Below are 260,596 nucleotides of genomic sequence, written 5' to 3'. Positions count from 1 at the left end.
TAACACGGTCGTTCACATACTGTATGTCAGACTCCAATCCTTCGAAAAGAAGCCAACGTGTAAGTTCATTGTACCAGGCGGCATAGTTATGCATCAGACCACTAATTAAACTTACACTTTGGTATTATGGTAAGCAGCTCCCCTCCTTTTCTAAGGATTGAAGTGTGCTGTACTTGGTGTGGCTAGTGTGACAGCTCCTGGCGTCAGAGGAACAAAGGAGTAATATGGCTGTAATGGAACAAGGCAGCTTTTAATACACTGATGATGTGTCTTTCAGGTTTAAAAAATTAGTTAATCAAAGTTTAGAGAATTCTAAAAGAATCACAAGTAGGAGGGAGGGGGAGATGGTGAGGCAGAAACTGCCTCTATGCAGGACCTCCAATCTGTTTTGAGCTTAAGCCCTAGTTCATACTGATGAGGTGCAGGAAACGCAGTGATTTCTGTGCATTTCCCGCGCGGCATAGCAATCGCATTGTGTTAATGCGATCTGCTGTGGTTGTCAATTAAAAGGTAACACCCGAAAACAAGGTCACAAAATGCAGTACGTTTTGCCTGAACTGGATCGCATGGGTGTTTCCAGGGCAAAAAAAAAAAAAACCTGCCCACAGCCTTTTTTATACGAATGTGGTGTGAATCACATGTAGTATGCGGTGTGAACCATGGCAAAAGCTGTATTAAACGCAAAAGCAAACATTTATTATATTTCAGCTTACCAATTCTTCAATGGGGTGGTTGCATTAGATTTACTATTTTAGGCTTACATTCTTCTCTTTTCACTGAGTGAACTGGCCAGTTTTTTTTTTTTAGCAGAACAAGCCCTCTACAAGATCAGTATCAGATACAGGGATGAGACAAATTTACTACTGACAGGGGGGGCTTAAAATGATACAATTTATTTATGTAAAACCTTTATACCATAAGACAAAAAATGTTTGCTGTAATTGCTTATCAAGTATTAGCTGGAGTTTGGCCTCAATTTGTTAGTGTTTTTAAATCTGCTAGTTCATCTAACTCTCCCCTCCCCTCAGACTGACAATGCCTATGTCCAAAGGTTTCCCCTGTGCTCATTCATCCAGAATTTGGGCACTCTAATACGGGAAGTGTTACTATCCAGATCTTGATCTTTAATAAGGGCCTTGTTAGTACTTTTGATTGCCATTGTTGGCTTTATTTCTGTGGTTTCAGAGTATTTGCAGTTGCTAGAGGTTAACCACATGCTACCCGCCCACTGTCAAATGATGGCGGAGCGGTGCATCTATTGTTCTGAATAACGTCGCCCCAGAAACTGCCTCTCTCGCACGCCCCTGGGGGCGCGCAAAGCGGCGATCGTGGCCGCGCCGTGTTGCTAGGACACGGCGCGACTCTGATCTCGGTAAAGAGTAAATTACATAACTCTTTACCCATGTGAGCGGCTGTGTCCAATCACAGCCGGTCACATGTAAATGAGGAAGTGCCGTTATTCGGCTCTCCTCTCCTCACACTGTCAGAGCGGCTCCTCCTCATAGGGGAGACAAAGACATGTAATCAGGGCACTGATCATCAGTGCCCTGATTACACAAATGTGAAAGGAAGGGCCAATCAGTGCCCAAAATCAGTGCCCATAGTGCTGCCAGTCAGTGCCCATCGGTGCCTGCTCATATAGGCACTGACTGGCAGCACTATGGGCACTGATGGTGCTGACCATCAGTGCCACCCGTCAGTGCACATCAGTGCCGCCTGTCAGTGCTTATCAGTGCCCCCTGTAAAATATGTCCTCCTCTCTCTGATGCGGGAGATCGCGAGTGGCCGGCAGCTATCGGAGCCGCCGGTCACACGCGCTTTCTCCCCAGCGTGTGCTCGCCACCTACAGTGTCCTGAGCGAGTGACGTAGTACTACGTCACTTTGCCCAGGAGTGCCTGCCTGCCGCAGTAAAACTGCGGTAGGCAGGGCTGAAGTGGTTAATGACCAGGCCATTGATTGCGATACGGCACTGCATTACTTTAACTGACAATTGCGTGGTTGTGCGATGCTGTACCCAAATAAAATGCATGTCCTTTTTTTTTTTTTTTTCCCTCATGAGCTTTCTTTTGGTGGTATTTGATCACCTCTGCACATACTCAATAAAAAAAATTTAAAAATCGAATTTCTCTTACGTCCTCTGACAGTCTCCGCCCACTCATTCAGTCTTCATCAATGGGTATTGACCTCTTAAACATAGGAGTAAGCTAGGCATAAGACTTGTTAGAAACAAAGCAATTTACATAGACACACCTATAGGGGGCTGTCCCACTGGTCCAATACCCCCCTGTTATCAGCATTCCCAACTCAGTTTGTCTTCTGCCTAGTTAGGAGTAAGATAGGCTATCCCTGTGCTGATGCTACGGTCTCAGCCTATCTTCTGTGTTTTATTACTTTTATTTTTTAGCAGGCTATGCGTATGCCCTGGCCTTGCAAATGACCTGTCCCTGTCCTCAGGGACGAAAGTCCGTGAGGTGGCTACCTCGCTTGGACATCTCAACCGCGGTTCCGTGCCTTGCTAGAGTCCTGTTTGGCTGACGGCACCCCCACCACCTGGGGTGGGGGGCTTCCCGTCGCAGAGAGGCACCCACGCCATCATGGTACGGTGAGTACATTCTGTGTGGGGCCTCTGTCTGGGAATGGCAGTCTGTTAGGTCTGTGTTATCCCCTCATGTCTGTGTGTCTGGGGCTCGCACTACTTCCGGTCCCTGCGGGGGCTCTAACGCGTCCAGGACGCTCTGTGGGGGTTATTGGGGTTCCTAACCTCGGTGGCACTATTGTGACAATGCTGGGTTCAGACTTGTGTAGGCGACCCGCAGCGGTGGAAAACCGCGGGACCGCCATTTTGGGTGTGGGCGGCTGCTTTGGCTTCACTGTGGGAGCTTCAGCAGCCATTTTCCTTTCTAGTGTATTGCGCCCTTCGGGCGCCATCTTGTGTGTGGCGTCTGGCTTTATACAGAGTGTTCGGCTGCCATTTTCCCAGAGCCTCCCATTGTTTTCTATGGGCAACCATTTTCCCTTAGTCGGCATCCTGTTTAGCCTCTAGGGCATGACATCACTTCCTTTCTTCACATACAGAAGGATCTACAGCAGCGTGGTAACACTTCTGGGGGTCTGTCCTTGCTGTTTTTTGGGGAATATCTCTTAGCTATCAGTTATATTCCTGCCTGAGGGGGTTTTCAGTCTAGCCCCTGTTTGCGGTGCATTGCGGTGGGATCGCCACTATTGCGATTTAAAGGGCCAGTGCCATAAAAGTTTTTATGGAGTCCCAGGACAGCAAATTCCCCCCAGCTTTGGTGGATGATTCAGGTACATCTGAATCATCTGCGATTACTGCTGCACTTGCGACTTTAGCATCCAAAGTGGATCTTTTGATGTCTGAATGGGATTCTAGGAAAAGGCCTAGGTTTTCTCACTCCTCTGATTCAGAGTCTGACATGGTTGCCATAGACAGTGTGCCCCTTGAGGGGTCTCAATCCTCCCAGTCTGAAGGGGAGGCGGAGGACGAGGAGGGGGATGATTCCCCCCCTGGGACGGCCAGGGAACACGCTGCTATGGCGGCGCTTATTACCGCTGTAAAAGATACACTGCATTTGGAGGATGAGCCCAACCCTCCGGGTAAGCGGTCCTCCTTTGGGACCCGCAGAACACAGAAGGCGGCACGCTGAGTTCCACGAAACGGTGAACGAACAATGGCGCAATTTGAAGCGCAATTTTGTGGTGCCAAAACGGTTTCAACTCCTTTATCCCTTTGCGTTTCCTATGGATTCGTGCTGGTCTGTGGTCCCTAAGGTGTGGATCACACGGTGTCCAGGTTGAATAGGGCCACTCTTGTACCCACGGATAGGCGGATGGAATCTCTAGCTCGCCACTCCTATATGGTGGTGGGTTCCTTGTTGAAACCTATTTTCGCGTCCGTAATGGTAATCAGACGCACCCTCGTGGCTGATTCCGCCCCTCCTACTACTTTGGAGATGGTGGACCAGATTATTCAGGCTGTATCTGTGTGACGCGGCCTTGGATGAGGCCCCTTTAGCAGCGCGACTGTCTGGTGTTGCGGTGCTTACCCGTCGCTTGGTATGGCTGAAGAGCTGGTCGGCCGACCAGACTTCCAGGAAGACGGTGTCTGACATCCCTTATGCGGGGACTCGCGTTTTTGGGGACTCCCTGGACAAATTGGTTAAAGGGGTCACTGGGGGCAAGAGCACTCTGCTGCCTCAGAATCCCAAGGGTAAGTTTTTCAGCGGTAAGCGGGGCCCTTCCTTTAAACCAAATCAGGGGTCCTTTCGTGCCTTCAAAGCACAGGACAAGGGAAACCTTTCAAAGGCCATGGTGGGCAAGTCAAAAGCCAGCCAAGCTGGCTCGGCGGCCCAGTCTGCCTCGACCTGAAGTGACGCCCTCACCCGTTCCAGGGGTGGGGGGATACAAAGAGGGTTCCCCTTTTGGAGTGGGACTGTAAATGCCACTAGACACTGTGTAATGGTACAAACAAAATAGCTTTATTGAAATTACACATATTTAACAAACAAGAAACAAAAAGTTTCAACAGTCACAGACACATACAGGGCATTAAAATATGCATGCATTTGACAGACCATGTACCGAACCACATTGAGGACGCTCAGGTGCACAAGGCGATCATAGAACGGGAAACGACCCTACGCGTTTCGGGCATAGAATAAGCCCTTCCTCAGGGGTCACCCAAAGTTCCAGATAAAGCACCTAGTATGCCTAAAGAAGCAAAGCATTTTAGTATATTATGCAATAATTGTCTATGCATACAAAAGATAAACAGTCATGTACTTATCCTAATAGTGCGTGCTTTATGCTCATGAACCTACCCTTTGCGTCCAACCAATGGATTGGACCGGTCTGTCGAGTTAAAAGCGGTATTGCTACCATGTGGCGGGATGCCCAAGTTCCCACAGGCCCGTTCAGGGCTAAGAATCAGTGAGAGCGTAAAAGAAGCTATAGTAGCAGCCCAGAGGGACCGACAGGGCACCACGATGACCGGAAAGTGTATGGCTCAATATGGACCATTCCCATAGAGGGGAATATGATCATGTATCGAACCTAATGCAGAAATATAGAAAGTAAAGGGGTGGGGGGACGTCTGCGTGTTTTTCTCAAACCTTGGCTGCTCCGGATTCCAGACAGGTGGGTTCAGGAAATCATTTGATCGGGTTACAAGATTGAATTCCTTTTGCGGCCAGCGGACAGGTTCTTTTCCTCAAATGTTCATTTGACCCCAGATCGTTTACAAGATCTTCATCGGGCGGTTCAGGATCTTCTCGCCCAGGGGGTGATCGTCCCAGTGCCACATCGGGACAGATTTTGGGGGTTTTACTCCAGTCTGTTCACTGTGCCCAGAAAAGAGGGCAAGGTACGTCCAATTTTGGACTTGAAAGCTCTGAACCGCTTAGTGCGTGTTCAAAAATTCTGCATGGAATCCCTCCGTTCGGTGGTAGCCTCCCTGAGTCCGGGAGATTTCCTGGCCTCCATCCACCTGAAGGATGCGTATTTACACATCCACATATTCGAGGGTCATCAGAGGTACCTCCGCTTCGGAGGTACACTGAACACTATCAGTTTGTGGCGTTACCTTTCGGTCTCGCTTCGGCTCCAAGGGTGTTTACCAAAGTGCTGGCTCCTGTTATAGCCCTGTTGCGGTCGCAGGGAGTTGCGATCTTGGGATATCTGGACGATCTCCTGTTAAGGTCGAGTGCCAGTCAGAGCCTGCTACGCGATCTGTCCACTATGGTTCAGACGCTCCAGGAGTTCGGGTGGACCATCAGCGTTCAGAAGTCGACTTTGTCTCCTTCGGTTTGTCTCCCTTACTTGGGGATGGTCCTGGACTCCGCCCAAGCCAAAGTGTTTCTGCCGGAGGACAAGCTCTGGACTCTGCAGACCGAGGTCAGGTCCCTCAGGGACAGCGAATCCTCGTCACTCAGGACCTGCATGCGGTCCCTGGGATTGATGGTGTCCGCCTTCGAGGTGATAAAGTTTGCACAGTTCCACACACGATCTCTTCAAGAGGAGATCTTGGCTTGGTGGGACAGGCATCCCCAATCCTTGGAAAAGAGGATATCTTTGAGTCGCCAAGCCAGAGAGGATCTTCTGTGGTGGCTCCAGTCTTCGGCCATGACGGAAGGGAAGTCTTTCCGGCCGTTGTTGTGGACGGTGATCACCACGGACGCCAGACTATCGGGCTGGGGTGGCATCCTGGGCACTCTGTCTGCCCAGGGCACTTGGTCGGAGGAGGAATCCTCCCTGCGATAAATATTTTGGAACTGCGAGCAATCGGACTGTGTTTGCCCTGTTGGTCAGATCATCTTTGGGGCCGTCCTGTGCGGGTGCAGACGGACAATGCCACTGCGGTGGCTTACATCAATCACCAAGGGGGCACCAGGAGTGCCCGGGCAGCCCAGGAAGTGACCAGGATTCTGTCTTGGGCCGAGACACACGTCCCGGCGATTCCGGCAGTTCACATTCCGGGTGTGGAGAATTGGCAGGCCGATTATCTGAGCCGCCAGACCCTGGACCAGGGGTAAATGTCCCTACACCCGGAGGTGTTTCAGATGCTGTGTGCGCGAAGGGATCCCCAGATGTGGATCTGTTCGCATCCCAGCTGAACAACAAGGTAGGAAGGTTCGTGGCAAGAACGCGCGATCCTCTGGCAGACTCCTCGGATGCGCTGGTGGTGCCTTGGAATCAGTATCGCCTGATTTATGCCTTCCCTCCGATTCAGTTGTTGTCCAGGTTCCTTCTCAGGTTGGTCTCGGAACCTAAGTTGGTGATTCTGGTGGCCCCGCACTGGCCGCGCCGGTCTTGGTACCCGGACATCATGCAACTGGTCGTCGAGCCTCCTTGGCGACTCCCGTTATGGGACAATCTGCTGTCTCAGGGGCCGATCTTCCATCCTGCTTTAACGGCGTCGCTGTTGAAAGCCAGGTCCTGAGAGATCGATGTCTCTCGTCGGCGGTCATTCCTACCCTGCTTAAGGCTAGGAAGGCCTCGTCCAGAAAAATCTATTACCGTACCTGGAATGCTTATTTTGCCTGGTGTGAGTCCAGGGGCATCCATCTTCCTCTGCCTGTGCTTTTCCCGAAAGGTTGCCTTTCTGATGGCGATCACATCTGCCCGCAGAGTGTCGAAGTTGGCAGCTCTGTCCGGCCGCTCCCCTTACCTAGTGTTTCATAGGGATAAGGTGGTCTTGCGACCTAACCAATCTTTCCTTCCTAAGGTGGTTTCGGATTTTCACCTTAACGAGGATATTGTCTTGCCTTCACTGTGTGCGAATCCTAAACATCCTAAGGAGTTTGCCTTGCATTCCTTGGATGTAGTCCGGGCGACCAGGGTGTACCTGTCATCTACTGAATCCTTCAGGAAGTCGGATTCTCTCTTCGTCCTTCCCGAGGGCCCTCAGAAGGGTATGGCTGCATCTGCGGCAACCATTTCAAAATGGATCAGACAGATGATTGTACAGGCCTATTTTATTAGGGAATGGGTTCCGCCCTTTCCTGTTAAGGTGCACTCTACCAGGGCGGTGAGTGCGTCCTGGGCCTTCCGACATCAGGCTTCGGTGGCCCAGGTGTGCAAGGCAGCAACTTGGTCATCCGTGCACACCTTTTCCAAATTCTTGATGTTTTGGCATCGGCAGATGCCTCCTTTGGCCGCAAAGTTCTGTGTGCGGCAGTGCCTTGAGGGGGACATGGTGTACCTGTCCCTGTCTGTTGGAGTTGTTTTCCCCTTTATTTGCTTTCCTGGGTTGTTTGCTCCAGTTGAGCTTTTCTGTTACCCAGAGTTTTTACCTTTCTGCTCAGATAAGGTTCCTTTCTCTGACCTGGGTGCTGCGTTGCCTTTGTTACGGTTGCGCTTCCCACCCCTCATGTCTACACTGCTTTGGGACATCCCATTGGTGAAGACTGAATGAGTGGGCGGCGACTGTCAGAGGACTCAGAGAAAGGAATTTTTATGGTAAGATTTTACAAAAATTCAGTTTTTTTCATCAATTTAGGCCAAAATGCATTTTGCTACATATTTTTGGTAAAAAAAAAAATCCCAATAAGTTGTTATTGATTGGTTTGTGCAAACGTTAAAGCGTCTACAAACAATACAATATTTTTATGGATTTTTAAATTTTTTTTACTAGTAGTTGTGGCAATCAGCGATTGTTGTTTTTTTTTTTTTATTGTAGGACTGCCACACTGCATCGAACATCTGACACTTTATTGGGCCCAGTGACACTAATACAGTGAGTGATCAGTGCTAAAAAAAAAAAAAAATGCACTATCACTGCACTAATGACATTGGTAGGGAAGGGGTTAACATCAGGCGTGATCAAAGCGTTAAGTGTGTCCCTAAGGGGTGCTTACTAACTGAGGGGGGAGGTTACACTGATTGGGTAAAGAGATCCTGATTCCTGCCTTGCAGGAATACAAGATCTCCATCTTGTCCCCTTGTTTACTTAGGCAGATTGCCGTTCTGCCTCTCCCGGGGATGATCGCAAGTGGCCGGCTGACATGGGGTCTGCCAGTGCTGTTGATTGACATCTGGCAGCGCCATCCAGTGGCTATTGAACAAAATGACTTATGGGTACGCCGTTTCATGCAATAGTGCCACTTTGCTGCAGTATATATGCAGCAGCCGGCCGGTAAGTGGTTAACTTTAACTTAAAACACTGAAGTGTTAGTGACCCATACAAATCAGGTAATAGGGGAACTTAAACATTGCAATCAAGTCTGGTTCATCCCCTTACGTTTGCAGAGCCTCTTTGCTTGCTCATGTGGCCAAGTCCAGACATCTACCAACATGGTTTTTATCTCTTGATATCGGAAAAGCTTTCAACATGGTCTCATGGTCCTATCTTCATTACACTCATTAACGCTAGAGGTTTGGACCCTATTATTTGAAGTGTATATCTTTTTTATATGACAAACCGAAGGCATATATGAAATACTCCGGTTATAAATCTGACCTGTTTCATTATTGGAAGTGGCACTCGTCAGGGATGCCCCCTATCCCCTCTACTATTTGCTCTTCTCATTGAGCCTCTTGCCCAACTGATTAGATCTGACCAGAACATTAAAGGTATTGAATTAGGTGGACATCGTCCTGAACCTTTTCGTAGACAACATTTTACTCTGTGACCTCGCCCCGTATCCCAACATCTAACCTTCTGTCTGTCCTAGACCATTTTGCACATATTTTGGGCTTGTCAGTCAATTACAAAAAATCTACTGCAATCAATACCCTACCCCCTGCAGGATCTTCAGTTCACTAAAAGAATCTCTTCCTTTTACATGGACACCACATGACTTTCCAGAGGCGTAACTAAATTTCTCAGGGCCCAGGTGCAAGAAATCATGAAGGGCCCCCCCCCCCCCCCCCGAAAAAGCATATTTTTGACACTTTTTGTTTCCCAACGTATAACAAAGTAAAACATTTCTGTTTCTGGGTTCAACGGCGGCAATGGTGGGGAGGGGGGTGTGATCAGTGGCGGCGCCGTGGTGGGGAGGGGGGATGTGATCAGTGGCGGCGCCATGGTGGGGAGGGGGGTGTGATCAGTGGCGGCGGTGGTGGGTAGGGGGGTGTGGTCAGTGGCGGTGGTGGGGAGGGGGGTGGGATCAGTGGCGGCGGTGGTGGGGAGGGGGGGTGTGGTCAGTGGCGGCGGTGGTGGGGAGGGGGGGTGTGGTCAGTGGCGGCGGTGGTGGGGAAGGGGGTGTGATCAGTGGCGGTGCCGTGGTGGGGAGGGGGGTGTGATCAGTGGCGGCGTCGTAGTGGGGAGGGGGGTGTGATCAGTGGCGGCACCGTGGTGGGGAGGGGGGTGTGATCAGTGGCGGCGGTGGTGGGGAGGGGGTGGGATCAGTGGCGGCGCCATGGTGGGGAGGGGGGTGTGATCAGTGGCGGCGGTGGTGGGGAGGGGGGTGTGGTCAGTGGCGACGGTGGTGGGGAGGGGGGTGTGATCAGTGGTGGGGAGGGGGGTGTGATCAGTGGTGGGGAGGGGGGTGTGATCAGTGGCGGCGTCGTGGTGGGGAGGGGGGTGGGATCAGTGGCGGGGGTGTGGTCAGTGGCGGCGGTGGTGGGGAGGGGGGTGTGGTCAGTGGCGGCGGTGGTGGGGAGGGGGTGGGATCAGTGGCGGCGTCGTAGTGGGGAGGGGGGTGTGATCAGTGGCGGCACCGTGGTGGGGAGGGGGGTGTGATCAGTGGCGGCACCGTGGTGGGGAGGGGGTGTGATCAGTGGCGGCAGTAGTGGGAAGTGATCAGTGGTGGCGGTGGTGGGGAGGGGGAGGGTGTGATCAGAGGTGGTGATGGTGGGGAAGGGGGGGTGAGATTAGTGGCGTCCATGGTGAAGGGGGTGGGATCAATGGCGGTGGTGAGGGGGGGTGGATGGTGGGGTGGGATCAATGGCGGTGGTGAGGGGGGGTGATGGTTGTGAGGGGGGGTGATGGTTGGGAGGGGGTGGGATGAATGGCGGTGGTGAAGAGGTGATGGTGGAGAGGGATCAGTGGGGGCGATGGGGGGGGTGGAGGAGGGGTGGGATGTGGTGTCATCCTCCCCCACCACCACCACCACCTCTGTCTTACTGATCCCATCCCCCCACCACCGCAGATCTCATCCCTACACCCCCCCCCCCCTCAAGACTTCTGTTGTAGATAGGGATGAGATCTGTTCTGTGCCAGGCATGGGTCTGGGATCATTAAGAGGCAGCATTCCAGCAAGGGTGGAGTTTGGGATCAAAAAGGCAAGTTAGTTCACTTACAATTAGCACTTAGAAGTCGCGTCGGTCAGTCAGCTTCCCCCACAGTGACTCAGGAACTCCAGGCAGGCACACTTCTTCTAGTAGGCACAGCAGCATGTAGTCTCTTCGCACTCGCAGAGGGGAGAACTCCTCCTCCCCTGCATTCTATTGGTGTCACAGCCTCACTGCATCAGCTCTGATTGGAGGAAAGGCAGGGCTGGGGGCGGTGCAGGCAGCACAGCAGCAGATTGTAGCTTTACCCAGAAAACTGGCCGCTGTAGACACCTCTCCCCCCGCCCCCCCGCACAACGATCGTCTCTCAGTCTCAGCCAGACAGCCACTAGCGAACACGAACAGTCAGGCGGACAGACGGGCCCCCTCACGCCGCGGTAAGAGAACGGGGGCTGGCGGGCCCCCCCTCAGGTAGCGGAACTCCAGGGCCCGGTCGCAACCGCGACCACTGCGACCCTGATAGTTCCGCTACTGTGACTTTCATATTTAGGAATACAACTTACAGCTAAAATTACTGAGCTATATTCAGCTTATTTCCCCCTGCTGCTGAAACAGGTCACTGAAGTGCTAACACAATGGTCCTCTTTTCCCCTATCTTGGATACGCAAAATGAATGTAACCAAGATGGCTATTTTGCCTACATTTTTCTACCTTTTCAGAGTTTTGCCTGTCTCAATCCTGTCCCATTTCCTGCGACTTATTCAGAGCAGAATTATCTTTTATCTGGGGTACATCTAAACCCTGCACCTCTAAATCCATTCTTTAACTTTCACAACTTTGCAGAAGCATAGGTCCCCCCAATATATCAGCCTATTATTGATGCGTCACACTTGCCTGAATACCATGCTGGAAAGGAAATCCCACAATGGGTAGTAATTGAATCTGTTGACTGCAACCCCATTTTGGTAGCTAATACAGTATCTCACAAAAGTGAGTACACCCCTCACATTTTTGTAAATATTTTATTATCTTTTCATGTGACAACACTGAAGGAATGACACTTTTCTACAATGTAAAGTAGTGAGTGTACAGCTTGTATAACAGTGTAAATTTGCTGTCCCCTCAAAATAACTCAGCACACAGCCATTATTGTCTAAACCACTGGCAACAAAAGTAAGTACACCCCTAAGTGACAATGTCCAAATTGGGCCCAAAGTGTCAATATTTTCCACTGCCTTAACCCTCTTGGTCATGGAGTTCACCAGAGCTTCACAGGTTGCCACTGAAGCCCTCTTCCATTCCTTCATGACGACATCAAGGAGCTAAACTGGAGAAATCATAAATAGTTGGACTTTGTTGGCACAACAACAGGACAACGTGTCATAAAAGAATTGTATTTTATTAGAACATGTTAAATATATTTGGAGTACAAGCATATACAAAGCATAGTTTAAAATAATGGTCTAACAACCAATATGTGTGAAAGCCCACCCTACCACAAAATTGAATATGCGGAATAACCAAGTAATAAGTAAACCGTGTGTGCTCAAAGAGAGCTTGTATGGTAGAAACTGGTTAAACAATGGATTCCCACGGTGGCGTTGGGTTCACTTAGTCACGATAGCAATCTCTATTCACGATAGCGTTCTCTACATGTTTCGCGCTGTCAGCGCTTCTTCCGGAGAGTGTCGTTATGTGAACTAATCAAGCAATCACGGTGAGACATTTGTTGTAGAATACAAGAAAAAATTCCATGCACATCAAAACTTAATATTTACACTACAGCAGCGGGTCAATGTGTGCTTATGGTCCAGACCAGATGGAGGTGGGGGGATATTTAAGGTGATAAGATAATCCAACCCAGATATCAAGTATTATGATGGATATGTTATATCTAACATACGAGTATCAGAGGATGATATAGACACGGCATAGGTCCAAAAATGGGATACCTGATGTTTCCAAAAATGTATAGCGTGGTGCACCACTGGTTATCACACAAAGGGCAAAAACATTACTTCCTGGTAGGGTAAAAGGAACTTGTAAAATATATACTGGGCAAGCCAATGGTCCCTCCAGCTGTAGCCAGAGCAGGCACCACCTTGTAAATAGCCGGCTAAGAATTAATTCTCCTCCATGATAAACAAGGTAAAAGTCCTCACACTGAAGCACACTGTCCCCCTCTGCAGTAGCCAGACATCATGGAGCTGGTGGATGTTAGTTAGAAACCTTGCGTTTGCGGATGCCCCACAGATGCTCAATAGGGTTTAGGTTTGGAGACATGCTTGGCCAGTCCAACACCTTTACCCTCAGCTTCTTTAGCAAGGCAGTGGTAATCTTGGAGGTGTGTTTGGGGTCGTTATCTACTGCCCTGCGGCCCAATCTCTGAAGGGATCATGCTTTGCTTCAGTTTGTCACAGTACATGTTGGCATTCAGGGTTCCCTCAATGAACTGTAGCTCCGCAGTGTCGGCAGCACTCGTACAGCCCCAGACCATGACACTCCCACCACCATGGTTGACTGTAGGCAAGAAACACTTGTATTTTTACTCCTCACCTGGTTGCTGCCAACAGGACATGGCTCCAGTAATCCATGTACTTGTTATGCTTGTCTTCAGCAAACTGTTTGCAGGCCTCTTGTGCATGATCTTTTAGAAGTGGCTTCCTTCTGGGATGACAGCCATGCAGACCAATTTGATGCAGTGTGCCGCGTATGGTCTGAGCACTGACAGGCTGACCCCTCCCATCCCTTCAACTTCTGCAGCAATGCTGGCAGCACTCGTACGTTTATTTTCCAAAGACAACCTCTGGATATGACGCTGAGCTAGTGCACTCAACTTCTTTGGTTGACCAGGGCAAGGCCTGTTCTGAGTAGAACATGTCCTGTTAAACCGCTGTATGGTCTTGGCTGCCATGCTGCAGCTCAGTTTCAGGGTCTTGGCAATCTTCTTATAGCCTAGGCCATCTTTATGGGGAGCAACAATTGTTTTTTTTTTTTTCAGATCCTCAGAGTTCTTTGCCATGAGGTGCCGTTTTGAACTTCTAGTTAGTAACCAGTATGAAAGAGTGAGAGCGATAACACCAAATTTAACACACCAGCTCCCCATTCACACCTGAGACCTTGTAACACTAACGAGTCACATGACACCATGGTGGGAAAATGGCTAATTGGGCCTAATTTGGACATTGTCACTTAGGGGTGTACTCACTTTTGTTGCCAGCGGTTTAGACATTAATGGCTGTGTTTTGAGTTATTTTGAGAGGACAGCAAATTTTCACTGTTAGAGCCCATTCACACTAGCACGACTTGTGAGGCGACTTGTCGCCCCAGGTCGCTTGACATAACAAAAGCAATGTTAATCAATCAGTGCCGTCTTAATTGGCACTACTGAAGTTGCTCCGACTTCAGAAAAGGGTCCTGTACTACTTTGAGGCGACCTGTGATCCGACTTGTCCCATATACTTCAATGGGAGTCGCCTCCTTATCTTAATTGAAGCGACTTGTTATCAGACTTTCCAGGAAGAAGAAAGAGATAAGCCAGGTATTCCCCACAGACAAAGTCGCCTGTCTCTTCAAAGTAGTGTACAAGTCTCTTCCAAGTCTCTAAACAAGTCTCTTCCAAGTCTCTAAACAAGTCTCTTCAAAGTCACAGGGCGACTTTCTGGTCGCGGTAGTGTGAACCGGCTCTTATACAAGCTGTACACTCACTACTGTACATTGAAGCAAAGTGTCATTTCTTCAGTGTTGTCACATAAAAAGATATAATAAAATATTAACTCAAATGTGAGGGGTGTACTAACTTTTGTGAGATACTGTATGTTATGGTTGTGTTCGATTGATTGCACCTCTATTCATAATCCTTTCACAAAACACATACTATCCATCTGGGACAGATTCCAAACCACCCGTGGCCTTTAATCGCCTCATATACAACTTCTTTCTTTTCTTAAAATCATGCTCTTTTCCCTGCCTGGGTTTCCCCTAATTCATTTAATTCTTAGAATGCAGCTAATTTATCCCGACTATATAAATTTGTATCTGCATCTTCCTTCCACTCTTTTCCTACCCTGTTTGAAACGTATGGACTTTCCCAATCTGAACTTTTCCACTATTTACGAACCAAAAATCTCTTCTTACCATTATTCAAGTCCGACACTTCATTTATCTAGATGTTGCATTTTGAGCATACAGTAAACCCCCCTCCATTGCGGGGGCTACGTTCCGGACCCAGCCGCGAAAAGTGAAATTCCGCGAAATAGAAAAACCCTATTAAAATGCATTGTAGGCGTGTTTATTTTACTGTCACTGTACGTGTAGAAGCATTTTAAGGTCTTTAAACACACTTTTAAAACAGTAGCTGCCAGATACACCCAAATCGCACTAACCACATCCAAGGTATGCAAAGCAAATTCCCTGGGATGAGCCAGCTTGGGACACAAGGAAGGCAACACAATGTCTTCATTCAAATGGAAGTCAGAGACAACTTTGGGCAGGAATGATGGACAGGGACTAAGAACCACTTTATCCCTATGGACCACCAAAAAGGAACTGCGAAAGGATAATTCCACCAATTACGATACCCTGCAAGCCGAAGTAATAGCCACAAAGAATGTCACCTTCTGGGATAACGCAGGTAAGGGAATCTCCTAAATATTCTCAAATAGAGGTTTCTGGAGAACCGAAAGCACTACAATTAAATCCCATGGCGGCATAAGAGACCGTACAGGTGCTGCCACATGTCAAACCCCCTGTATGAAGGTACGAACTAAAGAGTGCGTGGCTAGGGGTCGCAGAAAGAAGATTGCCAAGGCAGACACCTAGCCCTTGATGGTACTCAAGCCTAACTTCTGATCAATGCCTCGTTGAAGAAAAGTTAAGATCCGAGCTGCAGAAATGAATCGAGGATGAGCACCAACCGACTCACACCAAGAATTGTACTTTTCATGTATGATGGTATATCTTGCTGGAAGACCACTTCCTCACCTTCACCACAGTAGGGATCACTGATCCAGACAAACCTTTAACCCTCAGTGACTGGCTTTCAATAGCGAAAAGCAGGATGGTAGATTAGCCCTTGGAACAACTGGTCTTCTCTGAGAGGAAGCCCCCAAGGGACGTTTACGACCACCAGGATGATAGGAAGATCCTCGCTATTGATTCCTCGCAGGAACTGCGGAAGAAGCCGGAGCCGAGACTGAACCGTGGCCCTTGGACACCTGCGGCGTCTGTTAGAGGACCCCGTGACCTCGTCATGAACTTTGGTATCCTCCTGTGGAGTCGAACCTGCTAAAGGAGCTGCATGTAGGACTGTGCAAACAGAGCTGTCTTAAAGTTGGATACAACCAGACTCAGAACCTGTATGTAAAATCGGTAGAGAGAACTGTGCGACAGCAGCCGGTGAATCACGGCCTGTGGTTCCTGAAATTTGTCGGAGGAAGGACCACCCTGGTCAGAATTAAAAAAGACCTAGGTAAATCAATTCCCTGGACAGGGATAGGGGGGACCTTAGGTAGTTCGGACATCACCTGAACCTTTGCAGGAATTAAATCCACACAAGGAGACTCCAAAAAACCTGAAAATAACAAACTTTGCCTCCCTTTCTGGGTTCCCACAAAAGAAACATTTTGCAGGTCTCTGACGCTCACAAAAAAAGTCCATGGGCCAGAAACCAGCGAAGATGTCCCCCCCACCCCAATAATGGGTGAGGGCAGACCTTTCATTCGTTGCTGCAACCATGGAGGAATCATCTTCACTATCGGATGGTTTCTATGTCCCGGGAACAGGAAGAGCATTTAAACACATAAAAGATACTAAGAGACATAGCAAGAGCTATGGAAAACACAAAAATATTTAATTTGTAATGATTTATATAGTAAAATAACATTACAAAAAAAAACGCGAATTACCGGGACCGCAAAAACTGAACCGCGATGGAGCGGGGGATTACTGTAAATGTAACTTTGTCCCTCATGGCAGAGGACTTTAGATTCTCTTCAAGCAAATATTAGGTCATTCTGACCCTAAACCCCCCCCCCCCCCGTTTCTAAATGGGAACAAGACCTTTTACACTCACTGGATAATGCTGACTGGTCCAGCATATGGTCCGCAACCAAATTTGCATTTTTCTAATGATTTTGTGGTGGAAACTTACTATAAAGTTTTCACTCAATAGTATTTATTAGTGATCGACCAATATCGTTTTTTTTTTTTTTTTTTTTACCCCCAATACTGATTTTTTTGGTCATCCGATATCGGTCTTTTTTTTTTTTTTAATGTCTACAGGTACTGTGGTGGGGGGATCTGGGGGTCTAAAAGACCCTAAACCCCTCCTCTGCACTGAAAAGCATTCAAAACGCCAAGTTTGGCTGTTTTGAATGCTGTAAGTTTTTGAATTTGGCGCTGCCAGTACCCAGAAGTGATGTCTAATCATGACATCACTTCTGGGTACTCGGCGGCGACGAATTTAAAGAAATGGAGATCCGGTCAGACGGCGGCGGTGAAGGTAGGATTCCCGGAAGGCAGCGGGAGGGGGAATGACAGCTGAGCGGCTTCTCATCCACATCGGTTGTCATTACAAGACAGCTGACTGTCGGCTATGGACACTGGTTACCGGGGGTGATGCCTCTAGGTGCAGGCATCACCCCGGTACATGCACTTTCCCGAAATATTGGCAATATCGATAAATCAAAAGGCCAATTCCGATATATCGGGGAAAAGTGAGCATCGGCCCTCGATATATCGGCTTTGCCGATAATTGGTCGATCTCTAGTATTTAGTCCCTGCTAGCGAAAAATGCACCCGATTTATCTTGCGTTTTTTCTTTCCTGGCTTTTCTGACTCTGGCACTCTTCCTTTATGGTGGAATTGTCCAGGAGCCCAAAAATCCTGGAAAGCGGTCTTCGATTTAGCTTCGAAGGTGCTCGAAACCTCTATACAGTCAGATCCTGCTACGACTCTTAAATCTGAAACTGGACGGGATTATCCAGAGTCAATTTCGCCTTCTCCAAGCTAGGGCTTGGAAATCTCAGGCTATAGCTGAAACTATTCACAGAACTTATAGAGCCCTTGTTCATGCTAAAAATGGAAGCCATCGAAAATGATTGAATCTGCAGATTTGAAAAACTCTGGCAGCCTTGGGTTAAACATTGCCTATCTCCAGACTTGACAACACTTTACCTATTGCCTTGCTCATTACCTTGTTTACCTTTCCTCTTCTTTTTCATTCAGTTGGAGCCTCTATGAAATTTTTATTCCTACTACTCTTTTTCCCTTCTCCTTACCTTTTCTCTGCTTTATTTCTGAGTCGTCCGTCTCATTTTCATTTCTCTTTTATAATATACCTCCTCCCCTTCCCTCATCTATTATGTGGTACACTCAGGGTTATTCTACAGACTCATTGTATTGTACTTTTGTTCTCTTGATCTATTAGCCACCCTGTCCGAAAATAGACCATCGATTAGCTAAAAAATTTTTCTCTCTTTTCACCTATCTGATGCTCCTGACGTCAGATTAAGATGCTCTAATCAATACTTTACATCAAATTAGAAATGGCAAAAAACTCGGGCATAAGATTACGAGATGTAATCATTTATGTTAATCTTCAAATGTGTTTGAAATAACAGCTTATTTGTTGTCAAATTGGTTTTAGAGATGTTTAGAGAAGTAGTTGCATGAAGAATCATTTTCTGTTTGCAAGGATTTGCTGTCTACCATTGAGGAGTAGTTAACACCCACCTTTAGTCCCTTGCTCTCTGGCCTTAAACCCGTCAGCCTGTGGTCTCCAAACTGTGGCTTGGGGGCCCAATGCAGCCCTGTGCTTGCTGTTATTTGGCCCTGGAACACTATTCCTCCTACTGACACCAACAATGGGGTGTAACTCCTGCTATTGACATCAGCAAAGGGGCACTATTTTTCCCATTGACACCAATGAGGGGACACTATTCCTCCCCTTATTACCCAAAATGCATTGTTTACTCCCACTGACACCAGGACAATTTCTACTCCCAATGGCCAAAGTCCACCCCCCCCCCGCCCTAAAGTGTGAAGGCCAATATACTGGACAAAGCTACTAAATCAACCTTTCTTCGAAGATGTGGCTAACCTTTTAAATGCCATCTCAGACATAACATTCAAGAGGAAAAATTGTCTGTCTGCTTGATCGTATCTATCTCAGCACTGAGAGTGAAGATGGTGTTTTTTTTTCCTGTCCACAAGATTCTCGCAGAAATCTTTAAAAAGCAGCTTGACTCAGAGAAACGGCCTTTCTTTTTTAAGGATTTGACAAGGAGTTTTCTTTTTGATGATGAGCCTGCTCTTTTGTGGAACAAAATTTCCAAGGCTCAATACAGCCTTTTCCTCAAGTCCACAGACCTGTCATTTAAGGATATAGGCATATGATCTCTTCTTCGCCACCTTAGAAGATCATTTGTAGAAGGATTGATCCACAGTCCTGACATTCATTTTAAGGGTAAGGTTGCATTGTAAATTGGGAAAAGTCTTGTCTATTATTTTGTCTCAAATTATTGTTTTTCTCTGATATCTATGGTATATTTGGTGTTGCAGAGAAAAGGATTGACAAAGCTCTTCAGAGCAACATGCCAGTCTCCATCCACACAATAACCACTTTAGTGGGTCTCATGTCGTCATCTATCTAAGTTGTCCAGTGGGTAAAGTTCAACTTGGGACTCACCAACGTTTCATGCTAAAGGTTTGGAACCAGAATCTGATATCTCTGAACAACTAGGTTGTCCTTCCTCCAAAAGTATATAGGACCTATGGTGGAGGGGAGAAAAGACCAAATCACTCATAGGGTCAATTCTTATTTCAAGGAAGCTCACAACTAATGCAAGTGCCTGGGGTGTGCATCTTGAAGAAAAGGTAGCCCAAGGGTCCTGGTCCAAGTAGTCCTCCAAGTGGTGAGAGTTGCTGGAAGTATGGGACGCATTTCTGTCTGGACAGAGAAACATTTTTTGTTCTTTTCAGTAGTTCACCTCCCTTTCTCCCTTTTTTAAATGGCTTTTTTTCTCCCGTTTTTTTCCTGCGAGATCTTTTTTCAACTGCTGGATTGGGCGACGCGCTGGATAATCTTGATCAAGTGGTCACCTCAGTCTGGCCAGCGAGCATGTGCAGACCACAGCTCCACGCTAGGTCAGCCGCGACATAGCCCCACTGCAACTGCCCGATGTAATCAGGACGAGAGTGTCGCCGGCTTCCACAGAATCATTCAACTGCCAAGCAGGGGAAGCCGCGCTTGTGCCCGGAGGATCCACATCTGCTGACACCTGCGGCACATCCGCCAGACCGGTGACATCACCTCTGGGCACGAGCATGGCTTCCCCTGCTTGGCAGTCGGATGATTCTTTGCAAGCCAGCGACACACTTGTCCTGATTCCATTGGGCGGTTGCCACAGCGTCCCAGGATTCCGGTCCCTGAGACCATTCCCTGTCTGGAGGTGAACCCCTTTCCACCGTCTCCTGGCTGATTCAAGAGGTGGCCCCTGCATTGTCTGTCACACACGCTGCCTCTCCTGCAAGTACTGTACCATTTGCTTTTGGTTCATCACAGTGTGTATCATTGGCTTGCTCCCTTCATTGGATGTTCAATAAAATCAATATTCTTTATTTTAACTTGGAATACCTTGTTTATTCTGCCACGGGACAGCGCTTTTTTTCTTCCAATTGTTGTTGCAGTTTATCTGTGATGCCTCTTTGGATACAGCTCCCCTGGTTTCTAGGCAGCCTGTTTTGGCAATGGTACTTAAGCGCGTATTGTGGCTTAAGTGTTGGTCTGCGCACCATACCTCTATATAAAAAAAAAAAAGGAAAAAAAAACAAAAGAGCTTTGACTGATTTACCTTTTCAGGGAGATCACCTGTTTGGGGCTACCTTGGATGACATCATTAGGTGTCTCAAAGGGGGCAAAGAGTACTTTTCTTTCGCAGGCTGGTAAAGATAAGGAACCTCGTCGCAGACTTGGCCCGTCCTTCTCGGCTCACAAGAAGTTTTTTTTGGCCCTCTGGGTCCTCCGATAAGGGTTCAAAACCTTTCAAGTTCTCCTTGGGAGGTTCCAAGGGGCCCTGGTATGGCAATTCTGGCAGGATTCTCTAGACCCGTGGACAAGGCTAATTCAGCATTAAGGTGCGCCCTAATCTGTGCCTGGGGTGGGGGCATCTTCGCTGGTTTCCGGGACTATGGTCCTCCTTGGTGCAAGACAAATGGGTCCACAAAGTGATACGGACCGGCTACAAGATTGAGTTTTGTTCTTACCCTCCAGAAAGGTTCTTTCCTTCCAATGTGCAAGCTCTCTTTGGGGCCGTACAAGACCTGCTGCTTCAGGGTAGGCTTGTCCGGGTTCTGGCCCCATTTCAGCTTGAGGGTTTTTATTCAAACCTGTTTACGGTCACAAAGAAATAGGGCAAGGTGCATCCGATTCTGGATCTCAAGGCCCTGAACTGGTTTGTACGGGTACAGAAGTTCAGAATGGAGTCCATTCGCACGGTAGTGGCATCCCTACATCAGGGGAATTTTCTTGCCTCTATCGACATCAAGGATGCCTACTTGCACATTCTAATCTGTGCCCGTCACCAGCGCTTCCTTACGCTTTGCTGTAGGAGAGGAGCATTATCAGTTTGTGGCTTTACCCTTTGGTCTCCACTAGGGTCTTCACGAAAATGTTGGCTCTGGTTCTGGCTTTGCTGCGTTAGTGGGGAATTGCAATACTGAGTTACCTGGACGACCTCCTCTTGCGAGCGGAGTCCTCTGCGGTTCTAATGGACGACGTGCAGATCACTATACAGACCCTGAGAGAGTTTGGCTGCCTTCTGAATTACCAGAAGTTTGCTCTGATTCCATCCAGAAAATCGAATTATCTGGATCTGACTCTGGATTCAGCTCTAGCCAGAGTGTTACTTCCTCTAGAAAAAGTTGCATGCTGCCATTCATCTCCTGCTGTCCAGCAGATGGTCATCCCCCTGGACTTGCACTCAGGTGCTGGGCCTGATGGTATCTACCTTCAAAGCGGTTCTGTTTGGACAGTTCCATACGAGATCCCTGCAAAGGGATATCTTGGTTAAATGAGACAAGTGTCCGAAGTCTCCAGACAATCTGATCCGGCTGAGCTGGAAAACCAAAGGGTCTCTGGTCTAGTGGCTTCACTCTCCAGCTCTTCGTCAGGGAAAATCTTTTTCTCCCCTTGTATTGGACAGTGGTCACCACAAATGCCAGTCTGTCCGGGGGGGGGGGGTGCTCTGTGTCGGAGCTCTGGTCAAGGTGTTTGGACACTGGCTGGAAGTGTCCAGACTACCGATAAATATCCTGGGCAATCAGACTGTGCCTGGCTCACTGGACAGATTGTCTTCAGGGGCTTCCAGTGCGGATTCAGTTGCTTTCTGTGCGGATTCAGTTGGACAATGCCACAGCATGTCAATCACCAAAGTGGAACTAAAAGTGTGTTGGCAGCTCTGGAGGTAGCCGGCATTCTATGGTGGGCATAATGCTTTATTCTGGCCCTCTCTGCTGTGCACATTCCGGGAGTGGAAAACTGGCAGGTGGATTATCTCAGTTGGCAGGCCAAAGACCAAGGGGAGTGGTCCCTTCACTCTGACTTGTTTCCGATATATCCCTTGTGGGGCACCCCCGAGGTGGATCTGTTGGCATCCCGACTCAACAGAAAAGTTCAGAGGTTTGTGGCATGGTAACGGGATCCCCGGGTGGTCACCACAGATGCTCTGGTGGCCCAATGGGGCCAGTATCGTCTGATCTACGCTTTTCCTCCTCTCATGCATCTGTGTGGAATCAAGGCAGAAGGGATTCTGTCCATTCTCGTGGCCTCGCCAGTCTTGGTGCGCCAATATCCCCTGGAGATTTCCTCTCAGGGTGGGGCTGCTGTCCCAAGGGCCAATCTTCTATCCTGTTTTACAGTCACTGGCTTTGATGGCTTGGCTGTTGAAATCCAGGTGCTGAAGGATAAGAGGGTTGCCTGGGTCTGTGATTCAGACCCTACTGAAAGCTAGGAAGTCTACCTCTAGGAAGATCTACCATTTGTACGTGTAAAGTGTACATTTCGTGGTGTATCAATGGGTGTTCACCCTCGCTCTTTCGGTGGTTTGGGTCTTGACCTTCTTTCAATGGGGGATTGAGCAGAAATTGGCCTTGAGTACCATCAAGAGCCAGCTCTCTCCAGAATCCTCCCATTGAAAATATTCAGGAGATTCCCCTGCATACGCTGTCTCAGGTGGTGGCCTTTTTGATGGCTATCACCTCTGCTCGGAGGGTGTCGGAACTGGCGGCATTTTCTTGTTATACCCCTTACTTGGTGGTCCACAAACATAAGGTGGTTCTACTCCCCTGTCCATCTTTCCTTCCTAAAGTAGTCTCTGATTTCCATTTGAATGAAGACATTTTGTTGCCTTCCCTGTGTCCCGGGCCCAAACATCCTAAGAAAATTGTGTTGCATTCCCTGGATGTAGTTCGGGCAATTCAGGTGTAGCTGGCAGCTACAGAGTCTTTTCAAAAGTCAGACTCACTATTTGTGCTCATGAATGGACAAGAAAAAGGCTGTCTGCTTCTTCTGCAACCATTTCAAGATGGATCAGACAGACGGTGACTCAGGCCTATTCGATCAAGGGTTAGATTTTTTTTTTTTTTTTAAATTGGTGCCCAGTATCCTTTTCTACCTGTGGATCTCTGCTAAGTCTGCACAGCCTCCCTCTGAGTTGTCTTGCATGCACCAATTTTCTTCGCACACATAGATATTCTCAGCCATCTTTTCAGCCAAACCCCCTCTATGATCCTTCAGGATGTTCAGTTGGGCTCCCTGTTGCCTTACAGTAGTAATAAAGTCCTAGCTGACAATAACCTTTCCTGCTCCCATAGAGATTTGTAAGAAATCCCTCAGCATGTCCTTTCAAATTCTAAATTGTGGGATATTCTAATATTTGTAATACCGCTGGATTTTTTAAATAGCATTGAGGTCAGCTTGTTTCAGTATAATTTATATATCAGGGGCAAAGATAAGCTGGGATAAAAGGTTGTAATTAGGTTACCTACTTCTTACCCATGTCCTCTGCATTAGGCAATTCTGAACCATGCACACTTGCGTTTCTCCTGAGCTCTGTGCAATGTGCCTTAGGTACTCCTGCCTTCTGTGGCCTGTGCATTATGTACTTCTGACCCCTGTTCTATAAACACTATGCTGCATACTTCATACTTACACCAATAATTTTAATCAGTGATCTGGAACAAGTATGCAGATTTCAGCATCAGTCCTACTTTCCTTCTCTGTATACGTGTTCAAGGTCAGTGACTGGAATTTTTCAAACTGAAGGGTCAACATAACACCCAAGCAACCAGTATTTTTAAAAGTTCAGAAATGGCATCCCTATATTTTTATTTTCCCATTGATGGGTTTACTTTTAAGCTGTTACTCTAAATGTTATTTGGCAAAGTAAAATACCGCTTGTCCTTGTCTGAAGTACTACTCTTGGCACATATACCAAAACTGTGCTATATAATATGGTAGTTTGCAGTAGGTTTTAGGTTTTGCTTTCCTATTCTAGTTATCATAGAATAGATGTTTAGATTCTGTAGATACCAATTGAAAGCGCAGTATAACATGGGTATACCTATTTCTGTGTGTGGAAGGTCATTTGTTATGAAAGCTAAATATATGACATATAATTCTCATTTGATGTAGTGATTGCAGAACCTGAATTACACATTTTAGAAACCCAAAACCGCTATAAGGCATTCTTGTGGTACACACATAGTAATCAGAAGCAGCTGCTAAAACAGATTTCTCCATATCCATTTTATATAGCCTGGCTAATGTTAGGGTCCTGTAATATCTGTAAAATGTAAAAGAGAAAAAACAAAAGAAAATGCTGCATAAATACTGTGCTACACAGATAAAAATCTGTGTATAAAATGCAGTTGTGACCTAAACAATATATGACAACAAATTGTTTTACAGCATTCTTCACCTCCTATGCATAGATTCCCTGACAGTGCAGCTCCATGTGACACCAAATACAATGTAAATCATTACAGCCATCATATCTTCTTTAGCACTGTCGCATTTGTAGCCAAGTGCTTGGCTAAGAATGGAGAGACACCTGCTTGCTCTCTGGTTGCTGCCCTGCAATACTAAACTGTATCAGTGAGAGGAGGGAACTGCTAAGGCTTTACTGGGACTGTTCTCACATGCACCAATGGTACAATTGTTCCCCAATGCTAGATGGCTGAAGAGTTAGGACAAAAAAGGTACCAAAAAAAAGCTGTGCTCATTTTTGGTACCCATTGAAATTTGTTCTGTGTAAAATATCTCACAGAGTCGCTGCTTATATCACTGAAAATGTTGGGGTTTTATTTTATCTAAGCACAATTTCAGTTTTTGAGTATGTACAAAAGCCTACCCATTTACATGTATATGTTTGGCACTATAAAAAACATCATTTTGGATGTGTGAAACAGATCATCTCATAGTATTTTGTATTTCTTGATCGTTCATTGACGAACGCAGTCCTCTGACCTCCCCTGCTGCGCTTGATACAGGAGCTGGTGGATGCACTGGTTGTGTCGGTGCGTGACACCCTGCAATTGGAGGGCGCAGTGGCGGCTGCGCCTAGGGCGCAGGTTGCATCTGTCATTCACATGCCATCCAGAGCACCTTAATTTGCTAGCATGCTTATGAAGGATGGGACCGTCTGCGACGTTCCGCTGGGGTGTTGACATTGCCCTTTTGAGGAGTCTCTGTTAAAGTGGGCTGTACTGCCTAATGTGGACCTACTGGTCTCCAGGCTGCATGGGACTACTATTGTTTCGGTGGACTCCCTGTCCTTTAAGGACCTGGGGGATAGGATGGTGCGGGCTATGGCACGCGATCTGTACTCCCTGGCGGGGTCTGCACTGGGAACAATGTTTATGATTGCCCTTGCCACGCAGACTCTGCCTAATGGGCGGAGTTCCCACGCCGTGACTTGGTAAAGGAGCAAGTCCCTCCTGCCCTGGGGGAGCTGTTGGACCAGCTTGCGCAGGGGCTGCAATTTTTTTGCGATGCCGCGCTGGACACGGCTCCTTTATTGGGTCATCTCTTGGTTTTTCGGCGGTGGTTATCAGGCGTATACTTGGCTGAACGAAGGCCTTACGGATCTCTCTTTTCAGGGGGGGGGTTGCCTATTTGGTGCTGCCCTGATGACGTTATAAGGGTATCACAGGGGAAAGAGCGATTTTCTTCCACAGGCTGACAAGAGTAAGGGCCTTGGTTGCAGACGGGGTCCCTACCTTTCGGCTCACAAACAGTTTCTTCATCCCTCGGGGACAGTCGATGTGGCCAAGTCCTTCGAAACTTCCTCAGGTGGTTCCAAACTTCTAGTCTGGCGAACATGAGATCAGTTTTTCCCAGCCCTGTGGACAAGGCCTACTCGGCCTGAAGGTGCGTCCTCACCCATATATGAGGAAGGGGGATATCTTTGCCGCTTCTCAGACCTGCGGCTGGCCCGGATCCCAGGCAGCTGGTTCAGGAGGTCATGCGGTCCAGTTGCAAGATCAAGTTTCGATCCGCTTTATTCCGGTAAGGTTTTCCCTTCCAATGTACGGCTGTCCCTGGATCGCCTGCAGGACTCTATGGGGCAGTTTAGGCTTAGGCTTTGGTTAAACAAGGCTGGATCAACTGGCTCTTGATGGTTCTGTGCGGATCAAAAATTCAAGATGGTATTGGTTCGCACGATGGTGGTTTCCCTGCCATCAGGGGGATTCCTGGCCTCCATAGACATCAAAGATGCCTACCTTCACATTCCGTTATGTGCAGGACACCAACAGGTTCTCAGTTTTTGCCGTGGGTCTCTATCGGTTTGTGGCGTTACCCCTGGTTCTCGCTTATGCTCCTTGGGTCTTCACAACGGTGTTGGCTCCGGTCCTTATTTCCCTTTGAGGGTGCTTCTCCCTCAAAGGGAAATAATTCTTGGAACTTCAGACTACAGTCAACTGTTACTGTTCAGCCCAGGGTCATCCCTTCAGACCTGCATGCAAGTTCTGGGACTAATGGTGTCGTCTTTCGAGCCGGTCCCTTTCGCTCAAGGATCCCCCAGAAGGCAATCCTTCTCAAATGGGACTGGATTTCAAACTCTCTGGACATTCAGTTCCAGCTGAGCAGGGTGACCAGGGAGTCTTGCTATGGAATCCTTCCTCCCCTTTTTACTGGACAATTGTCACCACGGATGCAAGCCTGTCTGGGTGGGGAGGAGTCCTCGGCAGGTTCTCTGCTTAGGTAGTATGGTCCCTGGAGGATCCAGATTACTGATCAATGTCCTGGAGCTGAGAGCAATTTGGTTTTGCCTGGTTCACCGGACCAAGCACCTGCAGCTGTCCAGTGCGCATTCAATCAGACTATGCCACGACCGTGCATTATGTCATTTACCAAAGGGGTCCTTGTGGTCTTGGAAGTGACAGGCATTCCTCGTTGGCCTGAGCGCCTTTTTTCAGCTCTCTCCGCTGTTCCCTTCCAGGTGAGGAAAATCGGCAGGCAGATTCCCATAGTCGACGGGCCTTGGATGCAGGGGAATGGTCCCGTCATCCGGAGGTGTTCCAGCAGTTGTGCCTTCGTTGGGGCACTCCAGCCATGGACCTGTTGGCGTCGCATCTGCAGGATAGTGCAAAGGTTGTGGCCCGCTCCTGGGACCCTCTGGCAGGTGCACTGGTGGCACCATGGGTTCGGTCGTAGGCTGGAACATATGCCAAGTTCAACATGAACGATGCTGAGAAGTTTAGCATGGTCCCCTGCGCAAGGATGATGCCGGCATTGTCATGTGTGAGCGGTCACGGATGAGCCAAGGTCAGTATCAGCTGCTGTCTGCCTTTCCTCCTCTCAAGTTCCTGCCAAGACTTCTTTGCAGGGTCGAGGCGGAAGGGATTCCCATCATTTTCGTGGCTCCGGACTGGCCTCGCCGAGCTTGGTACGCTGACCTGGTCAGGCTAGTCGCAGGTGCTCCTTGGAGGCTTCCTCTCAGAGAGGATTTAATGTCTCTAGGGCCAATTTTCCATCCTGCTTTACGGTCGCTGGCTTTATCAGCTTGGCTGTTGAAAGCCAGGTGCTGAAGGTCTGCTTCAATGATTCCCACCCTGCTTAAAGCATGGGAAGTGACTTCAAGGATGATTTTTTATCATACAAGAAAGTCATATATTGTGTGGTGCGAGTTTCTTTGGGCTCTTACTCGGTGGCCCATATCTTGGCTTTCTTTCAACGGGTAGTTGATCAAAAGTTGGCCTTGAGTACTAGCAAGGGTCAGGTTTTCGGCTTTGGCAATTTTCTTCCAAAGGCCGTTGGCCGCCCGTTCCGTGGGGGTGTGTCACTTTGGTACTTCCGGAGCGACTTCCGTCTCCAACTGGGGACCTTGATTTGGTGCAGTTGGTTCTTCAGGAACCTCCTTTTGCAAGTATTTGGGGGTATCCCCTGCCTACCTTAGTGGGTGGCCTCCTTGGTTACGGTCACTCCAGAGTGTCGGCACTAGCGACATTATCCTGTCGTTCTCCGTATATCTTGGTTCATGGAGACAAGTGGTACTTCGTCCGGATCCGTCCTCGCCGAAGGTGGTTTCTAGTGTGCACAACGAGGACATTGTATTACCGTCTTTATGTCCTAAGCCCAAACATCCTGAGAAATGTACATTGCATACTGGATATAGGCTAATCGATTTAGCTGTAATTTTACTGCAGCAACCCAAAATGGTACTCAGTAGTTTGTATGGCCCCCAGTGTGCTGGTATGCATGCCTGACAACGTCGGGGCTTGCTCCTAATGCGACAACTGATGGTGTCCTGGGGTATTTCTTCCCCGATCTGAACCAAGGCATCTCCGAGCTCCTGAACAGACTTAAGGTGCAACTTGGTGGTGTTGGATGGACCGAAACAATGTCCCAGAGGTGTTCTATTGGATTTTGGTCAGGCAAGTGTGGGGGCCATTTAATGGTATCAATTCCTTTATGCTCCAGGAAACGGCTGCATATGCTCGCCACATGAGGCCAGGCATAGTTGTGCACCAGAAGGAACCCAGGACCCACTGCACCTGCATAGAGTCTGACAATAGGTCCAAGAATTTCACCCAGATACTTGATGGCAGTCAGGGTGCCATTGTCCAGCCTGTGCGTCCCTCCATGGATAGGCCTCCCCAGACCATCAATGACCCACCACCAAACCAGTCATGCTGAACGAGGTTACAGGCAGCATAAAGTTCTACAGACCCTTTCACGTCTGTCACATATGCTCAGGGTGAACCAGCACTCATCTGTTAAAAGCACAGCGTGCCAGTGGCGGACCAGTCAATTCGGGTTTTTAATGGCAAATGCCAATCGATCTCCACCATGCTGGGCAGTAAGCACAGGGCCCACTAGAGGGTGTCAGGCCCTCAGGCCACCCTCATGAAGTCTGATTGTTTGGTGAGATACATTTACACCAGAGGCCTGCTGGAGGTAATTTCGTAGGGCTCTGGCAGTGATCGCCCTGTTCATGCTTGCACAAAGGTGCAGATACCAGTCCTGCTGGTGGGTTTGGAACCGTCTATTGCCCTGTCCAGCTCTCCTAGAGTAAGTGCCTGCCTCCAGGAATATTCTCCACGCGTGCTTGGAGACACAGCAAACCTTCTGGCACGTATTGATGTGCCATCCTGGAGGAGTTGGACTGCCTGTGCAACCTCTATAGGGTCCAGGTATCGTCTAATCCTAACAGTAGCGAAACTGACCAAATGCAAAACTAGTGAAAAACAGTAAGAAAAGTAGAGAAAAAAAAATGGCAGTGGCCTCCACCTGTAAAACCATTCCTGTTTTGGAGGTTGTCTCATTGTTGCCCATCTAATGCACCTGTTAATTTCATTAAAACCAAAGCAGCTGAAACTGATTAACATCCCCCTCTGCTGCTTAAATGACAAGATCAATATCCCAGGAGTTTAATAGACTTGATGCTATACTCTGAATAAAAAGTGTTCCTTTAATTTTTTTTGAGCAGTGTGTTTGGGGAATTCTCCTGCTTACACTGTCCAAGAAGGTGGCTTTTTTTGGTGGCGATCCTCTGCGTGCAGGGTGTCAGAATCGGCGGTGTTATCTTGTTGCACCCCTTGATCCACAATGATGAGCCAGTTTTGCGCCCCTGTCCATTATTCCTTCCAAAAGTTGTCTCTGATTTCCATTTGAATGAGGACATTGTGTTGCCTTCCCTGTGTCGCAAGGCCAAAACATCCTAAGGACATTGCGTTGCATGCTTTGGATGTGGTTTGGGCAATTTGGGTGTACCTGGCAGCTACATGGTCTTTTAGGAAGTCAGATTCACTATTTGTGCTCACTAATGAGCCTTGAAAAGGACTGTCCACTTTTTCTGCGACCATTTCAAAATGGATCAGACAGTGCTTCTTGGGCCTTCCATCATCAGGCGTCTGTGATGCATGTGAGCAAGGCAGCCACCTGGTCATCAGTGCACTTTCACAAAATATCAAGTGGATGTCTTGGCATCTGTGGATGCTTCTTTCGGCCGCAAGGTTTTGCAGGCTGATGGTTAGAGGGTCTTTTCCTCTTTGGGGAGTTATGTTTCAGGTAGACTCTAGTTTTTGTTGAGCTCCTGCTATCTGGTTTGCTACAGTTTAGCCATGGTAATTTTTTTTTTTTTTTTTTGCTGTTCCCACCCCTCATGTTTTGACACTGTTTAAGGACATCCCACTGGTCAAGATTCTCAAGAGCTCTGTTCATCTAAGAACGAAAGAGAAAAACTGAATTTTTGTAAAATCTTACCTGTAAAATTCCTTTCTTTGAGTCCTCCGACAGTCACCACCTCCTCCAAGTCATCACTGTTGGGTATTGACTTCCGCTCCGCAGGAGTAGCTAGGCATAAAGACTTAGTCAAAAGAACAAAGGCATTTGCATATACACACCCATGGGGGCTGTCCCATCTGGTCAATATCCCCCCTGCAGTGACCACTCCCAACTCAGTTTGGGAGCATAGCAGTAGGTAATAAGAACCCCCAAAAGAGGGGCGGGGGCGGCAACTGTCGGAGGACTCAGAGAAAGGGATTTTACAAAAATTCCGTTTTCTCTTACATCCTCCGACAGGCGCCGCCTCCTCTAAGTCATCACTGTTGGGATGTCATAAAGCAGTATAGACATGAGGGGTGGGAGATGCAACCGTAGAAAAGGCAAAGCAGTACCCACATCAGAGAAAGGAACCTTACATGCACAGTAAGAGAACCTCTGGGCAACAGAAAAACAATGCTCAACAGGAGCAACAGCCCAGGAAAGCAAATACCAACAGCCAGGGACCCATAAAAAAACAAGGGTCCTTCATGGCACTGCCGCACTGAGAACCTTGCGGCCAAAGGAGGCATCAGCTGATGCCAGAACATCTACCTTGTAGTATTTGGAAAAAGTGTGCACCGACGACCAAGTCACAGCCTTGCACACCTGGGCCACCAAGGCCCAATGCCAAAAGGCCCAGGACGCACTCACAGATCTGGTAAAGTGCACCTTAACAGGGAAGGGTGGAACCCGTTCCTTCAAAGAATAAGCCTGTTCAATGGTCTGTCTGATCCATTTGGCAATAGTCGCTGCGGATGCAGCCATGCCCTTCCGAGGTCCCTCAGGAAGGACAAAAAGGGAATCTATCTTCTGAAAAGATTCCGTAGACCACAAGTAAACCCTGATTGCCCTGACAACATCCAAGGAATGCAGAGCAACCTCCTTATTAAAGCGGAGTTCCGGGCACAAAAACAATATTTTTTTTTTGTGCCCCTCCGCTAGTTAGACATTACCTGAAAAGGAATTGGATAGTTATTTTTTTTTTTTTGTTTACTTACCTTGTAATTGAAGATCGTAAACACTCACCTCAGAGTACTTCCTCCCTCAGAGCCGCGGCTCACCCCGTCACTTCCTGTCTCGCGATGATCCCTGGGAGCTGAACCTCATCGCTCCCAGGAATCATTGCGACGGCACCGGCCCCGCTCGTCACTTCCGGGCGACGCTGCATTCTCCTGCTAAACAGCTTCTGGGCATGTCCAGAAGCTGTGGAGGAATGCGGCGCCGCATCGGAAGTGACGAGAAGGGCCGGTGCTGGCGCATTCTGGGACAAGAAAGATGCGGAAGAAGACACAGAAGAGGACGGCGCCGGCTTCAGCTGCCCACAAGAGAGATGGAAACCCTGTGGAAGAAATCTTATAAGTAAGTATTTCTTCTAAAAGGTAAGTGCGAACCGGGACAGATCAGAGGCTAGCCATTGTGGAATGTGCTAGCCCTGACTGTCCCGGGGGTATGTTTATTAAAAAATGACATCTGTGCCCGGAACTCCGCTTTAGGATGCTTAGGCTTCGTACAAAGCGAAGGTAGGACAATGTCCTCATTAACGTGGAACTCAGAGACCACCTTAGGAAGAAAGGAGGGATGCGGACGCAAAACCACCTTATTCCGGTGAATCACCAAGTACGGAGAACGGCAAGATAACGCTGCCAGTTCTGACACCCTGCGAGCCAAAGTGATCGCCACCAAAAAGGCAACCTTCTTAGACAGCAGAGGCAATGATATTTCCTGAATGTTTTCAAAGGGAGCACGCTGTAACACGGACAGAACCAAGTTCAAGTTCCATGGAGGCAAAGGCTCCGTCCTGGGAGGAGCCAAATGTCACACAATTTGAATGAAGGTGCGAACCAGGGAATGAGACACCACAGGGCGTTGGAAAAGAATAGCCAGTGCGGACACCTGGCCCTTAATCGTGGCCAGCCCCAGGCGCTGGTCCACTCCAGACTGGAGGAAGGCCAACACTCTCGACACCGAGTACGAGCGAGGGGAGAACCCCTTGGACTCACACCAGGCAAAATAAGCCTTCCAGGTACGGTAATAGATTTTACCAGAGGAGGTTTTTCTAGCCTTGACAAGGGTAGGGATGACCTCAGAGGAGAGACCCCTGTCCTTCAGGACCTGGGTCTCAACAGCCAGGCCGTTAAAGCCAGCGACTGTAAAGCAGGATGGAAGATCGGACCCTGAGACAGGAGATCATCCCGCAGAGGCAGACGCCACGGAGGCGCCACTGCCAGGTGAACAAGGTCGGAGTACCAGGACCGGCGGTTGCTGCCCTGCAATACTAAACTGTATCAGTGAGAGGAGGGAACTGCTAAGGCTTTACTGGGACTGTTCTCACATGCACCAATGGTACAATTGTTCCCCAATGCTAGATGGCTGAAGAGTTAGGACAAAAAAAGGTACCAAAAAAAAGCTGTGCTCATTTTTGGTACCCATTGAAATTTGTTCTGTGTAAAATATCTCACAGAGTCGCTGCTTATATCACTGAAAATGTTGGGGTTTTATTTTATCTAAGCACAATTTCAGTTTTTGAGTATGTACAAAAGCCTACCCATTTACATGTATATGTTTGGCACTATAAAAAACATCATTTTGGATGTGTGAAACAGATCATCTCATAGTATTTTGTATTTCTTGATCGTTCATTGACGAACGCAGTCCTCTGACCTCCCCTGCTGCGCTTGATACAGGAGCTGGTGGATGCACTGGTTGTGTCGGTGCGTGACACCCTGCAATTGGAGGGCGCAGTGGCGGCTGCGCCTAGGGCGCAGGTTGCATCTGTCATTCACATGCCATCCAGAGCACCTTAATTTGCTAGCATGCTTATGAAGGATGGGACCGTCTGCGACGTTCCGCTGGGGTGTTGACATTGCCCTTTTGAGGAGTCTCTGTTAAAGTGGGCTGTACTGCCTAATGTGGACCTACTGGTCTCCAGGCTGCATGGGACTACTATTGTTTCGGTGGACTCCCTGTCCTTTAAGGACCTGGGGGATAGGATGGTGCGGGCTATGGCACGCGATCTGTACTCCCTGGCGGGGTCTGCACTGGGAACAATGTTTATGATTGCCCTTGCCACGCAGACTCTGCCTAATGGGCGGAGTTCCCACGCCGTGACTTGGTAAAGGAGCAAGTCCCTCCTGCCCTGGGGGAGCTGTTGGACCAGCTTGCGCAGGGGCTGCAATTTTTTTGCGATGCCGCGCTGGACACGGCTCCTTTATTGGGTCATCTCTTGGTTTTTCGGCGGTGGTTATCAGGCGTATACTTGGCTGAACGAAGGCCTTACGGATCTCTCTTTTCAGGGGGGGGGTTGCCTATTTGGTGCTGCCCTGATAACGTTATAAGGGTATCACAGGGGAAAGAGCGATTTTCTTCCACAGGCTGACAAGAGTAAGGGCCTTGGTTGCAGACGGGGTCCCTACCTTTCGGCTCACAAACAGTTTCTTCATCCCTCGGGGACAGTCGATGTGGCCAAGTCCTTCGAAACTTCCTCAGGTGGTTCCAAACTTCTAGTCTGGCGAACATGAGATCAGTTTTTCCCAGCCCTGTGGACAAGGCCTACTCGGCCTGAAGGTGCGTCCTCACCCATATATGAGGAAGGGGGATATCTTTGCCGCTTCTCAGACCTGCGGCTGGCCCGGATCCCAGGCAGCTGGTTCAGGAGGTCATGCGGTCCAGTTGCAAGATCAAGTTTCGATCCGCTTTATTCCGGTAAGGTTTTCCCTTCCAATGTACGGCTGTCCCTGGATCGCCTGCAGGACTCTATGGGGCAGTTTAGGCTTAGGCTTTGGTTAAACAAGGCTGGATCAACTGGCTCTTGATGGTTCTGTGCGGATCAAAAATTCAAGATGGTATTGGTTCGCACGATGGTGGTTTCCCTGCCATCAGGGGGATTCCTGGCCTCCATAGACATCAAAGATGCCTACCTTCACATTCCGTTATGTGCAGGACACCAACAGGTTCTCAGTTTTTGCCGTGGGTCTCTATCGGTTTGTGGCGTTACCCCTGGTTCTCGCTTATGCTCCTTGGGTCTTCACAACGGTGTTGGCTCCGGTCCTTATTTCCCTTTGAGGGTGCTTCTCCCTCAAAGGGAAATAATTCTTGGAACTTCAGACTACAGTCAACTGTTACTGTTCAGCCCAGGGTCATCCCTTCAGACCTGCATGCAAGTTCTGGGACTAATGGTGTCGTCTTTCGAGCCGGTCCCTTTCGCTCAAGGATCCCCCAGAAGGCAATCCTTCTCAAATGGGACTGGATTTCAAACTCTCTGGACATTCAGTTCCAGCTGAGCAGGGTGACCAGGGAGTCTTGCTATGGAATCCTTCCTCCCCTTTTTACTGGACAATTGTCACCACGGATGCAAGCCTGTCTGGGTGGGGAGGAGTCCTCGGCAGGTTCTCTGCTTAGGTAGTATGGTCCCTGGAGGATCCAGATTACTGATCAATGTCCTGGAGCTGAGAGCAATTTGGTTTTGCCTGGTTCACCGGACCAAGCACCTGCAGCTGTCCAGTGCGCATTCAATCAGACTATGCCACGACCGTGCATTATGTCATTTACCAAAGGGGTCCTTGTGGTCTTGGAAGTGACAGGCATTCCTCGTTGGCCTGAGCGCCTTTTTTCAGCTCTCTCCGCTGTTCCCTTCCAGGTGAGGAAAATCGGCAGGCAGATTCCCATAGTCGACGGGCCTTGGATGCAGGGGAATGGTCCCGTCATCCGGAGGTGTTCCAGCAGTTGTGCCTTCGTTGGGGCACTCCAGCCATGGACCTGTTGGCGTCGCATCTGCAGGATAGTGCAAAGGTTGTGGCCCGCTCCTGGGACCCTCTGGCAGGTGCACTGGTGGCACCATGGGTTCGGTCGTAGGCTGGAACATATGCCAAGTTCAACATGAACGATGCTGAGAAGTTTAGCATGGTCCCCTGCGCAAGGATGATGCCGGCATTGTCATGTGTGAGCGGTCACGGATGAGCCAAGGTCAGTATCAGCTGCTGTCTGCCTTTCCTCCTCTCAAGTTCCTGCCAAGACTTCTTTGCAGGGTCGAGGCGGAAGGGATTCCCATCATTTTCGTGGCTCCGGACTGGCCTCGCCGAGCTTGGTACGCTGACCTGGTCAGGCTAGTCGCAGGTGCTCCTTGGAGGCTTCCTCTCAGAGAGGATTTAATGTCTCTAGGGCCAATTTTCCATCCTGCTTTACGGTCGCTGGCTTTATCAGCTTGGCTGTTGAAAGCCAGGTGCTGAAGGTCTGCTTCAATGATTCCCACCCTGCTTAAAGCATGGGAAGTGACTTCAAGGATGATTTTTTATCATACAAGAAAGTCATATATTGTGTGGTGCGAGTTTCTTTGGGCTCTTACTCGGTGGCCCATATCTTGGCTTTCTTTCAACGGGTAGTTGATCAAAAGTTGGCCTTGAGTACTAGCAAGGGTCAGGTTTTCGGCTTTGGCAATTTTCTTCCAAAGGCCGTTGGCCGCCCGTTCCGTGGGGGTGTGTCACTTTGGTACTTCCGGAGCGACTTCCGTCTCCAACTGGGGACCTTGATTTGGTGCAGTTGGTTCTTCAGGAACCTCCTTTTGCAAGTATTTGGGGGTATCCCCTGCCTACCTTAGTGGGTGGCCTCCTTGGTTGCGGTCACTCCAGAGTGTCGGCACTAGCGACATTATCCTGTCGTTCTCCGTATATCTTGGTTCATGGAGACAAGTGGTACTTCGTCCGGATCCGTCCTCGCCGAAGGTGGTTTCTAGTGTGCACAACGAGGACATTGTATTACCGTCTTTATGTCCTAAGCCCAAACATCCTGAGAAATGTACATTGCATACTGGATATAGGCTAATCGATTTAGCTGTAATTTTACTGCAGCAACCCAAAATGGTACTCAGTAGTTTGTATGGCCCCCAGTGTGCTGGTATGCATGCCTGACAACGTCGGGGCTTGCTCCTAATGCGACAACTGATGGTGTCCTGGGGTATTTCTTCCCCGATCTGAACCAAGGCATCTCCGAGCTCCTGAACAGACTTAAGGTGCAACTTGGTGGTGTTGGATGGACCGAAACAATGTCCCAGAGGTGTTCTATTGGATTTTGGTCAGGCAAGTGTGGGGGCCATTTAATGGTATCAATTCCTTTATGCTCCAGGAAACGGCTGCATATGCTCGCCACATGAGGCCAGGCATAGTTGTGCACCAGAAGGAACCCAGGACCCACTGCACCTGCATAGAGTCTGACAATAGGTCCAAGAATTTCACCCAGATACTTGATGGCAGTCAGGGTGCCATTGTCCAGCCTGTGCGTCCCTCCATGGATAGGCCTCCCCAGACCATCAATGACCCACCACCAAACCAGTCATGCTGAACGAGGTTACAGGCAGCATAACGTTCTACAGACCCTTTCACGTCTGTCACATATGCTCAGGGTGAACCAGCACTCATCTGTTAAAAGCACAGCGTGCCAGTGGCGGACCAGTCAATTCGGGTTTTTAATGGCAAATGCCAATCGATCTCCACCATGCTGGGCAGTAAGCACAGGGCCCACTAGAGGGTGTCAGGCCCTCAGGCCACCCTCATGAAGTCTGATTGTTTGGTGAGATACATTTACACCAGAGGCCTGCTGGAGGTAATTTCGTAGGGCTCTGGCAGTGATCGCCCTGTTCATGCTTGCACAAAGGTGCAGATACCAGTCCTGCTGGTGGGTTTGGAACCGTCTATTGCCCTGTCCAGCTCTCCTAGAGTAAGTGCCTGCCTCCAGGAATATTCTCCACGCGTGCTTGGAGACACAGCAAACCTTCTGGCACGTATTGATGTGCCATCCTGGAGGAGTTGGACTGCCTGTGCAACCTCTATAGGGTCCAGGTATCGTCTAATCCTAACAGTAGCGAAACTGACCAAATGCAAAACTAGTGAAAAACAGTAAGAAAAGTAGAGAAAAAAAAATGGCAGTGGCCTCCACCTGTAAAACCATTCCTGTTTTGGAGGTTGTCTCATTGTTGCCCATCTAATGCACCTGTTAATTTCATTAAAACCAAAGCAGCTGAAACTGATTAACATCCCCCTCTGCTGCTTAAATGACAAGATCAATATCCCAGGAGTTTAATAGACTTGATGCTATACTCTGAATAAAAAGTGTTCCTTTAATTTTTTTTGAGCAGTGTGTTTGGGGAATTCTCCTGCTTACACTGTCCAAGAAGGTGGCTTTTTTTGGTGGCGATCCTCTGCGTGCAGGGTGTCAGAATCGGCGGTGTTATCTTGTTGCACCCCTTGATCCACAATGATGAGCCAGTTTTGCGCCCCTGTCCATTATTCCTTCCAAAAGTTGTCTCTGATTTCCATTTGAATGAGGACATTGTGTTGCCTTCCCTGTGTCGCAAGGCCAAAACATCCTAAGGACATTGCGTTGCATGCTTTGGATGTGGTTTGGGCAATTTGGGTGTACCTGGCAGCTACATGGTCTTTTAGGAAGTCAGATTCACTATTTGTGCTCACTAATGAGCCTTGAAAAGGACTGTCCACTTTTTCTGCGACCATTTCAAAATGGATCAGACAGTGCTTCTTGGGCCTTCCATCATCAGGCGTCTGTGATGCATGTGAGCAAGGCAGCCACCTGGTCATCAGTGCACTTTCACAAAATATCAAGTGGATGTCTTGGCATCTGTGGATGCTTCTTTCGGCCGCAAGGTTTTGCAGGCTGATGGTTAGAGGGTCTTTTCCTCTTTGGGGAGTTATGTTTCAGGTAGACTCTAGTTTTTGTTGAGCTCCTGCTATCTGGTTTGCTACAGTTTAGCCATGGTAATTTTTTTTTTTTTTTTTTGCTGTTCCCACCCCTCATGTTTTGACACTGTTTAAGGACATCCCACTGGTCAAGATTCTCAAGAGCTCTGTTCATCTAAGAACGAAAGAGAAAAACTGAATTTTTGTAAAATCTTACCTGTAAAATTCCTTTCTTTGAGTCCTCCGACAGTCACCACCTCCTCCAAGTCATCACTGTTGGGTATTGACTTCCGCTCCGCAGGAGTAGCTAGGCATAAAGACTTAGTCAAAAGAACAAAGGCATTTGCATATACACACCCATGGGGGCTGTCCCATCTGGTCAATATCCCCCCTGCAGTGACCACTCCCAACTCAGTTTGGGAGCATAGCAGTAGGTAATAAGAACCCCCAAAAGAGGGGCGGGGGCGGCAACTGTCGGAGGACTCAGAGAAAGGGATTTTACAAAAATTCCGTTTTCTCTTACATCCTCCGACAGGCGCCGCCTCCTCTAAGTCATCACTGTTGGGATGTCATAAAGCAGTATAGACATGAGGGGTGGGAGATGCAACCTTAGAAAAGGCAAAGCAGTACCCACATCAGAGAAAGGAACCTTACATGCACAGTAAGAGAACCTCTGGGCAACAGAAAAACAATGCTCAACAGGAGCAACAGCCCAGGAAAGCAAATACCAACAGCCAGGGACCCATAAAAAAACAAGGGTCCTTCATGGCACTGCCGCACTGAGAACCTTGCGGCCAAAGGAGGCATCAGCTGATGCCAGAACATCTACCTTGTAGTATTTGGAAAAAGTGTGCACCGACGACCAAGTCACAGCCTTGCACACCTGGGCCACCAAGGCCCAATGCCAAAAGGCCCAGGACGCACTCACAGATCTGGTAAAGTGCACCTTAACAGGGAAGGGTGGAACCCGTTCCTTCAAAGAATAAGCCTGTTCAATGGTCTGTCTGATCCATTTGGCAATAGTCGCTGCGGATGCAGCCATGCCCTTCCGAGGTCCCTCAGGAAGGACAAAAAGGGAATCTATCTTCTGAAAAGATTCCGTAGACCACAAGTAAACCCTGATTGCCCTGACAACATCCAAGGAATGCAGAGCAACCTCCTTATTAAAGCGGAGTTCCGGGCACAAAAACAATATTTTTTTTTTGTGCCCCTCCGCTAGTTAGACATTACCTGAAAAGGAATTGGATAGTTATTTTTTTTTTTTTTGTTTACTTACCTTGTAATTGAAGATCGTAAACACTCACCTCAGAGTACTTCCTCCCTCAGAGCCGCGGCTCACCCCGTCACTTCCTGTCTCGCGATGATCCCTGGGAGCTGAACCTCATCGCTCCCAGGAATCATTGCGACGGCACCGGCCCCGCTCGTCACTTCCGGGCGACGCTGCATTCTCCTGCTAAACAGCTTCTGGGCATGTCCAGAAGCTGTGGAGGAATGCGGCGCCGCATCGGAAGTGACGAGAAGGGCCGGTGCTGGCGCATTCTGGGACAAGAAAGATGCGGAAGAAGACACAGAAGAGGACGGCGCCGGCTTCAGCTGCCCACAAGAGAGATGGAAACCCTGTGGAAGAAATCTTATAAGTAAGTATTTCTTCTAAAAGGTAAGTGCGAACCGGGACAGATCAGAGGCTAGCCATTGTGGAATGTGCTAGCCCTGACTGTCCCGGGGGTATGTTTATTAAAAAATGACATCTGTGCCCGGAACTCCGCTTTAGGATGCTTAGGCTTCGTACAAAGCGAAGGTAGGACAATGTCCTCATTAACGTGGAACTCAGAGACCACCTTAGGAAGAAAGGAGGGATGCGGACGCAAAACCACCTTATTCCGGTGAATCACCAAGTACGGAGAACGGCAAGATAACGCTGCCAGTTCTGACACCCTGCGAGCCAAAGTGATCGCCACCAAAAAGGCAACCTTCTTAGACAGCAGAGGCAATGATATTTCCTGAATGTTTTCAAAGGGAGCACGCTGTAACACGGACAGAACCAAGTTCAAGTTCCATGGAGGCAAAGGCTCCGTCCTGGGAGGAGCCAAATGTCACACAATTTGAATGAAGGTGCGAACCAGGGAATGAGACACCACAGGGCGTTGGAAAAGAATAGCCAGTGCGGACACCTGGCCCTTAATCGTGGCCAGCCCCAGGCGCTGGTCCACTCCAGACTGGAGGAAGGCCAACACTCTCGACACCGAGTACGAGCGAGGGGAGAACCCCTTGGACTCACACCAGGCAAAATAAGCCTTCCAGGTACGGTAATAGATTTTACCAGAGGAGGTTTTTCTAGCCTTGACAAGGGTAGGGATGACCTCAGAGGAGAGACCCCTGTCCTTCAGGACCTGGGTCTCAACAGCCAGGCCGTTAAAGCCAGCGACTGTAAAGCAGGATGGAAGATCGGACCCTGAGACAGGAGATCATCCCGCAGAGGCAGACGCCACGGAGGCGCCACTGCCAGGTGAACAAGGTCGGAGTACCAGGACCGGCGTGGCAAGTCCGGAGCCACCAGAATCACCAGGTGCGGTTCCGAGACTAACCTGCGGAGGAACCTGGATAGCAACTGAATCGGGGGAAAGGCATACATCAGGCGATACTGATGCCAAGGGACTACCAACGCATCTGAGGCGTCCGCCAGCGGATCGCGCTTATTGCCACAAACCTTTCCACCTTTCGATTTAGCCGGGATGCGAACAGATCCACGTCCGGGGATCCCGACCTCGCACACAACATTTGGAAGACCTCCGGGTGTAGGGACCATTCCCCCTGGTCCAGGGTCTGGCGGCTCAGATAGTAGGCCTGCCAATTCGCCACACCCGGAATGTGAACTGCCGAGATCGCCGAGACATGAGTCTCTGCCCAAGACAGAATGTCGGTCACCTCCCAGGCCGCCCGAGCACTCCTGGTGCCCCCTTGGTGGTTGATGTAAGTTACCGCGGTGACATTGTCCGTCTGTACCCGGACAGAACGGCCCCGAAGACAGTCCAACCACTGGAAGAGACAGAGTTTTAACGCTCGCAATTCCATCACATTTATCGGGAGGGAGGACGACTCCTCCTCCGACCAAGTGCCTTGGGCAGACAGGTTGCCCAGGACTCCACCCCAGCCCGACAGGCTGGCATCCGTGGTAATCACCGTCCACAACAACGGACGGAAGGACTTGCCTTCCGCCACCGACGGGGACTGGAGCCACCACAGAAGAACCAATCTGGTCTGACGACTCAAGGAGACACACAGATCCAGGGACTGAGGCAGTCTGTCCCACCTGTCCAGGATCTCCGCTTGGAGAGCCCGTGTGTGAAACTGAGCAAAGGGTATCGCCTCGAAGGCCGAAACCATCAACCCCAGGCCCTGCATACAGGCCCTGAGTGACGAGGACGGGCTGTCCCTGAGGGACCTGATCTCATCCCGCAAAGTCCGGAGCATGTCCTCCGGCAAGAACACTTTTGCCTGAGCAGAGTCCAGAATCATTCCCAGATAGGGAAGACGAACCGATGGAGACAACGTTGATTTCTGAACGTTGATGGTCCATCCGAACTTCTGTAGCGTCTGCACCGTGGTGGACAGATCGCGCACTAGGTCCTGGCTGGCACGCGATCACAGAAGTAGATCGTCCAGGTAACCCAAGACCGCAATGCCCTGAGCCCTCAGCAGGCCCAGAACTGGCGCCAACACTTTGGTAAAAAACCCTTGGTGCCGAAGCGAGACCGAAAGGTAACGCCACAAACTGGTAGTGGTCCTTTGCGATGGCAAAACAAAGGTACCGCTGATGACCCTCAAAAAAGGGGATGTGCAGGTACGCATCTTTCAGAGCTATCTAGGCCAGGAATTCTCCTGGACTCAAGGAGGCCACCACCGAACAGAGAGACTCCATACGGAACTTCCGAACACGCACGAAGCGGTTCAGCGCTTTCAGGTCCAGAATAGGACGCAGTTGGCCTCCTTTCTGGGCACAGGGAACAGATTTGACTAAAACCCCCGGTTTGAGGGAAAGAATCTGTCCGCCGGCCGGGAAAGGAATTTGATCTTGTATCCCGATCGAAACGATTTCCAGAGCCCACCTGTCCGATATCCGGAGCAGCCAAGGTTGGAGGAAACCGCGCAAACGTCCCCCCCACCCCTGAAATGGGTGAGGGCGCCCCTTCAGGCAGATGCAGAGTGACCCGCCGAGCCGGCATTGCCGGACTTCTGCTTACCCGCCCAGGGCTTCTTCTGACTGCCCTGGGCCTTGAAGGGCTTGCCCTTGGACTAGTTCCGAAAGGACCCCTGAGTGGATCTAGGCGCAGAACCCCGCTTGCCTCGAAAGGACTTGTTCTTCGGGTTCTGGGGCAGCATGGTGCTCTTGCCCCCCATGACGCCTTTTACCAGGGTATCCAACGCCTCGCCAAAAAGGCGAGAGCCAGCATAGGGAAAATCAGCAACTGTTTTCCGCGAGGAGCTGTCAGCCGACCAGCTCTTCAGCCATATCAGTCGCCGGTTAAGTACCGAGACACTAGAGAGGTGAGCTACTAACGGGGCCTCATTCAAGGCCGCATCACACAGATACATGATTCCCTGGTGGATTTGATCCAACATTGCCAGCCGGGCAGGCGGAACATCACCAGACACGAGGTTGCTCCTAAGCACCTTAGTCCAATCAGCCACCGCCTGAGCCACCAAAACGGACGCGAAAACGGGTCTGAGCAACGAGCCCGCCACCGTATAGGAATGGCGGGCTAGAGACTCCAACCGTCGGTCCGCGGGATCCCGGAAAACCGGGGTATCCTCAGAAGGAACCAAGGTAGCCTTGTTTAACACGGCCACAGTGTGATCTACCTGTGGAGGCACACACCATCGTGATTCCATAGCCGGTGCAAAAGGATAAAGCAATTTGAACCGACTAGGCACCAGGAATGGACGTTTTAACGTTCGCCACATTACATTAACAGTGTAATGAAACTCAGCTGGGCTGGGAAAAACCTGCGCCGACTTGCGGGCCCTGTGCGTTCCAAATGAGGACACAACGCACGGAGGACAGGGCTCATACTCCAAATGTAGTGTTTCCTTAACAGAAACAATTATTTCATCCATGGTCGCCCGCTCTTCAGGCGACCCCAGGGAGGCGGTATCAACCCCTTCCACCTCTGTCTCCCCCTCAGACCCCAGCAGGTCCAAGGATGAGCGAGACCCTGAAAAGGGCACGCTCGCAGCAGCAGCAGCCATATCACCATCTGAATCAGAGGAGAGAGACAATCTGAGCCTTATTTTAGCAGCACGTTCAGCCATCAGCATTTCCATGAATGACACCAAGGACGCCACTACAGCGGCCAAAACAGGTCTCAGAGGGGCCACAGGAGAACTGGGAACCCGCACCAGAGTTGGGGAGAAATTTTCTGTCCTGAGATCCATTACTCAAATGACAAACAACAGTGCAAAGAAAGTTTGTACTGCCCCTTTAAGAGCGCTGCGGAGTGCGCAGCCCACCGCTACAGCTACAGTGACAAAGACCCCCAAACAGGAGAAGACAAAACTGAGCTAGAATGACAATACAGAAAAAAAAAATATTGAGAGCAATAACCTGCAGAGCCCCGCAGAGTGTTGCTCCTTGCTGCTAGAGTAGGCTGAACGTATAGGCTGCATGACACAGGGAAAATGGCTGCCCCATAGGATTTGCATGGAAGGCTCCGCCAAAATGGCCGTCGAACATGCGGTCGGAACGATCGTTCGGTTAACGCAAAATGGCGGCGAATGGCGCCAAAAACAGCATGTAGATAGCCCACAAAGAAGCCCAACATGCCTGCCCATACTTAAAAATAGCGGACCGCGCGGATTCACCCGCTGCGGTCGCCACACACTCAGTCTGCACCCCCACCAACACCGAAGTGACACAGGGAAGGGGACCCCCAAAAAACACATAGCACCGCAGCACATGTACAAACGATCCCCGCAGGGACCGCATCAGGGAGTCCCACAGGCACAGACATGGGGAACACACAGAAACACAGACTGCCACCCCAGACAGAGGCCCCACACAGAAGTACTTACCTGTACCAGATGGCGTGGGGTGCCTCTATGAACGGAAAGCCGCTGTCCTCATATGACAGGGAGTGCCGTTAGCCAGGGACATGACACTGCAGCATCACAGATGTGTCCTATGAGGTAGCCACCTCACGGCTGCATCCCTGCTGCGAACAGGGATGGGTCGTTCATAGTGCCAGGGCGAACCATAGCTGAACGCTCGATGGCGGGCTGGGGGTCCATCTGACCCTCTGCCCTGGAGATCCAGGGCGGTCAGTCCGAATCCCAGCACCGAATGATCCATCTTCATCCGAAGAATCGACTAAAACTAAAGCTGACAAAATAAACAGCTAGTAAAGTAAGAGAAAACTGACATTTTCAAAAGAAAATCAAATAAAAGATTAGATAGGCTGAGACTGTAGCCCCAGCACAGGGAAGCCTAACTACTCCTGACGCTAGGCAGATTAAAAACGGAGTTGGGAGTGGTCACTGCAGGGGGGTATTGACCAGATGGGACAGCCCCCATGGGTGTGTATATGCAAATGCCTTTGTTCTTTTGACTAAGTCTTTATGCCTAGCTACTCCTGCGGAGAAGAAGTCAATACCCAACAGTGATGACTTAGAGGAGGCGGCGACTGTCGGAGGACGTAAGAGAAAAGGGATTTTTGACTTACTGTAAAATCCAATTCTCTAATGTTAATTAACGAACACAGCACCCGCCCCTCTATGGAGTTGTAATACTTACACTGCTTGTGACAAAACTGTGTACCTATAGCAGAGAGGGGGAGTATACCTCCTGGGACTGTCTATAGGCGTAGAGTCTTTTTTTCTGCCTAGTTTTGTAGGGAGCAGTATAACCCAATGGTCAAGATTCTCAGGAGCTGTGTCTGTCAATGAACATCAGATAAATGGATTTTACGGTGTCAAAAATCCAATTTTTTGCTTTTGGGTTTAATACTGCTTTAACCACTTGCCGACTGCTCACAGTATATTTACTGCGGCAGTCAGCCCCTCACAGGCAGAGCGACGTAGGTCTACGTCGCTAGCCTGTGAGGCTCTGGGGAGCGAGCGCGCACTTTTGAAGCGGGGTTAAAAATCCTGCTTGCTGCGTTTTTGGTGCATATTTGGTCAGTTAAGAAAGCGGCACCAAAAATGTACCTCATTGAAAATGCAGCAAGAACGCATAAAGAAATGCACCGTGTTGCGTTTTTGATGCATTTTTTGAGTCATATGACCTATGAAAAACACAATAAGCGCGGCAAAATCGTGGTCGTTTATGGCAGCCATTATCGGCACAACACTGAAAACCCCATTGGATACTATGGATGGAAAGGGATTTGCATCACGGGTGCTAAAATTTTATTCAGTTTCAAAACAACTCCGCTGTCATATGCAAACGATTTTTAATTTTGCTTTTCCTTTAAGCCCTTCCTGCCCCTTCAGGAGGCCCTTTAAATGCAGGGAGGCGGGGTGGGTTCCTGATAACATGATCACAGATTAACTGCTAGCTTTCGATCAAACGGAGACCAGGAGCTGTCTGTGACAGTTCAGTCACTGTGCTGAAAGCACGCAGAGATCGCACTTTTAGCACAGAAACCTTGACCACCATAGATGCAGATATGCAAGATTTAAGCATTAAAACCCACGTTTCCTGTCGCCACACATATGTGTTACGTAGTTGACAAGTGGTTAAAGGACTGTCTTTTACTAAAATTATAATTGGAGTGACACATATTAAGAAATAAGCCATGGATTCCTTTTGTAAGTGCTAGCTGCATATGCGCAGTAACCTAAAGCAACCTGTAAGAAAAATGTCCATTCGGGTTGCACAAACTCAACGAATTACAGCTCATTGTTCTTGGTGAATGAACTAGTCTGATTAACACAACAATAAAAAATATTAAATCAGAAACTCTAACAACCGTTGAAGTGTCCATTTAATAGGTCCCCTGGCAATTTGATTTGTCTATGCACGCCACTCACACTCTAGCAACAGGTTATATAATTTACAATGTACAACAAAATACATCTGACATCATGTATGGGCCCGATTCATAAGGTCAGTCAATGAATTTCATTAAAATACTATTAAACCAGCAGTGCCATCACCCATGCAATAAAACACTTATATACAATCCCTATTTTCTGTTATACAATTCTTGTACAAATTAAAATATTTTTTACAAAAAGAATCCTTTGTTCAAAATGTATAAAGTTTAATGAATGAACAACCCCCCCACCCCACCCCCACATTGTAAGGTTCCTAGGTATAAATGTTAGCGCAATTCTGTTTAATAGTTTGAACAGTTTAACAGCAATTAAGTTGAAATTACGGTGAGGAAGGCACTTGGTTTGTTAACCCCTTCCCCGATGAAAGACCGTTCTGTAAGTGGTAACACAAGACACGTAAATGTGGTCTGGACACCTGTCCTTGTCAGCAGAACGTGCTCCAAAAACACACAAACCAGCAGGACTTTTCTTCAGAATCTCCAGATTTTGGCAAGAACAGAGCTTATCCATAAATCCAGGACTAGCTTAAACAGGGAAGGGGTTAGGCGAGTCTATTAACTCTCAGTACTTTATTTGGATAGGATTTATCACCGGGGTGTAGTAGAGAATCCTCTTCATGCAGTAGTTTCTGTTCACCAGCATAAGCAGCAGACAAAAAAAATTAGAGTGTAAGTAAAGTTGATTATAATAAAGTGAGGGATATATCCTATGAAAAAAACAGTATTCCAGCTTGTAGTGCCTTAGCTCAGAAAATTACCCGAATTAGAGTGTGGAAAAAGGAGAAATCACCAAGGTTTAGAGTATTAATACCAGTCTTTCCCATCCACTTATAAATTAAAGGTTGACAAGTCACTTGTTGCTGTTAAGCCCTTGGGCGGCCCATGCGGCAGGTGCACTAGCTGTGCCAATAAGAACTTCTATAGTAAGACCAGGTGAGGGGCGCATTGTATTGTGGAGCAGTGCATTATGTTATTGTGTGCTATCCTCATTACTGCTGAGACAGAAGAGCAGTCCTGTTGGCTTTCATCTTCTCTAATCTCTTCACCAAGTGACTGTTTGTCATTTCCATCTCCTCCATTTTGTCCAAAGCAGTTCGCAACTGTTAAGTAAATTAAAAAATAGTTTGTAATGTTTCCTATACACAACAGTGCAATTTCAAATGCCTAAGACATAAAAATATTTATGGCCCGACAACACCACTTCTCCTTTTTTCCCCTCAATCGTTAAATATTAATGGTGCACAAGCTGTCTACATCACAATGCAATAATCACATTTAAAGTAATGAGTATATAAAAGCAAGGATACATAACATTATGAGTAAAAAGTGATTTTAAATGGAAAAGAGTAAGTATAGTGGTTTTGTACATTTTATTTATTAGGCCTCATGCATACTGAATGTTTTGCCATCTCTCCTACATGCTTTTTCTCCTGGCAGCAGCATCTTGGCAGAAAAAAAAACACCTGACACTTGTAAATGCGTGTACGCATTTAGGTACGCCAAGCACTTGGGTGGTAATTTATTCTCGCCATTGAAATTAAATAATGCTGAGGTTTTCAAAGCGTTGCATGCATCAAGAGTTTTTTTTGCCTCTAAACTCATATCTGTGTATGGACACAGGGCTTGGACAAGGGGTGGGCAGGAAGGGAAACTGTCCTGGGCACAGCAGAGAATGGACACAGGACAGTAAACCCATTGTTTGGCATATATTAACAGTGGGGAAGGGGGCGCAGTTCTGCATCCTTGCCCTGGGTGCTGAACTTACTTGTCCCGGTACTGTATAGACACAGGGTGACATGGAATGGCATTTAGATGCAGAATATAAATGCAAGATGCCCCATTAAAAAGGTCAAGTGTGCATGAGGCCTTATGGTAAGGACTATATATGATGGAAAAAGAAGCCAAAAACATATTTTACATTTTATTATTTTTAGACAATTTGGGTAAATATGAAACACTGCATAATATATATTCTTTTTAACCAAAAGTCAGAGCTTTAGGCTCTTGTTAATATTTTGCTTTTGTGTAACTTTTTGCTTTTTTTTTTTTGCTTTTGTTTAACAAAGGATATGGTTTACAGACCTTAATAGCTAAAGCTGCAATTGACACACAGAAGTGGATGGCCCACCTCTTATCAGACAGCCTATTGTGAAGTTTTACCCAAATAGAGCTCCAAAGTATGCACCCTCCTGCTGTATGGTCTCCCCAGAGTGTTCAGGCAATCCTTTGTTACATATTAAATGTTTATTTGTAAAACAAAGATCATTTTTTATTTAAAAAAAAAAAAAAAAAAATATATATATATATATATATATATATATATATATATATATATATATATATATATATATATATATATATACACACACACACACACACAGTACAGTACAAAGGCTTTAGGCAGGTGTGAAAAAAATCATTTAATTTAGGAATGCTTTTTCAGAAATAGAAGTGTTAATAGTTTATTTTGTATCAATTAACAGCAGCAGCTCAGCCCCACACAGTCCTCTCTCTCTACTTATTAGCTCACTGACTGATTGACAGCAGCAGGAGCCAATGGCGCCTGCTGTTGTGTCTCAGCCAATCAAAAGGGAGAGCCCTGGACAGCAGAGTCTCTTGTACAACATCGCTGGATAGAGATGGGGCTCAGGAAGTATTAGGGGGGCTGATGCACACAGAAGGTTTTTTATCTTAATGCATAGAATGCATTAAGAAAAGAAAAACCTTCTGCCTTTAGAATCTGTCTGGGATTACATGAAGTGATAGAAGGATTTGAAGAAGCCTACATCCATAGAAGATCTGTAATTAGTTCTCCAAGATGTTTGGAACAAGCTACCTGCCAAATTCCTTCAAAAACTGTGTGCAAGTGTACTTTGAAAAATTTATGCTGTTTTTAAAGCAAAGGGTGGTCACACCAAATATTGATTTGGATTTCTGGTGGTATATTTCTCCCTGGTGGTATTTCCCAAGTGTGGCTCAGGGTTACTTTTCAATGCCAAAAGCGGTAATCCCGAGCCATACTCGGGTTTACCTTTCAGTGAAACTTACCTTGTCCCTACAATCTCCTGATGTCCTCCCGCTGTGTCCTCCGGGTTCTCTTCCCTGCGAGCGCCGCAATGCAGGGGGGCGGAATCGGGTGGGAAATTAAAGAAAGGACACAAAACATGACATGATACATTGTAATCTGTTAGGATTACATTACTGTATCATCAAACCATTTCACCTCAGTTTTATCCCTAGTGCTTTGTTCAGTGCCCTGCCTGCACTTTTACTGTTTTATTCCTTTTATTTTTATTAATCATTTTTTATTGTCTATATTAAAAAAATTTTATTCACTTTTACTGTTTTTTTCCTAAGAATTACAGGCCTACAATATAAAACAGATTTCCATGCAAAACAATATAAAGCTTTGACAAAAAAAAAAACTGACATAATCAGACCGCCAGGGAGGTTAATTGATAAAAAATAAAACTATTTCTAAACGTTTTCCTAATTTACCACAATTTTTTCACACCTGTCCCTAAACATTTTCACAGCACTGTATGTATATATTAAAAAAAAAAAAAAAAAAAAAAAAAAAATCCAGCAATACGATATAGGCTAACCATTTTAGTTTCCCTTTAAGCTAAAAGCATCCCCTTTACATACCTTTTTGCTGCTGATTTTATCACTACCTAAATTTTAAGGCCTCATGCACACCGGTTTCTTGTAAATGTTTATCCTGACAGTAAAAAAAATCTGCATAAAAACTCACCTAAGCTTGGCCCGAATTTTAAATTAATATGGCCATTGTAATAAAGGATGAATTGCTAAATGTGTAGAGTCTATGCCCGTTTATGAGTGATTGTGTGCGTTTTAGAGTTTTTTGTGGTCTGAAATCCCACTCCTGAACGTGATTTTAGGGCGTTAAGAAAACAGCCTATAAACTCCTCTGCTGATAAACTGCTAAAGCGTCCATTTGTTCATGGACACATAAGATAACAGAGGGGAGTTTAAGGGCAGTAAGAAAAAAAACAAACGCCGAAACTCACAAAAACATAATGTGCATAAGGCCAAGGTGTTGTCATTCGACCATAAGACCTTACTGGCTGCTAGAAGAAACTCTTCTTTTGGAATTACTGGGTACTATTTTTTATTTTATTTTTTTGCAATGACTGCATTTTGAAAAACAAGCAGAAATATAATAAAAAGACAAATGTTGTTTAAAACATATAGGGAACATGACTAGTATAATACATATTTCTCTTTCGTTCATTGATGGACACAGCTCCTGATCTTCATAACCATTGGGTTATACTTCCCCCTACAGGAGTAGGACACTAGGCAGAAAAAAAATCTGGCTACGCTTATGGGCAGTCCCAGGGGGTATACTCCCTCTCTCTGCTATAGGTACTCCGTTTTGTTACAAGCAGTGTCAGAAGAATACAACTCCACAGAGGAGTGGGTGCTGTGTCCGTCACTGAATATCAGAGAAATGGATAAGTCTAAAATACAATTTTTTTTCTCTTTCGTTCAGTGACGGACACAGTTTTTGACATTCTTAACCATTGGGACGTCCCAAAGCAAGGTTAACCACTTACCTACTGGGCACTTATACCCCCCTTCCTAATCAGTCCAATTTTCAGCTTTTAGTGCACTCACATTTTGAATGACTCCGTCATGCAACACTGTACCTATATGAAAAATCTGGCTACGCCTATGGGCAGTCCCAGGGGGCTATATGCTCTCTCCCTGCCAACGAGAAACTCTGTTTTTTTCTGCCTAGTCAGGAGTAAGGACCTAGTTCCATGCTGGGATCTCTGGTCCTGGCAAATGTTTTCTTTTTAGATTTCCTTTTAAATTTTTCTCCTCTTTTTTTTCCTGTGAGATCTACAATCAACTGCGGGACTGGGCGACAGGCTGGATAATCTAGATCTAGAGGTCACCCCAGTCTGGCCAGAGAGCGCGTGCAGACCTCAGCTCCACACTAGGCCAGCTGTGACATAGTCCCACTGGACAGGGGCTTGGCTGCGAGTTAAAAGCCTTTTGAGGTCGCATGCAACCGGGTCTTGGCTCAAGACGCATCGTTCCTCCTAGCCGACAGCCCCCCATTTAGATGGGGAGGGGTTTTGTCTGGTTCCTGGCATGGTGAGTATCTGTTCCCCATCACCCCGTGGAAGGTTTTGGGGTGGACGTGGGCCCCTCCTTGGGATGGTCGGACGCCCAGGTTCCCCTCCTTCCTGTCAAGCACCCCCCTTTCTTATGTCCTTCATCTTAACTCCCCCCCCTCCACTTATGCTGGTGCTTTGTGGGTGGTCTGGTCCTCATCCTGGGGTGGGGACAGGGCGCTATGCTGGCGATGGGGAGCGGGGGGGGGGGTTAGTCGAGGGGTTGTACCTGGTGGGGGCTGCTGCCAGGAACCCCTTTTCCTGCCTGGGCCTGTCCTTGAGGACTAGGGATCCCTCCTGGGTCCCTGGGAGCCTCGTGGTGCCGCCATTTTGCTATAGCCTGTGTGTTTTTTATGCATGGCGGTTATGTTTGTGTAGTCTGGCGGTCATTTTGCAGTGGTTTACCATTGATAATAGCGACAGCTATGACAGTGGAGCCCTAAGGGTGGTGGTTTCGGCAGTGGGAGCCCCTCCTCATCCCCTGGTGCTGACTCCTGGATCCTTTCACTTCCTGATCGCTGCAGGTGAAGTGCAAATTATCCTGGTGGGTGCAGGTGCCTGTTTCTGTGGGTGGGGAGTCTGGTATGGTCCTCTCCCTCTCTGCTGAGGATCACTTGGGTGCTTGAGCCTTGCAACTGGGCTGTGCTGCCAGCGCGGTGGGGGTTGTCCCTTTGTAGTGTGGGGGTCCCCCTGCTGACTCATGGAGTCTTTAGAGCACATCTCCCCACCTGACCCCCTCTCTGAGGCTGTGGGGTCCTCCAGGTCCCTACCAGTCATCAATGCACTGACGGCGGTCCTGGAGTCCCTTGTGTCCCAGGTGGAGGTGGCTTTCGGGCGTCAGGCTAGCAAAAAGGGCCCCCTGCCTCATGAGATCCTTAATCTGATTCGGCCACCGCAGACGTGGGTCACCCTGCTAGGTCTAAGACCACGCGCCCGGAATCCTCAGATAGTGAGGATGATTCCTTCACATCTGCAACCACACATGAAAAGGCGCTGGTGGTAGCACTGTGCATGAGATCTTGAAGATGGAGGATGCAGATGCGACGGAAGCGGAGGTTCCCTTTGGCACTCACAAGCCATACAGAGCGGCAAAGGGGTTTCATTTCCCCACCTATTTTGACAGAATTGTCGCTAAAGAGTGGGGGGGGGGGGGGGCGACCAAAGTGTGGACCCTCCAGTTTCCAGACTGAACAAGGCAACTATGATTCCGGTTGAAGAGTCTCCTGGCTTTAAGGATCCGGCTGACAGGAAGGCGGAGGCTGTGGCCCGCAATATGTACACTCTGGCTGGTTAGTCACTGAGGCTGGTATTTACTATTGCCCAGGTGTTGAAGAACTGAGTGGGCTAAGCTTTTAGGCCATGACCTGGAGGGAGAACAGCTGAAGGTCTGACGGAGGGGGGGGGGTACTTTTCTTCCGCAGGCTACTAAGAGCAAGGAAATTTGGGTCTTAGATGTGGGCCCTCCTTCTCGGCCCATAAGAAGTTTTTTCATCCCTCAGGATCGACTGACAAGGGCTCGGAGCCTTTCAGGACCTCCTCTAGAGGACGGGGGGGGGGGGGGGTGTCTTTGTTCGTTTCCGGACCCGTGAACAACTTTCCTGGTGCAGGTTCCGACTTCGGGACATTTTCAGGGTTTTTACTCAAACCTGTTTACAGTTCCCAGGAAGAAAGGCAAGGTGCGTCCAATCCTGGACCTCACCATTCACACGGAGGTAGCATCCCTGCATCAGGGGGATTTTCTTGCCTTTCACATTCCAATATGTACTGATCAACAGCGCTTCCTCCACTTTGCCTTGGGAGAGGAGCATTGTCAGTTTGTGATGTTACCCTTTGGTCTCGCCTCTGCTTCTCGGGTCTTCACAATAGTGTTAGCCCCAGTGCTAGCATTGTTAGGCCAACAGGTGATCGCGGTACTTGGCTACGTGAACGACCTCCTTCTGCTCTGGTGGAAAACCTGGAAATCACCATTTGAACTCTGAAGGAGTTCGGCTGGATTCTGAATTTTCAGAAGTCTGCTCTGCTTCTGTCCACAAAGCTGGACTATCTGGATCTGACTCTGGACAGAATGCTCCTTCCTCTGAACAAGCTCCAGAAATTGCAGGCTACAATTCATCTCCTGCTGTCCAGCAGATGGTCATCCCTCCGTACTTGCATGCGGGTGCTGGGCCTGATGGTGTCTACCTTTGAGGCGGTTCCATTTGCACAGTTGCATGCGAGGTCCCTATAAGGGTGATTCTGGCCAAATGGGACAAGACTCCGCAGTCTCTGGACAATCAGATCCGGCTAAGCTGGGGAAAGGTGTCCCTGATATGGTGGCCTCGTTCTCAGGTGCTTCGACTGTGTAAATCCTTCCTCCCCCTTGTATTGGACAGTGGTCACCACGAATGCCAACCCGTTTGGCTGGGGAGGCGTTCTCCGCAACAATTTCTGCTCAGGGCATCTGGACACTGGGAAAGTCCAGACTACCAATCAATGTCTTGGAACTCCAATCGATCAGACCATTGGACGGATCGTTTTCAGGGGAGGCATTTCATCAGTTGTGTCTCCGGTGGGGCATCCCTAGAGGTGGATCTGTTGATGTCTAGGCTCAACAGAAAGGTGCAGAGGTTTAAGGCTCGGTCATGGAATCCTCTGACAGAAGCGCTGGTGGCCCCGTGGGGTCATTATCGTCTGATTTAGGCCTTCCCTCCTCTCAAGCTTCGGCCAAGACTTCTACGCAGGATCGAGGCAGAAGGGATTCTGGTCATCTTAGTGGCTCCGGACTGGCCTCGCCGGGCTTGGTATGTCAATCTGGTGCGGCTGCAGACCGACATTCCTTGGAAGCTTCCTCTCAGGGAGGATCTGCTGTCCCAAGGACCAATCTTCCATCCTGCTTTACAGTCGTTGGCTTTGACGGTTTGGCTGTTGAACGCCAGGTGCTGATGGATAGAAGTTTATCCGAGTGGGTGATTCAAACGGTGTTAAAAGCTACGAAATCAACTTCTAGTAGGATCTATCACCATTGTGTGGTCTAAGTCTTTTGAGGTTTATCCTCGCTCCTTCTCAGTGGCTTGGATATTGACCTTCCTTCAACAGGGGGTTGAACAGCAATTGGCCTGGAGTACCATCAAGGGCCAGGTGTCCGCTTTGGCAGTCTTTTTCCAATGACCCTTGGCCACACACTCCCTGGTGCCTACCTTTCTTCAGGGTGTCCGAAAATGTTATTCCTCCAGTACAGTCTCCGTTTCCGCCTTGGGACCTCAATTTGGTGCTTTCGGTCCTCCAGAAGCCTCCCGTTGACAATCTTCGGGAGATTCCCTTGCTCACGCTGTCTCAGAAGGTGTTTTTTTTTGGTGGCTATCACCTCTGACGACCTTATCCTGACGTTCACCTTACTTGGTGATTCACAGAGATAAGGTGGTTCTTCGCCCCTGTCCATCGTTCCTCCCAAAGGTCGTCTCCGATTTTCATTTTTATACATAGTCTTTTAGGAAGTCAGACTCACTATTTGTACTCACAGATGGGCCTCGGAAATGGCTGTCCGCTACCTCTGCGACCATTTCCAGATGGATCAGATGGCAGTTATTTAGGCCTTTTCCATCAAGGATCAGGTTCCTCTTTTCCCCTGTCAAGGCGCACTCTACTCGGTGCATCCTGGGCTTTCCGTCATCAGGCGTCAGTGACGCAGGTTTGCAAGGCAGTCGTCGGTGTACACTTTCACAAAGTTCTATAAAGTGGATGTGTTGGCATCTGCTGAGGCTTATTATGGCCGTAAGGTTTTGCAAGCTGCTGTTTAGAGGACTTGATCCTCTTTGAGGGTGTATTTTTTTCAGGTGGGCTCCAGTTGTTTTGGTTGAGCCCCTGTTGCCTGGTTGGCTACTGTTTAGCCTGGGGAATTTTTTTTAAGTTCCCACCCCTCATGTTTAATACGGTCTTGGGACATCCTAATGGTTATGAAGATCAGGAGCTAGGTGTGTCAAAAGAGAAAATTTGATTTTTGACTTACCGTAAAATTCATTTTTCTGATGGTCATTGTCAGCACAGCACTCACCCCTCTGTGGAGTTGTATTTCTTCTGACACTGCTTGTAACAAAACAGAGTACCTATAGCAGTGAGAGGGGTTATACCCCCCTGGATTGCCCATAGGCGTAGCCAGATTCTTTTTCTGCCTAGTGTCCTACTCCTGTATGGGGCAGTATAACCCAATGGTTATGAAGATCAGAAGCGGTGTCCGTCAATTCACATCAGAGAAATGGATTTTACGTGAAGTCAAAAATCCCATATTTTCAAGAGACAAAAGCTTTTTATCTTCTAAATTACCAAATGATTACACTTGCTGGAAGTAGACATGTACTCTCTTCAAAATAAATAAAACAGATTAAACATAAATTATAACATTTTTACACATCAGGAAATTACCTCTCTTTGAAGTCTTCGTTTTTCTGCTTTTAGGTCATCTTCTACTTTTTCTGCATTTTCTGCTGCTGTTTTATATCTGACAACCTGTCCTTCAAGCCTAAGAACCTGTAACATGCAGTACAAAAAATTAAATTTTTCTTTAACACCAAAGAAACAATTCTAAATATGTAACCATGTTAATTTACCATTCCAAAACTGTACCATGTACTTCTATGAAAATGTATCCTCTCTGCATTGCTTCCTTTGTGTGAAATCCCTGGTGTTCCTGGCAGTCCCTTTGCTTTCCTATTAAAAACTGACCAAACTAAGGCATACGAGCACAGCGTTGTCAGTTTTCTGGCTGTGATGGGTACTCAGCCTGCTCTCCTCCAATTATTAGATTTGTGCTGACATGCCCCCCTCTGTACAGCGGTTCACTGGGAAGAACTGCTGTTTCTCCTCCCTAGCTCTCTGTACTCCTAATGCACCTGAAGAAAAAGGGTATGTGATCACTTGTAAAAAAAAAAAAAAAAAGTATTAATTTATACACAAATGTTTCGCCTTTAATTTCTACTTTAAAGTGAACTTATTTTTTTTTTTTTAAGGTGGGGGAGTTCACATACTTTATTTTAATTAACCACTTGCCGACTGCCTAACGACTATTTACGTCGGCAGTCAGCCCCTCACAGGCAAAGCGACGTAGTACTATGTCGCTAGCCTGTAAGGCTCTAGGGAGCGAGCTCGCGCCACTGGAGGCGCGCTCCCACTCGCTCACAGACCCCCCCGCGCGAGTGTCCCGCAGACCCGATGTCCGCCGGTCACTCGCGATCGTCGGTTACACCGGGAGAAAGGCAGGCGGCTAATGTAAACAAAGCCGCCTGTCATTCTCCCCTGTGTAACAGCACAGATCATACGGTCCTGCTATGTAGGACCGTTGATCTCTGCTGTTACATGAAAAGCCACATCTAATCACAGTTAGAAGCACGCCCCTGGGGACACACTTAACCCCTCCTTCTCAAATAAAGTTAACCCCTTCCCTACCAGTGTCATTTTTACAGTAACAGTGCATATGTATAGCACTGATTACTGTAGTAATGTCACTGGTACCCCCAAAAGTGTCAAAAAAAAAAAAGTGTCAGTCAAGGGTCCGATCTGTCCGCCGCAATGTCGCAGTCCCGCAAAAAAAAAAAAAACGCAGATCGCCGCCATTACTTGTTAAAAAAAAAACAATAAAAACGACAAAAATCTTTCCCTTAGTTGGAAAACACAACTTTTGCGCAAACCAATCAAAATACGCTTTTTGCGATTTTTTTTTTACCAAACATATGTAGCACAAAACAAATTGGCCTAAAATGTTAAAAAATTTTGATTTTTACATTTTTTGGGGGGGGGGGGGGGGGGGGAAATTCATATAAAAAAAATTTGAAAAATATTGTTATTTTTGCAAAATTGTCGCTCTTTTTTTGTTTATAGCGCATGATCAAAAAAATCGCACAGGTGATCAAATACCACCAAAATAAAGATCTGTTTGTGGGAAAAAAAGGACGTCAATTTAATTTGGATACAGCGTCGCATGACTGCGCAATTGTCCCTTAAAGGCACGCAGTGCCGAATCGCAAAATAGGCCCTGGTCAGGAAGGGGGTAAAATCTTCCGGGGCCTAAGTGGTTAAATCATTTTAGATTATCTCTGGCTCAACTGGCAATACCTGTCACTTTGGTTACCTGGTTGTTTCACCAATTTATTCATCAGAGCAAAAAGTGAATTGTGAATTGGATACTTGGTTTCCCAAGGTAAATCAGACTAGCTGACTTTCTATTCCCTCCAAACTCCCAAACTGAATTACTAAACAAGCTGGTCAGAAGTCCCACCCTGAGACGGCCACAATGTGCTTAAGATGGAGACACATGCTTTCTGGAGCATTTTCTAGGCTCAGAATCCTCCAAACTCACAGCATGGACAGCAGAGGTAAAACTGATAAAAGATTTAAACATTGGAAAACTTTTGTATAGATTTAGCATTATGGGCTTTTTCACAGTACTCACATTCTGTTCTAAAGTTGTTATATCTTGCTCTGCTTTTGAAAGCTTAAACTTGAACTCACTAATTTGTCTGTTGGCATCTCCTAGAAAATAAAAAAGATCAATGAAATGGCTGAGACATAAATGCACGGTCACCTTTTTCTTATTCTTCTTTGAAACTGTGACTGAAATTACACGTCAAAACACAAAGCGCCAAAGTAGCTGTAGAAGTGAACTGTTAAAAATATGTTCACCTCATGGAAAGCCACATTTTTTGCACCTGGATTTTAGCTACACACACAGATAAAAAAAAAAAAATGTCTCTCAGCAAACCTGATGACACAGTTCAGCGTTTGTCCAACTATGATCCGGAAACATGGGATTTTGAATGCATTACACACATTTTTAGAAAGCCACTTCACAGACATTCCTGTAAACAACTAAACATTTGGCAAGTATTACATTTTTACTGCTATATATGCTGTAAAAGTGTTGAAATTTTAAGTTTTCCTAAACCATTTAAACACAGAGGAACCCATGAAATGACTTTCGGGTCTCAGGGAACTACTGCCAATATTTTGTATATCTTACAGAATTTTAGCATGTTGTGAATATGAGAATAAATAAAAGAATAAGCCATGTGGTGTACTTGGCATATTTAACACCCAAGGCTACTCCTAGACAAAAATATTCTCAGTAAAAATGATAAAACCAAATGATAATGTAAAATAATAACCAATTAATAACAGCAGCCATACAATAAACACGGACTGTAAAACCCGCATGTTAGTGAACAGTGGAAAAGTAACACCTTACACTGATGGTAAATGTAGTGTCCCTTTCACATTTGTGGTCAGCATAGTTCCCCCTTATATTGATGGTCAGGGTAGTGCTCCCTTATATTGGTGATTTAGGTAGACATATACCATATCAAATGCAAAAAAGGGCAATGATCTGGTTCCCACCAAAACACTCCTCCATCCCAAAATATATATACAAACTAGAGAAATTGGCCCGCGGGACTTTATATGAGGTACGTGTTTGGTGGCTGGAGAACAATTAAGTACACAATCGATGAGTAACGCAATATTTGTTTAATTGCATAATATGCACAGGTTGTAAAGATACACACAGTAACATGTGCTCAATGGCACATGATGTAGCCCAAAGGCTGTAATATGAATGATATACAACACAGGCAATATAAAATCACATATTGGCAAAACATCTTGGTGTAACCACTCGGTTTCAGACATAGCATGAATAGTGTGCTGAGATGATATGACAGTAGAATATAAAACATCGTGATCTGACGCTTTTCGGGAGCAACATCTCCCTTCTTCAGAGATCAATATGTTCAAGATGTATCTATAAAAGAACACTGTTGTTGAGATATGCAGTAATACTAAGCTTTTTCGAAAGAAAAATTCAATCAAATAATGAGAACTCAATGGAGTATAAATTACTCACAAATCAATGAGACTAAAATGGCGAGATTGGACTCCTGAGTGGCAGCGGCGTGTTATGTCTGACCCGGGAGCTGAAGGGTCCCAATATGATAGCAGCCAGAGAAGGGGGTCCATGGTAGGTGGGTGATGAATGTGTAAATGAAATAAAGCACCTTCCAACCTGTCATGTGTAAAAGTAAAAATAGTAGTGAGGCGGTAGCAATTGCTACCAATCCTGAATAGCAAACATGATGTATATAGGTGGGAAGGGCTGGTGTGCAAGGAATAAAGATCCCAAATTGGTAGAACAAGGGTGAGCTGAAGGAAAGAGAACACCATGAAGTGAAGGGGCAGAATGGGTGACGGTGTGTAGAAAAAGAATTAAAGATGGGAAACAGGAAAAGTGGAGAACGGGGCGAAAGTGTGGAAAAAGCTAACCCAAGAAAAGTAAGTGGGAAGAGAAAGTAAATCAGAAAAGAATAGTGGGGAAACAGCTCGGTGACTAACCTACCCATTGGATCCAAAGCTGGCAGCAGAGATGCTGGCAGCTCCCGGGTCAGACATAACACGCTGCTGCCACACAGGAGTCCAATCTCGCCATTTTAGTCTCATTGATTTGTGAGTAATTTATACTCCATTGAGTTATCATTATTTGATTGAATTTTTCTTTCGAAAAAGCTTAGTATTACTGCATATCTCAACTACAGTATTCTTTTATAGATACATCTTGAACATATTGATCTCTGAAGAAGGGAGATGTTGCTCCCGAAACGCGCCAGATCACGATGTTTTATATTCTACTGTCATATCATCTCAGCACACTATTCATGCTATGTCTGAAACCGAGTGGTTACACCAAGATGTTTTGCCAATATGTGATTTTATATTGCCTGTGTTGTATATCATTCATATTACAGCCTTTGGGCTACATCATGTGCCATTGAGCACATGTTACTGTGTGTATCTTTACAACCTGTGCATATTATGCAATAAAACAAATATTGCTTTACTCATCGATTGTGTACTTAATTGTTCTCCAGCCACCAAACACGTACCTCATATAAAGTCCCGCGGGCCAATTTCTCTAGTTTGTATATACCATATCAAAGGTCCTTAGGCAACTTAAGGATTCTGTAAATACACAGGCACTACTAACACATTTTAAGAGTACTCACTAACTACAAGATTCATTGCTTGGAAGTATGAGGTAAAGATTCTATAAAGTCTATTCCCTTATGGGTTTTATTTTTATTTTTTTATAAGAAATGTATTGGTAATAGAGTTTTTTGTTTTAAACTGCAGTAAATCTATACTGTTACTTCTGACATTAGAAAACGATCAAGAAAGGCAAGTTCAGGTGAAGTTGAGAGCTGAAACTAAGTACTGTAGTTCTGATGTTGCCATATGCCAAAAAGAAAGTCCACTTTAACCTAATCAAATCCTAAGAACATTTAGGTCTCAGAACATCTCCGCCACTGTCTCCTTGCTGGTTCAACAGTGACAGTCAATATAGAACTAAAACCTAACAGAAACATGATAAACGCTGACTATGTACTACACGTACAAGCAATCTGAAGTGCATTTTAAAATAAATATGCATTTACACTTCATGGTTACATAGTTATATAGTAGTTGAGGTTGAATAAAGACAATAGTCCATCCAGTTCAACCTGTGTAGGTGTGTGTGGAGGTATTCATTTCCCATACCCCTGAATGTTTTGATCTTGGAGATGTATGTCCAAGAGTCTTTTAAAAGTAGCCATACTCCCCGCAGTTACTACCTTTTGTGGACGCGAGTTACACAATCTTATTGCCCTTACTGTAAAAAAACCCTTTGCACAGCCTGAGGTTAAATCGCTTCTCTAATCGCATTGAATGGCCTCGTGTCCTCTTGCACTCCTTGCAATTGGAATAGTTTCTTTTTCTATGCTGAGATCACTGTTGAGGTATTTGTAAATCGCTATCATGTCCCCTCTCAGGCGTCTGGTAGCATTGAATTTTTTTATTTTTATTTTAGGAGAATATACATTTGCAGAGTCCTTATAGTACAATACATGTGTACCTAATAATATGATGGGTTTCTAAAATTAGAAGCCTTTAAAAACAAAATTAGGTATTGTTAGAACAAAAGATTTGCACATGCCTGGCCTTCTCTCTATACATTTGGAGGAGTCTACTGATATGTGTTTTTGTGTTCCATTCTCTAAATTAGGATGACAGACAAGTTTTTCTGAATGTGTTCCATCACTACACATGTAAACAGAGAGGGAACAGCAACCAAGAAGGCAATGAACAGTTCCATGCCATCACTAAAATGTGCAAGAAAGACCGTATAGAAACGTACTCTGCATTTCAATAAACTGTAGGTCAGATCCGTTCTCTAATCCACCTGAATCGGTTACGGAAGTGTCATTTCTTAAATTCTTTTGTCGCTCTTCATCTAGTTGTAGCTTTAGCTTTCTGATCTGAAAAAGAACAAAAACAATTTAAAGCCATGTTATAGCAATAATAAAGTCTATAAAATGTCTAATTTTAGCTTGGTTTGCAGCTCAAACATTTGCACAGTCACCTAATAATGCATGCAATTCTAATTTGTGTTTTTAATTATTATTTTCGTGTTTAACTTTAGTACTTTCCTTAGGCAAACCATCCCCCACAATCTTCTAAAGCGGCAGGAGCTATTATAACTAAAGAGCTGTCACAGGCTCTCATCAAGAGAGCCCCACTACGCTCACTCTGTCTGCCAAGTGCTCCATTCATGGAAGCCATACTACAATTTCTATGAATGAAACAGGATTTAAAAATGGGCAATGGGTGAATGACTTCTAGGTCTGCTCTCTCTACTCATGGGTGGTTGGTGGGCAGAAAAAGCGGGCATAGTTGGGCAATATTGAGCAGAGCCTGTGAAAGCCCCCTAGTTGAGAGGGGGGGGGGTCACATGGATGGAGGATTTCATCTTAAACTGAACTTTGTTACAGACAAAACAAAAGAACTGTATTTCTTGTACTAAATAATAGCCAATGGTAGCAATCACAATAAACATGCCAAAATAAGATTCAGCAAATAGAATAAGCCAAAAAAACAGTTTACCTGTGACACAAGCTCATCCCTTTCTTCAGCCAGTTTTCGTAGCCTGACATCTAAAAACGATGAAATGTTATTAGTAAACACAATAGTTCAAACTATTAATGCTTTTACCATTCTCCCTTACCATAACCTTATGACCAACAATAACAATGTCATGGGCCTATATGCGCGTAAAAGCCACAAATTAAAGAATTCCAAGAAAACCTGTCCAAATATGTTCATCAAGGCATGATTGATTTACTAAAACTTGAAAGTGCAAAATATGGTGTAGCTGTGCATGGTAGCCAATCAGCTTTAAACTTTAGTTTTTTCAATTAAGCTTTGACAAAAAAATCTGGAAGCGGTTTGGTTTCTATGCAGAGCTGCACCATATTTTGCACTCTCCAATTTTAGTAAATCAACCCCGATATGTTTAGTTAGAAGTACTCCATGTATATTGACATGGAAGTGTTACGTAGCTTAAAAGTATCTACTGTATATAAAAAATTTTCATATTGTGAAATTGTAAAAAAGGTTTAATATATACAGTCATGTGAACAAATTAACACCACCTGTGAAAAGTGTTGACTTTTTCATCATTTTTAAACATGCAAACATTGGATGATCATTCAAACACTTACAGGTGAAGGCGACATATGTGAATAAAAATAAAAGGAAAATGGCCTGGTCAACCATTTATTCAACAAAAATATCAATATATGCAATGGTGTGTTATAACCCCAGACACTGGTATTGCCCCCTTTACCAGAAATTACTTAGCATATGTTAAATGTTTTGCATAGCTGCCCACCAGTTTTTGACAGTTGCAGGATAATTTTGGATTTATTTGCATGAACTGCCCTAAGCTAGTCCATAGCCCTTTATTTCTTATTTCAAAGCTATTCCCTGGTGGGTTTGCTAGCATGTTTTAAATAATTGTGTTAAAAAATCAATTTCTTGTTTATCCTCAGTTTTTTGGTTTGATGGCCTCAGTTTCTCATCAAGCACACTCAAAGTAGACTAATTTCAAGTTGCCCATGCCCTGAATCTGTACAGCAACCCCAAGAAAAATTAGCAGTTGTTTGAAATCTACCCCATATTTTTTTTTCAGTGGATTGATACATTTTAAATATTTTGATGATCTTTTAAAATTCCTAGCCAAATTCATGAGCATCCAAAACCTTCCTTCTGAAGGTGTGCAAAGCGCTTTTGATCTGGGCTGAAGGAGAAGGTCTGAGGCTTAAATAAGACAGCCTTCACCTGCATACTTCCGCAAGTTCTAATCATTGGCACCAAATCTTAACACCTGATAGAAATGTAAAGGATATGAAAAATTGGTAAATGTACAAGTGTACCAATGTTTTTTCGCTTTAAATCCGAATTTATAAAAGATTTTGTATGTATTTGTTGTATGTGTGTGTTTTTGTTTATAATAGCAGATTTATAAGAAGGGACTGTGACAGACCCCCTACTTCTGAGGAGTATGTCCACTGTATGGGCTCCTTGCCATGGCAAAACCAGATACCGCAGCCCACCCAGTCACTAGTCTGGTCTCAGTGTAAGGTGGATAAAAGCATAAGACTTTTATTGAAGAACAGGCAAGTATACAGTGCCTTGCGAAAGTATTCGGCCCCCTTGAACTTTGCAACCTTTTGCCACATTTCAGGCTTCAAACATAAAGATATAAAACTGTAATTTTTTGTGAAGAATCAACAAGTGGGACACAATCATGAAGTCGAACAAAATTTATTGGATATTTCAAACATTTTTAACAAATAAAAAACTGAAAAATTGGGCGTGCAAAATTATTCAGCCCCCTTAAGTTAATACTTTGTAGTGCCACCTTTTGCTGCGATTACAGCTGTAAGTCGCTTGGGGTATGTCTCTATCAGTTTTGCACATCGAGAGACTAAAATTTTTGCCCATTCCTCCTTGCAAAACAGCTCGAGCTCAGTGAGGTTGGATGGAGAGCGTTTGTGAACAGCAGTTTTCAGTTCTTTCCGCAGATTCTCGATTGGATTCAGGTCTGGACTTTGACTTGGCCATTCTAACACCTGGATAGGTTTATTGTGAACCATTCCATTGTAGATTTTGCTTTATGTTTTGGATCATTGTCTTGTTGGAAGACAAATCTCCGTCCCAGTCTCAGGTCTTTTGCAGACTCCATCGGGTTTTCTTGGTCCTGTATTTGGCTCCATCCATCTTCCTATCAATTTTAACCATCTTCCCTGTCCCTGCTGAAGAAAAGCAGGCCCAAACCATGATGCTGCCACCACCATGTTTGACAGTGGGGATGGGGTGTTCAGGGTGGTGAGCTGTGTTGCTTTTACGCCAAACATAACGTTTTGCATTGTTGGCAAAAAGTTTGATTTTGGTTTCATCTGACCAGAGCACCTTCTTCCACATGTTTGGTGTGTCTCCCAGGTGGCTTGTGGCAAACTTTAAACAACACTTTTTATGGATATCTTTAAGAAATGGCTTTCTTCTTGCCACTCTTCCATAAAAGCCAGATTTGTGCAGTATACGACTGATTGTTGTCCTATGGACAGAGTCTTCCCACCTCAGCTGTAGATCTCTGCAATTCATCCAGAGTGATCATGGGCCTCTTGGCTGCATCTCTGATCAGTCTTCTCCTTGTATGAGCTGAAAGTTTAGAGGGACGGCCAGGTCTTCGTAGATTTGCAGTGGTCTGATACTCCTTCCATTTCAATATTATCGCTTGCACAGTGCTCCTTGGGATGTTTAAAGCTTGGGAAATCTTTTTGTTTCCAAATCCGGCTTTAAACTTCTCCACAACAGTATCTCGGACCTGCCTGGTGTGTTCCTTGTTCTTCATGATGCTCTCTGCGCTTTAAACGGACCTCTGAGAATATCACAGTGCAGGTGCATTTATACGGAGACTTGATTACACACAGGTGGATTCTATTTCTCATCATTAGTCATTTGGGTCAACATTGGATCATTCAGGGATCCTCACTGAACTTCTGGAGAGAGTTTGCTGCACTGAAAGTAAAGGGGCTGAATAATTTTGCACGCCCAATTTTTCAGTTTTTTATTTGTTAACATAGTTTGAAATATCCAATAAATGTTGTTCCACTTCATGATTGTGTCCCACTTGTTGTTGATTCTTCTCAAAAAATTACAGTTTTATATCTTTATGTTTGAAGCCTGAAATGTGGCAAAAGGTCGCAAAGTTCAAGGGGGCCGAATACTTTCGCAAGGCACTGTATATACCCCTGGGAAAAATCCACCTTCTTGTTTGCACAGAGACACAGGGCAGGGTAAACTACATCCATTAACATAAGGCACAGGTACATTCAACAAATCTTATAAACAAAAACTGGACAAGCGGCCAACTTTGTAAGTGGGGAGGACACTTGAGGAAACTTTCCCCTTTCTTACTCTACCTCTGGTCTTTGTGCTTGGAACGTACAGAATACAAACAGTAAAAAAAAGAGTGGGATAGCGTTAGTGACCGGCATTAACCCCATAGGGCCAGCTGGAAGAAGTGTGGCTGCCCGGTACGTTAGGAACACGGTAAAGCGGTCACACTTTATATCTGAGCAACAAAATGTTGTACGGCCAGTGACAGCAATGTTCTGTCCAATGGCAGTGTTATAGACAGACAAATATTAAAGCAGAAAATCTGCCTGGGTTCTATAGGAAATGGAACACTACTTCTTCAGACATTCCCCTTATAGTGGTTGTAAACCCTGAAGATTTTTTTTTATCTTAATACATTCTATCCATTAGGATAAAAAGTAGGTATAGGCCGATATGCACTTTCCCCAATATATGGGTATCAGCCCCGGAACTGGCCGATATTGCCTTCTTAGGCCGCCTCCCTCCCTCGCCTTGGACAGCCTCGTCTGGAGTCGGAACTAGTCTAGGGGGAGTGTATGACAGCCATACACCCACCCACAGCAGCCCGGTCCCAGTCACCCACATTCACAGGCCTTGTACCAGCCAGCCACAGGCACTGTACCAGCGAGCCAGCCAGCCACCCACAAGCTCTGCACCAGCCAGCCAACCACAGCCCCTGTGCCAGCCACCCACCCACCACCGGGTGCCCGCGAGCCAGCCATCCACCGCAGGGTGCCCGCGAGCCAGCCATCCACCGCAGGGTGCCCGCGAGCCAGCCATCCACCGCAGGGTGCCAGCCAGCCATCCACCGCAGGGTGCCAGCCAGCCATCCACCACAGGGTGCCAGCCAGCCATCCACCACAGGGTGCCAGCCAGCCATCCACCACAGGGTGCCAGCCAGCCATCCACCACAGGGTGCCAGCCAGCCATCCCCCACAGGGTGCCAGCCAGCCATCCCCCACAGGGTGCCAGCCAGCCATCCACCACAGGGTGCCAGCCAGCCATCCACCACAGGGTGCCAGCCAGCCACCCACCACAGGGTGTCAGCAAGCCAGCCATTAAGCATTAAACAAAAATTAACATGTTCAGTACCAGATTTGTGTGAAAAATTGTCTTTATTTTTCAAAACTTTAAAATGTACAAAATATCAGCCGATACCGATATGTTAGGACCAAAATATCGATATCGGCCCTGAAAAAACCATATCGGTCTATCCCTAATAAAAAGCATTCTGTGTGCAGCAGCCTCCCTCAGCCCCTCTAATACCTACCTGAGTCACATTCAGATCCAGCGATGTTGCAGGACTATCTCGGATGCCCAGAACTCCCCTCCTCATTGGCCGAGAGAGTCGCTGTGCCGATGGCTCCCGCTACTGTCAACGTCAGTCAGCCAATGAGCAGAGAAAGGGGTGGGGCTGTGCTTCAGCTCCATGTCTGAATGGAGACAGGGAGCTGTGGCTCGGCACAGGTGTTCAACAGGAGAGAGGGGTTTGGAGCACCGAAGAGGGACCAGAGAAGAGGAGGATCTGAGCTGCTCTGTGCAAAACCACTTCACAGAGCAGGTAAGTATAACATGTTTATTTTTAACTAACAAAAAAACGAGACTAAGTATCACTTTAAGGCCCATATTTATATTCAAATGGATGCCTTTACTTCACTGCAAAAGTGCATATGACTGAGGGACAATTTAAAACCCCATTATTGCCATAGGTGAGCACATGCCTGGAAAGAAAGTGTTAATTGAGAGGTCCTTCCTAGTGTAATCACATGCTCCATTTCAGTACGGTAACAAAAAAAAAATCCCTTTCTATTCCCTTAGAAAGTAAACAGCATGAAGTATTTAATTGTAATAAACCTAGGCACTTTTAGCTACACCTAAAACTTTGAGCTGATTTCTGGGAGAAGCAGTGACCCAATTAAAAGAGGAAAGAAATATGAATTATTGCAAGCGCGGTTTACAAAAAGTTCACCATTTTATTGTACAGGCCAAAAAAATTGGATTTTTGACTTACCATATAATCTATTTCTCTGATGTTCATTGATGGACACAGCTCGTGATATTCTTAACTATTGGGTTATACTGTCCCCTACAGGAGTAGGACACTAGGCAGAAAAAAAAAATCTAGGTACGCTTATGGGCAGTCCCAGGGGATATACTCCCGCTCTCTGCTATAGGTACTCCGTTTTGTTACAAGCAGTCTCAGAAGAATACAACTTCACAGAGGGGTGGGTGATGTGTCCGTCAATGAACATCAGAGAATTGGATTTTACTGTAAGTCAAAAATACCATTTTCTCTTTCATTCAGTGACAGACACAGTTCCTGATATTCTTAACCATTGGGACGTCACAAAGCAGTGTTAACCACTTACCCACTGGGCGCTTAATTCCCCTTCCTAAGCAGTCCAATTTTCAGCTTTCAGTGCTCTCACATTTTGAATGACAATTACTCAGTCATGCAACACTGTACCCATATGAAATTTTCGTCCTTTTTTCACACAGAGCTTTCTTTTGGTGGTATTTAGTCATCATTGGGTTTTTTATTTTTTGCGTTATAAATGAAAAAAGACCGATAATTTCGTAAAACAAATGCATTTTTCTTTGTATCTGTTTTACAATTTTGCACATTTAGTAATTTTCCTTCATAAATTTTGGCCAAAATTTATACTGCTACATATGTTTAGTAAAAAATAACCCAAATAAGTATACATTTTTTGGTCTTTGTGAAGGTTATGGTGCCAATCACTGAAAATTGATCACACCTGATGTACTGATGGCCTATCTCATTTCTTGAGACCCTAACAAGCCAGTAAAGTACAAATACTCCCCAAATTACCCCTTTTTGGAAAGCAGACATTCCAACGTATTTAGTAAGAGGCATGGTGAGTTTTTTGAAGTTGTAATTTTTTTCCACAATTCTCCCAACATGTGTGGGATCTTTCCATAGCCTGACCACATACGGAGGCTCAACAACCAAGTAGTACCTCCTGGTGTTCTAGAAGAAAACATTACACATATAATTTCCTGGCAACCTATCACCCTTTTGAAGGTCCTGGAGCACCAGGACAAGGAAACACATACAAAATGACTCAATTTTGGAAAGCAACACAATCTAGGAGGCATAATGCATCTTTTGAACATGTCATTTTTTTCCACAAGTTTTTGGATAACGTGGAAAGAAAATGAAAACGCTTTTTGTTTTTTTTTTTTTACACAAAGTTGTCCATGTATAAGATATTTCTAACACGTAGCATGCACATAGCAAAAATGACACCCCAAAATACATTCTGCTACGCGTCCCGAGTATGGCGATACCATATGTGTGACACTTTTACACAGCCTGGCCACATACAGAGGCCCAACATGCAGGGAGCACCGTCATTGCCCTACTCCCCATTATAATTTTGTGAGGCATTGTAGGGCACTGATAAGCACTGTAGTGGCACTGATGTGGCAAGGATGAGCACTGATGTGGCACAGATGAGCAATGATGTGCCATGGATGTGGCACGGATGAGCACTGACGTGGCATGGATGTGGCATGGATGAGCACTGACATGGCATGGATGTGGTTTAGATGAGCACTGATGTGGCAGGAATCAGCACTGATGTGGCATGGATGTGGCACTGATGAGCACTGGCATGACATGTATGAGCACTGAGGTGGCATGGGTGAGCACGGATGAGGCATGGATGGACATATTTGAGGTATGGAGGAGAAGAGGCAGAGGATGGGTGCAGCTGCAGTTTTTCTCCTCGCACACTGTACCGATCGTTATGTGCAGTGTGCGAGGAGAGGAGAGAAATTAACCGGACATGCGCCGATTTGTAGACAAGTGATCGCTCCGTCATTGGACGGAGCAAACGTGGTAAAGGGCCGCTGTCATTGGCCCTTTACCACGATCCGTGATGCGCGCCCCAGGGGGCATACGGGAAGCGCGATTCTGGGAGGATGTCAACCAGGTAAACAGGAGCTCACCTGAAAAAAAATACACCCTCAAAGAGGATCAGGTTGTCTAAACAAAAGCCTGAAAAACCTTGCGGCCAAAGGAAGCATCTGCAGATGCCAACACATCCACTTTATAGAACTTTGTGAAAGTGTGCACCAATGACCAGGTTGGTCACCTTGCAAACCTGCATCACTGATGCCTGATGACGGAAGACCCAGGAGGCACTGACCACCTGAGTAGAGCACGTCTTGACAGGGAAAGGAGGAACCTGACCCTTGATGGAATAGGCCTGAATCACCGTCTGTCTGATCCATCTGGAAATGGTCGCAGAGGAGGCCCATCTGTAAGCATAGTGAGTTTGACTTCCTAATAGACTCTGTAGCTGCCAGGTACACCCTAATTGCCCGGACCACATCCAAGGCATGCAAAGCAATTTCCATTGGATGTTTTGTCCGGGGGCACAGGGAAGGCAACACAATGTTTTCATTCAAATTAAAATAAGAGAAAACCTTTGGAAGAAACAACTGACAGGGACGAAAAACTACCTCATCTCTGTGAACCACCAAGTGAGGTGCACGACAGGAAAATGCCGCCAATTCTACCACCCTGCAGGCAGAAGTGATAGCCACCAAGAAGGCCACCTTCTGGGACAGCTTAAGCAAGGGAATCTCCCGAAGATTCGCAAAATGAGGCTTCAGAAGGACTGAGAGCACCAAATTGAGGTCCCAAGGCGGCAACGGAGACCGCACTGGAGGGGCCAAGTGCCTAACTCCCTAAAGAAAAGAAGAGCACCAGGAGGTGTGTGGCAAAGGACTAATAAAAAAGAGAACAGAGCAGCGCCACCTGAGTGTAGTATTAAAACAATCTTTTATTGGCATTAAAGGTAATGCACTCACATGAGTGATAGGAAAGCAGGCTTTACAGCAAGTCATCCGATCTGCTGCACGGGAGGCAGGAGAGGTGTAGACAGCTGTAGGTCCTGGCTGTGTCAGTGCCTTCTGGCACTTCCTGGTGTCCTGTCGGTGTCACAGCTTCTCCCTCATCACATCTGGCGGAAGTGGGGCGGTGCTAGCGTTCAGGGCATATGTGCCCCTTTGTCACGCAAAGGACTGTTGAAAGACCACTAAGGCCGACACCTGACCCTTGATGGTACTCAAGGCCAGTTTCTGCTCAACTGAAAGGTCAAGATCTGAGCCACAGAGAGAGTGAGGATGAACTGCAAGAGATTCACACCACGCAATGTATGACTTCCATGTACTATGGTAGATCTTCCTAGAAGTAGATTTCCTAGCTTTTAACAGCGTTGGAATCAGAGACGCAGACAAGCCCTCAAATCCAGCAACTGTAAAGCAGGATGGAAGATTGGTCCTTGGGACAGCGGATCCTCCCTGAGAGGAAGCTTCCGAGGAATGTCGGCGAACAGCTGCACCAGATCAGCGTTCCAAGCCTGGCGAGGCCAGTCCATAGCCACTAAGATGACCGGAATCCTTTCTGCCTCGATACCCGTAGAAGTCTTGAGAGAAGGAAAGGCGTAAATCAAATGGTACTGGCCCCACGGGGCCACCAGCTCAACTGCGGCACATGCTAGAGGATCCTGTGACCGAGCCACAAACCTCTGCACCTCGGGGATGCCCCACCAGAGACACAACTGATGAAACACCTCTGGATGAAGGGACCACTCCTCTTGGTCCAACACCTGCTGACAGATAAGTCGGCTGGCAGTTTTCCACCCCGGGAATGTGTACGGTGGAGAGGGCTGGAACAAACCGTTCTGCCCACCTTGGAATGCCGGCTACCTCCGGGGCCGCCAGGTGCCCCCCTGGTGATTGACACAAGCCACGGCATTGTCCATCTAAATGCGTACTGGACAACCCTGAAGACGATCCGTCCAATGGTCCAGGCACAGTTTGATTGCTCGGAGTTCAAAGACATTGATCGGTAGTCTGGACTCTTCCAGTGTAGAGCCTATGAGCAGAATTTTTGCCGAGTACGCCTCCCCAGGCGGCCAGGCTGGTATCCTTGGTGACGACTCTCCAATACAAGGGGAGGAAGGATTTGCCCAGCCGAAGCGGCGGAGAAAGAAGCCAACATATCAGGGACTCCGATCCCCAGCTCAGCCAAATCGGATTGTCCAGAGACTACGGAGTCTTGTCTCCCTTTGCAAGGACCTCATATTGAACTGTGCAAACGGAACCACCTCGAAGGTAGACACCATCAGGCCCAGCCCCCTGCATGCAAGTCCGGAGGGATGACCATCTGCTGGACAGCAGGAGAGGAATTGCAGCCTGCAATTTCTGGAGCTTGTCTAGAGGAAGGAGCGGCATGCAAAGGAAAGAGACTCGCTGCTCAAGGTGTTCAGAAGCTTGATGACCAACATCGGTGCACGCCCCGGCTCGCCTCCGTGGATAATCAATAATGAAAAGAAATGGCTGCACTCCAGATGAGGTCAAAATCCAGGTTTATTACTGAAGAAGTCACGTGATAGCGTGACGTAACGCGTAGGGCAGACCGAGCAGCGGAAGTGACGTTACGGGACACGGAGGAGAAGTCCCTCGGCTTGTAAGCCGAACAGAGAGATTTTAAACTGTGAGTGATTCTATATTTTTTCATTAAAACTTTTGGAAATACTACACAATGTTGGCCCTATTATTTTGAGACCCAAGGAGGGACCGGACCATTAGCCTGGAGCAGATCCTGGAGAGAGTATACTAATACAACCCCCCATACTCTGAGCCAAGGAGAGAAGAGGATATAGGCGTGGTTACAACATATAGACCCAAAGGCACATTGCTAATAGCATTAAGGTGAGCAGTTAGCACACTTTAAAGTGTTGAGCACTGAAGACCACTATATCGCACCAGGTGTATAGGTGGAAGGAAGTACCTGTTTATTCACTGAAGAAGATTTCTACTATTTGGACACTTAAATATTTATTTAGCTTATCTATATTTTATTTATTTGGATTTATTTGTATTGAGATATATTGGGACACTTCATAAATTGGCACGGAGCACTTTATTTCACGGCATCACTTAATATAATTTTACATTATAAGCACTATATATTAATATTTATTCACATAACTTTGAAAGATTGCAATAAGTTATTATCACCATAAGCACCTTTATTGAGTCAATTATAGAAATTATCAGAACATTATATTATCATATTTATTTATTGATTTACATTGATGATTTTAGTATATTTTTCTATATTTTAGTTTGGAAGCTATCTGTGAATTTTTAGTATTTTAAATTATATACAGAAGGATTTAATTTGATACACATTTTTGTACAGAATCACCTGGAAGCACTTTATATTATTTATTAATTTTATAGAATTATTTATTTATATTGTTGAACACTACACATAATCAAGATTATTCGGCTTACACACCGTAGTACAATATTTAAGTTATTCAGACACATTCAGAATTTATCCACATTTATTGTTATAAGTTCCCTGAAGCGCGGTACTCCCCCCCTTGCCCATAGGCATAGCCAGACTTTTTTTCTCTCTAGTGTCCAACTCCTGTAGAGGGTAGTATAATCCAATGGTTAAGAATATAAGGAGCTTTGTCCATCAATGAATGAAAGAGAAATCAACATTTCTGACAGTTCAGAAAGCGAGAGTTCAAATTGGTAATTTCTTTTGACTTCAGGTTGGTAGTTTCCAAACATGTTTTCTTTGGAAGTAAAAAACTAAACACAAAAATGCAGTTTTTCCTCTTACCAAGTGGTCCTTCTCCTGCAGATTCCAATACTTGTGCAGCTTCTTGAGTTACAACTGTAATTGCTCCGACCACTGGCTCATGGTTAATATCACCATTTGGAGTACCATCTGGAATAATAACTAAGCCATGTCTCTGGATGGGGGTAAAGATAAATATCTGTCACATTTTATGAGCAAAACCATTTGGAAAACAAGTCAAAATAAATTAGTTTTAAGTAAACATTATTACAATCATTTGTGATTGGACAAATGTGCAATTACACAGTGTATTATCTTTCCATGTACATGTAATGCATACAATTTACATGTAAAAAAGGAAATTGGTTGTTCAAATCTGGAAGTGGATCTGAGGTGAATCTTACCTGGGTAAGATGCACATACATAGGTAATTTCCAAAATGTAATTTTAGTAAGAAATTGATCAAAACGGGGTGGCAAGGATGGTGTTCAATACTGTGTGATTACTATCTACTTGGATAGCAACAGGTGAAAAATTCAAAAACAGTAACCACAGTATTGTTCAGATTTGGACATAGGCAGGTATTGTTAATGAATAAGAAACAGACATTCAATCCCAAACGGAGATATGTGGCCATTTTTTGCATTTACCAAGACACATGGCTATACTGTCAAAATTTGATAACGCAAGAAGAGTTCTGGGCTTTTGAATGTTTGTTTAGCAGGAATAAACAAACTTAAAAAGCACCTGAAAAACACACCATTATATACAGAACATGTGGGTACGAGTAAGGTGTTTTGCAAAATCTGGACAAACAAGTTTCTAGTAAGGAATGCTAAGTAAAGACTATACTCAACTCCGTATAGTAAGAAAGTCATAATTATTGTAGGCTCTGTTTACACTTGCGCAGGTGTGACATGTGCATTTTTTGCGTGTCATGTTTACGGCAGCCCATTCATTTTACTGGGCTTCTCTACACGCAAAAAATTGCACAAAAATTGCATGACTTTTTCTTCTCTCCAAATAGTGCGTCTCCAAAATGCATTGTATTTTGCTACTGTGTACTACCACTATGTGCTACTAAGATTCAATGCAACTGTTACATAGCATGCTGGTACTATAGAGAAGCTGCAGTTCTTGGTATTATGATGAAACAGGTGATTTTTCAGTCAGCTCTGTAGTTGCTTTAAAGGATAAGTTCACCTTTCTACAAAAAAAAATAGCATTTTTTTTGTAGTAGGAGCCTGTAACGCATTGCACCAGGGATTAGGAGATCATGGATGCCATGCAGGTCTCCTGCACACTGTCAGGGTATCTGCTTGCTCATATATCCAGTATGGGTAAGCCAATACTCGCTGACAGGAAGACTCAAAGTACCACAGCGCTCAACAGCGCAGTGGTAGTTAATTGAGAACTACAAGCTGACAGCCGCTAAGGATGTTGAGGCTTGTAGTTCATTCACACGCACAGCTGTGCAAATGAATGACGCGGCCCTGTGAGCGGAGCCCAGCATGCCCACGCTATTTTTAAAAAGTGACAGCTAGTACAGGAAACTTCTCCTCGTACTGCTGTCACAGGTAGGGGAGGCAGTGGCTGCAGCATTGGGAAAATGTTACATGTTCCAGCCTATAATCAGGTGGAACATGTAACATGTTCCCAAATGTGAACTTATCCTTTAACAAAGGCTAACAATCTGCTCTATTTTTACACAGAGAAATGGTAATTTTGCCTACTCACTGGACAATGCTTTTATGTAATGTGGCTGGGGAAACATCCCTAAGTATTCTGTGGAGGTAAGGCCTGGGGAGCAATGGGGCTCCAGAGAGACACTAATATTTGGTGCTTGATAAACTATTGTGGACCACAAGCACCAGAAACCGTACTTCACACTCCAATAAGCCTGGTGGTCACAAATCCTTTAACAGTTTGGCCTTAGAAGCAATGCCAAGTGCAAAATTTTACAGAGTATTATTACAGCTGGGTGATCAAAATAAAGCCTGGATAAATCAGTTAGTGTGGAATTGTAAGCTTCAAGGCACTTTTTTTTTTAATAACACGAGTTATTCCAGATAAAAGACACAACGTTTCCAGATAAAAGACACAGTTTTCAAAGGGTTTTTCTTTTTTTTTTTTGTTAGCTGTTATTTCACAAAGGGTTTACTCAAATAGATGGCCTTGATTTTATTGATACATCAGAGATGCCTCCAATAAGAGACAAAAACTTCCAAGTCACAACAGGAATAATGAATTTATGCCAGAACTAGTGTTATTGTTTTATGTACGGAAGAAAATTGAATTTTTGTACCTACCGCAAAATCCATTTCTGAGTTCATTGATGGACACATCGCTCCATAAATCATAACTACTGAGTTATATTGCCTCTTCCAGGAGTAGGACTAGGCAGAACAAAAAACACCTGGCTACGCCCATAGACCGTCCTCAGTTTGGTATTTAACCCGCCATCTCTGCTCTAGTTAATCAGTTCAGTAGCAAGCAGTATTAGAAGTATCAGAACTCCATAGAGGGGTTGGTGCTATGTCCGTCGAACTCCGCAAAATGGATTTTACGTCAAGTACAAAAATCCCATTTTCGCTTTCATTCATCAACGGACACATCGCTCCATAAATCATAACTACAGGGACGTCCAAAAGCAGTGCCAAAAGGAAGATGAGGGGTGGGGAAAATAACACAAGGCTAAACATAGGCGCCCTTAACCAGGAAACGGGAGCCTTAACTGGGAGACAGGAGGCCTGTCTGAAAAATAAAAGTTTAAGGATAAACACCCCTCAAGAGATAATAGCCCCTCTTAAACAGCAGCCTGCAAAACTTTGCAGCCAAAAGAAGCATCCACAGATGTCAAAGTATCTACCTTACAGAATCTTGTGAAGGTATGTACCAACGACCAAGTGGCCACCTTGCAAACTAGCGATATTGATGCCTGATGACGGAATGCCCAAGAAGCACTCAGCGCCCGAGTAGAATGCACCATGACTGGGAAAGGTGGAACCTGACATTTAGTGGATTAGGCTTGAGTCACCACTGCCTGATCCATAGGTAATCAATTCCCTGGACAGGGTTAGGGAGGACCTTAGGTAGTTCGGACATCATCTGAACCTTTGCAGGAATTAAATCCGCACAAAGACTCGGGACCTAAAAAACCTGAAAAAGGTTTGTCCCCCTTTCTGGGTACCCTCAAAAGAATAATTTTGTGGATTTCCTTGACGCTCATGAAGGAGGTCCACGAGGCCGGAAACCAGCGAAGATGTCCCCCCGTCCCAATAATTGCTGGGGGGCAGACCTCCATGCTGAAGGGGTCGTCTGCGGGTCCGGAGAAGCTATCTCTAGGCTTACCAGACCAAGGATGCTTGGAACCTCCCGGGGAAGATTTGAAAGATCTTTTTCCCTTATTCTCCATCCCAGAAGCAAAAAATAATTTTCTATGTGCTGAGAAGGAGGGTCCTAGTTTGTGACAAGGCTCCTTCCCTTTCCTAGACTATGGCAGAAAGGTACTCTTTCCCCCGTGATACCCTTAATGTCATTCAGGGTAGCCCCAAACAGGCAATCACCTTGAAAGGGCAGATCAATGAGAGCTTTCTTAGAGGCTTGGTCTGCGGGCCAATTCTTAAGCCACAGCACGCGCCTAATCACCACCGCTGAAACAAAGTATGGACAGCACAGGAACTTTATCAAAAGTTGCATCACAAAAAAAACTGCAGCCCATGGACCAACTGGTACGCTAAATCATCATGAGCAGCAGGGACCTGCTCATCCCCCAGGCCCTGGCGCAAAAGCTTGGCCCATTCAGTTAAGGTCTGAGACATCAAAGCTGAGACAAAGGCTGAGGCAAAGACTGGCCACAATGTCAAACTAGTAAACATGCTGCGTGCCACAGCCTCCGATTTTCTGTCAGCCGGGTCCTTAAAGGACGGGGATTCCTCTACTGGGATCATGGTAGCTTTGTTCAACCTGGAAACAGGAGGGTCTACCACTGGTGGACTAACCCACTTTTTTAAAAAAGACTCATCAAAAGGGTAATGTACAACAAAACCTTTGGGGACCACAAAGGGTAATTTTGGTTGATCCCATTCCTTACAGGAAATCCTGTCAAAATAAGACACACAAGGAAACACCTTTGGAGTGTGAGGTGACTTATGCAAACCAAATGTGGTGGAAATTTTATTAGGATTAGTGTGGACATTTTTCAGGCCGTTTTATTTAGATTGTCTTTATGGCTCCTGTTGTCCGTTTGCTTTAGAGCGTGTACGAGCCAGCCAGCATTGAGGAAAGACTACTGGCAGTGAAAACCTTCCCTTCCACGTGTAGATGAGTACGCGCTACATAGACATCTCCGCCGGCAAACACTTCGTGCACAGATCTGTTTGCCGGTAGCGATATAGATTTTACAGTAAGTCAAAAATCCCATTTTCTCTTTCGTTTAGTGACGGACACAGCCCCTGATATTCTTAACCTTTGGGACGTCCCAAAGCAGTGTTTAACATGAGGGGTGGGAAACCGCAAAAAATTCCCAAGGCTAAACATTAGCCAACCAGGCAACAGGGGCTCATCCTAAACAACTGGAGCCCACCTGAAAAAAACAATACACCCTCAAAGAGGATTAGGTCCTCAAAAAGCAGCCTGCAAAACCTTGCGGCCAAAGGAAGCATCCGCAGATGCAAACACATCCACTTTATAAAACTTTGTAAAACTGTGCAATGATAACCAGGTGGCTGCCTTGCAATTCTGCGTTACTGACGCTTGATGACAGAAGGCCAAGGAGGCACTAAGCGCCCTAGAAAAGTGTGCCTTGACAGGGAAAGGAAGAACCTGACCCCTGATGGAATAGGCCTGAACCACCATCTGTCTGATCCATCTGGAAATGGTCGCAGATGAAGAGGTCCATCTGTGAGCACAAATAGAGAGTCTGACTTCCTGAAAGACTCGGTAGCTGCCAGGTACACCCTAATTGCCCGGACCACCTCCGAAGCATGCAAGGCAATTTTGTTCAGATGTTTAGGCCTGGGACACAGGGAAAACAACAATGTCTTCATTCAAATGCAAGTCAGAGACCACCTTAGGAAGGACTGATGGACAGGGGCGAAGCACCACCTTATCCTTGTGAAGCACCAGATATGGTGAACGACAGGATAATGCCGCCAGTTCCGACACCCTGCACGCGAGGTAATACCCACTAAAAAGGCCACCTTCTAGGACAGCACAAGCAGGGGAATCCATTGAATATTTTCAAAGGGAGGCTTCTGTAGAGCTGAAAGCACCAAATTAAGATCCCAAGGCGGCAAACAGAGCCCGCACTGGAGGAACCAAATGTCGGACACCCTGAAGAAAAGTATGCACCAGGGAGTGTGCGGACAAAGGTCTTTTGGAAAAGACCGCCAAGGCCGATACATGGCCCTTGATGGTACTCAGGGCCAATTTCTGTTCAACTCCCCTGTTGAAGGAAGGTTAACATCCAAGCCACAGAGAAGGCGCAAGGATGAACCCCAAAAGACTCACACCACCACAATGTATGTCCTCCACGTATGATGATAGATCTTCCTAGAAGTAGATTTCCTAGCTTTTTACAACATAGGAATCACAGACTCAGACAAACCTCTATCCTTTAGCACCTGGCATTAAACAGCCAAGCCGTCAAAGCCAGCAACTGTAAATCAGGATGGAAGATCGGTCTTTGGGACAGCACATCCTCCGAGAGGAAGCTTCCTTCCAAGGAACATCGGCAACCAGCCACACCAGATCAGCGTACCAACAAAACCGGCAAGGCCAGTCCGGAGCCACTAAGATGACCGGAATCCCTTCTGCCGCGATCCTGCATAGAAGTCTGGGCAGAAGCTTGAGAGGAGGGAAGGCATAAATCAGATTGATACGGACCCCACGGGGCCACCAGCGTGTCTGGCGTCCGCCAGTGGATCCTTTGACTGAGCCACAAACCGCTGTACCTTCCTATTGAGCCAAGGCACCAACAGATTCACCTCTGGGGTGCCCCCACCAGAGACACAGCTGATGAAACACCTCCGGATGAAGGAACCACTCCCCGTGGACCAACGCCTGCCAACTGAGGTAATCCGCCTGCCAATTTTCCACCCTGGAAATGTGTACACCGCATAGGGCTTGAACAAACTATTCTGCCCACCTTAGAATGCTGGCTACCTCAAGAGCCACCAGGGCACTTCTTGTTCCCTTTTGGTGATCGAAATAAGCCATGGCCTTGGCATTGTTTGATTGCATTCGCACTGGGCATCCCTGAAGACGATCCGTCTAATGATCCAGACACAGTCTGATCTGTCAGAGTTCCAGGACATTGATCACTAGTCTGGACTCCTCCAGCTTCCAGATAGATCCCCTCAGCAGAATGCTTGCCGAGGATGCCTCCCCAGCCGGACAGACTGGCATCCGTGGTGACCACTGTCCAATACAAGGGGAGGAAGGATTTGCCCAGCAGAAGCGCCGGAGAGCGAAGCCACTATATCAGGGACTCCTTTGTTCCCTGACTCAGCTGGTTATGATTGTCCAGAGACTGTGGAGTCTTGTCCCACTTGGTAAGACTATCCCTTTGCAGGGACCTCATATGGAACTGTGCAAATGGAACTGCCTCGAAGGTGGATACCATCAGGCTCAGCACCCTAATGCAAGTCCGGAGAGATGACCATTTGTTGGACAGCAGGAGGCGAATTTTAGTTTGCAATTTCTGCAATTTGCCAGACCAAGTCAGTTTGGACTCGCCAGAGGAGGCCCTGAAAGGCTTCGAGCCCTTGTCAGTCGACCCTGAGGGATGAAAAAAAACTTATGAGCTGAGATGGAATGTCCACGTCTACGACGAGGTTCCCTTAGTAGCCTGCAGAATAAAGGTGCTCTCCCCCCCTGTGAGACCTTTAATGATGTCATCTAGGGTATCTCCAAACAGGCGATCTCTCTGGAAGGGAAGATTGATCAAGGCATTTTTAAAAGTCTGGTTCGCAGACCAGCATTTTAACCAAAAGAAACGCGGAAGGACCACCACCAAAACAGAGAGGCGAGCCATCAGAAGAGCCGCATCCAAAGAGGCATCACAGATAAACTGCAGCCTCTGGACCAGCTGGTCCACCAGCTCAAAGTCAGGGGGTTCTCCCTCCAGGTCACGGTGTAGCAGCTTATCCCACTCGGTCAGAGTTTGCGACACCAGGGCAATGGAAAATTGCCGAACCAGCTAAGGTGTACATAGTGCGGGCTCTTCAACCGGAGGGTCCACCATGGTGGGAAAGTCTACTTCTAAAGAAGGAAGGGACTCCTCATAGGGGTATTGCCTAGTAAACCGCTTAGGAACACCACAGGGATGCTTTGGTCATCCCCACTCTTTAGCGACAATTCTGTCAAAATAGGCAGGGAAAGGAAACCCCTTTGCCACTCTGGATGGCTTGTGAGTGCCAAAGGGTACCAGGGCCTCTGTCGTAGCTTCAACTGCGTCCTCCATCTTCAGGGTCTCACGCACAGATATAATCAGTGCATACACCAGCGCCCTCTCATGCGCTGTCACAGATGTGGAGGAATCATCCAATTCCAAGGCGCGAGGTTGCAGACCCAGAATGGTGACCCACATACACGGCGGCCGAATCAGATTCAGGATCTAAAGAGACAGATGAGAATGAGGAAGGCAGGGGCGCTTTTTGCTAGTCCATGAGCTGCCTCCACCCAGGACACAAGGGACGCCAGGACCGCCATCAGTGCATGGATGGATGGTTGGTTGGGTCCCGGAGGGCCCGTAGCGTCAGAGGGGGGACCAGGGGGGGGGAGATGTGCTCCAAAGACTCCATGAGTCACTAGGGTGACCCTACAAAAAAAGTGCAACACACTGCTAAGAGCAACCCCACCGTGCTGGAAGCACCACCCGGTCGCCAAGCACAAGGCACAGAGCGATCCTCAGCAGAGAGCGAGAGGACCCCACCAGACTCACTACCCGCCGACACAGGCACCTACAACCACCAAGAGAATCTGCACTACACGTGCAGCATTCAGGAAGCTAAATGATCCAGGAGTCAACAACAGGGGATAAGGAGGGGCTCCCACCGCCGAAATCGCTGCCCACAGGGCTCCTCTGTCACGACCGCTGCTATTTGCAATGGCAAACCACAAGAAAATGGCCGCTGGACTACAAAAACATTGCTGCCATGTATAGGAATACACAGGCTACAACAAAATAGCGGCTCCGCGAGGCATACAGGGACCCAGAATTGGGAGACTAGGCCTCAAGGATAGATCCAGGCATGAAACGGGCCCTAGCAGGAGCCCCCACTAGGTACAAACCACCCCCCCCCTCCCCACACAGCTGATTGTCCAGTTGCCGGTGGCGCATACCCCCATCACCAGGTAGCACCCTGCCCCCTTCCCAGGCCAGTGACCAGAACACCTAAACAACCCCTGTGTATGTGGGGGGGGGGGGGGGCAGGCTGAGGGACTCAGCAAAAACAGGGGGGGTGCCTGCGGGAATGAGGGGGAACCTGGAGATCTGACTGGAGCCGACATCCACCCCAAAACCCTCCAGGGGCAGAGGGAGGACGGCAACTCACCATACCTGGAACCAGGTGAGCAATGCTCCAGACACATCCTCCTCGCCATCGAAATGGGGGCCGACGGCCAGGAGAAACGCTGTGACTCAGGCCGAGGCCAGGTCGTAAGAGACCTCGCCAGATGTTTACCTCGCAAAGTCAGAACCCGTCCAGTGGGGCTTTGTCGTGGAGCTGGGGAATGCGTGCGCTCGCTGGCCAGACTGGGGTGACCATTGGATCTAGATTTTCCAGCCCGTCACCCAGTCCGGCAGTTGATAGTAGATGTCAGAAGAAAAATCCAGGAGAAAAAAAATGTTTTACCTAAAAAATTTTGCAAGGACCAAAGATCCCAGCAAGGAACTAGGTCCTTACTCCTGACTAGGCAGAGAAAAACTGAGTGACTATAGCAGGGAGAGGGAGTATATTGGCCACATCAGCAAGTTTGTTGCCGAAAAAAAAAAAAAAAGGTGAATATTGGCCCCACCGATAATTGGTCCCTAATCCAAAGATGCATCATAGGCAGAGATTGTTACAGCAGTCAAGACACAAGAATCCATAGCTTTTAATGTAAAAACGATAAACAGACACAAGGGCGCACCGTGTCTCGGAACCGAGTAATTGTTGCTCTCCTTCTTATTGTCATTACAAAGTATGTTGTTTGACGTCGGATGGCCGCGGCAGCAATTGGCCCGCGGAGATGAGGCTTGGAACGCTCCGCTCACTTCCGGGAGTGGCGGTATGCGTTCCACAGCACTGCACGCATACACCGAGTCAATATGAAGTTTATCTGCATCACTAGAGTGCGGCATGCATACAGTATCCACCGGTTCCATGGCAACATTTGGATTGAGTAGGAAAACTGCAGAAGGCTATCCATGGTGAACGAACAGCTGGAGATGCCTGGTGAGACCTTTAACTGTGCTAACAATATGTATAGCCTCCTATATGTATAGGGTCCATGACTCCCTAATATACCATAATTTTTATCAATATCTATAGGGTCCAGGGCTCTTCTCTGCGGACCAATGCTGTGATGGTTTATAGGTGGGTGTGACAGGAATCATTACTAACAATAGGATCACTTCTATCACTGGTAGTACTGCTCGGCAGTGAAGTATGTACACTGCTGACCAGGCCTATATGTTTTTGAGTTGACTAGTCCTATATACACATATACAGTGGGTACGGAAAGTATTCAGACCCCCTTACATTTTTCACTCTTTGTTATATTGCAGCCATTTGCTAAAATCATTTAAGTTCATTCTTTTTCCTCATGAATGTACACATAGCACCCCATACTGACAGAAAAACACAGAATTGTTGACATTGTTGCAGATTTATTAAAAAAGAAAAACTGAAATATCACATGGTCCTAAGTTTTCAGACCCTTTGCTCAGTATTTAGTAGAAGCCCCCTTTTGATCTAATACAGCCAGGAGTCTTTTTAGGAAAGATGCAACAAGCCTTTCACACCTGGATTTGGGGATCCTCTGCCATTCCTCCTTGCAGATCCTCTCCAGTTCTGTCAGGTTGGATGGTAAACGTTGGTGGACAGCCATTTTTAGGTCTTTTCAGAGATGCTCAATTGGGTTTAAGTCAGGGCTCTGGCTGGGCCATTCAAGAACAGTCACGGAGTTGTTGTGAAGCCACTCCTTCGTTATTTTAGCTGTGTGCTTAGGTTTATTGTCTTGTTGGAAGGTAAACCTTCGGCCCAGTCTGAGGTCCAGAGCACTCTGGAGAAGGTTTTTGTCCAGGATATCCCTGTACTTGGCCGCATTCATCTTTCCCTCGATTGCAACCAGTGGTCCTGTCCCTGCAGCTGAAAAACACCCCCACAGCATGATGCTGCCACCACCATGCTTCACTGTTGGGACTGTATTGGACAGGTGATGAGCAGTGCCTGGTTTTCTCCACACATACCACTTAGAATTAAGGCCAAAAAGTTCTATTTTGGTCTCATCGGACCAGAGAATCTTATTTCTCACCATCTTGGAGTCCTTCAGGTGTTTTTTAGCAAACTCCATGCAGGCTTTCATGTGTCTTACACTGAGGAGAGGCTTCCGTCGGGCCACTCTGCCATAAAGCCCCGACTGGTGGAGGGCTGCAGTGATGGTTGACTTTCTACAACTTTCTCCCATCTCCTGACTGCATCTCTGGAGCTCAGCCACAGTGATCTTTGGGTTCTTCTTTACCTCTCTCACCAAGGCTCTTCTCCCCCGATAGCTCAGTTTGGCCGGACGGCCAGCTCTAGGAAGGGTTCTGGTCGTCCCAAACGTCTTCCATTTGAGGATTATGGAGGCCACTGTGCTCTTAGGAACCTTAAGTGCAGCAGAAATCTTTTTGTAACCTTGGCCAGATCTGTGCCTTGCCACAATTCTGTCTCTGAGCTCTTCAGGCAGTTCCTTTGACCTCATGATTCTCATTTAATTTGACATGCATTGTGATCTGGAAGGTCTTATATAGACAGGTGTGTGGCTTTCCTAATCAAGTCCAATCAGTATAATCAAACACAGCTGGACTCAAATGAAGGTGTAGAACCATCTCAAGGATGATCAGAAGAAATGGAAAGCACCTGAGTTAAATATATGAGTGTCACAGCAAAGGGTCTGAATACTTAGGACCATGTGATATTTCAGTTTTTCTTTTTTAATAAATCTGCAACAATGTCAACAATTCTGTGTTTTTCTGTCAGTATGGGGTGCTATGTGAACATTCATGAGGAAGAAGAATGAACTTAAATGATTTTAGCAAATGGCTGCAATATAACAAAGAGTGAAAAATTTAAGGGGGTCTGAATACTTTCCGTACCCACTGTATATATATATATACATATATATATATATGTATATATATATATATATATATACACACACATATATATATATATATATATACACACACATACATTATATATATATATATATATATATATATATATATATATATATATATATACATACACACATCTTTTGCTGTGTGGTACCTCCCTCTGTGATTCAGCTTTTACTATTAGTACTATTTTTAATTTTAATTTTTGAGTTTTGCCAGTAATACTATCACTACCTCTTTCTATTTGCCTTTGTAAATTCATTATCACCTACCAACTCTTCCTCATTTGGGGGTGTTATCTTATTACAATAGATGGGTGTTTATGGGGGGGACCTCATGCACACACCCTGGAAAGGGAGGGTCCCTATCCAATTGCATCCGATTCCTAGAGTCATTGTCTAGTATATTAAGCATAGGTTTAGACATGCTTTTCAGGCTCTGAAGAAGAGGCAAAGCCTTGAAACGCATAAGCCTATACAGCTTCGGGGGACGACTCTTTCCCTATCTTGATGCTGAGGACTATTTATCTTGTCTGATATGCTTTTATCAAGAACTTGTTTGTATTTTTATTTAAAACCTTTTTAAAGGATAATGCACTAGGCCGGTGTGCCCTGGTGTCGGTTTACCGTTTTTAGTTGTCCCAGACTACCCTGGTCTTGTAAGGAGCCGCAAGGCCGAAGCCTTGCTGAATTGTCGTGTCAATAGTTCTCAAGATCTACTAATTTGTAGCCGAGGTGGATAGAGGATTGCACCACTCAGAGCGCAGGGGACAGGTGCATTGCACCAACGCTTTACTTGATAGCTTTTAGTGTGCAGAGACTTCCTTGCGGTCACATCACTTACAAATGTAAGGCAACAAGAAATAAATACCAAGATAAGAATTAAACAAATACTATAATGTGTCCGTTAAAAAGAAATAAAAAAAATACAAAAAGTTTAGATTGCAACACTTTCAATGTACTTGTCATGATTGGCCTTATGCAGGAATCAAATTTTTCAGTCTTGGGAGCATGGCCTGCAATGGGCGGAGTGAAGCAGCTCAAACTGAGCTACTTTTGACAAGCATGTAGTATTAAGACTGGTAGATCTGTTCCATGTCCCTAGATGATAAAGGCACTCAGCGACTAGAGATCGCTTTCAGACTTAAATCAGAGACTGGTCATGTTCAGAGACTGGCCAAGTGAGGTATCCAGTTTTTGCATTACAGTTACAAATTCTCAATATTTGTTATTTTCTCTCATTACAGCATGTGGAGGAGGGATATGGTTGGCTTCATGTTTTCCTCTTTAAATGTTCAAGTGATCGTGTTGATTGTGGCCATATACATTTTTAGTGGCAGGTCCTGCCCAGCTCTTTTATAATATCTGGGGTGTGCGGACAGTAGAGCGGAACCTCAACAGGATTTACAAGACATAGTGAACTGAGCCTTTGAGCCTATTTTGTCTAGATATAGTTCCGCACTTAGATGCTCTGGTCACTCTGAGATATGCAGCAGATACTGTACCTCTCCTATCTTCATTTTTCCTTTCACATCAGCCAGCTCATCCCTGAGCTCGTCCCGTTCATTTCTAATGCAGTCAAAGTACTCTTTCTGCCTCTCTAAAGCCTGCAAGCAGGCAAATTAACAGCAGAGTAGAGGAGACAGGCAAAGCCGCAAAAGGGAAAGAGAAAGAGAGGGAAAATGAAACACACAGACAAAACAGAGAATAAGGCAAACACACGAGACTAGCCACAAGTAAACTTTTTACGAAACCAGCACCAGTGATCATGCATTATAATAACCTAGTGGTCACAACCTTTTGACTGCTGCCTTGGGGATACAGAAAAAACTCTAACCCCAGGGGAAAAAATGGATTTGGACTTACTGTAAAATCCTTTTCTCTGAAGTTCATTGACAGACGCAGCTCCATATTCTTCTTGACCATTGGGTTATGCTGCCCCCTACAGGAATAGGACACTAGGCAGGAAAAATCTTTACCAAGCCTATGGGGCAGTCCATGCAGGTATACACCCACTCTGCTATAGGATTCAGTTTTATTGCAAGAAGTGTTTAGAAGAAAAAAACCCCATTCCACTCATAATTAGAGGGGCGGGTGCTGCGTCTGTCAATGAACTTCAGAGAAAAGCATTTTATGATAAGTCAAAAATCCAGTTCTCTATCGTTCATTGACAGAAAGACACAGCTCCATATTCTTCTTGACCATTGGGACGTCCCAAAGCAGTATTTGCATGAGGGGTGGGAAAACAACGCAGAAAAGAAAATAATTCCCAAAAAGGCTAAACTTAGCCAACCAGTGAACATGGAGCTCAGCCAGGAACAACTGGAGCTCATCTAGAAAAAACATACACCCTCAAAGAGAAAGGTTTTCTCTTTTACACAGAAGCCTGCAAAAACCTTGCGGCCAAAAGAAGCATCCGAAGATGCCAACACATCTACTCTGTAGAATTTTGTGAATGTGTGCACAGATGACCAAGTTGCCACCTTGCAAACTTGCATTACTGGCGCCTGATGGCAAAAAGCCTAAGAGGCACTCAGCATCCTAGTAGAATGCGCCTTCACAGGGAAAGGTGGAACCTGACCCTTCAGTGAATAAGCCTGTATCACTGTCTGCCTGATTCATCTGAATATGGTCGCAGCAGACGCCGCCAATCCCTTTCGAGGTCCTTCCGTGAGGACAAAGTTTGATTTCCTGAAAGATTCAGTAGCCGCCAGGTAAACCCCAATTGCCCGAATCACATCCAAAGAATGCAAGGCACTTGGGATGCTTAGAAAGGGGTGAAGGCAGCACAATGTCTCCATTCAAATTGTAATCAGAAACCACCTTAGGAACAAACGACTGATTAGGTCAAATTACCACCTTATCTCTGTGGACCACCAGATAAGGTGAACGGCAGGATAGCGCCGCCAATTCAGATACTCTGCGAGCAAAGGTAATAGCCACCAAAAAAGCTACCTTCTGTGACAGTGTAAGCAAAGGAATTTCACTTATGTTCTCAAAAGGAGGTTTTTGAAGAACAGATAGTACCAAGTTAAGATCCCAAGGAGGTAACGGGATCGTCTTGGAGGAGCCATCTGGCCAACGCCTTGAATAAGACATGTGTAGCTAAAGGACTTTGGAAAAACAAAGCCAAAGCCGACACTTAGCCTTTTATCATGCCCAAGGCCAACCGCTGTTCAACCCCTTTTTAAAGAAAGGTCAAAATCCTAGCCACCGAAAAAAGGCAAGGATGCACCTTCAGTGATTCTCACCATGAGATGTACGATTTCCACGTTCGATGCCAGATCTTCCTGGAGGTAGATTTCTAGCCTTCAACAGTGTAAGAATCACTGAGTCAGAAAGACCCCTGTCTTTCAATACATGGCTTTCAACAGCCACGCCGTTAAAGCCAGCGACTGTAAAGCAGGATGGAAGATCGGCCCTTAAGACAGCAGATCTTCTTTCAGAGGAAGTCTCCAAGGAGCATCGGCGACCAACCTTACCAGATCTGCGTACCAAAACCGGCTAAACCAGTCTGGGGACAACAGAATGACCGGAATCCCTTCCACCTCTATTGTGGGCAAAAGCTTTGGGATGAGTTTCAGTGGAGAGAACGCATAGATCATTCGATATGGACACCAAGGAGCCACCAGTGTGTCTGTGGCAACAGCCAGAGGATCCCGAGACCTGGCGACAAACCTCTGAACCTTCCTGTTGAGTCGAGAGGCTAACAGATCTACATTGGGTGTCCCCCACCAGACAGAAGATGAAACACATCCCGGTGCAGGGACCATTCCCCCTGATCCAACACCTGACAACTCCGGTAATCCGCCTGCAAGTTCTCCACTACTGGGATATGCACGGTGGAAAGGGCTGGAACAAAAAATTTTAACAAAATAAAAAGACAAGCTAAGACCAAAGTTCCAGCCGGGAACTAGGTCCTACTCCTCAACTAGGGAGAAACAAATTGAATCTTATAGCGGAATGAGTGGGTGTATGCCTGCAGGGACTGCCCCATAAGCATGGTAAACATTTTCCTGCCTAGTGTCCTACTCCTGTAGGGCACAGCATAATCCAATGGTCAAGAAGAATATGGAGCTGCGTCTGTCAATGAACGATAGAGAAAAGGCAACTAATTATGCCATCATAAATTAATTGAAATCTTGACCTAGGCATTTAGGTACATGAATTTGCCATCAGCTTAATTTCTCCTAAATGAAGACAAATATAATTAATCATTGACAAGTCAGTCATGCATCTATCATCTGTGACTAAAGCTACCTTATTGAAAATCACAATATTACTGCCTAAAGTAAACTTCTTCACCACACTTGTTGATTAATTGCTCAAAAACCAACATGCATTAACATTTTAGGTTGTCAGGAGCAGACCAGAATCCAAAATGTGTGTGTTTAATGACTTCAGCCTCAAGTAAATATAGCCTGCTATACTAGTTCACTTAGATAAGGATTTATAGTTTATTTTACCTAAAAATTTAGATATCATGCTACAATTTTTATATTCCAAAGAATTGAGGGATAATGATAGGTCAAAATCACTTTTTATAAAATAACACTTTTCATGTAACCATTAAAATACTATTACCTTTAAATGTATGCCCAGGCAAAAAATAAAAATCAAGTTTTGCCTCTAATGTACTGCAAATGCAAATTGGATTTTTGTACTGATCGTACATCCTCCTGTGGGCTGCAGCATAACCCAATTGTCTCAGAGTTTTGTACCTCTCGATGAACAAGAAAGAAAATTGAAATCCTTTTCTTTGAGTTGAGGGACACAGAATTCAAAGAGAATTGTTTTATACTATTGACTACAGAAGGATACTGGCAGCAGTACAACTTGTTTGTGAATCTTGTGTCCCTCAGTGAATGTGGAAGAAATACCAGTTGATTCCAACAATAAGCTCCTCCTACTGTAATAAGCTGACAATACTGCCCCTGCTGGTTTAAAATCCAAAGCTGTGTTGTCAGCTCTGCCTGAGTTATCTCCTCCACATCAGAGAGATGGTAAAGGAAATGTGAAGGTAAACGCAAAATATTTTCAGCTAATATTCAAAATAATAGAACAAAATGTATATGCAAAGTGTATACACACTATAATTCTTAAAGACCCACATTACTCATCTCAAACTACAAAAAAAAATCTCTCTTTAAAATGCAGTAGGTGAGCAAGTAGCCATAAGAAAGAAGTCAGTGGAGTGTTATTTTTCCAACATCAATGCAGTAAACTACCAATCATTTAGTGACCCCTTCCGCCTAAAGATTCTACACGGCGGTTGGCATTGCATGCATTTGCAATGTCTGAACTATTATTTTATAGAAAGGTCTTTGTTAATGCAAGTTCACAAAAGGCGAACTTGTCTACTTGTAACTATTGAGGAGGAATATAAAGTTATTGCTAGCACTGGCTGTCCTGGGTAAACAACTGTTCAGCCAGGAAAATCAACCTGAGCAGATTAAAGCAGAACGTTACCGATACCAACTTGTTAAACAGTATGTGCTATAAATTGCTGGAGGCTGCCATTTTGCTGAAGCCCAGAGCAGCAGTAAATCTTTAGGCTGTCAGCGGATTGGCGTCTACATTTTTAGCATAGTGCCAAAAAAAAGAGAATAACTGATCATGTGAAGAGCAGGGTAAGCAAGTGCATTACTGGATTTTAAACAATATAGGCACTTATTTTTAATGTTTTACATAGCTATACCTGCAAATGAAATTATGAAATGATCGAACAGGACTTTCTCTTAAGCCATGCTTCAAACATTGTGGTCAGTCTAACACAGTGGACATGCTTACAGAAATAGAGAGTACATGGTGACCTCATCAGCAAATTGCTGTTTCTTTAACTGCAGTGTAGTCTATAGAGGGGTTCACTGCATGGATGTGCTGTCTGGCAGCACTGCTCGACCAGATTTACAAATTATTTGACAGCTAATAACTTGTAAATTTCAATTGTAAATTCAGCTCTTTGTGTAGGTTTTAGCATATTAAAAGTTTATGCCCAGCTAGTTTTTTGTTAGCATAGAAATATCTCCATTGACCGTTTTTTTTTCTAATTTTAAAAAGCTTTTCATGTCTTCTCAAATTGTTTTAGATTTTTTACAGATCAGAATACACTAATTGCCTTTAAAATAAAGTTTGAATATCAGATTAACATTCACCTTTCATATATAATTAATTGAATCTCCTATTAGTAGGGGGTATATTTAAGATTATATACAAACAATGGTCTGCGTCTGACAAGCTATAATGTTTGATCCAGTCATTCACTACTGCCTTTTGCTTTTTCCTACCCCAATTTTTTTATCTTTCCAATTAACTGTCTCCTGTAGATCATACACCTCCCTGGTGAGTGTGTCTACTTTCTGCTGAAAACGCTGATTTTCCTGCAATCAAAATTCACAAGAAATAGGGAAAGAAATAGGGAAAGAAATAGAAAAAACACACAGAAAAAAAGAAAATCTCCAAAGTGGAACAACAAATAAACTAAAAGTAAGCATTTTAAGGTTAAAGAAAAGGCAGTGGATTTAAAACTATACTTAAAAATATTAACAATCATTTGTGTTGAATTTATAAGGGACTATGTAAAGGCCATGGTTACAATACAATGTACCTAAAATTTTATTTTCAGCTGATAAAAGGGGATATTGCGCAGTTTCTCCCTTTATACATACCTCTATCAATTCATCTCTTTGGCGAATACCTTCTTTAAGTTCATCTAACTTATGTTGTAGAATACTGCATGCATGCTTTTGTCTTTCTAATTCCTGCATTGGATAGAAACAACAGTTTAGTAACAATCTTTTGTGGACATAGTTTAGCAACAATTTTTTGTGTTCCTAGTTTAAGAGCCTTCATTAGCAGCATATAGTTACCCCAACCCAAAAATTAGGATGATTGACACCTGTAAATACAATGTATAGTACAGGACAAAGGCTGAAAAATCATAGACTTTGGGTTATAGGCTGGTACCTTCAGGTGATTGGACACTGCAAAGCTCTGCTGGACACATCCCCCTGGACTTTCCCCTATAACCATACCCCACTCTATGAGTCCTGTTTTGTAGCAAGCAATGCAGAGTAACTTAGGAATAGAAGGGAAGTTGGCCAGTGTCCTGTACTGTACGCCAATATATGTAACTTACAGGCAATTTAAAATTTCCTTATCCTATTCATACAGTGCATAACAGTGGCTGGATATTCAAAGACTCTGGAATGACCCCCCAAGGCAACAACAAGGCAAACAGGACTGTGCTAGTAGGACCAACGGTAACAGGGGATCATCAGACCCAACACTGAGTGCTGATGTCAGAATCTTGCAGCCAAAAGCTGGATCCACAGAAGCTTGGCTATCTACCTGGTAGAACTCAGGGATTGTATGAACTGGAGACAAAGAAAATTCAGCTTTCTTATAGAAGCCGGAGCTTTTAAATAGACTGACCGTTCCGAAAACACCCAGACAATGAAGAGCAATCTCTTTGTAGGTGCTTAGGAGTAAAGCACAAGAGTGAAGGGTTAGGTCTTTGTTAGGAAGTTGGATATCACATAAACAATTCAAATCTAAAGAAAGTGCTAGGTGTTGTAAGGGAGTTCTAATCTGAGAAGCATACAGAATAAAGATTTTTACAAGGGAAAATAAAAATGGATTTTTGTAAAATCTTACCGTAAAATCCTTTTCTCTTAGCTCATTGACAGACGTAGTCCTCGGTGATACACCACCTTCGGGTTATGTTGCCTCCACAGGAGCAGGACTAGACAGGAAATTAAAAAGCTCTGGCCACACCCTAGGGGCAGTCCCAGAGGGTATATCCTCTCTCTCTCTGCCTCAGCAAATCAGTTATGTGAAAAAGCAGTCTTTAGAGATTTTAACCCAACCCAACTCAAAAACAGAGGGGCGGGACTACGTCTGTCAATGAGCTAAGAGAAAAGGATTTTACGGTAAGATTTTACAAAAATCCATTTTTCTCTAGCGCTCATTGACAGACGTAGTCCTCGGTGATACACCACCTTCGGGACGTCCCAGAGCAGTATCACAAATGAGGGGTGGGAAAATGGAAATCAAATCCCAATCTAGAAGGCCCAACCGGTGCCAACTAGAAGTTTACAATGCTCATCCTTAATGATGAGACTCAACAAAAAAGAGAAATTTTTTTTTTTTTTTTTTTTCAAACAGAAAAAAACCCTCGAGGTAGACCACCGGTCTCCTCAAATTGCGGCCTGCAAAACCTTGCGGCCAAATGAGGCATCCGCCGATGCCGTCACATCAATTTTATAGAATTTTGTAAAGGTATGTACCGACGACCAGGTGGCCGCCTTACATACCTGGACCACTGACGCCTAATGGCGAAAGGCCCAGGAAGTACTGAGCGCTCGAGTGGAGTGCGCCCTAACAGGGAACGGAGGACTCTGACCCTTAATAGAATAAGCCTGTACCACCGTTTGTCTAATCCATTTGGCAATGGTCGCGGCAGATGCAGGCAAACCCTTTCTGGGGCCATCCGTGATCACAAAAAGTGAATCCGTCTTACGGAATGATTCCGTAGCTTTCAGGTATACCCTGATTGCCCGAACCACATCTAAGGAATGCAACGCATGTTCCCGATGATGCTTGGGCTGAGAACACAAGGAAGGTAGTACAATATCTTCATTCAGATGAAAATCTGAAACCACCTTAGGAAGAAAAGATGGCTTAGGATGAAGTACTACCTTATCCCTATGAATCACTAGGTATGGGGACTGGCCTGATAATGCAGCCAGTTCTGACACCCTGCGAGCAGAAGTAATAGCCACCAAGAAGGCCACCTTCTGGGATAAAGTAAGCAAGGGAATCTCCCTGATGTTTTCAAAGGGAGGTTTCTGTAGAACCGACAAAACCAAATTAAGATCCCAGGGCGGTAAGGGCGCGCGGACTGGAGGAGCCAGGTGCCGCACCCCCTGGATGAAATTCCGCACCAAGGACTTGGTAGCTAAAGGTTTCTGAAAGAAGATTGCTAATGCTGAAACTTGACCCTTGATGGTGCTCAAGGCTAGCTTCTGCTCAACCCCTTGTTGCAAAAAGGCCAATATTCGAGTCACCGAATAGGTACGTGGAGGAAATCCTAAAGATTCGCACCACGCAATATAAGTCTTCCATGTGTGATAATAGACCTTGCTGGAAGTCGCTTTCCTTGCTTTAATAAGGGTAGGAATGACTGAAGTAGACAAACCTCTGTCCTTCAGTACTTGGGTCTCAATGGCCAGGCCATTAAACCCAGCGACTGTAAAGCATGATGGTAAATTGGTCCTTGAGACCACAGACACTCCCTGAGACGAAGTTCCCACGGAGCGTCTGCGACTAGCATGTCCAAGTCGGCCAGGCCGGCTTGAGGAGGCCAGCCTAGAATTTCTAGGACCACTGGCGCTGATAGAATCTGAACCAGGCATCCCTAGAGGTATCTGGCCCCGACCATCCGAGAAAGTCTGGTCGTTTTCTGTTCCCACACATTTATCAGATACCTGATTGTTAACAGGAAGGGTGATCTTTTCTGGTTGAACCTCAGGGACCGAAGTCACCCGACTAGAGGCTACTTGGCCTATCTGGTCAACCAGATCCGATTCCTGTGAGGTATAGGGACTAATCTTAGGAAAAGGTAAAGGAAAAGATCTATTCAGGGAACGGTAACTACCGCTTCCTATAGTACTTAAATGTTGGAAGTAAGAATCGCACCGGTCGTAGTGGTCGAAGCTTGATCTAATGTCCTGAATACCGGTGAAAACGTCCCCCCACCCTGAAACCGGGTGGGGGCGCACCTTCAGGCTGTGTACTCCTTTGCTTCGGGTTTAGCTGGGTTGGTCCTCTGCTTGTCCGACCAGCCCTTCTTGAACCCTCCTGGAGGAGTCTTGCCTTTCCCGCTAGTACCAGCCGGGCGCCCTTTATGGGCGGTAAAGAAAGGTCCTCACTTGTTGCGAGGTCCCTTAGCTTTAGCAGCCTGTGGCAAAAAAGTGCTCTTGCCCCCAGTGGCATCCTTGATGATTTCATCTAGGTTGGCCCCAAATAGACGATTCCCCTGAAAAGGGAGATTTGTCAAGGTCTTTTTGGAACCTAGGTCAGCTGACCAGCATTTTAACCACAGCACACGTCTGAGGATCACCGCTGACATAGATGCATGCCCTAATAAGGGAGTAGTGTCCAAGGCTGCATCACAGATAAACTGTAGCCCTTGTATAATCTGTTCCATCAAATCAGATGTCTCCTGGGGAATATCTTTTCCCCTAAGGTCTTGGCGTACCATTTTCGCCCATTCCGTAAGTGTCTGGGAAACTAGACCAATAACAATTACTGGTCTAAATGCTGACCCTATCAGAGAGAAGATGGTGCGGGACTCTGCTTCCATCTTTCGATCCACCGGATCCTTAAAGGACGAAGTGTCCTCCACTGGGATAACCGTGGCTTTATTCAGCCTGGAAATAGGTGGATCCACCACTGGTGGTACCGTCCATTTCTTAATGATGGATTCCTCAAACGGATAGCGTCTAGCAATACGCTTGGAAATAGTAAAGGTACGTTTAGAATGCTCCCATTCTCCTTTAATCTGATTACCGAAACATTTGGGTACAGGAAAAACCTTCACCGTTTTGATGGGCTTATTAGTACCAAAAGGAATCTCTGTTTCAGTTGCCTCTGCCGGTAAAGCCTCAAGTTTTAAGGTTTCCTGCACTGCCACAACTAGTGCATCCACCAATGCTTCTTCCTGAATTATAGCAGGAGAAGAAGCGTCCTCCTCACTGTCTGAGGGGGCTTTACCTGGGATAACAGCCTTTGCAGAGGAACCTGCAACTGCAGTGACCATCTCTGAATCAGAGTCAGAGGTGTCAGATAGTATAGGGGTAGGCGGAGGTCGCTTCCTTGACCCCCGTCCCTGACAGGCCGCCTCCACCCGAGCCACCATAGACTCAAAAATTGCTGTAACTGACTCTACACTCTGTGCACCGGCGGGTCCCGTGGCCCCCTCGAGGGAAACAGGTGGGGGAATATGTGTGGCAGGGTCCATGATAATTCCAGTCACTTCCTGGATAATATAATTCAAAAATAAAAAACTTTTTTTTTTTTTTTTCAGACCCCCAGCGCCACAAAAAGCCCCTTAGTGTTACCTGCTAGGGATCCCTATCGATCGAGAGAGAGAGAGAGAGAGAGATAGACCCCCAGGCTCACCAATTGATGCTCAGAGTTTAACTGCAACAGGTTACAGCGCTGTCTTGACAAACAGGAAGTCTTTTGGCTGGCTGCCCAGGAAGAAAGGAGGCGGCTCCGCCCCTCTGCACGCCTTCCGGCGCCTCCCCTAGCTCCACGAGGTGTTTGGATCACCTCAAACATGGCCGCCCCCATGCTGGAGACACGAGGCTACGCCAAAATGGCGGCTCGTGCGATCCAGCAAAAAAAATGGCGGCGGCCTGTACTGAATAGCGGTGTGCTGCAGGGCACACAACACTCTCTCTGCATGGGGATTTGGCGTGGTTGGCGGTACCGGCCCTGGCGGACCGCATGGCCATTCGGGAGGCCTGCTAATAGCTGGAGATCTGATTAGGAAGGCAGTCTACATGTCCGTGGCTTCTGACTGGTAGGTAGCTTATTCTTATCACCGTAAGATTCCCAGAATGCCACAGATTATAATCTTTTTAACATGTATACAATTAGATTGTTAGCTCCCAAACCAAGCCTCCTGGCTTTTTGCACATAAAATCACACTCAAAGTAGGAGGATCTGTGTCATTTATAGGATAGAGAGGGACTCTATCTTACCATACAGAGAGGGGCCCGCGTTCACCACAAGACCCGTCAGGGGAAAAGGGGGAACATACTACTCACCATACCGGAACCAGGCGGGCACCAACTCCTGACAGTACCCCTCTCCACCGGGGCGGGAGGGCTGTCGACCGATATGGACGCCGTGACTCATGGTCTTTGGCGTTTCAGCGAGACGTTTAACTCGCGGGGTCAGTCCTTTAATGGGACTTTGTCACGGCCGACCCAGCGCGGAGCTATGGCCTGCACGCGCTCGTAGGCTGAACTGGGGTGACCACCGGATCTCAACATCCAGCCCGTCGCCCAGTTCAGCTTTCTTGCTTGAAGATCTCACAGGAACACTGGAGAAAAAAAAAACTGTCTAAAAAATCCTTTAAGAAAAAAATCTTGCCAGGACCTAAGATCCCAGCAAGGTATCTAGGTCCTTACTCCTAACTAGACAGAAAATAACTGATTTGCTGAGGCAGAGAGAGAGAGGATATACCCTCTGGGACTGCCCCTAGGGTGTGGCCAGAGCTTTTTAATTTCCTGTCTAGTCCTGCTCCTGTGGAGGCAACATAACCCGAAGGTGGTGTATCACCGAGGACTACGTCTGTCAATGAGCGCTAGAGAAAGACATGTTCTTTGGAATAAAATTGGACAGAGCAAAATGTGTCCCTTAAGAGTATGTAAGGCCAACGTCTGGTCAAGTCCAGATTGTAGGAAGGCCAGAATGCGAGAAACAGAAAATTCTGGGATTGAAATGCCTTGTGTTTACACCAGGCAAAGAAGGATTTCCAGGTATGATAGTACATTTTTCTGGAAGTGGCTTTTTTGGATTGGAGTACTGTGGGAATGACAGAACCCGAAACACCCTCAGGACCTAGGTTTCAACAGCCATACCATTAAAGCCAGTGATTGAGACAGGGTGGAACAAAGGGCACTGAGATAGAATATCTTGTCCCTTTGGAAGAGGGCAGGGAATGTCTCCTATAAGTTTGAGCATGTCTGTATACTAGGTTCTTCTGGGAAAATTTGGTGCAATGAGAATTACTAGTTTCTCCCTAGCTCTATTTTGCAGAGCAGCCGAAAAAGAATTCAAAATGGAAGAAAGCAATAAATGAACTGGAATGTGGTCCAAGGAATTAGCAGAGCATCGAGTGCCAGTACTAGAGGATCCTTAGTCCTGGTTTCAAACAGGAATAACTTCTTCTAGTAGCTGGAGGCCAGGATGTTCACGTTTGGATTTCCCCCTTTTTTGACACAAGATATTAAACAAGTCAGAATGAAGGGCCCATTCCCCTCGGCCCAGGCAATGATGGCTGAGGTAATTCACCTTCCAATTGTCCATTCTTGGGATGTGAGCAGCAGAGAGAACTAGACTGTGTTTTCCGTCTAAAAGATTATCACACTTACTTTTATTAAGGCTTCCTAAATCCTGGTACCCACCTTGGTGGTTGATTTATTCAATTGATTGATCAGATTGTACTCTGAACCAGGTGACCCTGAAGAAGGGGAGAGGGATCCAGTGATTCGGAGATGGCTATATTGCTCTGAGATCCACAATGTTGATAGGGAGTTTGGCTTTCTTGGATGACCATGTTTCCTGAACTGTGAGAGGTTGGAACACTTCTTTCCAGCCTGTGAGCCATGCCCCATTCACAGTGTGCATAGTTCTGGAGGGTTCTTCAGGGTCTAGGTTCTAAAAGGATGGACTATGGCCTTATATAGCACCCTGTGGCATGATGAGCACAAACCATCTATTGTCACCAATTTCATTTATTGTATACTGTATATGCTGACAGTTCTATTTTGTAAAAAAAAATGTGCTACTGAACAATGTTTTCTTGTTTCTCAAAATAAAAAAGATTGACACAGAAAATATAAAACAGGGAGGAGTTAATTGAAGAATCCAAAGTATAAAAATAAACTAGTGAAGCAAATGATTTCTCTGTAAAAGGTAAAAGACCATCCAACTTGGGACACTAGTAAACAGGGGCAGACACACACTGGGGCATGTCCACCAAAGCATTGCCAGTGTCCAATCACGAAGGTACCAGCCTATATAACCCAAGGTATATGAATATTCAGCCTGTGTCCTGTACGATTAAGATAGAATAATTTTTGGCTTTATAAAAAATTGAGTTCTTTCTCTTAAGTGCACTAAGCTATAACACCTAATCCAAACTAATATTGTATTTGTCTTATTTCAGCACTGTAAATTGTAATTGGCCATTAAGGATTGCACTAACATTTTACAACATGAACTCTTTATTGAATAAGGTTGTTCAATGCGAGTGCTCATGATTGATCTGACGGGCGAGAGACACCTGTTCCAGTAACAACTAGGAGGGTCATTTCCCTCACCTTGGATATTCACTCTCAATTCCTCTTGTGTCTCCGGGACAGGAAGTAAACACATAATTTATAGATATACTTTAACCCTTTTGCTGACAGGCACTTTTAGATTTGTGTGGCCAGACCATTTTTTGCAATTTTTCATTTTCTTTTTCAGCTTTCAGAGTTTAAGCATTTCTCTGTGGAGATAGGAGAACCTTCCAGAAGAACAGCAATCTCTGCAGCAACCAATCAGGCCTGTATGGTACAGTGGCCAGACAGAAGCCACTCTTCAGTAAAATAGATGCAACAGCCAGCTTGGCGTTTGCCAAAGGCACCTGAAGGACAAACAAAATTCTCTGGTCTGATGAAACAAAGCTTAAACTCTTTGGCCCAAATGGCAAGCGTCACGTCTGGAGGAAACCAGGCACCGCTCAACAGGCCAATATCATCCCTACAGAGAAGCATGGTGGTGGAAGCATCATGTTATGGGGATGTTTTTCAGCGGCAGGTACTGGGAAACTAGTCAGGATTGAGGAAAAGATGAATGCAGCAATGTATAGAGACATCCTTGATGAAAACCTGGACCTCAGACTGGGGCGAAGGTTCATCTTGCAACAGGACAATGACCCTGAGCACACAGCCAAGATAACAAAGGAGTGGCTATGAGACAACTCTGTGAACGTCCTTGAGTGGCCCAGCCAGAGTCCAGATTTTAACCAGATTAAACATTTCTAGAGTGATCTAAAAATGGCTTTGCACCAACGCTCCCCATCCAAACCTGATGGAGCTTGAGAGGTCCTGCAAAGAAGAAGGGGAGAAACTGCCCAAAAATAAGTGTGCCAAACTTGTAGCATCATACTCAAAAATATTTGAGGCTGTAATTGGTGCCAAAAGGTGCTTCAACAAAGTATTGAGGTGGTAAAAATTCTTATGTACATGTGATTTCTTTTTTGTTATTGTTTTAATAAATTTGCCAAGATTTCAAACAAACTTCATTGTCATTATGGGGTATTGTCTGAACAAAATGTGGAAAAAGTGAAGTGCTGTGAATACTTTGATGCACTGTAGTTTCCTGCTTTCCCACTGCAGTGCTTGGCGCTGCACCCACAGCACGGGTGTCATCACACAGACTTACCTGAACAGAAATGACATTACCTGAATATCTATGTGTACATTAAATTCTAGTCATCAGAGATCCTTTTAAACTAACCACTAACGTAAAGTTATGCACTTGGGGGCTAAGAATATGCATGCATCATACATGCTAGGGGGGAGTAGAACTGGGGGAATCCATAGCGGAGAAGAATCTGGTTGTTCTGGTAGATCCTAAGCTTAATAATAGCATGCAAGGCCAAGCTGCAGTTTCCAAAGCAAGCAAAGTAATTTCTTGTATTAACAGAGGAATGGACTCCAGAGAGAAAGATATTTTGCCCCTGTACAAATCAATAGTAAGACCTCATCTGGAATATGCAGTTCAGTTTTCGGCCCAAGTTCTCAAAAAGGATATCTGGGAACAGGAGAAAGCGCAGAGAAGGGCAACCAAACTGATAAGGGGCATGAAGGAGCTTAGCTAGGAGGATAGATTAGAGGAACTGAATTTATTCTCTCTTGAGTAGTGGAGATTATGGGGTGGGGGGGGTTATATCAACATGTATAAATACATAAGGGGTCCATATAATGAACTTGGTGTTGTTATTAACTTTAAGGTCAACACAGAGGACAAGGGGGCACTCTCTACGTTTAGAGGAAAACAGATTTAGTCTCCAAATACGGAAAGTTTTCATCACTAGAAGAGCTGTGAAAATGTGGAATAGACTCCATCCAGAGGTGGTTCTGCCTAGATTATTAGATTGCTTTAAAAAAGGCCTGGATTCTTTCCTAAGTGTACATAATATATGCGGGTACTAATATTTATAGGTAAAGATGATCCAGGGAATATCCAATTGCCTCTCGGGGGATCAGGAAGGATTTTTTTCTCCTGCTGTAGCAAATTGGATCATGATTTGCTGGGGTTTTTTCGCCTTCCTCTGGATCAACTGCGGGTATAGGATTGTGTATATGGGATTGTATGGTTGGGTTTTTAAATTTTTTTGTTGGTTTAGCTAGATGGACTTTCGTCTTTTTTCAACCTGACTATGTAACCACTGGAGAAAAACATGCTTTTACAATACCTTTGTCTTGTCTTCATTTTCTCTATGATATTCTGCCATCTGTTCCTCCATTTCCTCAATGACATCTTTTAATGTGTCCACTTGGTACACAAGATTGCTTTTTTCATTATCAAGCTGTGCATTGGATACCATAGCCTTCTTGTATTTGTCCTCCACTTCTGCTAAGGAATCCTGTAGAAATGAGCAATGTAAACATAACAATAAGCAAACTGCATAGTAGCATGAATGGGAGTGATGCAATTCCATTAATCAGGGTGTGCATTAGCATCTCTGTGAAGTAATCAGCTTCCTAATATTGGCTATTGGCATACTGAGTTAAATATAGGGGCATGCAGAGGTTATTTCAAGCAAAAGAACAGGTGGAATTTGTTTTAGTACATTTTGGAGGGAAACATGTCTTTGGTAATTATTTAGCTAATAAAAAAAAAAATAATGTATATATATTATATATACAAACACACATATATAGGTAGTCACAGATGCACAACAGTAAGCCAAAATCTCCATAAATATATAATTTTTTTTTTTAGAATGTGAACTGAAACTGACAACAACTATATATCTAAAGTGGTTCCAAAGACAGGTTTTTTTAATCTAAATGCAATCTATGAATTAAGATTAAAAAAACCCTCAGCAGCCCGCCTCAGCCCCTCCATACTTACCTGAGCTCCATCGCCATCCAGGGAGAACTTTGGATGCCCGGGACACTCCCTCTTGATTGGCTGAGACACAATAGTGGGTGCCATTGGATCCCACTGCTGTCAAAGTCAGTGAGCCAATTAAGAGAGAGAGGGTGGGGGCAATCCGTGGCTCCGTGTCTGAATGGACACACTGAGCAGTGACTCAGCTCGGTTGCCCCCACAGCAAGCTGCATGCTGTGGTGGCACTCACAGGAGGAAGGGGCCTGGAGCGCCTGTGAGGGACCTGAGAAGAAGGATCCGGGCCACTCTGTGCAAACCCACTATACACAACAGGTAAATATGACATGTTTGTTATTTTTAACTAAAAAAAAAAAAAAGAGAGAGACTAATCTTACTAACTCTTTCTCTCATAATAAATCTTTTGTTCAAAGATCTTGGTCACTTGGATGTGGCTCCGGTATTCTTAGAGCAGAGGTACATTTCATTGACCACCAGCAAACATTTTGTATGATGATTAAAAAAAAGTAAGTTAGGTTTAGAAATACCAAAACTCATGGATGTTTTTAATCCCTAAAGCTGGTCATACAGATTTTTTTTGACCACCCAAAAAAGAAAAAAAAAAACAAAAAAAAACAAAAAAAAAAACAGATTCTTCCATCCATGCTGAACAACATAGACAGATAAATCTCCCACACACATATAATATTAATATTCTGACACCTGGCTGTCAAAATAGCAAGCAGTGCCTGTGTCAGATTGGATGCAGGTAATGTTCAACCAACAATTTTCTGTCCAATAACTTTAATTTTTCAGTTGAAAGATGTCTGCAGTCAGGTGCTGTCATGGCCCTCCATTGAGCGAATTTCAACCGGTTCATCAGGAAATGCCTGAAATTTCCTCCATGTATGGCCAGCTTTAGCTACTTATTCCTTAACTAAACAAATAATGCAAATAATGCTAAATATGAATACACTTTATGAAAATCTGCCAGTGTATTATGTCTGTTCTTCCAAAGAAGCATTTTAAAAGTAACACTGTGCTATTAAGACCACAGTCTAGGACAGTGTTTCTCAACTTTTTTTCAGTCAAGGCAAATTTTCAGCAAATCTCGAGGCACCCCATTCAAAAATGTAAAACAATGCAATAGTTTTACATAACACAGCAACAACCACATGTATGACACCCAATTTGATTTATTTTTCCAAAGACCCCTTTGCACACTGGTACTGACTAGTACTCCAACATTTTTCCTCTCCCTCAGTTTCCCTCCATCATTCAGCTAAGGTGACCCGAGTACTGAAGGAGAGAGGTCAGGAAGGGAAAGAAAGGTTGCTGTGCAGGCACCCGACGTCCTGCTTATAAACTGATGACATTATTGTTAGGATGCCAGCAGCTGGTGCACAATGAAAATCTGTGACTTTGTGTAACTAAAGGGAAGGCTTGATCCGCCAGATGGCTTGTATACAATTTTTAGGCATTTAAAAAGGCATCCCTTAAGAAACCTGAAGGGCAGAAAAAGGCTGGTCTATGACTGAATCAAGCATCCCTTAAATTCAGTGCACAGCCTTTACTAATAGCACTCATGTACCACTTATCTACTCAGATTGCATAACAAATACATACAGTGAGGGTAAAAAAGTATTTGATCCCCTGATATGACAAATAAATCATCAGTCTATAATTTTAATGGTAGGTTTTATTTAAAGGAATTGTAAAGAAAGTAGGTTTTTTATCTTAATGCATTGTATACATTAGGATAAAAAGCCTTCTGTGTGTAGCAGCACCCCATAATACTAACCTGAGCCCCATCTCTGTCCCGCAATGTCCACGCGTAGCTCGGCTGCCTGGGCTCTCCTTCCTGTTTGACTGAGATACAGCAGTGGCGCCATTGGCTCCCGCGACTATCAAAGTCAATTAGTCAATCAGGAGAGAGAGGGGGTGGGGCCTAACGACAGCTCTGTATCTGGACACACATAGCTGTAGCATGGCTCAGGTGGCCCGATAGCAAGCTGCTTGGTGTGGGGACACTCAACAGGAGGAAGAGGCCAGGAGCTCCAGCCAGGGAACCGAGAAGAGGAGGATCTGAGCTGCTTTGTGCAAAACTACTGCACAGGGCAGATAAGTAGGTTTATTTATTTTTTCCTTTTTTAAAATGAGACTTTACAATCACTTTTATTTTAACAGTGAGAGACAGAACAAAAAATATCCAGAAAAATCACTTTTCAAAAAAAGTTCAAAATTGATTTGCATTTTAAGTAAATAGTAAATAAGAAATTCGATCCCCTATCAATCAGCAAGATTTCTGGCTCCCAGGTGTCTTCTATACAGGTAATGAGGGAGTGCTTCTATTCTCAGCTTGCTACCTGTATAAAAGACACCTGTCCACAGAAGCAATTAATCATTTAGATTCCAATCTTGCCACCATGGCCATGACCAAAGAGGTCAGGGTCAAGATTGTAGACCTACACAAGGCTGTAATGGACTACAAGACCATCGCCAAGCAGCTTGGTGAGAGGGTGACAACAGTTTGTGTGATTCGCAAATGAAAGAAACACAAAATAACTGTCAATCTCCCTCGATCTGGGGCTTCATGCAAGATCTCACTACGTGGAGTTTCAATGATCATGAGAACGGTAAGGAATTATCCAAGAACTACACAGGAGAATCTTCTCAATGAGCTCAAGGTAGCTGGGACCATAGTCACCAACAATTGGTATCAAACTACCCCGTGAAGGACTGAAATCATGCAGCGCCCACAAGGTCCCCCTACTCAAGAAAGCACATGTTCAGGCTTGTGTGAAGTTTGCTAATGAACACCTGAATGATTCAGAGAACTGGGTGAAAGTGTCGGCAGAGGAGACCAAAATAAAGCTCTTTGGAATAAACTCAACTTGCCGTGTTTGGAGGAGGAGGAATGCTGCCTATGACCCCATGAACACCATCCCCACCGTCAAAACATGGAGGTGAAAACATTATGCTTTGGGGGTGTTTTTTGCTAAGGTTACAACTTCACTGCATCAAAGGGACGATGGATGGGGCCATGTTCCATCAAATCTTGGATGAGAAGCTCCTTTCCTCAGCCAGGGCATTAAAAATGGGTCATGGATGGGTATTCCAGCATGACAATGACCCAAAACACATGGCCAAGGCAACAAAGGAGTGGCTCAAGAAGCAGCACATTAAGGTCCTGGAGCACCCTAGTCTGCAGTCCTTCATCCCTCATGAAATGTGTGCAAATCTGGGGGCCAACTATAAGAAACGTCTCTGTGATTTCCAACAAGTATTAAGTCATGTTTTGTGAAGGGATCAAATACTGATTTCACTCACTAAAATGCAAATCAACTAATAACTTTTTTGAACTGCGTTTTTCTGGATATTTATGCTATTGTGTCTCTCACTGTTAAAAAAAAAAAAAAAAACACCTACCATTAAAATTATAGACTGATCATTTGTCAGTGGGCAAACGTACAAAATCAGCAGGGGATCAAATACTTTTTTCCCCTCACAGTAAACAGAACTATATTTCTAAAGTAAGACCCCTTTCACACATGCTGTCTGTTTGTCCGTTTTTCATCCATCCGTTGACGGATGAAAAATGGACATCAATGTATCTCTATGTAAAAAGCGGATGACAACGGATGATGATCAGTTAACATCCGTTTTCATCCGCTTCCGTCAATGTCCGTTTTTTTGAACGGATGTATGCCCTATTTTTCATCTGTCAAAAAAACGGATGGGACGAAAAAACGGACGACAACGGATAAAAAACGGATGACAACGGATGAAAAACGGATGAAAAAACGGATGACAAAGGTTGAAAAAATGGATGACCACGGATGAAAAACAGATGACCACGGATGAACAACGGATGAAAAACGGATGACAACGGATGAAAAACAGATGACAACTGACGAGAAACGTATGAAAAACGTATGAAAACGGATACATTTTGACGTGACTGAACTAATGAACTGAACGAACCGTATGTGTGAAAGGGGCCTAAAAGTATTGTTTATAAATGGTTTTAGTACAGAAGCATGAGTCACATCACAGAAAAAAATGCTTTCAGCAAAGTAAGGGAACAACAGATGCATGATGCATAGTGTACATGATGGGAGGTGTGATGTGTTGTAAGTAAATCATTGCACAATTTACTCTTTTTTTTTTTGTTTTATAACTTTATAAAGAGTCAAAAAAGCATGCACTTCAGCACGTTTAGACGTGCTGTGGCGAATTGCGGTGCAAAAAATGTTGCATTATTTTTTTTAGGTGCCCTGTGCCTCTATGCAGCGTTATGGTGTGAATGGGGCCCAAAGAAAACAATGGTTTTCTATGCGTCCATGCATTAAGCCTGTATTACTATATGCAGATCAGCTCAGCTCAACTGATAAGGTGCGAATGAGCCCTAAGGCCTATTCTTTATTTTACAGTTAAAGAGGCAACTAGTATAGATATTTAAGCTAAATTATGTGGCATGGTTTTCACTGTGGGTGCTAGTCATTTTGTTTAAATAAGTAAGTGTATAGTAGTCATGCTTGAACATGCATGAACATTCTTTAACGAGCAATGATTGTTTTATACCTTTTTAACAAAATCTCATAACTGTTTAAATGCGTTTCTTTTCAACAACTATGATGTATAATGTTACTTAAATTGACAACGCCTACTGTTTCATAATACAAACTACGTAAAATTAACAAATGTGCAATCAACTTGAACTAGAATAGTCCAATCAGTTTAGCAAGCGCACATTCCAAGCCTCTGAGCACTCTGTGAATTACTTCCTGGGTATTGTAACTGAAAAGTAGTTTCATTTGAAGAGTAACAGGATTAAAACACCATAAACGCTTTCTAGTATGTGAGACTATCACACTTCAGTACACTAAATATATCATTAGTTTTCCCTTTTCGCACTCCAGCAAGAATCTGTTCACATAGCATACATAACTGAAAAGCCACAGTGTTTATAAAGTACATACAGTTTAAATTCATTTCAGCACTCTTTAATATAGCTGTATCATATACACACACCTACAAAGACTTTCTATTCTGCTTGAAGTAACAAAACACGTAGGTTAAAAGTACAATATAGAAATATAAAATAGTAATGCGCATGCGTTAAACCAGGTTCATGTATTACAAGTTAGTTAGCCCTGAGCAGACTGTTAGGGAGCAAAATATATCATTGTCTCCATACTAGCAGTGCAGCATGCATGCTTTGGAATGGGCAGTAAATGGAACCCTGATACCTTTAGTTCTTTTAGTCCCTGCATGTATCTCCCTTCTACATCTTGAATCTGGTCCTTAAGATCATATATATCCTGCAGGAAATAGGTAACGAACCATGCTATCAAAATGTGTACACAACTTATCAATGAAGCAAAATGACTGTTGCAAGCATGCAAGATATAACAATATGACAATTATGTTAAAACATTCTATTCAAACTATTCTCCAAAAAAAAAAAAAAAAAAATGCTAATAATCTGATATTTAAAACAGGTCATAAGTAAACCTATTTCCAATAACAAGTGGTAAATAAAATGCAGGCACCTAGAGATGCCTGCATGCATTTGGTATATGTTCATAAGTACCGTGAATTGCAGAACAAACGTCATCAAATTTCTACTTCTCATGTCCCCCTTCCTTCCTGCACTTCATATTGGTCAGTGAGGCTGACCTGTTCAGTTAAGGGCCAACAGGGAGAGGTAAGAGAGGGGCTAGCCAGTACTTCGCTATACCAGACAATTAGTAATACGGGTTATTAGAGTGTAATGGGTTTGGTCTCCTGGGGGAAAGAAAAGGGTGACACTTACAAACTAGTGAGTCCCTGACCAAGAATGAGTATGTAGCTAGTGGAGTGTGAAAATCCCAAACTCCCATACTTGCTCCAGGTCAGTGACTTACTTTATAATGAAGCCATTATCAGGAAAACCACCCCAGCTGGTAAGTTTGGCTTGGCTGATTTTGGCTTCAATTTTTACGGTATCTAAATCTGCTAGTCCATCCAGCACTCCCTATCCCAGGCTGACAATGCTACTGTTCAACGGTGCCCCCTGTGCTCCTTCATCCAGAGTGGAGGCACTCTAATACAGGCGTGTTACTGGCCAGATCACCAGGTGAAAACAGATGGAAAAAGCGTAAAAAATGAGTACTAATGCAGCCACCACATAGAACGATTAGTAAGCTGCAGTATATAATATATTTGGTGGTGGGTTTAATACCATTTTAAGAGCAAGTTCTGGTCAAGTCCTAATTATAGGAAGACCATATGTGAAGCACAGAGGAATCTCTTGGATTGAAGTGTCTGTGTTCACACTAGGCAAAGGAGTTTTTTTCCCTTTTACAATGATAGATCTTTCTAGATCTTTTTGATTTTTAGCAAGGTAGGAATGACAGACTCAGACTATGGAGCTGGAGAAGAAGCCTGGCCTTTTGGAACCCTTGACTGAGATGGCTGTATTGAAGCTGTTAGTTTTTTTGAGAAACAGTGACATAGTTGCAGAAAAATCATCCTTTGTCAGGTAGGCCGCTTGTTGAGTTTGGATCCTTATCCAGTGCAAGGGAAGCATCGTTACACTAAGGTTGAGCGCTGTGAGGCAGAGCAAAAGTTTGCCTGCATTTATGTCATAGCTCCTTTTCGCCTGACATGGCTGTGGGAAAGGATAATCCCCTGTGAGGTACTCATGGGGTAGGGTGTGGAAAATAGGGTAAGTGTGTCCATAAGGAGTATGCAGCAACCCACATGCACACTGTAGCAAAGTCCTCTTGACAAAAGGTGGGAAGAAGCGCCTGAGTACATTTTAGCTCTAGGCTTAAGTGCTGGTAACCTGTTCAACTTGTGGTCATCCACCTGAAACTAAGCTCTGATTGGTTGAGTTTTAGCGTCAATTTGAAAAGTTTAAACTGCAAAGTGAATGCATTCCAAACATAGCCCCAGTTTTACAGTAGCGGTTGGAGAAACAGGGTGATCCTGTCTTGCCTATGACACTGGTCTCTGAATATGGTCAAGGCTTTGCCCGTTACAGTGGGCACACCCTCTTTTTCAGGGTCTGGGTTCAATAAGGATGTACCAGGCGTTGCCTGTCAAGTGTCAAGGCAGGAGCCTAAGCAGGATCCAGTTTCCAAAGCAACATGCAGGTCCTCCCCCCAGCATGGAGTCCTAGGTACGGTTCTCAAGGTTTTACAGAGGTTGCACTGATCCAGATGCCCTGCTTATATTGTTGTATTAAAAGACCGTGAAAAGTTGATTCAAACATCTAAGGATTTAATAAACTAGTGCAGCTTAGAGTGCTTTCTCCATAAGGGAGAAAAGATCTATGATCTTAGGACACTAGCAAAAATGATAGTACTCAGAGTATTGGTTTTTGATACACTGAGAGCAGATTACCTTTTTTTATTGTCTTAAAAATTCAAAAGATGGTCATATTTTAGAAAGATACCCAGGCTGCTATGATGTTAATAGTTATATTTGTCAAAGCTGAACAATCCCTATGAGTTACATGATTTTCAGGCATAGCAGAAAGTAGATAACTATTATTTGCAGTCACTATCCCACTGGGGAATATTTCTCTTAATTTGTGTCCTAGCAATGGTGGTCACAGAGCCAGAATAATTTTGACTAATCACTAAATACTCTCATTGTTTCCTTCAATAAAAGGGACCTGCAAGGTCTCCAAACAATGGTATTTACATGTGTCATGAATTAATTCTTCTAAAGTATAGGTGCCACTTCACATTTTTAGGTTTTTATTATCTTATGCATTACTACTAAGATGTCTGGCTATACAGTGCCTTGCAAAAGTATTCAGCCCCCTTGAACTTTGCAACCTTTTGCTACATTTCAGGATTTAAACAAAGATCTAAAACTGTAATTTTTTTGTGAAGAATCAACAAGTGGGACACAATCATGAAGTGGAACGAAATTTATTGGATATTTCAAACTTTGTTAAATAAAAAACTGAAAAATTGGGCGTGCAAAATTATACAGCCCCTTTACTTTCAGTGCAGCAAACTCTCTCCAGAAGTTCAGTGAGGATCTCGGAATGATCCAATGTTGACCTAAATGACTAATGATGATAAATAGAATCCACCTGTGTGTAATCAAGTCTCCGTATAAATGCACCTGCACTGTGATAGTCTCAGAGGTCCGTTTAAAGCGCAGAGAGCATCATGAAGAACAAGGAACACACCAGGCAGGTCCGAGATAATGTTGTGGAGAAGTTTAAAGCTGGATTTGGATACAAAAAGATTTCCCAAGCTTTAAACATCCCAAGGAGCACTGTGCAAGCGATAATATTGAAATGGAAGGATTATCAGACCACTGCAAATCTACGAAGACCTGGCCGTCCCTCTAAACTTTCAGCGATGCAGCCAAGAGGCCCATGATCACTCTGGATGAACTGCAGAGATCTACAGCTGAGGTGGGAGACTCTGTCCATAGGCAACAATCAGTCGTATACTGCACAAATCTGGCCTTTATGGAAGAGTGGCAAGAAGAAAGCCATTTCTTAAAGATATCCATAAAAAGTGTTGTTTAAAGTTTGCCACAAGACACCTGGGAGACACACCAAACATGTGGAAGAAGGTGCTCTGGTCAGATGAAACCAAAATCAAACTGTTTGGCAACAATGCAAAACGTTATGTTTGGCGTAAAAGCAACACAGCTCATCACCCTGAACACACCATCCCCACTGTCAAAAATGGTGGTGGGAACATCATGGTTTGGGCCTGCTTTTCTTCAGCAGGGACAGGGAAGATGGTTAAAATTGATGGGAAGATGGATGAAGCCAAATACAGGACCATTCTGGAAGAAAACCTGATGGAGTCTGCAAAAGACCTGAGACTGGGACGGAGATTTGTCTTACAACAAGACAATGATCCAAAACATAAAGCAAAATCTACAATGGAATAGTTTACAAATAAACATATCCAGGTGTTAGAATGGCCAAGTCAAAGTCCAGACCTGAATCCAATCGAGAATCTGTGGAAAGAACTGAAAACGGCTGTTCAAAAATGCTCTCCATCCAACCTCACTGAGCTCGAGCTGTTTTTCAAGGAGGAATGGGCAAAAATTTCAGTCTCTCGATGTGCAAAACTGATAGAGACATACCCCAAGCGACTTACAGCTGTAATCACAGCAAAAGGTGGTGCTACAAAGTATTAACTTAAGGGGGCTGAATAATTTTGCACGCCCAATTTTTCAGTTTTTTGTTAAAAAAGTTTGAAATATCCAATAAATTTCATTCCACTTCATGATTGTGTACCACTTGTTGTTGATTCTTCACAAAAAATTACAGTTTTATATCTTTATGTTTGAAGCCTGAAATGTGGCAAAAGGTCGCAACGTTCAAGGGGGCCGAATACTTTCGCAAGGCACTGTATAACTAAAAGTGCCCATAGAGACAATAGAATTTCTAACTGCACACCTTGTAAATTTAGCATTCAGAACTAGCCGCTAACTGGGATCAGATGGAATTGATTTTTCCAGCTAAATGGTTATACTGCCCCTAGAAAATGTTGGCAATAGCATACAGGTTCTCTGTTCTTTTATTGTGAGTGTGCTCAGCATTAAGGGAGGTGTAAGAAGTTCCTGTCATTTTTTAAACGTAGCTAGGTCAGGAGCACATGACCTGTTGCCAGGGGGAGGTTGCAGTAATAATGCATTTTAGAGCATGAAAACACACGTATCATGCATTTTCAAGTCTTTCAATTGCCTTCTACGAACCTCTATACATCATCAATGTATAAAAAAAATTGTACCGGAAGTATTTTCCATGAAGTGCTGCTTCTCCCACTTACTTTCTTGACTTGAGCTTCCGTTCATGTCAGGCCAATCTGAAATGCGATTTGACACGTCAAATAGCATGCCATATCGGAGCCTATTGCCAGCAACGGCACCGTCACCACCGCACTGATTTATAAAAGTAGTTTTGAAGGCCTTTTACCACTTGTTATGGATATGTAAATACTTTAAAGGGTTTGTAACCCTATATTATGCCTTGCTGCCAGCCCCTCTTTCAAGCTCCTATCCTGCACTAAGTGTTAGTAAGAAACTAAGCATCTAAATACCTTTTTGTGAAGTATCTACAGGCAGGACACATGACTTCTGGCCACTCTGCTACTACTATCAAGGGCTACAGCAGGAGGAGCCTAGCTCTCCCTCTGACTTCAGCTGGGAGTCACGTGACCTCCGAGCTAACCGCTCGGCTCCTCCCACTGTAGCCCAGGATTGTTTTATCAGAGCGGCCGGGAGTCATATGACCGGCCTGAAGCTACTTAAAAAAAAAAGTATTTACAGGCATCGTTTCTTACAAACACTTATACAGTGCAAGATGGGACCTTAAAAGAGGGGCTGGCAGTGACATTTTACTTTTTTAATTAACAGCAGTGGAGGGGGGGGAGACTCCCAAGCTGACAGGCAGGGGGGGGGGGGAGACTCCCGAGCTGACAGGCAGGGAGGGGGAGAGCAGAGAGGAGACACAGCTGATGATGGAGGCAAGCAGGCTGACCACGGTAGTCAGGGCTCAGCAGCCATGATTATCCTGGTCAGCACACAGAGGGGGACATAGGAAGTGGCAGTATTAGCCAGGTTTTTTACAGTTTCCAGAGGGGCAGGTAAGACAGCACAAGAACTGTGCTGTTAAACCTGCTATAAGGAAACAGGATCTCCATTTGTTTTTTTTTGTTTTTTTGGGTAACCATTTAACCACTTGCCGACCAACGCACGACTATCTACGGCGGCGGTCAGCCCCTCACAGGCAAAGTGACGTAGGTCTACGTCGCTCGCCTGTGAGGGTTTAGGGAGCGAGCGCGCGCCGCCGGAGGCGCGCTCCCGCTCCCGCGTGGTCACGGACCCCCCCGCGCGTGTGACCGGCGGACCCGATCGCCGCCGGCCACTCTGCGATCGGCGGGGGAGAGGGAGAAAGTCAGGCAGCTTGTGTAAACAAGCTGCCTGTCATTCTCCTCTCTGTATGAGAGCTGATCACATGGATCTACTATGTAGATCCATTGATCACTCTGCATACAGTTGAAGCCACAGCCAATCACAGTTAGAATCACGCCCCTAGGGACACACACAGCCCCTCCCTCTCAAATAAAGTTAACCCCTTCACTACCAGTGTATTTTTACAGTAACAGTGCATATATATAGCACTGATTACTGTAGAAATGTCACTGGTAACCCCAAAAGTGTCAAAAATGTCAGTCAAGGGTCCGATCTTTCCGCCGCAATGTCGCAGTACCGCAAAAAAAATCGCAGATCGCCGCCATTACGCGTTAAAAAAAAAAACAACAAAAATGACAAAAATCTTTCCCTTTGTTAGTAAACGCAATAACTTTTGCGCAAACCAATCAAAATACGCTTTTTGCGATTTTTTTTACCAAACATAGGTAGCATAAAACAAATTGGCCGAAAATATTAAAAAATTTTGATTTTTACATTTTTTTTGGGGGGAATTTCATATAAAAAAAAGGGAAAAATATTGCTATTTTTGCAAAATTTACGCTCTTTTTTTGTTTATAGCGCGTGATCAAAAAATCGCACAGGTGATCAAATACCACCAAAAGAAAGCTCTGTTTGTGGGAAAAAAAGGACGCCAAATTCGTTTAGGTACAGCGTCGCACGACCGCGCAATTGTCCGTTAAAGTCACGCAGTGCCGAATCGCAAAATACCCTCTGGTCGTTTAGCAGCCAAATCCTCCGGGGCTTAAGTGGTTAATGTCCATAGTCTGGATATGTGTAGGCACACTTTAAAGTAAATCTCCAGCCAAAACGTTATTTTCCTATTCAGCATAGAATAAGTAACTTCTGCTGGATTTTAATTGCTGGCTGTATCATGATCAGATTAAGACATCATTATTTGGTTAAGATTTATTGTGAACTCTTGAAATCAAAATCAACTATGCTTGCATACAGCCATTTACTAAAAAAAGGTACTCAAAGACCATTGAAAAAATAGGATTTTTTTCTACAGCTTACTGTAAAATCCTTTTCTTGGAGTTCATCACAGGACACAGAGCAGGTAATAATGACTATCTGGGTTAAATCCTACCTGTAGGTGAATGAACACTGGCAACCAATAGACAGGAAGTTCCTCCCATATAACCCCTCCCATACAGGAAGAACCTCAGTTTTTGAAGCAAGCAATGAAGAGCCCGGAAAAAGAGGGGGAGGGACCTCTGTGTCCCATGATGTACTCCAAGACAAGGATTTTACAGGTAAGCTGTAGAAAAAATCCTATTTTCTTTATCGTACATCACGGAACACAGAACAGGTAATAACGACTGATATTCTGGGATGTCCTAAAGCAGGGGTGTCCACACTATGGCCATCCAGCTGTTTAGGAACTACAATTCCCATGAGGCATTGTAAATCTCTGACATTCAAAGACATAACTAGGCATGATGGGAATTGTATTTCCTGAGCAGCTGGAGGGCCACAGTTTGGACATAGCTGTCCTAAAGCAATGCCCTTGAGGAGAGGGGACACAGAATCCCATAATTGTCCCTGGGCAAAGAACAATAGAAACTTGTAGTGCTGCATGCAACATGCTAATAGCAAACTGAGCTCTTCTCGGGCTCTAACATCCACTTGATAAAACCTTGTGAATGTATGAACTGAAGACCAAGTAAAAGCTTTGCAAATCTGAGCCATAGATACTTGATGATGCACTGCCCAAGAAGCATTCACCCTCCTGGTAGAATGCGCTTTTAACATAAAAGGCAGAACCTTACCCTTTAAGCCATAAGCTTAAGCAATGATTTCGCGAACAAACCTTGAGATAGTGGAAGTAGTTGCCGCTTGGCCAAAAAAAGCATCGGTACTACAGATTAGTGCAGGTGACTTCAAATAGACTTTACCTGCATGAACCACATCTAGTGAATGCAATAATCTTTCCTCTGGAGTCTGAGGATTTGAAAAAAAGGAAGCAGAACTATATCCTGATTCAGGTGAAACCTTGATAATACTTTAGGCAAAAAGGATAGATGAGGCCAAAAGACCACCTTATCCTGATGAAGGATCAAAAATGGCTCCCTACAGAAAAGAGTTGCTAACTCTGAGACCCTCCTGGCCGAGCTTATAGCAACCAAAAAAAAAACAATTTCCTTACCAACAATATCAAGGGAATCTGCCTGATAGGTTCAAAGGGCTGCCTCTGCAGCACTGAGAGTACAAGATTCAGGTCCCAAGGGCACAGGGGTGGCTTAATTGGCGGAACCATGCAAATCACACCTTGCATTAATGGTCCATAACGCCAATTTTAAGCTCACCGCTACCTGAAGAAAAGCAAGAATTCTACCAATGACATACTTACAAGAATGCTATTTCTTGCATTTACACCAAGAGATATAGGATTTCCAAACTCTATAACAGATTCTCCTAGAGAGGGGTTTCCTGGCATTAATCAATGTAGCCAAAACCGAGCCCCAGATCCCCCAATCCTTCAAGATCTTTGTTTCAAGAGTCAGACCGTCAAATTCAGCGACCGTAACGCAGAATGAAATATGGGACCTTGGGAAAGCAGATCTGGAAGTAACCATGTCTCACCCATGGCTAACCTCACAACCTCTGTGCGGACGAAGGCCTCCTGGGCCACGCAGGAGCCACCAGGATCACCAGCTTCCCTTCCACCTGAATTCTGCTCAACAACGTGGCAAAAGTTGTATCGGAGGATATGCATACATCAGGTTGAAATTTGACCAAGGGGTCACTAAGGCATCCGTTCCCATAGCGATCGGATCCTTGGTTCTGGACACAAAACTTGCTCAGCTTGTTGTTGAAGCTGGATGCCAATAGATCTACATCGGGTGTACCCCAATGTTTACAGATCAGCTGAAACACCTCGGGATGCAGGGACCATTCCCCTGGACATAAATGCTGGCGACTTAGAAAGTCTGACTGCCAATTGTCCACACCCGGGATGAATACTGCTGACAGACAGGAAACATACCTGCCCATGTCAGTACGTGGTTCACTTCTTTCTGAACCATTTAGCTTCTGGTGCCCTCTGATGGTTTATATAAGCCACCAGGGTCGAGACAATTCTTGAGTCAGCCCTAAGCTTGAACAATTACTTAACAGTAGGTCGTCTAGGTAACCCATGACAGAGGTGCCTTGGGACCTTAGAAAGGCTAACACTGGGGCCAATATTGTAGTAAACACCCGGGGAGCTGTAGCCAGACGTAACGGTAGAGCTACGAAATGGAAATGGCACTGTCCTACTGCAAAGCGCAGAAATCTCTGATGTGACTTGAAGATTGCCACACGGAGATATGTGACCTTGACATCTATGGAGGCCCAAAAATGTCCTCTTCCTAGAGAGGCTACCACCGAGCGAACTGATTCCATACGGAATGACCGAACGGTCAGGTCCCGGTTCAGTGCTTTGAGATCCAGAATGGGTTAACTCCCCATTTGGTTTTGGCACTGTAAAGAGGTTTGAGTAAAACCCAGTGAACCTTTCGCTGGTTGGAACCTCCACAATTACACCCTCTACTCACAGATGTTCCAGAGCCCGGAATAAGGGTTCCCTTTGTACCGGACACACAGGGACATTTGAACCCAGAAACCGAAAAGGAAGAAACTCCCTAAATTCTATCATGTAGCCCTGAGTTACAGTGGATAAGATCCATTTGTCCTGAACCACTTTTTCCCAAGCTCTTGAGAAGAGCAAAAGCAAGCTCTTGAGAAGAGCAAAAGCCTTCCCTCAACCCGAGCAAGTGGGGGCGCCTCTTCATAAGGCAGACTTGGGAGTCTTCTCTGACCTTGACCCTGAATTTTCCTGAAACCTGGCGGACGAGGCCGTCGAAACTGCTTAGATACTGACATGTTTGAGGGAATAGTAACACTAGGAGGCTTAAAGGATGGACTTTTATTCTTCCTTTTTACCGGCAACAGGGCACTTTTTCCCCCTGAGATCTTTTGGATGCGTTTATCCAGATCCTGCCAAAACAGACGTTCCCCATGGAAGGGAAAGGATGTCAGAAGATTTTTACAAGGCAATTCTGCTGACCAATTTTTAAGCCACAGAACTCTGCGCATATGGACAGAGAGAAGGGCTACCCAGAAAATCTGATGATATGGAATCTTTGAGGGCGTCAATTGCAAAACAGAGGAATTTCTGCCAATTCTTCCACAGATTCCTCTTGGATAGAGCCTTTAGTCAGGTTTTTAATATGGTCTTTTAGGCAGATTCCTATAGCTGCCACAGCTGGCTGAACCGCAGATCCGGCAACAGAAAAAAAAGCTTTAGGCAAGGACTCCAGCTTTTTATCAGCTGGGTCCCTAAAGACTTGGGCATTGTCCACCGGACAGGTTACATTTTTATTCACAGAAGAAATAGCAGCATCAACAGATGGCATACCCCATTTCCTTTTGAATTTCTCCTCCATTGGATATAGCAAAGAAAATCTCTTTGGAGGTATAAACAACCTGTCAGGGTGATTCCAATCCTCATACATCAACTGCTCTAATAGAGAGTGCAAGGAAAAAGCCTGGGAACTCTTCTGAGGACACAAAGATCCAAGAGAGGAAAAAGAGGCCCCTGATACCTCCAGGGGAGGTAATTTAAACACAGTCTGCACCATTTCAGTAAGTGACTTAATTAGTAACCCCTGAGAGTGAGACGCTGTAAACGGTACCTCAGAATCTGAAGCTTCAGAAAAGGCACCATCTTCAGCCTTCTCCCCCTCCAAGTTACCCATAGCTACCACCTCAATGTTTTTTGCCCAATCTGGCTGTAAGCCAGGGGCCCCTGCAAGGTTTTAAGAGCACGGAAGCCCTACTGTATCCCTGCTGGGCTGGGTACAGGAGAGGGGGGATCTACCCAGCAATGCCGACCATTCTACCTTCTAGGCCAGCCAAGGCAAATGCCGAATCGTCCTTAGCAACATAAGCAGATACAGAGGCATTGGAGGTGACAACCATACCGGACAAGCGCAATGGCTCATACTGGCCAGTTGCTTCAGGTCTATCAGGAGAGGAGAGTACAGTGGGAATCGGACTAGGACTGCTCAACCCTGACGTAGGGAAACTAGGCTCCTTCCCTGCTGCCCCACCCCCACTTCTCTTTCTGGAAGACATTGCTTTTAGTAAAGTAAGACCCAGAAGTGAGGCTCTGTTGCACAAGAGGTGAGTATACTGTGATCTAGCACTAAACAGCTATCACAGATTACCATTCTCCTAACCTGTCCCGCAGTCACTCACATGCCCAGACAGTCTGATCCATCTGCTTTGTGTCCCAAAAGATCCCGATCAGCAGCCTCCTGGAGCTTGCCCCAGCACGATCCAGCCAGGAGCCTGCTTAAAACGATGCAAGGCCCTCCATGTGCAGGTCCGTGACGTCATCAGCGAGCGCTGCACTAATAGCCACGTGGAAAGCTGTCCGGGACCAGACTCAGAAACAGGAAAAACCAAGACTGCAAAACAGCGCCATCTAGTGATCAAAAACAGAACTACAGCTAGGAGAAAAATGTGCTTATTCCTTCGCTTAAACCTCTTTCTAAGAGAGAAAAAAGGAATAACTTATCAGTCCCGCCACAGGGTCCTCAGCAGCAATCTTCACTCATCACGGCGAGGTTGGTCAATCTGACCTTCAAGGACAAGCCCCCCCCTTTTTTTTTTAATGGGGTCCACTCCCTTTGACCTGTAGAGCACCCTGCTGAAAAATCCTTGGGATAATAAAAACCTGGGTTTCATTATCAGGGTCCAGCGCCCAAATGGGTCACATTAAAGGAAAAACCTTGGATCTTCTCTAGCCGAGGCTCGGGTACCACTCTTTTAGCGCTTAGCCATTTGAATGGATCCGATAGAATGCCCAATTACTGGGACATTGTTTGAGATATTGAAGAGCTTTAACATCCATGACCACCACCTTCAAGACACTGGCGGAAAAACTGAGGTTCTGCCTGTATGGGAGGGGTTATATGGGAGTAACTTCCTGTCTATTGGTTGCCAGTGTCCATTCACCTAAAGGTAGCCTATAACCCAGATAGTCATTATTACCTGCTCTGTGTCCCGTGATGTACGTTAAAGAAATCTCCCTGCTAATTTTAAATGTTTTTGGTAGTAACCCAGGTCATTTGAAAAACCCACTTTTGTTATTTTTAAACAGTTGCTCTATAATACAAGATTTTACTATTGAATAAAACCTGATAATGTGGTTCCTGCTAAAAGAAGGCATCTTGCCGACAGCTACTTTTGCACTATGCCTGAAAATCACTTTGATGCAAAGCTATTTTTTGCAGTTTTGCTTGTTCTAAAGAAATGTAAAAATTAAAGCAGGTTTCCGCTGTACAGAAAGAGCACAATGTCAAATATGTAACAGATTTTTACAGATCAGTTTAGTTCCATCCAGAAAAAAAGAAAACCTTTCACCAAAGTAGCTTTTGAACATTTCATGCTCAAGGGGTAAAGGCACATCAAAACTGCTTAGAAATATTTAAAAAAATATCTGAATTGTGCCTAACCACTTTTCATATAAGCAGTAGCTGAAGAGATGGGCAATCATGAAGCTGTGTCTGTGTTGATTTATCTCACCCTTAATTCACTCAGTGAAGCATCTGGATCCAATAAACTACTGGCATCTCCACTTCCTCTTCGAGACGACGATCCACTTAGAGGAGTAAAGGTACCTGGCAGCCCAGAAGCTGCATTACGAGATGACGGCTTTAAACAAAAGAAATATATAATAATGTATCATTATAACGAATAAAGGTTACTCTACATCTTGGCAAATTTATTTACGCTTTTCTTATAAGTAACATGCTTTGTATTACACAAAATTAACATGTACACTATCTAGTTTACTAAATGAACTTGCACCTCGGAGTATACGCAAACCTTGTTGAGAGAAAGTGCTCTAAAACATGGCCTTTATCACCTACAAACATACTTCAATGAGTGTAGATGAAGAGAAGTAGGACAGAGGACATAAAAAAGAAGGAATCCCAAGGCAAAGGTGCTGGAACAGGGAGAAAATGTAGATCCAGTTTTTTTTTTTTTTTTTTTTACAGAAAGACCAAAAATTTCTGAGCATATACTGGTGTGTGTCTGTGTGTGTGTATATATATATATATATATATATATATATATATATATATATATATATATATGAGAGAGAGAGCGAGAGAGAGAGCGAGAGCGAGAGCGATTTTTTTTTGTTATTTTATAAAATTTAAAAAATAAAAATAATTCCTATACCTACCTAGGAAGAACTGAATGTCAACAAAAAGTCAAATGTAATTTCTTTAAGTATGGCAAAATGTATATTACAAGGCCTGTTGCAAACAGAGCGATAAGTCTACTTACCCTAGGATACCCTTCAGTATGTTGCTTGTCTATCTTCTCGTCCAGCTACAAGCAGAAAAAAATAAAAACATTGCTACATTAGAGCTGTACAATAACTAACAAAAAATAAATAAAACAGAAGATCGCTGCTGTGAAAGAAAGATGTTATACAGAGGATTTTTTGCAGACTACTGGATGATCATTTTTCCATTTTACAAAAATAAATCCATAGTGGTGGATTTATCATGAATTTAAGCTTCTTTTTAAATTGCTATGCTTAAATATAAAAAGAACCTAATACATTTTGATTATTCACAAGTCATTCCAATATGATTGTGATTAAAGAGTACACCAGTTAGAAAAACCAAACAAGTAAATTCCCTTATATGTCCTTCATGAAAAAAACATATAACTTAAATAGTCTGGTGCGCTACAATGGTTATTCACTTAAATAATCAAAATAAGTGACAAATAATAAAATCATAAGAGTAATACAGCAAATGTGCTTTAGATACACAAATTTTAGTCTTAACATAAACCACTCCTAGTGCATATAAAGGTGTAATATTGCATATAATGTGATTGCATAGGTGTGCACACCCTCTTATAACTGGGGATGTAGCTGTGTTCAGAATTAAGAAATCACATTCAAACCCCAAATCGTGATCAGAGCTTCAACTGTTCTAGTAGGTCTTTCCTGACATTTTCTTAGTTGCATCCTACAGCAAAAGCCATGGTCTGCAGCTTCCAAAGCATCAGAGGGATCTTATTGTTAAAAGGCATTAGTCATGAGAAGGGTACAAAATAATTTCCAATGCATTAAATATACCATGGAACACAGTGAAGACAGTCATCATCAAGTGGAAAAAATATGGCACAACAGTGACATTACCAAGAACTGGACATCCCTCCAACATTAATGAAAAGACGAGACGAAAAACTGGTCAGGGAGGCTGCCAAGAGGGATACAGCAACATTAAAGGAGCTGCAGGAATATCTGGCAAGTACTGGCTGTGTGGTACATGTGACAACAATCTTCCGTATTCTTCATATATCTGGGCTGTGGGGTAGAGTGGCAAGATGGAAGCCTTTTTCTTACGAAAAAACACATCCAACCCCAGCTAAATTTTGCAAAAACACATATGAAGTCTCCCAAAAGCATGTGAGAAAATGGGTTATGATCTGATGAAACCATGCTTGAACTTTTTGGCCACAATTCCAAAAGATGTGTTTGGCACATAACCAAAAGAACACCATACCCACAGTGAACCATGGTGGTGACAGCATCATGCTTTGGGGCTGTTTTTCTTCAGCTGGAACAGAGGGCCTTAGTCAAAAAAGAGGGAATTATGAACAGTTCCAAATACCAGTCAATATTGGCACAAAACCTTCAGGCTTCTGCTAGAAAGCTGAACATGAAGAGGAACTTCATCATTCAGCATGACAACGATCCAAAGCATACATCCAAACCAACAAAGGAATGGTTTCACCAGAAGGTGGTTAAAGTTTTGGAATACCCCAGCCAGAGCACAGACCTGAATCAAATTGAAAATCTGTGGGGTTATCTATAGAGGGCTGTGCTCAGGCATGCTACAGAACCTCTGCTAAAATTAATGACCCTTATTTATTCCTTATTACTTGGCTTTTACCAATCATCAATGCAGATTACAACAATTATATCTGCCCAGTGGTAAATTTATACTCTAATAGAGCACATTTTAGAATGAATGTGTGTGACCAAGATTGTTGCCAGTAATTTAATACTATTGGAAAGCACACGTTTTTGTAGACCAGGGTCAATGGCAAACTAACACTTTGAGATTCAACAGAGAAAAAGATTAGCACAACTGATCTAGTACAATATGGGGGACACATCAATTCTGTCATGCAGCTAGGCAACACGAAACAGGTTCAGTGATACAGATTTGCTGCCCAGGATTACAGGAACAGGGTTTGCAAATACACAGAATACTGACAGGCAGCTTGATGTCCACCTATATTTATTGCCAACAAATGCCACTCAATGTGCGTTCATTAGGTTATTGCTGTCCAAGCCCTTTATTTGTAGTCTAACTGGCAAATTACAGTGCGTAGACTTATTATTGGAAGCAATCGATGTGTGATAGCACTGTGGTCTATGTTTAATGCCTCACAAGATTATTATCTCCATGTTCTCCCCTTGTACTTATTTTCTTCAACACCCTTCGACATACACGTGACATGTGTAGGAAGGAGTAATACTGGTCCTTCATGTGTAATGTGGCAACATTCCAGCATTTGCACAAATATCATGAAAACCACAGAGGGCAGCCTTTGCTGATTTTACTCCGGGGAGCCCTTGAAATAGATTTTAAGTCCTAAAAAATGCCCGCTTAAAGTAGTTACAACTACAAGTCATGTACATAAATAGAAGCAGTAAATTGGAGAAAGTCAAATAAAAGAATAAAGGATGTTTCTTACCCACTGTATTTGACATCCAGGGCAGATTTTTAATAATTTTTAAACACCCCTGCTCTATACAACATTTTCAGTAACAGTCTTGAAAATAGTTGTGGTGTTGTCCCCTTGCATTATACAAGCGACCACTTACACTTCGTGTTTGTGGAAACTTCCCCCTGCATTGTTGGTCAGTGTAAGATGAATTTAGCATTACTCACTGTTTAAAACAACTCTAGCAACCTTTAGGAGGAACCTTATGGTTCTATGGGATCTTGGTTAAGAAAGGCTCATCTATACAAACCTGCAGCTAAAGGCATTTACTGCTTTACAATTTTTTTTTTAAACACAACTGCATACTACATGCATAATAGTCTTACAGGACATAAATTATTTTTTCATGGAAGTTGTTACTTAAAAGTATGTATTAAACAAACTGATGTACTATACCAGGGGTCTTCAAACTATGGCCCTCCAGTTGTTCAGGAACTACAATTCCCACCATGCCTAGTCATGTCTATGAATGTCAGAGTTTTACGATGCCTCATGGGATGTGTAGTTCTGCAACAGCTGGAGGGCTGTAGTTTGAGGATCCCTGTACTATACCAATAACATAAGTTATAAAGCAGACTATTTTCTGCATGCACTAATGTTAAAAATATTTCACAAGACTTTATGATCCAGCATCTTAGCTTAGAACGGTGAAGTAAAATCTAATATTAGTCACGCTGCTTTGGCACAAAACCATGCATTACAACTCACACTGTTGAGATCAGCAATGCTGACATCATCAGACACAATACTTCCCCTACGATTGGAGCGGCTAAAATAATCAGCTGCAGTTTCACTCTGGTCAGAAAAGTCTGATGACTTGAAACAGAAAAAAAAAAAAAATCACTCATTTATCATCCAGCTGCAGAAGTGCATGACATCATACTAATTGGATATAGACATTAATATGCTAGCAGTAGAGCTACCTCTGTAAAACATTGAAGATATTACAATGCTAGGCAGATCAATGTCAAAAGAATAGTTTCCGAATTAGATTTGTTGAAAATGCTTTCTATGCATTTTGGTCAGCAGTGTGCTATTCGGGTTTCTTTACCTGTTGTTCAATTACCAAATCTGACATTACCTATATCATACACAGATTTGAACAAACAAAAAGCAGACATAAGCAACTCAGCAGGCTAACACTGTAAAATATAAAGCTACTAAAAAAATTGTCAGAATCTGTACAAAGACAAAAAAAAAAAACAGACAGATAGGGTGCCTTTCTGCATTACAAAAAGCATTATGTAAGGTAATTATTTTTATAAGCCTATATGTCAAACATGAAAACACTGGCATGCAGCTGGGCTCACCACACTATCCTTTCGCCCCCGTCCAGCGCTACAAGAGGATATAGAACCCTCATCATCTGTACACTAAAAAGAACACACACTATTAATGCTGCTCACAAACATTTCCCTAGATTTAAATTATTTATGGAGGAATATCAGGTGCACTCTTTAGAGCAGGATCAAAGCAAAAGAGGGTGCTGGAATGAATGTGATGGATAGCGCAGTCAATATGAATCTAGAGTGCATGCATCATCAGCACACCATGTTGCTTATTCTAAGCAATTTTAAAGATAGTGTACACTTTCATTTTTTTTTTTGGTAGATATAATCCATATGCCTTTTATTTGTTTTACCTTGTAATAATGGGCTCACATATTGTGGCTGCAGTTTACAGGGTCACGGCTGATAGATCCCCATTTGTCCATGTATTCATTCACCTAGCTTGTCCCTATTCACTAAAGAGTTAAGGCCTCTTTCACACATGGAGTCCGTCAGGCGGACTCAGTTTTTCTCAGCGGGGGATCGACCTGCCGATCCCCCGCTGAGCAGGCGGATGACAGCTGCCAGGTCCCCATGCATCTCTATGGGGGAAAATAGGGTTTCCATCCATCCGGTTTTGACGGATTGGATGTCAGCGGACATGTCTCTGCTGACATCCAATGCCCCATAGAAATGTATAGGGCGTCCGTTCAGATCCGCCAAAAAAAATGGCAGGCGGATCTGAACGGACTCCCTGTGTGAAAGGGGCCTAAGGCAACTTCCAATGAATGTGATGCCATCCATTCTGGCGCAATACAAATATGGGAACACTAATGTAATAAAAAAAAAAACTACAGGAGGCCTGCCCTGCATAAGACACGAACAAGCCATCCACCTGCTTAGCAGGGATCAGCAGACAGATTCCAAGCTGAGCTGGTGGAGTCCGCCCCATTTAAATGGTGCTTTAGGGTAGCAGAGAATCAAATGCAAAAAATGTATATATGTTTATATTCAACCAAAACAAACATTAAAAAATATGCTTCTCCAGTTTAAAGACACGCAAGAGAAAATAATATATGCCCTATAAGATGTATTGAACTTAGGATAATTTGACATTTATCCCCCATTCACACCGGTGCTATTTGTCATGTGATTTAACAGTTCCAAACCGCATGTCAAGTTGCACCCCACTTTTGGCAATGGAACCATTCAAATAGCTGTGACTCATGTTGCAGCAGCTGGTTGTAGGACATCGCATACCGCAATTAAAGCATCAGTGCAAATCGCGCTGAATTAGCGCAATTTCAAGGCCGCACAAATGTGAACAGGAGCTTAAGCTGATTAAAAACATTTAATGCATGCTGACAGGTCTTAAGCAACCCATACATTAAGCATTTTTTAAAGTCAACCAGCGGTTTGAACAAAAGAAAATGCCTCAATGCCTCTATCTACACATGTGATGTGGATGAGGGAATCCTTGCTGCTGTAGTATTGCTTTCTGACAGCAGGGAGCCTTCACTGCTGTCAGAATACAATGATCAGTGTTGTTGGCTAAAGCTGGTGACACTGATTGGGGGAAAAATGGGACAGCCGGTGTTCCATTAAAAAACCCTACCCGTGAAAATTCCCTACCCTCGTCTCTTCCGGTGAGGGTACGTCAGGTATCAGCTGAGCCGATTCCCAGTGTGCAAGCGCGCACAGTAAATTATCTCGGCTTCTGTGAAAAAACCCTACCTCCTTCCCAGTCCTTAAAGCAACGGCTTCCCATCAAAATATCCTACCCTCGTTCCCCGGCAAGTCCAGAAAAATTTAAAAGTGCCTCCTAACGGAAGAAAATGTATATATATTAATCGAAATGGAATAATAAAAAATATATATTTATATATTTTAAATTTTCCTCCATTTGGAGACACTTTTGTTTTCTTTGACCAGCCGGGGAACGAGGGTAGGGCATTTTCACGGGAAGCCGACATCAACCCAATGCTTTAAGCACTGGGAACGAGGGTAGGGTTATTTCACGGGAAGCCGTTGTAACGTTAAAAAACCCTACTCCGCGAAAATTCCCTACCCTCGTCACTTCCGGTGTGAGCCGATCATTTATTGCCTGAGCATGCGCACTGGGAAGTGTCTCAGCTGATGCATGACGTACGTGCACAGGAAGTGATGAGGGTAGGGAATTTTCATGGAGTAGGGTTTTTTAACGTTGCACCGGCCCATAACATGGATCGAAATTTGGCTTGTCCCAGCTTAACTGCCCAAATTTCAATCTACAGTATGTATGGCCAGCTTTATTGCATTTAAAAACCTAATAAGATATCTAATTGGCAGCCTTAAGCAACCAACTTCTGATTCAAGTTGAAACATTATTTGTAAGAAACATGGAATTGTAATTTGAATGATTAGAATGGCCTGGAAAAAATTGTATTGGGTTTTTTTAGGATCACATATATAGCCTCTTCTTCAGTTCACAGACATTACAAATGGGAGAAAACTGCAAGTTGCAATATTACCCTATAACACTAGTAGTAGTATGAGGAACTTCGTTTCAGAACAGTTTCTCTCCCAGGGCAAAGTTGCATATAAAAATACATATCAAATAACGCCTACATGAAATTCTGAATAATTTCAAAACTATCATAAACTGATGTAAACGTACACTACATTTTACACTTGGACAGCTCAGAGCTTTTAGGGCCAATGAAAACGTAGACATAATTTCTGTAAAAGTAGTTCAAGGCGCCTAAAACACACCTAGCCATATACAGTATTTTTTTTTGTTATTAAAAACATCAGTAGTGTGACAAACTATTATTGCATTATTTAAATAATCGTCTGAGTCTTATGGCTAAAATGTGAATCATGCAAGACATTAGTAAGTAAATCACAAAGTTAAAATACAAGAAGTATACACTGTATAATGTAGTGTTGTAGCTGGCTTGTTATCAGTTACTGGTCATGGGAAATACACAGCAAAGAGAGGGATCCTGTAAAGCTGGTGTTGGTTCTAGACCATGGCACACACAAGAACATGCAGTGGGAGCTCTCACCACAGGACTGCTTCTAGTCGAGCTGGCTCTAGATGAATGGCAGCTATATTCAGAAGGCTGGTGACAGAGTGACCACAGAAAAGAAAATCACTTAAAAATAACTGAATGCTTTTAGGATGTTGGGATATAAACTGCAGCATCAACAAATTAGGAAAACTTACAGTTCGAGAACTGTACAAATTAGTAAAGCCATCCTCATAGAGTGATGTCTAAGGTGAAAAGAGGAATTTAGTTAAATATCACTTCTAGGCACTTTATAACGAAGTCTGGTACGTACCCCATATTGCCATGCAGCCATAGCAGCTAAAATCATGCAGCACTCTATATTTAGATTTAATCTATCCTGAGACTTTACCAGCACAGGCAGCTTTTTATAATTTCCATTTCTAAAAGTCTAGTTATCTGAGAACAATTCAAATCAATTTTCAGAAAAATTAAAACAAAGATTTTTTAAAAAGTTTATGTAAACTCCAATGCTCCATCACACGGCCAGGTTGGTGCGACTGCTGGATTCCTGCGGAAAGAATCCGCGCATTCTTGCTGCTGGAATGCATGGGTTAAATGATCAGCAGTGGCCGCTCAGCGCACGTTTCAACTAATGACAGGCTGACAGCAGCCGCTGCTGTTCTCATATTGCTGTACACTGGGCGGTTAGCTATGGTTTGGTACAGATGTCAAAGCCTGGATGCAGCTGACCCCGTCATTTCAGCATCAAGAAACTGCAGATTCTTGTCACAGGAATCCAGGGGCCGCCAAAATTCATCGGTGTGAAAGTGGCCTGTTAAATAGCTGTTCCATCAATCCAGAAATCCTGTAACCCCTCAGTACTCTCTCATCTCTGGTCTGTTACCAGTTAGCATTGATCCCTGCTATTTTTATAGACTGCATATCACCTTCCCCTGTTATGAAGAACAGAGGGAGTGCAGTCTTAACACTCCCTGTCCTAGGGTACCAATGCTGCTTAGAAGGGTTGACACCAGAGGAGAGTAAGTGAATTGAGAGAAAAATTATCAGGTTTAGAAAAATAAAAATAAAATAAATTTGGACAAAAAAAAAAGTACCAGTAAGTGGCAATACTGATAATTTTTGTTCCTGGCTTTAGATACATTAAGTCCTCATGCAGATACAGCTGCCCGGTGCTAAGCAGTAATATGAATCAAAATAAGTGTAATAACAGCATGTTTAAAAGCGATGTAATAGACAAAACGGCATGAAACTTAATAGACGTATTAGTTAAAAAAAATAAGTAAATAAAAAAACCAGAGGGCTCTTTCCCACAGAGCGGACCGCGTTGCGATCCGCTCCGGCACTTTTTTTTTTCACGGAGCGGATGGCATCCGCTCCGTATGTCCGCATATCATCCCATCCGTTTTTCGGATGATATACGGACATAATGTATGTCTATGGGCATTGCAGATGTCAGCGGATGACACTGCTGACATCCGATTTTGCATCCGTTCCGTTTTTTAAACTGAACAAAAATAGGGCTCTGTTCCGTTCCAAAAAACGGAACAGAACTGAAAGGACGAAAATTGGATGTCAGCGGATGGTCATCCACTGACATCCGCAATGCCATTGACATACATTATGTCCGTATATCATCCGCAAAAAAATGATGATATACGGACATACGGAACGCCCGTGTGAAAGGGCCCTTACTCTACATGCATACACACACATATACATACATACATAAATACATACATACACACACATATACATATATATATATATATATATATATATATATATATATACACACATACATATACACACACACATATTTTGTGATTCGCTCCAGTTCAAGTAGACTGCAAATACTAACCGAACTTGAACTTCGTGGCAAGGTAGCACTTAACTTTGGTGATGTCTGTGAAAAAATATTTAGTGCTATTTAGAGTTTCTTATTTACTCTCAGTCAAGCTTGTACCTTCTATAGAATTTGTAAGCAGCACATTAAACAGAATTGTTCATGAGATTAGAATATGCAGTTTGGTGAGCTTGTGAGCACAGTTGCAGTTCAATGAAAAACTAACTGGTAAGACATATGAAAGTCATTGCTCTTCGCTTTCAGAAAACAGATTGCAACCAATATTGCGAAACAGACCAAGAGCTTCAAAGAATTTAAATTACCATAAAAATGGTAACAAAGCTAAAGACCATATTTTTGACAGACATGCACACATACAGGCCTGGTCTCAATCCAGTGCAGACAGAAAACCAGCTAGTTTGTACTAACCCTGTAGCTTCTAGTTGTGGCTGACGGCTCACTGTAGAGAGAGGACGACTAACGAGGAAAATAAAATACTTAGACAATTATATGTAAACCTCCACAGGCATACGCAAGAAAAAATTCAACAGCAAGTCAACTATCGTGAAACTGCATGCAAACATAACGGTGACAAACACTTCTGATCGCTTTTTTGCTATTTATAAATAACTGTAAAATATGTAGTAATACACAGTGAATAAATACCAATAAAGACTAAGAAAAGCTCTAAAAATGTTAGAGATACAAAAAAGGCTGGTTTATTTTAGTTCATAAAGTTGATCAGAACACACACACGTTGTAAAATTCTATGAAACAGTTGCACAGCAATCACAGTATTTCCTGTTTAGAGTCAGCTGGCTGCAGAAGTATCCTCCTACTTCAACATCTGCAGGCCTTGTATGGCAACGTTACATACTACTGTGTGTATGCTTACATCTATTAGCTTAATCTGACATGCCAGGACAATTGCTCTAGAGTTAACCCCAACTAGTCAGCATTTTACAACATGCAGAATAAAAACTGTGAAGAAACGTTCACAGACCCGAGTGTGGTAGCTGGAAGAGGGTTTGCTATATCTAAGACTGCTATAGTTTCGTTGATCATGATAAAGTCCACTCTGTAAGAGGTAAAAGAAAAACATAAAACATTTTGACTAAAATGCTGGTGCGTATTCAATAGCGTTTATTCATCACTGTGTGTGCTTACAAATGACCAGTCACAGGCTACAGCAACTAAACATAAATAGCAAGGAATTGCTAGACTCAGCAACTGTAAAACTTATTCCGCAAAGATAATTTAACCACTTTAGCACTGCTCACAACTTTAGCACTGCTCACATTGCTGCTACTGCAGCAATGTGGCTCGTTATCGTCCAGCGACGTAGACCTATGTCGCTGGACTCCGCCCCTTGTGGGCGGCACACGCGCGCCGCCGGAGGCTCGCTCCCGCTGTTTTCAGTCACAGCGGGAGTCGGGCCAGGGGAGGAGCGGCGGTGATCACCGCCGCTCTTCACCAATCGTCGGGGATCGAGTGTGGAAATCCGCCCACTTGTGTAAACAAAGCGGGCGTATCTCCGAAGTGACAGGCAGGGTCAGATTGCAGTGTTCAGCATAGCTGAACATGCGATCTGTCCTTGTGTCACTCAGTCACCTCCCCCCACACGTTAGTAAGCACCAGGCATACATTAACCCCTCCCTCTCCGATAAAATTAACCCCTTCCCTGCCAGTGTCTTTTTTTACAGTAACAATGCATATTTATAGCACTGATTACTGTAGTAATGACACTGGTACCCCCAAAAGGGTCAAAAATGTCAGTCAAGGGTCCGATCTGTCCACCGCAATGTCACAGTCCCGCAAAAAAAAAAAATCGCAGATCGCCATTACTCGTTTAAAAAAAAAAAATTACATAAATCTTTCCCTTAGTTAGTAAACGCAATAACTTTTGCGCAAACCAATCAAAATACGCTTATTGCGATTTTTTTTTACCAAAAATATGTAGCAGAAAACAAATTGGCCAAAAATGATAAAAAATTTTGATTTTTTACATTTTTTGGGGGGAATTTTATGTTAAAAAAAGTGAAAAATAGTTATTTTTTCAAAATTTTCGCTATTTTTTTGTTTATAGCGCAAAAAGTAAAAATTGCACAGGTGATCAAATACCACCAAAAGAAAGCTCTGTTTGTGAGGAAAAAAAGGACGTAAATTTTGTTTTTGGTACGGAGTCGCATGACCGCGCAATTGTCAGTTAAAGTCGCACAGTGCCGAATCGCAAAAAGTGGCCTGGACGTAAGACAGCAAAATCCTCCGGTGGTAAAGTGGTTAAAAAATCAAGTCAACGTAGAAAACTTGCAGGACTTTTACTAAAAGGCTAAATTCTACCTAAACTGATAATTGAATTTAAGGGAGAAAGAAAATAGTGGGTTGAATAATGCATATTTTTCTAATACTGCTCAGGGACTAAGAGTGCAAGATAATCGCACCAATTTTCAGCTCTGCTCCCTTGCAGCTATTGCAAAGCCAAATGACAAATTACAAACCTTTTGCTAAAAAATAATTAAATAAAATAAATAAATAAATCAGGATGCTAAATAAGTATGTAAATATAAAAACTAGAGGCATGTGCAGCCTTGCAACAGCCTTAATAGGAGGCACAAATGAGAATAATGTAATGTTTATATTGTCTCCAGAATATGAGATTTAACCTACTACCACATAATTCTTCACCCAAGTAAAGTTTTTTTTCCCAATTCCTAACTGTGCCATTCAAGTTCTATCAGTGTGAATTGTCTGTGAATGAAACTAACCAGTTAGGCCCCTTTCACATGGCCTGTCAGTTTTTGAGGCCGATCTGATTGGAAGGTCCAATCATCCCTATAGACTGGGGGGTGTAAACAGACTTGTGTCTGTTCACTCTCCACTACGCATTGGTTCACAAAAAAAAAACAAACGGAAGGGGATCTGTCCTCTTCCATTTAGGAGGAGCTAAGGGTATTCGGGTGTAAATGGATAGATGAGTCCGTTTACTCCCAGTTACCTACAGAGCAAAGCCAGCTGTGTCCATGTCTGCTCTGCAGAAACTGAGCAGACACAGGTGTGTCATCTGCCCACTCTGCTCCGAACAGCAAGGGATCTGTGAGCTGATTGGACATAATTAACCCTGCGTAAAAGGGGCCTTATAGCAGTTTTATCAGAAACATTGATGGATGGGGGGGAGGTATTTATTATTCCTGATGCATGTGTCAAGAGAAAGATTTATTAGAAGGTTACAACCTGAGCCATGATTTTCTCCTTTGGGTGCCAGGTAGCATGACTGAAGGAAACCTGACCCTGTCTACTTCTTAAGTTTGCATCTGTACAGAATATATAGTGGAAATGTGTCTTATCTTTAGTAATAAATCTTTCTTTGAAAATTGCCACACTTGGCTGCCCAGGTATACAGACGCACAGGTCTGTAAACCAGTTCCTAAGACTCAAGCTGAATTGGGACTAATTGTGTTGGTAACTTGCTTGATAAATTTCCTGCATTTATTACTCCACCCCATACCAAGATTTTTCCTTTGCACAGTTGCTGGCAAAGTGATCAACATCATCAGTAGATCGACTTCTGAACAACCTCCATCCCCATACATAGATAGAAATTCGGCTAGTTCCTGCCGGTGTGGCCAGCTTTATTCTAAATCAACATATTTTGAATAGTAATGCACTTAGAATACTAGCTTGGGACAATGAATGGTATTCCTTTTTATTAGCCCAAGGTAAGAATGAAATATTTGTATCCCCAGTGCACAGTCCAAAAAATGGGAAATTGTGGAAGTTATGCTGCAGACAGTTCCGTGTGTTGGGATACAAGAAAAAAACATGCTGACATATGTCACCAAAGGAATTGTTGGTACCAACCAGTAAGTCTTTATGAGAATTAGAGGATTTATTCTGGCTTCCATAAGAGTTGTAGGTATGATTCTAAAAAAATAAAAATATTTTTTTTCTAATGCACTATATAATAAACGTTAGAAATATCTCCTAAGAGATGTATTTTTTTTTTTATCAACATCATCTTACTTTTAAGATGGAGCTATTAAAATCTCTTATCAATAAGTTAGAGGTTATCAAAATTCAGAAAACCACACTTGCAAACAAATTAGTGGTAGGTTATTTCATTTATTGTAAATAAATCCACTGCACAGTAACATGTTGTAAGTGCCATCACACCATGCACAGAATGTCTTTTTACATACAGAGTGCACGCTTCTCCTGGATGAATCCCTCAGCGAGTCATACTGACATAAATTACAAAGCAAAAACAAATTAGGGAGAATGATGAAAGATAAAACAAACCCTACAATCGATAGGTGCTTTAATCTTTAAAGCATCAAAAAAGTAAAGTGCAGATGTTTTAGTTGACTTCAGGGGATGTTTAACCACTTGCCGACCGCCGCACGACTATCTACGTCGGCGGTCAGCCCCTCACAGGCAAACTAACGTAGGGCTACGTTGCTTGCTTGTGAGGGTCTAGGGAGCGAGCGCGCGCCCCCGGGGGCGCGCTCCCGCGTGGTCACGGACCCCCCCGCGCGTGTGACCAGCGGACCCGATGTCCGCCGGTCACTCGGCGATCGGCGGGGGAGAGGGAGAATGTCAGGCAGCTTGTGTAAACAAACTGCCTGTCATTCTCCTCGCTGCAAAGACACTGATAAAACGGATCTTGTATGTAGATCCGTTGATCAGTGTCCTTACAGCTAGAGCCACAGCCAATCACAGTAGAAACCACGCCCCTAGGGACACACACAGCCCCTCCCTTCCAAATAAAGTTAACCCCTTCACTACCAGTGTATTTTTACAGTAACAGTGCATATATATAGCACTGATTACTGTAGAAATGTCACTGGTAACCCCAAAAGTGTCAAAAATGTCAGTCAAGGGTCCGATCTGTCCGCCGCAATGTCGCAGTACCGCAAAAAAAAATCGCAGATCGCCGCCATTACGCGTTAAAAAAAAAACAACAAAAATGACAAAAATCTTTCCCTTTGTTAGTAAACGCGATAACTTTTGCGCAAACCAATCAAAATACGCTTTTTGCGATTTTTTTTACCAAACATAGGTAGCATAAAACAAATTGGCCGAAAATTTTTAAAAATTTTGATTTTTACATTTTTTTTTGGGGGAATTTCATATAAAAAAATGTGAAAAATATTGCTATTTTTGCAAAATTGACGCTCTTTTTTTGTTTATAGCGCGTGATCAAAAAATCGCACAGGTGATCAAATACCACCAAAAGAAAGCTCTGTTTGTGGGAAAAAAAGGACGTCAAATTCGTTTAGGTACAGCGTCGCACGACCGCGCAATTGTGCGTTAAATTCACGCAGTGCCGAATCGCAAAATACCCCCTGGTCGGAATGGGGGTAAAATCTTCCGGGGCTTAAGTGGTTAAGGACATGTTTTTCCTACTTCATTCATAGTACATACTCAAAATAACAGTAGTTTTCCTGTACTGTCAATAGGTTTACAATATTTCTAGGAGAGCATTTCACATTTGCTGCAACTAAAAACAGCACTTTCTGTTAGGCACTAACATTTTTTCAGGCCTTAAGGCCCCTTTCACACTTGTGCAACTTGTCCTGCGACTTAGGACTGCAAAGTCACATGACAAGTCGTACTCCATGATTTCCAATGAGTACTGTTCATATCTGTGCAACTTCAAAGTAGTCCCTGTACTACTTTGGTCCGACTTTGATGCGTTTTGAGGTCCATAGACATAGGCACTGCTTCAAGTCCAGTCAAAATCGCAAGACTTTTTAGGTGGCATAAGTGTGAAAGGGGCCAAAGTTAAAACATGTATTTTACAGGACTAATCAAACAAAAGAGTGCTCTTTAGGCCCCCTTTCCCACTTGTGCGACCTAAAAGTCGTGCGATTTTACCACAATTTTTTGCTGCAATTTTGACTGGACTTAAAGCAATGCCTGTCTATGGACCTCAAAACGCATCAAAGTCGGACCAACGTAGTACAGGGACTACTTTAAAGTCGCACAGATATGAATGGTACTCACTGGAAATCATGGAGTTTGACTTGTCATGCATCTTTTCACCCCAAATTGCAAGACAAGTCGCACAAGTGTGAAAAGAGCCTTATTTGCAGTATGGTTGTCTCCTTCAAAAATTATCTATGGCTCTATTGACCAGACTGGAGTCGATCTCAGATTTAAAGTTCTGAAAATATAGTAAGGGTGCTGTCTTTACTATCACTTTAAAACTCTCTGGAAAACTGACCAGACCAAGGATGATCTACTAAAACAGTATTAAATACAACAACAAACATTTAATATATTGTGAATGGATAATCCTTAAATACAGGTGGTTGCATTTGTTTTAATAGAGAAGTTTGAGATATTTAAAAAAAAAAGAAAAAAAATCATACATCTCTAGGTGGATTTAGAGCATCAATCTGATGCTGCATCTGTCCCCCACAGGCTCAGACACCGATGATCGCTCAGTTCTCCCCCTCCACTCTCAACAGAAAGATGCGATTATGCGTCAGCAGCTCTCTGCTCCTACAGCGCTCACTGGAGCGCTGGGCTGTGGAGGGGCAAGAGGGGCTGGCTCAGCGGATCACTGAAAGGCTGAGCTAGCTCTCAGTCCAGGGTTCTGGTTGGATTCCAACCATATAGTCAGGATTTTTCCCCAGCGTGGACCAGCTCTGTAATGTCAGCCGACAGTGGGCATCATAACCCGCTGTCGTATGAAAACGGATCACAGGAGTGCAGAATAAATTTCAATAATCCTTAGGATACTTCTCCTTTAAAGGAGAATAACACCCAAAGCCCATTTGACTGTACTTTTCCTGTGCATCACAGGAGTGCAGTTTGTTTTGCACTCCTGTGACCAGTTTTCAGCAGACAGCGGGCTGAAGCTTGCTGTCTGTTGACGTCACACAGCTGGGCTAGGCTCAGGAAGGAACACGACCATATGGTCAGGATCCACCCAGAACCCTGGACCAGCACCCAAGCTCTGCCTCTCAGCAAACCACTGAGAGCCTGAGGCAGCTGCTCTGGCCCCCTCCACAGCTCAGTGCTCCAGCAAGTGCTCAGGGAGCTCTAAAAACTGAGCGATCGGCTGCGTTTGATCGCTCGGTTCTGAGCATTAGAGCCAGAGGGGGACAGATGCTGCATCCGGCTAGTTAAGTTTTAAAAAACAAAACCTACTTCTTTTTTTAGGCTGGGTTTTTAATGCGGGTTTCTCCTGTGCATCTTCTGATTCGTTTTAGGTTCAAATTCAGCAAAAATACAGACTGAAATCGGACCTGAAATGGGACCTGAAATGGTTAACAGGGACGCACCGGACCCCTCCTGTGAGCCGCTCCGTGCGGCAGTGTGAACCCAGCTTTAAGCTTTTTTTCCCCTTTATTTCCACCTAGCCAATAAACACTTCCGGTTTTAAGGTGTCTTCTCTCCATTGGATGAGCAACAGAGACACATCTTTGGATGCGAGGGCAGTGTTAGATACACTAGCCGATTAAAGACTTGACCAACATAGTAAAGCTGAATTCAAACTAACACTTTTTAAACAATTACAGGTGCAGTTTAATTCATTTTGGGATAAAGATTTTACATAAAATATGAATAAAAGGGGACTATTGAAAGCACCTCTGTCAGTGATAGTTTGTCTCTGCCCTCTAGCTGCCACTTTTGCAAGAGAGCTTTGTCTGTTAAAGGAAACTGGAAAATGGCTGACTTTCTGGCCAGATGATGGGGTGGAAACAAAATAAAAAAAAAAACATACCACAGCCACTACATCTAAGAATTTAAAGGATGCAATATATTAGATTTTGGGTTTAATACCACTTTAAGTTATACTCCAAACCAAGGTGTCATACATACTTATACAACGCATCCGAAGGTATTCACAGCGCTTCACTTATTCCACATTTTGTTATGTTACAGCCTTATTCGAAAATGGATTAAATTCATTATTTTCCCCAAAATTCTACAAACAATACCCCATAATGAAAACATGAAAGAAGTTTGTTTGAAATCTTTGCAAATTTATTGAAAATAAAAAACAAAAAAAAAAATCACATGTACATAAGTATTCATAGCCTTTGCCATAACACTCAAAATTGAGCTCAGGTGAATCCTGATTCCACTGATCATCCTTGAGATATTTCTACAACTTGGGAGTCCATCTGTGGTAAATTCAGTTGATTGGGCATAATTTGGAAAGGCACACACCTGTCTATATAAGGTCCCACAGGTAACCGTGCATGTCAGAGCACAAACCAAGCCATGAAGTCCTTGAAGAAATTGTCTGTAGACCTCCAAGATAGGATTGCATATGGGGAACGGTACAGAAACATTTCTACAGCATTGAAGGTCCCAATGAGCACAGTGGCTTCCATCATTCATGAATGGAAAAAGTTTGGAACCACCAGGACTCTTCCTAGAGCGGGCCACCCAACCAAACTGAGCGATCGGGGGAGAAGGGACTTAGAAAGGTGACCAAGAACCCGATGGTCACTCTGACAGCTCCAGCGTTTCTCTGTGGAGAGGGGAGAACCTTCCAGAAGAGCAACCATCTCTGCAGCACTCCACCGATCAGACCTGTATGGCAGAGTGGCCAGACAGAAGCCACTCCTCAGTAAAAGACATGCGACAGCCTGCTTGGAGTTTGCCAAAAGGCACCTGAAGGACTCTCAGACCATGAAAAACAAATTTCTATGGTCTGGTGAAACAAAGATGGAATTCTGTGGTCTTAATGGCAAGCATCATGTCTGGGGGAAACCAGGCACCGCTCATCACCTGGCCAGTACTATCCCTAGTGTCAAACATGGTAGTGGAAGCATCATGCTTTGGGGATGTTTTTCAGCAGCAGGTACTAGACGACTAGACAGGATCAAGAGAAAGATGAATGCAGAAATGTACAAAGACATCCTTGATAAAAAAAACTACTTCAGAGCACTCTGGACCTCAGACTGGGATGAAGGTTCATCTTCCAACAGGACAACGACCCTAAGTACACAGCCAAGAAAACAAAGGAGTAGCTACGGGACAACTCTGTGAATGTCCTTGAATGGCCCAGCCAGAGCCCAGACTTGAATCTGATTGAACATCTCTGGGGAGATCTGAAACTGGCTGTGTATCAACGCTCCCCATCCAACCCGATGGAGCATGAGAGGGTCCTGCAAAGAAGAATGGGAGAAACTGCCAAAAAATAGGTGTTCCAAGCTTGTAGTTTTATAGTCAAAAGACTTGAAGATGTAATTGGTGCTAAAGGTGCTTCAAAAAACGTATTGAGCAAAAGCTATGAATGCTTCTGTACCTGGGATTTTTTCATTTTTTATTTGCAAATATTTAAAACAAACTTCTTTCAGGTTGTCATTATAGGGTATTTGTAGAATTTTGAGGAAAATAATAAATTGAATCAATTTTCAAAAGAAGTGGTTACATTACACAATGTGGAAAAAGTGAAGCGATGGGAATACTTTATGGATACACTGTAAGCATAAAAAAAGTCAATTATTATACAGGATTTATATGGCGGCAACAATGCTTTACAACATTAGGGCAAACAATACAGTTACATTACAATTCAGGAGGAATCAGAGGGCCCTGCTCATTCAAGCTTAAAATCTAAATATCCAAATGTATGTACTAACCATGGCTTCCACATTGGCATACTCTGGGACAATGATCAGAAATTCAAACAGGCTAGGGACGATATTGTAAAAGATGCTCCAAATCACATGAGCAAAATGCAACACAGCTGGGATTATACAGGCAAAAAACGTGTATTAGACATAATAATGATTTAACCCCTAAACTGGGGAGGGGAAGAGCTGTGAAAGCAGTGCACTGATGAAAGCAACAGACATTATCAATAAGCTGTGTTTGTCAAGTTTAGTGAAACTGTGTACTGGCATTTAGGTATATATACAGTATACACTGCATTTAAAGCCATAGAGCAATTAGATTGATGTTTATGTGAAACAACTAAAATATACTTGCATCTATACCAAAGAACAATAAAGCTGGCACAGATCACTGGCTAGCCAGAGCAGGAAACCCAAAACACGACACACCCTGCTATCCATCATCCACCAGAAGCAAATGGATATGAGTAAGCACTGGCACAAAGCCGCACATGATCAACCTCATGAGTCAGTAAAAAGGCTTCTATTATAGCTTTAATTCAATGGGTCACCTCCCCCTCTTAATATTTCTCATGAGCTATGTCTATTTTAAAAAACAAGATTTCTGTCGGCAATCTACACAGTTGAAATAATGCTACTTCACAGTGGCTGAATTTAAGTCCGCAAAAATGCATTCCTGCATTAAAGCTGAAACAGTAATTTGCTAATTTTTAAAATCTGATCATAGGTGAAAATGTATTCAAATAAAACAAGGTTTGTAAAATTAACATTAAACCTAAATTCAATTAGAAATGCCTGAGTTGTCTGTAATATTTGGGTATGTTAGAAGGGACACACATACAGGGGAGAACATATTTATTTGATCCCCTGCAGATTTTTTTAGGTTTGTCCACTTAGGGCTGGTTCACACTGATGTGACAATCGTGCCGACTTTGGAGCACTTGTCACATCAGAAGTCAGATCCCATTTTGTGCAATAGAACCGCTCTAATGGGTGTGACTTGAGTCGCTCTGATTTACAAAAAGCACTACTTTTGGTCCTATTTTGGTACGATTTGCATGGACTTCAGTTAAAGAAGTCACATGGAAGCTGTACCGAAGTCACACTGGGGTCCAACTTTAAAGTCTTGCGGAAGTTGCAAGCAGTGTGAATCCGTATTTTAGTCTCGTTTCACACTTGTGCGATGCGGGAAGGCTGCGAGTTCACACTGCCATATGCGATACGCAGGGGGTGTCAATTAAATGTTAACGACACCCCCAGTTTGATCGCATATCGCAATGCGATCTGACAGTTCGCACAGGATCGGATCGCACAAGTGTGAACCACTGTGCAATCCGATCCTGATGCGGCTGAAAAAAAGGGTCCTGTGCGAGTTTGGTGCGGATACAGTGCGAATTCAGCCATACAAAGTGCATGGCGGAATTCGCATCCGCACATCAGATCGCATGTAATGAAGGAGCAGTGCGCTCCGAATTACATGCGATCGCCGCAGCTGCAATAATGTGAACCGGCCCTTATACATACATACATATAATATATATATATATATATACTTATACACACACACATACACACATACATACACACTGAACAAAATTATAAACGCAACACTTGTTTCTTCCCCCCATTTTTGATTCATGAGCCGAATTCAAAGATAAAAGAAAACCAGTAATCATCTGTGAAAACACCTCTCCAAAGTGTCAGACGCCATCAAATGTGAGCATTTCCCCACTCAAGTCAGTTACGACGACGAACTGCAGTCAGGTTGAAACCCCGATGAGGACAACGAGCATGCAGATTAGCTTCTCTGAGACAGTTTTTGAAAAGTTTGTGCAGAAATTCTTTGGTTATGCAAACCGCTTGTTGCAGCAGCTGTCCGGGTGGCTAGTCTCAGACGATCTTGGAGGTGAAGATGCTGGATGTGAAGGTCCTGGGCTGGTGTGGTTACACGTGGTCTGTGGTTGTGAGGCCGGTTTGATGTACTACCAAATTCTCTGAAAAGCCTTTGGAGATGGCTTATGGTAGACAAATGAACATTCCATTCACGGGCAACAGCTCTGGAGGACATTCCTGCAGTCAGCAAGCCAATTGCACGCTCCCTCAAAACTTGTGACATCTGTGGCATTGTGCTGTGTGATAAAACTGCACATTTTAGAGTGGCCTTTTATTGTGGCCACCCTAAGGCACACCTGTGCAATAATCAGGCTGTCTAATCAGCATTTTGATATGACACACCTGTGAGGTGGATGGATTATCTCGACAAAGAAGAAGTGCTCACCAACACAGATTTAGACAGATGTGTGAATATTTGAGAGAAATAGGCCTTTTGTGTACATGAAAAGTGTCTTAGATCTTTGCGTTCAGCTCATGAAAAATGGGGGCAAAAACAAGTGTGTTGTGTTTATAATTTTGTTCAGTATATATATATATATATATATGATAATATATATTATTTATCATAGGTATCTTTTAAATGATAGACACAGAATATCAACCAAAACTCCAGAAAAAAAAACGTGCTACAATTGTTATAAATTGAGTTGCAGTTCAGTGAGTAAAATTAGTATTTGATCCCATACAAACCAACAATAATTCTGGCTCCCACAGACTGGCTACAGTATGTGCTCATGTAGTACACACATTAGTCCTGTCGATTTAGGAAGGTGCTCTTTTTTTCTTATATTAATATTATTAGTTTACACATTATGCATATTACACGTTATTCATAAAACTGAAAAAGCTTCTTGCAAAAACTATTCCCACCCACCATCTCCCTTTCCTTTAGTCCCATCTTTAAGGCCCTTTTCACAAGGGCTTTCCGATTGGGTCCTTCTGTCAGTTTTTTCAGGCGGACCTGATCCGATGCTCCATGCACCTCTATGGAGCAGCGAATGTCAGCGGTGACAACTCCGCTAACACCCGCTGCTATCCGGTCGAAAGTGGTCAGTGAAATCCAGATGAATAGAAACCCTATTTTCCATCCGTCTGGAGGATCGGAGGAAAACGGACAGGCGGTACTTTTCATCCGATCTCCCATGGAGGAGAGCAGGGATCTGACAGCTCAGTCTCTGCAAAGTAAGCAGAGACAGAGCGGTCATCCACCTGCTCAACAGGGATTGGCAGATTGATTCCGCCGGGTGGAAAGCCCGTGTGAAAAGATCCTAACTCTTCTCCACTCTGTACTCTTCCCTTTCCTCCCTCTGTTCCCGGGTACTCCTAAGGACAACTTGTTATGTGTTTAAAAGACACCTGTCCATGGAATCTCTTTCATTCAAACCCACCATCATGGGCTAGACCAAAGAGTGGTCAAAAGGACATCAGGGACATGATTGTAGACCTGCATAAGGCTGGAATGGGCTAGAAGACCATCAGCAAGAAGCTTGGCGAGAAGGGGAAAACGGTTGGGAGCTATTATTTGCAAATGGAAGAAATACAAAATATCCATCAATGGCCCTCGGTCTGGAGCTCCAAGCAAGATTTCGCCTCATGGGGTATGGAAGATCATGATAAATAAGGAATCAGCCCAGAACTACACAGGAGGAACTTGTGAATGATCTCAAGTCAATTGGGGGGGACCACATTCTCAAACAAATCCATTGGTAACACAATACGCCACTACGGTTTGACATCCTGCAGCGCCCACAAGGTCCGCCTCCTCAAGAAGGCACATGTACAGGCCAGCCTGAAGTTTGCCAATGAACATCTAAATGATTTAGAGAAGGATTGGGAGAAAGTGCTGTGGTCAGATGAGACTATAATGCTCTTTGGCATTAACTTGACTCGCCGTGTTTGGAGGAAGAAAAATGATGACTATGACCCTAAGAACACCATCCCTACAGTCAAGCATGGAGGTGGAAACATTTTGCTTTGGGGTTTCTCTGCTAAAGGTGTAGGCCAACTTTGCCGCATTGAGGCCATGTATTGCAAAATCTTGCATGAAGAACCTTCTTCTCTCAGCCAGAACACTGAAGATGGGTCATACAGCATGACAATCACCCAAACCAAAACATCCCGCCAAGGCCACAAAAAAAAAAGAGTGGCTCAAGAAGCAGCACATTAAGGTCACGGAGTGGTCTACCAAGTCTCCAGACTCTAATCCTACAGAAAATGTATGGAGGGAGCTGAAACTTTGAGCTGCCAAGCAACAGTGAATAAACCTTAAAGATTTAAAGATCTGTAAAGAAGAGTGGAACAAAATCCTTCCTGGGATGTGTGCAAACCTGGTAACCAACTACAAGAACTGTCCTACCTCTGTTCTTGCCTCAAGAGTTTCTCCACAAAGTACCAAGTCATGTTTTGCTTGGGGATCAAATACTAATTTTACTTACTGAACTGCAACTCAATTTATAACATTTTTATCATGTGTTTTGTCTGGAGTTTCGGTTGATATTCTGTCTCTATCATTTAAAATATACCTATGATAAAAAAAAATAGACCATTTCTTTGTAAGCAGGGAAACTTGCAACACCTGCAGAGGATCAAATTATTTTTTTTCCCCACTGTACTACACAATCCATGTCAGTGTTTCTGCAGTCCTCAAGTAGCCAAAGAGACATTTAACTGGACAAAACTGTTGCCCCTGGAAAGAAGCCCTTTAATACTCATATACAGTACTGGCAGGGGTAAGTATCCCCAAGAGCTTCGGCAGTTGAAGAATCTTCATTTGACAAGGTTTTGGGTGTATCAGATACCTGGCCCAATGAGCGCTGTGGTTCCTCTTGATTGCTGCTGCATTAATAATGTCTCTCGTAGTGACTTAACAGCCAGCAGGTGGAACCACAGCACACATTGGAGACTGGATATCTGCAAACCTGAGATGTGTCAAATGCTTAAGTTTCCTTACTCACGATAACACTTAAAGTGAGTAAAGTTAGCACTCACAGCCTAATAGAGACGTATTAATAGCCTTCTTTAGCAGGGGCCATCTTTTCACAGTATTTTTTCAGGCACAAGAGTCCCTATAAAAAGAATCCGTAAACATTCAAAAAACTGTAAAGCTGAGTTTATATACCCTGAAGTGAAAGTAAATCCTTATCGTAAATGTGTACCTACAGGTAAGAGTATAATAAAGCTTACCTGTAGGCACTATGAATATCTTCTAAACTGCACGGTTTAGGAGATAGTCACACTGCATTCAGCAGGTGATGTCACCGAGGAATGCGCTCTGAAGGGACAAAATACCCCTGCCGTCCCTTCTGAGTTACGTGAGGTGGTCCGTGACGTCATTGCAGCATGGCCAATCATACAGCCAGAAGACACGAACCAAGAAGGAAGCGCCTGCCAGTGTGGTGCTGCAGGGCTTAGTTCTAAGCTAAGTATTTCATAATGTGCTAGTATGCAATGATACTATATGCCTTTACTTTGCAGGATCCAAAAAAGAAAAATTGGTATGGTTTTCCACCGCTTTAAGCAATAAGATGAACTTGATGTATATGACTTTCCAAATAAAAACACCACTAGTGTTAAAGAAGAACTCTGGGCAAATAAACCTCTTACCATGAGCATACTCCTAATCTTCCCACATATTGATTTTTTTTTTCAGTTTTAAAAGTATCTTGAAATTAAATATTTACACCAGGAGGGATTTCCTGATGCCAAAGTCTAGAGGGGCTGGGCTTAAGATGTCTGCTTTACATATTCACCCCAATATCACCCATGTATAACATTTAGGCCACTCTAAGCCAAATTCCAGGTTGTTCTATAGTACTTCTACAGCACATCACTAGAATGGTATTCAGAATTCCCAGAAACACTTAGAAATAACACTGGAAACAAGATTTTGCAGGGCTCTAAAGCCTTTGACAATGGTGACTCAAGCTGGACGATAAAATAACACTTGAATTAATAGTGAATAATATTTATTGACTTAGTTGAATTATGTGATTTTTCATTGCCAGTATCTACTTTTCCTCTTTTCTTAGAGTTGTACTAAAATTACTTAATACTACAAACAAAAATATATCAGGAGCACAACAAGCCAAAAATGTATTTTATTTTTATGAAGGCAATTATTGTGCCAAAAAAAAAAAAAAAAAAAAAAGCCAATATTAGACATTAAACAGCACTTTGGGCTGATACATACATCTGTTCCATATCTGCTTGACTTCGAAGATTTATCTTTCAAAATGTCCAACTTCATGTAACAAAATTAAAAGGATGAAGAAAATGGTTTAAAAAAATAAATACATAAAAAAAAAAAAAACGATTGAACAAGCATAATGCACACAAAATTCAGCTCAAACCAAATCCATATTATTGTTTAACAAATATTTTTGCTAAAAATGAAATCATCAGCAGTTAAAATCCGAGCTTGCCTAAAACCATTGCAAAATTTGGGCACACAAGTTAGTGTTAAGGTTAGCTTTGATTATGTTTTTTTTAATTAAATAAAATTTAAAAATGGACTTCCTTGCTCGTATTCAAAAAAACACTTTAGAGAGCTAGAAGATTGTGACTGATGGGCTAGAACACCACCTGCAGAAGTAGGATACTGGCCACAAAAAACAAAACCACAGCCTGGGGCAGAGGCCTATGTGGGTAACCCAATGCACCATCTTCTAGAGGCAGCTCAGTAATTTAAAAAGAGGTAAATAGCAGAATAAATGGTCATACAATGGGTTTAGAAAAAGAATTACCCCTCTTTAAAATAATCACCTTCTGTTGCTTTGCAGCCTGAAATGAAGACCAACACAGTATTTGTTTTATACAGCTGTATTTACTCAGTGCAACTTATAACATGAAAGATATAACACCAACATGTCAGAAAAAAAATTCAAAAACAAAGAGTTGGAAAAATGCTCACCCCCTTATGTCAGTATTTTGTTGAACCAGGTTTTTCTTTAATTATAGCCTTTAGTTTGTTGGGATATGTCTATACTAACTTTGCACATCTAAACTTTGCAATATGTGCCCACTCTTTGCAGAGCTTCTCAAGTTCAGTTACATTTGATGGTGACCGTTTGTAGACTGCACTCTTCAAGTCATTGCAAAGATTTTCAACAGGGTTTAAGTCTGGGCACTGACTAAGCCATGCAAGAACATTCACCTTTTTCTCCTTCAACCACTGAGTTCATTTTTGCTGTGTGCTTTGTGTCTTTGTCATGTTGGAAAGTAAACCTTCTTCCAATTGACAACTTTTTTGGCAGAGGGCAGCAGATTTTCCTCAAGAATTTGATGGTATTTTGCCCCATCCATTTTTCTTTCTATCCTGACAAGTGCTCTAGTTGCTGCTGCAGAGAAACACCACCATAACAAGATATTACCACCTCCATGCTTTACTGTAGGAATAGTGGTATTGGATTTCCGTCACACATGTCGTTTGGCGTTGAGGCCAAATACTGCAATTTTAGTCTCATCTGATTATAACACCTTTTTCCATGTGGCCTCAGAATCTTCAAGGCGTTTTGGCAAAGTTCAGTTGTGACTGCATGTGGCCTTTTTTGAGGAGTGACTTTTTTTTCTTGCAACGCTCCCAAACAAGCCACATTTGTGGAGAATTTCTAATATTGTTGTCACATATGCACACAATGACCACTCTATCATAAATTCCTGCAACTGCTTCAGTTACTGTAGGCCTCTTGGTAGCTTCTCTGACCAGTTTCCTCCTGGCTTTTTTATCCAGTTTGGAGTAACATCCTGATCCAGGGAGGGTCTGTGTTTTACCAAATACCTTCTCCACTTCATAAAAATATACTTCATTGTGCTTCTAGGCATTAATAAAGACTTTTCATGTTTTTTTCTTTTTTTTATTATCCACCTCCTAACTTCTGCCAAGCCACAACTTAGCTTTTGACAGTGCCTTGCCACCCAAAGTTTATGGTTTGCTTCAGTTGTACTACCAGAGACTGAAATGCTCCAGGAACACTCTTTTCATGCTGAGCTATTCAGAATGACCACATCTGAAAGTCAAATGGCTTTGTGTGCCATTGATAAGGTGATTAGCTACATCTGATTGACTTTAGAAGTCATTTTTAGGAGGGGTGATCCCTTTTCATACTCTGGGATTCTGTTTTTGAATTTATTAATTTCTTTAGTGTTATATCTTTCACTGGATTTTATACGTTGACAGTATAAGTAAATACAGCTGGATAAAACAAAAATAGTTTGTCTTCGTCTTCATTTCAGGCTGCAAAGCAATAAAATGTGATTATTTTTAAGGAGGGGTGATTCTTTTCTATACCCACTAAAAATATAAGATCCAGAGGTGTGGGTGCCATGTCCTTCAGTGAACACAGACAGAGAAGTAAAAGGGCGATTCCCTCATTAAAATGAAAAGTGGACACCACCTTCGGCAAAAATTAAAACACCAGGCTAAGAATTACACTGTTCTTGTGCCAAACCAAAAGCAGAGGCTTGCCAGACAAGGCTGTCAACTCAGAAACCTATCAAGCTGAGCCAAGCCACCAAAAAGACCACTTCTTGCAAAGAGTTAATAGAGGTAAAAACCACACAAAATGGGGTCTAATGGTTACATAGGAGGTTTGACTGGAGGAGACTAATGCATAGCACTCTGTCCAACCTGTCTTTTAATGTATAACCAGCCGGTTGGATAAAAAAAAAAAAAAAAAAAACACTTGCATGCCCCCATGCACATATTAGCAGCGGATGGGGGGACCTTCCCCGCTGTGTATTTGCATTGTGACAGCTAGGAGACTTACCCATCACCAGAATACACTGATCAGGGCTGCAGGGTATAGCCTACTATACTAACACTGCAGACATTTTCCGGCAGGATGGTTGAAGTTGCATCCCTTCAATCAAAGTAGCCATACCGGGATTGAAATTCAGCCTGTCCCTGCTGAACTGGCCGAATTTTGACCCATGTGTGACCCAACTTAAGGCTGAGCAGTCCTGAGTAGATAAGGGGTTGGGACACTATCAGGGGATTGTCCCTAGGCTGTACTTTTATTTACTCCTAACCTTTTATAGCTTTACTGTGTCCTTCAACAAACAGAAAAAAAAAATGTACATTTAACAATCTATCGGGGAATCTGATGACAAATTTCATTCCCCAAAAGCTATTTACCACAGCAGGTGTTAGGATACATTTATTAGTTTTCCATCTTATGAGCACAATAGAATCAATTAACATGCATATAACAACTTCTATGGTGAAATCAACAAAAACACATTGATAGTACATATTAAGTGTTTTCAGTGCAGCATGCTTATAGTTGCCTTTCAATTAAAATGCATTAAACGATATAGCCATCCATTTTATGTCTCAATTGAGGGGAAAAAAAGGTCAGTATGGATGAAATTTATATTTTGACCACCAAACTCAACTTACAACATGCATGGCCACAAAAGTATCTAAAGAAGTGTTAGATGTTTCTACACTGCAATGCTTGCTATAAGTACACACCACAATGTCTCTCCTCCTGGAAGTACTTTCCCTGCTTTTGTGTGAGCCACTGACATCCAACGATGAGCTCTTAAGAGTAAACAAATATTTATGTATAAAACATCCAAAAATGTTACATTATCCAGAAAATGTTAAATAAAAAGACAGCACTTACACGACATGTTACATAATAGCCAATTAACAAAATGTGTGAAAACATGATCAGGACGTCTTCAGCAATATTCCCATCTAGGTTCATTTAAGGCTCAGTCCAACTCTAGCCAAATTATAAATGCAATTACTGATTTTTGGAGAGATTAAAAATCATCAGATGTTTTGTTTTTATCACCCCACTTGAAAGATGTTCACTTACGTTTTGATTGGAGTTGGACTTTAAGCAACAACTGATGAGTGTTCACTACCTAAAGATTGGTATTCAGTGAGCTGAATGTTGGCAACTGTCAGTCACTGGCTCTCTTCCTAGAGCACTGGGCTGTGGAGGGGGCAGGAGTGGCTGGCTAAGGCTCTCATATGTGTGCTGAGAGTCTGAGCCAGCTGACAGTCCGGCATTTGGGTGGATCCTGATAATAAAGTGGGGATCTCTCCAGAGTCTGGACTGACAGTGACGTCATTGGCCTTTAGAGCACTGTTGGCTAAATACAGGTCACAGGAGTGCTGAACAAAGTGCAATCCTGTGAACTACAGGGGAAGTGTGGTCAATAGAGCTTTGGTCCTACTAATCCTTTAATACTTTAGGGAAGGCTGCAGATTTTTCATCATATCAAAGGTAATAAGGTTTCATACATTTCATACCTTTCAGAGCAGTACTTTAGAGCAGTGGTCCTCCACTCCGGTCCTCAGGGCCCACTAACAGGCCAGATTTTAAGTATTACCTTGGGGAAATGCAGACTAGAATACTGCAATCACTGAGCAGCAAATTAGATCACCTGTGATGTAATTTAGTTATCTTGCAGACCTGGCCTGTTAGTGGGCCCGAGGACCACTGCTTTAGAGAGTATTTTCAATTTTAATTTTGAATGCCTGCACATTCCTGCATCAGTTTCCCAAACACCCCTGTCACTGTCAAATCCGTGGCCTTACTAATAGTCCCAAAGCCTGCCTGTTCCCTCCACCTTCCTGCAGTGGGCGTTGGAGGATGTGGGAGGCTTGGCAGCAAGTTCCAACACAAGCCAGAAATGTCAAGAGCTTTGTCTAACTGTAATGGATTTGGTTTACACCCATCGGTGTTTGGGGTGCTGTTGCAGGTACGAGTAGATTCTCCACTAACCAGGTCTGTGTTCCCTTGCAGCTTTTTACCTCTCTGCAGTGCATTTGTTTGATTGGTTGTGTCAGAGACCTGGGAAAGCGGTGACATCACTCCTCTGGTAAAGTGACAGTGCTAAGGCTTTAGGATTATCTGCTGGGCATGAGAACAGTCACAGGAAAACCAATTATATGCTTCTCTATACTCTGAATTTGAAGGTATTCTTGCTAGGTGCAGAGGAGCATGAGCTGGGAGCAAACACAGGCAACACAACTCTTTCTGCATGTGAAAGGTGACAGTGTCTCCTTAAGAAAAGTTTGGGAGAAATCACCTTGTAATAAATGGAAACAAGTGTGTTGCAGATCTTTACCATATAACTTCAACACTGTATGGCAACAGTAGGATAGTTATTCAGGCATGCATAAGGCAGCATATGGCAAGGATGAGAATACACAAAAAGAAACCAAATTAAACGAAACCATAACCACACACTGGTTCAAAACACTCTAAACAATTATTGAATTGGAAGAAACCTACGCTTTCTCAAATGATAGAGCAAACAACGCAGAAAAAAATGTTAAAGAAAATCTCTAGGCCAATATTTTGCTTGTGATCCTGCCACTGACAAAAATTCACCAGAGGAAGAGGCAGGACCGCTATGAAGGTAACACCAAGGAGGTGAAACGCTCACCTTGTTACGTGTGTTGCTCTTTTACCAGCTGGATAAACAAGGTATCGCTATCACCATCCACTTGCCTTACTGATCAAGCAGATGATGGAAAACAATTCAGCAAATTTAAAGTGTGACATGGACCTTACTGAGAAACATATGCAGGCTACTATTGCTGACCTGCTTCTAAAAATGCACGTTGCCTGGTTACCTCTAGAGTTAATTATTTACAGGTTAATGACCTGGAACAAGTATGGGCGCAAGTGAAGAAAAAAAATAAAATAAAGATTAGTAAGCATATTCTAGGTCAGTGGCCCAGATAGCACTTAGAGCCGGTTCACATAGGCGCGACCCGACTTTGCTGGGCGACCTGTGAAGTTGCGGTGCGCAGCTCGCAGCACGACCTCGGAGCGGCATGTACGGACTTCATATCATTGAAGTCAATGCAGGTCGCCCCAAAGTAGTACAGGACCCTTTTTCTAAGTCGGAGCAACTTATGTTGCTCCTATTAGAACGGGTCCTGTGCTAATCTATGGCAGGCGACCCACGGCGACTTGTCAGATGACCAGGTCGCCTGACAAGTTGCCCCAGTGTGAACCGGCTCTGAAGCCTTCAAGGTCCACAGGATAGTCAAGCAACTAAACTTTCATAATGAGAGCTCAGCAATGGTTGCCTAATAAATCCAGAGAACTTAGGATTCCATTTAAGCATAACATAGTTTATTATACATCTAATCATGGTTGGAGCTTATTTGCATCTTTTGGTTCCTCCTCAGTTCCCAGCCAGGATTTGTCCTATAGGTCAGCAAAAAGCAGCTTCCTGGCTGTTGATGCATTCTATTTTGCACCAATAGAGAGGTGGAAAGCTTACTAAGAATTGTGCACTCCACAACATAACAAATCAGCCATGCTGAAAGCCTAAAAAAAACCTGTTAGTAATGCAACATCACACAGATTAAGTAATAAAACAAAAAAAGTGACAATTGTCTGGTTAAATCTCTTCGATACACTCTAAAAACCAGGAAGCACACTAACCCTATGAGTTTCAAGACCTCGGCTACTGGTCAACCCAGAAGACTCCTTAAAAAAAGAAGTCATGAAGAAAGATGATTAGTGTTGGAAGATGTCAGCAGTGGGAACCTAAGATGAAAAAAATAGTACAAACCAGATATGGACGATGACTGGACCGGTGAGAGTACCTGGCCCGGTCAGAATCCTCCTGTGATGAAACATAGCACATTAAAGTGTCATTCATTTTATGAACACTAAAATATTCTTTAAACAACTATACACTCCAGCAAGCAGAAGGACAAAGATTGAATTAAAAACTTTCAAAGTATCATGCATAAGTCTGTTGTTGCCTTTTTTAAAACCATCCAGAATCCTTGCTTTATTTTTCAAGCGTGAAACATCCAACAAATGTTAAAACTTGATTGGTTTCAAACTGCATTGTTTTGTTACCACACTTTATTTAAAGGCCCTCAGGTGTTCGCTACTTTGGAACAGCTGAAAAAAGTAAAAGGAAAGTAAAAATGCTCCTAATCCCAGTACTCAAGGCACCTTTTAGCAGGTACATTCAAATGTTCAATAGATGTGATATGACAGTTTGACAATGATGATCTTATGCCTACCGGTCACACCTGACACTTGTCATCTGCCTGCTGTTTTGAGCAGAGTGAGCAACTGGACCTGTTAGCAAGCGTTCCTCCCTCCATCTCGCTCTACTTTAATACATTTGTTAGCTTAGCAGAGGTGATCTTACAAGCTTATAATGCTCTCTGCAACCAATATAGATGAGCTGCCTTTACCTAGTGCCAGGCAAAATCTTGTGTCTATAGTGGAAGACAGAAGCCCACTGACTGACAGCTGTCATGTAAAAGATAAATAGGGCAGATTAAGAACTTGCCATAACCACTACTGTCCTCCCTCTTGACAAGATATATGGCACAAAGATAATATGCCGTCTCTTTTAGTTCTCTCTCTTGCAATGCCAAAATCGCACTGCAGCACTTCAGGGATTTAAAGCACTGAGACTGTCAGATTTTGCCTTTTTATTTGTAGACTTAAAGAGTAGACCTAAACTTCAATACTACTTTATTTAGTTTGGTAAATCACCAAGTATCACACATACAACTGTCATATTTTTGTTATAAAACACAATTTCCCATGTTTTCGACCAATTTTTGCATCTCGGTGTTGATCTCACTCAGCCAGCTGCACATTATTGCTGACTAGCTTTCTGATCATGATAATAATGGAGCATGCATGGACAATGTGCGTCAGCAAGGCTGCTTATAGTCCCCTTAAGCAGAAAGGGCTGCAAAACCAACTTTTGTTACAGCTTATATGAAATTTTAGCAATTGGGTTTAGATCTATTTTAAAGTACTGAAGTTGGCAGAAATGCACCTGTATATCCGACTACCATCTACAGCACAGGTGTCAAAAACAAGGCCCTCGGGCCGAATCCGGCCCTTCAGGCCATTTTATGTGGCCCTCACACCTCTCCTGCAGCTGCAGGAGAGTTCCAGCCCTCTTTTGGTTCTCCTCTAGACCCTGCACTCTCTGCTTCCCCCGCAATGCCCCAGCTTCTTCCCAGCAGCAGCACAAGGTAAGTGGAGGTGTGCTGTGCTGTAAGGGAAGGTGGGGAACTCTTGACTTCTGATGGTGGGAGGCTCTTGACATCTGATGTAAGAGGGGGTGGGGTGCGCTGGACAACTAGTCTTACAGATTCAACCGGCCCTTTGAAGGCAATCATAATGCTGATGCGGCCTGAGAAGAATTTTAGTTTGACACCCCTGATCTACAGTATCACATCAAAGGGCAAAATTTGTTTGTATATTCATGCCAAGTTTTGGAATTGCACAGGGCAGGTGTGGACAGCCTAATGTAAAATTTAGTAGCTAGTTCCATTCTGTGTTCCAACAGGCAGTTTTAAATTGTTTTAAGACTATAAAAAAAATATATATATATAAACGCTGGATGCTCTGTTTTTAATGGTTCCTAAGTCACAGATATGAACAAGCAGCCAGACCGCAGAGTGGGAGTAAAGTCCCACTTCGCTTACTGGCTACAAAAGAAGTTGATGATCATAAAAGACAAAAACACAATCACCATGTTAGCCAGGAAACTAGCATTTCTAAAAAGGAAAGGATGGTTAAGACTGCCTCTGTTGGTCCTTACATATTGTCTTTAATATCATAGCAAGACCGTGTTTTACTGTTTGCAATCATTTTACATTAAGATCGCTCTCTACACCTGTCAATCACTAAGAACATATTAATTTCTTCATGCCTATTGCAGTCACAGATTGGAAGGGTGGGAGGGGGGTACAGAAAAAGTTTTGGGTACTGTAGCTGCCCCTTGACCACTTTCTCACTTCAAATTCACTGCACAATCTCCCTATGTAGAAAAGCCAATAAAAACATAAATCTATTAACAAAAACAGAATGAAGTTTGTGTAGTGGATATTAGCTATGGCAAAGAATGAGGAATGTTACACAACAGGAAAAGCCACATTTGAAACTCTAGGTGCACTACCTAATGGGTTAGCTCACCTTTTTAAAAACAAATAAAAATACTGTGCAATTAAGGGGCCCCAGTAGTGTAAAAAGCATTGTCCAGATTTGAAAAATGTGGCTTTGTTTACATGACATACCTGTAGAGCAAATGCTGCTTCATCCAGGTGACACCAAAAAAAGAAATAAAAAAATCCGTTCTGACAATCCACCCTGTGCTGGCATAGAATCGGGACATGTTGACCACTGGCAGCATAACAGGACTTCTCTCTTGGTAACAAACCAGCAAATGTGCTGTGCATTTTCCCTCCCCCTATCACCGCAGCCTCAAAGCACTGTGGGGGCTTCTTGAATGCTCAGTATTAATTATTTAAAAGGTGAACTAAAGCTATCCATAGACGGCTAGTTGTCCACTTGCTGAACAAAAAAAATACAAAAAAAAAAAAAAAGACCTCCCATCCACACACGCAAGGTGAAAGAAGTTGTAAAGGCAGAAGGTTTTTTTTTCTACGCATTAAGATAAAAAGCATTGTGTGTGTAGCAACCTCCCCAGCACCCCCGAATACTTACATGAGCCCCATTTCTATCCAGCTATGTCCACGAGTCCCTCGGCCATCCGGGACTCTCCCTCCTGATTGTAAGACACAGCCGTGGTGCCATTGGCTCCTGCTGCTGTCAATCAAAGTCAGTTAGCCAATTAGGAAGGGGGCGAACACTGCTGCTTGCTGTGGGGCCACACAACAGGAGGGAGAAAAGGAGGATCCAGCCTGCCCTGTGCAAAACCAACTGCACAGAGGAGGTAAGTAGAACATGTTTGTTACTTACAAAAAGAAAAAAACATGAGACTTTACAATCACTTGAATGAAGGAATAGTACTTTGAGTACTCTAAATTGTACTCAGACTTTCACAAGGGGTGCACTAGGCTCTTAGATTTTAAACTAATGGCAACTTTTTTTTTTAGAATTAGATCGGGTGTTAAGGGGTTAAAGTGAGTGTCTGGTTTTTATTGCGCTCTGTGTCAATATTAGGAATATTAGCTCTCTCTATCTTTCTTGATCACCATTGTGACAAATAATGAAAATCAGGGTAAAATCAAAATGTATCACTAGAAGGGGAACAGATGGGCCACTTGTACCCATAAAAACTTTCTAAGAGGGGATTTCCTTCACAATGGAAAGATATCCTTTCACCTTTTTTGAGTCCAAAAGACACAAAGTAAAGGGAAATCTCACTAATATACAAAATGGCAAATAAAACAGACTACTTTTTTTGTTTATTTGGTTTTAGATATACTGTAAAGGGAGAATAATCAGTTATATTAGTTTCAAAAAATGCTTTGATATTCTTGTTAGGCAAATATTTCAGTTCCATTGTTTATGTTCTTGATGTAAGGCTGATTGATTTTACACACTGGTACCACTGAAGCAGTAAGTCAGCAGCATTGTGGACAAGTCCCATCCCCTGGTTTTCTCAGTCTACAGAGGAAAGCACAGCAATGGATATTAGGTTTGGCTATGGGTGTGTGTACAATACTCTCCCTCTGGCTATGAGTGTTTGTACACTACTCACCCGCTTTATTAATCTAGCAACAACAATAGATTTTATCCTCCACATTACCCAAAATATGGCACTGCCACAAGGAGAGCAGGGAACTGTAGTCCTGGAGTGTTGCTGTATGTCATTGAATAGTGACATGTCAAGTTTTCTCCTTCATTCAATCCCGGTCCACACATCAGCAGTGTAAAAGAAGTGAGATTCACAGTGGTGTGGATTGAACTGGGATTCAGCAATGCGGTTTCCATGTGAGGTCCAATGCTCTTGAATCTCTTTATGTGGAAAATCGCATCACACCGTGCCAAACTCGCACAGGACTCTTTTCTAAAATCATCCGCATTTATATGAATTCCCTCAAAAGGAATACATTCTATTTTACTTGCCATGCAAATTCACACTGTTAACCACTTACCGACGTATATATACGTCGGCAGACTTTGCGGTAGTATACCGGGGTGATGCCTCTAGCTAGAGGCATCATCCCAGTACCGTGGTTTACAGCCAACGGTCGGCTTTCCATCCGTAACGACCGATGTGGCTCGGGAGCCGCTCGATCGTTACCCGGGTGAGCGGGAGGGGACGCGACCCCTCCCCCCTCCTTCCCTGACTTTGCTCGGGGCTCCCGTCCCACCGGGAGCCCGGAGCACCCAGCCGGCACGTCCGCCGGCTGGATGGAGTCCCGATCAATGCCGGAAATGGCTTTGATCGGGTCTCCGATGACGTAACACGGAGGCGGCGTCCATGACGTCACTTCCAGGTTACTGTGCTGCAAAAAGCGGCAAATTTAAAAACGGCTGTATGCAAAAACGCCGTTTTGCATACATGGAAGTGTAGTGGAGGGGTCTAGGGTCTTTTAAACCCTCGATCCCTCCATAAAGAGTAGCTGTCACTGCATATTGCTGTCACAAGGGATGTTTACATTGCTTGTGACAGCAATAAAAGTGATCAGATTTTTTTTTTTTTTTTAAAAAAACCTGTAATAAAGTTAAAAAAAAATAAATAAAATAAATAGGAAAAAAAAAAATTTTAGCCGCCCCCGTCACCGTTCGCGCACAAAAAAAAACGTATACGGAAGTCGAGCCGCGAATGAAATCGCTGTTTAAACCACACATGTGAGGTATCGCCGCGAACACCAGAGCAATAATTAAAAAAAAAGAGCTACACTCTAACTCTAAATTGGTAACCGTTAAATAAATTGAAAGCGTCGCCTATTGAGATCTCTATTGACCGTAGTTTGTCGCCATCCCACGGGGGGGGAGGGGGGGCGCAATTTTAAACCGTAACATGTTGGGTGTCTATTTACTCGGCGTGACATCATCTTTCACAATATACAAACAAAATGGGCTAACTTTACTGTTTAGTATTTTTTAAATGCAGTGAAATGTGATTTTTCAAAATGTTTTTAAAAAAATGGCGTTTAACCGCTTGCCGCCCGCCCGCCGTCATATGACGGCGGAGCGGAGCGACCATTATCCTGGGCCGCCGTCATATGACGGCGGCACTTTAAGCAGGGCAGGCGCGCGATCGCGTGCGCGCCGCCCTGCACTGCCGGTGTCGGGGTGTCCCCGGGACACCCCCCGTCACCGGCAGGGGGGAAACAGCCAATGGGCGTGGCTGTTTCCCACGTGATCGGCTGTGTTTCAATGACACAGCCGATCACAATGAAGGCGCCCACCAGATGACCGCGCATGCGCGATCGGGAGCGCGCAGCGCGGTCGTGTCGGTGGCACTGTGTTCCGTAGGAACACAGCTGTCACCGGCGGTAGTAAACAGTCACTGACAGTGACTGTTTACTATGTGATCGGCTGTGAATCCATTCACAGCCGATCACAAAATGTAAACAAAGAGCAGTAACTCAGTGTTACTAGCTCGTCTCTCCTCATACAGCTTCCAGTATGAGGGGAGAAGAGCTAGAAATAGTGAGTTACTGCTCTGTACACATGTAACAAAGTAAAATCACACTAATAAAGGTCCCCACACAGTCCTTAGCCCCCCCCCAATGTCACCTGTCACCCAACAGTCACCTCATCAGTGCCCAGAAATTGACACCCATAACGTTCACATGTGAGCGCAGCGATCGCGGGCAGAATCACTGCGATTCTGCCCGCGATCCGGAAATCATTGCAAATCGCGGGACGCCTGTGCGTTGCCCCTGATTTGCAATAGCACCCCAAACGCTGTGCGATGTTGCCGCCATTTCCGCCTGCCGAATCGCGGTAACATCGCGCAAACATCGCATGACGCCCAAAAAAGGTACAAGAGTTTCTTTGGAGCGTCATGCGTTGTTTGCGCGATGTTACCGCGATTCGGCAGGCGGAAATGGCGGCAACATCGCACAGCGTTTGGGGTGCTATTGCAAATCACGGGCAACGCACAGGCGCCCCGCAATTTGCAATGATTTCTGGATCACGGGCGGAATCGCAGTGATTCTGCCCGCGATCGCTACGCTCACATGTGAACATAGCCTAAAGTTCACCGGTCACCAGAGACTGCCATCAGTACCGCCGTGCACCATCGCCCGTCACCCTCACCCATCAGTGACCATCGCCCGTCACCTGTCACCCCATCAATCACCGTCACCTGTCACCCCATCAGTCATCGTCACCTGTCACCCCATCAGTCATCGTCACTTGACACCCCATCAGTGATCGTCACTTGTCACCCCATCAATCATCGTCACATGTCACCCCGTCAGTGACTGTCATCTGTCACCCCATCAATCATCGTCATCTGTCACCCCATCAATCATCATCACCTGTCACCTCATCAATCATCGTCACCTGTCACCCCATCAATCATCGTCACCTGTCACCTCATCAATCATCATCACCTGTCACCTCATCAATCATCGTCACCTGTCACCCCATCAGTCATCGTCACCTGTCACCCCATCAGACATCGTCACCTGTCACCCCGTCAGTCATCGTCACCTGTTTGCCATATACATGCAATCACTTACTGACCGCCTAACGACTATATGCGTCGGCCATTAAAAGCTAAATACTGGGGTTATGGCAGCAGATAACCCCCATAACCCTGGTATTTTTTTAAATGGCGGGCGGTCGGCTTTCAGATAAGGGTGGTCCCAGTGGCGGATTCGCCGCGGAATTACCCTTACGGTGCAGGGGAAGAGGTGCCCCCCCCCCCTCCTGCCGCGTCCCAGACGTTTTCCCAGCTTACCGGACCCGCCGGCAGCGGGGAAAACTATCCGGTCCCGGATCCTCAGAGACAGGAAGTCGAGTGAGGGCAAGATGGCCCTCACTCAACTCTATGGTCTTGGAGGACCGGAGCTACGTCAAAAGACGTTGCCTAGCAACCGGTTTAAAGGGCCGCTTTTTTTTTTTGCTTTTTTTTTTTCCTCTTTCAACAATTTTTTTTTTTTTTTTCTTTTTTAGTGTAGTTGTGAGGTGTGAGGTCTTTTTGACCCCAGATCTCACAATAAAGAGGACCTGTCATGCCTATTTCTATTACAAGGGATGTTTACATTCCTTGTAATAGGAATAAAAATGATCAAAACATTTTTTTTTTTTTAAACTGTGTAAAAATAAAAAAATAATAAATAAAATAAATAGGAAAAAAAAAAAAAAAAAAAAAATTAAAGCGCCCTGTCCCCGTTAGCTCGCGCGCAGAAGCAAACGCATACGCAAGTCCCGCCCACATATGTAAACGGTGTTCAAACCATACATGTGAGGTATCGCCGCGATCGTTAGAGCGAGTGCAATAATTTGAGCCCTAGACCTCCTCTGTAACTCTAAGCTAGTAACCTGCAGAAATTTTTAAAATGTTGCCTATGGGGATTTTTAAGTACCAATGTTTGGCGCCATTCTGTGAGCATGCGCAATTTTGAAGCATGACATGTTGGGTATCTAATTACTCGGCGTAACATTATCTTTCACATTATGGAAAAAAATTGGGCTAAATTTACTGTTTTCTTATTTTTTAGTTCAAAAAAGTGAATTTTTTTCAAAAAAATCGCATTTGGAAGACTGCTGCGCAAATATGGTGTGATAAAAAATATTGCAACGATCTCCATTTTATTCTCTAGGGTCTCTGCTAAAAAAAAATATATAATGTTTGGGGGTTCAAAGTAGTTTTCTAGCAAAAAAAATGATTTTAGCTTGTAAACACCAAGTGTCAAAAATAGGCCCAGTCTTAAAGTGGATAAATGGACAACTTTGTGTAAAGCGCTACTTGGATGTGAGGCCTATGTATGTGGCCAGGCTGTGAAAAAGTGTTACACATGTGGTATCGCCATACTCAGGAGGAATAGCAGAATGTATTTTGGGGTGCAAGTTTTGCTATGTACATGCGATGTGTTAGAAATATTGCATAAATGGACAGCTTTGTGTAAAAAAAATGTGTTTTCATTTTCTTTCCACATTTTCCAAAAACTTGTGGAAAAAAATGACATATTCAAAAGACTCATTATGCCTCAAAAATTATACGTTGGGCTGTTTGCTTTCCAAAATGGGGTCATTTTATGGGGGTTTCCATTGTCCTGGTGCTCCAGGGCCTTCAAAAGTGCGATAGGTTGTCAGGAAATTATATGTGTAATTTGTGCTCCTAGAATGCCGGACGGTACTACTTGGATGTTAGGCCTCTGTATGTGGCCAGGCTGTGAAAAAGTCTCACACATGTGGTATCGCCATACTCAGAAGGAGTAGTAGAATGTGTTTTGGGGTGTAGTTGCAAGTATACATGTGCTGTGTGAGAGAAATAACCTGTTAATACGGCAATTTGTAAAAAAAAAAAAAATAAAAAAAAATAAATCTTCATTTTGCAAAGCATTGTGGGAAAAAATGACAACTTCAAAAAACTCATCATGCCCCTTATTAAATACCTTGGAATGTCTACTTTCCAAAAAGGGGTCATTTGGGGGGTATTTGTACTTTCCTGACCTTTTAGTGTCTCAAGAAATGAGATAGGCCTTCAGTACATCAGGTGTGATCAAGTGTGATCAATTTTCAATGAATAGCACCATAACTTGTGGACTCTATAACTTTCACAAAGACCAAATAATATACACTTATTTGTTTTTTTTTTACCAAAGATAAATAGCAGTGTAAATTTTGGCCAAAATTTGTGAAGAAAAATGACTAATTTGCAAAATTTTATGACAGAAACAAAGAAAAATGCGTTTTTTCACGATATTTTCAGTCTTTTTTTATTTATAGCACAAAAAATAAAAAACCCAGTATTGATCAAATACCATCAAAAGAAAGCTCTATTTGTGTGAAAAAAAGGACACAATTTTTGTATGGGTACAGTGTTGCATGACTGAGTAATTCTCAGTCAAAGTGTGAGAGCGCTGAAAGCTGAAAATCGGTCTGGGCAGGAAGGGGGTGAAAGTGCACTGTAGGCAAGTGGTTAAAGACCACTGCGCAAATACCGCGTGACAAAAAATATTGCAATGACCGACATTTTATTCTCCAGAGTCTTTGCTAAAAATATATATATATATATAATGTTTGGGGGTTCTAAGTAGTTTTCTAGAAAAATATACTGGTTTTAACTTGTAAACAAAAAGTGTCCGAAATAGGGCTGGGGCTTAAGTGGTTAAATCGCATTTTAGAACACACAAATGTGAACCCAGGCTTATTCTATATATATATATATATATATATATATATATATATATATATATATAGCTATCTCAAACTTTTTTTGCGAGGTGGGGGTGGTGCAGTATCAGACCTGTCAAGTGGTCATTAGAATATTCATATTTGGACCTTGCTTGGAATTAAGTTTTATCTTTTTTTTTTTTTTTTTTTTAGAAAAGAATATTACTGCATAACAATGATTTAGTGATGAAGTAAAAAAAAAAAAAACAACAACTTTATATTAACAGGGAACCTATTATAAAAGTAACATTAAAGCTTTAAAGACATAATGGGGTAACTACACTAAATAGACCTTGAAATAATTCCAACTAGCTGAATAAACTTTAATAATGTTCTCTCTTCTACATCTTCCAGACCAGCAAGAACAGGCCTCTTGGCTGCCTCTCAGCAATTGGATTCTATGATGTTCATTTTCATATTCTTCTGTAGCCAAGAGCTTATAATAAGAACACTACAAACGTTCACACTGTTACAGTGTATTCCAGCATAAACAATTACAACATTACAGCGCTGTACAATAAATTCTGACATCTCAAAAACGATACAGAACATAAAACTAACACCAATTACCAAAAATGTATAAGTATGATTTAGGTAAGCATCCAGGGAGCATGGTAAGCAATGCTTCTAAAAACTTTTACAGCTCTAAATCAATTCTTATCAATGCAAGCACAGGGCCCCTTGGTTTCTGAAAGTTACCTTCAGGATTTTAGTCTAAAGACGAATGCTAAATCACATTTCTGAACTCTGGAGACTGCTCTAATTATAGCACAATTGTGCAGTTTAATCCCAATAACCCACGTAAGCTGCCTGAAATTCAAGCTATGGGCAGCCCTGTCTGCACTGCCTTGCTCTACAAACTTAGAAAATCAAAAACTAAGGATAAGAATGGAAATCTGCTGACTCAACAGGGACTGCATCCAATCAGATGCAGTCATTGTTCAGGTATTTAGCTAGTCACAGGAGCAGCGCCTGTCAGAATACAATAGTCAGCAGGGAGGTTTCCTCTATCTATGCTGCTTAGCATGGTTGGGGAAATCTACTGATTCCTCTCATTGGCTGACCAAGAGAATGTGCATTTGGCTAGTATAGGACTCCCTCCACCACCACCACCACTATTAATTTAGTACATTACTTCTTAACTTCCCGCCAGCACCTAAACCTAACTCTTAAACCTCTTAAAATAGGAGCCCTTTAAATTTCCCACCTAATACTTAACCCAAGGCTTGACATTCTAAAATGCTAACCCATTAGAATAAACCCCTAACCTAAGACTCTACACTGATCCAAGAACTACAGTAACCACTGCTGCAATATACTCACCATAAAATGCGTTAAAGAAATGGTGCAGAAAAAAAAATAAAAACAGTCCCACATAAAAAAAAAGAAGGAAATTCCCTGGCACCAAAAGGGAACGGATTCTTCTACAGTGCTGAAAACTATTGATACAGCCACTCAATGATAATGTACTCAAGGGATGCGAAATTAGTTCATAAAATAGAATCGTGCTTCATAAATCAAGAAAAGAGTGAAACATTCATGTAAATATAAAAATACAAATTGAAAATAGCAAATATATACAAATAAATATACAAAGCCATAAAACTGCTAAGTAATTTAAGGTTTGTTAGTGGTTCACGTCAAAGCACCCTGTTAGGTTTTAAGTGCAACACATGTATAACTGACACGCTTGTGCCTACCATCCACTTCTGGATCTGTCCCCATTTTCTATCATGGTAACGATGAGTGAGCTAGAAATAGGTAAGACTTACAGGTCAGGCAGGATAAAAACACACCAAATTTAGGTGAATTACCCATGTAGACAAATGTATGACTGAAAAGAAAACATACATTCCAGAGTGACAACCAGCAGATTACAATATGGATGTTGCTCACACCATTGCATAACGTGTTAACTGACTAGTTTACGAAAAGTTTTATGTTTCAGAGCAGAAGTATAGCTTTTATTAGGCTTTTATATTGCCCTCATTAATGTTTTTGTTTACCTATAACAAAAAAATGTAAAAGGTGAACCAACACCAGACAACCTCCCCACCCCTGGTCTCTGCTGTACTTACCTCTGAGGTTTCTGTGCTGTCAGCAATCTATGCAGTTGGTCCAGCACTCTAAAAATGTGAAATCCCCGTTCTCTATTTTTTCAGGGCAAGTTCACACTATATACAGTGACAAATGTTTTGCCACATGATAAAGCGTCTGCCACCGCATGGAAACACAAGAAACAATTGTTTCTTATATGTCCCATTTGCACTGCAACGCAGCCTAGTGCAGACATTCTGCATTTTATCGCAGTGCACGAGCCCAAATCGCACTGCAATGTCAAGCAGCACATTGCATCGTGCCACCCGACATTGCAGCAAATGAAGCGTTTGTATTGTACACTTCAAATTAAGAAAAAGATCGCGCACCACACTGCCCTCTAGCCGGCAATACAGAGCGGTCAGAGTGCAGAATCGCTGCAGCTGCTCTGTGATTTGACTGAAGACCAGTGTGAATTTGCCATCACTGTTATAGTGAATTGATCTGGTCTGTGACAGAAGCACTGCAAAGAGAAACTGGAGAAAAGCGGGGATTTCAAGTCCCTTCATAGCTAGACCAGGAGCAGACAACTCAACAACCCCGGAGGTTGTAAAGGTGAACTAAACCTTTAAATTATAGCTCCACCCCCCATACCACCAAAAAAAAAAAAAAAAAAGTCTTAAGTTGTACTTAAGCCTCTAAACACTACAGCACTGTCCCAGCTACCCAGTGCTCCCCTTTAAGTCCAGACTGTACAGTACTCATGGGACTAAGGGGCACTTACAGGACATTACCTAAGCACCGCTAAGTCCTGAAAGAATGGTCGCCTCATTTCAGGGAATTGGAGAAGAGGCTGCTGTGACATGAGATGTCATCTGGAAAAAAGGTTTGTACGTGGGCTTGGTGGGGAGAAGACCTGCTCCACTCACACTGGGTGTGTAGCCCAGATGCATGGGCTTTAGCGTTTAGCTGCAAGTGGAGAGCAAAGGTGCGCTGTCAAACTCTTTGAGAGACATGGCCATGAGCTTGGTATTGTAGACGATAGCCTATCATGTAAAGCCACCCTATCACTTCTAAAAGACTAAGGTGATGACAAAATGGCCACTTAAAGTGATTGTAAAGGCTGAAGTTTTGTTACCCCCATGTATTCTATGCATGAAGGTAAAAAAAAAACTTCTGTTTGCAGCTCCCTCCACAGAAACCCAATACTCACCTGAGCCTCCTCTCGATCCAGCGATGGGAACGGTAGCCTCGGCTGTTCATGGCCTCCATCCCCACTGCTGTCAATCACAGCCAGTGAACTAATTCAAAAATTGTGTATGTGCACTGCCACCTAACCAAATGAAATAACTTGGCTACTGCTATCACTTGTTCCCACATACAATAGGGCACTCACCTGTTTATTTTTTAATCACAGCCAGTGAGATGAGGAGAGAGCAGGGGAGGATCAGCGCTGAGTCACAACTCTATGTGTCTTATGGACGCATAGAGCGGGACTCGGGAGCGAGCATGCACCAGTGCCCCATAGCATGTCGTATGCCATTGGGGGCACTGGTCAAGGGGGGAGGAGCGGTGGCAGAGAACACGAGAAGAGGAGGATCGGGGGTGCTATGTGCAAAACCACTGCACAGAGCAGCAGGTAAGTATAACATGTTTGTTTTTTTTAAACCCAAACATTTAATATCACTTTAAGTAATAATTTTATATTCCCTGTGCGTTACTTTGTTTGGATGTTTTCTAGTTCTGAAATCGAATCATTCATAACTTCCTAGCTAGTTCATAGCCATGTGTAGAGCTAACATTTTAAATACTCCTGAAGGAACATTAAGTAGCCTATGTCATTTTATTTTTTAAAGGGTAACTTTGTTTGCAAAGTAAAAAAGGTACAAAGAAGAGCAAACAATGCTCACATAGAAATAATGTATAGAACAGAAACAGAATGTCCATCTTACATAAAAGTATCAAGCGTATAATAATATATCATAACATAACTTATGCAGAGTACAAATTGCAATGAGGACAAGAATATCAGAAACTCCATGGAATGTAAACTGCTAAAGCAATAATCAGTACAGAACTAGTATAACCTGGTCCATAAGGATCCCTCAACCATCAGGTGTAAAAGGTTTACTTTAGACTCTGTGGCCTATGTATTACACTCTGTGGCCTATGTATTACGCCTTTTAAACGACTGACATTAAAAGGTCTCATAAAAAGAACATAGAACAATGGCATTTAACACTATTAATAGCTTTACAATGGCATGGATTTAAAAATATCAGACCGATCTTTCAATTCAAGGATGTCATTACTTCTCTGACAGTGCAGCTAAGGTAAAGCTGCAAATATACTTGGCTGGACAGGACTAAATGAAAGTTCTCTCTCACATACAGATTCTTCTTCAGATATGTTTTGCCCTGAAGATCAAATTCCTTTGTGGTGACATGCAAGAGTTCTTGTCATAGTAAACATGGGTGGAGAATTATTTATTTAAATGAACTGAGCTTCCTCTTTAAGGAGGTGTAAATGACACACCTATAGCCAAGTCAAAGTCTGTCCAAAGCAAAACTTTTACCTACAATTTATTTTCCCAACTAGACAGTACATAACATTGAAGCTTAAAGGAGTTGTAAAGTCAGAAGGTTTTTTTATATCTTAATGCATTCTTTACATTAAGATAAAAAAAAAAACTTCTGTGAGTAGCAGCCTCCCTAGCACCCTCTAATACTTACCTGAGGGTCCTTCTCTGTCCAGCGATGTCCACAAGTCCCTCGGCCATTGGGGACTCTCCCTCCTGATTGGCTGGGACACAGCCCCGGCGCCACTGGCTTCCGCGGCTGTCAAAGTCAGTAAGCCAATAAGGAGAGAGAGGGGGTGGAGCCGAACGACAGCTCCATGTCTGAATGGACACACGGAGCTGCAGCTCGGCTCCGGTGCCCCCATAGCAAACTGCTTTCTGTGGGGGCACTCAATAGGAAGGAGGGGCCAGGAGCGGCATAAGGGACTCGAGAAGAGGAGGATCCAGACCACTCTGTGCAAAACCAACTGCACAGAGGAGGCAAGTATAACAGGTATAACAGACTTTACTATCACTTTAAACTGATTATCAGTTATAAGTACACTACAGTTTCTTAACTGACCTGAAACTGATGTGGGTGCATTATGCAGGCAAAGCCAAATACACTTCACCACAGACCAAAATGTCAGTGAATGTTGCCATCAAAGTAAGGCTTACTAATTTAAGGTTTAACAGAAATAAACCAGATGAGAGACTGAAGGCTTAGCACTTGAGATAGGTTGCACTTATTATTACACATAGAATATTACAGCATATGAATCAGAAGTGACATTTATAGCTCAAACATAAAACCTGCAGCTATAAACAATCAGATATATAACATGTCTTGAGAAAAACACATTGCCATTTTTGCTATTTAGGACATATCAACGTTAATTACATACTACACAATCCATGGCGATACTTCTTAGGGGTGTTTAGGAAGTAAAAGACAGGCTAAACCAGCCTCCGTAATTAAAAAAAAAAAAAACTGTCAAATATTAGTTTTACTAACATCATATGGGTGGCATACAAGTCCCTAACAAAGCAACTTCAGCAGCAGAAAGAAAACTATGAGACAAGATTATTGTAGAACAGCTGAGGATGACAAAAATCTGCCTCAGGTCCTGATCACATCACATGCAGTCCAGTGCATTTTTTTTTTTGCATCAGAAGCGAATGGAAAGTAGGTTATATGGTTTCCAATGACATAGTTCACATCAGTGCAGTCAGAGCATTTCAGTTCCAGAAAACAAAGTAGAACATGCTGCATTTTTCCTGCACTGGACTGTACTGGAACATAGTAATAAAGGTATCACAAATGCACCGGAATGCACTGAAATGCATCAAACAAGCATCAGACCCCAGTACAGTGAAAAAATAAAAAAGCATCTGGAATGCATCCAGAAACGAATCAAAAACGCGTTAAAAACACGCATGCAGAAATGCATCTGGAGTGCGTTTTTGTGGTGTGAACCAGCCCTCAATGCTGCAGTCAAAAGTTAACATGAAATATTATACAGCACCAGAAGTGGTATAGAGTTAAAGTGCTAGAACATCCTCATTAACCACTTGCCGACCGCTCACTGGAGCTCTACTGTGGCAAAGTGGGTCGTTCCCATCCAGCGACGTAGACCTACGTCGCTGGACTCCTCCCCTTGTGGGCGGCGCACGCCGCCGGAGGCTCGCTCCGGCTGTATTCAGTCACAGCGGGAGTTGGGCCAGGGGAGGAGTGGTGGTGATCACCGCCGCTCTTCCCCGATCGTCGGGGAATCGAGTGTGGAGATCCGCCCGCTTGTATAAACAAAGCGGGCGGATCTCCTAAGTGACAGACAGTGGCAGATTGCAGGGTTCAGCTTAGCTGAACCTGCGATCTGTCCCTGTGTCACTCAGTCACCTCCCCCCACACACGTTAGTAAGCACCAGGCATACATTAACCCTTCCCTCTCCAATAAAATTAACCCCTTCCCTGCCAGTGTCATTTTTAAAGTAACAGTGCATATTTATAGCACTGATTACTGTAGTAATGTCACTGGTACCCCCAAAAGTGTCAAAAATGTCAGTCAAGGGTCCGATCTGTCTGCCGCAATGTCGCAGTACCGCAAAAAAAAAAAAAAAAAAAAAAATCGCAGATCTCCGCCATTACTCGTTAAAAAAAAAAAACACCAAAAATGACAGAAATCTTTCCCTTAGTTAGTAAACGCAATAACTTTTTCGCAAACAAATCAAAATATGCCTACCAAACATAGGTAGCAGAAAACAAATTGGCCAAAAATTCAAAACAATTTTGATTTTTACATTTTTTTGGGGGGGAATTTCATATAAAAAAATGTGAAAAATATTTTTTCAAAATGTACGCTCTTTTTTTGTTTATAGCGCAAAAAGTAAAAATCACACAAGTGATCAAATACCACCAAAAGAAAGCTCTGTTTGTGGGAAAAAAAGGACGTAAATTTCGTTTGGGTACGGCGTCGCACGACCGCGCAATTGTCAGTTAAAGTCGCACAGTGCCAAATCGCAAAAAAGTGGCCCAGACGTAAGACAGCAAAATCCTCCGGTGGTAAAGTGGTTAAGTATGAGTACACAATAAACAGTGTAAAAGCACAAGATCTACCTCTTTCTGTTGTCGTTCCAGCTCTCGCATTCGGATATCTCTGGCTTCAGCTCGGGCAGCACGTTTTGCAGCAAGTCTTGCCTCTGCCTGAAAAAGAAATCACAGTGTAAAGGATCATCAGGCAGTTAGATTACAAGCTAGAACACAAAAAAATCTTTAACGTGCATAAGCTATTTGTCAACAAGCATCAAAGTATATCAATATATTCAAATGGAATATAGTGGTAAAACTAGCATTGTTTTTTCTGTTGAAAAGTTCACTGACTTTATTACAATCCACCAAAGGACGTCTTACTTGTTAGCTACAACAAAGTGAATATCCCTATTTTTTTTTTAAAACGCAATACCCTTGGAAAAAATAAAAATAAAGTCCACTGATGGTAGACCTACATTTACCAGGGCATCCTCCCAATTGCTAAATGTTAGGTTGTATGAGGCATATTACAGCTAAGCAAGCCTAAACTGGAACAAATGAAAGCCTATGCCCTGATGCACATGGGCTTACCATGCTGTGTTCCTGGATAAGTAAGGTGCTCAATCAGCATGCTAGGGTAAGCCCAAACACTCAAGGGGTTAATTACCTCTCATTTAGCATCATTTACATGACACTTTTTTGCGTGTATTGGATGTGTCTGGATTTCTGGGCAGCCAATTGAGACAGATTTGCACAGATTTGTGACAGAATAAGCAATGTGGATAATCCAGAAGTTCTCTTCACCTCAGGTCCCTCACCTCTGCCAAGCGCCACCACAGAAAGCTGCTTTCTATGGGGGCACTCAAGCGGGCTCGCTCCCAAGCCTCGCTGACTGCATCTACTGACACAAAGAGCAGGACTTGGCCCCGCCCCCAACATCACTGACTTTGATTGAGAGCAGCGGGAGACCATTAAGTGAGGGGAGAGAAGAGCAGCAGACGGGCACAGCGCTGGGTCAAACAAGGGCTCAGGTTAGGCTCCATTCACACTCATGTGACTCCAAAGCCGTGTGATTTCCATTGCAACTTTGGATAAGTGTGACTTGGATGTGACTTTGGCTTGGACTGTTGCATTCATAACACGATGTAACGTTCATGCAATTTTTCAAAGTTTATATTGCAGTCTATGGCACTACACATGAAAGCCACATCAAAGTAGTGCAGAAACATTTTTAAAGTTGCTGCGACTTTAGGATGCATTGATTTAAAAAGCTTCCATTGAAATACATGAGCTGCTACTTGACATGCGATTGTGGCCAAAGTTCCATGACAAGTCGCACAAGTGGGAATGGAGCCTAAGTGTAATGGAGGAGGGATACGGATACCAAAAACATTTTTTACCTTCTTGCAAGGAATGCATTAAGGTAAAAAAAAAAAAAAAACCTGATGCTTGATACAACCTCAATAACCCCCCTCGATCCAAGTTTAAAGCGATAAGACATGGACAGCATATTAGCGGTTATTTTTCTTTAGCATTATCAAGGTATTCTCAGATAGTTAAACCATTACAAGGTGTAACATTACGTCAATCCAGTGAGCAGATTATGTGCTTCTCAAATCAATCTAACATCAGATATTTTTATCATTAATTCTAAACCCAGCAGTCAAACTTTTCCATACAACAAACAGTACCAGTTTATAAAGTTATGCAGCATGAAGTTACATTCACGGAGGGGAAAATGTCTGACTGGAAAACATCACCCAGGTTACCATGACTTCTCCAGACAAAACAAATACATGGAAACAGACTTTTTTTGCAGTACACTCATTACAGTTTGAAATAGAAACACTATTATATTCAGACTAGTGTAAATTACAAACATTCAGAATGGTATTAGAATGCCATTTTATTAATATTACAGGTACTTGTATAGCGCTGTCAACTTACGCAGCACTTTACATATACAGTATATTGTACATTCACATTAGTCCTTGCCCTTAACCACTTGCCGACTGCCGCACGACTATTTACGTCGGCAGTCAGCCCCTCACAGGCAGAGTAACGTAGAGGTACGTCGCTAGCCTGTGAGGGTTTTGGGAGCGAGCGCGCGCCGCCAGGGACACCCCCCCGTGCGCGCATGTGTGTGTGTGTGTGTGTGTGTGCCCGGCGAACCCGCCTGTTAGTTCTCCCTGTGTAAGAATGATGATCAAACGGCTCTACTATGTAGGACCGTTGATCACTGTTCTTACACATCAAGCCACAGCCAATCACAGTTAGAAGCACGCCCCTAGGACACACTTAACCCCTCCCTCTGCAATACAGTTAACTATTTCACTGCCAGTGTCATTTTTACAGTAACAGTGCATATATATAGCACTGATTACTGTAGTAATGTCACTGGTAACCCCAAAAGTGTCAAAAATGTCAAGGGTCCGATCCGTCCGCCCCAATGTTGCAGTCCCCCCAAAAAAAAAAAAAAAATCGCAGATCGCCGCCATTACACGCTAAAAAAAAAACAACAAAAATGACAGAAATCTTTCCCTTTGTTAGTAGAGGCAATAACTTTTGCGCAAACCAATCAAAATACGCTTTTTGCGATTTTTTTTTACCAAACATATAGTAAAAAAAAAAATTGGCCTAAAATGTTAAAAAATTTTGATTTTTACATTTTTTGGGGGGGGAATTTCATATAAAAAAATGTGAAAAATATTGTTATTTTTGTTTATAGCGCATGATCAAAAAATCACACAGGTGATCAAATACCACCAAAAGAAAGCTCTGTTTGTGGGAAAAAAATTTAGGTACAGCGTCGCACGACCGCGCAATTGTCCGTTTAAGTCACGCAGTGCCGAATCGCAAAATAGGCCCTGGTCAGGAAGGGGGTAAAATCTTCCGGGGCTTAAGTGGTTAAGGAGCTTACAATCTAAGGTCCCCAACTCACATTCATACACATACTAGGGTCATTTTAGACAGGAGCCAATATACCTACTAGCAGGTCTTTGGAGGGTGGGAGGAAAACGGAGTACTCGGAGGATTCCAACACAGGCACAGGGAGAGAACATGCAAACTCAAGGCAGGTAGTGCTGCTAGGTCGAAGTGCTAAACACTTAGTCACTGTGAATGCCATTGGCTATATCATATTTAACATTTTACAACACTTTTTACACAAACATAGAATACATAACTCCACAAAAACATGTATTGGTAACAGTAGAAAATCACTATATTAGTCTTCCTTGCATCTTTGAAACAGCTGATTCATGCTTGAAAGTGTGTGCAATGGCCTACCAAGAACCAGGACTAGGTATAATAGTTAGGGAAAGGGTCCACAGACACTTGTACCAAAGGGCAAATGCGGCTTCCAGGAGCTTTCTTCTGGCATTTGACATGAGTTTGCCACAATTTTGAGATTATTCAGCCCTGACCAACAGGTGCATTAGGACCTCCTAAAGTACATTAACCCCTTTGCACCTACAGAACGCAAATATGCGGCCTTGGCTTTAAGGGGTTGTACCGGGGTGATGCCTGCAGCTAGAGGCATCACCCCAGTACCGTTGTTTAGAGCTGCTCAGCTGTCATTACAAGGAGCAGGAGGGGACATGGGACATTCCCTCCCCCACCGGCTGTTTTCCGCGGCTCGCCTGGGTCTCCTGTCCTATTCAATAAAGAGAGATAACACCGCTCAGGCTAGCCAAAGTCCACGATTCAAGGTGGGTGCTGAACCTCAGCTCGCCAACAGAAGCATGAAAGAAGAAAATGGTCTCGCACCACCACGGAATCCAATGATGAAGAAAAGTTCTTTATTCACATAAGTGGTACAAGGTACAGCAGGGTAGGACAGTAGACACGTTTCGCACGACTGCTACGTGCTTGGTTACTACCTCCTGTCCAATTGGAAGACCCGAGCCACCAGCCGACATTTCGGCCAGCTGGTTGGTGTCCCGAACAAAGCCGAATTCAGCACTGATCGGGTCCCTGATGTAAAATCCAGTAAGCGTCACTCTGTGCTCGCACGTAGAAGCATACGCAAGTTGCACAAGCATTTGAAAACGGTGTTAAAGCACATGTGAGGTATTGCAATAATTCTAGCACAAGACCTCCTCTGTAACTCTAAACAGGTAGCCGTTAACATTTTTTAAAGCGTCGCCTATGGAGATTTTTAAGTACCGAAGTTTGTCACCATTCCACAAGTGTGCACGATTTTAAAGCATGACATGTTAGATATCGATTTACTCGGTTTAACATCTTTTACATTATAGAAAAAAAATTGGGCTAACTTTACTGGTTTTGTCTTTTTTTTTTGATTCATGAAAGTGTTGTTCTTCCCAAAAATTTGCATTTGAAAGACCGCTGCACAAACATGTGACATAAAATAAACCTGCGATACATGCATTTTACATGTTTTTACACCCAAATAATTCCTCTTATGGAACTGCTCTCCTTCTTTAGCCAGCCCAGGGAACGAACTCCTGATTGTGATACAAGTGCAAAAACACCTTACTATAGTCACTTTGAGAAAAAGGTTTTTATATGCCTTTACACTAATGCTGAAATCCTCATTTTAAGTGTATATAGAAAAAAACTAGGCATAAAAAAGATACATTGTAATCAAGTATTAAATATACAATTCCATTTTTTGTGGAGGACTATGCTCAATAAAAGTTCAGTAAAAAGTAGTTATGGTCCATAATTAAACTTCGCATTAAAACATTTTGATTTTAGACTTTAGAAGAGTTTAAATTATCAAGCAAATCCCTTCACAGATACAATAAAATAAGGGAAATTTAGGCGTGTTAAAAACTCACCACAAACTACCTAACAAATGTAAAGAAGAAAAAAAAAATACATGTTTATAAACTGTGATTACAACATTCTTCTTTATTGTTCCTAAATCATATATTTTGCAATAACAAATTCTTGCCAAGGCATGTCTCTTCAGCACATAGTATTCTTACGTAAAATCTTGCAATAAATCCTAACACATTACAAGGAGCTTAATGTGCATTTATAGGCAAAACCTTTTTGCTTTCATTTTGGATAGAGTAAAGAAGAGTTAAAGAGCCATTATTCCCCCCCAAAAAAGTTATTATGCAGCTTACCAATTCATACATGAGGCAGCTGTATTATTATCTTTTTAGGCTTCTTTCACTTGCTGATCTAGCCAGGAAGTACGTTATTGGTCAACTTCCTTTAATTGACCAAGCAGTCCTGCATAGGTGCCAATTAGAGGGCTGAAACAAACTATTTAACACAGGGGTAGGAGACCTTAAAGAGGTGGAGATCTAGCTGAACAACATGGGAGAAGTCAAAGATTATATATATATATATATATATATATATATATATATATATATATATATATACACACACACACACACAGTTGTGCTCATAAGTTTACATACCCTGGCAGAATTTATGATTTCATGGCCATTTTTCAGAGAATATGAATGATAACACAAAAACTTATTTCACTCATGGTTAGTGTTTGGCTGAAGCCATTTATTACCAATCAACTGTGTTTACTCTTTTTAAATCATAATGACAACAGAAACGACGACCCAAATGACCCTGATCAAAAGTTTACATACCCCAGTTCTTAATACCGTGTATTGCCCACTTTAACATTAATGACAGCTTGAAGTATTTCGTGGTATTTGCGGATGAGGCTCTTTATCGTCTCAGATGGTAAAAGCTGCCCATTCTTCCTGCCAAAAAGCCTCCAGTTCCTGTAAATTCTTGGGCGGTCTTGCATGAACTGCAGGTTTGAGATCTCCCCAGATTGGCTCAATGATATTGAGGTCAGCAGACTGAGATGGCCACTCCAGAACCTTCACTGTATTCTGCTGTAGCCAATGACAGGTCGACTTGGCCTTGCATTTAGGATCATTGTCAAGTTGGAACGTCCAAGTACGTCCCATGTGCAGCTTCCGGGCTGAAGAACGCAAATTTTCTTCCAGTATTTTTTCATAACATACTGCATTCATCTTGCCATCAATTCTGACCAAATTTCCTGTGCCTTTGTAGCTCACATATCCTAAAAATATCAGTGATCCACCTCCATGTTTCACAGTAGGAATGGTGTAGCTTTCATCATAGGCCTGGTTGACTCCTCTCCAAATGTAGCATTTATGGTTGTGGCCAAAAAGCTCAATTTTGGTCTCATCACTCCAAATGACTTTGTGCCAGAAGGTTTGAGGCTTGTCTATGTGCTGTTTGGTGTATTGTAAGCAAATACTTTGTGGCATTTGAGTAGTAATGGCTTTCTTCTGGCAACTCGACCATGCAGCCCAGCTTTCTTCAAGTGCCTCCTTAGTTTGCATCTTGAAATAGCCACACCACATGTTTTCAGAGAGTCCTGTATTTCACTTAAAGTTATTTGTGGGTTTTTCTTGCATCCCAAACAATTTTCTAGCAGTTGTGGCTGAAATTTTAGTTGGTCTACCTGACCATGGTTTGGTTTCAACAGAACCCCTCATTTTCCACTTCTTGATTAGAGTTTGAGCAGTGCTGATTGGCATTCTCAATTCCTTGGATATCTTTTTATATACCTTTCCATTTCTATACAGTTCAACTACCTTTTCCCGCAGATCCTTTGATAATTCTTTTGCTTTCCCCATGACTCAGAATCCAGAGATCGTCAGTGCAGCACTGGATGAAAGATGCAAGGGTCTGTCAGGAGTCCAGAAACTCATTGACCTTTTATACATACACACGAATTACAAGCAAACAGATCACTGGTGAGGATGGTTACCTTTAATAGCCATTCAAATCCCTTTGTGTCAACTTGTGTGCATGTTATCAGGCCAAAATCACCAGGGTGTGTAAACTTTTGATCAAGGTAATTTGGGTAGTTTCTGTTGTCATTAAGATTTAAAAAGAGTAAAGACAGTTGATTGATAATAAATGGCATCAGCCAAACACTAACCATGAGTGAAAGAAATGGATTTTTGTAAGATCTTACCGTAAAATCCTTTTCTCTTAAGCTCATTGACAGACGTAGTCTTCTTGATTCTCAAGAGCTGGGTTATGTTGTCTCCGCAGGAGTAGGACTAGGCAGAAAGACAAAAACGTTCTGGCTCCACCTTAGGGGCAGTCCCTGAGGGTATATCCTCCCTCTCTCTGCTACAGGGAATCAGTTCTGTTCTAAAGCAGTAACAGAGAATTTAACCCAACCCAACTCAATGATAGAGGGGCGGGTACTACGTCTGTCAATGAGCTTAAGAGAAAAGGATTTTACGGTAAGATCTTACAAAAATCAATTTTTCTCTATCGCTCATTGACAGACGTAGTCTTCTTGATTCTCAAGAGCTGGGACATCCAGAAGCAGTGCCACAAATGAGGGGTGGGATTGACAAAAATCAAAATCCAATCTAGAAGGCCCAACCGGTGCCAAACTAGAAGTTTTAAAGGCTCATTATAAACAAAGAATGAGACTCAAAAGAAAAATTTTCAACGGAAAAAAACTGATTCCCTGTAGCAGAGAGAGGGAGGATATACCCTCAGGGACTGCCCCTAAGGTGGAGCCAGAACGTTTTTGTCTTTCTGCCTAGTCCTACTCCTGCGGAGACAACATAACCCAGCTCTTGAGAATCAAGAAGACTACGTCTGTCAATGAGCGATAGAGAAAAAAGTTTTTGTGTTATCGTTCATATTCTAGGAAAAATGGCCAAGAAATCATAAATTCTGCCAGGGTAAGTAAACTTATGAACGCAACTGTGTGTGTGTATATATATATATATACACACATATACATATATATACATATATATATATATATACAAAGAAAAAAATAAAAGGCTCAAGCTGCACCTTGATATAGATTTTTTTTTTTTTGGGGGGGGGGGGGGGGAGAGAGAGAGAGAGAGAGAATGTAAATATTCCAATTACCCCCCACAAAGGAATAACCGTCACTCCTCAATAAAGTAGGAGTGTAATCCTCTAGACCAGTCTTGGCAAGCCTTGGCACCCCAGATGTTTTGAAACTACATTTCCCATGATGTTCAACTACATTGCAGATTGCATGAGCATCATGGGAAATGTAGTTCCAAAACATCTGAGGTGCCTACGTTTTCCATCACTGCTCAGACAGATGGCACAATGCTCTGTGCTGTAAGGGCAGTATAAATCTTCCACTAAATAGCAGCACACGATATAGCCTAGAGCAGGTGGGTGGTGGATAACTGCGGATACAAGCGCTGTGCAAGTATGGAGGTGTCAGATATGCTCAATGGGGGTGAGATGCAAATGGGTATACAGATAAAATCTGATTTTGTTAGTCTCCCCACTCCCCAGTCAGGTGGATGGAGGCGCCAAGTTGGTACGGAGACAGCCTCAGATGCACATCGGTTACGGCGTCCACACATCTTCACGGATATCCGATTGCTTGGGGATAGAAAGCTGATCTAGTGGTTCCTGTCAGAGCATCACAGACATGATGATGCAATGCTGACGCATTAAACTCGTCACAGAGCTTCTTCAGGGCTAGGGAGAGGTGTCTTAAGAAAGCTCCACACACTTGAAGCTTTAATGAATTCCTTCTAACGACTTGCAAACCCATACACCCCCACCTCAGGAGTCAAACACTGTGAAAATATGGACACTGAGTGCAAAGTAACAAAGTTAAAACGATAAATCCTACGAGCAACCAATTAACGATATAAATGCTGCAAACAATCCACTATCTCATATAGCGTAAATACTATAAATAAAATTGCTGTGCAAAAATATCATGTAACTGTCATGTGATCAATATCCCATCAGTACTCAGATATAGGTAAAAACTAATAAACGATAAAAAAAAATATATATATATATATATATATATATATATATATATATATATATATATATATATATATATATATATATATATATATATATATACATACATACATACATACATATATATATATATATATATATATATATATATATATATATATATATATATATATATATATATATATATAGGGCCCAATGTGTAGAAATCACATATATAAAAATTAAGTATTATTCAATCGGTGCCAAAATAAATCTAGACAAGTGCCAATATATAGTAACCTCTTATAAAGTGACAATATGCTGACTAAACTAATACTAATAAATAAATGCAAAATTCATAATGTGCATTTATCAGTACGGTATTAGCTTAGTCAGGACCGTTGGCACTTTATAAGAGGTTACTATATATTGGCACTTTTTGGAGGATTTTGATGCATATAGTTGCACTGATTCAACAAGGACTGTTTTTTTGCACATTAGATGGATTCGAATCCTCCAAAAAGTGCTGATATTGTAACCAATGTGCCAATGGTGCTGACTAAACTAATACGGATAAATAAATGCAAAGCTTATAATTTGCAGAAAACCGTTCCTGTTGAATCAGTGCAAAAGGATGGATCCGAATCCTCCAAAAAGTGCCAATATATAGTAACCTCATATAAAATGCCAATGGTGCTGACTAAACTAATACGGATAAATACACATTATGAATTTTGCATTTATCAGTACTAGTTTAGTCAGCACCGTTATATATCCTTTGTCACTGCCCTTAATCACTAGTTTGGGGACCCTCAAGGCTGTCCTCTCTTCCCTAGTAAGGTTATCCAGGCCTTTCCAATTCCAACTAATTTTGGCCAGATCTTTTTGTACTTGGTCTAAAAACAGACCTATCCACTTACGTTTGGAAAATGGGTGCATTTTGGAAGATCTAATTTTAATGTCTGCTGATCTTGTGTAACTAGGAGAGGGAGTGTAATATCTCTATTCAGTTCACTTTCAGACTTTTAGGTGACAGTGGGACCTAAGAAACACTTCCAGGGGATCCAGTAGTGTAATAACAAAACTAATTTAAGACCTTGTTAGACTGAGCCCTAGGAAATAGGGTACTCAACAAAGAGGAATGCCACTTTATATAAAAAAAAAAAAAAAACATCCAGCCACGCCCAATTTTTATCATATCCCTAAAATCCATAAGGACGATAAAAATCCTCCAGGAAGACCTATTATAGCAGGCATTGCGAGCCTTACTGGCAACCTTGGCTGCTACGTTGACTACTATTTAGAGGATCTAGTTCAGAACCTTCCTTCTTATGTTAAGGATTCTGGTCATATGTTGGATATATTATCACACTATACATGGCAGAAAGGGTACAGATGGCTCATTAGATGTGACATCTTTGTATACTTCTATTAAACATTAGTTTGGCCTATTAGCTATACAACATTTTTTATGTAAGGAACAACAAATCCACTACAAACAAGCCCAATCCCTATAGGATAGCATCCAATATGCCCTAACTCATAACTTCTTATTTATGGGAAAGCACTATAGACAGACGCAGGGCAACACCATTGGGGCCAGGTTCGCACCCAGCTATGCCAATATTTTAATGAGCTACTGGGAACACCAATACATCTGGTCCCATAACACGTTTGGTCCGAAACTGGTCCTGTATGCCAGGTACATCGATGATGTTCTTATCATATGGGATGGTACTGATGCTCAACTTGAGGGCTTCTTGGACAACTGTCAAAACAACCCATATGGCATCCATTTTACCCATGTTCTAGATGGAAATAGTCTGATATTTCTTGATCTAGAGCTGAGGACGGAGTCAGACGGGTCCATTCTCTCTAAGACCCACTTTAAGCCCAGTGCAAGTAATTCATACTTACATGCCAACAGCAATCGCCACCCGCGTTGGATTAAAAATTTAACATTTGGGCAATTCTGTAGACTAAAGCAGGGCTGTGGAGTCGGTAGATAAATGTTCTGACTCCTCAGTTTTTTTGTACTTCCGACTGACTCCCCGACTCCTCTGTATTAATATGTATTAATCTTTCGACACTAACTTGGGTGGGTGGCATTGCAGTAACTATTCTGGTCACATCACTAACGATCTCTGGATAAACAAGGATGGCTTCTTCAACGGTAAGTTTTGATGAGCAATCATACTTCTCAACTTCTTTTAGTGCTTTATAAAACTCCTGTTGGAATTTTTTTATTTGGACATTTACTGGTTCTGTAATGCTTATGCGACGTCTCTTTCCTTTAGCGACTTCTATTTTGTCTAAGAAGGAATCAAAGTCGAATTCTTCTTTTGAAGAAGATGATCCTGAGTTACCACTATTGCTTAAAAGAACTTCATCCTGTGGAGGTATTTCAGGTCGTAATCCCTTCATGCGAACTGCTACATTATAGAGGGCCTTTTTCCCAGTAGCAGTCTGTTCACTGTTCAACAAAAGTCGGCTTATTGACATAAATAACCGCTAACAAGATTTCATTTTCCAGCAAAAGACTCTCTCTTTTCATCATTGAAGATGCAATGCCCTCAGCTATTAACCCTCCATTTTTGTTCAGGCGATATAACAGGCTCTTCCATTCCAAGAGGAATTTACCCGGGGTTAGATCGTCACATTGCAACCTCTTGGTGACAGTGAAGGGGTGAGAAAGAAGGTTCTCCAGCTCTTTTGTTTGTGTCCACTGGCTTTCAGTTAATGCAAGATTTTCATTGTCCATTTCTTCTATGAAGTCTTTTAAGTTCAAGCAAACGCTTCACCAGTAAATAAGTGCTTCCCCAGCGAGTTGTTTGATCCAAAATGGCTCCTTTTCCTGCACGTCTTTTCAAAAGTGCATCAGTTTTCAGGTGACAGTAACATGAGGCGTGAAATTTCAAGGAAAGAGACACGTTGGATCTTTGACCTTAAGTGTTACACGCCACATGGCTTGAATGTTGACTGGGACGTCAACTGTTTTATTAACAACAGTTGATCTCTGGTTTAGGATTGGATGTTTGCTGAGCAGTTGTACGTCTCATCCTGCATATAGGAAGTTTCTGGCACCTTATACATTTTTTTACAATTTTTACATTTTTTATATTTTGCATAAATGTATTAGTATAATTTTTAATATATGGGTGATGTGTTATATATTTAATAAGTTCTTACTTTGGCCCTATTGGGTCTTTTATAACATATTTATTATTTTAGATGTGGAGTATGACCATGTGATTGTCATAATTTCCATGTGAGATACTTGTTGTTATTAATGTTATATCATTATGATATTGATTTTATACTCCTTTGATATTATGATTGTGATAATGGCAATGTATGTTATTTCCATTATGTGCTTGTAATGCTATGCAGTTTGTTTATTTTGCAATGTGGGTTTTTTTCCTATATTGTATTATTGTATGATGGGTTTTTTCTGTTTATCCCATGATATAGTAGCCACAAAGTAATTCTGGGTCATTACTCAGGATATATGGTGGTAGCAATTTATCCCGTTTTGGGGTTTTCTGAGGTCCATTGAAATATCAGGGCGGTGTTCTAGTGCCAGTGAGGAGGTATTCTTGATTGGAGCGCAAGCATCAATCGGTTAGCGTGGAGAGGGGAGCGAGTTCTTCCATGGCTTCCAGATTAAGCAGCGGTGGAACGCAAGCTCTCTTCTGGGTGAGCCGTGAACTGGAAGTGACGTACCTTCGCCAATGACGATACTTCCGGTTATGACGAACTTCCTGTTTCTCTGAACTTCCGGGACCCCGTAAGATGGTTTCCTGCCATTACAATATAAATAGCGTGCATACATGTGTGGGCCTCGCCTTTGAGAATGTCCTGATTGGGACGAAATGTCAGGCACGCCCGCATGTCGACAAGCTGATCCTGGCTCCCTATTTTCCATGCGCATTAATATGGGTGGATTGGGAGTTGCCATTTTATATGTTCCTTTGTTACTCGTTAAAGATAAGTGTACTATGCCATTGGAGTTTTCTTCTTTATTTTGAGGTATATGGTACAATAAGGTTGACTCTTTGCACAGATTACCGTTTGGAGATTGGAGATCTGCCTATCCCAGGGGGATTACATTGGAAACCTTTGACTACATGCCCCATTTGACCTACCTTAACTGGGGGTCATGACGTTCCAGTAAGCAGACACCCCTTTTATTTGGTGCACGTGGTGATTTTTCTCAGCTTTATTGATCCCATCCACTGGTGTTGGACTTTCTGGCCTTTAATTTTGGAGGTTTATTATCTGCATTTGTGGGACCTTCTATCAAACTAAAATCCTCAACATTTGTATTTGTTGGCGCTGTACTTTATTTTTCCTAATTTTGACCCATCTGTTTTCGGGGTCCTGGCTGCAACAGTTACTTGCCGTAATTTGCCAATTAGTGTAGCTGCATGGCGATCTTTTAATCCATCTCTTATGGCAAGTTGCAGTGTATGAACAGCACATTGCATATGATGAATAGTAGCAAGCTTCAATGCTTCTTCAACAAAGTTGTCTAAAAAAAATGTCAGCATTCTCTTCAGTTTCTAAACTTTCTCCAATACTTGCAGAGCTGTCTTCCTCTTAACTCTAATATCTGTTTGTTACCTTCTTCATCTGCATTCATCTTCTCAATTGTGCTCAAAATATTAGAAGCGTTCTCTGTCACAACACATAAAATCTGTTCCTTTGTAATTTCAAAATCTTCTAGAACACCCTCCACTAACTTCTGAAGGTAATCACTGGTGTGATGTGCCCGAGTTTCCTTTAACCACTTGCCGACCGCCGCACGACTATCTACGGCGGCGGTCAGCCCCTCACAGGCAAAGTGACGTAGGTCTACGTCGCTCGCCTGTGAGGGTTTAGGGAGCGAGCGCGCGCCGCCGGAGGCGCGCTCCCGCTCCCGCGTGGTCACGGACCCCCCCGCGCGTGTGACCGGCGGACCCGATCGCCGCCGGCCACTCTGCGATCGGCGGGGGAGAGGGAGAAAGTCAGGCAGCTTGTGTAAACAAGCTGCCTGTCATTCTCCTCTCTGTATGAGAGATGATCACATGGATCTACTATGTAGATCCATTGATCACTCTGCATACAGTTGAAGCCACAGCCAATCACAGTTAGAATCACGCCCCTAGGGACACACACAGCCCCTCCCTCTCAAATAAAGTTAACCCCTTCACTACCAGTGTATTTTTACAGTAACAGTGCATATATATAGCACTGATTACTGTAGAAATGTCACTGGTAACCCCAAAAGTGTCAAAAATGTCAGTCAAGGGTCCGATCTTTCCGCCGCAATGTCGCAGTACCGCAAAAAAAATCGCAGATTGCCGCCATTACGCGTTAAAAAAAAAAACAACAAAAATGACAAAAATCTTTCCCTTTGTTAGTAAACGCAATAACTTTTGCGCAAACCAATCAAAATACGCTTTTTGCGATTTTTTTTACCAAACATAGGTAGCATAAAACAAATTGGCCCAAAATATTAAAAAATTTTGATTTTTACATTTTTTTTGGGGGGAATTTCATATAAAAAAAAGGGAAAAATATTGCTATTTTTGCAAAATTTACGCTCTTTTTTTGTTTATAGCGCGTGATCAAAAAATCGCACAGGTGATCAAATACCGCCAAAAGAAAGCTCTGTTTGTGGGAAAAAAAGGACGCCAAATTCGTTTAGGTACAGCGTCGCACGACCGCGCAATTGTCCGTTAAAGTCACGCAGTGCCGAATCGCAAAATACCCTCTGGTCGTTTAGCAGCCAAATCCTCCGGGGCTTAAGTGGTTAATCCGAGGGTCCGTGTTTTTGTTTTGTTATTTTCATCCACAAATCTAACATTAATAGCAAAATAATTGACTCTGATGTGTGCATTCATCCATTTTAAAGGAAGACAAAACGTCCTTTCAGAACTTTCTGTAGTTCTTCCTTTTTACATTTGGCCTCCTCAATTATAACTTTCCTTATACTAAGTCATTAATTTTAACTTTTTGTGAATTGGAACATTTAAACTTGCTTTTTTTTAAATTCCAATCTAAATTTAGTAAGAGTCGGAGTCGAAGCATTGTTTGCCGACTGACTCCAGGTACCCAAAATTTCCTCCGACTCCACAGCCCTGGACTAAAGCAGACTTGTACTCTCAAACGAGATTACATTGAATAGGGACTTTTCCTTTAAAGGAAATTCAAAGACAAGAGTTACCTAGATAACCACATATAAGAGGCATACAATAAATATTTACTCCTGTACAGAGATTATAGTAACGAAGTAGAACTACTTTACTACTGTACTTAAGTACTAAAAGGCGGTATCTGTACTTTACTAGAGTATAATTTTTTTCTCCTGCTTCCACTTTTACTTCAGTACATATTTTCGATGAGTTTAATACTTTTACTCCGATATTTTTTTGTGCTGCATCATTACTCGTTACAATTGTAAAAATGTTAAGAATCATTCCATTCCAAACCCGCACCGCCGCTGACTTTTTTTTACTCGAGTCTCACTGTCTCTGAGACTCACAAGTGATGACCAATCCCCAACCCGATGCGATGGCTCAGGGGCAGAGCCTCGCCACCTCTGCCCTCTCTCGGCTCGGCCCGAGTCCCGTCTCCCGCTCGCCTCTCAAGTGAAGTGGTGGTGGTGAGAGAGGAGAGACACCTGCCTGCGGAGTGATCTCTCTGGGCCCTGGCTGGGGGAGGGACTGTGAGTTACTAGAGTCTAGACTACTAGACTGTCTCTGGGCACTGTGCAGCACGGCCGCCCAGCGCGGGAGAACTGGATGGAGGTAGGAATATATTCTTCTTTCAGCAGGGGGGACTGGACTGGGGACTGTGTACAGAGAGCCTGGAGGACTCGAGACAGCCTAAGGTAGGAGAAGTAAGAACTGTCTTAAAGTCAAGTCACTCACTAAGGGGATCGGATCTATTCAATGGGGGGGAGGGACCTGCCCTGGCCTGCCCTACTCTAAGGGGGATCTATAATGGGAGGGGGACCCTGGCCTGCTCTAAGGGGGATCTATAATGGGAGGAGGATCCTGGCCTGCTCTAAGGTGGCTCTATAAATGGGCAGGGACCCTGGCCTGCTCTAAGGAGAATCTATAATAGGAGGGGGACCCTGGCCTGCTCTAAGTGGGATCTATAATGGGAGGGGGGCCCTGGCCTGCTCTAAGGGGAATTTGTAATAGGAGGGAGACCCTGGCCTGCTCTAAGGGGATCTATAATGGGAGGGGGACCCTGGCCTGCTCTAAGGGGGATCTAAAAATGGGAGGGGAGGCCCAGGCCTTTTGACTACTTTCTTTAATAACTACATAACACAATACTTGTACTTTTACTTTCAGTACTTGAGTAGTACATTTTAAAATAAACTACTTGCAATACTTAAGTACAAAAAATGTTGAATACTTTAGTATTTCTACTTAAGTGTGGTGCTTAAAGAGCACTTCTACTCAAGTCACTTTGATAGAGCACTTGTACTTTTACTCAAGTCTGGGTCTCTAGTACTTTATACATCTCTGCTCGTGTATGAGAGTTGGAGCATTAACAACACTAACAATAATAAACATTGACAGGGCAGCCAGGTCCCTAGGAAGCACAGAACACAAGAGGCCAATGTTTGCACTCAGTTTAACATCAATGCCTGGCAAATGCAATGGATTTTCCATAAACACTGGGATATGATTAAAAAGTATCCAATCCTATGCAGTCTCATCCATGGCAAGTCCAGCTTCATTTGGAGAAACCCCAGAGACTTAAGAAGTATAGTCCCTCCAGCAGAATACAGAAACCTAAAAAACTAAGTCAACTGAACCAATGGTCTTCACTCTTTGATCAGAAAGGCACATACAATTGTGGGGTTAGAAACTGCGGCACGTTTAGATTGCGCAAGGGGGATATTCTGTGAACTGATGGTAAAGATAAACCACATCAAACCATTCATCACCTGTAGGACATCATTTGTAATATACGGCATTCTATGTCCCTGTGGTTTTTTTGTACGTTGGTCGGACATCACGGCCACTTAGAGTTCGCATCGGCAAACACAAATGATGTATTCTCAATGAGAGAGACAAATTTTCGGTCCCCGGCATTTTAAGGTAAAAACATAAAGGGCATCCCACGGTTATGAGAATTTTTGGTTTTCAAGCCATCACTGAGGAACTAGACAGGGGGAGGAGATATCACAATCTGTGCAAAAGAGAACGTTTCTGGATCTTTACCCTTGGTAGCCTGATGCCCAAATTACTGAATGAAGATCTAGAAGTACACAATTTAGTAAATTAACAGGTTTCTAGCTACTTCTTTATGCCCAGGGCTAAAATATTTCATCGGTGATAAAGTAGGGTTGATGCCCTTCATGCGTCAAGGTAGGCTTACAATAAAATCAATATACATGTGCTGGACCTTTGTGTGTATGTTTGCAGACATTTATGCACTTTTGTGAACACGGGCACAAGCCTGTGTCTGTTCACATATGGTTAGTTGTTAGCACTATGGTGTGTGTTGGAAGAGATCCATTCATCCATCTATTCCTACCCTCTGGCCTATCACACTCAGGATTCTCTGAGATTATTCCCTATTGTTGTCCTACAATTCCATCTAATTTTTCACCATGATTATTCCACAGCCAGTCATTGTCCTCATTGGTAGTAGCTAAAACCCTATGGGGTGATATTATTCTATATACAATATAGTGTTATGTTTAACAATGCCAATAGTAGTCTCAGTAAGACATGCAATTTGTTGATTTTTTATGATTTTTTTTTGATCTTTTTATGGTCTGATATTGTATTTTACTGTGAATTTTTAATACTCATGCTTCGACACCTTGAAATAGGTAGCTGGTCTTCCCCAGCAAGTATCAAGCACTGAATGTGTTCTAAATATTTTTGAATCTCTTTTAACGACTATTTCCTTATATCTTTCAACATATTTTTCTTTTTTTTTAGTGTGCACAGCACAAGTATACAGTGGGTTTTTGGGTGAAGGTATTTTTATTTTCTCCTCACCCACTTCACAGTTCATCACCCATGCAATAGATAGATGTCTGGCTTACATGTGTTTTGCAGCCTGTTCATTTACAGTGACACCAGTATACAACAGCTTACAGATGCTCTCTGGGTCCGCAGGAGGCCAGAAGTGACGTCTGCAGTATACCCTGGCTGGTATTCTGGATTTCTGCTTTTGCGGAGCAGACACATTCTGGCATCACCGCAAGGGACGTTTGCGTGTCACAAAGCCAACATTTGGAACACACAACACGGCCACAACCTGTGATCCTGCCGGCGTGCGTTACAAAGGCCAGCTGTCAGACTCAAACGACAATTAGGCAACATCAGCTTGGCCGCACCTGTACACCCCAGTTTATTGAACATTTTGGGATGGGGAGTATAACGGAGTATATCACAATTGCTTGGTGATGAGGAGTATTCAATCTTATAGATTCATTTTGGTCTATACATAGCATGACACACTGTGCATTGATACCTGAAAGTCTACAGCTAAACATTTGCCTTTATTTCAAATTGTGTCTCTTATTTAGCTATATTATATATATGTGTGTGTGTGTTTTTGTAATGCAAGGTCCTAAATTGTAAGAGAGATTTAATTGTGTATTTATATTTACCTACCCATATGACTTGATCCCATCAGCCCGCCCATTGTAGGTAGGGGCCTAAAGTAGAGGTCTCATGGGATTTTTTTGGGATCATATTCATCATATAAAAATCAGCTACCTGCACTTCAAACCCAGCTCTGAAGAAGAGGGGACACCCCTAGAAACACATCAGCTTTGTTTCGACTTTTAATTCCACAACGGTCACTAGTCAGCAGACTATGCTGAGTGGAGCATCTGGTGGACTTTATTTTGCTTGACATATTCATTCCATTTGTGAGCATAATGCATACATTTTTTAAATAATACATTTTGGCAAAGGTAATGCGCTAGGCTGGTCCGTCCTCTGTTCCTTTCTTTTTAGAGTCAAAAAGATTTGAGCCTGTAATTAGTGTCAAAGGTGCTTTAACAAAGTATTCAGCAAAGGCTGTGAACACTTATGTACATGTGATTTTTTTTCTTTTTTTAATTTTAATAAATTTGCAAAGATTTGAAACAAACTTCTTTCACATTGTCATTATGGAGTATTGTTTTGAGAATTTTGAAGAAAATAATGAATTTAATCCATTTTGGAACAAGGCTGAAACATGACAAAAAGTGGAGAAAGTGAAGCGCTGTAAATACTTTCTGGATGCACTGTATACTCCCTTCCTGCACAGGCCAATTTTCAGCTCTGTCACACTTTTAATGACAATTGCGCGGTTATGCAATCTTGTAACCAAATTAATTTAAGACCTTTTTTCCACACAAACAGAATTTTCTTTTGGTGAGATTTAATCACCCCTAGGTTTTTTATTTTGTGCTAAAACAAAAAAAGACCGAAAATTTTGAAAAAAAAAGTCTCTTCGTTTCTGTCAAAATTTGTTGCACTGATTGGTGTCACTGCTGGGGCTGCACTGATCATCAGGTCACTGATGATCAGTGCTCCGATTACCTATACAGGTCTCCCCGGCGAGGAGATGATGAAGATCGGCTCTCCTCTCCTCACACCCTGTCAGAGTGAGGCGAGAAGAGGTGATAAGCAGCACTTGTGTTTCCAATCACAGCCGATCACATGGGTAAAGAGTCACGGCATTGGCTCTTTACCGAGACTGGGGGGTCACGCGATCTCCTAGGGACAGGGCATGCCTGCAATTGCCACCCTGTGCACCCTAGCCCCCCCCTCCCCCCCCCCGGTGACACTGGGGCAATGTTAGATGTCATTTTACCATACGGTGGGTGGGAGGAGGTTCAATCAAACATTTTTCCCAAATGAATGAATAGCCCATTTAATTACATGCACCACACCGTTTAATTGAATACAAAGAAGCAAGTGCGGTATTGGGTTTTTAAGGTGCCATAACAAATTACTTGACCATTTGATTAAAATTCAAAAAGGTTTTATTGGTGAAACAACATATAAAAGTCATTATAAAATCAATATTGTGCGGATATTCATATACCAAACTTTTCTCGACATGTTTCACTGGAATATCTTAGCTTCTTCAGGTGATTTTGTCTGGATATCATTCACAATTAACTGACAACAAACAAATAATATTGTTAGTTGTTTACAAGACAAAGACAAATTAATTTACACTTAATTCACAGTGTATATCACACTTCTAATTACCATAGAAAACAGTAGGTTTGAACATCTAATGGATTTACCCACAGAGCCCTGCATTCCGCTCAGTCACCTGCATCTTTAATTTTGCAGGGAAAGACCCCCCCCCCCCCCCCCTAAAGGGATCACAAAAAGACACCAAAGAGAAGGACAACTAGGCTTTTATATCAATCAGATGCTTATTTTGATGGATATCAGTGTACCACAAGAAGCATTAGGGATTAGATTTTGTCCACCTAGGAAAACAAAGTGGCAGAATTAGACTATATTATCAAGTGTTAACTATCTTTTATATGGTGCCTGTTAATTCTAAAATTATTTGGAGTTTTTTTCACACACAAAACAAGCAAAAAGTACCTTAAATCACTAATGCCCACTTCAACTGATAGCAGAAATTGATCTTTGGGATGCCTCAACAAGAAGCATAAACCAGAAAACAAACGCCAGCTTAGTTTGGTATATATTATATATACTATAGAAAAGGAGTATGGAGTAAGTCTTCTATATAATTGTCCAGAAGGGGCAAACAAGCCCTCCCGGACACCTGTAACAAAGCAACCTTACTTTTAGTCCCACCATAAAGATTACAAAAAATGGGACAAAGTCCTATCCCCATAAATCGTATCATCTTCCCTAGATTGTCCTTTCTGAGAAATTGTTTCCCTGGGGTTGCAGCGCCATTAGCGCCACACCTTTCCCCCCTACTAAAAGTAATGTTGCTTTGTTACAAGTGTCCGAGAGGGCTTGTTTGCCCCTTCTGGACAATTATATAGAAGACTTCTCCATATTCCTTTTCTATAATACCAAACTAAGCTGGCGTTTGTTTTCTGGTTTATGCTTCTTGTTGAGGCATCCCAAAGATCCATGTCTGCTGTCAGTTGAAGTGGTATTAGTGATTTAAGGTACTTTTTGCTTGTTTTGTGTGTGAAACTCCAAATAATTTTAGAATTAATAGGCACCATACAAAAGATAGTTAAAAATGTATCATTTAGTCAATTATGTCACTCTGTTTTCCTAGGTGGACAAAATCGAATCCCTAATGCTTCTTGTGGTACACTGGTATCCATTGTCCTTCTCTTTGGTGTCTTTTTGTGATCCCTTTAGGGGGGGGTCCTTCCTTGCAAAATTAAAGATGCAGGTGACTGAGCGGAATGCAGGACTCTGTGGGTAAATCCACTAAATGTTCAAAGCTACTGTTTTCTATGATAATTACCAGTGTGATATTAATTAAGTGTAAATTAATTTGTCTTCGTCTTGTAAACAACTAACAATGTTATTTGTTTGTTGTCAGTTAATTGTGAATGATATCCAGACAAAAGCTCCTGAAAAAGCGAACATATTGTAGCGAAACATGTCGAGAAAAGTGTGGTATATGAATATCCGCACAATATTGATTTTAGAATTACTTTTATGTGTTGATTCAACAATAAAACTTTTTTGAATTTTAATCAAATGGTCACGTAATTTGTGATAGCACCTTAAAAACCCAATACTCCACTTGCTTCTTTGAAAATAATAAACATGTTATACTTAACTGCTCTGTGCAATAGAATTTCACAGAATAGCCCTGATTCTCCTTTTTTCAGGTGCCTCAATGACACTCCTGACTGCTCCTTATCTCAGTTTGCCACAATAGGAAGCAGCTTCTTATTGTGCCACACCTGCCGCTCAATCTGGAGCCACGCTGCCTGCATCTATAGAAAGACAGACAGTGAGCTCAGCCCCACCCTGTCACAGAATTTGACTCACAGGAGCAGGAGTCAATAGCTCCTGCTGCCTCAGCAAAGCCTGTGAGAGCACCAAGAGCTGCTACAGACAGGGACAGCAGTGGAATGAGTGAGGGATTAGGTAAGCATGGGGTGGCAATACTAAACATTTTTTGTCTTAATGCAGGGAATGCATTTGAACGAAAGGTTAAGATCAGTAGCTTGTAATATGTGGAATATAGCTTTTTATTTATTCAGCAGAATCTGGGGGAGTCTTCTTATAGTTCTTCTTTTGCACATTAAAGTAGAAGTATACTTTTTTTTTTTCTACTTTCCAGCAATGAACTGTGCCCCATGTGCTGATGGGGCCAATTTACAGTAAAAATAATCAGTCCTCAGCCCCTGAATATTCCCATAGGGGTAATCTTCTGGAGCTGCAGGGGTGAATAGCAGCTGTGCCTGTGAAAGGTGCTAATCGAAAGTGACGACTATGCGCACACTTTCCACCCTGTTCCCAGCACCAGTACTATAAGTACCCACAATGCAAAACATTCAGGGATTGGAGGAGACAGACCTTTCATTCATCCGTGCCCATCCTCCAATCACAGAATGCTTTGCGATGCGAGAACCCAATGTACAGGCAGGGTCACTGATAAGGCAGTATAGCCAGCCCTCCTGTACTCGGCCCAGGCCTCATAAGTTTAAAAGGGGGGGCTGGCACCTGACAGATAGGAGGGCCAGCAGTACTGCTTTATTGCTAACACTTGTGACTCTTGTGCAGTGCTGCTGGCTTCTACTTATCTTTTCTTCCTCCAGCTGCACCACAGGGGGATCAGTTCTAGTATCTGTGCCCCCCTTCCCCCTGCTATCTGGGACACGTGTGTCCCTTTCCCCCGCAGTGCTGCTATATTCCCTCCTCTGCTCTCCTACCAGCAGCTGCTAAGAGCACATTGGCAGGTTATTTCAGGATGCTGGATGAGGGGGGGGGGGGGGGGGGCTCACCATCCTAAATGAATACATCCCTCTAAAAGAACAAAGTAAACAAAAAAGGTACCAGTTGCTCACTGTGGGGTGCAGATTTTGTGCTGCTATTCAATTGAAAGGGTCTTGTTCAACAGGGGTATAATCTCTGCACATGGGTGCAATGCATAGCATCGTGGGTGTTGCATTTTAGCAAAAATATAATTTGATATTTTGAGGAGAGGAGCACTGTCAGGTAAGCTTGTGATTTCTATTAGCGACCCTGTGTACAAGTGCTATGGCTGGAGCATTGGGACAGACAGGGCGAGCATAGTTGGTAATTTTGATGACTGCATCACAAGCACAACCAGTGATATTAACCCAACACAAGAAGATTGCAGCTGTAGGGATACCAAGGGACAGGTGACTGAAGATTTCTGCTATCAACAGCAGCCAAGCACACATGGAGCACACTTCACTGCTGTTAAGTAGCGTTTCCGCTGCCAAAAATAATTTGGCACTAAACTTTAGCTTTAAAAATAGTTAAAATCAATAAATATAGTAATTACATTGGTTATACCATTAATTAGGGGTAACAGCACTTGGAATGTATGACTTTAAAGCTTGTTGATGCAAACAGCTGAATAAATCATTAAAATACATGTGTTTACCATTTCAGCTTTAGAATTCTGTTCTGCCAAACTTATTTACATATCTATTCCATACTATACAGCCAGAACAACAAACTTGTATCACTTGTATGATCAGCTTTACTGTGTCCTGGATCACAACCCTGCTAACTGGATAAAAGGTAATGTTGCCTAAGCATTGCCCAGTGAGCAGGCTGTAGCCAGAGAGGAGATACAGAAGCAACAAATGTGCCAGAGATGCAGAGGAGGCCAGTTCAAAAAATTGGCTTTAAAAAATAAGACATTGTCAGGAAAACAGCAAATACACACACATTGTGCATTCAGCAGTTTTCTTGGGGTTTTGCATATTTTGCCTAGCATGCGCTAAATTTTGTACACATTGTTTAAATTGTAGCCCTGTTAGACATCTGTAAACTGCACCTGTTACACATGCACTAGCTCTTTGTGGTGTTCAAACAGATACCAACAGCTGATCAGCAGGCACATAATTCTATCTATAGAACAACTTCCTAGTTCACAATATAGTGATGACACAAGCCCAACTGTCTACTGATAGCAAAGCCATCTGCTATTCCGGAGTGAGTTTATCTGCCTCAATTCTTAAACGAAATTCTTTCTGTTGTGAAAGTGAATCCCCTTCTGATTCATGTAGTGCTTTAAACAAAACAAAGACATACAGTTGTGTTAAAAATAAAAGAGTGTTTAAAAAAGTGAGTTAAGCTCAAATTCCTTATAATAGCTTGTATTTCCGTTTACGCAAATGCATTGGGAACACTGCACAATCTATTCCAAACCAAAATATGAAGAAAAATGGTTTCAAATTTGTTCTTACTTTACAGAAAGTGAAGAAAAAGTTATTAGGATTTATCCAAAAAATAGCAGTGTCTGCATTTTTCTTTACAAACTCAAACATTTACTGTATAAAAAACGGAAAAATGCTTGAAGATTTAGCTTTCATGTGAATCACTGACCATTTAGTTGTATAACTATGGTTTTTGAGAACTGCTTCTCATCTGTGTTGCATGGAGTCGACCAACTTCTGGCACCTGTGAACAGGTATTTCAGCCCAGGACGATTGCACTGCATTCCACAATTGTTCTGCATTTTATAGTTTTACCGCAGAAACAGCATTTTTGATGTCATCCCACACTTTTTCTATTGGATCAGGTCCAGGGATTGGGCTGGCCACTCCATAACGTTAATCTTGTTGGTCTGGAACCAAGATGCTGTTCACTTACGGTGTGTTTGGGGTCGCTGTCTTGTTGAAACAACCATTTCAAGGGCATTTCCTCTTCGGCAAAAGGCAACATGACCTCTTCAAGTATTTTAATGTACTCAAACTGATCCATGGTCCCTGGTATGTGATAAATCAGCCCAACACCGATAGTATGAGAAACATCTACCATATGACGATTGTCCGACCATGCTTCACTGTCTTCACCATGTACTGTGGCTTGAATTCAGCATTTGGGGGTTGTCTGACAAACTGTCTGCACCCCTAGACCCAAAAATAACTATCTTGCTTTCATCAGTCCACAAAATGTTGCGCCATTTCTCTTTAGACCGGACAATCTATTTTTTGGCAAATTTTAACCTCTTCAGCACGTCTTTTTTCAACAAAGGGACTTTGTGGGGGCTTCACAAAGACGTCTTCTAATTGTAAAAGTACTCACACCTTCTTTCATCACCCTGGAGCTGATCAATGGCTGAGTTTTTGCCATTTTGGCTATTCTTCGATCCATTTTAGTCGTTTTCTGTTTTCTTCCACATCTTTCTGGTTTTGGTTGCCCTTTTAAAGCATTTGAGATCATTTTAGCTGATCAACCTATCAGTTTTTGCACTTCTTTATGTTAAAGAAAACCCACCCCCCCCCTACCATTTTTTTCAAAGTACGCTATTCTGAATAATGTCTGAGACAGCGCATTTTACACAGATTTCCTGAGAGTAATGTACTGTACCCAGCATGTACAACATTTGCTCCCTTCGTCCTTAAATAAGGTAATAAGGACATATATCCAGAAGAGGGGTATGCAGTACAATATACTATAGGGCTGAAACCAGATGAATGGAAACTATGAATGACAAATCTTTGAATGGTAGCCAGTACATGCAGTAGCTCGGTAAGTCTGATTTAGAGTCTGACATTTTAATACTCATAGGAGGAAGGGCAAGGGAAGGCATATGCTTTAAAATCCAAATAAACACTATTATTTAAGGCAATTTCAACAAATCTTTGAAAAACTATTTGAAAAAAAATATCCTGCTTTTCTTTTACCACTGTTGAAAAGGAAATAGGGAAAAGCAACAGGTTCACTATAAAGTGCAACTGTGCACAGACTGGGGACATTTACCTCTTCCCGTCCGCTCAATAGCCAAAAGGCGGCTACAGCGTGGACCTTAATTGCCGGGAGGGTGTCCATGTACGTCCTCCCATGCCTGAGCTGCCTGCGTGCTCCCTGCGGAGCGCGTGCGGCTCGCTCTGATCAGTGAGTCCTTGAGACTCGGCTGATCACAGATCGGATTAATGGGCCGATCCTGGCCTCTTACCATGTGATCAGCTGTCAGACAATGACAGCTGATCATGTGATCTAAACAGCAGCCGGCAAAAAGCGTTTTTTCTTTCTTCTCACGCGGTCGGTGTGAGGAGAAAAAAAAAGCCGATCGCCGCTGCTATTAGAGGGACACCGGTCCCGAAGAGGAGAGGGGCATCTGTGCCCACCAGCACCACCTACCAGTGCCCCATAATGAATGCTGCCCATAAGTGTACCTACCAGTGTCTATCAGTGCCCATGAGTGCAGCCCATCAGTGCAGCCCATCAGCGCACATCAATGGAGAAAAATGACCTGTTTGCAAATTTTTATAACTATAAAAACAGTTTATTTTTGTCAAAATATTCGGTCTTCGTTGGTTCAGCAAAAAATAAAAAATCCCAGTAGTGATTAAATACCACCAAAAGAAAGCTCTATTTGATTGAGAAAAATGCTAAAAATTTAATTTGGGTACAACATTGCATGACGGCGCAATTCTCATTCAAAGTGTGACAGCGTTGAAAGCGGAAAATTGGCCTGGGCAGGGGGGGGGGGGTTAAAGGGCCCTGTATTGAAGTAGTTAAGTTCCAGAAGTCGCTCTCGGTATGTTTTATCCCCTAAACCCTTCACCATTTTTGTTACCCGTCTCAAAGTGTAACAGCGCTAAAAGTGAGAATTGGCCTGTGCAGGAAGGGGGTTTAAGTGCCCAGTAGGTAAGTGGTTAAAGTACTTATATATCCATAACAATTACATAACAATTAGTAAAAGAACTTTAAAACAAGCCATTCCTGACCTGCTTAGCTGCACGGTGAAGTAATCCATTCTCAAAGATCACATCAAAGAATCTAAAGGCCCATAGACTGAACTTAACTGCAGCTCCACAGCACACATTACATGCACTGGTGGGCTGTTGTGCCATTTATTCTGAATGACATTGCAATGCATCTGCCCAACAGGCAATACACTACCCCACGAAGTGGTGCACTGCCAAAAATGCTGACTTATATGAAATTACTTTTACACAAAAGTTATAAATTTAATTAGATATTTCTCACACAGGGCATGGACATAATTAGAATTACACCCACCCCATCTCTTTAGCATCTTGCATTACTTTTAAGAGCTTCAGAATCACCAGTACACAGCTGAACAGGAAGCAGTTAGGGTGTTCTAGGGGCATAAATTATGCACCTAATTTTCTGACTACCCATCACATTTTTGGAGGTCCTGGAAAACCAGGACAGGGAAAACCATTAGGGACACTAGCTCTGTTTACATTGGTGCTGGTATGGCAGTGATCAGGGCGGTGGTATGGCGAAAGGCAGTAATCAGGACGGTGGTATGGCGAAAGGCAGTGATCAGGACGGTGGTATGGCGAAAGGCAGTGATCAGGACGGTGGTATGGCGAAAGGCAGTGATCAGGACGGTGGTATGGCGAAAGGCAGTGATCAGGACGGTGGTATGGCGAAAGGCAGTGATCAGGACGGTGGTATGGCGAAAGGCAGTGATCAGGACGGTGGTATGGCGAAAGGCAGTGATCAGGACGGTGGTATGGCGAAAGGCAGTGATCAGGACGGTGGTATGGCGAAAGGCAGTGATCAGGACGGTGGTATGGCGAAAGGCAGTGATCAGGACGGTGGTATGGCGAAAGGCAGTGATCAGGACGGTGGTATGGCGAAAGGCAGTGATCAGGACGGTGGTATGGCGAAAGGCAGTGATCAGGACGGTGGTATGGCGAAAGGCAGTGATCAGGACGGTGGTATGGCGAAAGGCAGTGATCAGGACGGTGGTATGGCAAAATGCAGTGATCAGGACGGTGGTATGGCAAAATGCAGTGATCGGGACGGTGGTATGGCAAAAAGGAAGTGATCAGGACAGGGGTATAGTGAAAGGCAATGATCATGATGGGGGTATGGTGAAAGGAAGTGATCAGGACGGGGGGTAAGTGAAAGGCAGTGATAAGGACAGTGGTATGGCGAATGGCAGTGATCAGGATGCTTGTATGGTGTATGGAGTGGTTACTGTGAGCACTGGTGACACTAGGACAGGTGACAGGTAGGATATGGGAGGCAGGCTGGCACTGCAGTCTGTAAATGTACATGCAGTGTGACAAGCTGCTGTTCACTCACAGGCTGCAGCAACAGTTCTCTCTACTCTCACAGCCCATCTGTGCGAGAGCTGAGAAAACCAATGTTTACATCTGGTTTCCTATTTTACCATGCGATTGGACACAGCAATCACAAAGTAGAAAACCATGTGATCCCCCAGACACAGCGCTAATGTGATCCTGGGAGCCTCTGATGCAGGAGGACATTTAGCAATGTCCACCTGCATCACCCAGCCCCCTGTAGCTGAATAGGGTTTTAGGCATAGAGGGGGATGAGGTCTCTCTCCACCACCATGTTGCAGTGCTGGATGTCCAAGCAGCTGCTCGTTAATCACCAACAGTGTCACATGGGAGGAACAGGAAAGACAAATATAAGAGACATTGGAGACTGGCAATAATATCACAACAGAACTAAAACACTTTACTTAACACCTGCCTAGCAGTCTAGGTTCCCACACTAGTGCCGGCATCTTCATTGGCTGGTGCAGGATGAAGCAACTACTGCACATGCACAGGAGTCAGTCATCCCGGGTCACAGGGAATGTGCCAGAGATCTAAGCAGAGCTGCCGCAGAAGACTGAGGAGGCAGGTAGATGTATTTTATCTGCGATAACAGTCTGCCTGCTCGCAGTCTGTTGTAATATGCATTCAGTTCTACTTTAACTTGATGCTTGGCCCTGAATAGGTTATGTCAAGCATACTTTAACCCCTTAGTGCCGACGAGTCTCCCCTCCCACCGGTTGACCCGAGCAAAGCCAAATTCGGCTTGGATTGGGTTTCCGATGTAAAAACCCGAAAGCAATGTCATGACATCACTTCCAGGTACTGGGGCCTTACAGGCACCAGATTAAAAAAAAAAAAAAAAAGACAGCATTCAAAACAGCCAAACTTGGCATTTTGAATGCTTTTAAGTGCAGAGGAGGGGTTTGGGGTCTTTTAGCAGAAATGGGAATAAGTCACACATGTGCAAGTCACAAGCAAGTCTCAAGTCATAGGCCTCTTTCACACGGGCGTTCCGTATGTCCGTATATCACACCATCCGTTTGCGGGTTATATACGGACATAATGCATGTCAATGGGATTGCGGATGTCAGCCGATGACTATCCACTGACATCCGATTTGCGTCCTTTCAGTTCTGTTACGTTTTTTGGAACGGAACAGAACCCTATTTTTCTTCCGTTTAAAAAACGAAACGGATGCAAAATCTGATGTCAGCGGTGTCATCCGCTGACATCCACAATCCCCATAGACATACATTATGTTCGTATATCATCCGCAAACGGATGGGATGATATGCGGACATACAGAGTGAATGACCCAAGTGTCATCCGTGTCCGTGGAATAAAAAAAAAAAAAAGTGCCGGAGCGGAGAAAACAAACGGAGTGGCCGTGTGAAAGAGGCCTTAACCTTCAAGTCTCAAGCAAGTCCAAAGTTGCTGTGGCAAAAAGCAAGCAAGCAAGTCAAGTCGAGTCCATGGTAGAAGTCAAGTCATTTATTTTGGTTAAGTCACAAATCAAGTCAAAATACTGATCTACCCCAATTTTCACCTTTAAATCAGTTAAAAGTCAGTGGTCAGGAAAGGTTTTGTTTTATTTTCTACATTAACAAAACTGCTTAGTGCTTTTTTATTGGCATATTAAAGAAAAAATTTAAACTCCCAAACAGCTCAAAATCCTTCGTCCGGTCATGTTTCAACACCACAGTCACTAAAAACATGTTAAGTATTTCCATTGTTAAACAGCCAGTGTCCTAAAAATCAGAAAACACTGAGGTGTTTTAAGTGACTGTGGTGTCAGAAACATAACAGGCACATTAATTTTGCTTTAACACATCTTGAGAAAAAGCAAATATTTAATAACTTAAAAAAGTAAAGTCATTTTGAGTTATATGTCTCAAGTCAGTCAATTCTCAAGTCATGAATACCAAGTCAAAATCCAAGTCATGTCTTATTAAATTTAGGCAAGCAAGTCTCAAGTCCTCAAACTGGTGACTTAAGTCTGACAAGACATTTGACTCAAGTCCCCCACCTGTCCCTGCCTAGTACTGTCACAAGGAATGTTTACATGTAAACCATCTGTTTACATTACTTGTGACCGCAATAAAAGTGATCAAAATTGTACCTGTAACAAGGGAGATTCCTGAATTGACGATTATTATTAAAGGTCAGTTTAAATTCTAAAATCACAGTATACAGTTAGGGCCATATATATAGATTTGGACACAGGCAAAATTTTCATACTTTTTCCTCTGTACGACTCCAGAATAAAATTAAAATGAAATATTCAATTGAATTTGAAGTGCAGACTTTCACACTGAATTCAAGGGGTTGAACATAGTTATCAAGTAATCAAGTACAAATATTAGGAGCTGCAACCATTTTTATACACAGTCCACCCATTTTCAGGTGCTCAAATGTAATTGGACAAATGAAAATAATCAGAAATAAAATGTTAATTTTTAATATTTTGTTGAGAATCCTTTAGTGGCAATGACTGCCTGAAGTCTGGAACTGATGCTTTGCCAGGCTTTAACTGCAGCTGTCTTCAGTTGTTGTTTGTGGGTCTTTCTGCCTTTAGTTTTGCCTTCAGCCTTCAGCAAGTGAAATGCATGCTCAATTGGGTTGAGATCAGACGACTGACTCGGCCATTGCAGAATATTCCACTTCTTTTCATTCAAACGCTCCTGGGTTGCTTTTGCAGTGTTGTTTGGATCATTGTCCATCTGTACTGTGAAACGCCGTCCAATCAACTTGACTGCATTTGGCTGAAACTGGGCTAACACAATTCATCCGGCTGCTTCTGTTTTCTATCACATCATCAATACACACCAATGACCCTGTGTCACTAGAAGTCATACATGCCCATGCCATTACACTGCCTCCACCATGTTTTACAGATGACATTGTGTGCTATGGATCATGAGCCATACCAAGCCTACTCAACACTTTTTTCTTCACGGCATTCTAGTACAGATTAATCTTAGTTTCATCCATCCAAAGAATGCTTTTACAGAACTGATCTGGCTTTTTCAGATGTTTTTTGGCAAAGTCTAATCTGGCTTTTCTATTCTTCAGGCTTTTCAATAGTTTACACCTTGTGGTGAACCCTCTTTATTTGCTCTCGTAAAGTCTCTCTTGATTGTAAACTTTGACAATGATACGCCCACCTCCTAGGGAGTTTCCTTCACATGTCTGGATGCTGTGAATGGGTTTGTCTTTACCATTGAGAGGATCCTGCGATCATCCACCCTTGTTGTTTTCTGTGGACGTCAAGGCCTTTTTATGTTACTGAGCTCACCAGTGCATTCTTCTTTCCTCAGAACATACCAAACCGTTAGTTTGGCCACTCCTAATGTTGCTCCTATCTCTCTGATGGATTTGTTGTGTTTTTGAAGCCTTACAATGGCCTGTTTCACTTACATGGACAGCTCCTTTGAACGAATGATGTAGGTTCACAGCAACAGATTCCAAATGCAAATACCACCACTTAAAATCAACTCCAGACCTTTTACCAGCTTAATTGATGAAGAAATAACGAAGGAGTAGCCCACATCTGGCCATGAAGCAGCTTTTGATTCAATTAGCAAAGTACTTTTGGTCCCTTGAAAAAGAGGTGATGGCTATTCTTAAGAGCTGTAATTCCCAAACTCTTCCTTGGATTTGGATGTACATTCGCTCAAATTAAACCTGAGAGTGTGCACTTTCAGCCCATATCCTTTATAGAACTATAATTTGAATATGTTTTGATAAACACCTGACAAAATATAAAATTGTGCCTGTGTCTAAATATATATGGACCTAACTGTGAATATATGGGCATACCTCTTCTGCAGTTGTTGCTGCTGCTTTAAACTGCTTCGCAGGTGCACCTGCAGGTTACCTGCACTGAGCCTAAGACTTCTGTTATTACATGCGGGTTTGGTGTGCTTTCTAAAAGTGCATCAAATTTTCTTAATGTAGGAGTTTTGGTGCTTCTTCTGAAAGTACACCACACCTGCAGGATATTATAGAAGCCTATGGCAAAGTGCAGCTAGCCCACAGGAAAGCCACAGATGTACTGCGTGCAGGTAAACCTTAGTCCCTTTCACACATTTTTCAGGCGGACCCAATCGGATCTTCCATTCACCTGTATGAAGCAGCAGCTGTAAATGGACGTGTGTCCGTTTACACCTACCTACCTACCTCCAATCCAATCCTCAAAAAAAAAAAAAAAAACACAAGGGGAGCTGTCCCCTTCTGTCTGGGTGGTATAGGACAGAGGGCCCATAGAGTAGATGGGACTGTGTCCCTATCCGCTCTGCATATACAGAGTGGACACGTACCTGTCATCCACCAGCTCCACTTATTGTGGCCTTCGGCCGGTTACCAAGTCACTTAAGTGGCCCTCACTCCTCAAAAGGTTGGGCACCCCTAATCTAAAGAGACAAAGCGGCTATACAGACTCACATGCACATCCAAATTTTATAGGTATAAAGTTTTAGTAAAAAAAAGAAAAAAAGTCTCTTTTTCTCTTTGGGACATCCATAGAAAAAAAAAAATAGGGGATACAAGCTACACATAACATTTACGGAAATTTTGAAGCTAGGATTTAAAAAAAAATATTTTATATATATATATATATATATATATATATATATATATATATATATATATATATATATATATATATATATATATATATATATAAATAAATAAATATAACACAGTGTGCAGTAGTTTTACAAATTGAAAGTCATTTTGTTACACTAGGAACGTGAAATGCAGTGTATATAAAAGTATTATTAATGATAGTACAGCTTATTCAGTAAATAAACTAAACATGCTTTTTAAAATTTTATTTTTTCATTACAAATGGAATAACAAGAACTGTCAATGTTAGGAACATTTCAACTATACATGAAAACAGGTAACCACCCCCTCATAATAATGTAAAAGCTTGATGAATGTTCTGATATTCAGGGGTCATTTTCTCTATAAATGAAGGTATTGTGTATTTTTGGGAGGCAGTGGTTTGCAACACTTCCTTACTTGAAGATGCTGCTGGTGAAGAAACACTCTGTGATGATCCAGAAGCAGCAGAAAGAGTGTTTCTGGAATGAGAACTCTGGAGGGAAAAGTTACTTGTACTTTCATTATGGTCCTCATCATTTCATTCCATAAAGTATTTTTTAGTGTCTTTAGGGCACCTCTGGCATGCAAGGATGTGTTTTGTCATCCTTGTAGCATTTGGAAAAGAATATTTCTTCCCACAATATTTGCAAATTGCAGCTTTGCACTCAGCAGAAATGTCACTGTAGAAATGTTTCCAAACTCTAGATGTTGGTCTCATCATTTTACTGAGAGGAGGAAAAGAAAAAACAATTTACTGACCAGACTATAGGTAAACATTATGCTGTGATGGTGGAGAATATTAATAGGAATCATTTAGAGCAAGAGTGTGTCAAACTCAATTTCATTGCAGGCTGCATCAGCATTATGGTTGCCCTCAAAGGGCCGGTTGTATCTGTAAGACTATATAAATTTATCCAGGGATTTATTTCCTCAGAGAATAGGTGCAGGAACCCAACCATGCCCCCCCCCCCCCAACTGCATCGTACAGTGAATGTGGCCAAATTGCAGTGCGCTAAGTACAGACTTCAGGGGTGCACTACATAAAAAGATCAGGGAGGCACTATGTACAGAGTGTAGGGTTGAGGAGTGTTCTATATACATTGTGCAGGGTTTAGGGGTGTGCATTGCACAGTGTGCAGGTCCAGCTATCTTTCACAGGCTGTTAACATCTCACTTCAACCCCTCCGTGGCTTTAACTTTTGTACCCATCCTGACCTCTGCACATATCAGACCTCATTTCTCCCCCCGAAAGCTTCATCACATCTCCCCTACCCAGCCCAGCTCTAGTACCTACTGGCAGTGTAGGCGTCTGCGCCTCTCTCACTTCCAGGGAGATCATGTGCACCCGGGCACAGATGGGGATCACAGTGCAGCTTAACATGTGATGCCGCATCCCACACTGCACCTGCATCCCCCTTGTCTCTGCCATGAGTGCAGGGCAGTCAGCGATCGGTGAGTGCTGCTGAGAAAAAAAAAATCTGTCCTTGTAAACACAGAAGGCTTCTATATTTACAAGTGCAAGTGGTGAGTGGAGGGAGAGAGCTGGAAGTGGTGGAACAGAGTCCCACCACATTCCAGCTGAAAAAAGCCCTGGGTGTGAGGACCACAAGAAATGGCCTGGTGGGCCAGATTCTGGCTCGTGGGCCTCGGGTTTGATACATTTGATTCAAAGGTTAAAAAACAAACACATTTTTCAAAAATAATGTACCCCCTAACCTAGGGATCCTCAAACTACGGCCCTCCAACTGTTGAAAAACTACACATCCCATAAGGCATTGTAAAACTCTGACATTCACAGACATGACAGAGCATGATGGGAATTTTAGTTCCTGAACAACTGGAGGGCCATAGTTTGAAGACCCCTGCTCTAACCTGTCCATTAGGACTGAGAGGAAATAATCTATCAGATTGTAAGCTCCAACGAGCAGGACACTCTAGTTGCTTTTGTACCAAATTATATAGTAACTGTAATGTCTGCCATCATTTTGTAAAGTGTTGCACAGACTGTTGGCACTATATAAATATTGTATAATAAAAATTATCTACTATATCCCAACCATCATCCAACTGTAGGAGGTACAAGATGGAGCTCACAAGCAAACAAAATTGGAGCATTTCCCTTGCAGTGCTCCCTAGTAGCAGAAACGCATATCCTCTTGTTTTTGAACTGCATTGAGAAGCAAAGTGTTACTTGAATTTTGTTCCAGCATGTCTTCAGGTGAGAGTATTAACAATATCTTTCATTAAGGTCTTCGTGTTATATAGTTTAATTACCATATTATAAAAATATATTTTGCAATTGTAAAAGAATATAGTCCAAAACTTTTTTTTTCAATTGTTCAAGAAAAAAAAAAAAAAACTGCTTTGAAAAAATAAAAGCTGTTTTTTACCCATTTTTTTCCTAAGCCTTTCCATTCCTAGTCTCTACTGGTACAGGAATAAAGAGCAATAAAAGCACTATAGGAAGTCTCAACCATTTCTCAGGCTACTAAAAATGTGTTTTTAAATTTTGCTAAATGAGATATTTAAACATCCAAATTGTCCAATAAGAACAACACAAAAGTTGACAGTTTTTAGTACTTTCCCACTCTATCCATTACTAAATGAAATGTGTTGGCTGGAGTTGTGCTTTAAGATGAGGCAATATGTAATGATACTGAAAAACAAAGAAAAGTAAAGATCTAGTATTTTTAAAAGTATCAGAAATAAAACCAACCTCTCTTGCAATATGACTCAGAGCTTCATCTTCAGCAGAAAATCTGTCTTTAATTTGGGTACGTTTCCTTCCAGATCCAGGAGTCCCCATTTTTTTCTTTATTCCTATACAAAATTTCCAGTTCCTCTTGCCAAATTTACAGCTGTTAGTATGAAAAAAAAATTACACAATAAGGACACAAAGGAAATTATTCACATATAAAGCATTTGTACCATAAAGCTTACCATAGGTCTTCTAAATGTTACAAGCACACAGAAAAACTTAACTAGGTTCCATTTCACCACCTCCTTATTAACAAGAAACACCTTTAAAGTGCACCTTTCAACGTTCTTTAAAATAATTATGTAGGCTGCCATTATGGACTGCTCCCTTTAAGAATATTAGTTTCTCTGGCTTTCATGTTGATGCTCTGGCTTTAAAGCCGAATCACTGACTTTAAAAACATATAAAAGAGAAGGAATTCAGACGCTTCTCTAATACTCACTTACAGCATGTATATTTGGGGTTTGTGACCTATATGAAGCCAGATACTGCAAGGAACAAGCAATTTACAAAAGCAGGTCACTTAAGACAACGTTCATACTTCTCGCATGACAGGTGCACTTTAAGTACACCCGTCATCAGAGAAATAAATATTGTAGGCTGCCACTACTGACCTCTTGAAAAAGACAGTTGTCTGGGTGTGTTTCCCTACTACTTATGAGTCACAGACCTAGAACTAGATGTCTTTTTCTTCAACCAGCCTGACTATGTAACCTGTAGCTAATAAAAATCAAAAAAATCATATCCACCATTTCAAACCTAAAAATATCAACAAGACCACAAACATTTTCAGGAGAGTTTAGCTTCCCCAGGTTATATAGTTCCCTCTAAGCAGCTGCATTTTAACCAAAATAACCCAATAAGAACCACCAGGGGAGGATGAATGTGTCACCCAATAAACTCAACCCAAAACCTAAAAAACAAATATTCATGTAGCTGTGCATGGGGATATAGCAGTGCATTAAGTGGCCCAAAAGAGGTGCAGGTACTCTATTATTCTATAAATTTTTTCGCCCACATCAGGGTCCCCACAGAGCACCGACCCCCCCCTGGCCTGCGCTGGGACTCCGGGGCAGGGGGACTCACTGGTGGTGACTGGTCTGGCTCTGGAGTGGGAAATATTCTTCGGGGGGGAATTGAAGGCGCAGATGTCCAAAATGAGCGTACTGGTATGCTAAGGAGCACGGAGAGGTGGCGGTATGCTCAAGAGCCATATTTGGAAGTGGCGGTACTGAGTACCAGTGCATACCGGCCCACTTAAAGCACTGGTTATATGTATTCCACACATTTTTTGTAATTATTTATTAAACTTTGTTTCTCTTAGGCACTGGTGATGTAGCCAGTGCCTTTCAGCTGTCTTCTGGGAAGGTCACATCACCAAAGCATTCCAAGAAGTTCTTGTGTATGAGACTCAGAAGAAAAGGGTTTTTTTTTTCTCCCCAGGGATGACCGCTAGCGCTGTATGAGATCCGGTGCTGCCAAACGACGACGATAAGAAGGTGGATTGGAGCACTAGGATAAGGGAAGACTGGAAGAAATGGGGCAAGCAATAATAAATATATGTATTTTTTAATACTAATTTTATTAATGGTGGTGGTTTCTTAAGAAAATAGGGGGGGGGGGGGGGTGCATTAAACATCTACCATAACTACACCGAAGACCGGACATATTTGGGAACCAGTTTTTCATGACAAAGAATTTATATTTGGGTCTATCCTGTCTAGCCCTGTCTGAGCAACAATGACAGGTCTGCGACTGTATAGTGAAAAAAGCAGCAGCGTACAGATTAATTTAGCTCTCGTTTTCGATCAGCACGTCCCTGCAAGAGGCTGATATCAGGCCAAATTTGCATGCTTATGCTTGCATAAAAAAAAAAAAAAAAAACATTTAATAGAAGTATAGATGAATACAGAGCTGCATTAATATGCATTGATAAACAAAAGGCTGTGTTTACCTAGAGCCATGAGTATGGTAGGAGGTCTGTTTCAACTAAAGTATAGTTCAGGCTACAAAGTGCAAGTTGCTGCCTAGTACTACACCTTAAAGAGACACTTTCAGCTAGCCAATTCAGTCAGTGTGTTCTAAGATTGACAGGCAATGCAGCATGTCAAACCTGACATTCCAAATTAATAATATTTTATTGTATTGTATATGTACTGTCTCCCTCTATTATTGTAAAGCACTGCGTAAACTGCTGGCGCTATAGAAATCCTTAATAATAACGCACAGCAAAGCATCGTGGCTATGTAAACAGACCTGAACAGCAACCATATCTGCTTGTAAGGTGGTGGTAAAAACCGGCAACTACCTGTTCCGCCCATTCCGAGGCATCTGTGTGAACTGAGTCTTGCAACCTCAAAAAGTCTAAGTTGGAATTGGCCTGCAATTTGTCTGTCTTTTACTCAGGGGTGTGTTTACAAATATATTGCAGAGCAATTCATTTTCTCCAGATCGCGTGTTTTCCATTCATAAGAACAGCATTAATTAGGAAAATACTGCATTACAGCCACTGGATGGAGCTGATGATCACAGTAATTACGTTTGGAATATGATTATTGACTCCATCTAGTGGCTACAATGCAGTATTTTCCTGCTTCACTCTATTCTTATGAATGACATCCAACCTAGAAAAAATAGCTTAGTAACAGAACGAAGGTACATGCAGTTTGTCAGGATGAACAACTACATTTTCTTTACAACCCTTAACCACTTCAGCTCCTGAAGGTTTAACCCTCCTTATGACAAGACCATTTTTTGCGATATGGTACTGCGATATTCTTTAACTGACAATTGCGCTATACACAAAAAAAAAAAACTGAGGTCCCCCCCCCCCCCCCCACCACAAATAGAGCTTTCTTTTGGTGGTATTTAAACACCCCTGCGTTTTTTATTTTTTGTGCTATAAACAAAACAAGGCCGACAGTTGTGAAAAATTTATATATATTTTACTGTTATAAAACTTTCAATAAAAAAAAAAAAAAAAAAAAAAAAAAATCAGAAATGTCTTCATCAGTTTAGACCAGTATGTATTTTGTTTTTGGTAGAAACAAAAAAATCCCAAATAGCGTATATTGATTGGTATGCGCAAAAGTTATAGCGTATATACACTTGGATTATTTTATTTATTTTTTACTAGTAATGGCAGTGGTCAGCAACCTTTAGTGGGACTGCGACATTACAGTGGACAAATCGGACACTTAGTGACACTTTTGACACTTTTTTGGAGACCAGTGACAAAACAGTAATCAGTGCTAAAAAATATTCACTGTACTAATGACACTGGCAGGGAAAGGGTTAACATCATAGGCAATCAAAGGGTTAAATGTGTCCCTAGGAGGGTGCTTGCTAACCGTTGGGGATGTGCTTCCAACTGGGGGAGGACCGAGATCAGGGTTACTGATCAGCAGAAACAAAAGATCTCTGTGTTTCCTACTAACAGAACAGCAATCTGCCTTGTTTAACCTCTTTTATGACCACCCGCCGCAGATGTACTGCGACAGGCAGCCGCTTCTGCGTGAACCGCCTTAACTGTACAGCGGTCACGAGCAGGAGGCTAGGGGGCGAGCAGCGGGCAGGTGGCTCTGAATGCGATCGTTCCCCCCTGAGAGAGAAGAACGGTTGCTAGATCGAGAAGGGGCTCAGGTAAGTATTAGCGGGGCTGCTACAGTGCACACAAGTTTTTTTTTATTTTTATTTTAATGCGTTAGGATAAAAAACCTTCTGTCTTTAGAACCACTTTAGGGTCCATATTAGTCTACATGTCAGTCCAAAACTGTTCTGTGACAACACTGCAATCTGATTTCACTTCAGAATGAGCAGAATAGTCAGCCTAATTACAGGAAGTAGAAAAAAAACTGGATCTAATGACAGGATAAAACCGGTAGTAAAACTGGGGGGGGGGGGGGGACACAGAAAAACAAAAAAAGTGCTGTGGTAGACTTTATCAGACAACAAAAAACTGGATTCTTGTCTTATCGTAAAATCCTTTTCTATGAGGTTCACCGACGGACACAGCTCCATGTCTTGTAGACCATTGGGCTCATGCTGCTCTCTCTTCAGAAGTAGGACTAGGTGGAAACACTTTTGGGTATGCTCCTGAGGCAGTCCCAGAGAGTATACCATCACTTCCTGCTATACAACTTTAGTTTGCAACAAGCAGTGTCAAATGAATACATAACTTAACCCAACAGAGGGGCGGGTGGCTGTGTCCGTCAGTAAACCTCAAGAGAAAAGGATTTTACGGTAAGACAAAAACCCAGTTCTCTTTCGCTCACTGACAGGCACAGCTCCATGTCTTCTAGATCATTGGGATGTCCCAAAGCAGTGTCAATATGAGGGGTGGGAAAAACAGCAAGAGATAGTTCCCAACAAGGCTAAACAGAGTCAACCAAGTAAAACAGGAGCTCAACCAGGAACAACTGGAGCTCAACAGCAGGAAAAAATTACACCCTCAAAACTTTGCTGCCGAACGCCGCATCCGAAGATGCAAGAACATCCACCTTATAAAACTTTGTGAATATGTGTACAGACGACCTTGCACATCTGAACCACTGACACCTGATGACGGAAGGCCCAGGAGGCACTAAGCGCCATTGTATAATGCGCCCTGACAGGGAAAGGAGGAACCTGACCCTCTAATAGAATAGGCCTGTACCACCGTCTGCCTGATCCCCCTGGAAATAGTCGCAGCAGATGCAGCCTGCCCCTTACGAGGTCCATCTGTAAAAACAAATCGAGAAATCGGATTTTGGAATTGGCTCAGTCACCGCCAGGTACACCTGAATCACCCTGACCACATCCAAGGAATGCACAGCAATTTCATTAGGATGTTTTGGCTTGGAACATAAGAATGGTAACACTATCTTCACTCAAATGAAACCCCGAGACAACCTTAGGAAGGAAAGCCTGACAGAGTCGCAACACCGCTTTGCTCCTATGAGTCACCAAGTAAGGTGACCGACAGGACAACGCAGCCAACTCTGACAACCTACATGCAGAAGAAATAGCGACGAAAAAAGGCCACATTGTGCGACAAAGTGAGCAGAGGAAGTTCACAAAGGTTTTCAAAAGGAGACTTTTAAAGTACCGACAGTACCAAATGGAGATCCCACGGAGGTACCAAGGATCACCCCGGAGGAGCCAGATGGTGGACTTCCTGCACAAGGACCAAGGACTTAGCAGCCAACAGCCTTTGGAAAAATATGGCCAAGGCGGAGATCTGGCCCTTGATGGTGTCCACAGCCAAACATTGATCTACACTAGGGCTGCAACTAACGATTAATTTGTCTGTCGACTAATCTAACGATTATTTTTATTTTATTTTTTTTGCTTAATTGAGTGTTTTTTTGATTAGCTAATTAATCCTGTAATTAATACAGACCCCTCAGTAAGCCCCCCTCCCAGTACAGACCCCTCAGTAAGTCCCTTCCCAGTACAGACCCCTCAGTAAGCCCCCCTCCCAGTACAGACCCCTCAGTAAGTCCCTTCCCAGTACAGACCCCTCAGTAAGCCCCCCCTCCCAGTACAGACCCCTCAGTAAGCCCCCTCCCAGTACAGACCCCTCAGTAAGCCCCCCTCCCAGTACAGACCCCTCAGTAAGCCCCCCTCCCAGTACAGACCCCTCAGTAAGCCCCCCTCCCAGTACAGACCCCTCAGTAAGCCCCCCTCCCAGTACAGACCCCTCAGTAAGTCCCTTCCCAGTACAGACCCCTCAGTAAGCCCCCCTCCCAGTACAGACCCCTCAGTAAGTCCCTTCCCAGTACAGACCCCTCAGTAAGCCCCCCCTCCCAGTACAGACCCCTCAGTAAGCCCCCTCCCAGTACAGACCCCTCAGTAAGCCCCCCTCCCAGTACAGACCCCTCAGTAAGCCCCCCTCCCAGTACAGACCCCTCAGTAAGCCCCCCTCCCAGTACAGACCCCTCAGTAAGTCCCTTCCCAGTACAGACCCCTCAGTAAGTCCCTTCCCAGTACAGACCCCTCAGTAAGTCCCTTCCCAGTACAGACCCCTCAGTAAGCCCCCCCTCCCAGTAAAGACCCCTCAGTAATCCCCCCCCCTCCCAGTACAGACCCCTCAGTAAGTCCCTTCCCAGTACAGACCCCTCAGTAAGCCCTTAAATGGAACCTGCTGGCTAACCAAGGCTGTCTGTAATAGAACAAATTACTGGATCTTCCTGACCCAGATTTTTACTGCACAGGGTTGCTGTAGATGAAGTGGAGAGGCACTGTTGAGCACCTCAAATGTCTTCAACACAGGGATGCTGTAGTTATGACAGTTCATACTGAAGACATTTTTAGGTTTTGTGGCAATCTTTCTGCATTTTGTAAAAATATGGCTAAGCTTTAATTATGTAACAAGTTATGACAATGTTTTATTTCAGTAAGTAAAAAAAAAAAAAAAAAAGGGCATAAGGGCATTTTACTAACTTTTGCACCAGCAGAGCATTGCACCACATCACTGCCTCAGTGTGCAGAGCGTCGCTCGCCTCCGGGATGTCATGCACTCGCCTCCGGGATGTCATGCCGCTCGCCGCGGCTGGAGCACAGCGGGGGCCGGGGCAGTGCAGCGGCCACAATCAATGCAGAGGTCGGCCGGCAATGCGAGCAGGGGGCGTGTGACGTCACGCGGTGGCGCGTCGACGCCTTTTACGAACGTCGACGTATTTTTGTAGTCGACGAGTCGTGACAGCCCTAATCTACACCTAGTTGTAGAAACTCCAACAGGCGAGACATACAAAAGGAACAGGGAGAAACCCCTGGGACTCACACCAAGTAATTTATGCCTTTCAAACTCTATGATAAACTTTCCTGGAAGTAGATTTCTTAGCTTTTAACAAGAATCAACGACTCCAACAGCCCTCTGTCCTTCAGCACCTGGCTTTCAACAGCCAGGCCGTTAAAGCCAGCAACTGTAAACCAGGATGGAAGATTGGTCACTGAGACAGAAGATATTCCCTGAGAGGAAGTTTCCAAGGGATGTCTGCTACCAGCCTTACCAGGCTTGCGTACTAAGACCGGCGTGGCCAATCTGGTGCCACCAGAATGACTGGAATCCCTTCTACCTTGATTTTGCGTAGCAGTCTCGACAGAAGTTGTATTGGAGGAAAAGCAAAAATCAGAGGATACTGACCCCAAGGGGCCACCAGTGCATCTACTAGAGGATCCAGAGACCTTGACAGAACTTCTGCACTTTCCTGTTGAGACGGGAGGCCAACAGGTCCACATCAGGGGTCCCCCAAAAAAGGCACAGCTGATGAAACACCTCCGGGTAAAGATGCCAATTCTCTACCCTGGGAATGTGCACAGCAGAGAGGGCCAGAACATATAGTTCTGCCCACCTCAAGATACCGGCTAGTTTCCGGGCCACCAGGACACTTTTTGTGCCCCCTTGATGATTGGCATATGCCACAGCCATGGCATTGTCCGATTGGGTCCTCACAGGGCGTCCCTGCAGATGATCTGTCCATTGAGACAGACAAAGTCTGATTGCCCAAATCTCAAGGATGTTGAAAAAAGGAAAGCTACTACCGTGCAAATGGACTCCATCTGAAATTTCTGAACTCGCACAAAGCGGTTTGGAGCCTTGGAGGTCCAAGATCGGACGAACCTCGCCTTCCTTTCTGGGAACTGTAAACAGATTTGAATAAAAACCTTTAAAACGTTCTGAATCTGGAAGCGGCACAATAACTCCTTGTGCACACAGGTCCTGCCCTGCCCCTTATAGGTCCTGTAGCTGATCAAGAGACAGGTGCAAGTTGGAAGAAAAGAACCTTCTACACTATCACAAAAGGGTTGATGCAGCTCCAGGTGAGAGATAAGTATCCAATCTGTGTTGGGTGCACGTCTATTCCGTGGACCATGGAAGTAGCAATTGTATAGGAAACAGTTTGACAGCACTCCAGTGTCAGCGGAAGTTTGAAGAAAAGAACCTTCCCAAAGGCAACAACCGAAACTCGATCTGGTAACCAAACCAAATCGTGGACTAATTTGTCCTGAATAAGCAAGGTCCCCCCCATCCCAGATGCGACTGATCACGCCCCTTCAGGCTGGGGGAAGGCTTGTCTGCGGAACTGGTAGTGCCCACCTTTGACTTACCATCCCAGGGTCTCTTGGAGCCTCCCGCAAAGTCACAGGTGGATCTCAAACCCTTTTCCTGTGATCCAGACAGAGGAAAGGGCCGCTTTAGAGCCAGGTAAAAAAGACCACGTTTAGGACTAGGTTCCTTACCCCTAGCAACCTGTGGAAGTAATGTACTCTTACCTCCTGTAAGGCCCTTGATGATTTATTCCATAGAGGCACCGAATAAACTGTCACCTACAAAAGGCAGATCAGTCAGTACATTTTTAGAAGACTGGTCGGCCGACTAGTACTTTAACAAAATCATGCGGCGCTGAATCACCGGCGTCAGATACCCTGCCAGCCAAGGGGGCCGCATCACAAATGTACTGTAACCCCTAGATCCCTAGACCCCTAACTCCCTTCCAGATTCTGGGCGTAAAATATTTGCCCATTGCGTTAAAAGTCTGAGATACCAAGGTGATCGCAAAAATGCGGCAACATTGAACCTGCCACCATGAACGGTACCGGACCAGAGCTCTCTTGTCCACAGGATCCTTAAAAGATGGAGAATCCTCCACCGGCAAGACTGTGCCCTTATTTAACCTAGAAACCTGAGAGTCCACTAATGGTGGAACCGTACGTTTTTTCAGGAGAGACTCCTCAAAAGGATATCTCCTAGCGAAACACTTCAGTATTCCAACCATGCGTTTCGGGGGAACCCCACTGCCTAGTGACAATCTCGTCAAAATAGGCAGGAAAGGGGGAAAACCTTTGTAACCTTGGAAGATTTGCAGGAGCCAAACTGCAACGATGTCGCCGACTCAGCATTAGCTGAGTCCTCCAACTTTAAAGTTTCCCACACTGACACAATTAAGGCCTCCGTCAGCGCCTTTTCATGTGCAGCTGCAGAGTAGGAGGATTCATCTTCACTGTTAGAGCACTCAGCGTGCGTGGACATAGACCCAGTGGGCTGACTCTCACCCGTGGCAGCCAAATCCACCTCAGACTCTGAGGAGGCAGAGGAGACCAGTGAAGGTGGGGGCGCTTCTTGCTAGGCCGCCTTTGCAGGGCCATATCTACCTTACATACAAGTGACTGCAGGACTGCCATCATGGCCGCCAGTGCAGACTGAGACCCAGAGGGTCCAGCAGCTTCAAGGAGTGGGTCAGGTGGTGATATACGCTCCAGAGGATCCATGGTTAAATCGAAGGCGCGCCATGCACAAAAAGAAAACTTTTTTTTTAAGAAAAAAAGCACCCCCCACCGCACAACGCTGGAGCACCACAACAATCAGCGCACCCACCGCACTGTAGAGCAGAGGAAGGATCGTATACCCACAGAGACTCACCACCCCAGAGCTGGAGAGTGCCATGCACACACTGCGATGAAAGAGGAAGCGCCGACACTGACACTAGAGGCCCCCACAGCACATCATCGTACGCGGACTACAAGAAAATGGCCACCGCTATTCTCAATGGGAAACCAAAAATATGGCCGCCGAAGCCAGGAAACCGCATCCACGGCAAAATGGCAGTGGCACACGGCACTGCACGGGACCCGGGACCCCACTAAACCACAGGGAATCCAACAGGAGGAAACCCCCCAGGGACCCCCCCCCCACAGCACCAAGGTACAGGCACCCCAAAAAGGGGGGCCGACAGCGACACCCACCCACCGCTCTCTGGCTCCACACCAGATAAGTCCCCCACCCAAAAATACCCCAGTGCCGCCTCAAAAGGGGGCTAAGGGGGAGAGACAGAGGGCAGGTATGGGCAACCAAAGCAGGGGAACCCCGCTAGGGAGAGGGGGGAAACATGAGGGGAGGGAGGACACAGAAGGGAGACTACCATCCCCAGGGAGGGCCCACTACCACTCCAGCAATTCCAAAAGAAAGGAGGGGGGACACTACTCACCACGGCATCAGGCGGGCACTACTCCCAGCAGTGCACTGCACCATCCTGGAATGGGGGTGCTGCGGCCAGAGGTACGCTGCTACTCTGATCGTGACTGATGTCGTGACCAGGGCTAAGCAACCTCGCAAGGTTTTTCTCGCTATATTGGGAAGTATATCCCCTAGGATGGCCCTAGGGGTGTAGACAAGTTTTGCTTCCACCTAGCTGTACTCCTTTGGAGAGCAGCATAACCCAGAGTCAAAGAAGATATGTAGCTGTGTCCGTCAAGGAACAAAACACTGCTAGTTTTTTTTTCGTTCAACCCAGTGGGCAGAACGAAAAAAAAAAAAAAAAAAAACAACAGCTCAGGTCGGAGCCGCTGTACTAACAACCCAACGTTATTAAAGCGATCTCCCCTACTTTTGTATTGCGTTCGGACAGGGGGGCTAAAAAGTTTCAGTTGTTATAGCAACAGCAGCTGAGGAAATTTTCCAATGAGTAAACTAGCTCTGGTGACTGTCTAAAAGGATATATCCCATCACATTGGAGAAATATCCTTACTTGCTGTGTCTCTGCGACAGCTCTTCACTTCCTATCTTCAATGCATTCCCAACTTTATCCAAAAAAAAAAAAATGTTGCCATATTATATATACACATACATACATATACATATAGATATACATACATATACACACCCATATATATCATACATACACACACACACACACACATACATATATACTGTATATACATACATACTTACATAAATTGCAATTAACTCTAAAGTGCCACTAAACTCACATTATAAATAGCTATCAATAAATGCTGTATTACATGCTGTTCATACTAAAGGATTCGTATTCTGCAAAATAACAGGTTGATCCTGCTGCTCTATATCTCCCCCTCTTGTTCATGTCCCCAACGAAGCTATGGATTTTGCACAGCACTGTTGGCAGCTCTGCAAATGACTAGTTTTCAGTGAGTTTCTACGCTGAGCATTTCCTCCCTATCGTATCTGAGCAGCCTATGTGACTAAAGAGTCACACAAGTGGGCACATACACAGTGGTAAATGACAGCCCACTCCCTCCCTCCTCCATGCCCACTAACCAGCTAAACACAATGCCGGTGGAATTTTTACTCTGAATTCCAAAGGCTGTTTTTTTTTTTTACTTTTTTTTTCCCCCCTTTCTTTTTTCTTTTAACACATGACCAGCAGTAGAGGACTAGAAGTTAGTATCTGCTTACGTTTCCTTGTAGACAGGCTGGGAAAGATCTGGGTCATGTGACACCTGTATATCAATTAGGAGAGATACTAAGATGTATTTATTTTTTTAAATAATTACAGTGCCACCCTGTGTGTTTAGTATCACTTTAACATCGCACAGATCACTCTAGCCTGAGACCACCAACCTTTTCAAACATATAAAATACACATGATTTTCACATTTTTAATATCAAAATAGAACTATTTTTAGCCTTTCCTGGCACTGAAAGACATGCAAGCAAGGAGGACTGCATTCAAATATTTTTACATTTACTGCGAAGCTGTCGTACTTGGCTAATGTTTAGAAAAAGGTGACAATTTCAAAATGGTGGCTATTTTAGATTTCTATAAAAATAACAATCTGAAAATAAGCATGTTTAGTTTATTGCCATTTGAGTTTGTACTTGTAGCAGTTTAGATTTTACGCAGCGATAGCTAAAACTTCCATGCCAGACAGACAAATATAACCATTGTGGGAGGAAGCAGGCACTCAGACAAATGGAGAACATCCCAAAATACCTCGACAAACATAGGTGACAACCGTAGGAGTGCATTAATTTATGATGCAGAGTTAAGAAAAAATACATTTAGTTTGCTAAAGCAAAGAGTAACAACTGTAACTTTTCATGATACGGTTTTCTCCTTTTTAAAGTTTTTGCATTTCTTTAGTTACATTTTTTCATCTCAGTACAACGTGTCTATACAATCAAGAGGGGTAGTTTTGCTTTAAAAAGTTGTCATCCACCCTCCCTCCTCTGCCACATTTGACAGGTCATTTACTTGGGTGGGGGGGGGGGGGGGGTTGGCAGTTACTTGCTCCCACTTTTGCCTGCAATGCCTAGGCGATCCAAGCAAAATTTTTCCTCCACCCTCCCTCCCAGTAGTCTTCTGGGACACATTAGACTACTGGGACACATTACAGGTCCCAGAAGACTGCAGGACCATTTACAAACAGCGCGGCTCGGGCATGCACAGCCAAAAGTTGCATAGCCGGCTGCACACAGTTAGGATGCTGGCATCGGGAACCTTAAGGTAAGTATCCTTTTATTAAACATCAGCAGCAAAAGAACAAAAGCTGCTGACTTAAAGCGAAGTTCCACCCTGGGAAATACCCCCGGGACAGTCAGGGCTAGTACATTCCACAATGGCTAGCCTCCGATCTGTCCCGGGTTGCACTTAACTTTTAGAAGAAATACTTATCTTGAAAATGTATTGTCCAGCGCTGCCATCTCAGGTGTGGGCAGCTTGAAGCCAGCGCGATCCTCTTCTGCGTCCTCTTCCTTCTTCTTCGGTCCCACGATGCACTGCACTGGCCCCGCCATCACTTCCGGTGCCGCAGCGTCATCCCTGCACAGCTTCTGGGCATGCCCAGAAGCTGTTTAGCAAGGTATGACGGCGCTTGCACCGGAACTGACGCCGGGGCCGGTGCAGGCGCATTGATTCCTGGGAGCGATGACGTTCAGCTCCCAGGAATCAATGCAAGCCAGGAAGTGACAAATCGCCGTGGCCGCCGAGGGGAGGAAGAGGAAGTAAGGCAAGTATTTTCTTCTAAACCAGGTAAGTAAACAAAAAAAAAAAAAAAAATTGCGATTATCCATTTGTTTTTCAGGTGCCCGGAGCGAGAAGATGGAGGTAAGTATAATTTTAGGGTGGAACTCCGCTTTAACTCTTTCTCCTCTATTTTTTTTTCATTTCCTCCAAGTGATATATATAGCGCCATACATTATTTCCAGTGAAAACATTCTCTTAGTGTGCATGTGTGACCAGGCCCTGTGAACCGTACTCTGTTGGAGCAACAGGGGCCACCATAGAGCTAGGCTTTCCCACTGCAAAGAATGGGGCACGACACTAAAGCACAAAAAAGAAAAAAGGGAGATCCAGCAGTGATATTTCCTCTAGAAAGGATGTGCGGCATTGGGCAGTACCACACAGCAAAGATGGCTGGATAATTTTAGCTGCTGAACTACAATCAGGAGAGTGGGGGGAGACAGCTGCTGTGAGGAAGCAGCAGGCTCCCCTCAGTGGTCCAACAACAGCATGAGCTTCAATAACTCAGTGTGGAGGGGGGAGAAGTGTCAGTACCACTGATTTTTCACAGATAGTGGCGGACCTTTTTACAACATGTTGCATGGGGGGAAATGTTGGGCACAGTTCTACAACATAGACCTGAAGCAAACTAAGCTCTTTTGAACGCCTCTCTGCTTTGCTCCTGTCCAGTGTTAAGATCACTAGGTGCGTTCAGATTTGGCAAGTGTTTGGACATACATTTATGTATCGTTTTTTAGGCGGATCTGATCGGATGCCCCATTCAGCCCTATGGAGCAGCGGATGTCAGCTGACACACGCTGCCATCCTTATCCGATCCTGTCCATGAAATCCTGACGGATGGAAACCCTATTTTCCATCCGTCCTGGGGATCAGATCGGATGAGAGCGGACAGGTGGTCCGCTCTCATCCGATTCCCCATAGAGAGCAGCGGGGCTCTGACACCTCCCTCTCCGCACACAGTGCGGAGACGGAGCTGTCATCCGCCGGCTTAGCGGGGATCAGCAGATCGATCGCCGCTGAGCAGAGCACGGTCCGCAACGGAATGCGGACCGTATGAAAGAGCCCTTAAGATTTCTCCCTGTAACCGCCTACGCATGCATGGACACATACAGTGGATATAAAAAGTCTACACACTCCTAGTAAAATGTCACTCCCCGCGCCTAGGAATTAGTGTTTTAAATTATCTTTAAATTAGTGACAAAAATCGTGGAAGTGTAGTAGCAGGACGTGGACCACACAACGTGACATCCATTGGGAACGCAAGCCGGATTTACCACCGCTCGCCGCTCTGCATGGTTATATCGCCTGTCACGGACATTTCTGCAATATGATCCTTGCTGGATCTTGCTGAACACTTATCTTGTACACTTTATGGGCATAAACCCCTTTTTAAAAACAATATCACACCATCTGGAGCATTTTTATCTTCTTTCCAATTTTAACATCATGAGCTGTCTTATGGAATGGTGAGGAGGAAAACTACCATCGGCACAACTAGGAGGATCTTAAAGGGGACCTGCCAATAAGCGTGATTGGTCTCAATATTGTAAGGTATATGAAACCCACTACATTTGGTAAGTCACCCATTTTATAAATTGCTTCACGGGAAGAAGGCCCCCAGCACCTGCACTTTACCAGTCACTATTGGATTTTTTATAGAGCACCTGCACAATTCCAGGAAAAAGGAACAATCATGGAACATTTGTTTTTGTTATATATATATATATATATTGTAATATGAGATGAACTTTCAGTAATTTATGGATTTGCATTGATATGGACATTTATTTGATTGGCACTAAATTTTGCACATTTGCACCTATATTTGTAAATTTACACAAATTTATGCATATATAAAATTGCACAAATTAGGTATATATATATATATATATATATATATATATATATATATATATATATATATATATATATATATATATATATATATATATATATATATATATATATATATATATAATTTTAGCAACCGCTGTAGATAGCAGTATTTAGGACTATTTTTTCTTTTCAGGTTTCTGTGATGTAAAAAAAAAAAATGAGAAAGATATATAATTTCAGAACTTATTCCACTTTTAATGTGACCTATAAACTGTACAACTCGGTTGCACAAGGGAAGTAAAAATAAAAAACGAAAATAATATGGTTGCATAAGTGTGCACACCCTTAAACTAATACTTTATTGAGGCACCTTTTAATTTTATTACAGCACTCAGTCTTTTTGGGTATAAGTCTATTAGTGTGGCACATCTTGACTTTGCAATATTTGCCCACTCTTCTTTGCAAAAACACTCCAAATCTGTCAGATTGCGAGGGCATCTCCTGTGCACAGCCCTCTTCAGATCACCACACAGATTTTCAATTGAACAGGTCTGAGCTCTGACTGGGTGAATCAAAACTTTAATCTTCTTCTGGTGAAGCCATTCCTTTGTTGATTTGGATGTATGCTTTGGGTCATTGTCATGCTGAAGATGAAGTTCCTCTTCATGTTCAGCTTTCTAGCAGAAGCCTGAAGGTTTTGTGCCAATATTGTAACTGTTCATAATTCCCTCTACCTGTTCCAGCTGAAGGCAAACAGCCCCAAAGTATGATCCTGCCCCCACCACCATGCTTTACAGTGGGTATGGTGTCTTTTTGGTGATGTGCAGTGTTTTTGCACCAGACATGTCTTTTGAAATTATTGCCAAAAAGCTCAACCTTGATTTCATCAGATGATAACACATTTTCTCACATGCTTTTGGGAGACTTCAGAAGGGGTTTTGCAAAATTTAGACGGACTTCGATGTTTTTCCTCATAAGACAATGCTTTCGTCTTGCCATGCTACCCCACAGCCCAGACATATGAAGAATACGGGGGATTGTTTTCACATGTACCACACAGCCAGTACTTGCCAGATATTCCTGCAGCTCCCTTAATGTTGCTGTAGGCCTCTTGGCAGCCTCCCTGACCAACCAGTTTTCTTCTCGTCTTTTCATCAATCTTGGAGGGACATCCAGTTCTTGGTAATGTCACTGTTGTATATCTAATGCCCTGGAAATTCTTTTGTACCCTTCTCCAGACTAATACCTTTTACAAATGAGATCCCTCTGATGCTTTGGAAGCTTTCTGCAGACCATGGCTTTTGCTGTAGGATGCGACTAAGAAAATGTCAGGGAAAACCTACTAGAACAGCTGAACTTTATTTGGGGTTAATCAATGGCACTTTCAATAATGGTAGGCATGTACTGACTCCTATTTAACACGAGTTTGAATGTGATAGCTTCATTTTGAACACACCTACATCCCTAGTTAAAAGAGGGTGTGCACGCTTATGAAACCACATTATATTTGTTTTTTATTTTTACTCCCTCCCCCTCAAAGAGTTCGTTTTTCAATTGAGCTGTACAATTTATGGTCACATTAAAGATAGAAAAAGGTTTTTAAATTATTTATCTTTGTCTCTTTTTTTACAACACAGAAACCTGACATTTTAACAAGGGTGTGTAGACTTTTTATATCCCTTGTATGTTAACATAGAGGGATGTTTAAGGGCAGGGGGGGGGGGGGGGGACAGGCATTTGACAACTGCACTGTGCATGAGGTCTTACAAAAGTATGGCACTTTCATTTAGGGCTCACTATTTAAAAGTACTGTATATGCATCAATATTTTTTTAAATTCAAATGGGAAACCAGTAAAAAATGACTTTTCCTACCATAAGACACCAGTACATAAACTAGAGCCAGCACTCACATTTCTGTACTAAAACTATTCAGTCATATGGGGTTAAGGTACACATTACATACTAAAAGGACCATTTAGCTTAACTATTTATGTTTATTACCTAGCTGTACTGATTTACTGTTAAATATATTATGTCTTTCTGATTCTGAAATGTTTTTGAAAAAGTGACATTTTAGAGTTCAGTGTGAAAGATCTGATATACAGAATGATCACCCTACATCTCAACAGTTATTCAACACAAAACATCATACATTTCACCATGTGTAGTTTCTAATAGTTCCAAACTTATTTGATGTTATTCCAGTGTATTACAGTACTATACTGTTCTGACTTAATCAACCCAGGGCATTTTTGTATTTGTTTTCCATTTATTTCAACTGGAAGCTGCATTTTTGGAGCAGTTTTAAAAAGCCCACCAAACATGGAACATGCAGGACATTTCAAACCACACTGCACACGCAATGCAGTTGGGTTTAGAGTCCAATAGAATTTAAAGGGAAATATTTTCATTGCATTTTTGCTGCATTTTTAGCAAGCAAAAAATCATTAGTGTGAAAGCAGTCTTAAGGTAAATTCACACAAGATGTGGGAAGACTGCATTGGGTGGATATTTCAGTGCAGTCTCAATGTATGGACAAGGCAAAATGCCCAGTCCCCCATGTGCCTGGTTCACACTGCGTTGCAGTGGTGTGTGGGCAAAAAAGAAAAAAAAAAAAAATACTTTATGTCGATCTTTTGCTTTTTCAGCGCACTGCGAGGCAATCAACTGCCTCGCATAGCATGGCGAGCATTTGGACTTTATGAGAGGACAACTCAAAATTTTGTTTTAAAAAAAAAAAATAGAGTTATTCTTACCGGTACCGTCTTTTCCAGTAGTCTTTCAGGACAGCCACCTTTGAGAGACCCTGGCTCCTCCCTTCTCAGGAAACACCGTCCCATCCATACAGATTGAAGCCCTCTGTTGGCTGGCTCCCTTCTGTTCTTCAAGATTACCTTCGGCCAGCTGCATAGACACAGACATATCATACCAACCTCCATCTTCTGACTGTCTTATGTCCAGCCCTTCTTTGGGTGGGTAACGGTGCTATCCTGAAAGACTACTGGGAAAGACGTTACCAGTAAGAGTAACTCTATTTTTCCCCTATCGTCTTTCAGGACAGTCCCCTTTGAGAGGATAATCGAGTCTTACCCTTAGGGTAGGACCACCGCTTGAAGGGCTTTGTGCCCAAAAGCTTGATCTTTAGGTCCAGCCTGTAGTGCTTAGTAAAAGTTGCATAACTGGACCAGGTTGCTGCCCGACAGATCTGCTCCGGGCTAGCACCAGCTCTTTCCATCTGGGAAGCTGCCATAGCTCTGGTGGAATGTGCCCCGATACCTACTGGGACCTCCTTCTGGCTAGAAGCATAGGCCTGGTAAATGGCTAACCTCAGCCAGCTGGCTAAAGTATGTTTAGAGGCTTTAGTACCTCTACTAGCGCCAGCAAATAGAACGAGGATATCCAACTTCCATTCAAAATCAAAATTCTAAATGTTTCCTTCCAAACTCCTTTTGTACAAGCTATGTATTGAATGACATACCTTCTTACATCTAACTTACGAAAACTACTCTGCAGTTCATTCACAGGATTTGATCAGAAAGTAGGTAAAACGTTTTTTTGATCTCTATGAAACTTTGAGACCACTTTAGGTTAAAAAAAAGACGGATCGGTTTTAAAAATAATGTGATCCAAAAAACCTGTAGAAACGGAGATCTAATAGAAAGAGCTTCTAGTTCACTAAGCTGTCTTGAGGGTTAAAAATTTCACCTCACAAGTAGTAATAGGTTCAAACGGCTCTCCCAAGAGAGCCTGTAGAACCACGGATAGATCCCACATAGGAAAAGAGAGATTACTCACTGGTTTCTGCCTGCTTAAGGCCCTAAAGTAACAATCACCCAAGGGTTTTCGGCTAAGGATGCTTCTAAGAAGACACTTTGACGAAACTTGGCTTTTTAGGATGCTAACGGCTAACCCTTTATCTGCCCCACTCTGTAGAAACTCCAGAACTGTCACTGGACTACCTAAAGCCAAAGTTCTTCCTGCGCACCAGGTTTTAAAATGCTTCCAGGTCTTAAGGTAAATGGCCCGCGTTTCCTTTTTCCTGCTACTAAGCAGAGTCGCCACCAGCTGATCCGAAAACCGTTTGCTTTTCAACAACTCTTCCTCAGAAGCCAGGCTGCGAGATTCCAATGCACCACATGAGGACAGAAAACTGGGTCCTTATAGAGATGGTCCTTCCTAACTGATAGAATCCAGGGGGGTTCCACTGCCAGACCTTTCAGGACCGAAAAACAACAGTCTCCTGGGCCAATGTGGTGCTATGAGGATCAGTGTAGTGTCCTCTTCCTGAAACTTCCTCAAAACTGTGGGTTTTAACACAGATGGGGAAAAGCATAGCATTTGGGAAAATGTCAACTTTGAGTGAGGGCGTCAACTCCAAGAGCCCTGTCCCACCTGTTCAGGGAACAAGAAGAGCCGTGATTCTGTATTTTGCCAGGAGGTAAACAGATCTATCTCTGAGTGATCCATCTGAAGAACTGGTTCAGTTCTCCTTTTAGGTGAACCGCCAACAGGGAGAGCACTTGGGCTTCAGCCCACTGAAGAATTCTCTCAGCCAGAGCCACAGAGACTTGCTGCTCGTTCCTCCTTGTAGGTTGATATAAGCAACTACTGCGGAATTGTCTGAGCAGACTTGCACCATGTGTACCTGTAGTTCTGTCTGGAAGGCTCTGAGAGCCAGCTGTACTGCTCTTAGTTCTCTCCAATTTGAAGATTGTTTTGATCCTTCACTCTTCCAGGATCCCTGCATCAGTTAGGAGTCCAGGTGTGCGCCCCACCCTGTGCCACTTGTGTCCATAGTGACAAATCTGGATACTGGATAGGGACCCAAGAGAGGCCATGAGACAGGTTAGAGACCTGTCTCCACCACCAGAGGGATCTCTTTACACATGTTGGTACACGCACTAAGGACTCCAGAGAGCTTTGGGTGCGGTCCCATACCTCCAGGATGAGCAGTTGTAGAGGGCGGAAGTGAAGACCCGCCCACTGTACCGCTGGAATTGCGTCCGTCATCGACCCCAGTGCCGACATGGCTTGTTTTATTGGTATAGATTAATTGCTTTGTAAAAGGACCATAGCTCTATCTTCTGGCTTTTTAGAAAGGAAGAAAGAAAGACCTTTTGAAGTGTGGAATCGAATTCATAGTCCAGAAAGACGACCTTTTGCGCGGACACCAGGCTGGATTTTTCCATATTTAGGAGCCACCCTAGGCTCTCTAAGAATCACCTTGCCTCCAGTAGGTCCCTGAACAGCTGTTCCCAAAAAGGGGCAAACACGAGCAGATTGTCCAGGTAGCCAATGACTGAGCTACCTCTGAACCGCAAGGATGCCAAGGCCTCTGCCATGACCTTGGTGAAAATGCGGGGGGGGGGGGGGGGAGGGGACAGTTTGAAAGGAAGGCCCTGATTTTGTAAGTGTATCATGCCCCCTTTCTTCCTTATGGCCAAGCTGAGAAACTTTTGACACCCTTCTGATATGGAAATATGCAGTTAGGCGTCTCCGTGGTCTATCGAGGCCATGAAGCAGTTTGGAGGAAGGATAGCTCTTATCAAGAAGATCGAATCCATCCTGAATCTTTTGTAAGCAATTGAGAGATTTAAGGGCTTTAGGTTCAAGATAAGTCTGCACTTGCCTGAAGGATTCCGCACCACGAAGACGTGGAAATAGAACCCTCCGCCTAACTCCGCACGACTCTCTGTTCCTCCAGCTCTTTCAGGGAGGAGAGTAGAGCCGAAGTCCTCATCCTGCATTTTGGTAGTTCAGTGACGAACATCCTGCGTGGGGGGGGGGCTTAAAAATTCCAAATTATAGCCTCTTCTTATGATGCCCAGTATGAATTCACTGGAGGTAATCATTTCCCACTGTGGGGGGAAGGTCCCTATTCTTCCTCCCACCCTGGACAGCTCGTCATTGAGATTTTTCGGGCTGTTCGGGAGGGCGAAAAATGCCCTCCCCCCTCGGCACCTGTCTTTTTGGCTCAAAACTTCTTCTGCCCCTCGTATCTCCTCAGGGCAGAGAAGTCTCTCTGAGGGTAAGATTTATTTTTGAAAGATTCACTATGTCCACGCTTGACAGGAAAGCACTTCTTCCTGTCCGCTGTCCGATTCAAAACCGTTTCCAGGCCTGGACTGAACAGGTGGTCTCCTGTAAAGGGAATCCCACATAGTTTAGCCTTGGACCCGCTATCGTCCTGCCAAGTCTTGAGCCAAAGAGCTCTTCTTGCTGAATTGGCTATGGCTGAAGATCTAGCGGACAAGCGTACAGATTCTGCCGAAGCATCCACAATATATGCCACGCCCCAAAGGAGAGTGGGGAAGGAAGACAAAATCGTCTACTTCGAGGTGCCAGCCTTAATCTGCGCTTTAATCTAGGTTAACCAATACTCCAGATTTCGGGCAACAACCATTATAGCCATGGCGGGTTTAGGATTCCCCAAGGAGGAATCCCACCTTTTTTTGAGGAGAGAATCCATTCTTTATCCATGAGAATAGGAAGAGAGCCCATGTTCTCAAAGGCTAGGTCTGTTTGTCTCGAGACCTGAGAGAAGGCTGCGTCTAGTTTTGGTGACTTGATCCACACTGACGCGTCCTCTTCCGAAAAGGGAAACCTCCTTTTCAGGGCTCTGTAAAAGAAAGACTCTCTCTCAGGATCTTGTCATTCTTTTTTAACTGCTTCCACCAAGACTTTATGTACCGGGAAGACCCTCCTTTGCTCGCCTAAACCCAGGTATATTTGGTCATGAAGAGACAAAGTCTTCTTCTCCTCCTGAATTCCAAAGGTGGTGTGGATTGCTCCCAAAAGATCTTCCACCTCTTCAAGGGTTAATTTGCACCAAGAAGCTCTGGTGGACTCACCATCCACCCCTTCTGCTTCTGACTCCCCTTGGGATCCTGAAGGTGTACTATCACATTCCTCACCCTGTTTTTTCCCACTTGTAGAGGGTACCACTGGTGGGGGCAGGGCATTCTCTTGCTGTGCTAGCTGAGGGGAGCTCTGGGGCTGAGGAAACTGCAAATTAGAAAATAGATCCTAAAATGACTGAAAGGTGCTAGAAAGCTCCTTGACAGATGCAGACAGATATGCCACACTGATAGGCACTGAGAGGCGGCACTGACGAGCAGCACAGATGAGCAGGCACTGACTAGCAGCACTATGGGCACTGATTTTGGGTGGGCACAGATGTTTTACTGTAATTAGGGCACCGATGATCAGTGCCCTGATTACTTGTCCTAGACTCCTCTTTGAGGGGGAGCCGCAGATCGGCTCTCCTTGCCACACACACTGACAATGTGTGGTGAGGAGAGCATATAAACGGCACTTCCTCATTTACATGTGACCGGCTGTGATTGGATACAGCCAATCACATGGGTAAAGAGCCACGTCATTGGCTCTTTACCAAGATCGGGGTGGCGCCGCGTCCTAGGAACACAGTGCGGCGACGCGGGAGCAGCCTTTCTGGGGCGCCGTCATAAGACGTCTTCCCAGAACGAGAGCCGTATCGCTCCGCCGTCATTTGACGGTGGGCGGGCGGCAAGTGGTTAATATGTACAGTACAGTCTGGAGGAAAGAAGGGAAAGAGTAGACATAGTTAGTGAGGTTGAAAAAAATACATCAGTCCAACCTATGATGTGTGTGTTTGCCGTTAACTGTACTTTGTATACCCCTGTATGTTGTGGTCTTTAAGGTGCCCATCTAATAGTTTTTGAAACTATCGATGCTCCCTGCTGATACGACTGTTTGCGGAAGAGAATTCCACATCCTTACTGCTCTTACAGTGAAGAACCCCCTACGTAGTTTAAGGTTAAACCGCCTTTCCTCTAGTTTTAGTGAGTGGCCACGTGTCTTATTGTATTCCCTTTCTCTGAATAGTTTGTTCCTTATGCTAAGGTCGCCAGTACAGTATTTGATATCATATCCCCCCTCAATCGTCTCTTTTCCAGAGAGAATAAGTTCAATGCTTGTAGACTTTCCTCATAGCTGATGTCCTCCATTCCCCTAATTATTTTTGTTGCCCTTCTCTGGACTCTTTCCAGTTCCAGCACATCCTTCCTGGGGACCGGTGCCCAGAACTGGACAGCATACCCCATATGTGGCCGGACAAGAGTCTTGTAGAGTGGGAGAATAATCTCTTTATTTCTGGAGTGAATCCCCTTTTTTATACATCCCAGTATTCTGTTGGCTTTGCTTGCACTGGCTTGGCATTGCATGCCACTGCCAAGCCTGTTGTCTACTAGTACCCCCAGGTCCTTTTCTATCCTAGACTCACCCAGAGGTTCTCCCCCTAGTGATTATTTGACAAACCATTGAATTCATCAAGGAGGTGAATTAGATTCAGGAGGGCGGTTTTTCAATATGAAACCAAAATCAACAACACGGGGACATGACCTCAAACTAACTGGAGGAAAGGTCAAAACTAATCCTATAAAGTATTATTTTACTGAAAGGGTAGTTGATGCTTGGAATAAACTTCCAGCAGAAATAGTTAGTCATGGAAAAGGAAATGGCTTCAAACATGCATGGGGCAAACAAGGATTTAGACAAAAAAGTTACCAAAAAAAAAAAAAAAAAAAACACAAAACATGCATGATAAAAAAAAAAAAAAAAAAAAAAAGGCAGACTCAATGGACTTTTTTCTTTTCCCCAATTTATTGGTTGAACTAGATGGACTTTTTTTCAACCAAACTATGTAACTATGACTAATCAATTTTTTTCTGCCCTCACTTTTCTATGTTTCTATGTGTGTTTTGTATAAGGCTGGAAATACCTTTGTGTCTTTTGATATTCTATGTACATAAAAAATTATATAAAAGAATGGAAAAAAATAGTTATTTTTTTTTTAGTTTTATACTTTAAAGCCACTGTAAATGTTTCAAAATTCTTAAGACTGTAACTTTTAGTAACTTCTAGGCACGGAGCCAACAGAATCATGCAGCCGGGCCTTGGCGTCAAGCGGGCGCGTATTTGCGTGCACAAGTTAGTGATTAGTGATCGCCATTAGTGATCGGGGGGCTTTTCCAATCGCGTGAACTCCATGACAGCCAATCATGGCGGTCATGTGGCCATAAACCCCGCCTGCCGGCATAGCAAACCCTTTAAAGTGTCGGCAGCAGACGGCACCAAGAGGTTAAAATAATTTCTATTATTCTGCAATGAGGGTCCTTGTTCGGGGACTTACTTTCAAAGGGTGTCACTGTCTCTATTTTCCTGCACTGTCATCACATGGATTTTTGATGTAGATAATAAATGGATATTTCATTAATATATATTGCAGAGGCATTGGCCACTGTTGTCACCATCAGGAAACCTGCTCTGATTAAATGTCATGCAACCATCATTGCCATGCATATAAAAACTGTAAATGGCTGCAAAGAGACTGCAGAAGATAGCAGCATGGAAATCCATGAAGAATTTAAAAACTGCAGTTGTTTGTGACAGACAATACTTCAGCAAATGAAGGGCTTATTCACACCATATCCACTGAGCTGTGTTTATCTGCATTAATCAACAGAGGCTCGACACACGGAATACAATTGTTTTCAATGTGACCTGTTCACAACTTACAGGTGCAGTGGTGTGGGCTGTGTAACAATGCAGCATACGTGCATATTTAGGCACTGCAATGTGCTGTGGTGCATACAGTTGAATGAAGTAAAATTTTGAGACACCCAATAAAGTTTACAGTGCAGGGCGTTTTAACACATTGCACCGCCCCTACACAATGTACACCAACCCACATTTATTTTACAGTCCTTTCACACTGACAGTTCAATCAGCTCCACCTGTCAAACTTTCAGGCAGACCTGACTGAAAGCTCTATGTAAGTCTACGGGTAAACAGATGTGCGTCTCCATACATCCACTTAATTCTAAGTCTGTACAGGTTGGGAACAAAAAAAAGAAAATGGAAAAAGTATACGTCCTTCTCTGTTTTTCTGAAGCTAAAACGTTAGGCATTGGAAGTAATCGAATGTACACAGACAAGTCCGTTCCCATCTGGCCACCCATAGATCCAACATCTGGCTTTAAAGCAGAGTTCCAGCCGTTTTGTGTTTATTTAACGTCAGCAGCTACAAAAAGTGTAGCTTGTGACTTTTAATAAACACACACTCACCTGTCCCACAATCCAACAATGTGGCCGGCGGGAGCCTCGGTTCTCTCCCTCTTTTCCCCGCTGCGCTAGCATCACAAGTGTGGGCACCCAGCTGTAACAGCTTGCGGCTTCACAGCCGGGTGCGAATGGCGCTGCGCTTCCTTAGTGACCGTGCAATCTTCTGGGATCTGTCCAAGAAGATTGCAAGGAGGGAGGGGGGAGAGGGGAACTTCCCCTCACGCCGCCCCGGGCGGAAGCGGGAACCTGTCAAAACAAAGTACCCGCACCCCCCCCCCCCCAAAAAAAAAAATGACATGCCAAATGTGGCATGTCAGGGGGTCAGGAGCACAACACTTAAAGGGGAAATTCCACTTTTGGGTGGGACTCGACCTTAAAATGAAGGCAAAAACTGAACAGGCACGGATGTTACACAAGTGTCATCTGTTCCGTTGTGCTCCGATTCAGCATGAGATGGGTTCATGGATCCCCTTCTGATCACACCAGGAAAGGCCCATGGCAGCTAAAGTAGTCAAGGAGCATTTATTCCAAAGAGGGGGCTCTTGATAAGTATCTTGGAAACAAATTCAGCCTCTTCTATATGTCCAGACAAAGTCCATGACTACATATTCTGTTCAGAGTTGGACATGCATGGCCAGGTTAAGGCTTCGGCCACACTTGTGTGACGCTAAAGTCGTGAGATTTACATTGCAACTTTGGATGGGTGCAACGTGGATGCAACTTTGGGTGTTGACTTTGGGTTTAACTATTGGACAACTGACAATTTAAAAACATTAAGGCCCTGTTCACACCTGAGTGTTTTTCAGCTCATAAAACGCTCATCTGTGAATATCCAAAATGCCCAATTTTGTCTAAACACCTAAAAAACCCATTCATTTCAATGGCCCCTGTTCACATCTGAGCGTTTTGTCCCCTGAAGCAAAACGCCTGTAGCTGAAAAAAGTACAGAAGCTTCTTTTTGGGCTGATTACCAGCGTTTTTGTTAGATGTCAATGCCTGCCGCCAAAAACGTGGTAAAAAAATTGCGGTAAAAACGTGCGAAAACACTACGCTCAAGTGTGAATGCAGCCTTAGTTGTGACTTTTGAAAGTTTACATTGCAGTCTATGGTACTCAAGTCGCATGAAAGTCACATCAAAGTAGTGCAGGAACCTTTTTAAAGTCGCTACATCTTTAAGTCTCATATGTTTGAACGGCTTCCATGGAAACAGTGGGTTGTGACTTGTCGTGCAACTTTGCGTCCAAGTGTGAATGAAGCCTTACGGTGACTTACTCACATTGGGTGTGGATGGTTCCCCATTGGGAAGCTGGTCCTTTTATTTGAAGATTGTGTGTACAAGACTGCTGGCTGTCTACTCAATGTACCTGCATTTCCTACCTGAGAGGCAATGACTTCACCTTTGCTTACTTATTTGCACCTCTATGTGCAACATACGCATGCTATGAATTCCAGTCCAGTCTGGCTGATATTACTCTATTAAAGATGAGTGGATTCCAGTGAACTGATCCTGTCACATGCGCTCCTGAAGGAGGATTCCTGAAATGCGTCGAGTCCACATGTGAACTGTAATCAGAATCTTTGCATGTTGTAAAATCTTATGTGGAGGGTAATGTTTAATGTTGTGTCATAAATTTTTAATAGTACATAAAGATTTAGTTTTTATGGTCCATGACTACATACTCTGTTCATAGTTGTACATGAGTTGCTAAAATGTGGTCATATAGTACACACAGTGTGGGCTTCTCTTCCACTTTAAACCTGGCCAATAAACTCTCAGCTTATTGGCTGAATGAAAAAAAAAAAAAAAAGCTAACAGATTCCCCCATCCAAACAAGGTGGATAGATGAATTCACCCTGTCAAGATACTGTATTCTGGCAGTGGAATCAGAATACATTAATCAGTAACTGCAGCTGATTATCATTAGTATACAGGATTTATATAGCGCCAACAGCTTGCGCAAAGCTTTACAACATGAGGGCAGACAGTACAGTTACAATACAATTCAGTATAGGAGCAATCGGAGGGCCCTGCTCATTAGAGCTTGCAATCTAATTTGGCTGCATCCGCTGACCGTTCGGAAGATTTCCAACATAAAACATTCCAACTTCCATTGGGAAGCGCAGACCACACACTGACTGGAATTCTGCTAGGCCCTGCTGGACCGGTCAAATTTCAGTGTATGGCAAGCTTTGGGGTTCGTTTACACTAGCGGCAAACGCTACCTCTCCCCTAGAATGTGATAAACTATTTTTCTGCTTTTTCTGTTATTTTTTTAATATGTGTGACTTATTCTATGTTGTATTTTAACTGTAGGGATGGTTTATTAGAGCAGCCTTTTTCAACCAGGATGCTTTGGCAAAATGCCTAAAAATTGCCGCAAGTTACCCATAAATTGTGTACAATCCGATCAAGGCTACTTTTTTTGTCACTCAAAGCCACAGGATTCATTGTGCAGCATTACAAGCTTGGATACTGTGCAGGCTGATGACATAGGTGAATATAAAGGACATCAGGCATTCGCACAGCATCTTTAATTGATCCCCCTGCCCCTCTCTGTCAGCATTGGGGTAACGTTAGCTGCAAGGGGGAAAACGAGGAAGAAAAAATGGTGAAATACCAGTCACCTTTAATGTTGGGTGTCCTACTTGTGTAGAGCTTGCACCCGTATTAGTTTCATTTTTTTACATTTTAGAATGGGGTGCCTTGAGATTGTGCATAATTTTATGAGGTTCCTTGTCTGGGAAAAGGTTGGGAAGCATTGTATAAAGGCCAGTTCACATCACATGCAGTCCAGTTTTTTTTCTTTCTGAATTATAAACACATGGAAAGTAGGTTTATATGGTTTTCAATGGCATAGGTCACACCAGTGTGGTCAGTTCCAGTTTAAAAAAAAAAAAAAAAGTACAACATACTGCATTTTTTTCTGCACTGGACCGCGGTAAAACAAAAATGCACCAAAAACACATTGGAACGCACATAATCATATTGAAGGTTATAAAAAATAAAAAAAATGCACTGGACTGCATTAAAAATGCATCAAAAACACATTGGAACGCACATAATCATATTGAAGGTTATAAAAAAAAAAAAAAAAAATGCATCAAAAACACATTGGAACGCACATAATCATATTGAAGGAAAAAAAAAAAAAGAAGGAGGAGGGGGGTGGGGGAATGCACTGGACTGCATTAAAAAATGCATCAAAAATGCACTGGAACACATCAAAAACAAGCATGTAGAAAAGCATCTGGAACACATCCGGACTGCGTTTCTATGGAGTGAACTGGAGTATAATTGAATTTGTTTTATTGGTGCCAATTACTGTTATTGGTCATTTTATTGCATCATTGTGTCTTGTTTATTGTTGTGATCTTGAGTTGTCTTTGTTGAGTGTGGCTGTGTTGCAATAATTCCCCTTTGGGAAATAATAAAGTATTCTGATTGCTTTTCAGAGTTGTTTGACAGGCAGCAAAGAAGTGATGTCAGGTACTCAGCGCCTGCTGTAACCTCCTAAATGCCACACTCACATGCCGCAACCGCACGTCTGCAGTGATACCCCTAATTCACGTCAATGGATCGTGAGCGGTGGCTTTGGGTCTGCTGAACTTGACAGGGGGTAGAATTCCTGCCGCGGGTGCAAAAGTACAGGGTTGCGGCCATAACATGTGTACAACCCCAGCCACCGAATTGGTGGGTGGAGTTAAACTGCACCCATCAAGCATGGTACTTGGTGGGAGCAGTTTAACTACACCCACCAAAGCGTGCTTTTACCCCCCCCCCCCCCCACACACACACACACGCACCTAGATAAATGATCCCTTAGTGTAAGGACTGGTGTGAATGAGCCTTAAGCTGGATACACACTATCCAACTTTTGTGGTTAGATTTCCTTCAGATTTACCTTTTCGATGTAGTGCAAGGGCCTGCCAGATTGCATACAAATTGAAAGTGTTTAGGTTTGACCTCATATTATATGGTTTTGGTAAGTCTAAAGGAAAAAGTCTTCAGAAAATCTTAGGCCCCATGCACACGGGACGTTTTTAACGCCGCTGTAAGCAGCGTCAGGCGTTTTCTTTTTGCAGCCTAAAAACGCCCCTCCATGTTATTCTATGGCCTCATGCACACTCAGACCTTTTTGAGCTGTAAGTGGCCTAGGCGTTTTTAAGCTGCAACAAGAACCCACGACCTGCGCGTTCTGAGGACCAGCGTTACAGCGTTAAAAACGCCTGACGCTGCTAAAAGCTGAATAACTTTGCTATAACGTTGCTTAACGTGCGTTAAGCCACGTTATACCTTTTTTTTTCTTCCATTCAAAATCAATGGTTCCCTATGGGAGCCTATTGATTTGAATGGAGGTCGCACCACAACACCGCAAGTCGGATCCGACTTGCGGGGTGACTTGCGCTGTGGGAATCTTGAGGGGGAACTCCACGCCAAAATGGGAAAAAAACAGCGTGGGGGTCCCCCTCAAGGTTCCAAACCAGGCCCTTCGGGTCTGGTATGGAATTTGAGGGTAGCCCCATGCTGAAAAAAACGGCGTGGGGTCCCCCCCAAAATCCATACCAGACCCTTATCCGAGCATGCAGCCCGGCAGGCCAGGAAAGGGGAGGGGATGAGCGAGCGGCCCCACCCCCCCTGGACCACACCAGGCCACATGCCCTCAACATGGGGGGGTGTTGGTGCTTTGGGGCAGGGGGAGCTCTGCACCCCCCACCTCAAAGCACCTTGCCCCCATGTTGATGAGGACAAGGGCCTCATCCCCACAACCCTGGCCGGTGGTTGTGGGGGTCTGCGGGCAGGGGGCTCATCGGAATCTGGAAGCCCCCTTTAACAAGGGGCCCCCCAGATCCCGGACCCCCTCCCTATGTGAATGGGGTACACTATACCCCTACTCATTCACCACATAAAAGGCAGTGTATGGAAATAACGACAAGAGACGTTTTGGAAAGTTTATTAAAAATCTTCATCCGACTCTTCTTGTCTTCTCCTCTTTTGCTGTCCGCCCCTCTTGTCTTCTCCTCTCCGGGGTCTTCTGCTCTTTTGCTGTCCCCTCTTCTTGTGTTCTTCTCTCCGGGGTCTTCTGCTCTTTTGCTGTCCCCTCTTCTTGTGTTCTTCTCTCCGGGGTCTTCTGCTCTTTTGCTGTCCGCCCTTCTTGTCTTCTCCTCTCCGGGGTCTTCTGCTCTTTTGCTGTCCCCTCTTCTTGTGTTCTTCTCTCCGGGGTCTTCTGCTCTTTTGCTGTCCCCTCTTCTGCTGTCCTCTCTTCTTTTCTTCTCCTCTCCGGTCTTCTGCTCTTTTGCTGTCGGCTCTTCTTCCTCCGGTCCTCCTCCGACGACGTCTCCGCTGATTATGCCTATCTCCGGTCTCTGCAGCTTATTATATAGCCATTAGGGGCGTGGCCCCGATGACGTCATCGGGAGGCCCCGCCCCCTCATGTCACAGATGACGTCATCTGTGACATGAGGGGGCGGTGCCTCCCGATGACGTCATCGGGGCCACGCCCCTAATGGCTATATAATAAGCTGCAGAGACCAGAGATAGGCATAATCAGCGGAGACGTCGTCGGAGGAGGACCGGAGGAAGAAGAGCCGACAGCAAAAGAGCAGAAGACCGGAGAGGAGAAGAAAAGAAGAGAGGACAGCAGAAGAGGGGACAGCAAAAGAGCAGAAGACCCCGGAGAGAAGAACACAAGAAGAGGGGACAGCAAAAGAGCAGAAGACCCCGGAGAGGAGAAGACAAGAAGGGCAGACAGCAAAAGAGCAGAAGACCCCGGAGAGAAAAACACAAGAAGAGGGGACAGCAAAAGAGCAGAAGACCCCGGAGAGGAGAAGACAAGAAGAGTCGGATGAAGATTTTTAATAAACTTTCCAAAACGTCTCTTGTCGTTATTTCCATACACTGCCTTTTATGTGGTGAATGAGTAGGGGTACAGTGTACCCCATACCCATTCACATAGGGAGGGGGTCCAGGATCTGGGGGGGCCCCTTGTTAAAGGGGGCTTCCAGATTCCGATGAGCCCCCTGCCCGCAGACCCCCACAACCACCGGCCAGGGTTGTGGGGATGAGGCCCTTGTCCTCATCAACATGGGGGCAAGGTGCTTTGAGGTGGGGGGTGCAGAGCTCCCCCTGCCCCAAAGCACCAACACCCCCCCATGTTGAGGGCATGTGGCCTGGTGTGGTCCAGGGGGGGTGGGGCCGCTCGCTCGTCCCCTCCCCTTTCCTGGCCTGCCGGGCTGCATGCTCGGATGAGGGTCTGGTATGGATTTTGGGGGGGACCCCACGCCGTTTTTTTCGGCATGGGGCTACCCTCAAATTCCATACCAGACCCGAAGGGCCTGGTTTGGAACCTTGGGGGGGGACCTCCACGCCGTTTTTTTCCCATTTTGGCGTGGAGTTCCCCCTCAAGATTCTGACAGCGCAAGTCGCCCCGTAAGTCGGATCCGACTTGCGGTGTTGCGGTGCGACCTCCATTCAAATCAATAGGCTCCCATAGGGAACCATTGATTTTGAATGGAAGAAAAAAAACGCTGCTAAAAGCAACGTGGCAAAACGTGCAATAACGCCAATGGAAAAAGCTACTGAAAGCACGTTTTTACAGCTGCTTTTTCCGGCGTCAGAACTAACTTTGACGTACGTTTTTTCTAACGCCCTGTGTGCATGGGGCCTTATAGTGTGTATGGCCCATTAAACATCATTGAGTTAGCCTTTCCATCTACTTTAATGATACTCCAGAAGAACATAATGTGGAAGTGACAGTAGGAAACTCCCAGCACTCCATAGTACAATGTTACATGGCAGTATATGATGGAAAAGCAATGATCAGAGAGTAATGGTCACTTCTAGCAGTCTTGTGAAGCAGCAGCCTGCTGTCATAGAAGGCTGCAATGCTACCCTGGGGTGGTGTATATTCGGGTGTACACTGGGGGCAGACTAATGAACCCCCATAGTGACCTTTATAGAAAACTCTGGTGGAATAGAAGCATGCTGACAAGCTAGGCCAGTGTAATCCCAGCAATGCACTATGGCAGGCCTGAAGCTGCCCTGCTGAGTGGATGTCAGGACTATGGCGGAGAGGTGAAACAGTCAGCCCAGTACAGTGTTCACAGGCTGTCAGGGACAGTCCATTGTACTCCCCGCCTCTATACATAACAACTCTGACTTCCTGCTCACTCTCACCCCACTCCCTGCTAAGCCTGTCCACAACGTGTGTGTCTAATAACAAATACGAGAGACCTACCGCACGTACGGCTCGGTACACCCCGGTGTCTCTTCTCTCTCTCGAGGTTTCTCTCTCAACGTCCGGCCGGTGACGCGACCGACGCATGCGCATCACGCCGGCCAAGCCTGCAGCGACGTGACGTCAGGGAGGTACAGGAGGATTTGGCAGGGTGAGTCTTGTCATGTGTTGACCAATAGGAAGCCAGCTATCGGCTGCAGTGTAACATAGCGGAGAAGAGCGCTCTCCAGTGTAGCAGAGGTTCCCGCACTGAGTTTAGGGGCTGCTGATCTCTAGAAATAAGGGGATGCCATCGCTGACTTCTTCTTTTACAAATGCTCGCTGCCTGGCTGTCATGCCGTTGCATTGACTTCAAAACTTTATCGGTCGCTGACCTGGAATAAATGTAGAGAGTAGAATTCTGATGACTTTCTATAACTTGTTCACAGTTTGCATGTTCCAGATCTAGGATTTAGGCTAATGCCCCGTACACACACGTCGATAGTTGGCCGTGAATTTTCGGCCAACGTCCGATCGGCCGATTTTCGGCTTGTTATGCCTCGTACACACGCAACGATTATCGGACGACCAATCTTCCGACTTTTGTCCAGTGTTGTTTTGTTGGTTGAAATGTGCTCTAGACTGCACACTAATTTTCTCGGCCAACAAAAACCAATTTCAGAAGTGATGTCATGTGCTGATGTACTTTCCGTGTGTTTTTTCTTCTCTGAGCATGCCCAGTCTTGCTCATCAGATTTTTGTCTGCCGAAATCTGTACTGACTGACGGAAAATCGGCCGTTCTGTTGACGGCCAACAAAAATTTTATAGCCTGCACACCAGATTTTGTTCAGCCGAAAAGTCGGAGTCGGTTGTCGAAAGCATCATACTAACAAGCCGAAAATCGGCCGATCGGACCTTGGCCGAAAATTTACGGCCAACTATCGATGCGTGTGTACGAGGCTTTAGTATGATGCTTTCGACAACCGACTCCGACTTTTCGGCCGAATAAAATCTGGTATGCAGGCTATAAAATTTTTGTTGGCCGTCAACACAACGGCCGATTTTCCGTCAGTCAGTACAGATTTCGGCAGACAAGAATCTGAAAAGCAAGACTGGGCATGCTCAGAGAAGAAAAAACACACGGAAAGTAAACCAGCACATGACATCACTTCTGAAGTAGAATTTTGTCGGGCGAGAAAATCCGTGTGCAGTCTAGGCACATTCCAACCAACAAAACACAACTCTGGACAAAAGTCGGCCGATCGGTCGGCCGATAATCGTTGCGTGTGTACGAGGCATTCGTTTACATCTATGCAGGTTGCAGTTCATGCATTTTCGTGCGTTTGGGACATGTTTTTGATGCATTTTACGTTTGAGATTTTTTGGCAAATAGGAAAGTTTGACAGTTCGGTTCATGGAGTGCGACTTTACAGTCTCTGGCACCCAAGTTACATCAAAGTAGTGCAGGGACCCGTATGTGTCCAAAGTCACACGTTAAAGCAGAGTTCCACCCAAAAGTGGAACTTCCGCTTTAAGTGCCCCTGACATGCCACATTTGGCATTTCATTTATTTGGTGGGGGAGTGGATACCTAGATTTGACAGGTACCCGCTCCCACTTCCGCTCGAGGCGACTCCAGCGGAAGTTCTCCTCTCCCCCTTCTTCCCTGCAATCTTCTGGGACACGTCACAGGTCCCAGAAGACTGCCCGTCCACTGAGGACGCACAGCGCGCAAGCTGTCACAGCTGGGTACCCACACTAGAGATGCCAGCGCCGCGGGGAGAAATCCGAGGCTCCTGCCGACCGCATCGCTGGATCGTGGGACAGGTGAGTGTGAGTTTATTAAAAGTCAGCAGCTACACTTTTTGTAGCTGCTGATTTTTAATAAACACCAATACGGGTGGAACTCTGCTTTAAGGTTAGGATTAGCAGTAATCATTAGGGTTAATGCTAATCATTAGGGTTAACTAGTAACCCCAACAAATACTGCTAACCCTAATTTTAATTATAGTGCCTGGTGCACACTACTAGTTTTTTTTTTTTTTCATTAGACGGCAAAAATTTACAGCTCCAGTCGGAACTGTTGTACTAAAGATTCACATTTAGTACAGCGATCTCCCCTGCTGAGCTGTTGTGGTCTGACAGAGCCCCTGCCAGAGGCGTAACTAGAACCTTCAGGGCCCCGGTGCAAGAAACCATGAGGGCCCCCCCCCCGGGACCCCTAGCCGGGGCCCTTCCCTTCAAGCCTGGGGCTCTTCCCACTGATCCTGGGGCCCTTTACTCTTGTTGTGGGCCCCCTTCCTGCCATCTTGGGGCCTCCCCACGCTGGTGGAATGCCAGGGCCCGGCCGCAAGTCCAACTTCCTTTGCGATCCTGGAAGTTCACCCACTGGTGTCAGTAGTTTTTATTTTTTTGGTATTTTAATTGTATTATTTTCTATCATTTTATTTAATTTTTTTTACAGTGTCACTGACTATGACTCTGTCCATTCAGAAAAGGAAGGAGCTGGTGAATTACATATTTACCGACCCCTTCCTGGTTCTCTACTGTGACACATCCCCTGCAGCAGCTGGCAGGGGAGGGAGCATGGGGGGGGGGGCAGCACAATAGGGGGGGGGGACCAGGGGAGCACACGGGCCCAGAGACAGCAGAACACAAGTGAACTGGATAGGAGGAGTGGCGGGGGCAGCATACAGAGGAACAAATCTCCTCCATTTTCCTCCTGCAGCTACAGGAGGAAAAAGGAGGACAGTGATTTCTCTACATGCGGCCCCTCCTATCCAGGTGTACAGGGGAGCCACACAGGCCCCCTGGAGCATAGGGCCCAGTTGTGATTGCAACCCCTGTAGTTACGCCCCTGCCAGAACACTACATTCATCACTCTAAGCTATTTGCTGAAAGCGCTGATCAGGAGCCAGCTTCTGTCAGACCGAGTGCCTTACACACAGGCTGAATGTCGGCCACTTTTTATTGAACGTGCCAATTTTGCCCCACATTCAGCCCAAGTGTACCGGGCTAAACATCTAACCCTAGCCGTTAACCCTAACATGTGACTTTGGACACAAAAAGGTTCCTGCACTACATTTATGCGACTTTGATGCTGCCCAGAGAATGTAAAGTCGCACTCCATTAACAGAACTGTTATACTTTTCTATTAGTCAAAAACGCGACACTTGTATTTTTGGTGCAGGTCCATTAAAGGCTATTACGCGCAATGCGTAATCTGCTGTGGGAAAAAAGTCTCTGACCCTTCCCAAAAAAGCCACCGGCTCAAAATGCACAGGTGTGAACTAGATCTATAGGAAATCATGTTAAATGGACTGTAGTTGATTTCGCACTTAAAAATTCACAGGTGTGAACCAAAGGGTCAAAAAAGTATTTCAGCCAAACACAGCCAGGCAACTAGCATTTTCAGGATTAACAGCCCTTTTTTAGCCTACATGCACAGGGCCATAAGAATTTTACAGATCGTTTAAGAATGGTTTTCTACCAAAAAAGTTCCTGGATAAAAGATCAGTAAAATGTTTGCGTTTAAACACGTAAAGTCGCATACATGTTTAATGGCGTAAAATGCTACTTTTACATCCTCCTCTGTTTTCAATCTCAGTCTCAGAATGCACTTTTTATATCTGTGTATATGTGTAATGTCCTCAGGTGCAGATTTTTTTTGGGGGGGTTACAGCTCTGAACGCAGCACATGTCCCCAATGAAAACAATACACCTACATTCAAATCAGAAAGCAAAAAACACTTTAAATTGCGTTTTTTTTTTTTCCTGCCATGTGCATTTGCCCTTAGGGCCGGTTTGCATCAGAACATGGTGCTGAAAAGGCACATTCTGTGTGCGTTTCCCACCCCACGCTAAAACGCACTGTCCTTGCAATCAGCCTGTGGGTCCCAATGTAATGTTAACCACACCAAATCACAAATGCAGTGCGTTTTTGGGCACAAATATGCATGATAGGGTGCGTTTTTAAAATGAGTGCGTGTACTACTTTTTCTGTGTTCTGGTTGGATATGCAGCTCATTCAAATAAATGTGCTGCAAAATCAGAACAAGTGGGAATAGCACAGGAACGCAGCAAACATTCCTTTGCAATTCCAGTGAGAACCGCCCTTAAACTTTTCCTTAACAAAAAAAATATATTTTTAACAGGAGCCTGTAGGCCTCATTCAGACTGCTACGTCAAGCCTGTGTTTATATGCATTCAAAGGATATTCTAAATGTGTATAAATTAGTGATCAACCGATTATCGGCGTAGCCGATATATTGAGGGCTGATCGGCACTTTCCCCGATATATCGAAATCGGCCACCAAGTGCTTGTACCGGCGTGATGCCTGCAGCTAGAGGCATCACCCCGGTACAGGCGTCCAAAGCCGACGGTTGGCTGTATTGTAATGACAACCGATGCGGTGTGGAAACCGCTTGGTTGTCATTACAAGGAGCGGGAGGGGGAGGGGACGTCCCCCCCCCCCCCATCTCTAGGCATAGAACCCTCTGTCACCACCTTCAGGGTTATTCTGAATTTAGCCACAGCCTCCAGTCAGGTATGTGACAGTATAATCCAGCCATAAGAGGCTGAAAGAGGTTCTTCCCCGTGAGAGGCTCTGTGCCAGCAAGTTGCCACCCTCACCCAGGTGGTGAAGAATTTACAAGAAGGTTACTTTCAGTTGGAATGTTGCCAACAGAACCTTGCTGTGACACTGCACCTGTTGACCAGAACCCACCTGCTGCATCCTCTGCATCTGCTGCTTCTGCTCAAGAATGTTCTGTCTCTGCTCCCACCATGATGGTGCCACCTCCAGAGCCTAGGGTACCAGTTCAGGGCATTTAAGAACACTTGTCTTCTATATTTGGCACTCCAGCCAAGGACTTTTTCATTGGAAACCTTGAAGATGGGATTTAATGTCTCACTGCTCTCAGATGAACCCCAGTCTTGGGCCCACCACCTGCTGGAGCAGAAAATTCCTGTGCTCAACTCAGTTTCCACATTCCTTGATGGCATGGCACAAATCTATGACAATCCTGAACGCATGGCAACTGCAGATTCTGCTCTTCATACCCTGCAACAAGGATGATGCCCAGTGGAAGATTATACAGTAGACTTTAGTAAATGGTCTGCAGATACGGGATGGAATGAGGCCACCGTCAAAATACCAGTATCGGCTTGGTTTGTCCAAAGCAATTAAAGTGGATTTCTAGCCTGTAAAAAAAAAATATATATATATGAAAAGTCAGCAGCAACAAATACTGTAGCTGGTGGCTTTTACTGTCCAGGAATCCCACAATGTTGGCACCCCTAAGTCCCCGTTCACACTGGGGCGACCTGTGAGGCGACCTGGTTGCCTCGCAGGTCGCCGTAGGTCGCCTTCCATAGGGAAGCTGCGGACCCGTTCTAAAAGGAGCGACACAAGTCGCACCGACTTAGAAAAAGGGTCCGGAGCTTCTTTGGGGCGACCCGGAGCGACCGTCATAGACTTCAATGTTATGAAGTCTGTGCCGGCCGCTCCGAAGTCGGATCGCCCCAGTGTGAACGGGGCCTTACTGATTCGTCAATCGGCTTTGGGTGCGGGCGCCGGCATCTTCACTAAGGGAAACAGGAAGTGAAGCCTTTCAGCTTCACAGCCTGTTTCCTACTGCACTGCACATTTTGAATGGTCCATCTGTCTTCTGGGACCTGTGTGTATCCCAGAAGGCAGTGGGGGGGGAGGAGGAGGGGGTAGAAATCTCGTACATCGTCGCAATCGCTGTGCAGTGATTTAACCTGGAAGTAGGAGCGAGTACCTGGTTTTTACACCTGGTTGCCCTGCCCCAGCAAATGGAAAATGTGGCAGTGGAGGGGGGGGGGGATGCAAAAAACGTCAGGGGCCCAAAGCTCTGCTTCACCCAGTAGCCTTCTTCTCCAGGAAAATGAGTCAGCCAGAGAAGAACTATGATGTGGGTGACCGAGAACTGCTGGCCATTAAATCAGCCCTGGAAGAGTGGCGATACTTGCTGGAAGGTGCTGCTCATCCCATCATGATATTTACTGATCATAAGAACTTAGAATACCTCAACGATTAGGACCATGACCAGTGCTGTATCCTGGCCTAGGCCAGCAAGGCCCAGGCCTAGGGCGGCACTTTGCAGGGGGGGCAGCAAAAAAGCTGCCCTGCCTCTTCCTGAGACTCTACTGGCCACTGCTTGCTAGAGCCACCTGTCGTCTAGCAACTAGTGATGTTGCGGCCGCGACTCCCTAGCCCTGCCCATAATTCAAAATGGAGGAGGATTTAACTTCCTCCTCTTCCGCGTTCAGTGCTCATGGGGCTCAAAGCAGCTCCCAATTTGAGCCCTTGTCATAGACAGTCCCGCTGGTCCGGTAGCAGCAGGGTGCAGGGCAGCGTAGCTAAATCCGCCAATCCGGTGCCGACAGCAGCCACTGCTACTGAGCAACAGCGTCTTCACACAGCAAGTGGGCAGCCCTGGAAGCTTGCTAGAACCGAAGGCTCAGGAAGGAGAAGACCTCTAATAGCACCCTGATCTGAGCAGCAGCGGTTGCAGCATCCCTGACACCTCTTAGAGCCTGCACTTCTTCTCCAACCTTCTCTCCCAGTTCCCAGCTGTGACATCAACAGGAAGACAGGCTGACCGAGGGCCCAGAGGACAAGAACAGGTGAGAGGTAGGTGTACCACACACCTACCCACAGACAGGAGGTACAGGAGGGACTGCAGGCAGGGCTAGGGGGTCTACCACACCCCTCTCTCTTCCAGCCCTCCCTCACCCACCCCCTATTTCTCCCACCCCCCTCTCTTTCGCAACCCCCCTATACCCACCTCCCCCTTTCTCTCACTTTCACCCCCCCTGCTCACCCACCCCTCTCTCTCACCCCCCTCTCTCCCACCCCCTCTCTCTAACCCAAATTCTTTTTTTTTTTCAATTTTAACTTTATTAGAGAATGAAAAGGAATTTACATTTCAAAAAAGATAACAGCCAAAACAAGTATACAACAAAGGATACACATTTGGGGATAGGAATATTTATCCTATTCCTTATCCTAACTTATAATAACCTGTTTATTTTGTTCCCCTCTTGTCACTTGGAGTCATTCCTACCTTTCCATTTCTCTTTTTTTTTTCCTCTTTTTTTCTTCCTTACCCCTCCCTACCCTTTCCCCCCATAATTCATAAGCAACTATATCACCACTCTTCCAAAAGTGAAGAGAGAGAGAAAAAAAAAAACATCCCCCCTCCCTCCCCCCTTCCCCAAACCCCCCTCCCCCTTCTTCCTCCCAAATCCAACGGCAAACTTCTCAAACTTCCCCATCCATTACTCTACTCTCTAAGGGTTTTCCCCTTCAGAGAGGATAAAGACATTCCATCCATCCCATGTCTGTCTATTATGATTTGCTGTTAGGGTCAGATCTTCCATTTTATTTATTTCCTCCACTTCCCAGTCCCTTATAGAGAGTGGCGTATTTTTTTTCCACCCCAAGGGGATACATGATCTAGCTGCATTTGCTAAGTGACTTATTAGCGATCTTTTATATTTTTTTGTTGATATTGTTGATACCTGTAATAGAAAGAAGGCAGGATCCATTTGGATCTCTACCTCCGAAAATTTCTGCATTATTCTTCTGATTTCCTCCCAGAATCCTCTTATCTTAGAACATGTCCAAAATATGTGTATCATTGTACCTATTTCCTCTTGACAGCGCCAACATCTATCTGATGTGTTAGGATAGATACTGTTCAGTCTCTGAGGGGTGTAATACCACCTTGTTAAAATTTTATAATTTGTTTCTTGTATTTTGGTACATATAGAAGACTGAAAAGCCCGATCTATTATTTTTTGTTGCTGTTCTGAGGAAAAGGCACAATTAATTTATTTTTCCCATTTGTTTAGGTAAGGTAATTTAGCCTTTTCTTTGGGTGTCACTAACAAATTATACATTTTAGATAGGGTATGATTTAAGGTTCCTGTTTCTGAGCAATATCTTTCAAAGATAGTTTCTTGTCTTCCATAACTCTTAGGATGTGGTAGTGTATCAAGGTAATGATGTACCTGTAAGGCACTCCAGAACGGAAGTCCAAAGATATCTTCTTTGTTCATCAATATCTCAAGTGTCGGCCACTTCTCTCCCTTCAAAAAATGTGAAGCTGGGAAACAACCTTTTTCCCTTAGTTCTCCAAATGGGCCTTTTTCCATTCCCATAGGGAACAATGGATTTCCCAAAATAGGGAATAAAGGAGATTCTAAATTCCTTTCCATCCCCTTTATATATACTTGTGAGACTATGTTTAATGTGTTGCCTATCAACGGATGTTTTTTCAAAGTCTACGGTAGGTAGTCATAACACCAGGCGGCCCTATTCAGGGGGATTGGTGTTTGAGATTGTATCCATAATTTAGATTCATAATGTCTACACCAATCAACTTGACGGCATAAATGTGAAGCTTGATATTATCTACGTATATCTGGTAGGGATATACCTCCATATTTTTTTGGAAGGGTTTGATATTTAACTGATAATCTTGGTCTCTTTTTTGCCCAAATAAAATGTATAAATACTGATTGGACCTCTAACCCCAATTCTCTCCTACCCCTCTCTCTCTCTCACTCTCTCTCCCACCCCCTCTCATCTTGTCACAAGTTAGCCTATAGTTTTGTCTGTATATTCTTATCTCCTTGCTGCAGTGCTTCTGTTTTGCCTCCCTTCACATGTGGGGTTTGGGCTGCTCTGTTTCCTATGGGCGTCGCCTGCTCCACTGTGAGTTATATCCTGTTCCTGTCAATTACTTCCTGGGTCACCTCCCTGTTTGCTTCCCTATATATACACACGCTCAGGGCCGGACTGGCGTACCGGGATACCGGGAATTTCCCCGGTGGGCCGCCGGCCCTGGGGCCGCTTTGAGATGTGGCCGCTTTAAGCATTGGGACCGCGCCGCGGCCGCGCTGTGATGGCGGCTGCAGCCCCGGCCCCCGCTGTACTCCAGTGACAGATACATTCTTGGAGTCTTTCCTACGTCAGCCGCTATGAGCGGCATGACGTCACATCCGGCGGGAGCGGCTGCGTGGCGGTGGATCATTTGACTGTCTGCATGACGGTCACGGCGCCGATCCCTCCCACACCTCACAGAAGCCAGCAGCAGCGGTAGCAGCATGATCGCAGCCAGGTCACACTGTGTGACTGAAGGAAGAGCGGAGCGGAGCAGAGCCTGAGACAGCACAGCCAGGCAAGTGTAAATGGGCTGGGGGACCTCGTCCTCTTGCATTTGGGGGAGAGAATCAGCATATTAGGGCCCCTAATGCTAACCTACCCCCCCCCCCCCTCATACAATGCTTATCTGCCATTCCCCCTGGGGCCCCTCCCCCTAATACAATGCTGTTCCCCTCCTCCTAATACAATGCTAACCCCCCTCCCCCTAATAAAATGATGACCTCCCCCTAATACAATGCTGATCCCCCCCCCCCAAATTTAGGGGGAGGGGGTTAGCATTGTATTAGGAGGAGGGGAACAGCATTGTATTAGGGGGATCAGCATTGTATTAGGGGGAGGGGGATAAGCATTGTATTAGGGCCCCTGATAATTCTGCCATGTCCTGTGCCATGTCCGCACAGCCCCTGCCATGTCCTGTGCCATGTCCGCACAGCCCCTGACATGTCCTGTGCCATGTCCGCACAGCCCCTGACATGTCCTGTGCCATGTCCGCACAGCCCCTGCCATGTCCTGTGCCATGTCCGCACAGCCCCTGCCATGTCCTGTGCCATGTCCGCACAGCCCCTGACATGTCCTGTGCCATGTCCGCACAGCCCCTGACATGTCCTGTGCCATGTCCGCACAGCCCCTGACATGTCCTGTGCCATGTCCGCACAGCCCCTGCCATGTCCGCACAGCCCCTGACATGTCCTGTGCCATGTCCGCACAGCCCCTGACATGTCCTGTGCCATGTCCGCACAGCCCCTGCCATGTCCTGTGCCATGTCCGCACAGCCCCTGCCATGTCCTGTGCCATGTCCGCACAGCCCCTGACATGTCCTGTGCCATGTCCGCACAGCCCCTGACATGTCCTGTGCCATGTCCGCACAGCCCCTGCCATGTCCTGTGCCATGTCCGCACAGCCCCTGCCATGTCCTGTGCCATGTCCGCACAGCCCCTGCCATGTCCTGTGCCATGTCTGCACAGCCCCTGCCATGTCCTGTGCCATGTCCGCACAGCCCCTGCCATGTCCTGTGCCATGTCCGCACAGCCCCTGCCATGTCCTGTGCCATGTCCGCACAGCCCCTGACTGACATGTCCTGTGCCATGTCCGCACAGCCCCTGCCATGTCCTGTGCCATGTCCGCACAGCCCCTGCCATGTCCTGTGCCATGTCCGCACAGCCCCTGACATGTCCTGTGCCATGTCCGCACAGCCCCTGCCATGTCCTGTGCCATGTCCGCACAGCCCCTGCCATGTCCTGTGCCATGTCCGCACAGCCCCTGCCATGTCCTCTGCCATGTCCGCACAGCCCCTGCCATGTCCTGTGCCATGTCCGCACAGCCCCTGACATGTCCTGTGCCATGTCCGCACAGCCCGTGACATGTCCTGTGCCATGTCCGCACAGCCCCTGCCATGTCCTGTGCCATGTCCGCACAGCCCCTGCCATGTCCTGTGCCATGTCCGCACAGCCCCTGCCATGTCCTGTGCCATGTCCGCACAGCCCCTGCCATGTCCTGTGCCATGTCCGCACAGCCCCTGACTGACATGTCCTGTGCCATATCCGCACAGCCCCTGCCATGTCCTGTGCCATGTCCGCACAGCCCCTGCCATGTCCTGTGCCATGTCCGCACAGCCCCTGCCATGTCCTGTGCCATGTCCGCACAGCCCCTGCCATGTCCTGTGCCATGTCCGCACAGCCCCTGCTATGTCCTGTGCCATGTCCGCACAGCCCCTGCCATGTCCTGTGCCATGTCCGCACAGCCCCTGCCATGTCCTGTGCCATATCCGCACAGCCCCTGCCATGTCCTGTGCCATGTCCGCACAGCCCCTGCCATGTCCTGTGCCATGTCCGCACAGCCCCTGCCATGTCCTGTGCCATGTCCGCACAGCCCCTGACATGTCCTGTGCCATGTCCGCACAGCCCCTGCCATGTCCTGTGCCATGTCCGCACATCCTGGCTTTCCCTTTTATGAACAAGAAAATAATGGCGTTATGCTGTTGGGCCGGTATAATAATGCTATGGGGCTGGTATGAAATTTTTTCCAGGGCTGAATTTTATTCCCAGTCCGGCCCTGCACACGCTCAGTGCACTGTTCTTTGAGCTCCCATCCGTGTATCCCTTGGCTATTGTATCTGATCTCCTGTGTACCGACCCGGCTTTGTTTCTCTGTCTACGTTTGTCTGCTGCCTGTCCTGACCTCGGCTTGTCTCTTGGATCTCCTTATAGTCTCCTGTTTACCCTGCACACACCAGCGGTCTCCACATTCTCAGCTGGGCCTACCTGGGGGCCGCAACCTGGTCCCAGTCTGCTGCAAGTCCATCCCCACCATCAGGGACCCTGGTGAAGCAGGCTGGGCCTTAGACTCCGCGCCCTGGGGAATCCTGAGCTGGGGATTTATAAGGGCTCACTACCACAGACCCCTTGACAGTTTGCTCAAGCCATGAGCTCGTCAGAGACACCGCAGCCACTTCAGGATCAACTTCAGAGTTTGGAGCAGAGAGTTAACGTTCAGCAGGCTTATCAAGAACAGATTATGCAGTGTCTGCAGGCTCTTTCTTCCCGTTTGGATCAGCTGCAGATTGTTCCTACTCCCGCTTCCTCCGTTCCAGCTCCTGTGTCCGCCCCTGTCGCTTCCGCTTCCGCAGTCCCTCCAGCAGAGGTCAGTCCTGCAAAACTCCAGCTGCCTCCGCCATCTCACTTCTCTGGGGACTCCAAAGCTTGTCGGGCATTCATCAATCAGTGCTCAATCCACTTCGAGCTAGCAGGCCATTACTTTCCTACTGATCGTTCCAAGGTGGCGTACATGATTTCACTCCTGTCGGGACCAGCTTTGGCTTGGGCCTCGCCACTGTGGGAGCATCAAGATCCTACCATTTCCAGTCTCTCTGCCTTCCTACAAGCTTTCCGTAATACCTTTGATGTGCCTGGCAGGGCCTCATCTGCTTCTGGAGCCCTTCTTCATCTTCGTCAAGGAAACATGACTGTTGGTCAATATGCAGTTCAGTTTCGCACCTTGGCTTCGGAACTGGCATGGAACAACGAGGCTCTTACTGCAACATTTTGGCAAGGTCTTGCAGATCGTATTAAGGACGAACTAGCTGGCAGAACTATACCCACCACCTTGGATGGCTTGATTTCCCTTAGCATCCAAATTGATGTCCGCTTCCAGGAGCGAGATCTGGAAAGGACTGTGTCACGTCACCCCCCACTGGGTCACCTTGCTCCTGTTGTCCAGAACATTCCGGAACAACCCATCTCTCCCGCAGTATTGGCTTCTGAAGAACCCATGCAATTAGGCCGGACACGCCTCGCTCCACAAGAGAGGTCCCGTCGCCTGAGACTCGGCCTGTGTCTTTACTGCGTAGCTGGTGGTCATATGATAAAATCCTGCCCCGTCCGTCCGGGAAACTCCCAGGTCTAGGTCGCTCAGAGGGAGGCGATCTAGACCAGAATCTGAACTCCTCCTACCCTCGATTTGTTATACCCGTCTCTATTCATTGGGCCCTAAATTCATATCAAGTTTCTGCATATGTAGACTCATTTCATTGAGCAGTCTTTGGCCATTGAACTGGGCATTCCTCTAGTTCCCCTGGCTGTGCCCCTAGCTGTTTCGGCAGTGGATGGCTCGACCTTGGCCTTCGGACCCCTACGCTTCAGAACAGCCTCCATCACCATGCATGTCGGTGTCCTTCATCGGGAGGAAGTCTCCTTCCTGATACTTCCCAAGTCTTCTAGTCCCATCATTCTTGAACTTCCAAGGTTGAAGAAACACTCACCTTATCTGGATTGGAACTCTGGCCAAGTGTTATCTTGGGGGTCGCAATGCCATCAGACCTGTCTTCCTAAGGTGTCTCCACCTCTCTGTGTACCTGTGGCTGAGGTCTCTACCTCTCCAATTCTTCCTCGGCAGTATCTGGCCTTCCGAGATGTCTTTTGCAAAAAAGCTGCTGACAGTTTGCCTCCTCATCGTCCCTACAACTGTGCGATTGACCTCCAACCCGAGGCTTCACCACCCCGAGGTAGAGTCTACCCTCTCTCCATCCCGGAGACCCAAGCCATGTCCAAGTACATCCCGGAAAATCTGCAGAAAGGATTTATACGTAAATCCAATTCTCCTGCTGGGGCTGGGTTCTTCTTTGTGGAGAAAAAGGATGGTACACTCCGGCCCTGCATTGATTATAGAGGTCTCAATGCCATCACCATTAAGAATCGGTACCCGTTACCCTTGATTTCCGAACTTTTTGACAGGCTACGAGATGCTCATATTTTCACCAAGTTGGACCTCCGTGGAGCATACAATTTGATTAGGATTCGAGACGGGGATGAATGGAAAACCGCTTTTAACACCAGAGATGGGCACTATGAATATCTCGTAATGCCTTTTGGCTTGTGTAACGCCCCAGCTGTCTTCCAGAACTTTGTTAATTACATTTTTTCTGATCTCCTATTGTAACGCTCCTGCGTTTCTTATATGGTGTGGATTTTCAGCTGCAGAAATAGTTCCACGTCAGTTGTCATGTAAGAGATATGCTGAGATACCATTCCCAACCTCAATGACTCATCATGTGTGGAAGGTCTTATTTCAGCCAGTAAATACACACAATTAGCAAGCTGGTTCCTAGAGTGACTTTATATATGTGGTAACACAATGATGAAGGTTTGAGGGATAGGTTGAGTGGAGGTGGTAGGTGATAGACACTTGAAGGTGAGACAGTAGCAGATGGATGCAGGAAGGTTTAACAATGTTGTATGATAGCAGATGATAGAATAGCAGGTGGACATACAAAAGAGATCAACCCAGTGCAGAAAAGTAGCAGTAGTCTCAAGAGCTAGCAATCTAGTTTATGCAGATGTGATAAACAGTCTCTACTATGCAGAGCTAGATAGTGTAAGCTTAGTATAAGTTTATAGATGTCACGGAACCATGAACCAAACGTACAACAACAGATAAGTGAAAATAAGAAGGCTTTATTGAAAATCAAGCTGTAAAGCAAAAGTCCAAACGGATGGCGAAACCGAGGCAAAGTCCTAGCGAAGCCAGAGGTCAGGAACCAGGAGGGTAGTCAGACGAAGCCGGGATCAGGAACCAGCAGGGTAGACAGACGAAGCCAGGATCAGGAACCAGCAGGGTAGTCAGACGAAGCCAGGATCAGGAACCAGCAGGGTAGTCAGACGAAGCCAGAATCAGGAACCAGAAGCAGCAGCAGCAGCAGTCTTAGAAGCATGTGAACACAGGAGGACCAAGCAAGGAACTGAAGCCACAGACCTCCTATATATATGAACTAGGCATCCAGCTCCTCCCAGTGGGAAGGAGGAGCCGCAGAGTGGGAGGCTACAAGAAACCCAGAAACCAAGATGGCCGCCAGCACATGTCAAACGAAGGAGAACAGCAAGAAGGTAAGACCATGACAATAGAGAATTCCCCTGCGGGGTACTTAGCACTATTAGCGATACAGCCGAAGGGTGGTTCAGGAGAGGCGGATGATCCAGTAGCGGGATACAGGGATCAGCGCAGCGAGGTTCCGTCAGCGAAGTAAGCTTGCAAGCATGGAAGCTTCAAGCAAGGTTAGCATCCAGATAAGGGTGTTTGAACGAACACATGTGAGTGAGAGCCGACGCCTTAAATAGCCATCTAGTCCGGCGCTGAGTGATGACAGCTCCAGTCTTAAAGGTGTATGCGCACCTTTCCAAAAGTAAATGGTAGGGCGCATATACTTGTGGAAAGTGTAATTTAGGGTACCAAAGGTACCGGAACATTACAATACCCCCCCTTTAAGGCCTGCTCCTGAAGGCCTCTGGAGCTGGTTTGTCTGGGTATCTCGCATGAAAATTGCGGATTAATCTAGGGGCATGTATGTCAGAGGTGTTTAGTCAGGTGTCGTCTTGGGGCCCATAGTTCTTCCATCTAACCAAGTACTGAAGTCTTCTTCTGTAGATACGAGAATCCAGAATCTCTTTTATCTCGTATTCTTCTCCACCTTCAACTTGTACAGGAGGGGGAGGTGGAATATTAGGCCTTATTCCTTGGTCCGGAACATGGGGTTTTAGTAGCGACACATGGAAAATGGGATGGATTTTTAGGTCCATTGGCAATGTAAGCTGCACTGCAGCTTTTCCAATAAGTTTCTTGATTGGGAAAGGTCCCAAGAACAGAGGTCCAAGCTTTTTGCTAGGGATCTTCAGTCTCAAGTTTTTTGTTGAGAGCCAAACGAGGTCCCCGATAGTATACTGTGGAGAAGGTCTTCTACGAAGATCATAGTACTTCTTTTGTTGACTGTGAGCGTGTGCAATGGTAGTATTTAGTAAACCCAGAGAATCCTTTATTTGGGAAAGATAGTCTGAGGCTACTGGGTTATTTGAAGGAAGGATGCGTGGAGGGAGAATAGAGGGATGGAACCCATAGTTCAAGTAGAACGGACTCTGCTTGGTTGTACTGTGAGTTGCGTTGTTGTAGGCAAATTCTGCCAGGGGGAGAAGATCCAACCAATCATCCTGTTGGTAAGAAGTGTAACAACGTAAATACTGCTCGATGCATTGGTTGACTCTTTCAGTCTGTCCGTTGGTCTGCGGATGGTAAGGAGAAGTGAGCTTCCGCTCAATCCGTAGTATGTGACATAGTTCTTGCCAGAATTTAGAAATAAATTGGGATCCACGGTCAGACAAAAGAGTTTTTGGGATACCATGTAATCTGAAGACATGTTTCATCAGGAGTTCTGCCGTTTGTTTGGACGAAGGTAGTCTGCGAATAGCAATGAAATGTGCCATCTTTGTCAGATGGTCCACTGACACCAAGATGGTATTAAATCCTTTGGAAGGAGGCAATTCTACGATGAAGTCCAATGACAGAACCTCCCATGGAGTTTGGGGTATTGGTAGACTGCATAGTAGGCCGGATGGTCTCGTAGTGTCAATTTTGGACCTGGCACAGACATTGCATGAAGAGACGAATTTTTGTATAGATGTTTTCATGTCAGGCCACCAGAATTGCCGAGAAATCAAATTGAAAGTCTTTGTCATACCCATATGTCCTGCCATAGGCACATCATGCGATAATTCCAAGATCTTGGTGCGTAGGGTAGGTGGTATGTAAAGTTTGTCGTTGTAGTAGAGGAAGCCTTCTGCATCGGTATTTAGTTGTGGTGGGGGTGAATCCAACCTTATACCATGCAGAACCTCTTCCTTCAAGGAACGGACAACTCCAATAATGCGTTTGTGAGGTATTATAGGAACGGAAGGAATTTCAAAGTAATTTTCTTCAGTTAGTCGTGATAGTGCATCCGCCTTTTTGTTCTTATCTGCAGGTGTGTAGGTCACTAGGAAGTTAAACCTTAGAAAGAATAGTGACCATCGTACCTGTCGATGCGAGAGAGTTTTGCTAGTCTGAAGATATTGGAGGTTTTTATGGTCCGTGTATATAATTATTGGTAATTGGGTGCCTTCGAGTAAATGTCGCCAATTCTCCAAAGCCAATTTTATAGCAAGCAGTTCCTTCTCACCCACGGGGTAATTTATCTCGGGACTGCTCAGGGATTTAGAAAAAAAGGCGACTGGATGAAGTGGTGAAGTGGGGGTAGGTCGTTGGGAGAGTATTGCTCCTACTGCCAGGTTTGACGCATCTACCTCCAGAATGTATTGGAGGGATGGGTCTGGATGGCGTAATATGGGAGCGGAAGTAAACCTTGTCTTTAACAAGTGGAAAGCCTTATTTGCTTCTTCTGACCATTTAAATGGTATTTTTATGCTAGTGAGCTGTGTGAGGGGTCTCACAATAGCAGAAAAGTTTTTTTATGAACTTCCTGTAGAAATTTGAAAATCCCAGGAATCGCTGTAGCGCCTTGCGTGTAGTTGGTGTAGGCCAATCCTGAATGCAGGATATTTTACTCATGTCCATCTCGATTCCTGTTTTGGATATGATGTAGCCTAGAAAGAGTACCTCATCTTTATGGAACAAGCATTTCTTCAGCTTCACATAAAGATTATGTGCAAGCAATCTCGATAATACAAGTCTTACATGTCTTATGTGTTCAGACAGGGTCCGTGAATATATAAGTATATTGTCCAGATATACCACAACACAGACATCTAGTAAGTCTTTAAAAATATCGTTTATAAATCGTTGGAAAACTGCAGGGGCATTGCATAGGCCGAATGGCATCACAAGATACTCGAACAATCCGTATCTAGTTCTGAACGCAGTCTTCCACTCGTGTCCATCACGGATTCGAATGAGATTGTATGCTCCTTTCAGGTCTAATTTTGAAAAATAGGTAGCTCCACGCACCTGCTCAATGAGCTCAGGGATAAGTGGTAGAGGATAGCGATCTTTTATTGTGATAGCATTCAATTTCCTGTAGTCGATGATAGGTCTGAGACTTGAATCTTTATTGCGAACAAAAAAGAGTCCTGCTGCTGTGGAAGAAGTGGAAGGTCTAATAAAACCTTTTTCCAAGTTCTCATCCAAATAGGTTTTGAGATGGGCAAGTTCATCCTGTGAAAGAGGATAAACATGACCGAACGGCAATTTGCTATTTGGGAGTAGATCAATGCTACAATCATAGTCTCGATGAGGAGGTAATGCTTGAGCATTTTTCTCAAGAAAAACCTCAGAAAGATCCTGATAACATAGTGGTGCAATCTCATCTGTCACCACAGACAGAATCTTCCCGGAAAACGGGAGGTTACACGTTTCCTCGCAATAACAAGAAGGGAAGGTCAAGGACCGTTTCTTCCAAACTATGGTTGGTTGGTGTGTGTGCAACCAGGGAAGTCCCAACACAATGGGAAAGTGGGGTGATGGTATTAAATCGAAGGTAGAAGTCTCCCTATGAGACTCGTTAATAGTGACTAGAAGTGCTTGTGTCTGATCGGTGATCGGACCAGAGGATAACGGAACACCGGTAATAAGACTTACTGAGACAGGTTTGAGTTTAGAAATAATAGGAATTTTATTTAAAGCAGCAAAACATATATCCATATAATTTCCACAAGATCCTGTGTCAATCATGGCCTTAGTAGTAATCCTGTTCTGGTCCCACTGTAATGTCAAAAAAACAGAAATGTAGGGGTTAGTGAATGAAGTTGTCAATCCTCCTAGAGAGACATGTGAACACTCACCCTTCTTTTTGTTGACTAGGGGACAGACGTTTATCTTGTGATCCGGGGATGCACAGTACAAGCAGAGATTTTCATTTCGTCTTTTGGCTTTTTCCATAGTTGATAGCGGTGGGCGTATGGTTCCTATCTCCATAGGAACGGGGTCAACGGCCAGACTCCGAGAGGAAACGTATAATGGCATTCCCATCTTTTCAGCCTTTCTTTCTCGTAGTCTTCTATCTATGGTAATACTGAGTTGTATTAATGCATCCAGGGTTTTTGGCAGATCCGCTCGGGCGAGCTCGTCCTTAACGGCTTCTGATAGGCCAAGCCTAAATTGGGTTTTCAGAGATGCATCATTCCATTCTGAATCAAGGGTCCATCTCTTGAACTCTGCGACAAAGTCTTCTACAGGCCTCCTTCCTTGTTTCAAGGATCTTAACTGAAGATCAGCAGTACTCTGCCTATTGGGGTCATCATATAGGCTAGTGAGCTCTGCCAGGAACAAGGCATAGGAGTTGAGAAGCTGGTCGTTTTTCTCAAAAAGAGAATCTGCCCAGGCTCGAGGATCGCTTGATAGGTAAGAAATAATAGTACAAACCTTAATGTGATCAGTAAGGTAGGTACGAGGTTTTAGCAAAAAAAGTAACTCACATGCGTTTTTAAATTCGCGAAATTTTTTGCGATCGCCTGTAAATACCAAAGGGGGATTTATCTTGGGTTCAGGGGACTGAGCAGAGGTAAGTTGTGTCAGTCTAATTACCTGCTGCGACAGAGCCTGATTGTCTTCTTTTAATTCAGCAAGTGCGTGTATTAACGCAGATACTTGCTGTTTTAATTGTGTCACCTGAGTGGCTATTTCTGCTGAATCCATTTTTTAGGTTCGTTCAATCTGTAACGCTCCTGCGTTTCTTATATGGTGTGGATTTTCAGCTGCAGAAATAGTTCCACGTCAGTTGTCATGTAAGAGATATGCTGAGATACCATTCCCAACCTCAATGACTCATCATGTGTGGAAGGTCTTATTTCAGCCAGTAAATACACACAATTAGCAAGCTGGTTCCTAGAGTGACTTTATATATGTGGTAACACAATGATGAAGGTTTGAGGGATAGGTTGAGTGGAGGTGGTAGGTGATAGACACTTGAAGGTGAGACAGTAGCAGATGGATGCAGGAAGGTTTAACAATGTTGTATGATAGCAGATGATAGAATAGCAGGTGGACATACAAAAGAGATCAACCCAGTGCAGAAAAGTAGCAGTAGTCTCAAGAGCTAGCAATCTAGTTTATGCAGATGTGATAAACAGTCTCTACTATGCAGAGCTAGATAGTGTAAGCTTAGTATAAGTTTATAGAGAATTCCCCTGCGGAGTACTTAGCACTATTAGCGATACAGCCGAAGGGTGGTTCAGGAGAGGCGGATGATCCAGTAGCGGGATACAGGGATCAGCGCAGCGAGGTTCCGTCAGCGAAGTAAGCTTGCAAGCATGGAAGCTTCAAGCAAGGTTAGCATCCAGATAAGGGTGTTTGAACGAACACATGTGAGTGAGAGCCAACGCCTTAAATAGCCATCTAGTCCGGCGCTGAGTGATGACAGCTCCAGTCTTAAAGGTGTATGCGCACCTTTCCAAAAGTAAATGGTAGGGCGCATATACTTGGGGAAAGTGTAATTTAGGGTACCAAAGGTACCGGAACATTACACCTATACGTTTGTGTCATCGTGTATCTGGATGACATACTCATCTTTTCTCCAGATTTGAACACTCATCGCCAGCATGTTTGTACGGTTCTTCAACGTCTTCGGTACCACCGCTTGTATGTGAAGTTGGAGAAGTGCCTCTTCGAGCAAACCCAAGTTCCTTTCCTAGGCTACATAGTCACAGATAAAGGGCTGCTTATGGATCCTGCCAAACTTCAGGCCATCTCCAACTGGTCTCAGCCTTCTGGTCTAAAAGCAACGAAACGGTTCTTGGGATTCACCAATTTCTATCGCCAGTTCATCCCTGATTACTCCTCTCTGGTGGCACCCATTACCTCCTTGACCCGGAAGGGTGCCAATACCAGAACCTGGCCTCCTGAAGCTGTCGAGGCTTTCCACAAGCTCAAATCAGCCTTCCTATCGGCATCTATTCTCAAACGTCCTGACATTCTTCAGCCTTTCTTCTTGGAAGTAGATGCTTCGTCCTTGGGGGTGGGGGCCGTCCTTCTCCAAAGGCATGACAGTAAGCTCTGCCCCTGTGCCTTTTTCTCTAAGAAGTTTTCTGATGCAGAGAAAAATTACACCATCGGGATCGGGAGCTCCTGGCTATCAAGCTGGCACTGCAAGAATGGCGACATCTCCCGGAGGCGTCTCCTCATCGTATTCTGATCTATACCGATCATAAGAACCTCCAGTATCTGCAGTCTGCCCGACGTTTAAATCCCAGGCAAGCATGATGGGCTCTCTTTTTTGCCAGGTTTAATTTTTACATCACCTTCCGGCCCGGCTCCAAGAATGCTCGTGCGGATGCCTTTTATAGGTCATATGACGTTGCTGACTCAGAGTGTCATATTGAACCTGAACATATTATTCCTGCCAATTGTTTCCTGGCCTCCACTCACCTTCAGTCTCCACGTATCCCTCCCGGAAAGACCTTTGTGAGTCCCTCCCTTCGCCCCAAGCTTCTCAAATGGGCACATGACTCTAAACTCTCTGGACATCCTGGTGTGCAATGCACCTGTGCCTTCCTGCTGCGTTACTACTGGTGGCACTCACTCAGGAAGGATGTTGAGGAATATGTCCAGGCTTGCTCCATTTGCGTACAGTCTAAGTCTTCTACTTCAGCTCCAGCAGGTCTCCTGTTACCTCTACCTGTTCCAGATGTACCGCTGCATCTCTATGGACTTTATATCTGAACTACCCCCATTAGCGGGCTCCACCGTTATCTGGGTGGTGGTGGACAGGTTTTCTAAAATGTGTCACTTAACTCCACTTCCAGGCCTACCCTCTGCTGTCACTTTGGCTTCCATCTTCATTAGGGAAATCTTTCGTCTCCATGGTATGCCCTCACACATTGTCTCAGATAGAGGAGTTCAGTTTACGGCCCGCTTCTGGAGAGCCCTGGCCACGTCATTTGGAATCAATTTGGATTTCTCCTCAGCTTTTCATCCACAGTCAAATGGTCAAACGGAAAGGGTTAACCAGAATGTGGAACAGTATCTTCGTGCCTTCATTTCTGCCCATCAGGATGATTGGGTAGACCTTTTACCCTGGGCAGAATTTGCCCTCAATAACCATGCTAATGCCAGCACTGGTGAGTCTCCCTCCTTCACGGTATTTGGCCGCCATCCTTCAGTACCATTTCCTGTTCCGATCTCTGCTGAGATGCCGGTGGCCGCAGAGGTGCAACGGTCTCTCAATTCTATCTGGGCAGATGTTTCCAAGAATTTACATCTGGCAGCTTCCAGGTACAAGGTAGCTGCAGATCGTCTTCGCCGTGTGAGCCCCAAAATTCTCCCTGGTGATAAGGTTTGGCTCTCTACCAAGAATATCCGTCTCAGGGTACCCTCTATGAAGTTTGCTCCCCGTTTCTTGGTCCCTTTACAATCCTCTGCCAGGTTAACCCTGTCGCTTTTAAGCTCCGTCACCCGTCACATCTAAAAATCCCCAATGTTTTCCATGTTTCTCTCCTTAGACCATACATCATCAATAGGTTTTCTCGTCCTATTCGTCGTCCTTCTCCAATAGCCAGTACTTCGGATCAGTATGAAATCAAGCAAATCTTGGATTCCAAATTCTCCAGGGGGAGGCTCTTGTATCTAGTGGACTGGAAAGGATATGGTCCTGAGGAGAGATGTTGGATTCCTTCCACTGATGTTTCTGCACCTCGTTTGGTGAAACTTTTTCATCAGAAGTTTCCTCTCAAAGCTTGGCCCAAACGAGTGGGGAGGCCCCGTAAGAGGGGGGGGTACTGTCACAAGTTAGCCTATAGTTTTGTCTGTATATTCTTACCTCCTTGCTGCAGTGCTTCTGTTTTGCCTCCCTTCACATGTGGGGTTTGGGCTTCTCTGTTTCCTATGGGCGTCGCCTGCTCTACTGTGGGTTATATCCTGTTCCTGTCAATTACTTCCTGGGTCACCTCCCTGTTTGCTTCCCTATATATACACACGCTCAGTGCACTGTTCTTTGCTTGAGCAACTTCGCTGTTCTCTGAGCTCCCATCCGTGTATCCCTTGGCTATTGTATCTGATCTCCTGTGTATCGACCCGGCTTTGTTTCTCTGTCTACGTTTGTCTGCTGCCTGTCCTGACCTCGGCTTGTCTCTTGGATCTCCTTATAGTCTCCTGTTTACCCTGCACACGCCAGCGGTCTCCACATTCTCAGCTGGGCCTACCTGGGGGCCCCGACCTGGTCCCAGTCTGCTGCAAGTCCATCCCCACCATCAGGGGCCCTGGTGAAGAAGCAGGCTGGGGCTTAGACTCCTCGCCCTGGGGAATCCTGAGCTGGGGATCTATAAGGGCTCACTACCACAGACCCCTTGACACATCTACTTGCAGGTCACTTTGAAATTCGAAAGACGTTTGAACTCATTCAAAGGTCATTTTAGTGGTCATTCTAGTGGCTCAACCTAAGACAAGATTGTAAGAACTAAATGTAAATTTCTGTGTGACTTGGCTGAGACCCCTCCTGGCTTAAGAACAGCCCTGAAAAGTGTTATTAATGGATTTAATTGTGAACTTACCCCCCTCAAATGGATTCACCACCATCCTGGTGGTAGTTGACAGGCTGTCCAAGATGGCCTACTTTCTACCCATGGTAGACACATCTTCAGCCACAGACACAACACATCTAATTATCAAGGCGATCGTGAGGTTGCATGGATTGCCTAGCAGTATTGTCTCCGACAGAGGGGTGGAATTTACTTCTAGATTCTGGAAATCCCTTTGCAGAGTTATGAAAAAGTTATGAAAATTTAATTTTTTCTGTCCTCTGCATACCAAATAAACTCTGGAACAATATCTGAGATGTTTCTCTATATTTACCCAAGACAACTGGGCATCCCTTCTTCCATGTCTCAAATTTACTTACAATAATTTGGTCCATGCATTTACTAACAAATCTCTATTCTGGGCAAATTATGGTTTCACCCTTCCTTTTTGCCAGACGTTATTTTAGAAGCTTCAGTACCTGCAGTCCAGGACAGGCTGACCTTTATCCAAACCAACTATCAGACAATCCAGGAAGACATGCAGAACGCTCAGGAGAATTACAAAACACATTTCGACAACAAGAGAAGAGGTATTCCTGTGCTGAAAGTAGGGGACAAGGTTTGGCTTTCCACAGCAAATCTCAAACTCACTTGTCCTTCTCGGAAATTGGGGCCAAAGTTTATTGGTCCTTTTGAATTAAGAGGGAAATTATTCCTATGGCATTTGAGCTGAACTTGAATTCTTATAAAGTTCCTCCAGTCTTTCACATCTCTTTACTCAAACCAGTAGCGTCTAGCTCATTTTCCGTAAAGTTACTGTAGAAGACACAAAGTTTGAAGTAGAAGCCATTGTGGATGGTCGAAAGAATGGAAAACAAGTTCAATACCTGATAAAAATGGAAAGGATATCCACCTGAAAACTCATGGGAACCAGCAAGTAATGTGCATGCTCCTAAACTTCTTTAAGAATTCTTTAACAGATTCCAAGAAGAATGGGCACACCTGGGCATTCAGAGGGTGCCCCGCAGGGGGGTGCACTGTCAGGGAAAAATTTGTAGTAGACCTGGCAAACATGCCAATATCCAGTATGACCATGCTTATTCGTGCATTAGCTCATGGCACGCAGTGGCAAATTTCTGTACGCGATCTGTTCCTGTGCCTTGTGCTTTTGCTTGATTACCGACCCAGCCTACCCTTGACCTGTTCTGGCTTTTTTCCTGGCTTGCTCCATAGACTTGCTTCTACCTTTGTTCCTGATTGACATCCTGTGTTTGACCCTGGCTTGATCTTAACCACCCTTCTGCCTTTGCTCCTGATTTACCTACTGTGCGTGACTCTTGGTCCTGGCTCCTGACTTTGCTTCCTGCCTTATACTTCTGTCAAGATCCACCTGCACCTCCAGAGAATCATTTACTGTGACTACTTCTCTGCTCTTGGGTGTCCTCTCATCTGGAACCATCAGGCATCATAATCTATAGGCAAAAAGAAGAGTCATTGCTAGGCAGAGCAGAAGTCCCAGGTTCAAGTCCAGGCCCTGACAACATAAGATGACATTTGGCATCCAGATCAGCATAAACAGTAGCAAGGTCACCTCAAGTGCAGCAATGAGCAAAAGTAAAGTGTAATCTACCGAATGCTGGAAGTATACTGCTAGAGTGCATTAATGGTGATGATGCTAGCCTAGACCACTATCCAAAAGAAAAGGAGGAGGGGAGAGGGGAACAGAATATTTTTTATGGCAGGGGCAGTCCTCTGAGATGTTGTTCTGCCAGCTATCGTAAGGACTCTTCAAGAGCATTAGTGCACTTAATGACAGTCCCAGTTAGCCTGCATGCAGTATAAGCACGGTATAGTCTCAGGACAGGTTGTAATGTGGGTAGTGCTGTGTTGACCCCAGGTGTTCCCACTCTCAGTCTCAGGCTCGTATCTCTGCTGGTATGACCTCCCACTGGCACGTGTATATCCAGATAGAGGTTCTAATCCTAATTCTCTCGGTGCCAAGAGAAAGAACTTTCCTGAGCAGTTTAATAAAAAATCATATCTCTACTAGTGTTGAGCGAACACGGACTGTATTATTCGTGTTCGTACCGAATAATTGGATTTTTGTTACCCGAACACGGACCCGAAAACTTTACTGTATGTTCGGGTTTAAAATCTGTGTTCGGTCATTTTATTTCCGGGTTTGTATGTATTGGCGCGCTTTTAATGGCGGGCTTTCAACAGCCAATCAACAAGCGTTTAACTGGTGTGCCTTAAGCCATCCCAGCCATGCCTACAAATGTATTAGTAGCTGTGATTGGCCATCTGAAGCATGTGACCAAGTCTTTATAAGTTCGAGAGTTGAGAGCTGACTGATATAAGACACTGCTGTTCACATGTGCTATTGAAAAATCACCAATTTTATATCATATTTTCTATTCCGCTATTCAATCTACACCTTTGGGGTAAAAACAATTAAATTGCGGGATAGTCTGTATCGGTACGTGTGAGATACACCTTTCCAATTTTTGGGGCGCATCTCATACTGCCGAGGATTGCAGGGTGCTTCAGTCTGCCTCCTGCCTGTTCCAAACTCCTCCTACTCCTCATCCTGCCTTTGGGGGTACAAAAAATAGTAATTTGGGCCTAGTCTGGGTCTGTACGTGTGAGATACATACACCTTTTGATATCATATTTTCTATTCCGCTATTCAATCTACACCTTTGGGGTAAAACCAATTAAATTGCGGGATAGTCTGTATCGGTACGTGTGAGATACACCTTTCCAATTTTTGGGGCGCATCTCATACCGCCGAGGATTGCAGGGTGCTTCAGTCTGCCTCCTGCCTGTTCCGAACTCCTCCTACTACTCATCCTGCCTTTGGGGGTACAAAAAATAGTAATTTAGGCCTAGTCTGGGTCTGTACGTTTGAGATACATACACCTTTTGATATCATATTTTCTATTCCGCTATTCAATCTACACCTTTGGGGTAAAAACAATTAAATTGAGGGATAGTCTGTATCGGTACATGTGAGATACACCTTTCCAATTTTTGGGGCGCATCTCATACCGCCGAGGATTGCAAGGTGCTTCAGTGTGCCTCCTGCCTATTCCGAACTCTTCCTACTCCTCATCCTGCCTTTGGGGGTACAAAAAATAGTAATTTGGGCCTAGTCTGGGTCTGTACGTGTGAGATACATACACCTTTTGATATCATATTTTCTATTCCGCTATTCAATCTACACCTTTGGGGTAAAAACAATTA

The 260,596-nt window shown here is 44.2% G+C and overlaps 1 protein-coding gene across 11 annotated transcripts; it reads right to left on the bottom strand.

The window, feature by feature from the left end:
- Nucleotides 1–46,100: 46,100 nt before the first annotated feature.
- On the bottom strand, nt 46,101–202,570 carry LRRFIP2 (LRR binding FLII interacting protein 2). Of its 11 annotated transcripts, XM_082257333.1 has the most exons (29): nt 202,433–202,570; nt 167,259–167,345; nt 161,751–161,801; nt 150,524–150,577; nt 150,394–150,438; nt 147,447–147,515; nt 144,165–144,215; nt 132,680–132,721; nt 132,342–132,404; nt 129,487–129,561; nt 128,913–128,960; nt 128,499–128,543; nt 126,835–126,882; nt 126,674–126,730; nt 123,669–123,731; nt 123,067–123,174; nt 119,890–119,934; nt 119,119–119,247; nt 106,830–106,901; nt 100,940–101,110; nt 91,344–91,436; nt 90,963–91,055; nt 86,181–86,282; nt 73,354–73,486; nt 62,337–62,386; nt 61,591–61,711; nt 57,823–57,902; nt 55,800–55,904; nt 46,101–47,354 (listed from the first exon to the last, which is right to left on the bottom strand). In XM_082257333.1, the coding sequence occupies exons 1-29, from the start codon at nt 202,520–202,522 to the stop codon at nt 47,244–47,246; spliced, it is 2,301 nt and encodes a 766-aa protein (XP_082113459.1). In that variant the 5' UTR covers nt 202,523–202,570; the 3' UTR covers nt 46,101–47,243. The 11 variants fall into 11 exon arrangements, with proteins under 11 accessions (XP_082113459.1, XP_082113463.1, XP_082113462.1 ...); XM_082257337.1 differs by lacking the exon at nt 90,963–91,055; XM_082257336.1 differs by lacking the exon at nt 106,830–106,901 and having other exon boundaries at nt 46,102–47,354.
- Nucleotides 202,571–260,596: the final 58,026 nt, after the last annotated feature.

The sequence above is a fragment of the Pelophylax lessonae genome (genome assembly GCF_965119305.1).
Source record: "Pelophylax lessonae genome assembly, chromosome: 5".
NCBI classification, from domain to species: Eukaryota; Metazoa; Chordata; class Amphibia; order Anura; family Ranidae; genus Pelophylax; species Pelophylax lessonae.
This window is presented reverse-complemented; position numbering and strand designations above follow the sequence as displayed.

Excerpts from the sequence above, each read along its gene's own strand:
- LRRFIP2 (XM_082257333.1), bottom strand. The coding sequence starts at position 202,522 with ATGGGGACTCCTGGATCTGGAAGGAAACGTACCCAAATTAAAGACAGA. Across the intron at positions 150,439-150,523 it reads CCAGTCATCGTCCATATCTG|GAGTCTTCTGGGTTGACCAG; the intron begins GTTTGTACTATT and ends TCTTTTTTTAAG. Across the intron at positions 128,544-128,912 it reads CCACAACTAGAAGCTACAGG|ACATCACCAAAGTTAAGTGC; the intron begins GTTAGTACAAAC and ends ATTTTTTCACAG.